The sequence below is a fragment of the Lissotriton helveticus genome, chromosome 4_1, assembly GCF_964261635.1.
Source record: "Lissotriton helveticus chromosome 4_1, aLisHel1.1, whole genome shotgun sequence".
Lineage (NCBI taxonomy): Eukaryota > Metazoa > Chordata > Amphibia > Caudata > Salamandridae > Lissotriton > Lissotriton helveticus.
Window position 1 is genome coordinate 745,478,344 of NC_136063.1, and position 288,358 is coordinate 745,766,701.

Here is a 288,358-nt window from a genome sequence, read left to right on the forward strand (position 1 = left end):
CCACAATATAGGGGCAAAGGCAATGGCTACCCCATCCTTCCTCCGCTGCCAGGCGTCCAGCCCGGAACGACCAGAGTCCAAGCGCCACGTGCCCCAGGGGCTCCAGTCAGTGCCAGCCCCCTTCCAGCAAGTCAATGGGGCACAGACTATGCTCCGCTCTCCGGGCGTCCTAGGTGCAGCCACACAAGAGTCTCCCTGTACAGCTTCCTCCCCAGGCTCAGGGAGGCAGCCCGGTGGCAAGGGCTACACCGTGTAGGTAAGATGGCGCCCAGCGCAAAATGGCGCCCAAGGACCGAGTTCCGGGACCTGACTCTGGCCCCCTGCCTCACCAGCCACAATCCACAGGCTGCTTTGCTTGTCCCCGTCACCCGGCTCCAGCACCGTGCGTCAGTGCCTCCACCAGCAGCAGCGGGGGACGCCTCTGCTATCCAGCACCCAAACAAGGGACCCGCACCTCACCAGCAACGCCAGGCGACAGCCACCATCCCCAGCCGTCTGTCTGTGAGCGGACCGTGTCCGTAATGAAGCAGGGTGCCGGGGGTCTGCCGCCACTCCCCGAGGCCCTCCAGGCGCTATGTAGTCCAGGCGCACTTGTTACTGTAGAGTGCCCCTCTGGCACCAGTCCTGCCCAGGCTGGGTGGCAGCCAGGCCTATACCTCCGCCGCCCGCTCTACCAATGTTTAGGGTGGAGGGCCCCCCACTCCTTACCACCACTTCTGTGCAGCATCAAAGTTCCTCCGCCTGCAGCAGACGCCTCCGGGACCTCTCACCAGTTTGCAGCTTCACCCATGCCCGGAGCCCCGCAGCGCAGGTCCGGGTTCAGTCCTTGCCGGCGCCACTCACACGCCGGCTTCAGGCGAGGGAAGGCCCCACAGGCAGGGTCCAAGGTCAGTCACACAGCCTCCAGGCCCGATCTCCGTCACCTCGCCTCCTCACATTCGCAGGCTCCAGGCGGGGCCCCCGCGGGCAAAGCTCCGGGTCGCCGCTACGCCCCTCAGCCCCCGGGTGCGATCTCTGCCGCCTGTGCCCGCACCACGGCTCCAGGGGGGGGTGGGGGAAGAACGGGGGGGGCTTGCAGGGGGGGGTTTTCTCAGGCCGATCACGCGCCCTCCAGCCTCCAGGTGCAAATACTCCGCCTCCGCCCACACTCCAGCTTCAGAGGGGGGAGGCCCCGTAGGCAGAGCCGCGATCAGGGTTCGGGCCGGCCAGTCACCGGGCTCAGCTATTTCCGCCTCCTCCCGTATTACAGCACCAAGGGGGAGGCTCCACAGGCAAGGCCCCGGGCTGGCTTCGCGTCCTCTGGTCTTCCCGCCTCACCGCCTTCCGAGGGTCGTCCCACCGTCGTTTCTCCTCCCCGAGAGCCTAGCCTTGGGTCAATCAAGGCTGTTGCCAGTCCCGCACCTTTTCCTCTTGGCGTGAGGAAGCCTGTACCCAATCCAGGAGAAATGCAGGATTATTCAGGGCCCCGTGGACGGAGCTCTAGGAGATCACGTCCGCCATGTTGCCCGGCTGGCCACGCCCCCCACAGCTTTACAATTCATGGTTGCGAAGTCAATGTGTGGTATAGGGGAAATATGATAATAGTCAGACCCTCCAGGATTTTTGCGATTTGCAAAATAATCGCAAAATCTGCACTTGTCAGTGTAATCAAGTGTTGCAAGCTCCTCAGGGGCTGATTAATGGTAATCGGCGTCAATTGATAACATACCTCAGACCCAGCGCCTCCAGTTCACATCAAAGAGAAAGAGTCCTGTGAAAGGAGGACACTCAACAGTCACCGGGAGCAGTAAAGATTTAGATACTCTTAAATGGCATGGGGCATTGTGGATGTAATCCGGGCCAGGGTAGAAGCCCATCCAGTCCTTTTAAAGTATGGTTGGATGCAGCTTTCATAATATTCTGAGATGAGAAAGTTGTGTTTTTGACATTTCAAGGAAGATTTTATTTTTTTGTTTTGCTCCTTGCCATGTGTCTGTTTTCATTGTGGCACTGTTAGAAAGACATTTGGGGGCGTATTATAAAGGACTGATGTTAAAATTATCGCCGTTTTATCGGCAGGAAACTGCCAATAAAACGCGATAATGGGCTTGATAATACGCCCTTGTTAATTCCCTTAGAAGCCCATGTTCTGCTGTTAACATGGGCTTCTATGGAAATTAACAAGGGCATATTATCAAGCCCATTATCGCCGTTTTATCAGCAGTTACCTGCCAATAAAACTGCGATAATTTTAACACCGGTCCTTGATAATATGCCCCTCAGTCTTTACAGAAATCATTTGAGTTCAGCAGTGCATTCAGCAAACCAACCATCTTTTGCACACTCATCAGCAGTAATTTACAGCACCGAAAGCTTGGTGTGCACTAAAGATACTCCCTTCCTCTTCGTAGATGACATGGTGTTGCAGCTTGGAGTGCTTCTGCATCTTTTGCATCCATTATGAACTGGTAAGTTTATGCCCCACGTTTCTAGTAAGCACGGTACGGACCTCATATAGGTTTAGCTAAGTAATCAGGATTATTCATTTTTTACTTTTCTGCAGGCTTACTTTCATCGTGGTTGCGTTCTGGACATTTGACATTTTCAGTACGGAATTATTGAAGGGCTGGTGAGTTTTCACATGGTTGCATCTAATTCACTCAGAAATGTTTTGAGGACGCTTAGGAATTTTGGGGCATATTACCAAGGGCCTTATCGCCGCTTTAGCGGGAATTTTTCCCGCTATTGCGGCGATAAAACTATCGCACTATGATCAAGCAGCCGCTAACTACTGTTAGCGACTGTTTCCATGCGTTAGCTACAGAAAAAATTATCGCGAAACACGGGAGCGATAAATATCGCTTTTGATATGCAAGGTAGGCGTACCCTCGCTAAATTTCACCAAAACACTCGCTAAAACGATATCACACTATTAACAACTAACGCATGGACATGCTTAGCGGGTAAAAAATTCCCGCTAACACCCCTAAGCTGGAGATAAATAAGAACTGCTAAAAGCAGTTCTAAAACAGCAAAACTGGAGATAAAAAAATCCTATAAAAGGAGACATAGGCCAGCCCAGACCCACCACAAAGCTGAGGACCTGCAGACGTCATGGAAGCAGTAATCATACAGCTTGGAGTCCCACAAAGGCCACAGCCCCCACCACCCCCACCACCACCGCCTCCTGGACCACCACCTCCTGGACCACCACCAAGGCAGCGGCAAAGACGACGGCGGCCAATGCGCACACGACTTGTCCTTGGAGATCTACTACCCCAGGATATCATAGCCCACTACAGGCTCAAACGGACATCCATTGAGTATATAGTGAACCACATTGGCCACAGGCTCACACCAGCAACCCAGCGGATAACCAATATCCCACCACAAACAAAGCTACTCGCTGTGCTGCATTTCCTGGCCTCAGGGACATTTCAACCCACAACATCCAGAGTGGGTGGAGTCTCACAGTCAGCCTTTTCAAGATTCCTCCCAATTGTGTTGGATGGCATAATCAGCCTGATACCTCAGGAACTACACTTCCCCAATACTGTGCGTGAACAGCTCCTGGTCAAGCAGGGTTTCTACGCCATAGCTGGATTTCCACAAGTACTGGGTGCAATAGACTGCACACATATCCGATTAGTGCCACCTGCGGACAGTGCACACATATATAGAAACCGAAAACACACTCACTCAATGAATGTGCATGCAATAGTGGACCACCATGGAATGTTCACAAATGTCATTGCTAAGTTCCCAGTGAGTGTGCATGATTCATATAATTTCCAGCAGTCAGTCATCAACCAGCGCTTCCAGGATGGACGATATGGGAATGCAGTCCTAGTTGGTAAGTAGTAATCCAACATACCACTTCCATCTACAGCACATACATGCATATCAGAAATGTACCAATTACAATGTCACCATATCACATACAAGGGGCACTTTTACAGTAACTGGCGCATTCCTGCTAATCAGCAGGGATGTGTCAGTTACTGTGCGCCACAGCTCCGACATCATGGATGGGCGCCATTTACAAAGCGGTGCACCATGGTGCAAAAACAGCACAGATGTGGTGCTGTAAAAGTGATGCATAGCTGGAATTGCGTCAATGCTCTGGGGGCCCCATCTAGTTTATGCTGCCTCAATCCTTATACCTGCTTCAGCCAGGCGCAGGGTTGTGACGCAGCATGGGCCCAAAAGTGACTGTGTGAAATCTTGTAGATATCACTCCGCCACTTTTAGGAGGTGTCCCAGCCGCGGAAGGCCCCCCCCTGCACAGGAACGCCTACATGTGGTGCAGGGCATTACAATGTTACGCATCTCCCAGATGCCTCAGGTTGTAAGTACTCCTGCACAAAAGTGACGCAATGATGTTGCAAATGAGACGCAAGGGGCGTTTAAACTGCCCCAAGATTTCCAAAAACAACAGCCCACACCAGACACATTGACACCATGAACTGTGGTCATTGTAGCCAGATACATAGACCAAAATCACTGCAAGTTGTACATCCCTGTCCCCCTCCCCAAAGTTGCAAGATGTGTGAAACATGCATGTGTGACGGAGAAACATCACTCACAAGCAAACTTGCAACACAACTCTCACTTTGCATGTCCTGTGCTGAGGGTGATTAATAAGCTTTATTACTTATAGCATACTTGTCCAGCCTTTTTTTTTAAAAACCTTTATTGGTACTTAAAGCAGTTACAATCGTGGGGCTACAACCCTCACGGCCGGCCTGTTGTTAAGAAGTGGTCAGAGCAATCAATCATGCCATAAGAATGTAACAGTCCACCTCCCAAATATACCGATGCAGCACAGGACATTGTCTGTACCATATTGGTACCAGGATTAAAGAGGTTTCTTTTATATTTATAAGAAAGAACAGGATCTGGTGCCACACAATCGAGCAATAGAAAAGCAGATGGTTATCATAAATCAGGATATTCAGAAGCAGGACTACTGTAGGCAGGACGTTGGCGCTAACTCGCATTAATCAGGATAAACAATAAACAAACAAGTCGCCCACCAATACAGCATAAGCCCGCTGCAACGTAAAACTACATAAAGACATCTACTCTTACGATTTGAACCTATAGGACATACAGAGAGCAACCTAGTACTCGATTCCCAGAAAAAGAGAAGAAGAAAAAGTAAAGTAAAGCCGAGAGAGACAAAAGAGAAAAAAGAGGCCCTAGAAACAGAAAAAAAGCAAAAATACCCCTCCCCCAACCCCCCACCCTGCACCCCTGCCTAAGGCTACAGCCTCCCCCTTAGCAGCGTGCCTATCGCCCAGTGTAGAACCCGAAATATAGAAGAGAGAGGAGGTAGAAAGGAAAAGAATATAATGGGGGGTCTCCAGTACAGGTCCCCCCCGGCTCAGTTTAAATTATATCAACGTTATTGCAAAATTTCCAGGACTCCGACCGAAACAGGACAGCAATTACCACGGCAGTTCACCCAGTCACCCACCCTCAATGAAGCCCCCCCCTTTCAGTAACCAAAGAGAACAACCACCATTTTGCAATCCAGACCCACCCAGCCATAATTGGAGACGTGTCACAGTCAGTTCGAATGGAAAGTCAAACAATCAAAGTGCCAACAATACAATAGACAGGTTTGTCCGGAGGAAGGTAGGAAACCGTGTAATATACCAGGACACGACACACTCCAAAGTTATTTACAACCCACGACCGTTTCCCGAGCAGCAAAACTAAGTCCGGTGCAGAAAGAGTCAGCAGTTCACTTTGTCTGGGTTGCGTGACGATATCAGCAATCGAAAAAAAGGGGGGTGCAACAGATGAGACTCCGCAGCCTCACATCCGACGGAATCCTCGACCACTCCATGTACCCATGGGCCAGGCACCATGACGACGAGGCACTTCGGAACGACCAAAGAATCCCACGCACATACTCTCACTAATCCAAAACAGGTAGGGTCGTGTAGAGACACCCATCCGGGCCTTACCAGAATAGTGTAGAGAGAGTCACTAAACCAAAATCACATGTAGAAAGCGCCGGCATCAGGCTCTCTCATACTTCCACGTGTGCCGGGGTCTGATCACCATATAAACCCAATCCATACTTTACGCTACCGTTACACAGGGGGGGGCCATCCGATCTTCGCTCTCTAGTTGAGGTGTGCGACACTATCTGTACGGGTGGGTACGGCTCCACGGGGACGATGTTTCCAAGCGGGGTCCATGTCAGAAGTGCCGCCAGAGCTCACACCAAGCCGCCATCTTAAGTATCGTCCGAGCGTCTCCCCGATTGCACACGATGTGGTAGCCACCTCCACCTCCCCATCGCTGGTCTCTTCTATGTCACCCAGTGCCTGCAAGCAATGCCAAGCCAACGTGCATCAACCGGCTCCGATCACCAGGAGTACAGGATACAGTCCGCTGTAAGCGGGTCACTCGAGCTGCATCAGGGGGACAAAGAGCGGCTTCACATGTTCTCATTCCGCAGAGCCGCAATCGAGGGAGGGGGGGAGTTACCGTCCGGCAAAGGGAAACGATTCGCAACAGCGAAAGTTAGGGCCGTGTGCAAAGCAGGGTAGAACCCGTGGCGGGTGACCGGCATGCTCTGTGTCCCTCCGGCCGTTGTTATTCCACTCGCTCCAGCAACAATATCACGCGAGGTCCAGGCTACGGGACTCGCGCAGGCCACCCCGGGCGGGGGGCATATCTCCGTCCCCAGAGCTCGGAGAGCCTCCGAAGTCACTCTCGGCGGGTCGGGTCCCCATCAGACATCTGAAAAAGGATCGGCAGCGCCGCTGCGACAGCTGGATTCGACAGCAGGGGGAGAAGGTCGACGGAGCCGGGAGCCAGGTCGACCATCTTGGTCGCCGACCTGGCTCCGCCCCCCACTTGTCCAGTCTTAACTTTGAAAGCGTATGGCCTTAATTCATAAAGGCCCTTAGTTATCTTTAGTATGGTTTTAAGATGAACAAAAAGTCTAATTTGTAAAAGATCAGAAACATAAGAGATGTGATATAGCAACATTGATTATGTCTGTTGAGCACTCATGTCATTTTGTTTTGAGTCCAGGACAGGAAGGAGCACACAGTACAGGTAATGGATGGTGTTGCACATGCTGGAGTTGATGTTGTTGTTGAACCTAACAAGGGCCCAATGGTCCATGCATGTTACGGGTAGCTGACTGGTGATTTGTTTCAGACCATGACCGTTCAGACCATGATGTTCTGCAGCAAGATTGCTGTATGCTGGCGCACAGTAGGTCAAGTGTGTGTTGTGTGTAATCATGCCACCTATACAGCTAAGGTCAATTACAGTGCAGTAGGTGGAACACTGTCTGTTGCAGATGGGAAAAGAGCCACACATGCAACTCATCTGCACGCTAAAATGATGTTGGATGGAGTCAAAGCAGTGAGCCTTAATCACATGCTAACATGCACTACAGCATTCAGCTTAAACAGATGGGCAACTCGATATACAACTAGACATCCATCCCAACACACAAATCCAGCACAACCAATTACTAATTCCGCTTTCCCTTGTATGTCACAGGGGACCAAGGATATGCACTGGGAGCATGATGATGACACCAGTACGTAACCCCACCACCCCTGGCCAGAGGCAGTACAATGCGGCACAGATATGCACACGGTCCATTGTACAGCGGACATTTGGTGTCTTGAAGTCCAGGTTCCGGTGCTTGGATATCACAGGTGGCAGCCTGCTGTACAGTCCCGAAATGGTGAACAAAATTATCATGGTATGTTGTGTGTTGCACAACATATGTGTCCGTACCAAAGCCCCATGGATCCAAGTGCCAGACCCACCTGATGAGGATGAGGAAGAAGAAGAGGCTGGTGCTGTCAACCCCACACCAAATGCTGCAGGACTTGCACGGAGGAACCGCATCATCAACAATTATTTTGCCTGAGTCAGTCACGTGGTGTCTGTTAAATAAAATAGTCTAATAATGAATATGTTCATGTGTTACTGTCTGGCATGGGCACTGTACCCATTAAACAGTTACGTGTCCCAATGAGTGGTCAGATGAGACAAATCTCAATGGAGTTTGGGAATGTGTACGCAGTACAGTTATGCCCTGCACTGTGTCAAATGTATGACACTCTACTTGTCAAGGTACTACGTAGGCTACACTATGTAATATGGTTGTGTCACATGCTTCAAATACTCGCAAACTAGGGTGCTGTTTGTGATGAGGATTACATTCCTATTCTGATGGATTGGGTATGTTGTGTGAATGACACAAATTTGGAGTGTGTGAAATGGTGTACATGATGCCAATAGTCATTGCAACATCCCAAGACACAATGGTGCCAATCATCAAGACACTTGTCCAAACCATGTCCTTCGTAGCTGCGGTAAACTGACCCTTAAGATGTGAACAATGTTCCGGATTACCAGCAAATTTCTTTTCCCATTGAAGCAGGCACAAGATGTGCCGTATAAATAACCAGGGCCCGTATAACTTACATATCCTGAATATTAACAAGATCATAGTTGATGTATAATGTCAAGTACATATCTGCACAGATGGCCATACTGTCAATGAGGTTCCTGAACAAATGCCTCAAAGATGCATGTGTGGAATGTGATAAGAGCTGCTATAAGGTCATGTAATGGCCAGAAATGTTGCTATGGCCGGTGAAAAGTGGCGACATGAACAGGGGAAAGGGCCTATGAATTAGACCACTTTAAAAGTAATGGGACAAATTAGAGTAACAAGTTGATGTTGCGTCTAATGTGGGTACAACATTAGGTTGTCTGTCACAAGCCCTCAGCCCAGAAACAACTACCAGCTACAGATCCACAAGGCCATACATCACTATGCTAACCAGATACTTTGCTGAATAGATGGACCATAACCATCACCATGACATGCATAACTGCAACATCCAAAATATTTTACATGGCTGGGTGAAGACACCTCCTACAGCTGGACAGACAAGTATATGTGTATACACACAGACCCCTGGGTCATTCATAGATACCAGTTCGACACTTCTGTAATTGCATTTCAACCACTACGTGACATCGTAACATCAACATCTGACATTACACATGCAGGTGCACACACCACAATGTTTAATGGAAGTGATGGCCCTATGTCACGTGTCCACCATGGGGGAGTAGCACATGTTAGACGAGGCTATCATCACTCATGGAGCACTTGTGAGCAATGGCAACATGACGTGGCATGTGTGGTGGCGAAGTGTACAAATAGTACTGACGTGCTTGGGGCTGCCTGGAGCTACCTTCCTAATTGTACCTACACATGTAGGATGCAGAGCTGCTGGCCATGTTGGTAAGTTGTGGCCCAACTACACACCTGCTGCAACCCTTCCACAAATTAGATGTTGATGAAAGGCATGCTCATTGCACCTCAGGGCCACAGACTCATGAATCACAGACTACACACATAACAGTGTGACGGCAGGGAATACTCAGTGTATGCAGGAGTGGAACTAATATTCTTTCAGACAGTGTGTATCCTTTCTAATGTATGATGCCAATATGGAGGTCAACCAGTGGTATGTAGCAGTGCATGGCATACGAGACATGAGGACAGTTGTACTTGCCTTGCTGCATCCAAACATGGGCCAGGGGGCGTTCTCCTATCACATTTATCAAATTAATCTTCACCGGCATGTCCCAATAGATGACCTTACCTGATGGCCCATTTACATTGTGACAATGTCATAGCATAGCATTGGTGCAATGTTGGCTCCACATGTTTACACATCTCAACATTAGTTTCCACCCTCTCAGGATCTGTATCAACATGTACACTGCTCGTATTGACATTGTTGTACATTCCTAAGGTATCAGTCTCTTGACCCTAAAAAGCAAGTTATTTCCTTTGCAACATATGACCAAAACACTTATTAAACAGAAAATATAAATTTATTTACAGTATTTATACATGGTGAGCATATAGGGCTAGTGCAGAGGGTGCCCGTTGGATGGCCAGACAGAGACTATTGATGTTATCAGGTCCAAGGGAAGAGGCATAGTTCACTCCACAGGCTGGTTGAAGTGGCAAGGAATGGGTTCATTTGGCAGTCCATGGGGGGGTCCAAGGATGTTCCGGGGGACAGTGAAAGTGAGTGCAAGAAGTTCATGGGTGGCACGATTCAGAGTGCAGCAAAACAAAAGAAACTGGGGCTTTGGCACAGAGGGATACTACTGCTTTCTCCTCAGCAGAATCCCACTGTCATCCTCATCTCCATCATCATCGGTATAATGTGCCTCACAGGTGTCAGTGGGTGTTGTGGCAGCAGCCATGTGAGGCACTGACACACCTGGTGTTGGAGCTGAGGATGTGGAGGCTGCAGCAGCATCCATCTGCGCAAAACCCTGTGGCAGTAAGGAGGCAACAAGAAGGTGCAGGGCAGTGTAGATCCCAGTAACCTCATGCATGTGTTCAGCCCTGGCAGCCAGATGTTGGGCCTTCATCCGCTCCATGCTCTCCAGGATCTTCCTGATGTTGTAAAGATCATTGCTGAGACTGCTGGAACCACCCTGAGCAGACAATGCCTGTTGCCTCTGGATCATGACTCCAGCAATGTCAGCCATGGACTGGTGGAGACCATGGAAGGGGCCGTGGGTGTCAGTAAGCCACCCACGTAGGCCTGCAACTTCGGATACCAATTGCTCCACCCTATCCCCCAACCGTTCCTGGAGCTCTATGATCCGCTGTTGAAATGCACGTGTCGTTGGATCTGGCCCCAGGGAGGTGGGTGGGGTGGTGGATGCCTGCTGCTTGTTGGTGTGAGCAGGGTGTGGGCTCTGCGGAGGGCTACTGGGTTGCCCTGCACCGGGGTCTGGGGAGGCAATTTCATTGAACAGGAGTTGCAGGTCGTCGATGTCGATGGTCGCATAGACGTCCGTGTCATCAGTGGGTGCCAAGCCAGGTTGCTCTTCAGGAGGTGCTGTCTCGCCCTCTGCAATGTGACATGGGAGATGAATTACATCACTGTTTGTCACATACAATCATGCATTTGTTCATTACACCTTGATACAGCATGACAGTGTCTGATCATACTTGTTTAGAGGTAAGGACTTGTGTTTGACAAAAGGCAAATGATCTGAGGAGATGTCACATGAGAAGTACTAGTGGTACATGGTGGTCTCACAGTGCCCTATTTTCAATGGGACATACAAAAATGGCTCTGCCTTTGCACTAGGAAATAGCCTAATGAGTGTGGAGTGTATGTCAACACAATGCTTGATTATTTGGACTGTGATGCATATTTACACTGGCTATCTGGCAGCCCTTGTGGGACTTCATCTCATATGCTCATCATTCCACACAATACTGTCACTGACATCACCTCCCCCTTAGTGGGTGGCTCATCTTAGTTCTGCTTTTGGTTCATGCTGTATGTCATTTGGATTAAAGATACCTATCTCGACGCACCAGACACATCCTTAGTGTGGACAGAGTAAAGGAAGGCTGATACATGTCCTGGTGTAATAATGAATTACTGCAAACTTACCACCCATCTAAAATCAGTATTCCAATTGGGGAGTTGCTATGTGTCCAGCTAGCCACAATGCCCATGCCATGGTCGGCTGCATTACGTTATGGCGTACTACATGTCTCCTATGTCCCACAGTGTCCGACAATGAGGGGCAGAATTCCAATACCTGTAGGCTCCCTGCATGTCTGCAGGGATGCCACAGTAATTGGGCAGAACGCCACAGCCAGCATGGATGTGATGCGTATTTTATGTTGTGCAGCCTGGTCCGTAAAATAACAGTATGTGTGAGCCATCTATGGCGTAAATGTGTGGCATTGCTGGAGTGTGTTTGCAAGTGCAAGTCAGCCAGGTACAGATGCAAGTGGTAGTACATGCAGGGTGTTGACATATGCAGGTTGGGGAGTAGTATTGTTGGGTGACTCTATGCAAATGAACATTACTCGGAGTCATAGCCCTCCACGTACCAGTCCTTACATTTGTGCAGATGGCCAAACTAGATTTGGAATCACACAGTAGCAAAACAGACAGAAGCAGCACAAGCAGCAAGTTACGCAAGCATTAAACAACACAGCGTTCCCAAAGCCAGGAAACACAGTCCCACACATCACCCTATGTCCACATGACATTAAAGTGTGCTGAGAACACCCAACGGCATCCATGCACAACCTTGCCAGGGAATTACTCCAGAAGCAAGCACAATGATCGGCCACACCCAACGCAAGCAACCTCCAAACGGCCCATGTGCCAACACACCACAAGGCCAAACACAGGCCCCACAGCCAACACAGCCACTGATGGAGAGTAGGCACAGAATACCACAGATAATGACCAGCCATGCCAAAGGGAACCAAAAGGGATAAACACCCTACAACAAAGGCACAGCATGAATGAGGCACACCTCCAGAGGGTGCACAAACGCCAAACTGAGCACCTGCACATGCACATCAGTAAGAGGTACACGACAGACCAATATTAGAACCATATACTCTGACAATGTGCAAAGGAAGTAAAAACCTGCCCCAGGAAGATTTTAGTCAAGGTCCATCGGGACAACAAGGGGCTCACATGCTCAACCCACAAACCGGCAAAGGGCCATCCAGCCACACACAGAGCTTGCATGGAGGACAGAGCCTGACCCTAGTTGAAGCTAAACACCACGTAATCCTAAACACATCCCGGATTCAAATGCGGACACACCCTGTGTCGGACAGCACTCCAGGTACAATGACCACATGACTGGCATGGGACCCGAGGGGCCAAGGGCTACCAAACCCAGGTCCTAACTCACCCATAGTAGGAGGACAGGCTAATGCAAGGAGGTCCAGACACACCACAGGCACCCCACAAGCAGAGCAGACACCCCGAGATGTGAAACAACAAGGGACCTCCGGCAAGCCGCAGCAAGCAGGGCCAGACTGGGAACCAAAACTGGCCCAGGCAAAGTGCTTGGCTGCCCCCCTTGGGGAGGTTGGGGGTGCAACAGAGCTCCTTGCCGGGGCCGGTATTCATCCGAATTCGTTACAGGGACGAGTTTGCAGCTATGCTGCATCAACAGCTCTGTAGCTAAAACGGACCCTAGGGGCCCTAAACCGGCCACTACCCTTGCGGCGCACTGGGGGATTGCCTGGTGCCCACAACGGTCAGTCCGGGCCTGGCAGCAATGCCCCACTGCCAAACACAATGTAGGGAGTCAGACCCGCCGCAAACAAACTCGATGCCTCCCCACGTAGCAGGCTCGAGCCAGTCCAACCTGCAGCAGGATCCACAAAACATGTGCAATTTGTGGGAACGCACACATATGGCATTTCACACCACCATCACACAGTGTGACCGGAACATCAACATCCTCAGGAGGTACAAAGGCAGTAAGAGCCCAGAGCAAACAAAGCAACCATGGGATATACATGAGGCCTCGACTACAATCACACACTAGACCAGTGCGAGCCTGCGCCACCAGAGGCCCAAGACATGTACATTACCACACGGATATCAATGAAAGCACCATGTGACCCCACAACCGCCCTGCATGAAGCATCACGCATGCTGAAAGCAAGTGCAGGGATAGGACGCAGCATTGGTCCAATAGTGAGTGGCTGGTATCATTCTACATTACATGAGCCAATGGAATGACGCGTAGCAACGCCAGTACACTACCTCCTGTGCATTTGTGCCATCCCCGGTGGCATCCATTAGTGGTGTTACATCTCTTTATGAGGCAAGACCTTGAGGATTTACCACAGCATTGGGTATCCTTTGCACCACATATGCCGCACATGGATTGCGCCACAGCAGCTGCACATAAAGTTACGCTGATGCTGACTTTCAGGGGTGCAAGGAACTAGTAAATCTGCACCATGATGTATGGTTTGTGGTGTGCTGATCTCCCCTATTGTGTGTTGCCCTTCTACGTCTGCATGATGGCATATCACTTATCACGCAATGCATGACATGTAGAGGCTAAACTAAGATTTGGATCATTACCGTCTATTTAAATGCATTTTGACGTGAATCATTGAACGTCCTGCCATAGTTTTCCACAGAACCATGATGAAACAGTATTGTAGCATTATTTGTTAATATTTTCCCTGTAGGAAATCTGTGCATGATCACGTTCCCTGACCCCTATATCTTGTGTATATTTATTTTTCAAATTTATTAAATATTCTCATTTGTGGTTACACCTATTAATCATAAAAAAAATTTGGTTGTGTTAAAAATAATGTCAATATTTTTCCTATGTTTTATGCTATTTATTTATATATTTAGCATGAAATCCATGATTTTATTATTTCAGAATTCCAATATTATTATTTTGTCGCTTAGCGACATTTAGCGAGTATATTTTCGTCGCTATTCAAAAAAACGACTCGCATTTCGATGGATTGTGTATATAACTACCATAGCGACGTTTAATGTCACGCTATTCGTCGCTAACGCGATAAATTTTGTCGCTAAGGCGGAATTTTTTGCAGCTAACACAGGAAGTGGTGTATTACTGCTTCCTGTCACATGGGTGTGGTTTTTACTTTCACTTTCTCTTTTCAGCACATTGCTGGTGCATGGGCTGAGTGGAGGAGGTGTATGGTGGTTGGTGTGTTGAAAGTTGGTTTTAGAGAGTGGTGCTGTGTGCTGTGTCCTGTCAGAAGTGTCTTTTAATACTTGTTGTATTTTTACTGTGTGTGTGTCTACTGTCCTCTGGTTTGTCTGCAGTGTCTGTTAGTTGTATTTGTTGTATTTTACACAGTTTGAGTGTCTAGTGTCCTCTGTTTTGTAGAGTTTATTTAGGGGTTAGTTAGTATTTTTATATAGTTAGTTAGTTAATTGGGTTTTTATTTATTAGTTTTAAGTGGGTTACGGGGCTCAGGGAGATGCCTGCTGTTGGGAGGTCAGGGAGGATGAGTGAGGAGGCATTGGGGGGATTTTTATGGCTGATAACATTTTATCTGCCAAATATGTTGGAGGCGGGGGGCGGATCCTGCAGGGGTATGCTGTGGGGGCACGGAATGTGCGCTGGGAGCGTGTGAGGCTCCAAATGGAGCACTACTTTCAGATTGCACGCTCCGTGCACCAGTGGAAGCACCGCTGGCAGGACATGACTGCGCGGGAGGCCGACCTCCTGGATTACACCGGAGTGATGCCAGGCCTCCAGGGTGGTAAGTCTCAAAGCCATAATTTCACTTTATTATTCAAATGTAATGTAAGTGAGTTACGTGTGTGACATGTGAGTATGGCATGTACATGCTGACTCGTTACTGTGATACTGTAACTAAGTGTTGATGACAATGTCATTTCCCTATGGACCATGTGAATCAAGCCTAAATGTGTTCGGTAACGCAGACATTCGCTGATTTCCGGCGTCAGCGAACCCTTTTTCGCTAAATGGTATTTATGAGACATTTTTGGTGCAAAGTAAGGAATCTCTACTTTTTCCTTTCCTTATTTAGCGATTGCATTTGAGGAATCTCTACTTTAGCAATTCCTTACATGCAATGTATCAAGGCTAATAACATTCCTAATAGCCATTAAGGTTTCACAAATTACCACCTACTTCTAGTTGGTGGTAATTAGCAAAATATTAGAAAGTAGCTTTTTTGTAATCATCAAAAGGTGCCATGTGACGCTCATACATGCCCTTAGGGCATGTATGTACGCCATATACGCACACATGTAATTTTCACTGGTGCAGCAGGGTGTTCTTATGACACACCTGCACCCTAGAAAATATTCACAAATAGCAATTAGCTATTTGCTATTCGATAATTTTCCATTAATTCCTATGGGCCTCCTGCCACATAGAAATGATTGGGAAGTTTGAGATTAGCAATTTGCTAATCGCAATTTAGGAATATTAATGGATCACTAACAATAAGCATTTTCCTACATACTTTGCATTTAGCAATTGCAAATTAGCAAATCCTTCTAAATCGCTATTTAGTAATCGCTAAACAGAATGTTGATACATAAGTCCCAATGTGATTTGCACATGATTCGCTTCAGTTAAGATTAATTAGGACTCCCACTTCCAGGCACATTTTAGCAGATTTACAAGCCACTTGGGGTTATTTTGCGACGCAGTTGCATTACTTATGTGTCAAAGCGTCAGTGCAGGTTTTGCGCCATGGTGCAGGGTATGTACAATATCACAATTCTGGGAGAATCGTCACATTGTAAAGCTCTGCACCTTTAGGGTGCGTTCTGGCGCAGGGGAGGGCATTCATACACAGGAACACCTCTGTAATGTGACTGAGTGAAATATATCAAGTTTCTGTCATTCACTGTCATGGCAATGCTGCGTCTTTACTCTTGCCCTGCCTGGAGCAGGCATGAGGATTGACGCAACATTGACAAGATAGGGCCAACAAGAGCATTGCTGGAGCTGCGCCGCACATGCGTCACAACTCCTGCATTGCATTGCATTTACAGCACAGATGGCTGATGCATATGTGCCATTTTTGCTGCATGGTGCACAGCATGGGAAATGCAGCTCATCATGTGAGTTGGGCCATGGTGCACATTTACTCTTGCTAAACAAGGGACCACTGTAACTTTATCCAGAGGTCCTGGGGGATATGAGAGGGTATATGGAGTACGTCCTCCCAGCGAATAGGTTACTACTAAAAATACTCCAAAGGAAACCTACAGAGAGAACTGATAGTTCAGTGTAGGTAGCGCACATAGAAAAATTACCTATGTGTAGTGTGGGATTAAACACTAACACACTAGGGATGTATTTGATATGCTAACCATATCTATGTGTATGGGGGGGCAACACTAGTTGTTTTTAGTTACCCTCACACACCCTAGTGGTGTCATGCTTCATCATTGGGTCACCCCGACTCCTACAGGTCGGGGTGGGCTCAACCACAGTGTTGGGAAACTATTATGATAGTGAAGGCAAAGGGTTATATATAAGATACCTCAATCGGACCCGTGGTATTCCTTTATTCATGGGTGTGGTTGGGTTGTAAATAAATGAGTGAAAAATGTGGTCAATTAGGATTGTTATGGTCCTATTACCCTAGTGAAGTGCCGACATGTTTCAGTCCTTGTATGGGCATAAAGCTCCCAGACTTTCTTCAGGGCAAGATTCAGTGACCCCCTTATGTGTGGGGATGCTAAAGAGGGGGAGTTCCCTACTCTATCAATATGGCGAGGGAAGAGTAGCTTCTCCTCGTGTTTGTGTGGTAATATTGGTGAGAAATGCCAGGCTCCATAAAAATTATGTTGGGCGCAGGCACCTCAGTAAGCGGGACGCTGGGCATACTCTGTTATTTGGAGGACGCTCACTACCGGAATTAACAGTCTCGCTTCCCGGATTGTGGCTGCTTTGCCTTCACTATCATGAGAGCTTCCCAACACTGTGGTTGAGCCCACCCCGACCTGTAGGAGTCGGGGTGACCCAATGATGAAGCATGACACCACTAGGGTGTGTGAGGATAACTAAAAACAACTAGTGTTGCCCCCCATACACATAGATATGGTTAGCATATCAAACACATCCCTAGTGTGTTAGTGTTTAATCCCACCCTACACATAGGTCTTTTTTCCAATGTGCACATTTACTCTTGCCTCCATGCTGGTTTGGTGGGATGCACCATTACCTGTAATACTGTCCCTTGGTGTGCTACAGTACAGTAGGTGTGTGAGTAGTCAATGCTAATGTGCCTGTTTGTATAGCTCCATGATTTGACAGTTGGAGTGAGTAGTCACGTTATCATTGAGGTGTGAACACATATTAGCAGTATGCAGACCAGATGTGGGACAGAGGTTTTCTGTGTGTCACTTTCATTCACATTACTATGTGAAGGTGAATGACCACATGGCAGTAAGGGTGGCAAGGCACAGAGGATGTTTGCATTTAGGAGACCATCACGGCTGTAGTCAGTCAGAGATGTGAGCAGTGACTGTGTGCAGGATGATGTGTGTGTGTCCAGTATGTGTAACTGTACATATCTGAGCAGCGCCAGTGTGTGTGTGACCTATGTGCAGGACAGTACACAGTATGACAGATGCTCAAATCCATGAGCAGCAGGACTGTATCTACACGGCCCCTGTACATGGGTCATGTGTAGATATATCCTTGCCAGGTGATTATGCAATGTGTGAGTTTGACAGCTCCAGAGTGTTTTACATCCCAAGGGACTGTGTATCTGCCTCTTACTAAATGCATAGTTACCATCATACGCAGGACTACTTCTACATGATGCCTGTGTGGACATGGGTCTTAGAAATGGCATAACCCAAATGTTATGTGCATGTATGACTGTGGTAATGTTAGGTTTGGCCACCACTGCATTAGCAAGCCCATGTGTGCATGCCAATCAAAGTGCACCGAGTCATTAGTACTATGTGTGAATCCCCTACAAAGTGATGTAGCATTTCCTGTGACAGAAAAGTTGTTCATCATGTTTATGTAACGTTTCTGGATGCCATGCAATGACACATATTTTATTTGGCTTCAGTTGCAGATGGTCGGCGACCCCTCACACAGGGTGACGTGGATCGATTCAGGGACCCAAAAGCCACTGGTGAGTAATTGTTATGTAAATTGCCATGTGTGATGTAAAGGATGTCATTAACTAATGCAACACACGCTCGTTTTGCAATGCTGGTGTGTTCCGCATGTCACGGGGCCACAAGGTGCAGAGTATTGTTATGTTATCATTCAGAGAATATGTATAAGAGTGTGGTTAGACGCTTATCTATCTAAATTGTGACTTTGTCCATGAAGGGACAATGCAACAGCTCAGATTTCCTGTGCTTGACATCCAGCACTGATTATAGCTAAATAGCCAATGATCCAGGGATCATTACAGGATTCTCACACATGGCTACATATTATCAAGACCATCCAGAAGAGGTATCCACGCTTCATCTGCAGTACACTGGCAGTGAAGCGGACATAGAGGTTTACTAATATGCCCTGTGTAAGGTATAAATCGATCACATATCATCCACACAAGGTATGAAGGTCCTTTTGCAGTGTAAATCAGATGAAACTGTGCCATAGAGGTTCCAGGCAATGTTGCACCACATATTGGGAACAGTCAAGTTTACCAACTTTCACAGGAGAGTTTGTGTTGATAGATGGATAATGGTTGAGGGGGAAGTTCATTACACCGCCACGGGGCAAGAGCAGTTACCTAGCGTAGCCATGTTGAGAGGGACTAACAGAAGACTGGGTCATGAATGTTTTATACCAGGATCAAAGGGGGGGTTATTTGGCCCAACCCAGTTCTTCTCTTTTATGAGGTCTTTAGGTCCAGGGTTAGACAGGATGTCATGCATGCAACTCTGATTGTTACACTGCCTTTTCTGCCGCATGATGAGCATGTGGTGTATTTTCTATGTAGGTGTGGAAGGGGTTATAGGCGACAGGTTGTGAGTCAGTGTGTCTGCCAGATTCAGCAGGGTCTGCTGTTTAACACACATTTTTTTATTTACTAATGAAATCTGAGGATTGATGTCATCGGTGTGGCTGATGGGCAAGCCCTGCAGCAAAGGGTTCCTTGCTTCAATAGGATGGCATTTGATGAAATTCCATATTTTACACATGAACCCGTAGCAGGTGGCAATTACCTGGCTGACGACCTCTGTCCAGGACAGGGCATGTAGGGGCATATTACCAAGCAATAGCGATAATTATCGCTATCGCTTGGTTAGCGGGAAAAAAATATCGCGGAGCACCGAGGATTTTTACCGCTGAGATACCTTGATATTATCAAGGTTTATCTCAAAAGCGGTAAAAATCCTGCCAAATGCATGAATATCGTTGAAAAATCAGCGATATTCATGCATTATCGTGACAATGCTCTTAGCCATGTTATCCACCTTCCATTGGATAACATGGCTAAGAACTGCTTTTAGCAGGCGTTAGCTTTTGGAGATATTCGCACTTAGCGCGAATATTTCCATAAGTTGTTAATAGGAGTTAGAGATGTTAGCGACTGTTTTCAGTCGCTAACATCTTGGCACGCCCACTAAGCATGTCATTAGCGATAATTATCGCTGACATGCTAAGTGGGCCCCTAAATGCCCGCTATCGCCTACAAGCTGTCGCTAACTGGTGATATAGGGCGATAAAATTATCGCCGCATTAGCGGGAACAAGTCCCGCTAATGCGGCGATAATGCCCTTGGTAATATGCCCCGAAGATTTGTTATTCGTATGTCTAAGATCACATGTTTGCAAGGGGGACTGGAGCACAGTTCCAGCTGCCACCTTTCAGGTGACCAAGATACGTCAGGGCTGCCAAACTGAATGATGTCTGTTTCACTACTGTTTAGTTAGTTTGTTGATGCCCTTCTAGTTGCTCATGTAAAACATGCTGTTTGTACAACAGAGACATGTGTCAGTGTTGGTTGTCCCACACGTACTCAGTTACTGGTTATTGCCAGCATACAATACGCTTAGATGAGCCGTACTATTTCCCAACTTTGCCCAACAGGCTCAAGTATACATTGAACAGCATTGGACTTAGGACAGATCCTTAACCCCATGACCAGGACAGCTATGTGATTTCTCAGGTGCATATTGTCAAGGACTTTATAGCGTGTTTTGCATCTGTTTCCTGCCGATGTACGCTCCAATATTGTGGAGAACTTTCTTGATATTCTTGACACCTGTTGTTGGTAGGGGTGTCCCGGTCTTCTTCCCGTGCATGTAGGCTGAGCTTCTATTCAGTTGCCATTGGCATATACATACAGCCACACTGGCAACCATGTAAAAGAGTGCGAGTCTTGTCAGTGACTACATGAACTGTACAGATTTTCAGATAGACACACATGTCTGCACATGTGCATCGTACAGCAGTAGCAGCAGTGTGTCACAGGGTCAGATGAGGGTGGTGCTGCCAATGGAGGGGTAGTGCCACACTACTAATGTTAATTGGACTACTTGCACACTCTCAGGATGCACAATGGTGACATGTTATCAATGTCTCATTTGGCATCTATTTTGTCAGTACGTCACACCTGCCATGGCCTGTCATGTCACGTTCCAGGGCCTGTGTTGTGGAAAGTAGGGCTTGTCAATGATGTGGTCAGGTCCCTTTGAGACATTACAGGATGTCACATGTGTGTTGCCTCCCATGTGGTATGTGATTAGTGCCAAGTAATATGATGATAGGCAAATGACCCAGTGTCCTTGTTTTGGGATTGACATTTCCATTTTTTTCCAGACAACATGAATGCAGAGGAGACCCATGCATTCAATGTGGCCAAGGAACGGTGGGTTCACATCCGCAGGGTGAAGAAGAGTTACCGAGCCATGGCACGTAAATACGCAGAAGCTCGAAAGGATGGGACCTGGCGCGCGATGCCAGAGATTGTGGGGGACAAGACAAAAGCTAAGAGCACCAAGGCTGCTGGCAAGGCTGGCCGAGTCAGGCACACAGAGATAGTGGCCTCACCTGTTCCGGTCCAATCCACAGCAGCTATTCCAGGTACAAGCAGCCAGGGGCCGGGTCAAGCTGCACCCAGCCAGGGACCAGCCCTGACCACTACAAGCCAGGATCTGGGGGCAACCACCACAACGCCGCCATTGGCTGACACTCTGAACAAGATCCTCATGGAGCTGGCAAGGAACAACAACTTGCTCCTGGATCTGCGAAATGATTATATTACCCTGAGCCGGCGGGTGGATGAAATTGGACAGAAACTAGGAATTCCGTGAAGCTGGACTTCTTCTGCCCCACACCGCTCTTCTGCCTTCCCTCCTTGTTATGACTTGTTTTGTTGTAGATAGTTGTATTATAGTATTTAGATGTAGATTAGTTTTAGATTATGTATAGTTAGTTTAGTGTAGTGAGATGTTGTTAGGTTAAGATAGTGTTGGGGGTAAGTTTCTTTTCTCTTTGGGTGGGGGGGGTTGATGTAGTTTTTTAGTTTGTGTAGTAGGGTTTAGTTAGTATTACATGTGTAGTTTAGTTTTATATGTGTGTAGGGATTTTAGATATAGTGTTAGTTTTAGTGTTTAGTGTAGTTTTAGATAGGTAATTTTTCATTAAATAAATATTTTTGAATTTGTTACTACTTGCATTGGTGTCAGGTTGGTTGCTGAGTGTGTGTCTTCACACATAGTATGCTTCTCAGGTCATCAGTGGTGTGATCCCTGTATTTGTGACTTTGGATGCAACCGGTTACTGGGATGCATGTATAGAGTTAAGTAAACCTTAGCTGTGGTATCTGTTGACTTGCATGGTTGACAGATTACATCTAATTTATTGTGTATGGGCCAAATCTGCTACTTAGCAATCTGCTATTTAGCACTAGATGGCAAGACAGTCCACATGTTTGCTAATTTGCTGGCGTACTTGTGTAGCATTTTGATAAAATATGTGCCCACATGTGGCTGTCACTTTGCCAGCACACCATAATGCAACGAGGTCCCTTTAGTGAACTGGACGTTATAGTGGGGACGGCCGACAAGATGTTTCATACTGCTAGTGTGTGATGGAGTTTGCCAAACAGGGAGAGCTTCTATGGGAGTTCACATGCATCTTGTTTAGGAGGGGTCAGAGACCAAGCAGAGCATCAGGTGCAGAGAGTGCAGGCACCTTGTCACAGGAGCTTCACAGGGATGGCGCTTGGGAAAGTCATGGATGCTAATATACGTTTGGGTCTGGACCCCAGAATCCTTCAGATGTCCAAGATTGCTCTGCTGCGCGTGTTGGTACCTAGCCATTCAGATCCTGCTCAGTGTGTTCATGCGCATGCAGCTGCTGCTGGACAATATCCCATCTCATACTTAAATGTCCCATACAGGACTATGCTGGCGCTGGGCAGTAGGGTGCAGTGGCATGCAGGTGCTGCACGCATGGTACATGCACATACCTGTGCCAAGGGGGACAGATGTTTATTGGTGCTGTGTAGGTCGTTGTGACTTTACATTTTGACTGCACTGACGGTGGTACCACCTACACAGATATAGAGTATCCAGCCACAATACTTCATGGTGCAAGAACATGATCGTGCTGTGCGTTACAGGTATATATGTACTGGGGGCAGGGGGTAACTTGGCACAATATGTGCTCACACCCTGAGGGCTTACCGGCAATTGTGCTAAATAATATAATCACACTGGGAGGGCTCAGGGGCAGTTCTGCTGCACGGGGCTCAGACACACAGGTCTCCCAGGCAGTTTAGCTGCACCACCCTCTGGTTCCTCACAGCACCCTCAGGTTCACACCTGGCACCATTTTGTTCTTCACACCACCCTCTGGTTCAACTGTGCCACACTCTAGTTCACCACTGCCACCCTCAGGGTCACCACTGCCACCCTCAAGCTCACCACCCACACAGATCTATTCCTCAACACTGCCACACATCTCCACTTCCAGATCCACACCAACCCCAACACCACCCTCAGACGTACACTCATGTCCAGCACCCCCAGACCACATTGTCAAATCAGCAAATCCCTCGCCTACGTCGCCTGCAACCATGCACTCACCTCCACAGACTACATCCTCCTCGTGGAGCTGACATTCCAGCTCAGGAACAATAACACCACCAACTCCAGAACCCTGTCGGCCACACTAGCCAACCTCTGCCTCAGCCAACTCGTCACCCCACCCAATCACCCACCCACCCTTCCACCCACGCCGCTGGTCACACATTGGACACCACCTTCTACACAGGCACCCACGTTACTTCTGTACACACCACCTGTTTCCACAGGACAGTACCATGCTGCATCTATTCCCCCTTCAATGTACAGTCCACAGACCACCGCACACAACGGGTAACTCGCCACTGCTGGAGGAGAGTGACTGTAGACCAGCTAATCACCACCCTTACCCACAGGCCACACAACAACTCCACCAACTCCAACGCTGCAGGCCGCCACCTCAGGCAGTGTATGTGCAACTGTGACAACACACTTGTGCCACTCAAGGAACCCTGTAACCCCCACACCAGCAGGCCAGCTGCCACCTTCACCAATGTGCTGGTGTGTATCCAGAGTTGGATGTCGGAAACAGGAGTGGATATTGGTCACCATATGCACTCCAGACAACCACGCAGACCACAGGGATGCCATACACATACATCTCCACCTCTTGTGATTGGCCAAGGGTTGCTCCTTCAAAGCCGAACTGGAAGACAACACACACGGGAGCAAGGGTCTCTTCTGCATCGTAAGGGACCTCTCGGACTCCAGCACCAACACCAACAACATGACTCCCTGAGTAGAACAGTGCTACTCACTAGCCATCTTCTTCCACTGCTAGCTCGCTGATATCCATGACAGCTTCAACACAACACCCACCCAAACTATGCCAGGGCCCACCTCCCCTGTGTACACCAGCAGCGCATGCCACCTGACCTCCCAGGCCAATGTCAACAGCAACAAGATACACAAGGTTATGTACTCCATCCACTCACGCTCCCTGTCACACCTATTCCCACACCACGTATATAACATGGCAGATGCTGCTATCTGAGCTGACTACAGTACTAAAACATTTCCATTGCACTTGGAACACAACGAAATCTACACCCTCCTCAAGTAGCCAAAGCCAGGCCACAAGGACCTCAAGTGCTTCCAGCATTTCTCCCTGCTCCTGTTTCCAGGGCCGATCACTGGGAATTGCTCAAGATGCAACTGGCCCAACACCTGGTAGATAACAACATCCTGTACCCATCCCAGTCCAGAATCATACAAGTCCACAGCACCCTGCCAGGACTCATGTCCGCCACTGACGACATCATGAGCCAACTGTGCAACAGCGACACTTCTGCCCTCACCCTCCTGGTGATGTGTCCCTATGCCAGCATGACCAGGGCTCCCCAGGACTTGTTGTACAGTACATGAGGGTATGCAATGTCATGACTTGCATGGTACATGAGTGCCACTGTGCCCATCCACCAGCCCGGCCGGTGGTAGGTGTAACTGCAGGGCGGTGACGTAGGGAGTGGGAGGGGCAGGGTGGGGGGTTGTAATGTATGGATTACGGACTTTGACAGGTAAGTAAACATATACATTAATAAAACGAATTTCGTTGTGTGCACTGCATCACCAAATGCAATGCAGTGCGCGCAACAAAAATCTTTTTAATAATTTATATGTTTACTTACCTGTCACAGTCCGTAATCCATAAATTACAACCCCCCACCCTGCCCCTCCCCCTCCCTATGTCACCGCCCTGCAGTTACACCTACCACCTGCCGTGGCTGCCATCCACCCACTTCCACCTGTTCCTGTTTGACACTCACCCTGGTGTTGTTGTGTGACTTCCAGTACAGCAGAATCCTGGCCTGTGACTCCTACAACAGTCTCCTCACTGATGACGTTCGCCACCTGCTCCTCCAGCTCATCCAGCTCCTCCTGTGGAGCTAGTCCACCGCCTCCCATCGCACTTGCTGCCCTTAGGTTTGCTCCCAGTTTCTTTTTTGTTTTGCTTTTCGTATCGTGCCACCGCTTCCTACACTCGTCCACTGTCCTCTTGCGCTCCCCCACGGCATTGACCTTGGTCATGATATCCTGCCGTATGTCCCTTTTCCTCGCCATGGTGACGGTGGAACTCACGAAGAGTTCCTGCTGGTGTCGCGTCACCTCTTCAACCAATACCTAGTTCTCATCTGGAGTGAACTTTGGGTTCCTCTTCCTCTTGCCCTTTCCCTGGGTGTCTGCCTGGCCTTCCTGGGTGTTGTTTCTGCCCTCTGCACTTGTCCCTGGCTGCTCACCATCATTTTCAGTCATTTCCATTGTTAGCAACGTTTTTCGGCTTAGCGGGCATTTTTTCGTCCCGCTAACGCGTTATATGGTAGCCTTGGGCCTATTGGTTTAGCGATAATCATCGCTGATAGGCCCAACGTGATTTTTTTTCACGTTAGCGTGCGACGGGTTAGCGTCGTCATGCTACTTCTATCGCATGCTTTTATCGCATTTCCGGGCAAATATCGCCGCTTAGCGGAGGATTGGTAATACCTCGCTACTGCGGCGATATTCCCATGCGATGTTAGGCGATAAAATTTTCCTCGCTAACTATCGATAGCGATAATTATCGCATTTCATTGGTAATATGCCCCTTTCTCTCTAAGAATGATGTATGATCTTGTTGACCTATTGACCTCCTTTATTTTTTATATACTTTCAATCAGTTTTCCTTTGTGTTTCCTTGTATACAATGTATATCTCCATAGGCTTAAATCAGTCTTCTCCCGGGCATTCTGCTTCTCTTGTTCAATGTTCATATTCACATGCTTTTTGCCAGCACGGTTATTCAGAATAATAGGCATCTGGGATATTTCTACAAATGCCAGACATTTTAGACAATTTAACACTATGAAATGCTGCATGTCATTTGTTCCCTTCAGAGTGTTGATCTTGTTGTTGAGTCGGTGAGTCTTTTTTTTGGCTTTGAATAACTGTATTTAGTCTGCCCTCTCATATTTATTCCTGTGTGTATAATGTTCATGGTCACAGGCATTCTGCTGGGTCCCATTATTCATCACAGTGGGCATTTGGAACATTAACCCACATGTCTATGAGGTGGCTTAAGTCCACTACGGTAAATTATTAGTCAGCAGTTTACTTAGGCTGGGCCACTCTTTTTGTTTCTTAATACACCGAGAACACTTGGCACAACAAGAGCTTGGTCCATTTTCTGCTGTTTGTCTCTTTCATCAGTTATCTGTATTATGGTTGGGCTACTTGCTCCTTACCAGTGTATACGAGCTTCATTGAGCTCAATTGGTTTCCATCGCCACAAGGCCCTCCTACTATCACGAGGATGGCCACTAGTGTTCGCTCCCTATCATCCTTGGCAATCCCAGCCTGATATAGGCTCTTTCACTATTTTACTCTGTATAGGACCTGGAGCAGTTGCTGATCAAAAGCTGAGGAGTGCTGAGATATGAGGCTCTGTGTCGGATTCCGTGAAGCTGCCAATGAGTAGCCAAGCAGTGCTATGATGGGTGGTTCTGCGTAAATCTGCATCGGTACTGGTGAAACCCTCAGGCCAGCCAGGAGAAGTACACTCTGGCTTCAGTCAAGGTTCCAGGACCTTGAGGACAGCCCTTTGGGGTCAGGACTCAGCCCCACAGTGGCATCAGGATGACCAGCAATCTTGTGTTATTGTGCTTATCTTCACATATGCTCCAAAATGTTACCACAAAAGAGGATAATCTCCTTCCCCCTTTCTGTCCGTAGCTGCAAGCGCTGGGATGCCTTCGGGTAGCCATGCGCTATATAAGAATCATTTTCATTTCATTCATTCATTTCATTTCATAGCAAACAAACACTCTCAGACACTTTAAACGTGCCTATTCCAAAGTGAAGTACTCTGCTAAAACATGACAGAAAAGGAATGATTGAGTAAGATAAAGTGCTGCAATAATGCCGCAAAATGTCAATTTTTGTGATGCAAAAATTAAAACTCTCTGCCACATTATCCTGGGGAGTCTGAATAGTGCAGTGAAAAATCTGGGCTACCCCCATGGTCTCCTGTCCATGGTGCATCACAATGGGTAGTAATCATAATATTACATGCAAAATCCTTTGAATTGTTTGCAGGCCCTTTTCTAGCAAATATTGGAGGTATGAACCTATATAAGTTCAGCTAAGCTTCCCAGACAATGTCTAAACTTACCTACTTGCAACCAACTTTTTTGCCACAATTAAAGTCCAAACCCTATCACATAGGGATGGAAAAGTCCATACTAAAAATTCTTCTTGATTTTACCCACTCTCACTTTCAGGTGATCATGTTATACTGCAGTAGATATAACACAAGATATAAGGACATGTTAATAAACTATAGGCATTTTGTTGAGGTGCAATGACTTCTGGTTTAAGCAATATGTCAATCAAGGTATACAGAATAACCTTTAAATACATGGGCACTAAAAAATTGACCGTACATTGCGTTGGAAAATTTGTTCTAGGGACGGGTTTATAAAACCCAAGGTCAACATGAGTATTTGTGTGTATTTGAATACCTATGTGTAGTACCTCTCTGCTGGACATGGCAAAAACAGGTCTATACAGAGTATGCTTCTATTTGGTGGGATTTGCTAGCCTAGTTTAATTAAGTGTTATCCAAAACCAGTGGGATCTCCTTGTAAGTATATAAGTTGCTCTCATGGATGGTATTAAAAGTGGAATCATTCAGCCATTTTCTATGTCTTATGATCCACAATAGACTAGCAGAGGTGTAGCACTGCAATGCCAGAACCTCCAGATGAAAAAAACTGCACATTTGGCATGGCCCTCTGTGGAAAAGTAAATTTTGCCATGTTCTGTGTCCCTACGTGTTCCCCATCTTATGTTATGTGTGTATGATTAATATGCATATGTATTCCCCATGTTTGATTAAAGACGCAATTATAGTTGTGTCCATCTCTAGTATGCCAGTTTCCAGTTCCCGTGAAAGCTACGAGTATTAGGCCTATGTAAAGTTACGTTGCCACGTCTCTCAGTGTGCACGTTATTTCATTGTAAAGTCCCCGTTTCTAGGCCTCAAAAGGGCCCGGACACCAGATTCAGCTCCTGTCTCCTGAACCCTCGCTGAGGAGCGATACAGCCCCCACCTGTATCCTCGACCCTTCACTTACTTCCTGCCTCACAGTGCCCGGCTCGGCCTGGCTCTGCCTGCTAGTCTGCCAAGAGTATGTTATGATTCTAGTTATCAGTCCAGCCCTCCTTCTCTGCATTCCTAAGCTACTGAATCGCATCAATAGTTTCCGTCATTGTCTAGCCTTTACGTCTCCATGTAAGGGAAATACTGTATTTAATGGTCATTTTATATTCTTCATTACGCACTACATGTAGAATAATGCATGCTCCAGTCTTAGAGTCTGTTAGCCTTTACCCCGATAACTTTTAGTTTATATCAACATGTTCTCTAAACATCAGATACTAGATAGTGTTAGGTACATGTCGCCCTGACTCTCCAGACTTCAGTCTCTGCTCCTAGCGCAGAAGTCATAGCCCCCAGCTTCTCCTAGTAACACGTCATTGTTAGTTTGCGCGCACCATTAGGTTAGAGGTCCCGGCTCCTTAGGTAGCCCCCTCCATGTTTCCGCCCCATTTATGACATATTCTGTTACGTTTACATCACATGTCTATGTATACGCCTCTTGTTACACCTACTTTCACCCTTATCTTTCGCGACTGCTATTGACCACACCCACTGCTCCGCCTATTGTATGTATTGCAATGCAACAGTTTTAGTATATATGCTTGTGTACTGTTATTAAATGTTACGCCGATTCCCTTACGCCAGTCCAATCCTGTCCCAGGCAGCGCTGCCATCCCATTCCTGTGCAGGTTGTCCTGTTCCTGTCCTTTATGCTGTATTAAACCTGCAAACTCCTACTACCTCGAATCTTGACTCTTATTTATTGAGCTATCTGTTATTGCTATGTCCAGTCAAACCTAGATCCGGTATTATTTATTCATATACCACATAATGGCGCCCGAATAGGGACTTGCCCTTTCCCCACGCGCCGGTGAAGCCACGCAAGCCCCCTGACCCTCTGCAGCCGTGACGGAACCATACCGTGCACGTGCAGATATTTCTGCTTCAAGTATCCCTCAGGCCCACGGAGGAGACGGAGGTGGCGGTCCAGCATCCAGACGAGGCGGTGGAGGAACGCGGCGAGTCCCGACCAGAGCCCAAGCCGAGAGTCCAAGGTCCGAGGTATCCGGAGGCCCACCCGTAACTGAAGTCCGAAGTTCGTCCGTCCGGCGTCGAAGCAGTCCAGTCCAGTCCGAGGCCTTCCGTTCTTGCTGCCCGGTGAGTACCGTTGCTGGGGTAGTATCTAGACAGGGTCAATCTAATTGACTCTGGTCCGTGGGTTTTGGTGGTACACAGACCCAAAACGAAGTGTCCACTTCGGTGGATGCGGGTCCTGACGTGTCTCTTTATGAGACCGGTAAGTTTCGTACTGTTTTAGCAGTGCATCTAGTTTCTGTTCTAGTCAGTTCTGTTCTCGAGAAGATTCATGTATTCTGTTTTCAGTATTTCAGGTAGTATTCTGTTCGAACTGTTATTTTAAATGTTCTTCATGTATTTTTAATGTCGTGGTACGAAAGTGGTGTAATTATCGTGTTCATTGTGTATTGTATTGTGTCCAGATTACAGTTCAGGCATGCCGTTATTTTCCAGACTACGTCAGTTAAGAACTAGAAAAGGTCTGTTAGAAGAAGCAGTTCCTGTCCCGCCTAGGGACAGTCCAGGTCATTTTATGTATCAGAAGCATGGCATAAGTGCCATATTATATCTAGATTTATGGGTAGAGTATACCAAACAGTTAGAAGAAAAGTATAGATGGCCTGTATCAGGCACATGGGATGCCGAGTGCATCATGCGAGTAGAAGAAGCATTATGGAAAAAGAAAGCCAGACAGTCACAGAAAGATGCCATCGAGTTATGGCGCAAAGAATCTCATAAAAGAACCGAAAAAGAAATCAGAAAGTCAGAATTAAGTAGAGAATCCTTAGAACGAGCCCAAGAAAGGGAACTAATCGAGATAGGTGAACGAGTCAGAACCGAACAGTCCGACAGACAGAGGAATGCCCTCATTAAGGGTATGTATCCTCTTCTTGCCGAGGGCTTGCCAAAAGCGACCCCGGAGGCATCCAGTAATTTTCCGCCACCATTAGTTCCGACCAAGCTACGTCACAAACCGACCGCAGCTGATATTTTTATTTCGTCCTATTTGGATGACACGGTTCCAGAATATACAAATCCTGTTCCGCCAGCTCCTGTAAATAATGTAAATCCTGCTCCTCCAGTCACCGGAGTACCTGCTACGGTATCCCCGGTCCAGCCTAAATTACAATTTCCCACTCTGCCAGCACGAAGAGTATCAGTCGACGATTCCAGTTTAGGGGCCGCAGGAGGAGGTCCTCCTGGTACCCCGCCACCACACCAACGAGTAACGTTAGTCGAGTTACATGAAAGTGCGTTACAGCGTACGCCCAAATATAAGTCCGTTGCAGATATCCGACGAGCCCTTACTGAATGCCGCTATGATCCAGTTGCAGGTGATGATAGTACAGTTATATATTCCATCCGTGTAAGACGGGTGACCGGGTATTTGGATACCCTACCGAATATGAAAGAAGATCTAGACAGAATATATCGTTTCATCCGTACAGGGGATGATCCAGAAAGTATTGTTGAAGCCATGTCCCAAAGGAAAGCTGAGATCCAGCTCATGTTATTAAAGTTTCTGATTAATTGTTTAATAAGAGAACAAGATTATCCGACCAAAGATCCAGCCGAAATGAGAATCCTGACAAGGTGGAGTGATAATATAGCCGAAGGTAAGCACAGAACCATCAGTAGTATAGAGAGTATGTACAAGAGAATTCGTAAAGAAATAATAAAGTTACATGAACAACGTAAAGCAGCACAAGTAAGCGAGAAAGAGAATGACTCTTCTACTGAAGAGGTAGAGGACGAGAATCCCGCCAGAATAGCGTATGTAGGAAAATCTAGATTTCCAGACCGCCATTTACGCCTAGAACACAAGTCAGTTTTTCATCACCCAGCACCAGAACAAGGTTCTCTAGAACAAGTATTTCAAGCTACCGATCATATTCTGAAATCACGAATCGGTTATAGTAAGTTAAGTACTATGCATGAACAAGAACTAGCCCGATCAGCAGTCCGATGGATTACTGATTCTACCACTTTTCCAGATGAAATAGTGGCACAAATGTTTCTGAAATTGCCCCCAGCCGAGCAACGACTGGTGGGTATGTATATGATCCAACACCTCATCACATTGTATGAGGGTCAACACTCTGATCCAGGTCCGTTACATGATGTCCTGAACGAGTTACTCCAGTATAGATGGAAAGGTTTAGGTACCGATTTAATTAGTGTCATTTTAGAACAGCGTCACAAATATAGAACGTTTCTGAACCCGCATTTTGTTCATGTCTCACCTCCAGAAAGTAAACCATTTTACATAGATAGACAGAACCCGCTACGAGAAGTACACCCAGTCAGGACAGCAGATGGTGAAATGCAACGAGTATTTGTTTACACCCCGATTACAAAGATGGAACTCTTAGAGATGAAGAAATTAATTCCCTGTCACGACAAAGATCCAGCAGGGTTCCACCGAGAATTAAAAGACATGCTCCGTATGGGAGAATACACTTATCCAGATATTATTAAAATGCTAAAAGTCCTGTTGCCCGCAGGGGTATATGAAAAACTCAAGGAAAAAGAATGGGAGGTGGGAGAGAAAAAGATCGATTGGGCAGTTCTAGAAGCTGAAGATAAGATACGAGTACCAGGTACCGGTCTTGGAGAGAAATGTAAAGAATTACCTGAATTATTGATACAAGTTTTGCCAAGATTATTAGCCACTAAAAAGGAAGACTGGGATGCAATCTCAGCCTGTAAACAGAAACAAGACAAAGACACTAGTGATTTTTATTCTAGATTTGAGAAATGCTTTATTATAAACAGTGGCCTCAAGACAAGTAGTGAGTCATACCCTCATCTTTTTGTTACTAAATTAGTCGAGAATTCAAGTCCACAAGTTAAGAATCGAGTTTTGAAAGTCGAAAGTACATGGCAAGCTAGTACCCCGTCCCAGATGTTACAGATGCTTCAGTACCACCAGAATAGAATCAGAGAAGAGCAAGATCATGAAAGAAAACGTATGAAAGACACGAAAATGAAAGTACTAGTTGCACAATCTGTTCCTCAAGACAGTCAGAAGAGGGGTACGAATCAAGCCAGTCATCCTGCAGCTCCCGTTAAAGGGACATGCAATTATTGTAAACAGCCAGGTCATTTCATAAACGAGTGTGCAGTTCTGAAACACAATATAGCTACTGGTAAAACTAAAGAAAGACCACGTCCGCCTAGACAAGAACAAGTTTCACAGACTTCTCAGCCACAGAATGCACAACAGACAGTTCCAGCACCGCAGCCTATTGCTGCAACACAGCATGTTACACAGCAGATGTATCAGTATGCACAGTCCGAGTACCCAGAGTATCAGCCATATTCATGAAACAGCCTAGAGAGGGAGGTAGGCTTGCCTCTCATCGAGATTCCTGTAGATCAAGAAGGTCCCTATGTTTATAGTCAGGTACTAGGGAAAGACAGAAAGTTTCTGATTGATACAGGGGCAAGTAGGACCACCATCAGTCACGCCGAAGTTCCAGGGGCTCCGCTCTCAGGCTCTAGAAATGTTTCCCTTGGATTTTCAGGAAAGCCTATTGTAAACGAGATATCTAAGCCAGTTACTCTAGAAGTAGGTCCATTGTCCCGCACTACTGATCTGTTACTTACTAAGTCATGTCCAGAAAATCTGTTAGGTATTAAAACACTGAAAGAATTAGGTGCAGTTATTTGCTGCTCCCCAGAGGGAATACGACTGTTTCTACGTGACTTCAAGAGTCACTATGTATTACGAGATTTTGATCCGAGATTGTCCAATGTTCCACAGCATCTATGGGCGCAAGGTCCAACTGATGTAGGTTATATGCAAATCACACCCCATCGTGTGACTCTCAAACCAGGTGTAGTGTTACCACGAATCAGACAGTACAGATTGCCACCTGAGGCTGTAGCAGCCTTATCCAAAATTATTGACGAGCTCATGGCTCAAGGAGTAGTTGTAGAAACTGACTCCAATGTATGTAATTCTCCGATCATTCCAGTCATGAAACGTACTGATCCAAATGCACCCCCAGTATATCGATTAGTGATTGACCTTCGAGAACTCAATAAATGTATTATTCCCCAGTACCCAGTTGTCCCAGATATCTCTTCCCTATTGACAGCCATTGATTCCGAAGCCTCATTTTTTACAGTCATAGACCTCAAGAACGCGTTTTTCAGTGTCCCCATTCATCCAGACAGCCAGTTTCTTTTCGGATTCTGTTTAAATGGAAGGAGCTATAAATTCACACGAGCTCCTCAAGGTTTCACAGAAAGTCCTAGTATTTACAGTCAAGCACTTAAGAGACAACTAGACAATATTCACATGCCAACAGACACTGCCCAGCTCCAGTATGTCGATGATCTACTGATCACAGCCCGTTCTGAACGTGCTTGCGAGCGAGCGTCACTTACAGTCTTGTATTTCCTTGCCGAGATGGGGCACAAGGTGTCCCCTTCAAAGCTTCAATTCTGTGTCCAGCAAGTGATCTATTTAGGCCACTTACTGTCCAAGTGGGGTAGGCAGTTGACACCAGACCGTATCCAGTTAATAGCGAGTCTTCCTCAACCCAAGACCCAGAAGGAGGTACGTGCTTTTATCGGCCTTACTTCTTATTGCAGACAATGGATTCCTCAGTATGCATTTCTAGCTAAACCACTGATACAGTTAACGACACAGGAGGCAGCCCTATCGACTGTCCTCCCTTGGACATCTGAACATACACTTAGTTTCAATGAGTTAAAGAAAGCTTTATGCCAAGCTCCAGTTCTAGCTACACCGAACTACAGTAAGCCTTTTACACTTTTCGTCACTGAACGCGAAGGTACAGCATTATCTGTTCTCACACAAAATCAAGCAGGACAATACAAGCCCTGTGCTTATTTTTCGAGCACATTAGATCCTGTAGCCCAGGCTTTGCCTGCGTGCCTCAAGTCAGTTGCAGCCACAGCACTAGCTATCAGACAAAGTGATTCCATAGTATTAGGACATTCCTTGACAGTACAAGTTCCACACTCCGTGGAAGTTCTTTTAAACCGTACACAGACTCAACACTTGACAATTGCACGTTTAACAGGTTATGAACTGACACTGTTCCAGCCACACATAGAAATCAGACGCTGCAACGTTCTAAATCCTGCTACACTGTTACCGTCAGTTACTTCGAATCCTGCCACACACGACTGTGTGGAAGTAGTTAACACTATGACTAAGCCAAGACAAGATCTGACAGATATTCCATTACCAGATCCCGACCTGACACTTTATGTGGATGGTTCATGTATGAGAACAAGTACAGGAGAACTAGTAGCCGCGTATGCAGTGACTACTGACACTGACGTTATAGAAACACACCGTATTGACACCCTGTCTGCTCAAGCAGCAGAGCTAGTTGCTCTGACCCAAGCCTGCATACACGCCAAGAACCTGAAAGTTAATGTTTACACAGATTCACGCTACGCATTTGGAGTTGTACACGACTTCGGAGTGCTCTGGCAGGAGAGAGGTTTCATGACTTCTCATGGAACCAAGATTCAGCATGGTCTCCTTATTCAAGCTCTGTTAGATGCCATACACTTACCGACATCTATTGCTATCATGAAATGCAAAGCACATACGAAAGTTACTGACATTATTTCTCAAGGTAATGATCTAGCAGATCGCACAGCCAAACTTACAGCACAGACTCCAGACATTTCAGTTAATCCGACACAGACACATACTCCAGCTCCGACTACTTGTATGACAGTTAAGGACCCCACTCAAGATGTCATAGATATCCAGTTACATGCTACTCCCGATGAAATCAAGAAATGGTCCGAACAAGGAGGGGTCCAGACAGATCAGGGATGGGTAACTAAGGGTAGAGCCACATGGTTTCTCCCCGACTCTATGGTTCAAGTCATTATTAATACCGCACATAGTCCTGCACATTTAGGAGAAAAAGCTATGTTAGACAGTATCCAGAACATTTGGTTCAACAAGCATTTACGAGCTGCAGCCAAGCAGAAAGTCCGTACCTGTATGATATGTTGCCAGTTCAATCCAGGTAAAAGTGTCCCGGTGGAACAAGGTGGATTCCAGCCCCCTGACCACCCTTTTGAAGTCCTCCAAATGGATTATATTCAGATGGAGCGATGTCGAGGTTTCAAGTATGCCCTTGTAGTTGTATGCGCTTTGTCCAGGTGGACAGAAGCATATCCGGTCCCAGATTACACAGCCGCGACCACTGCCAAGCAGTTGGTTCGTGAATTCTTCCCCCGCTACGGACTCCCTAGAGTCGTATATTCTGATAACGGCCAGCCATTCTCATCTGAACTCATGAAACATGTTTCCCTTTTGTTAGGGTACCAGTGGAAGTTCCATTGTGTACGCCATCCTGAAGCAGCCGGTCTCGTAGAGAGACATAACCAGACCCTGAAAATCCGCATTGCTAAAATATGTAAAGAGAAAGGTGTGGACTGGCTAGTAGCTCTGCCAGTCGCCTTGTTTTATATGCGCATGGTCGCACATTCCAGATCAGGTCTGTCCCCGTATGAGGTCGTATTCGGCCGCCCCCCTAATATGTGGGGTACACCTAGACCTCGAAGTATTACAGATGTTTCAAGTAATATGCTGACAGATTACCTAGCTTCCTTGATGTCTGCCCTACATTCTTGTCGTTCACAGGTTGCCGCCGCATTTCCAGACAATACCGAGGTGGCACCGCATGAAATCGTTCCCGGATGCATGGTTCTTGTCCGGAATTTTGATCGTTCAAGTCCGCTGGAGCCCCGCTGGAAGGAGCCCAAGCAGGTCCTCCTGGCCACCCGTACTGCCGTCAAGCTGGAAGGCAGGAAGGGCTGGGTCCACCTGTCTCATGTGAAAAGATTTTACGGACTAAAGACTGTTTCAAAGAACATTTCCCAGGATTTGAAAGACTGCCAAAGTACTATTCTCAAGGACTGTCCCGCAAAAGACAATGATACTAAACCCTCCCTGTTAGAGAAAACTCCGCAACAGGAGTATAAGCTAAAATTAAGGTCTAGTAAAATAAGTCAGCCAGTTTGATTGTCTAAGTCCTCCCCTAGGTGAAACGGTTAGACCGGTTTCTGACATGTATAAAATAGACCCCCATAGTGAGAGAGTTAGTCAAAACTCAATCCGATGTATCGTTTTTCTAAGTTTCATATTGTTTTTCAGCCTTATGTTTACCTGCACAAGTTATGCATTTTATTTGTGTTTTTCAGTTTCTTATGTAAATAAGTCTTCTAATGCTACAGTAGAGCACACGTTTAGTGATCTGCCTCCTCATGAACTCTCTTATCGTCTTGCTATGCGAAATAATTCCTTTATCCGCATGTTACATTATTCACACCAGACCAGCAATGCCACTAATTGTTGGGTGTGTGGTCGACTCCCCCCTTTCCAGACACCGAAGGGAGTTCTGCCACTCTTTCCTTATCCATTTTCACATAATGGTTCGTGTGGAGCATGGTCCACGTTAACGTCATCCTCAACAGATATGTCTTTTCTTAACAGTACATGTTTCCCAGACAAGCAAGGTCTTCCCCACAGAACAGGGTTAGATCTAGAAAATGAAGTTTATAATTTAGGTAATTATTCTTCGAATTTCATGGTCCTGAATGTTCAGTCTGATACTACTCCAGACTTACCTGCTATGTCAGTACTACCAGTTAAAGGCGAATTATGTGTCCGAAAGAATGGTTCCGTACATGTAGGACATAGTGATTGTACTACTATTGTCAAGTATAGTGACAGTAGGAAATCTATTTTCAAAGCTTCACGCCATTCTTATTTTGTTTGTGGTCAGACCGCATATGTTCGTCTGCCCCTCGATTGGGAGGGAACCTGTTACATTCCTTCCATTTTGCCTTCCTACTGCCACCAGTTTTTCTAGCCCCACCCGACTACCATAGGAATTCCCACCTAGTACATACTAGACACAAGAGAGACCTCCCGATTGTCGATTATACTGAAACTGCTCTAGAACAATACATAGATATCAATAAAGGTGTCTTCCCTTATTTAGGTACTGTTGTGAATAGTAAACTGATACGTAGATTAACCAGAACCCTTGAAGCAGTAGTGATTGAGACTACTTCTGCTCTAGGTAACTTAACCGAAGAGCAATCCTTTATGAGAATTGTCGTGCTCCAGAATCGTCTCGTCCTTGACGTCATACTGGCCGATAGGGGCGGGGCATGTAGAGTCATCGGATCTAGTTGCTGCATTTTCATTCCAAATAACGCGCCGTCTGTTTATTCAGCTATAACCAGACTCCATAAAATTGCCCATATGTTACACCAAGATCCAGGCACCTGGACATGGTCCGGTTGGTTCTGGAATATAATTTCCGCCTGGGGATGGAAAGTATTGTCATTTCTGGGTTTTGCAGTAGCAATCATATTCAGTTGCTGCCTATGTATACAATGTGGCCCTGCGATTTGTGGCATTTGTGCTACCTCTTGTATTCCTAGTCCCAAGTCCCGTTCTAAATCCCGTTCCAAGAAAATTCGAGACGAGCAAATGATACTGTATGAAATGATAGATGGTATCATGAATATTGATGTTTCCTGATGGAAACGTAGTGACAAGGAGGGAATGTGGAAAAGTAAATTTTGCCATGTTCTGTGTCCCTACGTGTTCCCCATCTTATGTTATGTGTGTATGATTAATATGCATATGTATTCCCCATGTTTGATTAAAGACGCAATTATAGTTGTGTCCATCTCTAGTATGCCAGTTTCCAGTTCCCGTGAAAGCTACGAGTATTAGGCCTATGTAAAGTTACGTTGCCACGTCTCTCAGTGTGCACGTTATTTCATTGTAAAGTCCCCGTTTCTAGGCCTCAAAAGGGCCCGGACACCAGATTCAGCTCCTGTCTCCTGAACCCTCGCTGAGGAGCGATACAGCCCCCACCTGTATCCTGGACCCTTCACTTACTTCCTGCCTCACAGTGCCCGGCTCGGCCTGGCTCTGCCTGCTAGTCTGCCAAGAGTATGTTATGATTCTAGTTATCAGTCCAGCCCTCCTTCTCTGCATTCCTAAGCTACTGAATCGCATCAATAGTTTCCGTCATTGTCTAGCCTTTACGTCTCCATGTAAGGGAAATACTGTATTTAATGGTCATTTTATATTCTTCATTACGCACTACATGTAGAATAATGCATGCTCCAGTCTTAGAGTCTGTTAGCCTTTACCCCGATAACTTTTAGTTTATATCAACATGTTCTCTAAACATCAGATACTAGATAGTGTTAGGTACATGTCGCCCTGACTCTCCAGACTTCAGTCTCTGCTCCTAGCGCAGAAGTCATAGCCCCCAGCTTCTCCTAGTAACACGTCATTGTTAGTTTGCGCGCACCATTAGGTTAGAGGTCCCGGCTCCTTAGGTAGCCCCCTCCATGTTTCCGCCCCATTTATGACATATTCTGTTACGTTTACATCACATGTCTATGTATACGCCTCTTGTTACACCTACTTTCACCCTTATCTTTCGCGACTGCTATTGACCACACCCACTGCTCCGCCTATTGTATGTATTGCAATGCAACAGTTTTAGTATATATGCTTGTGTACTGTTATTAAATGTTACGCCGATTCCCTTACGCCAGTCCAATCCTGTCCCAGGCAGCGCTGCCATCCCATTCCTGTGCAGGTTGTCCTGTTCCTGTCCTTTATGCTGTATTAAACCTGCAAACTCCTACTACCTCGAATCTTGACTCTTATTTATTGAGCTATCTGTTATTGCTATGTCCAGTCAAACCTAGATCCGGTATTATTTATTTATATACCACACCTCTGGCAAAACTGACAGAACTAGGATATCTGTACGGCAGGAGAGGAGAATAGACTAAATGAAGTATTCCTGCTGTCCTTTTACCCAGTACTTAATGGGTTTGGTCAATGAGCTACCACTGGTTCGTGTCTACCACTGACAGGGTTTTATTAGTGCAGCAGGTGGAGTAGCACTATGACCCAGAGTTGATAACAGTAGGTAGTTATGGTCAGGACCATGTTTACATAGAAAAAGCATTTTACGGCTTGGCAACAATCTTTGGTGCCTGTTGATGAATCTTCATGAAACAGTCCCAAAAACGTTGGCGCTCATTTTAGTTGCTGTCTGGAATGTTTCTTGGTGATTCATGAAGTTGGGGGGCGAGAATAAGTGGGAGACCCAAAACATGTTTTCCCCAAGTTCATTCGCATAGGAATTTTGAATACGAATAGAGCCTGAATGGCTGGACGGAATTACACCAAATTTGGCATATAGCTAGCTCTTGGTCCAGAAAGCACACTTTTTGTAAATCCATTCAGTAATTTTAGAGTAATTAACCAAAATCCAAATCTGTATATCTAGGGGCGCAAACCCTCTGCGGATTCACACACGGTGGACCACCGCTCCATGCGCCACCGCAGGGCTCTGATCGGAGCAACCTAAGGGAAATGTTGCATCTAACATTTTTTATCTTGGGAAAACAGTCCTCAGGGCTCAAATGTTGCTTGAATAGCAATTAAATCGGTCAGGTGAGAGCTTTCCTAACACCTTGTGTGTGTTATAAAAGAGGGCAATGCGTGTGTACTGGGATCAGAAATGTGAAAAAACATTTATTTATTTTTGCCACATGTGAGATCCGCAGACACATCGTAGGGCTCAGGGCAGCCACTCATGTAACTCCACAAGGTATCCTTGAACCTTGCCTGAATCAAAAACATATATATACATATTTATGTACTTTAACACTCATTTTGTCACCTACAGAGACACTGACACACCCAGACTTAGAACATGCCAACACTGTCTCACCCACTCATATATCTATAAAGACACTTGTACCCAGTCTTATGGCCATATATACACTGGCACACCCACTCATACACCCATACAGACACTCACACACCCACTCACATGCCCATACAGACACTCTCACACCAAGTCACATACATACAGAGATGCTCTTACACCCACTTACACACCCATGCAGCCACTGTCACATCCATTCACATACCCTACAGACACTGTTACACCATTCACAAACCCATACAGAGACTGCCACACTCACACTTACACCCATACAGACACTTTCACACCCACTCATGTAATCATTCCAACAGTTTACATCCATTCACAAACCCTTCAGACACTGTCACACCCATTCACAAACCCTTACAGACACTGTCACACCCATTCAAAAACCTATACACAGACTCTCGCACCCACACTTACACCTAAACATACACTTTCACACAGACTGACATAACCATACAGACACTGTTACACCCATACAAATGCCCTACAGACAGGTATACCCATTCCCAAATCCATAAGAGATTCTCACATCCATACTTACACCTATACAGACACTTTCACACCCATTCATATATCCATATAGACCCTTTCAGGCCTGCTCTTACACCCATACAGACGCTGTCACACCCATTCACAAATCCATACATGCACTGTTGCACCCATTCATGAACCTATACAGGGGCACTCATACCCACACTTACACCCATACAGACACTGTGCCACCCATTCACAAACTCATAGAGACAGTGTCCTACCCATTCACAAACTTATATTGAGATTCTCACAGCCACTCTTACACCTATAGAGGAAAGGGGGTTTGGCCTTCTCCACTATCTGGACTTTCCTGGGTTAGATTTAATGGTGGCATTGCCTTTTAAACTTCCCGCCCAGGAAGGCCATCCTGTCCTGGAGGAGGTGTGAAGCACCTCCACCCAAAGCAGGCTTTTCCCCTGTCCTCTGGGACCACTGGCTGTCACTCAAGAGGTCAGAAACATGTCTGATAGTTGCAGGCTGGGGAAAACAAGTCAGGAACCACACCAGTGTTTGGTAATTTTTCAGGGGATCCTCTAAAATGGTCTCCCGTGTGAATGTATTAATCCATCCATCACTGGCAATAAGACACAATGTTTGGTACCAAACATCTCAGAAATCAGTGAAGCCATCATAGAGCTAGGAAACTCATGTTGACAAGTATCCATCCCATGTACTCTTTATGGCTTCCCACTGCACTTACAATATCCCAGAATGGACTGGACATTGTAGGGACATATCTGTTTATGCTTATATGCCCACACATTGCTTTGAGTGCATCCTGCTTGTAGGCTAAATGACTGCAGCAGGGATGACTTGCATATATCCCATGCAGAGTAAGGGAGGCATGGCCCAGCTGTGTGTCATGTCGACTCTTCGGATTTCTCTGCACCAAGACACGCAGCTTGCAATGATGACAGAGTGCATAGCTTTTGTGAGGGGTCTTTGGGGGTGGCACAACCAGTGCTGCAGCCCCAAAGGACCCTCTTCAGTACCCTTTCCCTGGGTACCAGGGGCAACATTTCTAAGGGACTTTTAGGTACCACTGAAGTTGTACCAATCGTGGTACAGTTTTGGGGAAAGAGATCTGGTACTGGGGACCTGAATAGCAGGGACCCAGTGCACTTGCAGTTCAAAATAACATCAGACGTTGTGCAAAAAGTGGGAGCTTACTATGTAAAAAGAGGTATTTTCCTATAATAAGAAAGTGAGTGCTGATGCAAGCTTTGTAAGAAAGTACTATCAGTTAAGAAGTGTCTATGCTTCTCCCTTAAGTTTTTTTTTTTTTTTTTTATAATAAGGGTACTCCCAAATTTGCTTTTTAGGTCTAGAGGGGGGAGAAAACTAAAGAATAATATGTCTATTTGTATATCTCTTATTAGTGTTGCATCTCTGTGAAAGGTTTTGATTAACTCTCTTTTGAAAGACTAATAGGTCAGATTAGAGGTCCTGTGTCCATAGTATGCTTCTCTCTTAGGACAGTAACCTATTTATGAGAAACAGATTATCTGTCCTAAGTGGAAGCTTACAAACAATCAATGGATGTTCCTCAAAAGAAGCAAAAGAAAAACAAAGAAGAAAACATTAAGATTAAGAAGAAAAAAGGAGAAAATTCCGGAGATATTGGAGGATACCAGTTAGGAAACACTTCAGGTGTTAACTGCTATTCAAATGTTGTTCTCAATGTACTATTTCATTTACCACATCTTGTACATCAAATTGAACAAAATTCAGATAACAGGTTGTGTTCTGCACAGTTTGGATTTGCTCCAACGTTTACTAACTGACTGAACTGTAAGTCATTCTGCTTCAGGCGTTAGAGACCTTTTAGATATTTGTCGTGGATAACTAATATTTACTCTCAACAGTGAACAAGATGCACAGAATTTATAATGATTATCCTTGGGGTTTCAGAAGAAGAAGTAAATAATGATTACTTTTTTGGACTGAGTTGCAAATGAAACCATGACTGTGAAGATTGCTCTTGCACATCAACTACTGAAATAAATTATGAGCGATTTCTCTGCTTAACATTGCCACATTCTAAAACTGTGCCTTTTGACAGACTGATCAACAAACTGAGCCAAATTATAACCTGCCCAAATTGTGGATCAGATTGTATGTCTACATTGCAGTTATATTATAGTAATGCCACAATGATGCAGTGCAGATGAGTCTAAACTGGAAACTGAAATCAAAAACTTCAAAGCAAGACACATTTCAATTTCTGAAAGAACGTACACTGCAGTGGCTATCATCTTTCATCAAGGACTTCATATAACTTAAGTACACTACACTGTGAGCCCAATTCTCAAATGTAAAGTTAGACAAAAAACTAACTTTACTACTTTAGGTATTCACAAAGGGCATATCTCTAATCATAAATGCCCTTTGTGAATACAGAAAGTCGTAAAGTTTGACTTTCAGTATTCACAAAAGGCATTTACGAATAGTAAATGCCCTTTTTGAATACTGAAAGTCATAAAATTAGACTTTCTTCTAACTTTCCCTTTGTGAATTGGGCCCTGTGTATTTAAAAAGTGTAAGGGTATGCACAAAATGCAATAAGGCCAAGATTGCACTTGGCGCCTCGCTTCTGACCGCGCTGGTCGCGCGCTTGGTAGCTCCTCAATTTTAAATAACCTTCGTTTTTTGGATATTGTTTTTTAATTTTTAGCCTATCTCCCTGCCACTAACTCTCTCTGGCCCTTACCTGCACGATAATTCTGGTTAACACCACCGCTGTTGGGCGGATCCGGGCTACCGGGTGGGTTTGGACTGAGCGCCATCTTTGTGAGGGGAATAGTGCGAGCGCCATCTTTGAGCGTCCAGGTCACCTGGGACGCCGAGACGACGCTATTTAGGGCGAGACTGCCACAAGGTGAGCCTGCTTAGGGTTCCTGAGGCCAAGATTGCACTTGGCTCCTCGCTTCTGACCGCGCTGGTCGCGCGCTTGGTAGCTCCTCAATTTTAAATAACCTTCGTTTTTTGGATATTGTTTTTTAATTTTTAGCCTATCTCCCTGCCACTAACTCTCTCTGGCCCTTACCTGCACGATAATTCTGGTTAACACCACCGCTGTTGGGCGGATCCGGGCTACCGGGTGGGTTTGGACTGAGCGCCATCTTTGTGAGGGGAATAGTGCGAGCGCCATCTTTGAGCGTCCAGGTCACCTGGGACGCCGAGACGACGCTATTTAGGGCGAGACTGCCACAAGGTGAGCCTGCTTAGGGTTCCTGAGGCCAAGATTGCACTTGGCGCCTCGCTTCTGACCGCGCTGGTCGCGCGCTTGGTAGCTCCTCAATTTTAAATAACCTTCGTTTTTTGGATATTGTTTTTTAATTTTTAGCCTATCTCCCTGCCACTAACTCTCTCTGGCCCTTACCTGCACGATAATTCTGGTTAACACCACCGCTGTTGGGCGGATCCGGGCTACCGGGTGGGTTTGGACTGAGCGCCATCTTTGTGAGGGGAATAGTGCGAGCGCCATCTTTGAGCGTCCAGGTCACCTGGGACGCCGAGACGACGCTATTTAAAGCTCGCCTGACCAGCGCAGCGGTGACGCGCAGCGGTGCGCCTTCCCTGCGCCTGAGTCGTGCCAGAGTCCTGCCCGTCTGCGCTCGTCAGCGTCTCGGAGGCGGGCGAGGCGGGACTCTGGCATCTCGGGTAGGCCTTTAGGATGATTAGGTATAGTGCGGCCGCTTTAAGTGCGCTTCGCCCCCCTAGGAGCGGTTGTAAATGTCTTTTTCCTGGTGGTCGGCACCTGGCCAAAGGGTGTCCTGGATGTGCTTGGCACCCCGTATCTTCTCCACCTCGCATTCTCCCCTCCCTCCCCTTGGAATGTCAGTGTGCCTTGTTAAATACTAGATCTTTGGCGCGTCATTCCTTGGAGATCTGGGACCTCCTTTCGCTCTCGAAAATCTCCTGTCTTTTCTTGACAGAGACTTGGTTGGGGGCGGGCTCTGAACCCGACATCGCTAGTGCCCTTCCCCCCAACTTTACCATCCTAAGGAGGGACAGAACTGGAGGCCGAGGCGGTGGGGTGGCCCTAGCTGTTGATAAGTCCCTTGTCTGTACCTCTTACCCTGTAGAGAACATCGCTGGCTGTGAAGCTCTGGGCTTTATTCTCCAGTTGTCAGCTTCACATACCTGCACAGGGATCTTGATCTACAGACCTCCAGGGCCAATTGGCTCGTTTTTCGAGGACCTACAGGTGGCGTTGTCAGTACCCTGTATGCGCTCGGCACACTGTGTCCTGCTGGGCGACTTAAACCTGCATATGGACACGACAACTGACGCAGACGCGTCTAAATTACGGGATATCACTGAGATGTTCGGGCTGGCCTCTTTCATCGACAGTCCAACGCACGTGAAAGGGCATACGTTGGATTTAATCTTCTCCACTGTACCGATTATGGTGTCTCCCCCTTTGCCGGTTCTATGGTCCGACCATTATTTAATCAATTTTGTGCTGCTAGCTGAGCATCAGACTAGTCAAAGAACTTATAAGGACGGGTCCCGTCAAGCTAGAGCCTTTCACCTGGTGTCTGCTGATATGCTCGCTGACGCACTCCATGCACATCCCTGTACTTTGACTGGGAACTTAGAGGTCGACCTGCCGCTTGTCCAGAACTGGCTTCGGTCAAGATTCGAGGAGCTTTCCCCTCGGAAACCGGTCAGGACAGCCCCCTGCCAGGACTCTGCTCCTTGGTTCACCGCTACTCTACGGAAAGCGCACCAGGACTGCAAAAGATCTGAAAGGCTCTGGCGGCGCAGATATGCGCCTGAGGAGAAACTGAAGTACAGGGGTGCGATAAAATCTTATCACAGACAGATTGCCAAAGCCAAGAAGATCTACTTCGAGCACAGAATAGACCAGGCTGATAATACGAGCCGGGAACTATTCCGAATTGTGAAGGAATTTGTGGAGCCGGTGGCGGCCGCCAGGGTACACTCCCATACAGAGGAGTGGATCAGGCAGCTTGCCGATTTCTTTGTGGATAAGATCCGTAGGATTCAGGACTCATTCGATCGGGTGGGGTCCCCGGCAGTGGCTGCAGCTGTGGAAAGTGATCAGAAGGTCCTTCCTTCTGCTGCAGCCGAGTCGGCGCCCACCCTTTCGACTTTCCCCCCGCTGTCCTGCGACTCCTCTCTGGAGCTGCTTTCCCGATTGAAATCTGGATCCCCCTTGGATGCGTGTCCGGCTAAATGCCTGAGCTTGGTGGCGCCAGCTATTAACAACTTGCTGAACCCCCTGCTCAACATGTCTCTGAGTTCTGGAGTGGTCCCTAAAGAGTGGAAGCATGCTCTTATTCTCCCGCTCATTAAGAAACCTCTGCTTGACCCTTTACAGTGGGCCAACTATAGACCAATCTCCCTCCTCCCTGCTCTGGCGAAGGTGGCGGAGAAACATGTTCAGCATACTCTTACCACCTTTATTGAGAATAACAAACTGCTGCATGACTCCCAATCTGGTTTCCGTGCCAATTACAGTACGGAGACAGCTCTTGTGGAGGTGACCGACGCCATCAGGGAAACGCTCGATCTGGGGGGGAAAGCTATGTTGGTCCTACTGGACCTGTCGGCGGCATTCGACACCGTCCCACACGCTGGCCTCCTCCTAAGACTCAGGGAGGTAGGATTGCGGGGGACGGTGTTGGACTGGTTTCAATCCTTCTTAGCCGACCGTCGACAGGTGATCTGGGCTCCACCATTCTCCGCGGAAATGCCTTCGCTAGAGGTGGGGGTGCCTCAAGGATCTATCTTGAGCCCCACCATATTTAACATCTATATGGCCCCTTTGGCGAAGGTCGCGGAGGCATTTGGAGCCCGGGTCATCTCTTACGCTGATGACACCCAGCTCCTGTTTACTTGCAGGAAGGGAGAGGTTTTTAATGGCGACAGAATTAGAGACTGTCTGAGTGCTGTTTTTGCATGGTTTCAGCACCAGAACCTGAAATGCAACTCGGATAAGTCCGAGTTGCTTTTTTTCGGCTGTGCTGAGGACCCTGGCTGGAAATCGTGGTGGCCTGCCGACATGTTCCCCCCTGAGAAACCCTCTGCCCAAGTAAAAAATCTGGGTGTGGTGTTTGACGACAGCCTTTCTTTTCGTCCCCACATCACGGGCTTGGCGGAGAAATGCTTCGGCATTTTGAAGATGGTGAGGAAATTTCTCCCACTGCTTTACCTCCAATATCGCAAGAACATTGTGCAAGCGCTCGTGGGCTCGCGTTTAGATTACGCCAACGCGCTTTTCTCAGGTCTGTCTAAATATCTGGTATCCAGACTACAAATTGTTCAAAACTCGGCGGCCAGAGCCATCTTTGGCCTTCCACGGAGAGCTAGCGCCTCTCTATTGCGCAGCAGGCTGCATTGGCTGTCTATCCCCTGCAGAATTAGGTTCAAGGTTCTCACGTTGGCATTTAAAGCCCTCCACTGTACTGGCCCAGCTTACCTCAGGAAGCGGATTGCTTTTTACGTTCCCCAGAGGAGTTTGAGATCTGCGGACCTGGCCAAAGTGGAGGTACCAGCGATCAAACGCGTGCGGATGGGCGGCCGGTCTTTCCAGTTTATGGCGGCCAGCCTGTGGAATGAGCTCCCTCTGTCACTCCGTAAGGCTAACAATCTCCTGGCCTTTAGAAAGGAGCTCAAAACGTTCCTCTTTTCCGCCTAAACCAGTGGGTCTATAGCGTTACTGCCTCTGGGTTTTTCTTGGTTATGTTCAGGACTTTCTGCCAAAGCGCCGGGACACCCGTTCTGGGTAGCCGTGCGCTCAAGAAATATAGTTTTAACATAACATAACATAACATAACATAACAGCATGGTTACATTGAAACAAAAACTGTCTTTCAAACTTCAAAATGTATACCTTTTCTTTCTTCAACCTAAGTTCTTAGGGGGATTACTGTTTAATAAGTGCTATGCAATGCTTGTTCTTCATGGATCATCAGTGTCTAAGGCATCATTCAGCCTACCAGGGGTGATGTCTTCAAAACGGACTACACAATTCCAATGTTGTTGACAGCTATTTCGAGTAATGGACTACTTCCAATATGATAACATGTTACTTTATATTAGTTAATTAGCTATACTTAAAATAACTTACTAATTATCTACAGCGAGTGCAGTGCATAGTTTTAATTATAGTGACATACTGTGCAGTTCTGGTGTGTTTTGTACAATTTAAATGATTGTTTTTCCCCCAATGGTTAAGGATGAAGCTTCATGCAGTGCACTGTTTACAGTGCAGAAGTATGAAAGCTGGAACAGCAAAACAAGGCAAATGAGATCTTTAACTCTAATGTGTAATTAGAAGACAGTAATAAGTAAGTAATTCATGTGAATTTAGCCATGAGAATCATTTTCACTTATTTTTTTACCAAGGCAGTGGAGGGGTTCAGTCTAGTTTCTTTGGGCAAAGCATTCCAGATCCTGGGAGCCATTCCAGAGAAGGATCGGTTATACGTTTTTTTCTTGGCAAAATGTTGTGGTTTCAGTAGAAGATTCTTGGAGCTTCTGGAGGCTCTATTCCTAGCAGAAAGTACCAGTTTCTGAACTAGATATCTCGGAGAATTGTAGTGTAAGGCATTGTGTGTGATACATGCGATTTTCAGATGATTTCTAGCTTCAAACGGGAGCCCGTTGAGGGCTCTAAGGTCAGGAGAGATGTGAGAGGTTATTTTTGAACCTGTGATGAGTCTCGCAGGTGAATTGTTAGCGGCTCTTAGGGGGGCTGTCATCGACCTTGGGAGGCTGCCTAGGGTTACAGCCCCATATTCCACTCTTGGGAATACTAGGGCTTGAACTGCATGTTTAAAGTTGTTTGCTGTCAGGAAGGGTTTCAGTTTTCGCAGCGTGTACATGTGGAAATGTTCTCCTTTTGTGGCGGCGCTGATATGCTCCTGCATCTTTAAGTTACAATGAATTTGCTGTATGATGTTTCATTATTAACATTTACAGTTCTATTGCAGAAATACATTCTTCTTTTTCCAAATTCATAACATGTAGCAATAACGTATTTATGTTTACTTTCTTTTACCACTGATCAATGGAACTATTTATTGGAGCAGTGTAGGTGACTAATTATATTTCTCCCTTTTGCAATGCATTGAACAGGATAGGAAGGCAGTCATTGTTGCATCCAGTCACAAACTCAAGCACACCCTGATACAGACACAGATACATCCATGCACACACTAATGGCATATATTGATATACTGAACCTCACACTTATGTATACACTGACACATCCACACAGAGTGAAACATAGACTTGCACACCCAGTAACAAACTCATTCTTACACTTGTACACCCAGGTACACACTAATTCACACACTGAGACACACAGGCACACACTGATGCATAGAGTATGATATCCAGGCACCCACTGATTTACACAGTCATACATCTAGGTAGACACTGTTGTATACCCTGAAACACCCAGGCATACACGTACACACCCTGCCACTAACTCATACATATATTGACACACCAATACACATACTGGTACAGTTGCGTAGTCCCTTAAACACTCACTTATACATACACCCAGATACCTAGGACCCACTCATATATATATAGTAAGACAGTCAAACAAATACATTGATGCATTCACTATCTCACTGAGATACTCACTGATACATACACTGAAGCATCATGAAACATTATCTAATGCATACAGACTTACCCAAAGACACACTACCACATTCACTGATATACTCACTCACTGATATGTATACTGAGACACCCAGGGTTACGATAATACATATACTGGCACACCTACATGCACACTGATACATGCACTGACATGATTAGACACTTAGTGAGTAATACATACACTGAAACACCCCTAGACACATGCATACACGTACTGAGAAAGCCAAGCACATACACTAATGCATTTACTAATTCACTCAGACACACACACATAAACACACTTAGATATCCCAGTACATACTCATACATATACTGAGACACCCAAGCAGAAATTGATGCATTAACAGACACAATCACTCGCTCGCTCATACACACTCTGACAAACCCTAGGACTTACTTGTACATACACTGACACACCCATGGAAACACTGATGGATTAACTGACATATATACATTCTCAGTCACTCATGCACATACACACTCTGGCACACCCTAGGACTCACTAATTCATACACTGATGCAGCCATGAACACACTGGTGCATACACTGGCAAAATCAGCTACTCACTCATGTGCATACCAACGCACTCTGAGACTCACTCATACATACACTGACACACACAGGAATGCACCAATCCATTCACTAACTCATTCACACAGTTACTCATACACACCCTAAGCCAGCCCAGGATTAACCAATCCATACACTGACACACCCATGGACACATTGATGCATTAACTGACATACTCACTCACTCACTCATACACAATCTGAGACACCCTAGAACTCACTTATACATATACCGATACAGTCATTAACACACAGATGCATTCACTGACAAAATCAGCCACTCACTCATACACACACTGAGACACTCTGGGACTCACTCATATATACACTGACACACCCATTAACACATCAATTCATTCACTGTGACATTCACACAGTTATTTACATACACTCTGACACACCCTAGGACCTACTAATGCATACACTGATTCAGCAATGAACACACTGATGCATGCACTGACAAAATCAGCCACTCACTCATACGCATACCAAGGCACTACAGGAGTCACTATCCCATAAAGTGACACACCGTGAACACACCAATCCATTCACTAACACCTTCACACAGTTACTCATACACGCCCTGAGACACCCTAGGACTAACTAGTACATACACTGACACACCCATTGTTACACAAATTGATTCACTAACATACTCAAACAGTTGCTCATACATACCCTGAGACACGCTAGGACCCACTAATACACACACTGACACACCCATGGACACACTGATGCATTAACTGACATATTCAGACACTCATTGTACACACTCTGAAACACCCTAGGACACACTGATACATACACTGATGCATCCATGGACACACTGATGCATTCACTGACAAAATCACCCACTAACTTGTACACACACAGAGACACCCTGGGACTCACTAATGCATACACTGGCATACCCATGGACACACCAATCCATTCACTAAAATATTCACACACTCACTCACAAACACACTAAGATACTGTTGGACTCACTGGTACATACACTCACACACTCAAGGATACACTGGTGTATTTACTGACATACTCATCAACTCACTCATACACAAAGTGCGACACCAAATAACTCACTAATACATACCTTGACACACCAGTGGACACAGTCATGCATTAAATTACATGCTCAGACACTTACTCATACATACTGTGGGATAACCTAGGACTCAATGAAGCATACACTGACACATACGTATACTCACTCATACATACAAACTTGCACCCTGAGAATTACTGATACATATACTAGCACACCCATGAAACCTATCAACATACAAAGAAAAGTACACAAAAATAATAAAGTCAGACAAAGCTCTCTATTTCAGTAAATGGTGGTTCTAAGAAGAAAACATTTTTTATTTATTTTATTTGGTTTATTTATGCTTCAAATCTTTCAAACTGTTGTAAAAAATTAAATGCAGAAACTCTGCATTTTCAAAACACAACAGTGTTGTAGAACTTGATGTATTAAAAGAAAACAAAAAAACACTAACAATGGTGTTTCTTCACCTGAACATAAAAGTTTGTAACATTCTTCACAGCAACAAGATTGCTGCAGGTGAGGCAATCAGTTGCCATGCCCCGTAATCCTAGGCATGTAGATAGAATGGTGATTTCTGCAGGTCCTGATGTTCCAGGGGTGGCATCTCTAGAAATAGCATCTCTCTCCCTAATTTTCTGCATATACACTCTCTCTTGAATAGTGCAGGGATGCTTCCAGATACTGGAAGCTCCATGGCTGTATTTCTTCGCAGTGCCTTGGGAGAGCTCCTTGGTGCATTGTTTGCATTTTACAAATCGAGCAGACACCTTTTTTTACCACTAGCTAATGAAAAAAATTGCCACACCTCACTTTCTGTTTGGAAGTTGTTGGTATTTCTTCCTCCTCTTCTACTTCTCAAATGATGGCACGTTCGACAGGTGGAGGAGTACATTCAGCCTTGTTTAAATGTGTCTTGCAAGGTAGAGAAACAGGAGATGTTTCACACAAAACAGCCAGAAAAAGAATAACTGTTTTGGGAGTGGTCCTGGTTAAAAATAGGTGTTGTTCAATATTAACCAATCAAATGGGAGAGTTTGATTTTCAGATTGAGCAGACAATGGGTCCAGATCCGCAGATTTGGGTGTCTACATAAATCATTAAAGTGTTTTTTTTTATTAATACAGAATATATGGGAGGTATTTTGGCAAATATGTCCACCCTTATGGTAAATTTAGAAACAGTGACTACTATATACATTAAAAATGTATTTGAAGCTTTGATGAATCCGCGCTTCGGAAGAGTGGGCCTTTCCAATCACGTAATCGGAATGAGAATCATAGAGTTTTGCCTGTCTGTGTTTGCAGTACCACGGAGGAACCAGGGTTAGAAAAAAAAAAAGATATTTCTTCTCATGACAACTAACACAGTACTGCAGCAGAACTCTTCAAAAGCAACTCTCCTATCGTAATCACCAAATCACCTCAACACCTTTAACTGAATTTGAGACAAACATATTGCTATAGCGATACTATTATCCTGTGTGATTCCTAATTTTACTAACCACTACCGACATCAAAGTGAATTTCAAAGTAAAATAAATCTATAAATTTTAGTAAAATCACTTGTGTCTAGTGGAAGTCACAATCATGTAGCACACATGATTAATTCAGCTAAAGCAAAAATGTACACCATCTAGAATATCTGGAGAGCTGACTGGGTTTCAGCTGTAGACATATTAAAGGTTCACTACACACAGTGAATCACCCACATAAACACTTAGATGTCTACTCACAAATATATACATTTACTCAAAAAGAAAGTCTACAACCTACACAACTACTAACACCTACAAATGTTTTTAAAACATCTCAAATTTAATTTAAAAAACTCAATGTAACAAGTATATTACAGTTAGAAAATAGAATTTAAATAACCTTAGAAATTGACTGAAAAAAGCAAAGTTTGCAGGAATGTTATAGTTAAGAAAAATAATTAAAAAAAGAAATTCACTGAAAAAACAAAGGTTACAAACATGTTACAGTTAGGAGATACCATTTAAACAACTTTGGAAATGAACTGAAAAAAAACAAAGGTTACAGAAATGTTATAGTTAGACTGACATTTCACTCATACAAAACCATAGAGATTCTGCTGTTTTAGATACCTGGACTGAATATAAATTATTCCCCTGCAAAACACTGTTAATTACCTCACATATAACATCACATTGTCAGTGGAATAACTGATGGCATCACTGATGATGTCACTCATAACAACATCCACAGAACCACTTACACACTGACTCAAATACCTATACAACCTCACTTATACACTGACTTGGATACCCACACAACCTCTCATACACCCACTCACACACCCATGAAATCATTCTCACACCCACTTACTCATCCAGAGCCACTCACATACCCACTCACTCATATATACAGCCACTCACACAGTCACTCCCTTGCACATACAACTACTCACCCAGCCACTCACTCACCTATAAACTCATGCACACTGACACTCACTCACCTATACAGCCACTCATATACCCACTGACTCATATATACATCTACTCAAACACCCATTCAGCCTCTCAACAGATCCACTCATAATCACACACATGCACACACAGCCATTTACATACTCATTCACATATCCATACAAGCACTCACACATCTACTCACTCACCCATAGAGCCACTCAACATTCATTCTCTAATTCAGCCACCCCTATACCCACTCCCACCTAACCAAGTATCCACTCAAACAGCCACTACTTATACATCCAGTCACTCACCCAAACAGTCACTCATACAGCTACTCAGTCAGCTATACAACCACTCACATACCCAGTCACACAACCAAGCAGCCATTCACACAGCCACCCAATCACCCATCCAGACACTCACACATCCAATCACTCACCAATACAGCTACTCACAAAACCACTAACTCACGTATACAGCTACTGTCACACCTACTTATTCACCCATACCCCTACTCATACACCCACGTATTCACCCAAACAGCCACTCACATACCCGCTCATATACCTATAAAGCCACTCACATACCCACATAATCACCAATAAGGCTACTCACACATCCAATCACTCACCCACACAACTACTCACACACTCATTGCTTCACTCATACAGTCTCTCACAACCTAATTCATGGATACACACAGTCATACAGCCACTCACACAGTATATGTTTGAAGCTGTATTACTGATTAGTCGAGTACTTATTATACTAATCTAATTTTTGCACTAGGTTAATATATATCTGTTACACTCATAAACTCTTAGTAAACACTCACTGGATGATATCATCAGTTAAGTCATTTGAGATGTCATCAGTGATGTCACTGACCATGTCATGAGTGATGTAATATGTGAGGTCATAAGCAGTGCATTGTGGGTGTGCTATTTATAGTTAGCTCAGGTAACTATAACTGCTGATTTATATTGTTGTGTACAAGTTAAACTTGAGCCTAACCATAACATGCCTTTGGTTGTTTCAGTACCTTTCTAAGGATAAAACAATATATATATATATTTCCTAACTATATCGTCCCTGTACCTCCAGTATGTGCCAGAGGCCTGTGTTGCATAGAGGTGGTCCAGGCCATTCCCCTTTTTACACCTCTCTGCAACACAGCTCTGTGGCGCTTACTGGAGGTACCTGGTGGGCTAGTTGGACCCCAGGGATCCTCAAGATTCAAAGGGACCTAATCCCCCAATTTAAAACATGCCACGGGTGTGTTTCCACAGTGGTGAATGGAGAGGCAGGGCCTGAGTTGATGTGTGCAAACATGCCCTGTGGCGCCTTTTAATTTGGGGAATTAATTTCCCTTCAATCCTGAGGGCCCCTGGAGGCCAACTAGCCCACCAGGTACCTCCAGTAAGTACCTGAGTCCTGCATTGAAGAGATCTGGTCCAGACATGTCCCTTTTTACATCTCTGCAATGCAGCTCTGTGGCGCTTACTGGAGGTACCTGGTAGGCTAGTTGGACCCAGGGACTGTCAGGATTCAAGGGGACTTATTCTCCCAACTTACAACGGTCACAGGGCGTGTTTGCACACATGTCACCTCAGCCCCCCTCCCTTCACCACTGTTCAAACGCGCCCGTAACACGTTTTAAGTGGTAGTTTTAATCCCCCTGCCCTATTATGTACTAGGGCTTACAGAGGAGGTCATGATAATCACAGGGTACCCCAACGCATTGGGTTCCCTAGTGTATGTAGGTGTTTTCACTGTATTCTAAGTATCTTTTAGTATACCACTGGCTCTAGGCCTGGTTAGTCAGAGTCAGTTACCACCAGTCCCCATCTGAAAAAGTTGTGGGCAAGGATGATTTTGTAGCAAGGCCACTTTCTGCTCTTCTGTTGGTTCTTTCTGCACATGTCTTGCTTCTTCCTGCACTTTTCTTCGTCTTTGTGGACTTCTGTTGCTTCTTTCTGCATTTCTTTTGCTTCTTTTGTTGCGTTTTTTCTTCTTTCTTCACATGTTCGACCTCTGTACGCATCGTTAGAAATTAGAATTTGAAAAACCTTTGCAATTCACTGAAAAAACGATAGGTTTCAGGCACGTTATAGTTAGAAATTAGCATTTAAAAAACCTTTGAAGTTCACAGAAAAAATCCATAGGTTTCAGGCACGTTATAGTTAGAAATTAGCATTTAAAAAACCTTAGAAATTCACTGAAAAAAACATAGGTTTCAAGGGTGATATAGTTAGCTGGACATTTCACTCATACAAAACCATAGTTCTGCTAACTATAACTCGCGCTCCTGCAATGGACTGCTAATGACGTCACGTATTACATCTCTCATGACATGGTCAGTGACATCACTGATGACATCACTGATGACATCTCAAATGACATCACTGATGACATCATCCATGTGATCAATTGATGCATCTTCTCACCCTAATATAACCTTTGATACACCCACTCTAAATTACAGACTGTCATTCTCAAAACCATAGACACTCCAACAGCAATAACTACATACACACTCACTGATTCTTAGGTTTACACACACATCCACTCACTCACCTGTACAGTCACTCGTACTTATGGTCACTCAGTACAGGACAATCACATGCACTCATTCACCTATGTAAAGACTCACACACCACCACTCATCCATAGAGGTACTCAAACACCTCGTCAGTCATGCAAATAATTTATCACACTGCCATTTACTCACCTATACAGTTATACACACTCCAGCTCAAATACTCATACAAATACTAGCACATTCGTACGCTTTTATACAATCACTGATACAAGCACACACCCAGCCGTACAGCCACTCTCAGAATCACACACTCTCACGTATAACCATTTATATACTTCAACACACATATATACTGCCTTTCACATAAGTAGTTACTCACACATGAACCACTGAGATATACATTCACTCAATAACACGGCCATATACTCAGTCACCCACCCATACAGTCCATCAAGATGCACTCCTGAAACCATGCTCCCAGTGAATCACCCACTCACACATCTATGCACAGAGTAACACACATCACATAAACACTCAGGCACCCACACAGATACTCGGACTACCAATCAATAACACATATAGACACTCGTGTAGCTGTTCACAATCCCATGTAGCCTGTTACACACCAACAGACAGATGGATACAGACATTCACACAGTTTAGTCACTAACCTATGCATTCAGTAAGATACATTTAATCACTCACTTATAGAGTCAGTCACGCACCTACTAAATCATCCATTCAGTCACTTAAACACCCACTCATTCTTCAATTGCCTTTCCCTATATATATTAAACATATTTAAACGTTACAGAGACACACAGTCACTGGATGATGTCATCAGTGATGCCATCAGTGATGTCATTTGAGATGTCATCAGTGATGTCACTGACCATGTCATGAGTGATGTACTATGTGACGTTATCAGCAGTGCATTGTAGGGGTGCGAGTTATAGTTAGCAGAGCTAACTATAACGGAGGAATTTCTATGTTTTTGTATGAGTGAAATGTCCAGCTAACTATAACACCCCTGAAACCTATGCTTTTTTAGTTTCATTCTACTAGGCCTCCCTAATCCTCTCACTTATCCCCTCAAGTCAGACCGGTGGCAAGCAATCACCCTAGCACTGGGCGAGGCCAAGCAAACACTACCAGCACGCTGGGGTACAGCAGATATTCCAAATAAGATGGACTGGTTCCACAAGATTTGGGAACTGGTAGGCATGGAGAAGATCACAGCTTGCCTCTCCCGTGCTTTACCCAAATTTGAGAAGATGTGGGGATCCACTGTTGCCTTTCTCTCCACAGAGTTCCTGGAACTTACGTGCCTGCGATACCTCCGGGTCCTCCGGATTACTAACTCTAGCATACCACCCGAGGTCCAACCCCAAGTAACACAAACAACTGACACAGGAATCCCCCAGACCCATTGAAGCGCAGAACACACCCAGACATCCTAACTATCCCTCTTCCTTTTCTAACATTTCTCATCTCTTGTTCCCTTTCAATTCTTCTTGCATATGCTCCCCTCCGGCCAGTGGATGTAGATGGTGGTTATTGTACATGCATATACCCATTTAAAACAATACAATTGATTTAAACCAAAAATTAATCGAGGGGTGCATGGGTTGCCCCTCAATAGGCATTTTAATGCCCCAGGGACCACCTGCTCCCCAGGGCATTCACAAAAAAAGACTTGTGCAGGCCGCGTGACCCCCGAGCCTCGGGGTCTCCCTCCTCCCTGGGGCTGAAGAAAAAAATATTGGGGCAGAGCTTGCAGAGCCCCCTGTTCCCCGGGGACCACATCTCCTCTGGGCTAAATTATTAGTAATGGAGGTCCTTACAGACCCCCTGAACCCTAGAGACCACCACCTCCTGGGGCCAAAATAACACTTTAACCCCTTCCATGCTGATGACGGCCCCCGGCCGTCATGCATCACGGCGGGCGTGTGCTGATGACGGCTGGGGGCCATCATGAACCCGCCCACTCTTCAAAACGGCCGCACAGGCACAGAATCGTGGCCGCGCCCAAGGGATTAAACTGAGAGGGGGCCACACGGCCCCCTTCTTGAGTCACACGTGGCCCTGGGTCCCACCAACTCCCCGGGGCTGGCTTGCAAACTAGAAAGGAAGGTGCCATGTAATCTCCTTCCAGGAGCCGTATATGACTCTGGGGACCATCACCCCCCAGGGCTGGCTCCTGCTACGCCCCATGGTGCCAACCCCTAGGCCATAGCTGTTTGCCCTGATTTGACAGGAACGTTGGCAGCTACTGCCAAGTGAGAGGAAGCACCAACTCCACTCCCAGAAGGCAAGAGCTGTGAAACCACTCCAGCTTGCTGAGAGCTGAGTTCTCGTCTGTTTCCCTGCCTACTGGTATGCTGGCAGAGAAACAGACGAAAGGACTGCTCTCACAGACAGGGAGCTGCATGTTAAGCAGCTCCCTGTCTGTGATAGCAATATCAGCTCCCACAGGAGATGGGGATCTGGCAGGGTACTGCAGGGGCCTTGAGGATCTCTCCACCGTACCCAACAGTGGTGACTGGATGCCCTTGATGGGCTCCACAATGAAAAGGCTGGGCCTTGGGAGATGGGTTCCCCGGGCCAAAATTGGCCAAAGGAGGAGGCCCCTCCCCAATTTGTTTGTGGCCAGGCCCCAGGGGAATGGGGTCCCCAGGGCCAAAATCAGTCTAGGGTGGGGTCTGTGCAGCTCCACTCCCCCCTATAATTAAGGCCAGACCCTGCATAACTTTTAAGTTAGCCCTGGGGAGGTGTTGGTCCCCAGGGCATATGAAAGCCCAAGGCAGGGTAGTCTGTGCGGCCCCTGGTAAAAATAAAGTCTCAGGAGGTGGCTGTCTCCATGGCTCTTGGAGCTAAATGGAGGGGGTCCCTGTGGCCCCCCTCCCTAATATCAGTAAAGCCCTGTGGAGGTGGTGGTCCCAGGGCATTTAAGTGGGGGGTAGAAAGAGCAGAGAAATGAGCAGGTAAGTCAAAATAGAGGGCAGGAAACCAGCAGAAAAGGCCAAACAGAGAGAAGATAAATTCGCAGAAAAGGCAAAACAAAGAGGAGAAAAACGAGCAGGAAAGGCAAAACAGAGCAGAAGAGAGAAAAGAGAGGCAAGAAAAATTAGCAGGAAAGGCAAAACAGAAGGCCGAAAAACAGGCAGAAAAAGGCAAAAAAAAGCAGAAGGCAGCAAAAAATAGAGCACTCACACACTCACACACCCACTCAAAGACCCAATGAGGCACTCATACACCCAAACCCACAAACCTACTCGAGGACTCTAGGATACCCACTCAAAGACCCACTTGGACACACACGTACAGACCCACTCAGACATTCACATACCCATTCACAGACCCACTCAGACTCACACACCCACTCACAGACCCTCTGAGAAATATATGGACTCACACACAGACCCACTCAGAAACTACTCCCAGTTAAGGGCTCCCTGTAAAGACTTTGGTATTATAACTGTTTCTCATGCTACCATTGATAAGCCTAGAAGGCTTTTGGCAGAATATGAGCTAGGTCACCCAGTGGATGAATATGTATCCCATGAGAACTAGATTGATGGTAACCCTTCTGAGGAGGATGCAGATTCCCTGTACTCGTAAACAGGTAGTGTAGCCCTCAGAGGAGGAGCTTGCTCTAGAAAGATTGGCCAGGAGATTATCTTTAGAAGCTGAACTCTTGATCATAAAGAAACAGAGAAAGGAGATAGGTCTAGGACCCATTTCTGGTGACGGCAATTTCATAACTTGGGAGAGAGAGGAATCTTTTGACCCAAAAATCCTCAAAGGGATTGTCCCCAAATATACGAGAGAGTTTGGGTCAGTAGAAAGGTAGCAAAGAAGCAATGAGGCTCTCTTTTGTGAGAATCGTTCTTAGGTAAATGCAGGGATAGACTTCTGATATTGAATGAGACAGATGCTAAGTCCTATGAGCTCATGAATGATACACTGATTGAGGCCTTTGGATTTACCACTGAAGCATATAGAATCAAATTCAGGAAGACTTGGAAAAACCCAGAAGCAGTCCTGGGTTGATTTTGTTGACTTTTCAGTTAAGACACCAGGTGGCTGGATGAAAGTTAACAATGTGAATGACTATGGTGGCCTTTAAAATGTAATCATGAAAGAGCACCTGTTGAGTAATTGTTGAGAGAAGTTACATCAGTTCCAGGTAGACTTAGGTTCACTTTCTCCTCAAGAGTTGGGGGAGAAGGCAGACCATTGGGTCAAAAAAGGGTGACCAAAACTACCACTGGTGGGATTAACCAAAAGAAAGAGGCCAAAATGACCTCCTAAAGGAAAGATGGTGACCAAAAAGATTAAAACAAAAATGAGTCTTCTCAAGGCCCCCAAACACCTGCTCAGGAGGGAGAGCTCAGAAACTCTTCACAGTCTACGGGTGAGTACCAGGGTAAGAACTGGGATCCCAAAAAGGCTCGATGTCATGACTGTCAGGCTCCGAACCTGAGACCTTAGCTGTAAAAACAAAAATAATGCATCTAGTACACCTGCAGTAAATACATTGGTTAGACTCCAGACGGGATCACATGTGGGCCCTGACTATGTCAGAGTGCCTGCAGAGGCAACTCTAGTCACAGAGAGTTGAGTGGATGTAGCTACCCTGACTGTCTGGCCCAGTAATCTGGAGAAATGTGGTTAGAGTTGAAGCTCTGCGAGATACTCGCGTCAGTGTCACCATGTTGACTAAGCAACAGGTATCATCAGACAAGTTCTTGCCTAGAGAGCCTACAGTCCTCAATGCTGACAATGAGGCTAAGGTACATTCAATGGTGTTGATGTCCTTAGAATGGGAAGGGGTTACTGGCCACAAAAGGGTGGCAGTATCTTCTGCAATGCCTGTACAGTGTCTGCTTGGCAATGATTTGGAGTCCTCAATATGAGCTGTGGTAGAAAGAAAACCCTAGGCAGCCAAACTGGAGATACCTTAATGGGTGTGTGTAAAAACAAGACCACAGTTTAGAACCCAGGGTGAAAAAGACGTTTTGGAGCCTAAAATTATCGACTACCATTCCAGGAGAAAGGGCAGAAAGTCTGGGAAAACCAGCATCTAAGCAGACAACACATCAAGTCTTGTCTTGCCAGGGAGAAGACTTAGAAGCTCCAGAGAGAACTGAAACCCAGGAGCTTGGGCCTTACATGGCTGAGCTCTTGGGCCCAGCGTGACCCTCTAGGGAAGATCTGTGCTAGGGGCTGAGGACCTGTCCCACTCTTGAAAGCCTGAGGCAGCAAGCTGCTGAGCAGGAAAACGGAGTTGTCAGTGGCTCGCATAGGACCTATTTGAAGGAGGAACTCCTTTACAGTGAGGCCAGAGATCTCAAACCTGGTGCCAAAAGGAGAGTGGTAGTGCCTCAGCAGTTCAGAGAGTTTCTCCTCATATTGGCCCATGACATACCACTAGCTAGGCATTCTGGCCAGAGAAAAATGTGAAGCAGGTTTGCGAAAGACTCCTGCTGGCCAGGTATGTCCCAGAAGGTGAAAGAGTTTTGAAAATCCTATACCTCCTATCAAGCCAGTGGCATGACAGGTGGCCACCTGAAGGACACCGTAGTTCCATGTCCAGTGGTTGAGGTTCCCTTTGTAAGGGTAGAGAGATTAACATTTATGGTCCCCTTGACCCTCATACAGCATCAGGAAAGAGATTTATACTGGTAGTAGTGAGTCATGCTACCAGGTATCCTGAGGCTATACCCCTTAGAATGACTCCTGTCACTTCAGTGGCTAGGGCACTCCTTGGTATCTTTACCAGGGTGGGTATTCCTAATGAGGTGGTATCAGACAGACATACAAACATTATGTCTGCTTACCTAAAACACATGTGGGCTGAATGTAGAGTAACCTACAGGTTCACTACCCCATACCATCTTCAGACCAATGGGTTTGATGAAACGTTCAACAAGACATTGAAAGGTATGATTGGTGGACTCCCTGAGAAACTCACTTCACCTACAAAGAAGAACCGCGGAAGGGAGAAGGGTTTCCCCTCTTAAACTTTTGTTTTGTCATCCTGTAAGGGGACCATTTTGTCTTGTAAAGAAGGATGGGAGAAACTTCTCAAATAGCCTAAACAAGATATCTTATACTATGTGCTTGGCCTTAATACCAGAATTGCTGAGCACATGGAAAAAGCAAACGAAAACCTTGAGGCCAGCCAAGAGCTCCAGAAGCTCTAGTATGATCAAAGGACTGCTATGGTGGAGTTCCAACCAGGGCAATAGGTGTGGGTTTTGGAGCCTGTGGCTACTAGGGCCCTCCAGGACAAATAGACTGTGCCCTACCCTATTCTTGAGAGTCAATGGAAGGTTACCTATCTGGTGGGCCTTGGTACATGCAGAAACCCCAAGAGGGTCGTCAATGTAAACCACTTCAAACCCTATTGTGACAGGACTGTAGTGACCATGCTGATGTTCACAGATGACCAGAGAGTGAACCTCCTCTCTAACAACCCTAAAGATGGGTCAGTTGGTAGAGTGGTCTTGTCAGACACCCTCAATGCTCAAAAGCAGACTGATTGCAGGAGAGTCCTAAATCAGTTTGCTGAGCTCTTCTGCTTGACCCCTGGTCAGATTAACTGGTGCCCTCTATGGGGGATGCCAACTTTTAATCCCATCTTGGGTAATGTATCAGTCTAAAGTAGGTGGAGAGAGTGTCTGTGAGTAAAATTCCAGTTCCTCTAGCATGGTAGGACCTGCATCTAGTGAGGATATCAGGTCTTACAGGAGTTGAAAATCAACTAGGGGGTCACCAACAGTCTCCCAGGTGAGGGGAGATCAGGATTCTGCAGGTTATCCACTAACGAATCCCAAGCATGGGTCAAATCCAGTGATCCGCGTCCCCGGTGAGTCTCCCGCAACAAGACCCAACACTCATAACTCACCCATCTTTCTAGTTCCCTTTTCCAAACTTCCACTCAAAGGCCCCCCGGGGTCTTTCAGTTGCACGTAATCTCTCTTTTTGCCAAAATGACGTCTAAGTCCTGCAACCCACTCGTCGCCTTCTTAGTAGTATGTGGATACCAATGTAAAGAACATGTCCAGGCATGCATGGGACCTTACTCCCCATCACCAGTGTCAAAATCCTGGTAATTTTCCCCAATAATGTTTTAGCTCTGGACGTGCCCAAAACATATGGTAAAACTCAACGCTCACATCACCACACCACAAGCATTTCTCTCCCTCCACTGCAAAATGTCTGGCAATCCTTCCAGGTGTAAGGTACACCCTATGAAGCACATAAAATTGAATAAGTATAAACCTGGCATTCCTAGAAACCTTAGGTGTGCTCCCCAGTCACCCTTTGGTATGGGAATCTCCAGGTCTTTCTCCCATTGTCTTCTGGGGGCCTGCATGGGAAGGATTACATCACCCTGTATCATTCTATAAAGACAAGTAATGGCCTTAAAGGTCCCTGATGACATAACAAAGTACTGGCAGCTATTGCAATTATGTAGTTCGATGCACCCTCTCTCCAATGTTTGCAAATAAGACATAATGGGGTCGAATAGCTTCAAAAGGGGGAGTACTCCATCTTCAAAGAGGGATCCAAGTGCCGATGATGCACCCGCTTCCACCCAATCCATCAACATTCGTCAATTGCCCCATGTGGTAGGACCTCCAAAAATTTAAAGGGAATATCTGTGGAGTAAGGCAGTCATATGTGTGCCCTCTGTAGTCTACAAGTCCAGCAATGGTGCCACACTCCAAACTTGATGGGGTCGATCCGCCCATAACTAGGAAGCTGTAAGAGCATGTTCACCAAACAAGAAAGATCAGGTAAAAAAGGACGCATTACCCTCTCAGGGGTAAGTCTGCCAGTGATCCACTGTGTGAGCCATTGGAGTTGTGCCACTATAAAGTATGCCTTTAACGATAATGGGGTGACCCTGTATCCCTCAGTACCTGGGTAAGTGTACACTATAAACAAAAATGGTTCTGTCGGGTATGACAAATGATTTGTGCATAGTATTCAATACATAACTGGTATTTTTTAGGAAAAAACTATTTTCATGAAAATAAGATATTGAGAAACACACCACCACAATATTTTTTGAAAACACAGTAAATTAAAATCTTTACTGTTCAATGTAAATTAGGTTGGCTGTCATGTGACAGAATACACAAAGTACAATAACTACAAACATTTCAAGTGTACAGTAAGTGACTAAATGTGGTAAGTGATGATGGTGCTGTACAAGGGTGACATAGATGACATGTGAATACACAAGGGAGAAAAAACACATATTTATAGTCAAGTCCCAAAATATAACATAACCCTCTGGCAGGGATTATAATTTGCTGTACAGTTCAGGGGGATTTCGTGGGCTTAATAAAGACGTCAATGTTTCGACCCTAGATAAGGGAGCGTTTTCTTGGGCATCCCAGGTGGGTCTTCGTCGGGACATAGGTGGGGAGGACAGCCGCTATCAGTGAATCAACAATCAGTGGTCAGAATCAACCCTGAGTGCGACGGACCACGCCACGTCTCATTCATCTACAAAGCACACTTTCACCCCCCAAGCAGTATCTTGGCGCTGAGTATCAGATATCATCTCTAATAAAGCTACTTGGCCTGCCACTGACAGGGAAGCATTTTCCAGGAGTCAATACTAGAGCGGAGCACTTGAATGACCTGCCCCACATTACCTTCCAATAACTACCGGATCGTGGTAAATCTGTACTCCAAGATAGGACAAGCATCTGGATTCCCACGGGAGCGCCCCTATGTCTTCAGGTAAATCTGTAAATGCAGCTGTAGGGAAGACACACTATTTTTGACTACTAACACGTAGTCCAGAGACCCAAAGAGCTACAACAATTCCTGATGGAAATTCCCACTAGGGTATCCTTCACATCTCGGAGGAGAAACAGGATGTCATCTGCGTATAAAGCAATATGATGCACCTGGGTTCTGATCTCAATACCTCTATAGGCATTCCCAGCTCTGGCATGACAAGCCAACAGCTCCTAAGCCAGGGCAAAAAGCAGCGGCAACAGGGGTCATCCCTGTCTAGTGCCGCATTCCACCTAATAGCTCTCTGATATCTTCACTCTGGCTGAAGAATCCGAATATGGTTACCTGGCCCAATTCACAAAGCCCTCTCCTAGGCTGAAATGAGCCATCACCTCATATACATTACTCCACTCTAGACTATCAAAAATCTTTTGATGTCCACCGCAAAGCTCATCACTTGGGTCTCATTGTAGGAGTTTGTCTCCAATAGGGCGAGGAGTCGTATTAAGTGCTGTGTTCCGGCCCAGAATAAATATTGCATGATTGGCATGGATCAGAGTAGACATGCGGAGCAGCAGTCAGGTACCTAGGATCCTTCTCAGTATTTTTTAATCTAAGCTTAGCATAGGCCTTCCTGACATATGCCAGTTTTCAAGGCTTCAGTAGTGGCACGATAAGAGCCTCCAGAGTAGAAGAAGGGAGCAAACCCATGGTTTTTGCAGATTTGTAAAGTTCTATCAACCTTTGGGCCAAAATATCCATATAGGTGGAGTAGAACTCAACCGGTAGCCTATCTGTGCCCGGTGTCTTATTCCGATCCATGGATTTGACGGCAGCTTGGAACTCTGGGAGAATGATGTCCAAGGGACACAGTAGGAGACCGCAAAGGTGCCATGAACATTGCAACTGCTGCTAGCGAGCAACCGGCCATACTACGATACAGAACAGAATAATAGTCATAAAACTCCTGGTTAATATATTTTAGAGACATCAGCCACGGTAAGATCCTTAATGACCGATGTGCTATGCAAACAAATGATGGACGGAATTCTGAACAAATCATACATTCACCCCAGTCAAGAGATCTGGGTTAAATCCATTGTTCTTTTGCTCACCTTGCCACCCCATTTTAGACCCAGCTATATGCAAATCAGTCTTGACCCTGTGCCTCATGCGAACAGTCCAGACCGAACTGCCAAGCCAGGTCCTCCCTGGACTGGAAACAAGCATCCTGGGACCGTTTCTGGGTATTACTCTTCAACAGCCAGGCTACTTTGAATCCAGTGGCACAGTGAGCAAGGGTCCGATGTTTGGGCATACCCAACCCACATAGGGTGAAAAGTGCTACGCAAACAAATGATGGATGGAATGCTGAATAAATCATACATTCATTCCCAGTCACGAGACCTGGGCAAAATCCATCAAGACTGATTTCCGTATGGCTGGGTCCAAACTAGAATGGCATGGTGAGCAAAAAAACTATGGATTTAGGCCCAGAAACCTATACTGTGGTGAATATATGACATTGTTCTACATTCTGTCCATCAATTGTGGTTTTTGCATTTGTCACCTGAGTGGGACGGGTATGCCCAGACATGGGTCCCGTGCTTTCCATGCCACTGGAGTCAAGCTATCCAGGCTGAAGAGGGCTGAAAGTCCGAAACCGGTCCTAGGATGCTTATTTCCAGTCCAGGGAGGATCTGGCCTGGCAGTTCAGGCTGGACTGTTCCCATTGGACGCAGGGTCAAGACTGATTTGCATATGGCTGGGTCCAAACTGAAATGGCATGGTGAGCAAAAGAACAATGTATTTAGGCCCAGATCTCTGTACTGGGGTATGACATTGTTCTACATTATGTCCATTGTTAGAAATGGGATTTCTGGTTGGAGAAGGTTTGCACCGAAGACAGGCAGAAACCACCACTCTACTCAGGGTAAGGGAATTACACTCCTAAAATAACCCCTGCTCACTTCCTTGGTAGCTTGGCACGAGCAGTCAGACTTATCTTAGAGGCAGTGCACATAACCAACAATAATACAGTGTAAGCACTTCAAACGGACACCACATGAGTTTAGAAAAATATCCAATATTTTTATATACACAAACAAGACCAATTAAGATAAAAGTCCACAGTACAGTACTTTAAAACTAGTTGCATTGCAAGATGTCTTGAAAACACAGATCCTTGATGTCGATAGTCTCCGTCTGGGCTATCACGGGGTCGTGAACAAGCAAGTCCAAACAGTTCTGGCTGACCGCGGCATCCCAGGTCAGCTGCGGTGTCGGGAAGACCCGCCAACAGAACCTTGCAGAGATGCAGGTCGCCGATTACCTCTCGTTGTCACGCCTGTTGCAGGTCGATCTCCTCTCTGATGGAATCAGGAGCGCTGGCGTTGGCAGGCATCGGGTGCTGCGGTGCACAGTGCAGCGGTGCGGTGTGCGGTGCCCTCAGGTCGGGGTGCGAGCAGCCGCTCGGTGGCGGCCTCAGATGGCATCGTCGCTGAGACCAGGGTTGCGGTGTGAGATGAAAGCGGTGCTTGTCACGGTGCTGGCAGGCCACGGTGCAGAAGCGGCGTTGCTGTCGCTGAAGCGCTGTCGTCGGCTGACAACTGGAGTCGATGGCACTGGCATCGGGAGGCCAAGGCTGCGGTGTGGAATGAGGGCAGTGCGTCGTATAACTTTACGAGCGGTGCCCCTGAATCACGGTGCAAGCAGCGGCGTCGAGTCTGGCGTGAATCGGCGTCGTCGGGGATACCAAGGCGTCATCATGAAGCAAGGCGGTGCGGAGTGCGGTGCCCCCAGGTCGCGGTGCGAGCAGCGGCTCAGTGGCAGTGTCAGCAGGCGCCGTTGGTGAGACCAGTGTCGCGGTGCAGCGTTGCGGCAGTGCTCTCTGCGATGCCTTCAGGACACGCTGTCAGCAGCGGCGTCGCAGATGGCGTCGGGCTTGAAGTCTTTGCTGTTCCTGAGACTTCTTGAACAGGGGGCAAGCTCTACCACAAACCCTTGGAGATACTCAGCACAAGTAGAGAAAGTTCAGTCCAGTCCTTTTACTGCCCAAGGCAGAAGCAGCAGCTGCAGGTCAACCCATCAAAGCAACAACAGCAAAGGGGCAGTACGCCCCCTGGCATCTCTTCCAGCTCTTCTTCTTGGCAGGTTCCTTGATTCAGAAGTAATATAAAGCTCTGGGGTCTGGTTCCCAATATTTATACTAGCAAATCCTTTGTCCTCAGAAGGCAGAGGGGCCTGGACCTAGTTTAAACCAGTTTGGGGTGCATTTTGCCAGGGTGCACCTTCTTCCTTTGACAGTGTGGGCCAAGGTCCTCACACGCACCTTAGGAGGTGGGGCCAGCATTGTGGAAGGTGAGCTCTGCCCTATTCAGACCTAGGCGCTACTCCTCCCACCCATCTAGGTGTAGATGTGCCTATTCAGCCCGGCTGACTCACCCTGTCTATCCCTGCTCCTGTCACTCACAAACCAGACAGATAATACACACGCTACCAGAGGCAGGCTGGATGGTTAGGTCAGAAAATACCTACTTTCTAAAAGTGGTATTTTCAAACACAGAATGTTAAAACCAACTTCATTAAAAGATGTATTTTATCATTCTGAGTTCAGGCATACTAAGCTAGAAATTCTACCATGTTCCCTGAGTCAGTTAGGATCAAAGGATGGAATGATCAAACTGCCTATTCTGACCTACGGGGAACAGGTAGCCTTGCAATAGTGAAAAACGAAGTAGGCTGTAATTCACTATCAGGACATGTCGCACACTAGGGCATGTCCTACCTTTTACATACAATGCACCCTGCCCTTGGGGGTACCTTGGGCCTACCTTAGGGGTGATTCACATGTAGAAAAAGGAAGGTTACGGGACTTGCAAGTGTGCGCACTTGCCAAGTCGACACGGCAGCCCCAGGCTGCGCACAGGCTCTGTGACGGCAGGCCAGAGTTACACTTTACGGGCTGTTTGCGTGGGTGGCACAATCCAGCGCTGCAGCCCACCAACAGCATTTGATTTATAGGCCCTGGCACACGCAGTGCACTTTACTAGGGACTGACACATCAATCAAATATACCAATCATGGAAACACCAATCCATAACACAATTTATACAGGAGCACTTGCACTTTACAACTGGACAGCAGTGAGGAAAGTGCACAGAATCATTACACCAGCAATAACAGAGTCAAAACCGGGAGGTCAGAAAGCAAAAAGCCAGGGGACATACGCCAAAAGATCCATCAATTGTTCTTTTTGCATTTGTCACCCCAAGTGGGACGGGTATGCCCAGACGTGGGTCCCATGCTCTCCATGCCACTGAAGTCAAGCTATCCTGGCTGTTGAGGGCTGAAAGCCCAAAACCGGTCCTAGGATGCTTGTTTCCAGTACAGGGAGGACCTGGCCTGGCAGTTCGGGCTGAACTGTTCCTATTGGGCGCCGGGTCAAGACTGATTTTCATATGGCTGGGTCCAAACTGGAATGGCATGGCGAGCAAAAAAATGATGGATTTAGGCCCAGATCTCTGTACTGGAGTGAATGTATGACATTGTTCTAAATTTTGTCCATCAATTGTTCTCAATTGTTCTTTTTGCATTTGTCACCCCGAGTGGGATGGGTATGCCCAGACGTGCGTCCCGTGCTCTCCATGCCACTGGAGTCAAGCTATTCTGGCTGATGAGGGCTGAGAGCCAAAAACCGGTCCTAGGATGCTTGTTTCCAGTCCAGGGAGGACCTGCCCTGGCAGTTCGGGCTGGACTGTTCCCATTGGGTGCAGGGTCAAGACTGTTTTGCATATGGCTGGGTCCAAAATGGAATGGCATAGTAAGCAAAAAAATGATGGATTTAGGCGCAGATCTCTGTACCGGGGTGAATGTATGACATTGCTCTACATTCTGTCCATTAATTGTTCTTTTTGCATTTGTCACAGCGAGTGGGACAGGTATGCCCAGAAGTGGACCCGTCCTCTCCATGACCCTGGAGTCAAGCTATCCTGGCTGATGAGGGCTGAAAGCCCGAAACCAGTCCTAGGATGCTTGTTTCCAGTCCAGGGAGGACCTGGCATGGCAGTTTGGTCTGGACTGTTTCCATTGGGTGCAGGGTCAAGACTGATTTGCATATGGCTGGGTCCAAACTGGAATGGCATGGTGAGCAAAAAAACAATGGATTTAGGCCCAGATCTCTGTACTGGGTTGAATGTATGACATTGTTCTACATTCTGTTCATCAATTGTTCTTTTCGCCTTAATGACCGAGCCCCAGTTGGACGGGTTCACCAGCCAGGCAAATCGGGTGATCCTGTGTGGTCTCTCTCAGCATGTGCTTATATCATATGGTACTTAAAGTCAGAGTGTCTTAACCGCTCCACTTGTTCTCCAACCTTTTCCCTGGCTACTAGTTTGTCGAGTTGTAATTCAGGGTGCTCCCTGCGGGGCTGTTCAAGGGCTCTCAGCTCCTCCTCTGAGGACAAGACTTATAACAAGAGTGTGTGTCGGATTTCCACTGACTCAAAAATACAGGTGCCGAGTACCACCACTTTAAACGCATCCCAGTCTACTAGACGGGACGACCCAGAGCCTGTGTTTTCATCAAAATAACTATGTATCGCAGAACAACGGGTCCTTTAAGAACTCCGGTTTCGGTCTCCATGATAGAATACAAGGTCTATTTATAAACAAATAAATACTTAGTTCCCCAAACTAGAAAAAGATGAGAAGGAACGAGGTGTATGGAGCTAGGGGAGCGTGTCAGTCAGTCAGGGAACAAGGTGTTCCCTTGTTGGAACTAGGGGACCTCACACACCCAGACGGGAGCCTAGGTGTCATGCTTCATCATCGGTCTCCTGCTCCTCGTCAGACTGGCGCTGCAATGTCTGACGGGCGCCGTAGGCGCTCTTTGTTGGAGATCTTTTGTTCCAGCCAGTTTTTGCGTGAGTGTGAGGGGTCTGGTGTAAGTGTAGTCGTGAGTGAAAAGGTGAGGTTAAAAGGAGGTAAGTCAGTCCACAATGAACTTTATTTGGGGTGGCTGACTCCCTAGTTTAAAAGGGTGGGAGGGGAGAAAGGGACTGTATAGGCTACAGTGAACTTACTCAACCCTCTAAGAAGGTCGACATGTTTCATGCCAATGTGGCAATTCTTCAGGACCTCAAGTGTTGGGTACTACACAGTGAAAAAATTATAATGAAAATAAATAAAGTTTCTAAATACAACCTCATTGGGTCAATCAGGGAGCAAGCCAGCAGGTCTTGCTCTGGAGGGGAACCCTAGGAACAACCCTAAAGGGCCCCGCAGTCTGTTCCCGTGGGGCAGTTCAAGTGGTAAAGTACCTGAAACGAAGAGCTGCCAGGGCGGAAACCTACCCACACCACGAGGCGCTCCTGCCGGTAGCGCGGAACAGCTGGAATACAAGGTCTAGTCTTAACCTAAACCAGTCCCAACAGGAGAGGATTGTGATCAGAGAGTTTGGTATAAGTATTCCATAGTTCAAACCATCTTGCACATATCTGGTGAGCATAGAAATGTATCCAGATGCATAAACAAGTCATGCAGGCTAGAGAAAAAATTATAATCATGCTCTCCTGAATATTGCAAATGCCAGAAAACCATCATCCCTTATTCCCTCTGCCAAGCACTGAACATGCAGGCCATTCCAAGGATCAAGGACTCTCTCTACGGTGGGTTGGAGCTGTCCAGTACAGTTATAGTTTCCTCCCAAAATAATTAAGCCACTCAGATGAGGCGCCAAGACTTGAGTGAGGTCATCAATGAACACTGCTTGGTCTACATTTGGGCCATATATACTACATATAGCAACATCACCCCCATCTAGATTACCCATAACCACAAAATAGGAGCCAGCAGGATCCAATACCTGTCTGTACATTGAAAGGGGACACCCAGGTGCACCCATGTCATAGCCCCTCTTGCATAGGCTGAGTAAGTGGTAAAATGGGCCAATACCCTCCACTTGCGTAGTAACGCTACTCCCTACTTGGCATGAAGATGGGTCTCCTGAAGGAGCGCTATCGGTACCCTTGCCTAGTAAGATAGGAAAATACTTTGTGTCTTTTCATCGGGGTATGCATCCCTCTGATGTTCCAAGATAATATCTTGTATGCTATGGGTAAACGCCATCGCACGTGTGAGATTGATCCCATGGGGTGGCATCAACACTCAACATTCAAAGTGCAGAGCCGGCCCTCCAAGCAGCCAAATGGGAGACGTTTACACAGGGCACTCACCATGGCCCCCCACAACAATCAAACAAGAAACGTGCCAACTCCCACACCCCGGACAAGCAGGTAAGTACCCCATCAAAACAAGCAACCAACTTGCATGCATCTGTGGCTGAACCCACCAGAACTGTAAGGCCTCACTAGGCTATTAACCAAAACTACGCTTGTTAGCAACTGGTTAGCTCGTCCGTACAACATCCGGCTGGAGAGTAAATCCTTGGAGAATGTGTTGAGCTATAAATACCTGAGATTCTATATCGACAATAAACTAAAATATCGTGAGCAGAAAAACGACATGGCTCAGCAGACTAGTGCATTATCTTGCCTACAAGACACTGGCATCAAACTTGGAAGGCCCCTCATTTAAACCACTGTTGGCGGTAATAACGGCAAAAACACTTTCAACTTTAACATACGCCAGCGTAGCCCGGTAAGGAAAAGATGTAACCCTTCTGAACAATCTAACAACTAGCATCTATAAAACGGTCTTTCAGCTTCCTCAAATGATGCCCCTGGCACAACTGTATCTGAAATTTGGCTTACTGAATGACACAGAGGGCAGATAACATTCATCAATAACAGTTTGGTATCGCATAAAACAAAATTTGGTGGACTCAAGACTAAAGGAGGCTCTGTGGCAAGAACTAGAGAAAGGTTCTAATTCGTCATATTCGCGATATTTGCACAACACACTAAAATGTACTTGCACTCTAGCTCTCTGGAATTAGAACCTGTACTTTTCAACACTTAAGTGAACAATTAGCAAAGCCGTAAAACTTTATTCTTTTGTACTCGACAAAAGCATTTTAGCGAGAGATCCCACTCTTGGACGGTACTTAACAAGTACAAAGTCCTCAAACCTGCAGCTTACTTAGACTTAATATTTTCAGCCCACTTAAAAAACAGCTAATGGCTTGGGCTTTGGAAAACATCCCTCACTGGCAGACGCCCCAGGTGGAAAAACACTGGGGGATATTCTCAAGAACATACAATAGTCATCGCCAAAATAGGTTAATGCAATGTTTCATATCGCCACCTATCGCGGGAAAATAACTCACTGTTAACGTCCTATTCACAACACTGCGGTAACATGTGATAGTCTACCGATAAACTCAAATGTGAAAAAAGTTGTGATGGGCCCAACTGCGATAAGAAATGCAGTGATAAGCAGTGCCACGCCTGCAAGTCCACAAGTCAGGTGGGAAAAATCACTATAAAAGCAGCAACAAAAAACACAAACAAAACACATACAACTGCAAAGCACCATGGAGGTAGCTTGAGCAAGTACAGAGGGTAACCAGAACCCCACAACCCCCACGAAGGACCAGCTGAGACCATGGATGGGGAGACGGTGGCAGGAGTTGGGGGACCGGACACTGCACAACAGGACCTGAGCCAACAGCAACAGGGTGAGTAACAACCTGGAACTGGGGAGACGGGGGAGATGGGCACAATGGCACACATGCAATGGTACACATTAAGTACAGCACATCTGCGGACAAACCATGTTCAAGAGTCACAACTACAACCAAGAGCCCAATTTACCCAAGTCTGCAACATCTCAGCACTGTAGAAGTACAGGGGTGAAAGCCACTCCGCCTGAAAGTGATAAATGCCCACAAAGTCAGAGCTGAAGGGGTAACTCACCCACAATGCCACGCACACACATCAGAATCTGAGCACCTCAAAATTGTGAACAATGTGGTACAAACTGCAACACTTCCACAACAGAACAGAGGACACAACTACTGCCACTTGTTGGTAGAAAATGGCCATTCGCATTTGGCATAGCAGGAAACTGTGACATGACAATGTACAAGTACAACCTCACATCCCACAAGGTGTAGAAATGTTAACTGTCCCACATCATGTAGGCCTCTCCACATAAATAGTCACAAAGTACATTTTCATGCAGTCTGTTAGTAAACTTGTACAATGTGTAAACATACATGTGAACACAATGTCAAGCTGCATCTCCCCTTCACATTGCATAGGGAGGATCAACGCCTCCTGAAGAGCAGACCCAACAACACAGCACTGATGATGAAGAGGACTTCTCCAACATCAACATTGATGATCTCCAACAGCTCATGGACAGCTCCGGCACCCCACCACCAGGAGCAGGGCAGCCCAGCTGCATCAAGGAGACCCCACCCCTGCACAGACCACACAGCAGGAAGCACCCACCACCACAGCTGTTCCCAGGACACCCACGACCAACACATGGCATTTCAATGCCGTGTACTAGGGTGCCAGGAGAAGATCGCTGATCAGCTGCGAGTGGGGTTCGACCTCACAGCAGCCAAACTAGATGCCATACGTGGGTGTCTAAGCCCTATCAGGGACCACTTACAGTCCCTACTGGACTCCCACTGTCCGCTCCATGCTCTCCAATAATCTATAGCTGACATTGCTGGATTAATGACTCTGAGCCAAGAACAACTATCTATTCAGAGAGGCTCCAGCGATGTCACCCGGGAGTTGGGACACATAAGGAGAATAATGGAGAGCTGGGAGCGGATGCAGGCAGAAAGAATGTTTGCCACGGCTGCACACCATCCAGATGTAGCTGGGATCATCCATGCCCTGCAGATCCTCTTCTTGGCATTGCTACCACAAGGCCTGACATGGATGAATACTGCTGCTACCACTCCATCCACATCTCTGCTCCCTGAAGTGCCAGTGCCACACAGTGCAGCAGACATTCCACCTCCGGCTCCTGATGTGTCACTGCCACACAGTGATGCAGACAGAACACCACCACCAACATGTGATGCACCAGACACAGATGAGGATGAATCCGTCTGTAGGGTCAGGATGAAGTGGTAGCATTCATCCCCACCATATGGCCGGTTTCAGCTTGGTCTGCCTTCTCCATCATGCCCTGGAATAACACCTTCCACAGTCCCCCAATACACTCAGCGATACTCACCTTGGACCTCGACATGGACTACCATATTTCTTCTTGTGACCAATGACACCGACTTTGTTGGTCAGGACCCTTTAAAAACTTGTTGTGCTGTCGTGGATCTCTGAGGGAGAACAAATTCGGTCAACACCTCTGCCGGATATCTCTACAGGGGCATGTGCTGCAAAACGCTAGCTAATGCTTGGAGAGGGAATCCCCCTCCCACTCATATAGCACCTTAGCGTGTGCGACACGTTTCTGATCACACACTCACTTAAAGTGTAGATCGCACCTTCACATAACTTTCGCTCCTGAGGAAAGCCAGTTTTATAGAAAGGCCTGGCTGAAATATGTAGACCACACATCAGATGCTGGAGTGCCTAATATTCACTCCACTAACATCCATTACCTTGTTTTTAATGCTAACAGAGGCCCAGACATTAAAGTTACCCCCCTCGGGACCCGGTACCACTGTATAGCTTTTACATTTTCACTTTCACATCACCAACACTGCACACTCAGCAAAACACCAGCTCCGCTGTAACAAAGGCGTAGAAGCACACCCAGGACACATTCGGTGTCACTGGGTGGGTCCCGATGATGAAGCATGCCACCAACTAGGTTGGTGGGTGAGGGCTTCATAAAGAAACTTAATAGTTTTCCCCTTCCTCATACAGTCCTGAGTACTGTATCACTCACAAATAGGCTAGTCCTCTTTTTGATTACATATAAGTAGCAAGGCATCCCATAAATGGGTATCACAGTGACACTCGTGGTCATGTGCCAACAGGGGGTGCACACACATGTCAAAATCCAGTTCAGCTACTGTCCTGTTGGATAGGCAGACATCCATGCAGCAATCGAATATACATGATCGACAATGCAACACAAACTGAATGCAGGTGACGTTAACTGATCCACAGCACTGCCAGTAAATGCAGCAAACGTGCGTGGTACAGTTTCATTTGACAGGGGTTGTGCATGTGTCCGGAATGTTCTGTCATTGCGTCAGTGGCTCTGGTTGAAGCGGCACTGTTATGACCTGTGCCAGTTTTGTGGATGAAATGGCACAGCTCTGATTAATGAGTGATGTTTTAGTGTGCAACGGTTGTACACCTGGGATGGTGTGGGAGTAAGTGTGAATTCCATTCCATGCAAGATAACTTCGAGCAAGGACGTCTGTCTGTGGGTGTATATATGTTGTTCTTTCGTAGGGCTGTGCATAGTCTGGAGTCATCAGCTGCTATGTTATCAGTCAGCGGGTGCAGGGCACATGCAATTCAGAGGTCGGAGGTGCAGATGTGCTCTCACCTGACAGTTCAAACAGAGGAGGTTTCATCCCTAATGTTAGTTTCTCATCTGCTTGCATTCAGGAAATGTAATGTGGCTTGTTGGGGGTGGGGTTTGTGATGTGTGTGACTTTGGGATTCATGATTGACATATCTTGCATGTGGCAAATGTGCGGCATCACTGTGTGTTATGTTGCCTCACGGCTGCTCCTCCCTCCCTCCGAGCCAATTTACTTGTGTGCACTGCACAGTTGCATGAGTTGCACTCCTACGGCACACTATTGTCATGCCTTTCTGCGCATGTTCACAAGCCTGACATTGACACACTGATTTTGGCCATTGAAGGTAGGCAGCCACGTGAGTGTAGGCCTATGGTAAAGAAACGACACAGATGTAGAGTTCATGCCTGGTTGAACTCGCGCTGTGTGTAGGGCTAGGCATTTGGCTCATGCTATGGCAATACAGATAAACACAACACTTAGCATATATGAGCCAAGACCCAAGCGGTTTTGCGCTCCTTCTTTTCTCTGTTCGTCCGAGCCAGCTCTCCGGGTGCATGCTACATTGCAACATTGTCGATTGTGAGCTGGGTGGCGCCAACACTAAAACGCAGACTCACGCATTAGTTACTTCCCTGTCCAGTCCCGAACTGAACCACGTCCCAAGGCCCAGGGCAAATTCTGTACACCTCTCCGCTCTACTGGCGTATGCTGGCCATGCACCCACTCTGCTTAGGCTTACAGGGGTGATGACAGAGCTACATAACTGAGGTCTTCTCCACTGCCGGAGGTAACATGGTTTCGTCCGCTGTCCACAGCACAATGTAATGTGGTAGGGTCCGGAGCCATCATACATACATAATGAACACACAGACACACTTATATAGATAGTCGAACTGGCTACGGGCACGTGCACCCGGCCCCTTTTTATTACCAGGGTCACATGTCCTTTTTTTTTTTTTTTTTTACTTTTTTTTTATTGCAAGAGGAAAAGAAAGAAAAGTAAATACAATATTGAAATCACATTAGTTATACATACATGTATAATAAACTGTACGTATAATAGTCATTGTATATATAGAAAAAGAAGAAGAAAAAAAAAGGAAAGGAAGAGAGGAGAAGAATAAAGGAAACAATAAATTACAAAAAGCACAAAAAGGATCAAATGTGCCTTTAGCGCAGTAGGATCATGTATTTAGTTGATAAATGTTCCCCATATTTTTTCCCTTCCTTTTAATGCTTTTGGGCCTCTTAGTTTAGCCAGTGAGAGCTCCATAGTGTAGGTCTCATGAATTAAATACCACCAATCCATGACACTTGGGGGTTCTTTCGATATCCAAGTTCGCGCAATGGCTAGTCTCGCGCAAGCAAAATAATTGTCATCAAATCTTTAAAGTTACTATTAGTATCTTGTATATCAAGCAAAACTAAATGGGCGGAGAGAGCCAGGTAAAGCTATGTGTTTTTTATTGAGGACGTCGATTATTCCTAACCAAAAGGTTGAAAGTTTCGGACACTGGTAAAGCATATGTTCTATGCCAGCAGCTTCTTTATTGCATTTTAAACATTTAGTACGTTCATTGAGAATATTGCCAGAAGTCCAGCCAGAAATTCTTTGTGGTGTATAGTATAATTGGGTAATTGTTCTATAAGATTGTAACCTTAAGTTCGAGGAGTGAACCACTCGGTTTATTTGTTTAAGTGAGTTCATAATCTGGTTGGAGTTAATATTAATTCCCAGCCTCTTAGTCAATTTGGCCGCCATTTTACCACAATCCCCCGCATAACCTTTATTCAGAAGAGTGTAACTTTTACTAATAAGAGATTTAATATGATTCGAAAAGATACATTTTAAGATGTCTGATTGCTCAACACTCTCAATATTCATTCTATTAATAAAAAAGTCCTGTATCTGCATATATTTAAAATACATAGTATCTTTAATTGTATATAGTATTTTTAATGTATTAAAGCTTAGGAAGCCTTCCGAACCATAAAGATCTCCTAACGAGTTAATACCCTGATCTAGCCATTGAACACAAGCACCATCAGAAAAAATACTTGGCAACCCTGGATTCCCCCATATTGGTAGTTCAGCGTTGAAGAAGGATATTTTATCAGTATCCATAATTTGGTCCCAAATTTTTTTGATAGCTCTCGCAGTCTTAAATTTGACTCTCTTGTAATAGTTCAGGTCATGTACCCGAAATAAAAACTGGTTACTTTGTGGCCCTAGCATAAATTGATGGTAGAATAGGGGGGTTTCTTTAGACAAAAGGCTGCGTATGCGTGAAATAAAAGTTGCAAAAAAGTAAATTTTTAGCTCCGGGAAATTTAATCCCCCTTTTTCAATTGATAATTTTAGTGCCGTCATTGACCTACGGGCTTTTTTATATCCCCAGATATAGTTGCTACAGATGCTTTCTATCCTCTTGATGTAAGATTTGTTCAGTTGTAGCGGGATGGATCTAAACAGGTAGAGTATTTTCGGTACTATTTTCATTTTGATTGTATTAATGCGTCCGATCAAACTAAGTGGTATTTTATGCCAGTTTTTAAGGGTGGATGTGATATCTTTAAGTAGGGGTTCATAGTTTAATGGAATGATTTTATCAATATTGGAAGTTAGTTTCACCCCTAAATAAGTGGCGTTAGGGCATAAGCCTATTATCGGTTGTAGGGGTTGATAATTTGCTATCACTTGAGTTTTATTGACGTTTAACCGATAGCCCGATATAGCGCCAAAGTCCCTAGCTTCCTTAATTATCTTAGGCATAGCTTGTACCAAATCGGAGGTAAATATAGCAATGTCATCAGCGAAGGCAGTGATTTTTAAGCTCTTACCTTGGGATGATGTGGTCTTGAGTTGTTAGCACATTTAAAAATGGTTCTAAGGCTAAGGCGAAAAGCAGGGGTGAAAGAGGACACCCCTGTCTAGTGCCCCTTTTTATTAAAAAACTGTCTGAGTCGTTTCCCAAATAGCTTGCTATAGCTGTTGGTGCCTCGTATAGGGATTGGATCCATCTCAAATATTGTCCCTGTATACCGAATGCCCTTAATGTTGCCCAGAGGTACTCCCACCCCACTCGGTCAAATGCTTTCTCCGCATCTAGCATGACCATTCCGAGTGGGGCGAGAGTAGCCGCCGCAACATCAAAGGCAATTACTGCGGTGTTGACATGGGCAGTGGTGTCTCTCCCCACCATGAATCCATGTTGCTGGCAGTTAACCAGATTGGGCATTATAGGGGCTAACCGATTAGAAAGAATTTTGGCGAAAATTTTTGCGTCAGTGTTAATTAATGAAATCGGTCGATATGATCCCTGTTCTTCCGGTGGTTTGCTTTTTTTCAAAAAGAAAATGATTTTGGCAGTACGCCATGAGATAGGAGCGCTGCCAGTTTCACCTATAGAGTCTATCACCTGATGGAATAGAGGGAGTAGTTCTAGTTCACAGATTATGTATATCTCCATAGGCAAGCTGTCTTCGCCTGCGGCCTTACCTAAGGGGAGTGATTGTATGTCCTTTTTTATTTCTTCTGTTGTAATTTTAGTGCCAAGTAGTCTATTTTTTTCGGATCCATACTTCCTGGTCTATGTATTTCTAAATAGGATTCTATTGTTTCTAATGTGGGTACCTTCTCTGGAGTGTATAGATGACAATAATATTTGGCGAATTGTTCCAAGGTCTGTTCTGGTTTTTTATAGATTTTAGAATCTAACCCTCTTATTGTTTTTATAGTAGTTTTAGCCTTTTTGTCGGCTACTTTATAGGCCAAAATTTTCCCAATCCTGTCACCCCCTTCGTACTGTGTCAGCTTGTATTTATGTATTTTAGAGCTATATTTTTCTCTAAGAGTTTTCTTTAAGGTTGCTCTTAATGAAATTAGTATTAATTTTAGTGCTTCAATGTTAGTGTTACCTTGTACAATAGCATCAGCGAGTTGTTGTTCAGCTGTTAAAATATTGGAAGTGACTAATTTGTCTACTCTTCTCTTTTCTGCGTTATCACAAAATATATATTGTTGTGTGTACCCTCTAATGCTACATTTACATGAGTCCCATACATAATTAACAGCGGTGGAATTGATGTTAAGTGATATATATTCCAGTATATGGTTCTTCAAGCCCAGGATGAATTTTGGGTCCGTAAGTAAATATCTGGGAAATGTAAATTGACGTGTAGTTTGTTTAGTATCCAAGATTTTAAATTCGAACAGTATCGGGTTATGATCTGAGGTAACTTTGGGGCAAATTTCTATTTCACAGTTTGCTAATATATTGTCTGTTGTCCATACCAAATCAATCCTAGAAAGAGTCTGATTTGGGGCTGAGAAATAAGTATAGCCGGGAGTGGTAGGATGTTTAGTATGCCAAACATCTTTCAGGTTATGCATCCTAGCTAATTCCTCTATAGCAGATCTCACTTTCCTCATGCTAAATCTAGCAATTAAAATCCCCCATTAGCAATAATTCCCCCTCCCAATCGAGTAATTCAATAGTCAATAGTTCATACAATTTAGGTATGTCAATGTTTGGGCCGTAAATAGTACAGAATACATAGCATTTTTGATTGAATTGTAATTGGGCTATTGCCCACCTGCCTTTAACATCACCAATAGTTTTGATAACGTTTAGTTTTAACCATCTCTGTTTCAGGATAGCAAATCCTCGGTTTGTTGTCTCTGTAGTGTAACAGACAACGAGGTCGTAGCCCATTTGTGACAATAATTTACGGTCACTGTATCTAATATGGGTTTCTGAAAGAAATACCATATGTGGTTTGTACATATTAATTTCTTCTTGTACCAGTTTTCTTTTACATTTATTATTAAGACCGGCAACATTCCATATCAAAGACCTAAGAGTAGACATAAATTATATTGGTCTTGCTCAGTCTCCTCCATAAAATAGACTCAGTAATCTCGTTGCAATTTTTTATACATTTTTCCCCCTTGCAATATATTTTTTCCCCTTTTTTTACCCCTACCCACCCAAAAAGCTCAGTCCCACCCAACCTCCCCCCCACGTTAAAGATCCCCAGGGTGGAGGACCCCTCTATCCCTTGCTACCGCTGGAGGGGTAGCACAGTGGAGTCGCATGCAGAGTCCGCTCCTGACAGCTATCTCCCAGGAGATACAGTTAGTACAAATCAAGATATATATCGATGAACAATCAATTAACAGTAATTGGAGAGAAACAGAAATAGCCAAGGAAGAAAAGAAAGAAAAGGAAAAGAAATGGAATTAATAGGAGGAGAATATAAAGAGAGAGAGAAAAATGATAAACCAAGAAAATGATTTAATTTCTAATTTCAAAATTTGTATCTTGTTAGTTCTTATTGATTCTTGCCGACTAATTATTGAATTTTAAAGGTTTCTTAAGATTTCTCTCTCGTAAGTTTCTCCAAATGCTTAGTCGCCTCCTCCGGATCTGTAAAAAATGATGAATGGCCATTCCTAATGACTTTGAGACGAGCGGGTTCCTGTAAATAAACTATACAGCCGATGGTTTTAAAAGAGTCTATGAGTTTGCGAAGTTCCCAACGCCGATCCATGGTAGCCTTGCTCAGATCAGAACGTACAAAGAAAGTGATATTATCCATAGTAACTGGATTATTAGCTTTGGCTTTGAGGGCTACCGCTTGTTTCAATAAGAAATTCCCAAAGTATATCAGTAGGGGTCTAGGAAATTTATTATTTTGATTCCTTTGAATAGAAGGCAGTCTATGTACCCGTTGAAGTTGGGAATCCCAGTCCCAATCGGAGAGATCGCAGAAGGCTTTTTGAAAGAGTCTCACAACGAAAGATCGGGGATCAGCCCCTTCGGCACCTTCAGGGACCCCAAACAGCCTTAGATTGTGTCTACGCGCCCGATTCTTCATATCCTCAACTTTAGTTTCTAGTTGAGATATACGAGCTGATTGAGTTCTCGTAGTTGATTCTGTTCGAGAGGAGCTCTCCTCGACACCCACAACTCGGATTTTCAAATCTTCCATCTCCACCTAGTTTTTGGCATACTTCACTCATAAAAGCCTGTAGCTTGGTGTTATCCTCTCTTAGTTGCAGGTGCTGTTGTTGGCTCTCATGCCTCTGTGCAATAAGGGTTTGCATAATTAATCCCATAGAGATATTATCTGAGTGGTTGTGAATTTCTCCCCCCAGTTTGGACAGTGGAATTTGCAGCTGCGGTTGATTTGTAATTGGGCTGGGCTCAGGTATTGTAGTTGAGCCATTGACATTCAAAGATGTCTGGTTAGAATTTATAGTCAAGATTCCAGACATTATTTCTATGAGATCATCATTTGAAGTTTCTGATAGATAGGTGTCTGGTTCACTCGGTATCGACCTTATGTTGCAAGGAGTTGTTGGAGCAGTTGAGGCGTTAGGCTGTACAGTAGTAGTAGTAGTAGTGGTAGCATTGTTATCGGCCAATCTGTTTTCACTTGGTGGAGATGATGGGATTGTTGCATCCAGTTCGGGGTTTGTTTTACCCACGATATCCGCGTTATCTGCATTATCTGTCTCAAGAATTGTGTTGTCCCTTAAATGTAAGCCATCGTCAAAGCTTGCTCCTGATAGTCTCAGGGCCATGCCCTTTACTCCTCCCTTTGCTTTGATCCACTTCCTCAATGGGCTGTCCTCAATTATAGCTTTGCGTCCTTTTTTATTTGCAGAAGAATCTGTACTCAGTAATTTACGAGTCATACGTTTTTGTTTTTGTTTAGTCTTAGTCTTAGCTTTGAATTTTGTTCTCCTTATGTCGTTAGCTTGACCTGCATTGTCTCTAGTAGGAGTTGCTTCTTGGTCGAGCTCACTCTCTCCCGAGATCTCTGCATAATCATTGTTGGAGTTTTCTTCTGCCCTTTCGATTTCACCATTTAGTGAATGATCGTTTTTATCAGTTGAATTATCTACCGGAGGCTCCTTAAATATAGATATAGATTTATTTGTAGATATCTCAGGCTCTAATATGGACGTGGACATGGAGCTCTTAGTTAAGTCGCACGTTTCAATCTCGCATCTCAAATTCGGTGCCGAAAGTGTATGTGTCAAATCAGTGTTTTCAGTCTCCAGAGTGGCATTGTCGATATTATCCATATCAGCATGTATAGCGACAATCCTTTCATCTCTCGCCCTATCTAATAGGGTATTAGGCTCCGACATTGGATCTTTATTTACATACGTGTTTGGTTGATTATTTTTTCCCCCACACTTGCATTTGTATTTTTTTTATTATCTTTATCCTTATCCCTCCCAACAGTATTCACCTGTTTAATGCCCAAATTATTGGGGGACATAGCTGAGATGCAAATAGCATTCATTTTTTTAGTATCTGTCTTTGCAAAAGATTTTGAGGAAGGAAAGTCATTGGAAAATTGTGTGTTTGTATTCCTCTCTCGAGATATCATTGTCACAGTATCCCCATTAGTGCTGCTGCAAGTTAGTTTAATTTTATAGGATTGTTGCTGTTCTGATTCGACCACTGTCGTGCACTTCACATGTTCGTGTCCTAAAGCCGGAGATTGGGCTCCCGCTAAAAGTCCTATGACAGTCTTAGTTTTCTTAGCAGACATACCTGGCTCGTCTTGTTTCAATACTGCCGTCTTCCCAGCTCTGCCAGTCCTGGTGGAGCGGGTTACTTGGCGTGAAGTCATCAGCTCAGTAGCAGCGGAGGAGCTCGGGTCTGCTGTTTCCACAGGCGGACACGGCGGCTGATCCTCGGTGTGTGCGCACAGCTGTGCAAGGGTCAGCCCAAGGCCAGGGCCCGCCCTGTAGGGCGTCTGCCCGAGCACTCGGGGGAGACTGATGTTTCGAAGCCTCCAAACCGGCACCGCCCCTCTGCCCTAACGATAGGCAAACCGCAGCATCCGAGTCGTTAACAGAAGATATGCTTTTGATTCAGCAACTCTCCTTCGGCTAGTCCCGGCACTTGGCTCACTTAGCTTGCATACACGAAAATTTGGCTATTATTTCAGTTGCACTAGCCACTGCAGAGTCGCGCGATCATCTAGCGGCTCTCCAAACTTTCTCCGTGGTATTCTCTTCCCCTAGGCGATACGGAGCGGCTCCATGCAAGCTCCTTCACTCGGCGGTGTCAGCCCGCCATCTTGACTCCGCCCCTCCGCAGCTGGAGCGCTATGGCGAATACGGCAGTCCGATGGGATCCCATTGGACTGCCGTATTCGCCTTAGCGCTCCGGCCATCACAAATTGAGCCATCATGCTCCTTTCCTGGCAAAGCCATACAAACCTGATGGAAGCCCTGGACTTGATGTGAAAGAAAACACATCTATCAGCGTTTACTCATCAGTATTCCTGAACCTACGAGGAAACCAACATTAATGCGATAATGGGCATTGTGTTAATAACTGTGGTACAAAACAATAATGTTGATAATTCTTGTCCTGATGATGATGTCACAAATGTAAAAAGGCATCGAAACGTCGGCGACTAAAAAACCCCATATGCAATATGATAATGCTATATTATTTGATGCAATGGTATGGTTATGTTTAAGAGATTGAGTTTGTAGCACTGACCACAAGTATACAGACAGATTTTCGCTTTGCCCTTTCGGCCATTTCTTTGTTGTTTTGTCTTGATTGTTGTGGGTCACGGCTGTGCCCACTTGTTATATTTTTTGCTTCTTAAAATTCACTTTATCAACCAGAACATTTAAAATAAATGTTATTGTCCGGCTGGACAAAAGACATACTACTTATCAGGTGTATGATTAATGATTTTTGTATGTTATCTTGTCCACATGTAGGGACCACTGTTTTTTGTAAATTGATACTGCCCAAGGTCCCTATGGCATACCTTTCAGGTTCCCTTGTCTTTGTGAAAACATTGCTGTAGGGACATCAGCCATGTCCTTCTCCATTGTCGTGACTGTCAGGCAATCAGTTCTGGTCATCTTCTAGCAAACCTAAGTCTGATCTCAGGCCGTCAAACTTCCATCCAATGCCTGTGTAGATGCAGCAATGGCTTGTAAGTAATCCAGCAGTGTGGGCTTCCCAGCGCTGGAGGCCTCACAGCTTCGCCACTTCAATTGTCACCCCGGTCTCAGTCTGATCACCAGCACCTAAGTCGCATTATCTGGAGACCTTGCGTATGACTGAGAGGGAGTAGGCAATGGCGAATGGCCCTCAGAGGTAGCTAGCTCGTGATTTGCAGTTGTTAAGCCCTACTGCTGCCAATGCGGGCCAACTTATCACTAGTGCAGTTAAAACTCTGATAAGGGGCAATAAGCAGTCACAGTAGAACTGGTCAAGAGGACCTGTAACAGGGGATCCGCTGTGGCTTACCTCTGTAAGCATGTAGAACTCCTCCAGGTATCAGCTAGGGCCCAGGTGCAAGCATTAGCACCACAGAGCACAGCAGCCGTCACTAAATGTTATCAGTGAGTTGCAGGGGAGAGAGGTAGATCATTCCCCAGTCCAACAAGGCATCACAATGGGCCCAATCCTATAATATCCCAGGCCCCCCAAGTAGCGTCCCACAGATTAGGACCAAATCGTTCAGGACTCGAAACAAAGGGCCAGTTGACTGGCAACAAGGTTATAGGTATATCCGCTCCTGAAAGCAATCCAAGCAAAAGTCAATAGGGCCGCAATTGCCAGTGTTGTGCAACTCTATCCCAGGTAACAGGCCCCAGTGCAACCATAGGTTTATTGTATACAAAGACACTGGAGGGCCCCGGTATGTGGGCCGTGGAGTCCCAAGTCAGAGCTCTCCTCGGTGCACCGTCCCTATGGTAGAGACAGCTGGTCCTCCAACCTCCGCTTAACATCTGCTCTCGCTATCTGTCAAAGCGAGCAGGATGCTTCACCCTGTACCTAGACCTGTATAGTCAGCAGCGGTCCCATGAGCGGCCAGATGCGAGCTACACACACATCAGGCAGGGCCTCCCAGGCAGGGCATAACACTCAGGAAGGGCTCTGACATTAGAATCCACACAGCACCTCTCTCGCCAGTCCTCCTACCTGCTCCACTGTTTTTCTAGCTCTAAGAGGTCTTCAACAAGCCCGAGATTGGTCCGGGCAAGCTGCCACAGCTCCTGTCACGGCCAACTAAAAGTCAGGCTCAAATGGTCGTATCATGGCCCGGGGTCCTACCAGCTCGCTCATCAGTTCTCGCATCACATTAGGGCGCTTGTCCTCGGCGTTTGGTATCATCGATCTTCCGTCACCGCAAGGCCTCCGCCATCTTGGATCACGGTCTCGCATTATAGCTTCAAATTGCGGGAAATCAGCAACTGCAGTCCCTTCGGCCAGCTACCAACAACCTCAACACCTTGTTCCTGGCTTAATGCGAGACGCTACCGATAACCCGCTGGTGGAACATTGGAGCTTGGCCTGCTGCTAACACAAATCTGGAAGGTGAACCCCTAGAACCAACTGTACGATTTTATATCAATTCATGTGTTTTTCTCCAAAGACTTTCATTTTGCGTAATTGGGCAAAACAGTGAGTTATTTTCTGAAATTAAAAAAGTACTTACCTAGGAACGAAGTTCTTGGTCTGAAAAAGTATATAAAAATCAGTGCTATTTTTGCAAGGTGGTCTCAGATTTATTCTTGATTGTGTGTATCAATATTGCCTCTGTGAGTACAACAAATGCGTATAACTACCCTGCCCCATGCAACCACAATTAGAGCATTAGAATTATCTACTTTTGCCTCTGTGTACCCATTGGACGCCTGCACAGTATACTTCATTTTAGTACACAATATAGAGAGCCAGCTTCCTATAATAGGTGAGTGAGTTGGTGTGGCAGTGGTTGTATTGGAGAGTGAGTTTCAATTGAATAGCTGAAAGGGTGAGTAAGTAGATGTGGGTGTGCTTGTATGGATGTTTGAATGGGTATGTAAGTGGTTGTATGGTTGTGAGGGCTTGTATGGGTGAGAGAGTGGCTGTATTGAGAGGCTGTATGGGTGAGTGAGTGTTTGTGTCAGTGGCTGTATAGGTGAATCACTGTGTGTGTGGGTAGATGTATGGGTTAGTGTGTGGCTGAGTGAGTGGCTGTATGGGTGAGTGACTGGTTATATGAGTAGCTGTTTACATGAATGAATGGTTGTGTTGGTCTGTGAATCATTATGTGAGTAGTTGTGTGGGTATGTGAGTGAGTGTATGAGAGGTAGTATAGGTGTTTGAGTGGGTGGGTTAGTGGTTTTGAGGGTGATGTAATCAGGGAAGTCATCAGTGATGTCATTTGAAATATCATCAGTGATGTCATCAGTGAATAAATTCTAGATGATAGTGTGGTCATAAAATTGTCTACCACAATCAAATCATTTTCTAGGTTAACCCTATCAATCTCATGGTCTGTTGAGATATTTTCCATAGCTTGTTGTAAAAAGCGTATAAGAAGTGCTTTTGACATGGTTTCTGGGGACCTAATAAAAAAATTCCTATGATCCATGCCATCTGAGAGAAGAGATAAGTGTTGTTTCACTTGGGACAGTGTAGAGGTCTGTGACCCACACTGACAATGTAAGTGACACAGCATGACCATTAGCATGGCTGCAGTCCAATTATCATGACATGGTGCACGCCACAATACTGAGGTGGCTGAGTGTGGACCACATCCGTAGAGGAGCAGGTCACACTCAAACAAATCACCATGCACAAATAACCTCTGACGTCAACAAGACATCTGCGGACAAACCATGCCTAAGAGTACCAACTCCCACCAAGAGCCCAATTTAGCCAAGTCTGCAACATCTCAGCACTGTATAACCACAGAATTGAAAGGCACATTGCCTGAAAGGAATAAGGGCTAGCAAAATTAGAGTTGCAGGGGCAACTCTCCAACAATGTAGCACACACACATAAAAAGCAGAGCACATCAACATTGACAACAATGTGGTACAAACTGCAACACGTTCACAACAGAACAGAGGACACAACTGCTGCCGCTTGTGTGTAGAAACTGGCCAATCACATTTGGCATAGCAGGGAAATGTGAAATGATGATGTGCAAGTACCAGCACACATCCGTGATGTTGTCGAAATGTCCACAGTCCCGCATCAAAAAGGCAGCACCTCCCAAACAGTCAGAATGTACATTGTCATGCAGTCTGTATGTAAACTTGTACAATCCGTTAAAATACATGTGAACACAATGTTAAACTGCATCTTGCCTTCACATTGCAGAGGGAGAATCAACACCTCCTGCAGATCAGACCCAACAACTCTTCACTGAAGACGAAGAGGACCTCCCCACCTTTGAAACCAACGCCCTCCAAGAGGTCATGGACAGCTTTGGCACCTCACCTCTAGAAGCAGGGCAGCCCAGCTGCATCCAGGAGACCTCACCCCCTGCACAGACCACAGAGCAGGAAGGACAAACCACTACGGCTGTCTCCAAGGAACCACACGAACAACACATGGCCTTCCAATGACGTGTGTTAGGGTGCCAGGAGAAGATGGCTGATCAGGTGTGGGTGGAGTTTGACCTCATGGCAGCCAAACTAGATGCCATATGTGGGTGTTTAAGTCCCATCAGGGACTACCCACAATCCATAACGGACACCCACAGTCCCCTCCATGCTCTTCAACGATCCATGGATGATATCTCTAGAGTCCTGACTCTGAGTCTAGTCAGAGTGGCTCCAGCTGTGTCATGTGGGAGTTGGGAAACAAGCGGAGGACCATGGAGAACATGGAGCGGGTGCAGGCGGAAAGAATGGCTGCCACGGCTGCACACCAGCGTGATACAGCTGGGATCTACCATGCCCAGTAGATCCTCATCATGGCATTGCTGCCACAAGGCTGGCACAGATGAATGTTGCTGCTGCTTCAACATCCACATCTCTCCCCCCTGATGTGTCAGTGCCACACAGTGCTGGAGACAGAACACCACCACCCACATGTGAGGCACATGAAACATCAGAGGACAAAGATGCGGATGATTCTGCCTTACTGGTAAGAAGGAAGCAATAGCATTCATCTCCGCCATATGGCCTGTTTCTGCCCTCTGCATCATCACCTTCCACTGTCCCCCAATGCACTCTGTGACACTCACCTTGGGCCTCGACATGGACTGCCATATTCTGTTTGGTCACCAATGACACAGCTATCAAATTGCAGAATAAACTCTTCCTCTTCCGATGTACTTGACTTTACCGGATGGACTCTGGCTGGCCCTCCATGGGCCAACAATGTAAAGTGGGGTTTGCATGGCCCTGTACTGCTCCAGCTACAACACCCCACTGAATGTGCATTAAACATTCAAATTCACACAGATTTGTCATGTCTAATTTCATTCAAGTGTCAAAGTATGGATGAATGTAGGGTCAGTGATTCCCCCTTACGTCCATGTTGCTCATGTTGTGGGACTTGAGTCACAGGGTGCCACATTACCGATTGTGGTCCGGGTGGTGCCGGCACTACAACAGAGACACACGTATTAGTTACTTTCTTTCCAGCCCAGAACAGAACCACGCCCAGAGCCCTGGGGTCATTCTTCACACCCCTATGCTGGACTGTCATATGCCAGGCCAGCCCACTCCGCTTACGCTTACTGGAGGGGGCAACAACGCTACATGTCCCAGGTCTTCCCTGTAGTGATCTGCTGATCACAGATCTAGTTGTTAGCATGCCACAGCCACTCCCTCAGGGCTGGTTTAGACCCACTCCACACCGATCCAGCAGAGGCATCAAAGGACTTGTGACCCTGCCAATAAAAAGGGCCGGGCGCACGTGCTCAAGGCCATTTCCACTCTCTATCTTGATGTGTCGGTTTGGTTATTATTTATGCATGAGGGACTAGGGACCTACCACATCACATTCCCCACTGCCGGAGGTGACATGATGGCGTCCGCATCACGATATTCAATCATAAAGGACCGATGACTTGAGGTGCACAGAGTTGGTGGCAGCCGAGGCACTTTACCAGGCACAGGCCTACCGCCGCAAGACAGTGACTTGCTGTGCACAAAGTTGGTGGCAGCCAAGGCACTTTGCCCAGCACGGGCCTACTGCCATGAGACGGTGACTTGCGGTGCACAGATTTGGTGGCACCAAAGCTGAGTGGGTGTGCAACCTACGATGATGCGTAGGCCTTGATACGCCATCCTGCCAATTAAGATTCTATTTGAATTGCAAGCCCAGCTGGACCGCAGTGTATGCTGAAGGCAGCAGGTTGCACTGACATGATTCCGTGGCGCGGTGCAGCAGGGTGCGCTGTGAGACTGTGGCGCGGAATATAGCGATCGGCTGAGGAGGTTGCACCGGCACGTGGTGGGACCTCTTAGAGACACGCCGGTGTGCAGCAGGTGAGCATTGAGTCCTGGGTTCGCAGGGACGGGCAGTCATCGCTGGGGGGCAGACCGGTCTGGGGACCAGGGCGGGGGTGCAGTAGGCACACAGGGTCGCTTAGGCACCACCGGTCACTGCGGCACCCTCGTGGCTGGGTGGAGGGAGTGAAGGTGCAAGGGTATCAAGCTGATACAAACCGTGATGCTTACAGGTCTGAGAAATCCCACATCATGAGACCCTAACAGAGGTTTATGTGACTGTAATCTTTCTTTTCTTTCCTACGAACGTTATGACCACACGTACTTCTGTTATGGTCTTTTTGAGAAGGATTTGTCTTTGCCGTAAGCATTCCAGTTTGTCCAAGTGCTATACACTCTACCAGATTGGGTTTGTAATTATACGGACGCTTGACCATTGTCACCATTTGTCCAACAGGTTTCTCAATACTGACTTCGGGAGTATTGAATTGTATTGGGGAGTTCCCGCAGCATATTCAGTTACTTGAATCCACACATTGCCCTGATGAAGTTCCCCGTTAGGCATTGGCTGTGCTTTTTGTATTGTTTATTTGTGTATTTGTAATAATGGATGTACTACTGTTGACTACTGCACTTCATGACCATGCGCACCCCCATTTCAGTTACTACAATCTTGGATATGGGGCACAGAGGCGTCTGGCAACGGCTGGCATTGGGGTTGGTTGCGCAGGAACACTACGAATTGGAACTGTCGTGTGGTACGGATACAGGGGCCCGCCATTGCTCTTGTGGACATGTATCCAAGACATGTGTGAGGAAGCTTGATAAGGCTGGCCATGAGATTCCTCCGACTCTGGCAGTTGTTGGTTGAGAGGTACCAGGAGCCAACAGGTGCAGCCCAGCCAGCAGCTTTGTCTGTGGAGGGATGTTGGTTTTCCGCTCTGTTGGTACTGCCAGCCTGTGGGCAATGGTGGTTGGGATGCGGAGGATGGTTGTCCTTTCTGCCTATAGTGGGCAATAACTTACTCTGGCATTGAGTCTCTGAGGCTGGTGCATGTTAGGAATGTCCACTGTCCTGTTCTGCGCTGCCTCAGTGGTAGTCTGGGGGTGTGTGGTCCGGGGGGCATGGGGGTGATGGTGGTGGGTGTTGTGGACCTTTTGGGTCTCCAACCTGCATGATCAGTGCCTCCATGACATATGTTGGTCTTCAGATGTGGCTCTGGGCTGAGCTCCCTTTCATACTGCAGATAGTCATCCTGCTTTACACAAGTAAAAGGCAGGTGTTAAATCCCTGCTGCTAACGCGTCTTATCACCTGTGTTTGGATCGCATCGCAGCTCTGGCTGGTCATTGAGAATATCGCGAAGTGGTGTTTTCGTGTGTTTTTGCACGGGAACGCCTACTCTACATGTCATTAGCGTTAGTTGTTGCTTTTATCCGTGGCGATGTTTTTTGCAGAAGCTATCGCTGGAAAACTGGAGATATCAGCAGTTTGCACGAGCTTGAGAATGGAGCGATAATTCTTTCGCCACTTTTGCTGCGCTAAAGTGCTGATAACTCGATGATAAGTCTTTCAGAATATGACCAAATGTGTAGCATGGCATCTGATGTATCCTCACTGTGTTGTGTGTAATTTTGCCAACCCTCAAAGTGTGTAAGCAAGTGAATCTGAGGTGTCTTCAAATACTTGATCTTGGTTGCTCTGTATCGTTTAGGAAGATCACCTGATGTGGTATGAGGCATGTTCTAAATAAGGCCTCCGTGGCCTAAACTTGCCAGTCTTTAGTCGTCCAGACAGATTTTGTGTCTATAGTATCTTTCAGAAAGTCAAAACCATGTACAGGCAACTAGGCAATAAAGAAGCAGAGTATATCAGCTTAGTGTTAGTGAGCATATTTTTCTTTGCAGGTATAGGTACAAGCTTATAGTAATAAGAGGTCGAGTCTGAAATGTTGAACCCTGAGAAAATAAGCACACTTTTGTGCAAATGTTGTTGAACTAGCTTTTGGAGGTGGTGAGCGATGTTCCCATTGATGATAAGTGAAAACATTACATGGGATACTTGTTTTGTGCAAAAAATGGTGACCATAGTGTTGGTAACAAAACATGGTGTCAAAATTAGATGTATCATCATACAAATTCAACATTTGAAAGTGCATCAGATCGTTCTAAATCAGATAGCATAGTCTGCACAGTTTAACTGTTCCAATTATCAGAGAGTACTAGAGGAGATGCTATCACTAAGATGCATCTTGAATAAGTGTGGTATTCTTCATAATTCAGTAGGACCATGCACATTATAAGAAACTCTGTCCCATCGTATTCCTTCAGGAACTGAAACTGCTGTAATGTTAACTAAAGACAGGTTCATGGTGTGATGATGCATGCAGTTATAGGGCCAAGTTCACATGTTGTACTGCAGAGCGTTCTGGGAGGTAATGTCATGTCAGAAGCAAGAAGAAGACAGTCCCTATACCAATCAATCAATCCACTTTATTCGATTTTTTTTAAATCATAAAAATACACAATACTGATTCAAAAACACATACATTAAACACATAAAAATCATCTCTAAAATACCACAACTGAAAAATAATTTAAAAGAGCATAGTACCCGTGTTACAAATTCATAAGGGCAGTAACATTATAATTTATACACTGTATAGACCAGAACATCTTTTCTTCTTAGATCGGACAGCAGCAACCAGAAAGCAGGCAACATTAAAAATATCCCATGGATTACTCAACATTTGGAGGTAAAGTAAACCTGGTTTAACTTGCACAAAGCCCTTACCTCTCAATAAAGGAATTAGAAACTTCCTTATAATATCGTTGTAATAATCACAGAACATCATAAAATGCAAGGTTTTCTGTACGGAGAAGTTATCACAATTGCAGGGTTCCGCCTCCTCAGGTTTACACCAACCATGGAAGACACCCAACGAAAAGTGAATCAGATTGAAGCGGAACCTAGTCAGGAGCCAACAGTGAAAAGGTTTATTCACCGTTATCAGGTAAGGTTCAATTAACAAAGTGGTTTTAGTCAAACAATGAGCCCTAGCTGATGGTTTCTGCAGCTCCTGCTCTTCCCGCTCCATCTTTAAAATGTTTAAAAAATGTATTTTGACCCACTTTACGTCCTCCTTACAAATCTTTTCAGGGTAATCAAGTAGCTCTGGCCGACCTATTTTGGAGAGCATACATTTAACATATGCCAGCCACTTAATGTCTTTGGCTTCATCCAGATTGACAATATCACGTAGGATCAGATGTTTCAATGTCAGTTCTTGATTAAGCCAAGTTTTAAGCCAGCATGAAATAGAAGCTAGACTCATTATATCCGACACGTAGCCCTGCCCTAGTTCCTCATAGATAGATGTTGACTGGGGGACAGACAGGAAACTACGAAGGAACCTGTTCTCAGCTATCTGGACCCCTGGCAGTTGTTTAAAACCCCAAATAGAGGAGCCATAGGTGGCAATAGCCAGACACTTAGATTTATAAATTTTGAGAATCGCCTCTACTGGCCTAGCCCCCAAACACTGGGCAAAACCCAATAAGGCAGAAGTTGATCTAGTAACAGCCAGTCTTTTTGCTTTATCTTGAGGGGCCCAAGAACCCTGATCATCGAATAAAACCCCTAAATATGTAAATGAGGTAACCCTGGACACTTCCACTCCATTACAGAGGGATGACTTCACTTTCTTAGTTGTTTTTTATTCCCGATTACCATGGTGTGTGACTTCGCCTTTGTTCACTACCAAATACAAGGACTCATACAGGCTCCAAAAGCGTCCAAGAGCTTCAGGAGACCCAATGCAGTACGTGCTGAAAGTACAGCATCGTCCATGTATAGGAGAACAGGTATTAAATATTCACCTACATGCAGGATATCCAAACTCGCCCCCTTTAGGGATTTTAAAGATTTGTCTAAAGCATTAATATAAAGAGTGAACAGTAGGGGCGCCAATATACACCCATGGCGAAGCCCTACCAATCCAAAGGACTAGTAACAGTAGACCAATTGCAATTCAGAGCTGTAGCCAGGGAAAAACAAAGTAAATCTATTACAACCAAAGGTAGAAATCACAAATTAGTTGTTTTGGGGAAACAGGCAGTGGCGGTAACTCGGATCACTTGGATCCAATGAGAAATTGTCAAAATCGATGAAGTAGCCAGACACAGTTTGATCTATCCTTTGGTAGCTCAGCAGGTTTTGTGGACCTTGCAGACTCCTCTGTTTTGAGACATATTCACATAGACATCGGTGTTAGGCCGAATTGAGATCTGTGTTTCATTTGTAGTCTGATGTTGTTCAAATTTAACAGGTACAAGTTGCATTCCGTTGTTTGTACCTCCTTCACTCCGTAGAGTACAGTCTTCAAACGTAATTAATCATTTCATCTGAACTTCCTGTATGGTAGCAAGAGGAGATCTGGTGCTACCCAGGAGCCCACGTGGCCTACTATTGAGTATCGGCCACATAGTGTGGTTTGATCGGATCAATTGAGACAAATCTCTGTTCTTGGCAGCAGGCAAGGGGCGGAAGAAGTACTTATTTTTCCTTCGACAGCCAGGACAGGTACAGGTGCGCTATAAGATGGCCCAAATTCTTTTATGTCTACAAGAATTCTCTGACCAGGTCCTGCAATCTTCAGGACCCAGGCAAGTATTGCTAGAGCATCTTTTACTTATCCAGTGGTGGTGCCTTTTACTTGCACGTTGCTTTGTAATGCCCAGAATTCATTGAGTTCCGGTAAAACAGCCAAATGATCATTGATGTCAAATAGTTTTTCATCCGCCACTCTGCTGCCACAGTTGAGGTCTGGCACCCACATTCTTATCCCAAACAGGACTTCATATAGAGTATGGCCCCCCAGGGAACTTCTAGGCAAGTTGTTTAGTGCCCTCTGGGCCCTATATAGGTGATTGACTCAACTGCCACCTACGCCTAATACTCTAGTTGTTAAGGATTGCTTTAAGTCCAGGGGGCATATTGCCAAGCCTGGCGATATGATATTATCGCCGCTTTAGCGGCCGTTTTCGGCCGCTAAGCGGCGATAATTATAACGCCCTATAACGCCCTATTAGCAAGCTGTCGCTAACTGATGTTACAGCTTTGAGGCGATAGCGAGCGGTTTGGGGCCCGCTTTGCATGTCAGCGATATGTATCGCTAATGAGATGCAAAGTGGGCGTACCCAACCTGTTAAAGACTGAAAACAGTCACTAACATCACTATCGCCTATTATCAACGCAGGAGTAGCGATGGAAATATTTGCGTTAAGCGCGAATATCTCCAAAAGCTAACGCCTGCTCAGACCAGTTCTAACCCATTATATCCAATGGGAGGTGGATATTATGGCTAAGACCCTATTGGCGTTAATGCGTGAATATCGCTTTATTCTCAGCGATATTCACGCATTTCGCCGCTATGGCCGGATATTTATCGCTTTAGAGATCAACGTTGCTAATAGCACGTTATCTCTGCGATAATGTCCGGCGATGCTTGGCGATAAAAAATACTCGCTAAGCCCATTTAGCTATAAATATCACTAGTTGTTTGTAATATGCCCCCAAGTTCTTCCGCTCAACAATCGTATTTCCCTTGTGAAAATACAGAGAGAAGTAGCTCAATGCTACACCCAATCTTCCCATGGCTTCTTTGTAAGCGCATGAGCAAAATGCAGGGCCACGGTCAGAATGTAATGTGCCAATTGCATACGTCCCTATGAAGACTCGCAAATGCCAGTTCAGGCATCAGCCGAGCGCTGGGGCCAAACCCACAGGAATCTAGAGCATGAAACCACTGCCACCAAGATATACTTGAAAACCCCATCAGATTGTGAGGGACCACAGTGGTCCAAATAGACACATGCAAGAGGTCTGTCTGATATCAGTAATGGTGTTTGTGGTGGACGTGCTACGGTGAAAACTTTCATCTGCTGACAGGTATTGCACTTAAGGACATAACCCTTGGTCTGTTTAGTAAGACCTGGCCACCAATAATGGTGCTTCAGTAGTGAAATAGTTGCAGCGATACATGTGTATGCAGAACCCAGACCATTGGGTACAGCTAGAATTAATCTTAATCTGTAATCCATGTTTGGTATTACTCTATCGCCCACTCAATTTGAGAATACGGAATGTTTTGCGCATCTAACTTGTATGAGTATTTGAGTGGAAAACCTTTTGGTAAGGCTGAGATGTTGCGTATAGTGTTCACAGCTATCATTATCTGTCTATCTATCCTTGTGCTAGAACGAGTGATTGCAGCAGTGACAGCATTTCGCACTGTCGCCTTGGCGGCTTCATCAGCCAATGAATTCCCTTTAACGTGCATGCCAACATGCTGATGACTCGATGTGTGAATTACATGAGCCAGTGGCAAGCCTTTTTTCAGCTCTGCCACTTGTTTCTATAGCAGCTTGTGCTTTATTGTGCAACCTTTTGAATCTCTAAACCCATTCTGGCCCAACAGTGAAGATATTAATTGTATGACTGGATACAATAAATTGAATCGCTTACAATAAATGCGGGGTATTCCAGATCCGTATTTTTAGTGCCAGTATAAGAGCTTTCAGTTCTGCTAACTCTGACGTGCAATCTCCTAGAGACTGCGTCTGTATATTCCTAGGACGGAACATGCCATCCCACATACATCCTGTCAAAATTGCGCATGCTGTGCTGTATTGCCGTTTACTTGCTACAGCAGGCTGGGCAGATCTGTCAGTGTAGATGATTCATTCAAGCTGATCTAGATGCATTATTTATTTGGAAGAGGATATTCTTGTTCGTACCTCAGAAATGCTTGTGTTTTTAATGTAGAATCAAATTTGTAGTCTGAGGGCCAAAATCACAAAGGCAATCTGAGACAAATGTCTAACTTTACGAATTTTGGAATTTCCAAAGGTTATTTACGAGTCGTATCATTACGTCTGCAGTTGGGCCAGAATCTCTGCACCCGTGCCGTACCCTCCACACCAGGGTTGTACTCTCTGGCTCAAGCCGTACTCTCTTGCCAAGGCCGTACTCTCCAGCTTGGGCCGGATAAAGTGTAATCAATGGGCAAGAATGTAATTTTTTCAAATAGAATTTGTGATAAATGGTAGAGGAGTACATCAAATTTAATTTGGGCAGGGAAAAGGGTGTAGCTGGACACTACATCATATCCCAGAACAGTTTTCTCCTTTTCATCATGGTACATGCAGTCCACAATTTGCGTTGCGCTCCCCTTAGTGTTGAATGTAGTGTTGATGCTACAGTCAAAACCAAGGGGAGTGCAAATTGTGGACTGCATGTACCATGATGCAAAAGAGCAAACTTTTCTGGGATATGATATAGTGTCCAGCCACATGCTTTTTCCTGCCCAAACTGAATTTCATGATCTCCTCTACCATTTATCACACGTTCCTAAAGGTTTTTTAATGCAAAAATTGCATTCCGCTCGTGCTGCGTGGAAAAAACTGGACTTTGTTTCTGGCCGTCCTGGGGGCAATAACTACCGCGGAGCCTCTTGACTGACATTTCCAGGGACCTGGGAGCATCTCGGCTCGGTCACCTCGGCTGGGGGAGTGACTACAACGCCATCTGCACAGGGAGCGGGACTGCGAGGTCCAGCAGTGCTTGCGCCGTCAATCGCGCGCACCTGGTTCCTCTTCCCGCCCCCTTCTCCCTCCGACCTCCCTGGCCTCTGCTGGAAGATATAAAACTCCTCGCGGCCCCCGCTGGCGCGGGTGCCGCTCGTGCTGCGTGGAAAAAACTGGACTTTGTTTCTGGCCGTCCTGGGGGCAATAACCACCGCGGAGCCTCTTGACTGACATTTCCAGGGACCTGGGAGCATCTCGGCTCGGTCACCTCGGCTGGGGGAGTGACTACAATGCCATCTGCACAGGGAGCGGGACTGCGAGGTCCAGCAGTGCTTGCGCCGTCAATCGCGCGCACCTGGTTCCTCTTCCCGCCCCCTTCTCCCTCCGACCTCCCTGGCCTCTGCTGGAAGATATAAAACTCCTCGCGGCCCCCGCTGGCGCGGGTGCCGCTCGTGCTGCGTGGAAAAAACTGGACTTTGTTTCTGGCCGTCCTGGGGGCAATAACTACCGCGGAGCCTCTTGACTGACATTTCCAGGGACCTGGGAGCATCTCGGCTCGGTCACCTCGGCTGGGGGAGTGACTACAACGCCATCTGCACAGGGAGCGGGACTGCGAGGTCCAGCAGTGCTTGCGCCGTCAATCGCGCGCACCTGGTTCCTCTTCCCGCCCCCTTCTCTCCTCCTCTTTTTCAACCCCGCCTCGAACGCGCATGCGGGACGCGCGCGGACGAGGAAGCGGGCGAAGACCGGGCAAAGAGCGGGCCGTTGTGTGGCCGTTAGGTGGCTGGTGAGGCTGGGCTGGGCCCCGTCCCTTTGTTTTATTTGTGCAACCCACACCCGGCCTATCCACTGCATTTACTGTTTTGTGTATCCTCTTCATGTGCTCTCTTGTGGCCCTGACCTACCATCCTGTGTTGGTAAAGCTCCCTCATTAGTGCTGCCTAGGTTACTTTAGGATAGCTACCCCGGTATAACCATCACAGTTTTGATTCGCCTTCCATATGGACATGGCCTCTCCTGGGATAGTGGGGGCTAACCCAATTAAGGGTACCTTAGATAATTATTTTAAGAAGTCCACCTCAGAAAGCGAAAAAGAAGATGCCCTAGCAGAGAGGAGGGTGGAACGTCGACGCTCCATCGAGGGTTATAAGGCAAGACCCCCCATGGCTACGTCCTTACATACCGTAATACCCAGTACTGAGGTGACTCTTATTAATGAGGACCCCTTTACATCTCAGGGAATCCCAGAACTTTTCAGGGATATTACCTCTACACCACCTCCTTCTGGGGACTTACCAAACTCGCTCACTGTCGCTTCCCCACCTCCCTGCACTCCTGATGTAGCCCAGACACTTATCCCAGTTCCCATCCCTACGGGTAAAATTACTGCCAAAATCCAGCTGAGGAAAACTGAGGCCCAGATAATCCATGGCCCCCCGCCCAACAAGAGAATGAGGAAGGGGGGTACAACACAAAAGGATAAAATCAGCCATTCTGAGTTTGGTAAGGGGAAAGGGGGAGGAGCAGCCTCTGTTTCTAAACCAGCTGCAGGCACCAAACTCACTAATACTACAGTGACTGCTAGATTAACATCATCCCCTACTCTAGTTAGTACCCCTCCAACTGCAATCTCGGAGGAGACTCTCCCAGTTGCACTTACTTTGGAGGTCTTTGGGCAAATGCTCAGGACGCTTACGTCCCCTATTGTAGATAGATTATTGGCCATTGAACAACGGCTAGAGAACTTGGAACAGGCTATTTTAAACAGACCAGTCAATCAGAAGGTCCCCTTAACATCTAGTACAGCTTTTATTGCGGATAGCCTGCCTAATTGCTCAAAACCTTCTACTTCCAAGACGCCCCACTCAACATCTATCAACCCAGCCGAGGCAGCTCAAACTAATTCCACCACCATCTCATCAGCCTCATTTCCCATGCCCAACCTTCCTACTAAAACAGTGCACCTTATCCCCCCAGGCACTACAACCTCCGCCACTTCTTTTAGAGTGTCTACTAATCAGAATGGTACCAACCCGAAGGGAGGAAATAGTACAGCCACAAGACCAAGCCACCCGGTAGGAGAGAGGGTACCCCCTAGCAACACATATAAACGCAGGATCCCCCAGGTTGAACTTCCCCCAGAATCATTACCTTATGTAGTGGTGCTTACGGGTGTGCCTACCCTGGACCCTGATAAGCGAGAAGGTCCAGAGCAACTCAAAAACAAAACCATCTACTGGTTGTCTAAAAATAGACCACTCCCAGCCAATGTTGATGGGGATATAGTGCATGTGCGTCGACTCTCCTGGTTAGGGGGGCGCGAGAAAGACATAGATGGTGATTTGATCGTGATTAATTTCAGGGACCCAAAAGTTGTTAGGCATATTCTGAGCTGGATGCCGGGGAACCTAGGCAAATCAATAATGCCGTGCGATCTCACCTATTTCTACCCAAGAGCCCTAGTAGCTCCCTTGTCTTGCCCATGGCAGCCCATGCCCCCGGTAGGAATTAACGGCCCAAAACAGACCAACCACTATCCCCCTTCACATCTAGGTCCCATGATTCCAAAGAATGCTCATGGGTGGGAATCTGTACCACAAAGGGGCTATGGCACTAATCATAGGAGTACGGACCACTTCTCTCAATCAGGGGGGATGGACCATCTGCTTCCTTTTACACCTCTGGAAGTTAATAACAGATTTGGAGTCCTCTCTGGTCTGGACTCCTGTGATTGACGCCCGGGGTCCTCTCCTGGTTATCCCTCTGCTGAGAGGGCCATAGGCGGGCCGAATGGAAATTCTCACGTTCCCGGTGCCAACTCCCCTCGCCAGTTGCCAGGAGAGCCTTGTGGCATGATCCCATCCCCTCCAGTTATACATAATTATAGCTCACCCTCCCCTTCAGGGGTCTCCACCTTATATGTGCGTAGCGGTAGCTATACCTCAGGGGGGAATGGTCCCAATCTGCACACTCCTTCTAGAGTTTTGAGGGTACTATCTTGGAATGTTGCAGGTATTTTTAACAAAATACATACGGAAGAATGGGACTCCTTAATAATAGATAATGATATCTGCCTCTTTCAAGAGACATGGGCGAGGGAGCCGGTCCTTAAAACTGGCTACGCCATATTTGAAATCAATGCTACCTGGAATGGCAAGGGGAGGCCCTCGGGCGGTTTGGCAGTGTGGATAGCCTCTCATATTGGCTGCAAAGCGGAAACCATAGCTACGTCTTCTCAAGATATCCAGTGCGTTTTATTAAACTGGAAGGGTGCCCCTAAGTTAGCTATAATAAATGTTTATTCCCGCCCAGTCGGACCAACGGCGGAGTCCACCACATTAGAAGATCTTGCGTCCTTTTTGGGCCAGTTGCCGACAGACATCAAGGTGATAATGGGCGGTGATTTTAACTGCCACTTCGAGCCCCTAGAGGGCTTGAGGGAAGGGGCCCTTACCACAGAAGACGACTTTTGGGGTATACCAGTGTGTCACTCGCCCCATCCTAGATCCTGGTCTCCACTTGCGGTCCAAATCATGTCACTAACTCTTAATTTTGCGTTAAGAGCCTGCAATGGACGCACCCCTTCAGATACCCCCTCTAAGTGTACATTCAATAGACCTAATCACGAGTCACGACTGGACTATATTTTTGTCGATACCAGTTTATGGCCGAAGGTGGAGGATTTTAGTATTAATCCCCGTACTGATAGCGACCACAACGCACTCTTACTTTCTATTGCCTATCTCCCCGAACCTGTAGGACCCCCTCCCCCAGAGGAAAGAGATGAACGGGGAAATCTGGTACTAACCTCAAACAGGCGTAGGGTGAGATGGCAAAAATTTTCCAAATCGGAAGAAAACATTGGGAAAATTTACCATCTGGTGCTGCCCAAATTTGAGGCGTTGGAAGAACTAATTAGTCTATCAAGTACCCAGGCTTTGCAGCAAACCCTCCCTTCTATTCACGAAGAGTTAGTGGGTGCACTGGGAGAGATTCTCTATCCAGTGGTGTCTAAGCCCAAGAACAATACTAGAACATCTACTTGGTATAACTCTGATTGCAGAAAGGCCAAAGCGGACCTTATCTACGCAATTAAAGAGGGCCTACCCCGGACCAGTGTATCCACTTTGCGGCGACAGTACAAAAATATAATGGCTCGCGCGAGGTCAGATTGGGACTGGGATAGATGGCAGGACCTCTCAGCAGCCTTAACAACTAGGGACTCAAAAAGATTTTGGTCCTTAGTCACAACTGGCTCAGGGGAACCCAAAGCTGCAGTCGAACCTAATAGCAGCACAAACATGGGAAGACCATTTTGGGAAACTCTATGCAGATGTCGTTGAGAATACGCACGCCTCTGTTGCAACAATCCTCTCCCTCCCCGGAGATATCTTGGAATTCACGCTAGGGGAAGTGGCAAGTGCAATAGACGGCCTAGGATGGGTAAGGCCCCCGGCCTTGACAAATTACCTGGTGACCTTTTTAGGTCCCACCCAGAGATCTGGGCGCCCTACCTTCACATCGTTTTTAACTCACTTGCACGTGGTATGGCGATCCCCCGGACTTGGCTGGGGGCAGAGATAGTCCCCATCTTCAAGAAGGGCTGTTCTCTGCTCCCATCCAACTACAGGCCGATCAGCCTGATAGATGTTCCCCAGAAGATCTATTCGCGACTCCTACTGGACCAACTGATGGACTGGATGGAGGAAAATGAAATTCTAAGTCCTCTCCAGGCTGGCTTTAGGAAAAATACGTCCACAATGGACCAAATCTTCCGTCTAGTTCTCCTCTTTTGGAAAACAGTGACCATCGAGGGCGGGAGATTGTATATGGTCTTTGTGGACCTAAAGTCAGCATTCGATCTGGTGCCGCGAGGAAAGCTCTGGGAGGTCCTGAAGGAGTTGGGAGTGCCAATTAATTTACTCCAGGCTATAATTAGACTGCACCAGGGTAATTACGCCCAGGTACGCTGTGGGAGGGGTGGCGCACTGACAAATAGGTTTCCTGTTTCCCGGGGTGTTAGGCAGGGCTGCGTTCTTGCCCCTACTCTTTTTTGCCTATATGTGAACAGCGTAATCTCACACTTAGCTAATGTTGGGGACAATGACGCCCCAGTCTTGGCAGGCAGGAGGGTGCCAGCAATCATGTTTGCTGATGACACCCTCCTGCTTTCCAAAACACCCATGGGAATCCAGAGAATCCTTGATGGCTTTGACCTATTCTGCAGGCAGCATGGCCTCGAGATAAACGCAGGGAAGACCAAATATATGATTTTTAACCCTTCCTCTACAACCAGACCTAACCCATCACTAAATTCTACGGTCTTAGAGAGGGTTAAAACATTTCAGTATTTGGGTGTAACCCTCCAAGAGAACCTCTTATGGGGCCCTCAGATCGCTAGCTCGCGATTAAGGCTCTCTCAACTTTCCGGTGCTATCCTAAAGGTTACTAACACCTCAACATATAAACCCATAGCTCCTGCAGTTGAGATGTACAAAGTGCAAGTGAAACCTGCTGCACTTTATGGTAGCGAGCTATGGGGGCACCAAGCGGCAACTGAGTTGGTAAGTGCCGAAAATAGTTTTTTGAGGCGTCTTTTGGCCCTCCCCACTGCAACTCCCCTGTTCCCCTTACGTCTTGACCTGGGCTTACCTTCTATTAGGGAGGACCTCAAATCCAAACCTATAAGATTCTGGCATAGACTCTGGACAACAAAGGAGCTTAGTCACTATAGGCAAGATCTTGTTCACGTTATGAACTTAAACCACAACGACAAGATCCCCTGGCTAGCCTTTGTTAAAAAAGAATTGTATAGGCTTGGCTTTAATGAGCTGTGGGTGACCCCAGAAATTGGTTGTAACAAGGTCTCCAGGAAAAGACTAGTGGAAGTTTATAAAGAACAAAATCTTGCATCCCACATGACTGCACCCAACACTGGCACCCTAACTAACTGTTTTATCCAATCCAAAAACATTTATAAATTTGAAACTTTTTTGGATTTTATCTATCCGATTATGGCAAGGAAGCTGTTCATACAGTGGCGCTTTGGCTCTCTACCTATTAAATCCTTCACTAGCAAATGGACCAACGGAGGGGACAAATTATGCCCTGGATGCAATCTGTGTGATGAGGAGGAAATCCATGTCCTGTTTTTTTGTCCCACCTATAAATCCCCAAGGAAATATTGGTTGGTGCCCCTATGCAGGAACATGGCTATTAGGAACTGCTTGACATCCTACAGAATACTGAAATCTGACCCTTCCCCCCACATTGTTTTTGCAGTTTCAAAATTTCTCCTTGCCATGTGGCATATTAGGTCCAAGCTGCTTAAGGTTAAACCAACGTAGAATGAATGTCCATGCCTTAGCCCCACTGCAATTTATGGCTTCTGCTGGTCAATGCTTTTTATCATACTGTTATTTTATCATTGAAATGAGCTATGTTGTTCCCTGTTTATGTATTTTAACTATGTGCTCCTTTTATATATTGCTGTATATATTTGCATGTTTCTTTTATGGCCTCAACGGCCGAAATAAAGATTATTGGATTGGATTGGATTGGATTACACTTTATCCGGATGGAGAGTATGGCCTGAGCCGGAGAGTAAAGCCCTGGTGCAGATATTCAGGACCGACTGCGGACATAAAGCTACGACTCGTAAATGACCTCTGTGAATACCAAAAGTCATAAAGTTAGACTTTTGTCTCAGCTTGCCTTTGTTAATTGGGCCCTACATCTGTTGCAGTAAGAGAATTAGCCCATTGTATCCATTGCAGATGCAGTGCTTTCACTTTTGGAACACTTGTTTTAGTAATAGCCTCCTAGGTTGGTACTGGAGTCACGATAATTATGCGTTTCCCCTGTGCTAGTGCTCTTTCACTCACTACAGCAGTTTGTACTATTGTCCATATTTTTTCCATAGATGCAAAATACATTTCAGCGTGCGCTATACAAATGTGATTTGTATGCAATTGGTACCATGTCGCCTTCATTGAAGGTGAGGTAAGTGAAGCCTGATTGACCCGCTACTAAACGGATCACCAAATTAGTGGTATTTACACATGTGTGTAAGTGTTTGGAAGCTATCATGTCAGCTTGTAAGGAACAGAAAATCTCGGTCGTAGAAACATTTAACCCTTTTCTGCGTAATCCAAAATGTATGTTCTGTCAAAATGTAGGGTTCCTGAAATGGGTTACAATCCTTTCAGTGTCTTTGGAGGTTGGAGCAGCGCACATTTTTCAAAAAAATTAGCTGACAGGTTTTTCTCTTCACTTGATAGTTCATATCCCAAAAATAGAACATTGAGGTGGGAAATTATAGATTTTTTAAAGATAAATTTGTAGCCCACAGTGACAAACTCCAAAATTATGTTGTTCACCCTGTTCAAGTGTTCCAAAAGGTCACCTTCAATCACATATATATAATCTATGTATGACAATGCCTCCTCATCACAATTTGGAAGTAAGTCTGTTACTCTTGCTTAGAACAACCCGGGTTATTCTTACATCCTTGGGGCAGTCTACAGATTAAGCTTTGAGAACAGAGGATCAAGAATGCTGACAAATAACTGCTTCCAGGTGCTATATTCCTGCAGAAGAATCAATTTGACATATCTAGTGTTGTTTTCTATTTTTTCCGCATAATGTTATTTATTAACCGCATGCACGCTAGCGGTTTTCCCGCTGTGCGCTGGGTTTTTAAAAAACCCACGTTACATGACGAGCTCAGCTCGTCATCAGCGTACGACAGGCGTACCTCATGACGAGCTGAGCTCGTCATCAGCGTCGAAGGGGTTAATGAGGCACTGTATGCATTTTGTACTGCACACGGTTTTGTGCATGTGTTCAAATGCGTCTAAAAGTAGATCTATGAATTGTCTGGTTTCATTACGGGAAAGAAAGGATTATTCATGGAAGAGGTGCAATTTACAATCACACCTTGGTATTCAAGTTGATCTAGAATCTCCCTGACTTGTTTCTTTGTGTCATGTTTTATTGGGTACTGCCTCTGTGGAGTAGATCTTATTGGGATTTCATGGTGAGGTGACTCAGCATCCCACCCTAAATGATTGCGGTAAAAAGCTAGAGCTAATGCCATCTCCTGCGAGTATAAATGTTTTAGGGGCTCTGGAACAAGGTCGGAGAAATCCGGTAAAATTATATCTTCCCCCTTTGGGTACTCCAAACAAACTCAGCAGGCCAATCTTTTTCAGCCAAAATAATATCATATACAAATGTCTGGTTCTCCCAAAAGAGACCTTTCACTTTCCTGGGTATGTGCCCTTAGAACATAGTTTCATATAAATGATGTGGGACACATACCCTTGTATCCAGTGTCTCCAACATGATATGTTCATTCAACGTTGCTGTCACCAGAAATTCCATTGGGTTCTGGTGGGCTATTGTTACTTCTGCTGCGCTTTCTAGCATTGTCAGAGCCCATTCTCCATTCAGTAGTAGAGGCCTCAGTAGCCTGGGCATTTCTTATTTTAAGACCTTCTCCTTTTTAAATTGAGCTTTACTTTTGGTTTTATCTTCTTGTTTGATAATGTAGTTCGAACTGCGATGTGTGTCTCCGGGTTTGACTCCCTCTTCTGATCAGTGTTCTGACCGTCCTTCCCTCTCTGAGTTTTTTGATGAACCCTGAAAGGAACAAGAGGAACGTGTATCAGCATCTTGATCTCTATCAGGTAACTTTATATAGTCACGGTTTCTGAGATTGTTTTTTCTCTTGTTTGAGGAGGCCCACCCCTTGATTTGGATGTATGACGTTACAACGCAGGCTATTACAACGCCCGCCTTTACAACGCGGTTTTTACATCGCAATCCATTACAACGCATAGTGCATTTGGGTGTTGGATAGTGAATAGTTTAATTTACTATTCCAACTCCAGTTCCCGTGGACACTAGGGAAGGTTATTGGATAATAAATTAACCTATTCCCTATCCTAGAGCGCCCCCCAGCGCAATGCGTTGTAATGGTTTGCGTTGTAATGACCGCGTTGTAATGGTAGTGCGTTGTAAAAGTTTCGTTGTAAAGGTTGTTTACCCTTGATTTTGATGCATTCTGCTTAATATGTTTTGATTGTTTATTATCCCATTTCTTTTTAGAAGAATCAGGTGTTTCCTTTGAGTTATCCTTTTCAGGATTGCCTGTTATTTGTGGTTTCCCAGGTCTAGCCCCCAAGTTATCTCTACCTATCAAAGCGTAGGTTTCTTCAATATTCCTAGGTAGTTCTTGCTCCTGTTGTGCAGGAGTGACTTCCCTCAGACGTTGGCATATAGCCACCGCTGCTGCATCTCCCTTTGTTACCTAACATAATTGTCAATATCTGGGAAAAATTGCCTATCAATTTCATGCGCAAGTCCAGGGCAGGTCCTGCCCTGTACTCATTTTGTATTTGTTTCAATATATCTGGTATGTCTGCTATTGAGGGGGTACCATGAATTTTGGTATAAGCTGCAGTGAAAACTGTACCCCAAGTGGCACATTCCTCTAACAGGGGAGCTATCCTCATTGGAAATCAACTTGTAAGTATTTTGTGTTTTTCCTCCATGCCTGTATGGGGAAATACTGCTTATAACAGTGCTGTTTTCTGTGCTATCAAGAAAGGCATTTGCTCATGTTTAGTGGGCATTCTTCCCATAATTGCGTTCAGCGTTTGTGGGCTGATACTTGTCGTAGTCATTTGAGGTTGATCAGCTTGAGTAACCCTCATATGTTGAATTGTAATTGTTCGCATTATGAACTGTCTTAGGTTTCTGTCTAGTTTTACTATATCTTTGTAAAGTGTATGTAAACCTTCTGCTGGCAATGGATGTGGTGTGTAAGTAGAGGAGAATACTTTCAATAACCATTTATTAAACCACAGTCATTCTAGTCTAAAACATGTTCTTAGAATCCCTAGCACATTTTCAGAATAAATTATACATAAAAATGACAGCATTAGTAGGTCAATGCACATATGAACACCAATCACAGTCGACACTTGATTCTTTTATTTTTCTTCAATAGTCACTTCAGATCAATGAGCCAACACGTGTTTCGCCGCTTCTTATTATGTATGTACATGCAACTTTTTCAAGGCTTGACTTTCTTCAGGTTTATTCTTTGACCGGTGGTGATAATTCCAACCCACAAGTTCCCTCGGCGCGGGGTAACCGTAATTCATTAACGCCCACAATCTTTATGCTTGCTTTCTCTACAGTGTAGTTCGAGTCACATGCATGAGTCCCTAGCAGCGTGTGCCTCCCTCACACCAAATCCTCAAGTATTAAACATGTTTGCTGTGCCAATCATTAGACAAAAGCAAATGCATAAGGTTACAAGACCAACAGAGTAAATAGAAAGTAGAATTGTTCCATGGTGCTAAAACAGTGAATATATGCAGGCATATAGACATGGCAGTGATCAAGCTTACTCCTACAATGCCGACCTTACCTAAGTGTACATACTTTTACCTAACATATATGTGGGTGTAAAGCCAAGAATCCCCTAGGAAAGAGCCAGCCCCATTACCTGATGGGAGAGAATTATGGACCCCGTCTTGGTCTCAGTTGCACACCCTGCAAGGGATGTCAGACTGCTGCGTGCTGTAGCTTCGGCAGGCCGGGACCTCAATGTCTTATATCAGCGTGTCTCTCTAGTGACGGTATGGTTGTTTTATTCTGTAAAGATAGCCTCTAGGTTCCTAACAATATCAATATGTTGTGAGTATGATTATGTAAATGAGCCTAAATCAATACCTGCAATTATGCAAATTGGTTCTGTCGCCCTAGGATGAATGTGACCATTACTTTTAAACAGAGTACGTTAATCCTGATACGAACATCATGTACGTAATGTGCAGGGGACTTTTCTAAGAATCCTCATGCATGATAAATGAGACTAGTTTCAAGGAAACTGATTGACGTTTATTCAGCAAAACACTGGGTAAAAGGTCAGTGCTAAAACCATCATGCAGAGCAAAGTAGGACAAATGTAGGTGAAAGGTCATTTAGCTACTTAGGCCTAGATTTGGGTACATAACAATGTTGATGAACAAATATAAGATCTAGAAAAGGATAATCATCTTGGTAATAGTGGTTCTCACTGCCACAGAGAGTTGCAGCCTAGACCATATTGTGCCATGCCCCTCCAGGCAGGTCGTGGTCCTCCATACTTTGCTCTCAAGAGCTCATCAATGTCTATGTTGAGCCAGATGCCCATATCTGGTAAAAGAGGGAAAAGGTGATTTGCGATCAGCTCTGTCAATATTTTATTATAGACTTTAATCATTAACAACTGTCTATTGGAGTCACACCTGTTTGCTGGCTTGCAGGTTTTCAGTATAGTGACCGCTTCACACAAGGATGGTGGCAGAACTCTGAGTGATAATCATCCTTCAAACATTGCCAACAAATGAGGGTCTGAATGTGGGACAAATTCCTTGTAGAATGTTGTAGTGAGGGCATCCAGATCCGGAGCTTTATCGCCTGGCATGGTTTGGAATATATGCATGACGTCCTCCATCATGAAGGGTGTGTCAGGGTAAAGGCAGTGCCCCTTTTTCAGCCAGAGGAGATGAATCATATCAAAGGAGCTTTCAAAGTGTCTGTGTCAGGGGCTGTCTGTGTATGATATAGGTCGGTAAAGAAGTACGACATGACTCATAGGATCCTGGTAGGATTCAAATGAGTGACATGTTGTTCGTCTATGAGGTCAATGACGTAGTCGCTAGTCCAGGGCTTATGGAAGAGTCCTGTGAGTCTCTTCCCAGACCTGTTCCCTTATCATAATGCCTAGCCATTGCGTCTCGGCCCAAGCAGTGAGTTTCCCTGATCGCCACGTGATTATTTCTGGACAGTCACTCTTGGAGGGCAGGAAGTATCTGCGAATCCCTAGTTTTGAAAAATTCAAGTTCAGGGATGTCAGTTTGCAGTTCAGTTGTGTATGTATTGGTTTGAGTATACTGGATTGTTTTACAAGACAGGCACCTTGAAAACCCACCTTAAACGCATACCACAATGTGGATGGAGAGTCAACTGAACGCTCTTTCTGAGCGAGGTATTAAAGTATTGCTGCTCGGCGCTCCTGCCGAAACACCGAGTCTTGGAGCATGTGTGGAGCAAGCCTCCAACAGTGGGGCCTTTCCTTAGAAGACAAGATGACTAGTTCCAGCAGAACTAGGGCATGGTCACATAGGGTTCTAGCAAGGTGAAGTACACTGGCGTTCCAGGTTAGTTCATCTCGGGACATCAACCAGTCATCTGCCCTGGGCCAGGTCTTATGCATGGAAGTGATACATGTGCCCTCTGCGGATTCATCATATATCATGGAGGTTGTTCTCCTGCATAAGTGTGTGAAGTTGGATGGCAGCACCGGGATGGTGTCACTTGACCTATCAGTAGTACATGCAATGTTATGATTTAAGCTATGTTTTGAATGTCATTTTAATTCACGTTATACTGCCTTCAAAAATATTTTCAAAATCAAAAAAATAACATTGTGTTGCACTTTCTAACTCTCCTTTTGCAGTAATAAGACAATCAATATGTGATAACAGTATCTGCTGAGACCAAGAATAACTGCTATGACAACCCTGCTGGTCGTTTGTGACTGTTTCAAAATACCAGAGCAGTGCTGCCGACAGCAAACTTTCTCTTGAGGATATCAATGAGCCCGAGAAGAAAAGAAACAGAGTCGAAGCAAAGACATTTATATCCACCTGGATCTTTCTTGCTTTGCAGAAGAACTGTTCATTGATTTTGTGTCTCCGTCACACCCAGGCCTGATCCATGTTTTGTACTAAAACATTTCTGTCCCCAGCTGGAAAGAGAACACGGGCACACAATGTCTTAATTGTGCTGCCTGTTATTGATTGATTGTTTTGTGCGCTACCACAAGAGACCGAGAATGCTGGCACTTGTCGGTTTGAATGAGTAAATGAATGCAAAAAGTATGACCTTGGTGGAGTTGCAATAATAGAAGACTTGGCGTGTGGATACATATTATGTTTTCTTTCAGCACCGAATGATTGAATTTTAGATTTGTGCCGTGTTCGTTGTTGTTACGTTGGCTCTACATTCACCTTAGTAATGTATACGTCCTGAGGATTTGTAGTAGGACTCCAGCAATACAATTTGCATCATGTAACTCACAAAGAGACGTAACAACCGGTTTCCGGTTTGAAAAGAAAATGGGGCAGATTTACGAGCCCCTTGCACCATGTTTACGCCGCTGTTGCGTCACGCAAGGCGGCGTAAACGCGGCGCATCCCTACGAGGCATTTACAACGTGATGCATCTATGGAGATGTGTCACGGTGTAAGGCCCTGCGCCACATGAAACCTGCGTCAGGTTTCATGTAGGCGTTCTGGTGCGGGGGGGGGGGGCGTTCTGTCACAGGAACGCCCCTGGAAAGTGACTCAGTGAAATCTACAAGATTTCACTGAGTCACTTTCCCAAAGCTGCTACGTCAATTCCTTACGCCTGTTTGAAGCAGGCGTAAGGAGTGATGCACCATTTAATGTATGGGTGGCCCCTGTGCATTGCAGGAGTAGCGTCGCGCTTGCGACGCAACTCCAGCAATGCACAGGGGCCCGTAAGCCAAAAGATGCGTCACGCATCTGCCCTTCCTTGCCCCATGGTGCGCCGCATTGTAAATGCTGTGCACCATGGGTGGCGGAGCCGCGGCGCACAATAACTGGCGCATCCCTGGGGATGCGCCAGTTATTGTAAATCTGCCCCAATGTATTTTGTGAAGACACTTATACTGATTATATAACCCATGTTCCTATCAAAGTAAGAGTGCAAAGATTTATTGTGTAAGCTAAAGTTCCTCAAATTACAAAGTTTTAAAAATATTTGCATATATTATTGACAGTTTTTCAATGTTGTAATGGTTTTAAAAAATGCTTTGACAATGTAGCTGATTTATAATTTGATGGACGGCGGTTTGTAAATCAGGGCGACAGAGTAACTTACTCTGTCACCTTGATTGCACCTCCGCAGTCAAATTATGAAATGCCCACCAAGCCAATGATAATTTCTTATAGCATTGCTGTCAATGCTTTTTGCAGTGTGACGCACGGCTCCATTTAGGATTTTTGAGCCATATGGCCAGCAGCAGTTCATCCTTAAGGGTGGAGGGGTCACACACCCACCCTTTAGGCAGACATAAGTGTCTGTAAGGCTTAGAAAAGGTCAGCCTGACACTCTCTATGTTCAGGTCAGGTCAGGCAGCCAGGCGCTAGACATGCGCTAAATGTACAGGTGCCTGTGCCGCCAGAGCATAACTTTGCCAGGCTACAAACGTCATAGCCCTGTGGTTGTGACCTCTTCTTCCTGGCAAAGCGCTTGGAGGATCTCCCCTACATGACAAGGGGGAGTGTCACTGATAATCTCAGACCTGGGCACTTACGTTTTAAGCCCTCTAGTGCCCTGGGCTGAGTGTCTATCACTGACACCCCGTCACAGAGTGGGGTTGGCACAGTAAATCTCACTGACTCCATTCCACTCTATGAGGAAGTAGGGATTTGACACCTCGTCTCATTGGCTGACCTAAGATCAGCCAATGATATAAGGTGGCAGTCCCAATCATGCAAGAACTTTGAAGGCGAGATTTTGGCTTCAACTTGTAAGTTATTTTTTTTACTTTTTGCTTTGTGTGTCCTTGTGTGTATGTGTGAATGTATGTGTATTTTTGAATGCATGCTGTAAATAGCTGTGTGTTCATGTGCGCTTGCTAATGGTGGTGTTGTGTGGCGTTTTAAGCCCCGAGTGAATTTTGCTGATTTATGCCCTTATATAGGTACAATTCACATTGCCCTTATATAGGCATAGAAATCAATCCCATATTTAGGCATAGCCCATGCTACACAAATACAGGCATGGCTACTTCCACCCGTACCAAACATCCAAACGATTTCTTGGAAAACCAGCTTAAGCAGTTAGGGAACTTCTCCTTGCTTGAATATTGATTTGTCCAAGAACTCAGTTACTTTACAAAGAACAAGTATTCCCTAGGGATTCTTTTCTGACGTTCATATGCCCGACTTTACGTCAAACTATGGCATTCCTAAACACCATCAAGGTATAAATGTACCTTCACTTGCTCTAGCAAGATACGGTGGTTCGGAGCAGTTCGAAGACCTACTTGTCCGACGCAGCTCGCTACAGCAAGTGTAGAAGGAAGCCGACTCTCCAGCTGATGCACTGATCAAGAAGCTGCCTTTCTCCTGCCGAGAATCCAGCTCCAGTTTTTCCGGCTCCCCTTGCGGGGTGTTGGGAAATCGAGTCCCGAGACAGAGATACTAGACCTCCTTCATTCTAAACCAAGGTATGGAGATGATTAGAACCTAGAGAAACCTTTGGTAGATTCTTGGCAAAAAACAAGGAAACCTATGCTACACAATACTTACTTCTTCCCTCGTACTAGACTTAGGTTAGGTACATTGGGGTAGGCGTATTTTAGAAACACCAGTTGAGTATTTTAGTCGATGTTATTTATGCATGTATTTTTATATGGCTTAGAAACCATAAAATGCTCTTACAGTATTATTTCATATTACTGTTTACGCTGTACGCATAACGATTGTAGCAGTTCACTTCTCTTGCATGAGAAAGAAGACTGTTCAATAACCCTTTTCATTGAAAACGCCTGTCTCACTATTTCTCTGCAACTCTGTACAAACTAAGCAGGCACGATTGACTGAGTGAAATACTTATCTATTGTTTCCGCGACTCTGAGAGATATATTCTTATTCTTGGGAAATTCGATAGAGACCTAGTTGACCTCAGTCCTACGTCCAATCTATAGGATATTTTATTCCAATGCGCAGTGCCTGTTGGGAACATAGGAAGTACACTACATGGCGTCCAACATTTGGTAAGGCACTAATTTAACGCTAGTTACTAAAGCAACTCAGTCGTGCTTTTCTCAGAGACCCCTTTTTCCGTAATACTCCAATAGACGTCTGGAGTGGGTAAAGGGATAATATCCGCCATAACTGAGTAGGACTAAAATCCTATGTATTAGTTTTTGGTTTGTTCAACGTTGAAGGATACAGTGTTCCAAAATATTGTGCACCTTATCTTTATTTCCTTGAAACTTGCTCTGCAACTTTCATGAAAACAATGTCGAATAACGGCGACAACACCGTAACCGGTGTAGCGGCAGAAGATGCAGCCGTACACGTTTTAAACTTTACAGGTTTCCAAGAGACTGATGAGGATGCTGATGGAGCAAGGATTCGCACGTAATGCAACTTGCTTGTAATCAGTCCTCTCGACATAACGTTAATGTACTAATCAACATGTTTGTATTATTAATATCGCATTACATGACATCTGAGGGAAGCTTGCATATGTGCTTTTACTAATGATAAACCGCTTGCAATAATATGTCCGCTGCTACACTGGATTTCCTACTGCACATGCGCCTGTCATACTCATGTGACATGACGTCTTTCTCGGCTTGGAGGGAAACTTTTGCTTCTGCACATTAAAACTAAGATGACTGCTCTGTGTTACCGCATGCATGAAGTTTGCACTACTGCTTTTGCTAAGCTGTTTGTTCTGCTTCACACTAACGCAATAGTTAAATATAAAATAATGGGAATAGAGTAGTGATAAGTGGTATACAGAACATTCATTTATTCTTTGTTCTAAAACTGTTCATCTTTTATTTTTTACATGTAACATTTCGGGCCTGATGAAACCCCACTGCACCCATTTTGAACATGTGCACAAGACTCCAAAAGCTCAAGAGTCAGTGGCATTGAATGGAAGCCAAGTCCAAAACTTGTGAGAAGATGTGCCTGGAAGCGTGAACTTTCAGCCCCAGGAGAGGAAACTGGACTGTACAATACTGAACGCTATTGTTACTGATTGATACATTCATTGCCGGGTGGAATAAAAGTGTAAGGGAAAATAAAGTTATGGGCGTGCACGTTCATTTTAATATCATCAAGAAAAGTTTCATTTTTGGTATAGTGTGATGGCCTCTCCTCTCTTCTTGTCCAATCAAAATTGGGGATCCTTACACTTGCAACATTGGGGGGGTGGAACACTGACCTGGAAAATAGTATAACTAGGGTAGGCTTAGTTAGCTAATTTGTCTGACTTGTCCGAATAGCTGACCTGTCACTGACCCAACGCACTCAATAGGTAATCGGGAGCAGAGGTGCTGGCGGAGCACTCTGGCAGAAGGTTTGAAACCCAGAGCGCGGTTTGAAAGCTGAAGTGCTGTACGAAGCACTTTGTTGGAGAAATCGATAATTCTTACTGGGTTCTGGCTGTTAACTGCAGAGAGGGAGTAACGCAGGCATTGCAACTTTAACTGCGGGTACCGGTCTTAGCCTGTGGTGGTCCTGTCCTGATCCAATTTGGCTTTACCCGTCCTGATTCTGATCTGCACCTGCCTGCCTTTATGGTGCCTGCACTTTCAGGGTTCTGTCCTTTATACTGACCCGTGGCCAGGGTTAGTTCTTCACACCATTGTAGGTAAATATTCTATGTGGGTATGCCTTTGTTCTGACTCCTTCTCTCTTCCCACCCTAATGTTAAATGATAAAGGTTTTACATATTGTCGTTTTCATTGCTCTGATTCCTTCTCTTTCCCTACCCTAAATGACAAATGCGTAGAGACTGTCTTATAAAATCTATACATATTTTTATTCTAATCGTTATTTTCCTGATTGAGAATTTTCTATTGCTTAATGCTTGGATTAAGACACTTGAAGAATTTTAGATAACAAGTTTAAACATTTCCCGAGTTTGTGGTTATTAAATGAGTGCAAATGTTAATGTTACCTATTCTCGTGCTAACTCCCTGATCCAATAGGACTTTAGGTAACGGTGACAAGGATTGGTAAGTCAATTGTATAGGTCTTAAATGAAATTTATAAATCACTGATTAGAGGAAAGCGCACAGGTTACCTGGTTAGACTCACATTACAAGTTTATGTTTGTTTTATGGGTCCAGGTGAGTACGGTAAACCGAGTCAGGTGACCTGCGCGCTCTATCAGTATTTCTTTTGTTAGCAGAGGTAAGGTTAGGGTTTAGTTAAGATAGGTAGGTAGTTATAGTTAGCTGGTTAATGAAAATATTTTTGCATATTTGAAATGGTATTATTGATTGTATTGATTTATGTATTAACCAAAATTGTTCGTACCTGTTATATGATTTGTCTGGAATCCCAAGGGGGCAGAATAGCGGGTGGTAAATGGAAGCCACACTGCAGTGAGGTCACTTACCTAGAGGAAATAAGGTCATGGTTAGGTAAAAAACGGAAGCACTATTTAGGGGTTTTCTGTATAAATGTGTGAATAAATGATAGCAAAGAGTTCGCTAGCAAAACTGTTGGTGTGATATCACCTAGAAAGGGTCACACGGAAGGAGTAGCAGGTTCTTCTGAGCTTGATTGATATCAAACGGGTTCGCTGGTGAAACTTTGGCTTTAGTATATCCCAGAAGGGATAAGTCTGAAGGAGTAGCATGTTCTCTAATGTTTGCGTGAAGGGTAGACGGAAGGGATCTACTCGTATTATATGAAGAGTAAGCGGAAGGGATTTCTTCGTAGTGAGTGAAATATATCTTTCCTTTAAAATATTCACTCAGGTACAGTGGCAAATGTTTTTTTGTTGTTGAATAATAAAATCTGCATTAAAAAGTGAAAGAAATTAAGTTTCGTATTACCTTGCAAAGAGGGGAGTCAGTCGCAGAGCTGCGCTGACGTCACTCAGAACCGCGCTGGTATTGGTTGAGATAGCTGGTGTGTTGCTGAGATAATAATTGTAAAGGAGGGGTGAATACAGGAGCGGTAGAACTTGTCTCACGAGAAAAGCAGCGCAACTATTGGTTGGATTTATTTGAATTCTTAAATTTTGATTGGTAATTCTATAAACAATTTGAGAATAATCAGAAGATTTGCGTTTAAAAATGTATATGGCATATAGGTCCGCTTGTAGGAAATAGACCTGATAGGAGATATTTAGGGTTTGCACAAGAACAGCATATAAGAGGAAGACCCTTTCTCATGTATGGAGGAAAGAGAAAAATGCCATTCATTAAAAGAATTAAGAATTATTTCAAGAAAGATAAAGCAATTAAAACAAGAGAGAAATTATTATTCCACCTCCAAACACGCGCGCATCATACATGATGGTAGAAAGGGGCAATCACACTTGTGTGTGGTTAGACAATTGGATGGAGTATACAAAAGATGATGGTGTTTTAGCATTTCCAGAAAATGGTACATTTAACGGCAGAGTTTTGCACAATTTGAGAACTCGCATGAATGAGTTAGACCCCAGACCTAGATTAATACGGTATGAGGCATGAGCATTTTCTCGGTCTCAACGCTTGACATTGACAGTAACCTTTTGCAGGCTTAGACTGAAGCAGTGGAGCACAGATCGTCGATCACCGAAAACGCCGAACGTGAGTGAGTAGAGGGTGAGAGGACGTGCTGGCAGGAAGACAGGTGCGGGCTTTACCGTCTTAACACATCATCAGCCCCTCCGCCCCGCCGCCTCCACCTCTCCCGGCTGAGGATTGAAAATTCCCTGCTGTACCCTGCTTCCCCCTCGTGCAGTGAGGAGCGGAGCGCAGGGGGTGTGAGCAAGAGGCAGCCAGAGCACGTAGTTTTCTTAGTAGCTACGGGCTGCGCTGGGTAAAAAACGGGAGTGGCCCAGTAGCGGCGGGAGCTGCTGCGAGGCTCTTGTTGGCGGCTCGGGCAGTTGGGACAACGGGAGTAGCGGGATTCTGGGACCGGGGAACTTTGAGACAGTCCAGAAAGCAGTGAGGACTTCTAACGGTGGCCTGTTTGGATTTGTTTGGGGCGAAGCTGCTACAGAAGACCGCACAGAACCAGTACCTAAGGAGAGGAGCGGAGCAGATTAGAGTAGCAGGAGCAGAGCCAAACGGAGTGAAGCCCTTGCTCCCCTGGAGTAAGGGGAGCGAAGGAAGTAATATCTGCTGCAATTCCACTGCAATTCTGCAGTGGTGGCAAAGCGGTCCGCAAGTTGCTACAGGGCTGACTCTGAGGCGAACGCTGAAAAATGAAGAAAGCGTGGAGATAAGCCAGGCAATGAGCAAGACATCAATGTGATACAGAGGTACTGGGTCACTTGATAAAATAGTGCTCTTATACACTTTGCAATCGTATTTTCCCCTTTCCCCTATCTGCTGTTAGTGCCATTATCTTTCCTGACGGCTGCTGCTTATGGTTGCCTATCACTGTCTGCCTACCACCATTGTGCCTTGCCAATTTGTGCTTTCGATGATTGACTGAGCTCGCTCTAAGGTCTTATTCCCAGCAGGTTGGTTTCGGCGCGTGGTGTTGAGGTACTGGGTTTTTAGGAACCGGTACCGAACCGGTAACCCAGCGGTGCCAGGGGATCAACACACCAAAGACCTCGGGTTCTCCTGAGTCAGACCCACAGAAACTTCAGAGTCTTCTAGGTGAAGTCAAAGATTAGTTTATTGGCTGCAACCAAGGTGACAGGGTCCTAGAAGTACGATACAAGTATATTCAGGAGACTGCACACTTTCATGAAGTCAGGCTTCTCTTCTTATACCTAATATTCACCCTTTGGCGAAACATTCCTTAGGTGTGCGGTATTTCATTTATGGTTACTGATTACAAAAAGAAAGCAGAGTCATGATGATATGTACATATTTCACGTCGTGATGCCCATAACAAATCATCCGGCAAGGCCCAACATTTCATCAGTTATCGCTGGACCCCTAATAAAAATGGTCACCTCCCCACCATAAAGTAAGTGAGGAAAAGGAGTGGAGAAAGATGTGAGCGAGATATGGCAGGTGTGCGTGCTGAAATGGCTTTATGGCTGGTTGGGCCTAGATACTATCTTGCTTGGCCACTGGGAGGGAACTGACCTAACGAGCTCGGCCTGGGGCAATGGTTCCAACTTGTACTGGGGTCAGGAAGAAGTCGATTAAGGAGTACGTGTCCTTGTGGAATCAAATTCGACTGGATTAAGGCCTATGTAGAGGGCAACATGCAACTAAGGGTTCAGAAGGTAAATGACGATTTCGAGGTGCAATTGTCACTCGAATATACTGAAAATACATGTGCTTGATGTACTCGTCATTTCCGGTCTTTTGATACCAAATTCGTCCTATTTCGACGAAGTTTTTATTCTCGAGTCCGGGACTATTACGGATCCATATTTTTCAGAACCACAGACCCTCCTTTTGCCCTTACATAGGCAATTAATCTATCCTCATGTTAATCTGAGTCCAGATCTATATTCCTAAAGTCATTGAGGTGTTGCTGCAACATCATTCTAGTGCTGAGTTCGTGTCTTGACACAGGCTTCCTTACACATGATGTAGCACAGAGGCCGCATATTGCAGGAGCACACTGTATGCATAGACAGAACAGGAAAAGAATGGCTAAGACCATCCCAATGACCATCAGAATTTTCCATCCCCAGGCAGATATCAGCCCCCAGAACCATCCCATTAATGACCAATCTCCTTTGTCCACATGGATAGATTCGGAAATCTTATGTAGTTTGGAGATGGCCCTGTACACTGTTGGAGCATTATCTGGAATAAAAATGCAACAACTGGACTGGATCAATTTGCATACCCCACCCCGGTCCGCAAGTATTACATCCAAAGCGACCCGGTTCTGAAGGGTCATCAGTCGATCCAACTGGAGCTCAGCAGTCAGGTTACTAAGGGCACCGGCAGTCTCAATCACGGTGGATTCAACTACCCTTGTTAATTGCCTTATGTTTCTGCTGTTAACCATGGCTCCCCAGAACGGCAGAATACCCATTGTAAAGTCACCAAATTCTTGACCCGCAGTGTCTTCTTTACTCAAAACACCTCGGACTATCCTTGTCCGATGGTAATCCGCCGCTGCTGTGTAGGTGGGAGGTAACAGGAATGAAACAAAACATGAGCCCGAGAAGTCAGGGGGCAACCATGTATAGGCTCTATCGTGGCAGATGAAGTAAGTACCTTTTGCGGCTAAAAAGGCAGGGGAAGTCTGAGATCCAAAAACATACGTTTCTGCGCAGACACTCTTCCCTAGCTGAGCTCTGGGATTCCTACCAATACCTTGCAGACACAGGTGACCTTGATGGGGTACGATCCAGATAGGGGACGATCTCTTGGCTTGCTGTTTCTCACTTAGTGTAGTGCCATATCCGGTCACATTCCAACCTACATATGCAAGTATCTCATCGTCTGGGGTATCTTCGTAAGAAGTCACTTCCTTGATCATGTCAACTATACCCTTCACTAGGGCGCTAGTCTTGAGGTTGTCTTTCACAGAACGTAGGGGTTGGATTTCTCGTGCATATATGAACATTGTCCTATATGCCCATACTGACCCATTGTGACTAAATGGCAGGACCAAATAGGGGATACCTCTATCCGTGGTGTGGGGCATGAGACCACACACCCAACAGTTGGTTGTGTTCATTACAAGTTGGTGTTGGTGTAATAGCTGAACAAAGGAGTTATTAGTGAACTCTAATCTCCTATTTGATTCGTGGTCAGGCAGAGAGTGGAAAGAATGAGGGGAAACAGTAGTGGGAGGTATGGGCGATGTACTAGGCGTGAATGTCATATGAGAAGAGAATAAAACATAGCTTATCAAAAACACCATTACGCTAAATAGCATAAAAATACACATCATTATAAAAATGTTCTTTCTCATTGTTTTCAAAAGTCTCTGCTTAAAGTTCATTTGTCTGGCAGTTCTCTCCACATCAGGAAACTCCATCCTCTCTAAGGTGCTGCCCGCGGCGGTAGGTTGTTTCTGCTAAAGGATGCTTCCGTCAGTCTAGGGTGGCTCTCTTCGACCAACTGGAACCAGCAACCTATTGTTGTCAGCTGCACCCAAAAGTCTTTAATCAACCGCGACCCTAGCAGCGGAACCCGGATGGCGGTTCAAAAAAAACAAAAATAAGCAAGTTACCTAGATGGGAGAATCTGCATTTTCAAAAATAGCATTTTGGAAGGAAAAACTTATTATTTTATTAGTCCACAGGTTTTTCTCTCGGATCAAAAAATAAATCACTTTTACTTTTAGTCTGTTTTTCTCGGTCGTAAATTATAGCGTCTTTTCCCGGGTGCTGTCTGGTCCGGAAATAGTAGCTCAGGTTCCACAGAGTTCAATTGTTCTGATGGCGGCGTAGTTTCTTGAAAAATGTCCTTACTGTCACAATCGCGTTTAGCTTCTTTTACGCGTTCATCAGTTGTGCGCTTTGAGTCAGTGCCTCCTGTCCGGACCCATTGGTCATGTGGCAGAGGGAAAGGTATTCTCTTACAGTGGATCCCGTGGACCCAATTGGCCTTCCCCTCCACTTTAACAGTCGACCTTGTAGACAGGAGGACGAGGTGAGGTCCGGTCCATCTGGGCTGGTCGTTTCTTGTCCTCTGGAAATTCTTGACCAGAACCCAGGAGCCAGGGTCAATGGAGTGACCCGGTGTCTCGGAAACCGGAGGCAAGGTGTTGTGGACCTGTTGATATAAAACACGCAATTTAGCCGTCAATTCATACAGATAGTCGAGCAAAATGGGGTGTTGCAGCTCGCTAAACTTCGTGGGCCTAGGCACTCCCCATATGTTGGCTGGCCGACCAAAGACTATTTCATAGGGGCTGAGTTTCATTCGCGAATGCACAGTCATTCTGGTGGACAGGAGTGCTAAGGGTAGAGCGTCGGGCCATTTAAGACCCGTGCTCGCTTGGATTTTGGCCAATTTAAGTTTAAGCGTGCCATTGTAACATTCCACTAATCCAGCTGATTGGGGGTGATTTGCAGCGTGGAACTTCTGACTAATGCCTAGCCCTTCACACACTCGTTTCATCACACAACCCACAAATTCACTTCCGTTGTCCGACCAGACCATTCTAGGCATTCCGAACCTGGGGAAGAACTCTTTCACAAGGGCTTTCGCTGTGGACAAGGCAGTATTGTCCCTTAGGGGATAGGCTTCTACCCACCTTGAGAAGGCGCAAACAACCACGAGCACATATTTTAAGTTGTTGCACCTCTCCATGTGTATGAAATCTAGCTGCAAAACCTCGAACGGATACGTAGGAGGTGCAAAATGACCAGCTGGAGTTGGGGTTCCCCTACCAGGATTGTGCTTCAGACATACCATGCAATTCTTGACGACATTCTCTGCATACTTGGGAATCCCTGAATTCTTCCACACTGGGGCCAACAAGTCACAAATCCCTTTCGCGCTGATATGGGCCATCCCATGAGCCATTGTAACCACTGCAGGCACATATGCATCGGGTAACAACCATCTTTGTTGCTCTGTCGATTCAATCCAACAACCATTTGCATCCATTCTCCCTGTACTTTCTCTCCACATGCTTAACTCTTTCTCCGTGGCCTCAGCTTGGATGGACTTCACACTTTCTATTGTGTTTTCACATATTCCAATATCACCAGTCCATCTTTCTGGGCTCGCAACATACATTCGGCTCATCACATTCTTTGCCGTTTCTTTAGCAGTTTCATCAGCAAATGCATTTCCACGACCAACATCATCGATCACTTTCTTGTGTGCACTACATTTTACAACTGCTACTTTCAGGGGCAACGTCAGTGATTCAAGAAGCTCATTCACCAACTGACCATGCGGAATCTTAGCTCCATGTGAAGTCAGGAACCCACGTTCTCTCCACAATCGACCAAAACTGTGAGCCACTCCAAAAGCATACTGACTGTCGGTATAGACAGTCACTTTCATTCCTTTCGATAACACACATGCTCTCGTTAACGCCACGAGTTCGGCGGCTTGAGCCGAACCATGTGGTATTCGCGCAGTTTCAACGATTGTGTGCAGAGTTGTGACAGCATATGCTGTAGTCACGTTACCATTTGGGAGTTTAAAGCATGAACCATCCACCCATAATGTACCATCACATTCGGCGAGAGGAGTATCGGATAGATCAACTCTCCCTCTGGTCTCCTCCTCCGTTCTGAGGAAACAATCGTGCTGTTCTGAAGCATCCGATTCCTCAGTAATTGGTAACAATGTGGCTATGTTCAGAGTACTGCACCTTTTGATGTGCACATGGCTTGCTAGTAGCGTCAATTCATAACTGGACAGTCGAGCACTAGTTAAGTGCTGTGTCTTGGTCCTATTTAACAATGTATCTACTGCATGCGGGACCATCACAATTAGTGTATTATTCATTACTAGGCCTGCAGACTGTCGAATAGAAACAGCTGCTGCTGCTGTGGCCTTTAGACAACTTGGCAATGCTCGTGCTACCGGATCCAAAGTTCACGAAAAATAGGCGCATGGCCGTTGTCTATCTCCATATAACTGAGTCAGCACAGACAATGCACAACCCTCCTTCTCGTGGACATATAATGTGAAAGGTTTATTGTAGTTGGGGTTACCTAACACAGGGGCCGAACATAATGCTGTGCGTAATTCGAGAAAACTTTTCTGACACTCATCGGACCAAGGAATGGGATTGGGTGTATTTGTACACGTTAGTGCCAATAAGGGTTTGGCTAATAACGAAAAATTTGGGATCCACTGTCTGCAGTACGATGTAATGCCCAAGAAAGCGCGTACTTCTCTCTGCGTTCTTGGCACATTTAATTTTGCTATTGCCTGAATTCTTTCTGGGGTCAGTTTCCTTCCCTCCTTCGATAAGAGATGACCTAAGTAGGTCACTTCTTGTCGGCAATATTGGAGCTTGGAAAGTGACACCTTGTGATGTAGATCACATAGATGACGCAGTAGTGCCAATGTGGCCATTTTACATATTTTCTCAGTATCCGCGGCTATGAGCAAATCGTCCACGTACTGTACGAGAGTGGAACCTTTGGGCAAAACCATTGCGTCAAGCTGACTTTTCAGAGCTTGACTGTATATTGAGGGGCTTTCACAGTAGCCTTGAGGAGCGCGTTTAAAGCGGAAGCTGCGACCACCTAAACTAAAGGAAAAAATATCCCTGCTTTCCTCAGCAATCGGGATACTGAAGAAAGCATTCTTCAGGTCAATCACCGAAAACCAGGATGCGGATGCTGGAATCATAGTCAATAATGTTGTAATGTCGGGGACAACTGGGAATTGTGGCACCACTATCTTATTTACTTCCCTAAGATCAATCACGAATCTATACACAGGTGGCTGAGAAGGGTCAGTTCGTTTTAACACAGGCAGAACAGGACTATTGCAAACATTGCCCCGTGTTTCTTCAATTACGTCTTTCTCAATTAACTCGTAAACAATCGCTAGCAAAGCTTTTTCGCCCTCATTGGATATCCTGTATTGGGGAATTCGTGGCATTTTGACATTCGACTTCAATGTTACAACATACGGTGGAATTTCTAAAAGACCTACATCATTCGGACCAGTAGCCCAAAGAATATCCGAAAGAAGTGTCAATTCTGTTGGAAGCGTATTTCTCGACAAATACATGGGAGAAACCACTTTCTTACCTAAAGTAGGTTGTACTCCTGAGGGAGAACAGTACAAAGTCGCATACAATCTTTTTAGCAAATCTAATCCTAGCAAATTTTCACCACAACCTGTTGTCAAAATAAGGGGTGCTTCGAATTCACAAGGACCAACAGAAAGAGATAAAGGGTCAGAAATCGGATTTCTAACCGGGGCGCCAGAAAAACCTACGGAAACGTTCATTTCGCCCGACAAAGGTGCGCCAGGGAGTTTGGAGTGCATAATAGAACTCTTTGTAGCACCAGTATCCAACAGAAAAGGTTCTGACACACCCGATGTAATCACCTCAACGTAAGGTCCACTCTGATCTACTGGAACTGAAACAACTCCCTCTCTTCGTCTAAGGCTGTCCTAGCAATCGTTATTCTCCCACTGCTCATTTTCTGGGTAATACTCATCGACGTAGTATTGCGCTGTCCTGTCAGATACGTTATTTTGCTGGTCAAACCTGTTCATAGAGTTTTGTGGTGGAAGGGGACGTGCGTCCTGAGGGGTGTTTCCACGCCCTCTACCTCTGGGCGCTTGCTGACTACCACAACCTCGTACACCAGAAAACTCATTTGTACGTTGCGGCAGGGCAGGACAGTCATATTTGTAATGACCTTCTTGTTTGCAGTATAAACACTGATTGGGACCTATGCGGTTTTGATTGTAATCGAATCTCTGCAAGTTTCTCTGTGGCTGCTGAAAAGTGTTCCGGTAGTGATTCGGACCATTATTATTTCTATTACCACCACCACGTGGAGGATAGGCTTGCTGTAGCAAAACCTTCGTTTTGAGTTCTCTAGTTTTCTTTTCTACTTTATCTTTCTCATCCTTGTCTCTATTCTCGTAGTACTGTGCGGTAGCTAATATCTGGGCTGAAGATGAGACTGCCCAAGAGCTTTCTGAATCCTTCAATTTTCTACACAAGTCTGGAAGCAGATTGTGCACAAATTTATCGACGAACAATCTCTGACCACCTTCTGTGGTCATATCTTGACCGCTGTGGTCAATGAATGTTTCTTCAAATCTGGTGAAGAAATCTGACACAGTTTCTTCTTTCTTTTGCTTGCATGCAGATAACTTATCCCAATTTACACGTATCGCAGGCATTATTGTCTTCATGGTGGGTTTCAAAGAGGGGGGAGGCGAGAGGACACTATTAACCACTCAAGATGGTGGAAGGTCCAGTAGCAGCTTAGTGTCCGTACTGAGTACTAGAGAGTCAAATCAAAAAAGGGGGGTTTGCTGCACTGTTCCTAGAGGAAAAGGAGGTAAGGGGATTTAGCTGGCGTGACCAAGGGGGGGATTTAAATGATACCCTGGGGCATCCATTTTGTTGGATGTATTTGCCTCACACACCCCGAGGAGTGTCATGCTTCATCATCGGCGGTTGCTCCTCGTCGGGGAGGCGGTGCAATCCCCGACGGGCACACCTCAGAGAGGGGCTCTTTGGCGGAGATCTTTTTCCAACTGCCTTTTGGTGAAGTGGGGGTATGTGGGCAGGGTCGTGTATTCCTATGATAAGGCGGCTAAAATGTAACAAGGGGTACCGGAATGGACTTTATTCTGGGGGTCCCCTGGCTACAGGTAAAAGGTGAAGCTAGTTGCCTAGGTGTCAACCTATTATGTTGTGTAACCCCTAGTAGAAACTAGCAGTGCATGTGGTCAACATGTTTCTCGCTAATGGTATATTGACCGCGATTCTTCAGGACCAAAGTGAAGACAACAACATGCTAGTATCATATGTGTTGTATTGTTACCTTAGTGGATTCTCCTATGCCTATAGAAAGGATAAGGAAACAGTAATTAAACAAAAATGCAGGTCACAATATTGCCAGGAAGAAAATATACTATTGTAAATATACTAACATGCTGGTGGTGTTGAAAAGTGATTTTACACATCCACCGCATGCTAAGTGTATTGAGCGTGCAGTGTCAAGGTGAAGAGCACACACAATAACTGGAACTGTGAACAGGACCGTGGATAGTGAGGGTGATGGTTTAAAACAACAATGTAAACAGACAAAGTTAAAAATGCAGCAGTCTTCAAATCAATGCCTGCCTCTAGTATGTCAGGTATTAGGCAGGTCTTATGTGCTAACACCACTAGGTAACTTTGTAGGCATCGTAGCACAATCCCTGTGATCTGAGTAAACCATTTAAACAAGCATGTGTAAATACTCCTACTCACCTAATGGTCATATGTTTAGAGGCCACGTGAGTGTTCGGCGGGGCTGAACTGCAGAGCTAAGCCCCGGAGGTGTGGCTGAAGAGGGGGTTGGAGAAAACGCGGTAAAGAAAAACGTATCTCTGCATTTGATGTTGGCAGACTACATAAGGCTAAACAACCTGTATTGGCGCTGATTGCTCACCCTTAGTCAAGCGCTACACGCACTCACCTGAAGTCTTCTGCGTCCGGGCGTTGTGACCTACCCATCCCCGCCGAGCTCGAGTAGATGTTTGGGCTCGGCGGCGCGGGTTATTTGAACAACACCGGACGTTCAGCGTGATGCGTTGGGTAACCGCCCCCTGCCCAAGGTCACGTGTACAGAGCCGAGTGCGCGGCGGCCATCTTTAGATGGTGTAAACATTGCGGAGCAGCTATTGCCCAGGATTACCGCCCCATGTAAAAACGGTTAAAAAAGCGTGAGTTGTTTCGGTTGTTTGGACCTTTGTATAGTGTGCGAAACCAGGGGGTCCGGCGAACGAGAGGTAAATAAATTTGATAGTTATGACTCACACGTAGTTGTAAATAAGGCTGGTGTCTTATTGCGGATGGCGGCCATGATGTAAGGGGTCCCTTTGCTTGCCAGTGTAGCAAGGTGCAGGTTAATTGTAAGAGGTAGTGCCGCCCACGGGTCGTCATGGTTTCAAGGACTACCCTCATTGTGTCACAACATGTCGATGGTAAACCCTGGTCTACACATGTAGTGGGACCAAAGTGTCCTTATGTAGGGGGCCCATGTTGGTGAGTGTCCTAGGGTCAATGATGGCACCTGCAGGGATGGGAGTGACCCGGAAGTGGTATGTGGTCATTGTCACTGTCAAATCTCGTGGCATGGGAGTGTATCCGGTCACTGTGTCTCATCAGTAGATATTTAAAATGTGGGAATTCATAATGAATGCCAGGGAATGTCTTCATTGAACCCATGTTGGTCAGATGACAACCGATGCACCCATCTCTGTTCCTTATTGAAGAGGACTTTAGTAGGGCAGTTGGGACTGGACTCCAGAACTACCCACTTCATAGAATTCTCGTCATGGTTTGCTTCCACATAATGTTTGCACATTTTGGTGTGGGTCTTTCTGCAGCGGAAATTGCTGCGGTGTTCTATGATTCGAGTCTTAATTGGGCGGGTCGTCATCCCTATGTACTGTAGGTCACAAGGGCATATTAACAGGTATATGCAGTGGGATGTATTGCAATTTGTGTGTTGCCTGAGTTCCCACTTGAAGGTTTCGGAGAGTTGTATAGTTTTGAGAGTCAGGGTGTATCTACAGACCCCACACATGCCACAGGGGTAGTGGCCCACCACGGGGGGTAAATGCCATAAAGTTAGTTGGGTTTCTTTCCTCGCATGTTTAGGCCTGGTGCTAATCAAGATATCTTTTAGATTTTGTGACCTCTTAAAAGCAAATCTGGGTTCCTCTAGGGTCATGTCACCTGTGTTGAGTATGCCCCAATGATGTTTAATCGTGTTCCTGATTTTATTGGACAAGGGGGTAAAGGTGGTCACACAGGTGATCGGTTGGTTTTCAACAGGGGTTCTCTCCTGTCGTTCCAGCAGGGCTTCTCGATTATTATTTCTGGCACGTTTCCTTGCCTTGAGAACATCACTCTTGGGGTAACCCCTGTCAAGGAGGTTCCTCGAAAGAAGAGCAGATTCCTTCTTGTAATCAGCCACAGCACTGCAGTTGCGCCTAATTCGTAAGAATTGGCCAAAGGGCAGATTGGTGCGTAGGGCCCTGGGGTGATGACTCGTATAGTGCAGGAGGCTGTTACGATCCGTAGATTTACGGTACATGGTGGTCTTTATGGAACCTGCTACCAATCTGATCGTTAGGTCAAGGAAAGCGATTTCATGGGGTGAGGATGTCATGGTGAAGTGTAGGTGAGGGTTAAGAGTGTTAACCCAAACCAAGAAACCTTCATGTGAGGTGGGTGGACCGCTCCATAGGATAAGGATGTCATCTATGAAGCGTTTCCACATTCTGATGTTATTACGGAAGGGATTAGACTCATGGTGTATATGAGTATCTTCAAATTGGGCCATATACAAACAGGCTACCGAGGGGGCGAAGGTACTACCCATAGAGGTCCCCTGGGTCTGATGGTAAAATTTGCCTCTGTATTCAAAGTAGTTCTCCGTCAGGGCTAGTGTGGCGCACTCCATGATGAAGGTCTGGGGAGTGTTGGAGCTCCACACTTCTTGCCCAAGTCTTTCCTCAATTACCTCAAGAGTCGCCCTCTGGGGGATATTCGTATAAAGTGCTTCGACGTCTAGGGTAATCAGAAGGTCAATTTCTCCTGTGTCCTGGACTGTATCCAGTATTCTAAGAACATCCGTAGTGTCCTGAATGTAGGAGGGGATGCTTTTCACCAAGGGTTGCAGGAAGTGGTCGCAAAACTGAGACAAGGGTTCTAGCACAGAGTCAATCCCAGAGACAATAGGCCTCCCTGGTACTGGTCTAGTGGCTTTGTGGATCTTGAAAAAAACATATGACCATTAGGTGAGTAGGAGTATTTACACATGCTTGTTTAAATGGTTTACTCAGATCACAGGGATTGTGCTACGATGCCTACAAAGTTACCTAGTGGTGTTAGCACATAAGACCTGCCTAATACCTGACATACTAGAGGCAGGCATTGATTTGAAGACTGCTGCATTTTTAACTTTGTCTGTTTACATTGTTGTTTTAAATCATCACCCTCACTATCCACGGTCCTGTTCACAGTTCCAGTTATTGTGTGTGCTCTTCACCTTGACACTGCACGCTCAATACACTTAGCATGCGGTGGATGTGTAAAATCACTTTTCAACACCACCAGCATGTTAGTATATTTACAATAGTATATTTTCTTCCTGGCAATATTGTGACCTGCATTTTTGTTTAATTACTGTTTCCTTATCCTTTCTATAGGCATAGGAGAATCCACTAAGGTAACAATACAACACATATGATACTAGCATGTTGTTGTCTTCACTTTGGTCCTGAAGAATCGCGGTCAATATACCATTAGCGAGAAACATGTTGACCACATGCACTGCTAGTTTCTACTAGGGGTTACACAACATAATAGGTTGACACCTAGGCAACTAGCTTCACCTTTTACCTGTAGCCAGGGGACCCCCAGAATAAAGTCCATTCCGGTACCCCTTGTTACATTTTAGCCGCCTTATCATAGGAATACACGACCCTGCCCACATACCCCCACTTCACCAAAAGGCAGTTGGAAAAAGATCTCCGCCAAAGAGCCCCTCTCTGAGGTGTGCCCGTCGGGGATTGCACCGCCTCCCCGACGAGGAGCAACCGCCGATGATGAAGCATGACACTCCTCGGGGTGTGTGAGGCAAATACATCCAACAAAATGGATGCCCCAGGGTATCATTTAAATCCCCCCCTTGGTCACGCCAGCTAAATCCCCTTACCTCCTTTTCCTCTAGGAACAGTGCAGCAAACCCCCCTTTTTTGATTATTGTCTTCATGTAATCTACTATCCTACCAGGTAGTTCCGCTATCAGGGGCTCAGGCTTTGCACCACCAACTTGTCGTGCATCTGCAACAGTAATATTAGCCCACGTGTCACCTAATTCCTGGTCATGATCTTCATGACGAATTTTTCCCCATAAAGGCTGTGGAACAACGTTCCCAAATAACATATCGATATCGGCTAAATTCATAATACATGACCCAGCAGTTTGCGATAATTCTTTATAGTACCCTGCAGGATTTTTACGCGGATCTGGTAGTGTTTGTTTGAGTGCTAAAACTTCAGCTCGCTTCCATGGGACATGTACCCATACACGGTGAAAGTGGGGCAGGACAGGTGGGACAGCTGTCGCGTCACCCTCTCTCCACTGTGGGGGAACTTCTCTCATAGGGTATTGTCGTGCCTTTTTCCTACTAGATGCACTAGATTCTGATGGTGACCCAGAACTACTTCCCTTACTTCGATGTGATAATAGCATTTCAACTGCTTTTTCCACATCGGGACCTACAATCATACCCAGACTAAACTTAAACCTTATACGACACATCTCTTGTGGGAGGCAATCCTGATCATTGTCTTCTAAATCTTCGCAAAGAAAAACACACATCTGTTCGAACACATATCTCTGTGTCGCTGTTTCCCATTGATGGAAAACTTCCATGACAGACTGTAAATCATATTTTGCAGTGTCCATGACCCATTTCCGAGCTAAATTATTCAGGGAATCTCTCTCTTGATAATCGGGCAGTTGACTTCGCAACTGTCTTCTTCCTATGTTAGGGGTCGTAGCAGGCGACCCGAAAAGTGGTAATAGAAGATTAGTAACAGTACTGGCCATTTTCTGCCGAAGGAAAGGTGAAACGGAAGAACAAACAGATGAAAGAACGGGGTGAGGTAAAGCGGATGCAGAGATGGCAGAAGAGGTATGAGGACTAATAGATGTGGTACTAGGCAAAATCATAGAAGGGGCATTCGTAGAAAGTACAGTAGGCAAGATCGTAGAAAACACAGGAGCAACAGAAGTGGTCGGTGGGCCTGGAGGAGGCTGCACCGAAGAAGTAGGAGCCAGCTGAAGAACAGCTGGTGGGTGCTGTGGAAAAGCCAGAGGCGCAGATTGTGCAACTAAAGGTTGCGGGGGTGCTGTAGCATTCTGCGCATAGGGCGGTGGCGAAGTTAACAATTGCGACATTAATTGGTCTTTTTCACGCTCTTTTGCTGTCCCTTGCTGAAGAGACGGCAAAACTGGATAGCACTTATCTATTGCCATTTTACGTTGCCTGTGCAATTGTTCATTTACCTGCTCTTCCTCATTATCTTTAAACTGCACGGCAGCTTGCATTACTGAAAGTCCTTCTTCTCTTTTATTTTTCTTAGCTAATTTAATTTCTTTTTGCTTGGCTTCTTTGCGCCATATGCGGAAAGAGTCAAACATCGCCGGCCGGGCTTTCTTTTTGAAGAGTTTAACTTCAAGGTTGTCTAAGATTTCAGAATCAAAGCTACCATATTGGGGCCATTTTAAAACACCGTCTTTCCTAGTGTATTTAATCCATACCTCGTTGTAAACGATGGGGCCTACCCCATGTTTAACGTATAGCTCGTAAGTCGGAGTTCCAACTGGAGGAACCGGACATGAGTCCTCCAATCGGGAGTCCCTATTATTATTACCAAGACAAAACAAATTCCCGAGTCTAAGACTAGGCATCCTTTCTCTCTAGTCTAGTTCCAAAACTTCAAAGGAGTTATCGATTACGATATTGCTCGTGAAAACACGAGTCCTTCGGTTATGGTACTTGCAAGAACCAATAAAAACCTTTATGTATCTCTAAGATATCACAAAAGTAAGTCCAACTAAGGACTAGGAGACGCTCCACTTATACTTAACTGAAAATTATCGATGGCTTCACCAGAAGACTCGTCTCAGCGTTTCGCTCTACCGAAAATGTCAAGGGTCCTACATCAGGGCGATAGCCAGGGCAGCAGTCCTTGTAGCCGTCGGGAAGCGGGGAACCTCGTAGTAAAGACCTTCGGACCACGTCGACATGCAGGGGTCGATGAGGTGGTGGGCCCTCCTCCGGAATTTTCACACGAAGCTCCTCACGATCTTCAGGCTGATTGGTACCACTGGAATCGCTCCAACGCTGGGCGCCAAATGAGGTACTGGGTTTTTAGGAACCGGTACCGAACCGGTAACCCAGCGGTGCCAGGGGATCAACACACCAAAGACCTTGGTTTCTCCTGAGTCAGACCCACAGAAACTTCAGAGTCTTCTAGGTGAAGTCAAAGATTAGTTTATTGGCTGCAACCAAGGTGACAGGGTCCTAGAAGTACGATACAAGTATATTCAGGAGACTGCACACTTTCATGAAGTCAGGCTTCTCTTCTTATACCTAATATTCACCCTTTGGCGAAACATTCCTTAGGTGTGCGGTATTTCATTTATGGTTACTGATTACAAAAAGAAAGCAGAGTCATGATGACATGTACATATTTCACGTCGTGATGCCCATAACAAATCATCCGGCAAGGCCCAACATTTCATCAGATATCGCTGGACCCCTAATAAAAATGGTCACCTCCCCACCATAAAGTAAGTGAGGAAAAGGAGTGGAGAAAGATGTGAGCGAGATATGGCAGGTGTGCGTGCTGAAATGGCTTTATGGCTGGTTGGGCCTAGATACTATCTTGCTTGGCCACTGGGAGGGAACTGACCTAACGAGCTCGGCCTGGGGCAATGGTTCTAACTTGTACTGGGGTCAGGAAGAAGTCGATTAAGGAGTACGTGTCCTTGTGGAATCAAATTCGACTGGATTAAGGCCTATGTAGAGGGCAACATGCAACTAAGGGTTCAGAAGGTAAATGACGATTTCGAGGTGCAATTGTCACTCGAATATACTGAAAATACATGTGCTTGATGTACTCGTCATTTCCGGTCTTTTGATACCAAATTCGTCCTATTTCGACGAAGTTTTTATTCTCGAGTCCGGGACTATTACGGATCCATATTTTTCAGAACCACAGAGTTATTGGCGGCTGTGGAACAAGTGTATTAGCAGTGAGGAGACAGGCTGGGGAGTCAGTTGGTCTACAGCTTGGATTGATGAGATAAGGGGAGACACGGAGCTGGAAAAAACTCATCGGCCCTGCGCTTAACCATGCGTCTAGACAGGTTGGCCAATAAGGCAATTTAAAGTACTTATTCTAATACTTTCTGTTGATTCCGTGCTGGAAGAACTTATACTTCTTGTAATTTAAAATCTGAAAAGAACGTCATTATTTATTGCAGAGAGTATTATACAAGTATTATACTAGGTACATATGGTATCACAGACGGGCTAAACTACACACAGTTTCTCTAGCAGGAAGTTTGATCGGTCCTAAATTGATATCATTGTACCATACAAGTAACAATGCGTTCTGGGAGGGAGCGGCTATCTGTCCCCCCGGCACGCAGATCTCGTAAATCTAAATCTCCAAATACTATAAAAATCTCCAATGCACAATCTAAGGAACTGAGACAAACACTTATCTCACCAATTGCGAGAATGTTTGAAAAATCCTCTAAAATTCCTAAAAAATTTGACTTTTTAAAGGATCCAACAGGAGTTTTATTTTCAATTCAAGGCGACCAAGCAATAGGTAATCTACAAACACCCATTATACCAATTAATGTCATATCGTGTAATAACCAAGAAAGCAAAAATAAACAACCTGGAATAAATGAGGCAAATATGGTGATCACACAATCTAACAGTTCAGTGAACTCTGTAAATCAAATATCAATGGAAGTCTCGGACCAGGACGATCTGCATATAATGAGACCACAGGAATCTGTTATTATAGGGAACACTAAGGATGGGATAAAAACTGGAGACACCTTTGTTGGAGATCTCAATGGGGACTCAGGAATAGCATCCATGCCATCTAGGCTACCTTTGGAAGTCAATGTTGAAATAAGGAAAAATATAGCACAACAAGGGATACTAACACCTAATAATCAAACCATCTTAAATACAATGGATAGTTGCATGCTCAAGAGTCAACTAAGTAAAGAAAACATAGTTTCATTAGATATCGAAAATGCCAGGCTATCATTAAGCAAGGAAAATTGAGAACAAAGCACTCAAATAAAAGATTCATCATACCCTAAATCTGCCGAACCATCGAAACAAGTAATCAATGAAAACTCAGACAGGGAGGTAACACAACTTACGGGAGTTAAAAGAAGGCGAACCTCTGAACCGGAACAATTAGACTGTGAAGATATTACTGGTAATAACGAAAATGTCTTTATTAGTAATGATCCTAAACTACAGGGGAGGGAAAGAAACAAAACCATTGATAACCAGGACTCGGCCTCGGTTTGGGATATTTTCTATCAAACTTCAGCACTTACTATCGAAGCACTATCACTTCAGTCTAATAAAATGGACATCCAAATTGATATTCTAAGCACATTGGGTTAAGCAGTAGCAGGAATAGATCTCAAATTAGCTAACCTCAACTCCCTGATAACCAGAGTACAGGCAGACAAGTCGACATTGTATGTAGAATGTTCACAAATACCAGTAATTAACAAACTAGCAACTATACCAGAGGTTATTAGTACGATGCTAGATGATGTTAAAACAACGCTTAATAGGGGCCTTTTCCGGTCAATAGATGGGAATAGAGGTATGATTTGCCCATCTGAAAATAAAGAAACTAAAAAAGAGAACAAGGCATGCCAAATTGAATTTCAAATTGTTAATCAATTGACAGACCAACTAACTCCAAATACAGGAGAGATTGTTAATAATACTGAAACTGAGAAAGAAATTGCACAAGAAATAGAAATAAGCAAAGGTTATACCGAAATGGAGGAAAAAAGTGACACAGACCGGAACCCATTTATTATGTCAAAAAGGAACAAGAAAAAGTTACGCAAAGCCCGAAATAAAGCAAAACTAGTGGAACAAGTAGGACCATTCCCTCTTAGGGAATCATTACAAAGCAGACTACTTAAGGGAAATATAGAAAATCAACCTATTAAGGAAATAACTAGGGAAATAAGTAACAAGTTGCCAATACAGACAAATGAAAAAGTTAAGTACTATGATATATTTGCCCAAAAAAGAAATGATACTAATATCGATAAGATTATGGAGAATACTATCTGCGGAGATATGAAACCTAAACAAAATACATCAAATCTCATAAGTGCCAATAGTAACCTCTCCAGTGGTAAAGCAGAAAAAATTAAGACTCAAAAAATACTCAACTGTTGTAATACAAATGGGCCAATAACACAAGACATAGGTAACACCGTACAAGAAGAAAATAACGTAGGTACAATGCATGCAGTGGCAAGGGACCAACATCTAGCGATTTACGTTCAAAATGAAGAAGCTAATAAGAATGAACTTTTTTCAATTAAACTGGTAAAAGAAAAACGAAAAACGCCAAATAAAACTATCACAGACAAAAGACAACTCCCTTGGGATGTACCAGCAAACTCCTCGGAACCTATGGCACTGACAGAATTTGTGATTGAAACAACAAAAAAGGATCAAATACAAATTGTAAAAACTGCTAACAGTGAAAGAGTTATAAACATTGTCAAAGGAGAGTCACATTTCCATAATATAGGCGATACACACGACAATAAGAGGGAACAACTAACATTTAAACCAATATATGAGTCCAGAGGTCGATATGATACGCTCAATAGAGGCAATTTATTGTGCCTTTTTTCATCAGTTCCGTCTCTGGAAAAAGTGACAACTAAAGATATTGACACTGTTGGATTCTTAGAAAACCCAGATGGCCAATTACCAACAACAATAATAACACTTGCCTCCCCTGTCATAGGTGAGCAAATTATAAGGCAAGAAGATACCTTTCGTAAATGGGGAATATTGGTTAGTAGAATCATGCCAAAAGAATATCCAACACCGCTTCAGAAAGCCTTAAATTTGAATGGTCCAGAAAAAGGCAAAAAGGGCCTCCCAACCTATTCGGTTCTTAGAAATCCAAATCAACGTATAGATAAAGGAGTGCCAGACCAAACAAAAAACACCATCGATAAAACTGAAATTGGGATAAATGATTTATGGATTAAAAGTGCCCTACATGGAAATAATACCTATTGACAAGCAAATCATGAAAAAATAGTTAAAAATACAAATAAAATCACTACAGAAATAACGATTTGTTCATGGAACGTAAATGGTATAACTAACAAAGTAGACAAGATAACCGAGCTACTTAAGCTTCATCAAATAATTTTGCTACAAGAGACCTGGGCAATAACCCCGTTTATAATACATGGTTATAAAGGATATTACATACCTGCTATCAAGGAAAGCACTTATGGACGCCCCTCTGGTGGGCTAGCAATTTTTATTTCAATTGATCTCAACACGGAACATGCTGAAATATTTACAAACAGTACGAAGCTTCAGTCTATATTAGTAAGGTATTGGATGTACGGACAAAAAAGATCACTGAAGCTGGTTAATATATATATATCCCTCCTACACTCATCTCCAGGAAAACCATGTGCGCAGCACTGTCCACGTACCTGTTTGAACAAAGGATTGAGGACCCGTTTATGGATTTTATTATTTCAGGAGACTTCAATCTCAATCTTTTAATACCATTTACAAGGGACGAAGTAACGCAATCACAAGACCGTCAATGGTCAATCCCGGTTCAGGTAACAGACCCTTTGAATAAACAAGGTCCCCAACAATTGGGTATAAATTTTATAAAGGATATGGAAGCCTTGGGGTTACGAACACTCAATGGAAGATTTCCAACAGATTCACCGCCAGAATGGTCCTATTACACTCACAGTACTAAATCCCGCATAGATTATACTATGGCATCACTAAATATCTTTGGCAACTGTACATCATACCATTTAAAGCAAGTCTTGGAGAGTGATCATAGTCAGCAAATCATTACCACAACATTCAAAAATAAAAATCACCAAATCTATCTAACAACTGAAGGTCAAGTTGGAACTGTTAATTATAAAAAGTTAATTTGGGAAACATAATCTCGAAACAACCAACTAACAAGTGATTTGGCACTAAAACGGCTACGGGAATGCAGCGCAGAGGCACCATTTGCATCAGCAGTCGAACAGTGGGCCAGTTTCACTGCCAGATTGCCTACCAGTAAAGGTAATCCCAATATCTTTAGAGATGGCCAAACGACTCAGATAATAAAAAGGGTAACCAATATTAATCTTACACACGCAGTGCAGAAAATGAAACGAATCAGAAATAAATTAAGGAAAGAGCTGACTAAATTCCCAGATAAAGAAGAAACTAGAACTGCCCTGAAAGTGGCAAATAACAATTTAAAGAAGATAATATGGAATGAAAAAACCGAAGCCAATAATGTTCTCTTGACTCGTATATTTTATGCTAGTAACCTAGAAAATTCGAGGGAATTTTGGAAGATGGTTAATACCCTAAATAGGCCGGATAAAGTGATAGTCTCATCAGTGTCGACTGAAACTGAATGGGTACACTTTTTAAGCCATCATTTAAATCCACATCCAGCAGTACAGGGAATTGAAGACCATAACCTATGGAAGGAAACTGCAATAATAAATCAAGAACCAGTCATGGAGATAACACAGGAGCAGATTGTTAAACTAATAAAGATGTAAAAAAATGGAGCACTAGGACCGAACGGGATACCTTTTTCTGTATACAAAGATGACCCAGAAACATGGGCCAAAGTACTTGTAAAGGTCTTTATGAATTGCTAGTAAAGGGGAGATACCTGAAAGCTGGAGAGGCTCCTTAATATCCCCAATTTTAAAAAAAGGAGACTGGGCGCTTCCTGAAAACTATCGTTTAATAACGCTACAAGACACTGATGCAAAACTTTTTGCATCCTATCTGCTAACAATCTTATCTGACTGGGTGAAAAAGAATAACATTCTTCCGCCAAACCAAACCGGCTTCATTAAAGGAATTTTAAAAGGTGAATCACTGTTTCTATGTTTTGTTGATTTTAAATCAGCTTTTGACTGTGTCAACAGAGATCTTTTATGGAAAAGTTACAAGCACAAGGGATTCCTCAGCCTTTAATACGCCTGATCAGTCTCCTGTATAAAAAAACCTGGGCCAAAGTTCGTATTGGGAACGGCAGATCATTAACTGGGGAAATCCCTACGCTTGGCGGTGTTAAGCAAGGCTGCGTATTGGCACCTTTATTATTTAATCTGTTTTTAACTGATCTAACCGAAGCATTGAACATGATAAATGCCCATCCGCCGAAACTTGCAGATAAGCACATATCACATTTGCTATATGCAGATGATGTTATTCTTTTAAGTAGAACAAAGGTGGGCTTACAAAGGTTAATTACACGTATACAGGAGTACGCAATAAAAAATAAAATGGTAGTAAATGAATCAAAATCTAAAGTTATGGTTGTCTCAAAAAATCGAAGAAGGAAATACAATATGAAATGGTTCTTAGGTAAGGAAAAACTGGAGCAAACCAAAACCTATAGATACCTAGGACTGGTTTTTGATGACAATGGTAGCTTTAAACCTCAGAAATTGGACATCGCCCGGAAGGCGAACTCACTAACAGGTGCATTTGGTATAATAAAAAAATCCACCAGCAATTTGACCTACCAGACGCTATTTAAAGTCATATCTGCAAAATTGTTACCTTCCCTAACCTATGGCAGTGAAGCACTGAACGGAAAGGATGCAATAATAATAAATAAAGAAATCTCTAAAACTTTTCGATCCCTTTTCTGCTTACCAAAAAATGCCTCAAAGTCCCAAATTAGATTAGAATTTGGCTTGAATAACCAACTACATGCTCGAATGGGTAACACAATTAAAGTATGGTATAGGGTAAAAAATTACAAGGACAATTTAATCTCAAAGCTTTTATGGAAAGAAGTAGAGGGCAATAGTAAATTATCTGTTTGGAAGTATCTCGAGAAGGCTTTGGTTGAATTTGGGCTTAAGGAGATCTGGATGACCACTATTCCTCAGGAATCTTTTAAAAAAATTGTAAATAAGACAACTGATATTTTATCTGTAATAAGTGACAAAGAGTCTGTGGTGATCTGTTCTAGTTGTTATTTGTTATAATTCCATTACTGGAATCCTATGATGTAATCTGTAGTGTCCCTATGATCTGAGTGTTCCTAAGCTTAGGCATTCTCTCCCTGGATTCCCTGAGCGGCAGTTGTAGCTGCTCTTCTCCCTTTCCAGCTGTACGGCTCTTTCCTGTGAATAAACCTATGACCTCCTACATCTGTCTATGCCTCGTCTTTACAATGGCGACAGAGGATGGTCAGCTGCTTCTCTGCTAATTCTACAACGAACAACCATTGGACACTGTTAGAATCAAGAAAGGAGACAGCCGACGCTTCACATCATCAAACCTACAATGATGTTGACTTCACAGGAAGTGCGTGAGTACCCTTTTCACTTATTATAAAAGTCTACCGACACCGAGAGCCGTCACAGCTCAGCAACGCCACTCCACGTCTACTCTACTCGGCAACACTCACCCAGCGCTTTTCTTGTCAACCCATTTGTCAAAGAGACTTTGTTGTTTCACAGACACTACAGCGCTCACGATTTATTCTACCTGTGATTTTCACTTAACACCCACTGCTCTGCGCACTTCAATTTCGTCGGATCCTTCCACCACGAATTCCTCCATATTATGATGACGTCCTAACGGACAGTAACTCCACGTCACCGCGTTCCACAAACGCTGGTTGCCATAGACAGTGACGCTCACCACGACGCCTTGACGTTGATGCTACTTCTGAAAAACGGCTCACGCTGTCTCTTAATCACTGCACACTCCAAAATGGCAGTGCGTGTCAGTGACACGTAAACAAATGATCTCAGCCTCGTTTCAACATAAAGAGATTAACGCGCAATTCCAGTTTTAAAAAAAAGCACGCGTCTGTCGAACTGAAGGCATTGTGACACACACAGGTTCCAAGTGACCTGAAGGAGACATTGAGAAATAATAAAGAATTTTTACAAGATCAGTGTTCTAACTAAGGGACTTGGAGAGTGCACAGCTTATAGATTGTGACATCAACAGTACACTTGTGACATCAACAATATTCTTTCGTTAACTTTCAAAAAAAAAAAAAATAATAATAATAACAAGGAGTAAGCTGTCTACCTTAATATAAAGCTACTGTTTTCAAGCCAATATCTTTCATTTTTGTGCACAGTCAAGAAAAATATATACTAAATCTTCGCTGATGCACACAGCTACATCTATACAAATCTCTGCTCTAATAAAAGAAACTTTATCACGCTGATGTGCACAACTTATGCACACAGCATATAATTCACGAATTTCTGCTACCAATAAAAGAAACATTACCACGCTGATGTGCACAGCTTATGCACGCAGCAAATGACTCACATTCAAGCATCAAAACAACTACGTAATACATGTGTTAATTTATAAGGAACACACATTTTCGACACAGCAATATCCTCACGCTGGTGCACACAGCTCTTCTTCAATACACTCACGCTGGTGTGTAAACAAATTTTTCTTCGCAGTATTTAAAAAAAAAAAAAAAAAAGTGAACTGCTCCAGCTCCATTTCTCCAGACTCCGGGCGATCCTCCTCTTGAATGGAAACTTTGGTTGAGATCCTTCATGGCTTATTTAGGTGCCATTGATGGTTTAAGATATCGCGCAGAAAGAAAAAAGAATCTAATGTATTATCACCTTGGCGTAGAAGGTCAAAATGTATTTGATCATTTACCCCCTTATACCCCACCTCCTGGTGAAACTCCTGATGAATTTGAAACAGCAATAGCCAGATTAGATAAATATTTTGTAAAAACCAAAAACATGGTAGTACATCGTTACAAATTTTTCACTAGAGTTCAAAAACCTGAAGAAAGCATTGACACCTTTGTAACTGCATTGAAAATTCTCGCCTCCAAATGCGAATTTGAAAACTTCACTTCACAACTTATTAGGGATCAACTTATTGCTCGTTGCTCATGCAAACAAATTCAAGGAAAACTGTTATCTTGCAAAGATCCTTCTTTAGATAAAGCTATAAATATAGCTAAAAGTATAGAAACATCCTTAGAAGATTCTAAACAATTAGAAGTCTCACTTTCTAATGCATCTATTTCAAGTGCTGTATCTACCAGGATGCCCACTCCCATCAAAACATCCAATTACACTCCTCGTGACTCACGTGGTTATTTTAGAAGAATGGGCACCAGAAGACCTTTTATGCCAAATAGACAATTTGGTCAAAGTACTTTCTGTTTCAGATGTGGTTCTTCTTACCATGTTTCTAATTTTAAAAATTGTCCTGCTGCTAATCAACAATGCAGCCAATGTGGTAAACATGGTCATTTTTCAAAAGTTTGCATGAGAGGTAAAAGAGGCAATGTGCGATGTGTTATGAATGAAAACGATTCTTTCTCCGACTCAAACTCTCAAATACCTTCCACTGATAATCCTGATTGTACTGATGTAACTAATCAAGAATATGTTGTTGTGGTAAAAAACAGTGACGATTCCAACCTCACTCTTTATATTCCTGATCCCGAAGTTGACACTATCATCGACAGTCATCACGTTCAATTACTTGTAGATACTGGAGCTCGCATTACTATTGTTTCTCATGACAAATATTCTCATTTTTGGCAAAACAAATGTTTACTCCCTCCTGATGTTCTTACTGTAGCTTTTGAAGGGAGCAGAATCAATCTGTTAGGATACTTCTGGGCTGAAATATCAATTTTCAAAAAACACATTAAAGGGAAAGTCTATGTTGCCAAACGAGGCATTAATGTCCTCGGTCTCATACATCAGGCTGAATTCGGTATTACCATTAAACCTGGTTTACCCAATCCTGTATTCATTGAAGAGTACAGTCCTTCTTCTTCAAAACCTTCACTTCATCTTCCTGTATGCAACATATCAAACAATAAATGGTGGGAAAGTAAATATGAGAAAATTTTTGAAAATCGCCTTGGCAAGATTACCAACTTTCAACATTTCATTAAAGTTAAAGATAACACTATCCCAATCAAACATAAACTTAGAAATGTCCCACTTAGCATTAGAAATGATTTATCCAAACATCTAAAATCACTATGTGAACAGGGAATCATTGAAAAAGTGGAATCCACATTATGGCTTTCTCCCATAGTTTTGGCCAGGAAGAGATCTGGTGATCTTAGAATGTGTGTGGATTTGCGCAGCCTTAATGAGGCAATCTGGGTTGATGGTTTTCCCCTCCCCCGCATCGAGGATTTAATAACCAAAGTAGGCTCTTCCACTTGGTTTTCCAAACTTGATCTTAAAGCAGCATACCACCAAATTGAATTACACCCTCTCTCACGACATCTTACTGCGTTTGTAACGCCTGATGGTGTTTTTCAATTTCGTCGCCTTCCTTTTGGGTTGGCTTCTGCTGCTGCGGTCTTTCAGCGAATCATGTCAGAAATGTTTGAAGGACTCACTAATGTGGTGGTATTTCAAGATGACATTCTCATTTTTACTGAAACTGAGACTGAACATGAGAAAGTCATTAATCAAGTTTTCAACATTTTAGAACAAAGAGGTGTAACTTTACAAAAGACTAAATGTATATTCAAAACAAGGGAAGTAGAATATCTTGGTCATATTATTTCCGAAAATGGCATTAAACCCAGACCAGGTTTAGTCAAAAGCATTATTGAAGCTCCTCCTCCTTCCAACAAGGAACAACTTTTGTCTTTCCTGGGTCTTTGTGAATTTTACTCGAAATTCATGAAAGACTATGCTAAAACTACTGAATGTTTTAGGATTTTACTCAAAAAAGGCGCTACCTTCAGCTGGTCTGATGAATGTGAAAAAGGTTTTCTACTAATTAAAGAACATATAACTAAAGCTCCCGCTCTTCAACCATTCAATAGTGATAGAGAAACTGTAGTCACTGTTGATGCCTGTGAATATGGTTTAGGAGCTGTCCTTTCTCAATTAGCTTATGGAAAAGAATTCACAGTGGGATTCGCTTCCAGAACTCTTCGTCCTATTGAAAGGAAGTACTCTGTAATAGAAAAAGAGCTCCTGGCATGTGTTTGGAGTGTAGAAAAATTCAAATCCTACTTATGGGGTCGATCATTCATTCTTCAAACCGACCACAGACCCCTTGTTGATATATTGTCAGGCAGATACATCAATCGTACCACTGCACGTTTGGCAAGGCTTTCTACCAAATTATTAGAATTCAACTTCAAAACTATTTACATTCCAGGTAGCAAAAACAAACAGGCAGATTGTCTGTCCAGATTACCTATACAAGATTCTGAGGATAAGGATTGGGAAAATGAGATTGAAGAATGCTTTGTAGCCAACATTTCTGAAGATTTTGTTTCCTTTGCAGAAAATGATTGGATTAAGGCAGTTGAAAATGATACTGTACTTAAGGATGTATCCTCTTTTATTCAAAAAGGTTGGCCCAAAGAAAAATCTCTTTCTCCCGAACTCCAGATCTATTGGAAAATTAATTCGGAACTTTCATTAGAAAATGGCAAAGTTGTTAGAGGTAATAAATGTATTCCTCCTTTTGTTTACAGAGAAAAAATAATTAATAATGCACATTCTGGACACTTAGGAGCTACTATTACCAAGAGAAATGTCAGATCAAATTTTTGGTGGCCTAAAATGGACAATCAAATTATCGAAGCTATCAAAGCTTGCACACAGTGCAATACCAGTGATAAAGTTCTCATTTTAGAGGGTGTCAGTAATTCAGTTGTTCCTCCTCCTATTAGAGCTTGGCAGAAAATTGGTCTTGATTTTTTAGGTCCATTCCATGTCCTTCCCAATACCTCAAAGTATTTTCTAGTCCTTGTTGACCACCTTTCCAGATGGGTTGAAGTTGAACCCATCAATATTCCCAACTCTAGAAGTGTCATTGACTGTCTGAGTAGAATATTTTTGAGGGAAGGTTGTCCGGAAGAAATTCTCACTGACAACGGTGTGCAATTTATTTCCAAAGAAATGAATATTTTCTTGAAAAACTGTTGTATTAAACATACAAGGACTCCCTTATATCATCCCCAGAGCAATGGCAAAACTGAGAGATTCAATAAAGTAATTGTAGAATGTGTACAAGCTGCTTTCAGGTCAGGCAATTGTATTTTTCAAGCTGTAAAAGATCTCATTTGGTCCTATCGTATTTCTCCTCATGTTGCAACTGGTTTTTCTCCCTTCGAACTCATGAGGGGAAGAAAAGCTTGTTCCCAAATTTTCCCTTTTTGGATGGCTAAAAATTTCTACAAAGGATGTAATTTAGAAGAAGTATGGCAATGTGCAAACAAAAAATCTTTAAATTCCCTACCCAATAATGAACATCTATGCAAAAATTTACTTCCCAAAATTCAAGCAGGTGATTGGGTCAGGATCAAGAATCCTGTCACTGTTAAGAAAGGTTTTTCAAAATTTCTTGATTCTCAACAGGTAGTTGATGTTCGCAAAAATGCTGTTAAATTGTCTAATGGTAATTGGTGGAGTACTTCTCGTGTTGCCAAAGATCCTTCTCGTACAACTGTTTTTTCTCCTAAAACTGTTGATGTTAGTAATAGTTTAAGAAAAAGTTCAAGAACAACTGTCAAACCATACAAGTTTCGTGATTACTTTTAATTTTATTTTTATGACTACTGTTTTATCCACAAATTTTTTTTTTCTCTTTCTTCTTTTCCATTTTCTTTTCAAAAAGGAGGGAGGTGTGTGGTGATCTGTTCTAGTTGTTATTTGTTATAATTCCATTACTGGAATCCTATGATGTAATCTGTAGTGTCCCTATGATCTGAGTGTTCCTAAGCTTAGGCATTCTCTCCCTGGATTCCCTGAGCGGCAGTTGTAGCTGCTCTTCTCCCTTTCCAGCTGGACGGCTCTTTCCTGTGAATAAACCTATGACCTCCTACATCTGTCTATGCCTCGTCTTTACAGAGTCCCTGGTCAAAAGGAGACAAGCTTGGTCTATAATAAACAGTTACAAAAAAAAGAGTCCGCAACAATATTTGAATACAGCTTGGACTTGGAAATATAAAAATATATTCATGAAAGCCCGGTTCGGAATCCTGCCCGGAGAATCTCATGCACTGCCATGGAAAAAGCTTGAAAATAATATATCATGTCGACTGTGTAATACAGGAGAAGAAAACATCATACATCTATTGTGCCTTTGCCCGGAACTAAAAAATGAAAGATTTACACTTTTAAAAAGGCATTTCAATGAAAGATCAATAAGGACATGTAGACAAGCACTAATCCAATGTCTTTGCTTGGAAGATATACATATTAATTCTGCCCTCTCAAAATTTTTAACAAGTGCATGGAAAAAACTGGAATTTTCAAAACATTAATTATGATACTGTTTATATTTCTGAATTTTTAAGATTATGAAATTATCGCTTATTTTTACTTTTACTGTATTATTATAACTGAAATGTTATATTATGCATTCTCTTTGGTAAAGATTTTAAATAATCAATCAATAAACATATCAACCAGTATGAGGCATTGGAGGAATGGGAAACTGAGGCTTTTGAGCGAGATAGACCCAGAAGTAATGGTAATTGGAGTAGGTTTTATCCCCGATTTCCAAAAGATACAAGAGATAAATTAATGAAATAATAATGGAGACAGTCTATGTTAGTGGAAGGATTGTATCCTGTATTAACTTTAGAAGAGCCCACTGGAAGTAAAAAGAATTAGAAAACAAAACATTTAATGACTAGTGTTGAGTCAGATGATGATTATTTAGAGAGTTTATTGATGAAAAATCCACCACCTTATAATGAGGAACCAAGCCCAGTTAATCCAAATGCTCCGTTTCTGAAACCACCTCTGATTCCGCAAGTGGTACATGAGACTTCGTTAGAAAAAGTATTACAAGACAGGGAAAGAGAAGCATTAAATAAACAAAGAAGTGAGTTGATTCAGAAAAGTTCCCAATTAAATACAAGTCCCGAAGCTCTAACAATTCCAGTAACTATTGGCCCAGTTTTACCTTTGTACGGAAATAAGCAAGCTAGTCCTAAAACTCCAGTTCTGCTACACCTGTAGTTCAGCCAAGAAAAGAACCCTAAATAGTTGATGATCAAGCAAGTGAAAATGAGTCAGTAATTTCCCTGATGGATTTGCCAATAAGAGAATCAGTGAGTGACTCGGTCAGAAAAAACACTCCTTTAAATTCGAGAGAAGTACAAATGGAGACATCCTCAGGTACAAGAAATACCACAGTAGTAACCCCAGAAGAAATAGAGAGATGGACACGAGAAATAGAGAAGCCAAAGTCACAGCCAAAGGTATTGGATATATTTAAATTAAGAGTCGAATTAGAAGAAAGGATGGCTGGAAATGTGGGAATGAACAGATTAAATACATTCAGTGAAGATGAATTATTATTCAAATGCAAAAGTATTACTAGAAATACAAGAGCGTTTCATGAAAAGTTAATGAACATGGCAGCTAACATGGGAATTCACATTGACAAATCTAAAGTGTTACAGAAACCATATCGAGCTGAATTTTCTGACAAAGACTTGGAAAATATGAATGTGTCCGGTAGAAAAGTTCAAATCAAGGAGCCTGATGTCATTATTGCAGAAATGGGGTGACCTAGAAAAATGGAAAACTAGATGAGCAAAGAAAAAGGAAGAGGTTCGATCAAAACAAACTGCTTCTGAATATGTATTAAAAGAGACAGAAAAGGTGGGAAGGTTATGTCCCATGAGAGAGGTACCAGGTGGAGGTTGTGTACATGTGCCATTGTCCAGATAGGATATTTTGTCATTCACAAATGATTTCCCAAAACTTCGAGAAAAACCTGTTGAGTGGTACAGACAAGTCAAGAGATTTGTGAAGGTTTCTAACTGTCTTTTGAAAGATTTAGATGAATTATTTGACATTGTTGTTCCTGTGGATTTGTGGACAGAATGTAAGATTGAAATTGATTGGCCTAGTGATGAGTACCCTAGAGACCCGAAGACAGGGGCACCTTCTGATGAAGTTATGAAGAAGTACAACCAGGTAATACTCTACCTCAAAGGGAAGGTGCCTGCAAAAGAGACAGATTGGACTAGGATAGATAGAACCACTCAGAATAAAGATGAATCTGTGCATGCATATTATGAATGCCTGTTACAAGTATTTAAACAGTATAGTGGTCTAGACAATATTGATATGAAGGACATGACACATTTCATCTATCGGTTTGTGGCAGGATTAAGGCCAGAAATTTCCCATTGGATTAAGGACCATAAATGTTTCTGGCAGGCCAAGCCGATTGATGAAATCCTTAAATATGCAAAATATTGTGAAGATGAACTTGACAATAAATGAAAAGAGTTAAAGGAAAAAGTAATGTGGGCACGAGTGAAATTAGCGGAGCAACAAGAGCTTCAATTGAGCCAAGTAAACAATAACCAGAATCAGGGTGATGGTAATGGGGGTAAGCCAAGGGGAAAATTCAATAGAGAGGAAGCAAAAAAGAAGTTCCCTTGTCTCTGGTGTGGCAAGTTGGGGCACTGGAAGAATGAGTGTAAGGCTGTGCAAAATGGTAACATGCCAAATAATGATTTGTATGTATTGCTTTGAGTATACTGGATTGTTTTGCAAGACAGGCACCTTGAAAACCCACCTTAAACACTTACCACAATGTGGATGGAGAGTCAACGGAACTCTCTTTCTGAGCTAGGTATTAAAATATTGCTGCTTGGAGCTCCTGCCGGAACACCGAGTCTTGGAGCATGTGTGGAGCAAGCCTCCAACAGGGGGGCCTTTCCTTAGTAGAGAAGATGAATAGTTCCAGCAGAACTAGGGCATGGTTAGATAGGGTTCTAGCAAGGTGAAGTACACTGGTGTTCCAGGTTAGTTCATCTCGGGACATCAACCAGTCATCTGTCCTGGGCCAGGTGTTATGCATGAAAGTGATACATGTGCCCTCTGCGGATTTATCATATATCATGGAGATTTTTCTCCTGCATAAGTGTGTGAAGTTGAATGTCAGCACCGGTATGGAGGTATGAAACCCCACTGCACCCATTTTGAACATGTGCACAAGACTCCAAAAGCTCAAGAGTCAGTGGCATTGAATGGAAGCCAAGTCCAAAACTTGCGAGAAGATGTGCCTGGGAGCGTGAACTTTCAACCCCAGGAGAGGAAGCTGGACTGTACAATACTGAACGCTATTGTTACTGATTGATACATTCATTGCCGGGTGGAATAAAAGTGTAAGGGAAAATAAAGTTACGGGTGTGAACGTTAATTTTAATATCATCAAGAAAAGTTTCATTTTTGGTATAGTGTGATGACCTCTCCTCTCTTCTTGTCCAATCAAAATTGGGGATCCTTACACTTGCAACATTGGGGGGGTGGAACACTGACCTGGAAAATAGTATAACTAGGGTAGGCTTAGTTAGCTAATTTGTCTGACTTGTCCGAATAGCTGACCTGTCACTGACCCAACGCACTCAATAGGTAATCGGGAGCAGAGGTGCTGGCGGAGCACTCTGGCAGAAGGTTTGTAACCCAGAGCGCGGTTTGAAAGCTGAAGTGCTGTACGAAGCACTTTGTTGGAGAAATCGATAATTCTTACCGGGTTCTGGCTGTTAACTGCAGAGAGGGAGTAACGCAGGCATTGCAACTTTAACTGCGGGTGCCGGTCTTAGCCTGTGGTGGTCCTGTCCTGATCCAATTTGGCTTTACCCTTCTTGATTTTGATCTGCACCTGCCTGCCTTTATGGTGCCTGCACTTTCGGTGTTCTGTCCTTTATACTGACCCGTGGCCAGGGTTAGTTCTTCACACCATTCTAGGTAAATATTCTATGTGGGTATGACTTTGTTCTGACTCCTTCTATTTTCCCACCCTAATGTTAAATGATAAAGGTTTTGCATATTGTCGTTTTCATTGCTCTGATTCCTTCTCTTTCTCTACCCTAAATGACAAATGCATAGAGACTGTCTTATAAAATCTATACATATTTTTATTCTAATCGTTATTTTCCTGATTGAGAATTGTCTATTGCTTAATGCTTGGATTAAGACACTTGAAGAATTTTAGTTAACAAGTTTAAACATTTCCCGAGTTTGTGGTTATTAAATGAGTGCAAATGTTAATGTTACCTATTCTCTTGATAACTCCCTGATCCAATAGGACTTTAGGTAACGGTGACAAGGATTGGTAAGTCAATTGTATAGGTCTTAAATGAAATTTATAAATCACTGATTAGAGGAAAGCGCACAGGTTACCTGGTTAGACTCACATTACAAGTTTAGGTTTGTTTTATGGGTCCAGGTGAGTACGGTAAACCGAGTCAGGTGACCTGCGCGCTCTATCAGTATTTCTTTTGTTAGCAGAGGTAAGGTTAGGGTTTAGTTAAGATAGGTAGGTAGTTATAGTTAGCTGGTTAATGAAAATATTTTTGCATATTTGAAATCGTATTATTGATTGTATTGATTTATGTATTATCCAAAATTGTTCGTACCTGTTATATGATTTGTCTGGAATCCCAAGGGGGCAGAATAGTGGGTGGTAAATGGAAGCCACACTGCAGTGAGGTCACTTACCTAGAGGAAATAAGGTCATGGTTAGGTAAAAAACGGAAGCACTATTTAGGGGTTTTCTGTATAAATGTGTGAATAAATGATAGCAAAGAGTTCGCTAGCAAAACTGTTGGTGTGATATCACCTAGAAAGGGTCACACGGAAGGAGTAGCAGGTTCTTCTGAGCTTGATTGATATCAAACAGGTTCGCTGGTGAAACTTTGGCTTTAGTATATCCCAGAAGGGATAAGTCTGAAGGAGTAGCATGTTCTCTAATGTTTGCGTGAAGGGTAGACGGAAGGGATCTACTCGTATTATATGAAGAGTAAGCGGAAGGGATTTACTCGTAGTGAGTGAAATATATCTTTCCTTTAAAATATTCACTCAGGTACAGCGGCAAATGTTTTTTTGTTGTTGAATAATAAAATCTGCATTAAAAAGTGAAAGAAATTAAGTTTCGTATTACCATGCAAAGAGGGGAGTCAGTCGCAGAGCTGCGCTGACGTCACTCAGAACCGCGCTGGTATTGGTTGAGATCTGGTGTGTATCTGAGATAATAATTGTAAAGGAGGGGTGAATAAAGGAGCGGTAGAACTAGTGTCACGAGAGAAGCAGCGCAACGATTGGTTGGATTTATTTGAATTCTTACATTTTGATTGGTAATTCTATAAACAATTTGAGAATAATCAGAAGATTTGCGTTTAAAAATATATATGGCATATAGGTCCGCTTGTAGGAAATAGACCTGATAGGAGATATGTAGGGTTTGCACAAGAACAGCATATAAGAGGAAGACCCTTTATCATGTATGGAGGAAAGAGAAAAATGTCATTCATTAAAAGAATTAAGAATTATTTCAAGAAAGATAAAGCAATTAAAACAAGAGAGAAATTATTATTCCACCTCCAAACACGCCCGCATCATACATGATGGTAGAAAGGGGCTATCACACTTGTGTGTGGTTAGAAAATTGGATGGAGTATACAAAAGATGATGGTGTTTTAGCATTCCCAGAAAATGGTACATTTAACGGCATAGTTTTGCACAATTTGAGAACTCGCATGAATGAGTTAGATCCCAGACCTAGATTAATAGAGTATGAGGCATTGGAGGAATGGGAAACTGAGGCTTTTGAGCAAGATAGACCCAGAAGTAATGGTAATTGGAGTAGGTTTTATCCCCTATTTCCAAAAGATACAAGAGATAAATTAATGAAATAATAATGGAGATAGTCTATGTTAGTGGAAGGATTGTATCCCGTATTAACTTTAGAAGAGCACACTGGAAGTAAAAAGAATGAGAAAACAAAACATTTAATGACTAGTGGTGAGTCAGATGATGATTATTTAGAGGGTTTATTGATGAAAAATCCACCACCTTATAATGAGGAACCAAGCCCAGTTAATCCAAATGCTCCATTTCTGAAACCACCTCTGATTCCGCAAGTGGGACATGAGACTTCGTTAGAAAAAGTATTACAAGACATGGAAAGAGAAGCATTAAATAAACAAAGAAGTGAGTTGATTCAGAAAATGTCCCAATTAAATACAAGTCCTGAAGCTCTAACAATTCCAGTAACTATTGGCCCAGTTTTACCTTTGTACGGAAATAAGCAAGCTTGTCCTAAAACTCCAGTTCTGCTACACCTGTAGTTCAGCCAAGAAAAGAACCCTAAATAGTCGATGATCAAGCATGTGAATATGAGTCAGTAATTTCCCTGATGGATTTGCCAATAAGAGAATCAGTGAGTGACTCGGTCAGAAAAAACACTCCTTTAAATTCGAGAGAAGTACAAATGGAGACATCCTCAGGTACAAGAAATACCACAGTAGTAACCCCAGAAGAAATAGAGAGATGGACACGAGAAATAGAGAAGCCAAAGTCACAGCCAAAGGTATTGGATATATTTAAATTAAGAGTCGAATTAGAAGAAATGATGGCTGGAAATGTGGGCATGAACAGATTAAATACATTCAGTGAAGATGAATTATTATTCAAATGCAAAAGTATTACTAGAAATACAAGAGTGTTTCATGAAAAGTTAATGAACATGGCAGCTAACATGGGAATTGACATTGACAAATCTAAAGTGTTACAGAAACCATATCGAGCTGAATTTTCTGACAAAGACTTGGAAAATATGAATGTGTCCGGTAGAAAAGTTCAAATCAAGGAGCTGATGTCATTATTGCAGAAATGGGGTGACCTAGAAAAATGGAAAACTAGATGAGCAAAGAAAAAGGAAGAGGCTTGATCAAAACAAACTGCTTCTGAATATGTATTAAAAGAGACAGAAAAGGTGGGAAGGTTATGTCCCATGAGAGAGGTACCAGGTGGAGGTTGTCTACATGTGCCATTGTCCAGACAGGATATTTATTCATTCACAAATGATTTCCCAAAACTTCGAGAAAAACCTGTTGAGTGGTACAGACAAGTCGAGAGATTTGTGAAGGTTTCTAACTGTCTTTTGAAAGATTTAGATGAATTATTTGACATTGTTGTTCCTGTGGATTTGTGGACAGAATGTAAGATTGCTATTGATTGGCCTAGTGATGAGTACCCTAGAGTCCCGAAGACAGGGGCACCTTCTGATGAAGTTATGAAGAAGTACAACCAGGTAATACTCTACCTCAAAGGGAAGGTGCCTGCAAAAGAGACAGATTGGACTAGGATAGATAGAACCACTCAGAATAAAGATGAATCTGTGCATGCATATTATGAATGCCTGTTACAAGTATTTAAACAGTATAGAGGTCTAGACAATATTGATATGAAGGACATGACACATTTCATCTATCGGTTTGTGGCAGGATTAAGGCCAGAAATTTCCCATTGGATTAAGGACCATAAAGTTGGGGCACTGGAAGAATGAGTGTAAGGCTGTGCAAAATGGTGACATGCCAAATAATGATTTGAATTCACAGACGTAGAATGAGGTGCCACGGAAGCAACAGCAGCAGGTAATATTTTTAGGAGCAAAGCACATAACAGTGTGGATACCACAAATTGGGAGGGAAGTGAAAGGAGAGACAGAGCGACATCACAGTTTCTTTTGAGTGATACGTTTTTCAGTGAGGATACATACTGACGGTGCCTGAGAGGGGAGGACGAGGAGTGCGTACTTGGCGCCTCCTTGCCGGTAGATCAGTCAGGTCCATACATTGAAAGAAAGGTTGAAGGAAATGATGTCACCTTTCTATTGGACACTGGTGCTACCCGTTCTACTGTGAGAACAGCAGACGTTTCAAACCTACCCCTCTCGGGAGTAGCGATCCAAGTAGTGGGTGTTTCTAATAAACAAATTAGTACCCCAGTTACAGAACTAATGGAAGATAGAATAGGCAATTTTAAAGAAATGCACAGATTCGTTGTACGTGATTCAAGTCCGGTAAATCTGTTAGGCAGAGACTTATTGTGCAAAATAAATTGCACCATCTTCTGCACCTTAAGTGGTGTTGAAATTCAAACCCCAGATGAAGATGGAGTTTATAAATTAATGTTAGCAAAACAAGAAACTGATAACAAAACATTGACCATAGAAAATATACCAAAAGAGTTACAAGACACTGTAAATCCTCAAGTGTGGGATTTTACTGGAAAAGATGTAGGATTAATGGCAAATGTCGATCCAATAAAAGTAACAGTAAAAGAAGGTGCAGTTTACCCAAATACTCGACAGTACAAAATGAGCCCGGAGATAAAAGCAGGTGTTGCAGCAGAAATAAAGCATTTGGTTGAAGCAGGCATTTTACAAGAAATAATGAGCAGTCCATGTAATTCGCCCATAATTGGAATAAAGAAACCGAGTGGCAAGTATAGGGTCGTACAAGACCTCAGCAAAATTAATAAGATTGATGTCCCATGCTGTCCAGTTGTGCCAAATCCTGCAGTAATTCTGTATCAGATACCGTGGGAGGCTGGATGGTTTACCGTGATAGATTTGTGTCACGCATTTTTCTCGGTTCCATTGCACCCAGATAGCAAATTTATTTTTTCTTTTGAATTCGACAGTCATGTGTATGTCTGGAACTGCGTTCCTCAGGGGTATACAGAGAGTCTATCGATTTTTAATCAGATTTTGAAAAAGTGCCTTGAGTCTTTGGTGCTGCCCGGACAGTCAGTCCTAGTTCAGTATATGGACGACCTATTGGTGGCGTCTAAAACTCGAAATGACTGTGTTGTTGATACCATTGCTTTACTAAATCATTTAGGTGAAGTAGGACATAAAGTATCACCTGAGAAATTACAGTTTTGCACCACATCAGTGAAATATCTGGGGCACCAGATAGAAAGAGGTGTCAGAAGGGTTACCTCAGAAAGAATCAGAATAATCAAAAACATGAATTTACCACAAACTCAGATAGAGATCAGAATGTTTCTTGGAGTTGTAGGTTACTGCAGGCAATGGATTGTTGGATTTGCAGCCCTAGCAAAACCGTTGATACAGATGACAAAGAAAAGAGCAAACGACCCAGTAGAATGGGATGTTGAAAGCATGACTGCTTTTTTGAAATTACGAGAATGTCTGTGTACAGCTCCAGCATTAGGGATGCCTGACTAGTCAAAGGATTTTGCACTATTCTGTGACACACAAGATAATTGTGCACTTTCAATTCTGACTCAGACTCATTGTCTGATGAGACGTCCTGTGGCATATTTTTCTTCCACACTAGATCCAGTGGTATCTGCATTGCCCGGATGTCTGAAAGCAGCAGCTGCAACCTGCATGAGCCTTGAGCAAAGTGAGTCCATTGTTATGGGACATCCAGTGACAGTGTATATTCCACATGCAGTTGTGATTTTGTTAACAAGGACCAAGACCCAGTATCTTACTCCTAGTCGGCTGACTAAGTATGAGCGAATCCTTGTAGGTGCAGGGAATGTAACCATTGCTAGGTGTAATATTCTGAAACCAGCAACACTGCTACCTAATTCACACTTTGCAGAAGTGAAGGGAGAAGTCGAACATGATTGTATCAACTTGACTGAATACAGTACAAAACCACGTCCAGACATAAGAGAAGAGCCATTAATTGATTCCGAATAGGAGCTATTTGTAGATGGCTCATGTATGAGACATGAGGAAGGAGGTTTGAGTGCTGCCTATGCAGTGTGCACGTTGGGGGTCCGATTGAACAATCCCATTTACCTGGAGTCAAGTCTGCCCAAGTAGCCAAATTGATTGCATTGACAAAAGTCTGCAAATTTGGGAAAAATTGGAAAGTAACCATATACACTGATAGCCAGTATGGTTACGGGGTTGTGCAGGACTATGGCCAATTATGGATGCAAAAGAAGTTTCTGACTTCTTCAGGTACTCCTATTAAAATTGGTCATTATGTAAAAGATTTACTTGAAGCAATCCAATTGCCAAAAGAAGTGGATGTGGTCAAGTGTGCTGCTCACAAATCTGGAAATGACAAAGTGACAGCTGGTAACCGATATGCTGACCAGTTAGCCCAACATTGTGCAACATTTAGAATGGCTGTAAACAAGAAAATTGAAGTAGGCGGAAACAGCTGCCAACTTATGTTGCTTGAAGGTGTGAGAACGTGGAAAGAAGTGAGAGACTTGCAAAATGAAGCAGAACCAAAAGAAAAGGAATAGTGGAGAAAGATAGGTTGTCAGAGAAGGGTTGAAGATGGTGTCATTGTTTACCTTGATGGTAGGCCTGTGTTACCAGACTGTTTGCTTGCTCCTATGGCTAGAATGTTCCACGGAGATTCTCATTTGGGGAGAGATGCCATGATATGTCTGTTCAGACAGCTATAGTTTAATGCGAAGTTCAGGAACATAGCAGAAGCACTTTGCCAGAGGTGTTTAATTTGTCAACAAATGAATCCTAGAAAGAAAACTGTAGTGTTGCCATGGAAGATTGGGAAGGCAGAGGGTCCCTTCATACGATTGCAGATTGATTTCATTCAGTTACCCCCTTGTCGAGGACTAAAATACATTCTTGTCATTGTCAGACTATTTTCAAAATGGGTGGAAGCTTATTCCACATGTAGGAATGATAGCGTCACTGTAGCCAAACTCCTACTCAGAGAACTCATACCACATTTCGGTTTTTCAGTAACTATTGAATCAGACCGAGGCTGCCATTTTAATAATGAAATAATTGGCCTAATATGTGAAGCATTCAATGTTAAACAAAAGCTGCACTGTGCATACCGCCCAGAGGCTTCTGGAGTGGTAGAACAACTGAATGGCACAATCAAGTCAAGATTGGGAAAGATATATGAGTCTTCCCGATTAGAGTGTCGAGATGCTTTACCTCTTGTTCTGATGGGACTCAGAAGTATTCCAGCCCGGAACACAGGCTTGAGTCCTCATGAAATACTAATGGGAAGAGCAATGAGGCAAGCATGGGTGCCAGGACACAAGCTGATAAATATATCTGATGATTTAGTACTGGAGTACTGCAAAGAACAAGCTGACCAAGTGCGTTCTATCTCTCACCAGGTTGGGGAAGACGCTGTCGCCAGACAAGCAACTCCAGCACATGACCTGAATTCAGGTGACTGGGTAGTGCTAAAGAAAGATACTTGAAAATCTTGCCTTGCACTGAGGTGGGGAAAACCGCATCAAGTGATTTTGGTTACCACCACAGCTGTAAAGTGCGAAGGAGTTCCACACTGGATCCATGCCAGTCATACAAAAAGAGTGACTGAACCTGATGAAACAAAAGCTGAAAGTTGTGCAGCTGAGGGGTCTCAAGATATCGATCCTGAAGTAGCTGAAGAGGAACAACCAAGCACCAATCAAGATGATTGTATTCCAGTAGTTGAGATACCTGCAGAATGCGTGAGAACCAGAAGTCAAACCTATCTAGACAGTCAGAGTGATAGTGAAGATGAGATAGGTCTAGAAGAACGGACTCAGATTACAGAAATTCAAGCCAATGGTAATCTTGAGGAGGATCAGATATACTCAGATGTTCCAAATACCTGTCAAAGCTCCAGAGTCTGAGGAGGGACAAATAGGTAATAGGGCAGAAGCTCGAGCAGAAGAAAATCAAGGGTTTGAAGAGCTTGAGCAGGATCAGATAGAAGTAGAAAAAAGTGTTCAGGAAGAAGGCGAAACAAATCCAAATCAAAGTCAAATTCAGCAGATACCTGAACAAGGCCAGATTAGTAATCAGGCAGAAGAAACAGAAATAAGACCTGGATCTAGTCAGATAGAGAGTGATACAGAAGACAGCATTGAAATAGATGTGCCACAACTGAATGAAAATAAAAGAGCATTGGAAGAAGGCCAGAGCCCAGTGCCAGCTAAAAGACTCAGAAAAGGAGCCAAGTGGCCTAGGTTTGTCAAAAGACTGAGATTTCGTCTTAAGACAATAAATGAAGAACCAGAACAAGTAAATGAAATAACAAGTCAAACTGAACAGTCTGTAATACAACCAAGAAGGAGAACTCCATGATTGAAAAGGCTGAATAATAAATTCAAAGGCCCTGAATGGACTTATATCGTTCTTGAAGATTCCGAAAACTTAGAAATAAGTGATGAAAGTGATGAAGAATTGATTTCTGATTAGACTGACGGAGAAGTGAGACCCACTTGAAAAATGTCACAGGTTAAACGACTGTGTAAAGGCTACAAAGAGGGGTTAAGTCTCCTTGGTCAGAAATGGCTGATTGTACTGTTAATGGAAGACCAAAAAAAAACATGCTGTAGAATATGCACATGTGGTATAGCGATAGTACTCATAGCATGGTTAGGACTGACAATAGCTATTCCTTACATAATGAGTAGAGACATGAAGAAGGATACTAATGAGCTACAAACAATAGATACACCTAGAAGAATGGATATACAAGAAAAAGCACTGAGTATTAAACAACAGAAGGTAGATTTAGAAGCATCAGATGAGGAAGGACTACATTATACTGGAATTAAAAATAGAACTCACTTAAATGTATTTGCAAACCTATTAGTACACTATGTAGAAGCTATGGAAATAGAAGATTGCTATGTTTGTATGAAGTTACCTACTTCGGTAGCCGAAGGTGTTACTTACCACCATTTACCACTAACGTATGTTTTTTCATGTAGTATTTTAGCTAGTTTATTCAATAAGAAAGAACCTTTGCAATATTACTATTCTAATTCAGATGTGATATTTTCTGAACTCCCTATACGTAGTAACCTGAATCTTGTACATACCAAGAGTGATGTAACACGTTATATGGGTGAATATTTTCTAACAATAGGTACAATAGATATAGCTGAAGCACACAAGAATAATTTAACATGCTTATTACGTGAAAAAGAGAACATATTTTTGAATATGGTTGAGAAAAGGAGAGAGAATTTCCATAGAAAGGCTAATGATAAGAATCATAAAATTCCTAAATGGGCCAAAAATATAGGGTTCACCCCAAATGGCAAGACTCATGCTGCTATGTTGCTGGATTTCGAGAAGAAAGGGAAACTCTGTCTCCATAGAGAGAACAATTTATTATAACAACATATTCATTGGTTCCAGTGAATGTGAACATAATTATAAAGTAATTGGGGGTTGGGGTTTCAAAGATGGAACTGAACCTGTGTTTCCTGGAATATATTTTATATGGAGAAACAAAGCTTATTATAAATTGCCTGATCATTGGTATGAGAGTTGTTATTTTGGAATAGTCTTCCCAAAGATACATCATGTAAACAAAATCACTGGAAACAATGAAGAAACGAATGGATTAATACGTAGTAAAAGAGCTAGTTTTGGAGAAATAGTAGGTGATATATTTAGTGCATTGATACCTACAGTGGGAGTGGCTCTGAATACGCAAAGAATTTGCAAATTGTCAACAGTAGTGGATCGGTTACCAACTCATACTGCTGGTGGGTTCTTGATGGTCAATACCGAATTGGTTGCGATCAGATGAATGGTTTTACAAAATCGACTTGCTCTTGATACATTATTAGCAAAAGAGGGCGTAGTCTGTAGAATGTTGAAAGCGCAACATTGTTGCCCTTACATACCTGACAAAAGTGTTGAAATCAAAGGGTATGTAAGAAATATTACACATTTGGAAAAAGTGCTCAAACCACTGGAGGTTGATAGTGCATGGAAGAGACCTACTCCTCTATAGATAGTTGACTTTCTAATGTAGGAAAAAGTTTGTAGGTAGAATACTGATGCCAATGGTGGGAATAGGCTTACCGATTTTAGGGATAATAATTTGTTGCAAATGTCGAAAGCACAAAAAGACACATACAGTAAATAAGAGAGGGAAAAAGAGAAATATTGATGAACTTGAATTAGAAGAGTTGAATGGAAATATATACAAGAAAGTGAAAAACTTTGACACAAATAATGAAAAGAAACAAAATAGAAAGTTTGAAGAGATTGAGTTGGGTGAAATGTGAAAAAAGTTGGCATATGTTTTATTAATTAGTGATGATTTAAAATATCATCAAAGAAGGGATTGATGGAGCAAGGATTTGCACATAATGCGACTTGCTTGTAATCAGTCCTCTCGACATAACGTTAATGTACTAATCAACATGTTTGTATCATTAATATCACATTACACGACATCTGAGGGAAGCTTGCATATGTGCTTTTACTAATAATAAACCGCTTGCAATAATATGGCCGCTGCTACGCGGGATTTCCTACTGCGCATGCGCCTGTCATACTCATGTGACATGACGTCTTTCGCGGCTTGGAGTGAAACTTTTGCTTCTGCGCATTAAAACTAAGATGGCTGCTCTGTGATACTGCATGCATGAAGCCTGCACTGCTGCATTTGCTAAGCTATTTGTTCTGCTTAACACTAACGCAATAGTTAAATATAAAATAATGGGTATAGAGTAGTGATAAGTGGTATACAGAACATTCATTTATTCTTTGTTCTAAAACTGTTTATCTTTTATTTTTTACATGTAACATTTTGGGCCTGATGAAAGCCCACTGCACCCATTTTGAACATGTGCACAAGACCCTAAGGGCCACATGCATCAATGTAGGATTTTGCATTTCCTAAATAGCGAAAATTAAGGAATCGCAATTTAGAAATTGCAAAATCCTATGCATCAAGAAATCCTAAAAGTTTTTAGGATTTCTTAATTTTTGGTATTTGCGATTCCTTAATTGCGAATCGCAATTAAGGAATGGCATTACATTCATTCCTATGGGCCTAGAGGCCCATAGGAATCAATGCCGTTTTGCACCTTTTTATTTTGCGAATCCCATTTGTTTGATGCATTGCAAGGTTGCAGAGGGGGGTCCAAAGGACCCCACCTGCACCCCTGAAATGTATTTTAAAGGGCATGTTTCACACACACATGTCCTAAGGACATGTGTGACTGTAACATGGAAGTTTAAAAAATGCATTTTTGAGCATTTTCAAAACTTTTCGCAAATTACCACGAGGTTCAACCACATGGTAATTTGCACCCCCTAGTTGCTAATTCGCAATTTGAAAAACAATCATGCATTGCTTTTAAGGAATCGCAAATTTGCGATTGCTTAAAAGCAATCGCATTTTTGGAAATCACTAAAAATAGCGATTTTCAAAAGAATGTATGAGGCATCCCAAAAACTTATTTAGGAATCGCAAACGGCCGAATTTACCGATTCGCACCATTTGCACTTCCTAAATAGGTTGATGCATGTGGCCCCAAAAGCTCAAGAGTCACTGGCATTGAATGCAAACCAAGTCCAAAACTTGCGAGAAGATGTGCCTGGGAGCGTGAACTTTCAACCCCGGGAGAGGAAGCTGGACTGTACATTACTGAACGCTATTGTTACTGATTGATACATTCATTGCCGGGTGGAATAAAAGTGCATGGGAAAATAAAGTTATGGGCTGGAACGTTAATTTTAATATCATCAAGAAAAGTTTCATTTTTGGTATAGTGTAATGACCTCTCCTCTCTTCTTGTCCAATTAAAATTGAGGATCCTTACACTTGCAACATTGGGGGGTGGAACACTGACCTGGAAAATAGTATAACTAGCGTAGGCTTAGTTAGCTAATTTGTCTGATTTGTCCGAATAGCTGACCTGTCTCTGACCCAACGCACTCAAGAGGTAATCGGGAGCAGAGGTGCTGGCGGAGCACTCTGTCAGAAGGTTTGAAACCCAGATCAGGGTTTGAAAGCTGAAGTGCTGGCGAAGCATTTTGTCAGAGAAATCGATAATTCTTACCGGGTTCTGGCTGTTAGCTGCAGAGAGGGAGTAACACAGGCGTTGCAAATTTAACTGCGGGTGCCGGTCTCAGGCTGTGGTGGTCCTGTCCTGATCCAATTTGGCTTTACCCATCCTGATTCTGATCTGCAACTGCCTGCCTTTATGGTGCCTGCACTTTCGGGGTTCTATCCTTTATACTGACCCGTGGCCAGGGTTAGTTCTTCACACCATTCTAGGTAAATATTCTATGTGGGTATGTCATTGTTCTGACTCCTTCTCTCTTCCCACCCTAATGTTAAATGATAAAAGTTTTGCATATTGTCATATGTCATTGCTCTGATTCCTCCTCTTTCCCTACCTAAATGACAAATGCGTAGAGACTGTCTTATAAAATATATACATATTTTTATTCTAATCATTATTTTCCTGATTGAGAATTTTCTTACTGCTTGGATTAAGACATTTAAAGAATTTTAAATAAAAGAGTTAAAACATTTCCTGAGTTTGTGGTTATTATATGAGTGCAAATTTTAATGTTACCTATTCACTTGCTAACTCCCTGATCCTATAGGACTTTAGGTACCGGTTACAAGGATTGGTAAGTCAATGGTATAGGTCCTAAATGAAATGTATAAATCACTGATTAGAGGAAAGCGCACAGGTTACCTGGTTAGACTCATGTTACAAGTTTCTGTTTGTTTTATGGGCCCGGCTGAGTATGGTAAACCGAGTCGGATGACCAGCACGCTCTTTCAATGCTATAAGCATTCCAGAAACTTTAAGGAAAGCCATCACTATAAAACTCATACAAAAGGGCCTATCAGCAAGAGGTGGCAGGGTAGTTTTTGTGATATAGGCACATGAATATCATCAGACAGAGGTATTCTATTCATGGATAGTCTTCTCTGAAGCAAATCCAGGAACAAAAGTGTTTCACTTTTACAAGGAAGGAAGATGAACCACCAGAGAAATACATTCCTTTCAAGGATATTGAAATTCCATTAACATACCAGGAGCATAACTAAAAGAGCTGATAAAAATGTATAGACAATTGGTTCAAGATGTCATGCAGACTTTTACTGTCCAAACGGCAATAAGGATTCTGCAACACACCCCTTACCAAGGTAAAACAAATAAAATTACATCACAGACTTTACATTCAGTCGTTGGTAAATTACCTGCAATGGGGATCGCACCACACCTGGAGAACTGCGACACTTGGGGTACAGTCATTGCTGCAATCTACACCAAAAAACATGGTGTTCCGTCTATGGCAGTAATACCAGATGTCCTGAAACAGATTAAAAATGAATACAGGGCAGAGCCTGCTTTAAATCTAGGTATGAAATTACTGAAAGATTTCAAACAGGTCTCAACAATAATATTAGCTAATATTAAAGGTGAAGCAGCATCCGTGGCGATCCGCCAAAAGCTAAGAGAATTTGATGTAACTGAGCAACCATATTAACTGGCCAGAAAAATTGAAAAATCCTATGAAGAATGAGGCAGAGACAGCTTGGGTGGGAAACTAGTTAAAAACCTCAACTGTCAGAAAGTCCTGAAAAGGTCTTTATTAAAAACACTCCTACTCCTCCTAAAGAGAAGTGGGAGAAAACTAAACAAACTTCTAAAGAGAAGCGTTCTCAATCCCGAGGTAGGTCTCCTCAAAAAGAGCCCTCTGAAAGGAAGTATCACATCAGGACTAGACATAATTTGAGAAAACCTGATAGATATCAAGATACTGATACATGTTCCTCTCATACCTTTCAGACTTCCTCACAGAAATCCAAAAGAAGAGGACGGTCAGAACAAAAGGAAGAACGTGTGAAGTCCAAAGACAATCAACACGTTCCAAAAAATAAGAAAACTCAATTCACCAAAAAGAAGGTAGCAGGTCTAAAAATCAGACATGACGAGGATCATGAGGACACAACTCAAGAATGGGGAATGGGCTCAAACAATGTTGGACAGCGCAGCAGAAGTCACCATAGCTCACAAGAACTTGAAGGATCATCTGGAGACAGTGGACTTTAATGACTACATCCAAGTTGAAACTGCAGATACCAGGGTTAGTATCCCACATAAGTTATATGAAGTAATACTGCGGATGGAGGGGGAAATAACTAGAAAAATAAGAGCACTCTTTTGGGAGCGGCTCTCTCAGGGTTAAGACATTCTTCTAGCTGAACAAGACTGGCCACCTGAATTTGTCAGGGAGTGCCCACATGGCAAAAATATCATTATTCCAGCTTTCTCCAACCACATTCCAATTCATTTAAAATATACCTATGCCAGGAAATGGGCAGTAGCCCAGGCTCCTGCATTATATAAAAATCACATAGGATGGGATGAGGATTTTCCTCACCATAAAATCCAGTTAAAAAATCAACCAACTGCACAAAGGCAGTACCCGGTTAAGCAAGAAGCTAAAAAACAGGTCAGGGAGATATTAGATGAACTTGAATACTAAGGGGTGATTGAAACATGCACCTCATCCATGAACAATCCTTTGTTTCCTGTCTCCAAACCAGACAAGTCATATCACCTAGGACACAGGTCGATTCTATCGTCTCCCCCAGGGATTCAAGAAAAGAATAGTCCAGGGTTATTTTCAGCCAGAGTAACAGAGTTACTACAAACCTATGATGATGAGGCATTATCATATGTCGATGACATCTATCTAACAGACGATGACTTGGATAGGCACTTGAACAGGGTGAACACCAGAATATTGGGCTTCGCCTCTGAAGGGTACAATTCAATTTTAAGAAATCACAAATTACCCATTTAAACATCCTTTTTCTAGGATACGAATTATCAAGTGAAGGAAAAAGCCTGGCAGCAAACTTTCTAGAGAAATGTGCGCTGATACAACCTCCAAAAACGCTGAAAAACTTAGAGTCGATTCTAGGTTTCCTAAATTTTGGAAGAACTTACATTCTAAACTATGCAGAAAGTGTTCAAGCTCTCTACAATTTAATCAAACCTGATTTCAAAATAGTTAATTGGACTAAAAAACACACAGAAATGTTGCGTTCATTGCAAACAGACATGTTAGCAACAAAACATTTACAAAAAACACACGTAAACGTACGCAACTTAGTGATCTGAATCATTCCAGGACAATGCAGATTCACAAACTTAACCTTTAATTAAGGAGAAAAAGTATTAATAGCTTACAAATCACATTTGTACACACAAGCAGAAATGAAATTCACTTCAACAGAAAAAATTCAGACAGCGGTTCAAACTGCAAACGCAATTTCTAGGAGATTGTACAGCTCAGAGAGCTGAACTACAATCATTCAAGATGGCACTTGAAAATACTGATCGCGAATTCCCCACACTCATAGTGTGTGATTCGTTTTATTGTATTCAATCTTACAATGAATACTTGCAAAACTGGATTCAAAACGGTTACAAAGATGTAAAAGGTGGCACAATCAAACATAAGTTGCTATGGAAACAAGTAGTTCAGTTACGACAAGAACTATAAAAGGTTCACCTAATACATACACTGAGTCATCAACGTGATGGCGTTCACGTTGCAGGGAATTCATTGGCTGATGAAGCCTCAAAGGCAGCTGTGCAAACGGCTCCCGTAGCTGCAATCACTCGTTCAAAAACTAAAATAGACGGTGAAATAATGCTAGCTGTCAATGCGACAAGCAAAGGCAGCGGTGCAGCATTACCTCAAAACTATCCACTCAAACACTCATACATAATTGACACAAATTCTGTTCCTTTTGCTCACATTCCTGGAGTGGGGGATAGAGTAATTCCAAACACGAAACGTAGAGTAGCTTTGATACACAAAGCACATTTGGGAGAGGGTCTGATACAATACAGGGATGAATGATCACATTCACACATTTGCAAATAACTGCAACAGAAATCGCAGTAAAGAGTGTCGCCAGATACCTGACTACAGTGTAGCGGGAAACATAGTTTACAATGCAGTGTTTACACCGCACGACCTTTACCACACAGCCAGTACAATGCAAGTCATTACTACAACTTGCGCTGGATGGCGCTCTTGGTTAAGGAATAGTTTGATTTTCTATTCCAACACCTTCCCTACTGTTACGTGGGCTGGACTTGGAATAGAAAATGAAATTAATCCTCAATCCAGCGCCCTCCAACGCAAGTCGTTGTAATGACTTGTGTTGTGAAAACCGCGTTGTAAAGTACCGCGATCAAAAAGATCGCGTTGTACTGACATGCATCCCAGTGTAGCCAGCCCAGTACAGACACCATTGTTAGGCAGCATTAGACAGCATTAGACTTTCTACACGCTGGACAAATGCAGTCCCACAAATATTAACCCCTTCGACGCTCATGACGAGCTGAGCTCGTCATGAGTTACGCCTCTCGTACACTCATGACGAACTCAGCTCGTCATGTAATGCGGGTTTTTAAAAACCGCCGCGCACAGCGGGAAAACCGCTGCGCGCATGCGGTTAAGACAATATTCATTTGGATGTGGTCTAAGTGCTCGTATGACGCTCAAACTGCAATAAAAGATTTGCGAGTCTTTATCAGCACTTATGCAGTCGGCACACTACATTCTGACCAGGGTCCTGCGTTTATGTCTCGAGCTTACAAGGAGGCCATGTCCAGATTGGGCGTTGCATTGTGGTACTCTAGTCCATTCCATCCTGAGGGAAATTTGTTAGTGGAGAGAAAAACAGGGACATAAAGCTAGGGTATTAGGCTCGGGTGATGGATGGGTCAAACATCTAATAAGTGTCTAACATAGTCTTAATAATCTGCCAAGAAGTTCTCTAGGGGGAATCTCTATAAGTATGATTATATCGGATCCGGATTGTCACACTTCAGTGGTAGAACAAAAACCCTTTGATATCAAAGACCATTTGGCTGTTTTGCAGGCCTTAAATGGAATAAGAAAAAGCCAAAGTAACTTCTTCCTGAAGCCAATGACCACTGAAGAAAAAACATCCATCCCAGCAACGCCTGTCTGGATTCCAAAGATTGGGGATCTAGTCAGAGAAAAGATAGTGGACAATAAGGAATTTGGGCCTTCTTACAGACAACCAGTACCTGTTCTTGCCTTCTACGGATCAAGAACAGTATTACAGCCGCCCCTTGCTGGTAAAAAGGAGAACCGGTTTGTGTCCATCCACCTGGTAAAACCACATCATGTGGCCGATCATAAGCAGTAGGCCAAGTGGACTCCAAAGATGTAGCAGAAGCCCGAATCTAGCTACTATCCAAGAGGTTCAAACTGAGAGACTCATCACCTTTGAAGAATCTGCAGTGCGAAAAGAAGGACTATGCAACAAAGCCATGGACTTGTACCTCTTGAGACCCAAATAACAGTTTGTCAAGAAACTCCTGTCTTCAATGAAAAAGCATCTGACTATACAAATGTAACAAGTGATCAAGTGGTTCCAGCGATTTCAACGAATCCTGATGCAATCCCTACCGTTGACAGAACTGCCACTGGCTATTTCATTAACTTTGACATGTTTTCTGAGGATCTCAGTGAACCTGAGATTACGCCAGTAAAAAGAACTTTCAAAGAACAAGCAACAGAACTTTTTCATCAACTGGAAAAGACTTATCTGGTTTCACCATAGATTGAATTTTGGATTGTGTTGGGTGTACTTTTTCTTCTACTTTGGTTGACTCTTGTAATACCTTTGGGAATGCTAATAAATGAAAGATATGTTAAAAAGGACACAGCAAGTAAGAACATCAACTTACTCCTCAAACCACACAAATCATCTCATCATGAACAAAGAGACTTCTCATCAGTGAACATCACAGCCATTCCTTTACCTGGTGGTATAGCTTTGGACAGAACTGATTATGACATTTTCGGTCCAACAGAACTGTTGAAGTTTCCACACCAGTTCAAGTTTTCCTTGAATGACTTTGTTTCATCTAGTACCTTTTCTGATGATTGGGACTTCCAGACTATTACACCTACACCTGATAGTTGTAACACTTCAGAGGGGGAAGTCGACGTACATACTATTTTGCTTTACAACAGAACAGATCCAGATTGGAAAAATCTAGGATATATTCTTTGGACAGCATAGTATCCTCTGCCATAGACATAATGAAATAGGACTTGGTCATGTTGCAACATGGTCAGTTGCAATTACTTTCTATAATGTTATTAGGCTGGATGTAATAAAACCTTCATTCAGGCTATGTGCCTTGCCGTTTAATCAATACCACGTCACTGTTTTTAGAATTCAATCTCACTGATAAACAGATCAAATTTGTACAGAGGGGTGCAGACTACACGGTGCTGAGCATCTGCAAATCCCAAGGACTTCTGCAGAGCTACACACCCTATTAACTACAAACTGCCCTGTACATTTCTCAGAATTGTTAGGTCGTATCTTAAACATGTCTGATACAAGTGGCATTGTACATGTATTTAAGATGATTTTTTCGGGACTGTTAACACCTTTGAAGCAGTCCTAAAAATATTTCTAAACTTCATGCACTTTGTGTTTGGTGGATTGCCTTTCATTTTGGGACTCGCTGCAGGGATACTATTTTTGCTCCGACTGCTTCGATATGTCACGCAAATCCACAGCAGACACCCAGATCACCGTGGAAAATACTCTACTGACGATGAAGTGTCGTGAGCGTATAGTCCAAATTTGGGGATTAACTCATTTAAGAGAATTGAATACCACATGGTTTATGTCATTCAGACCAATCTGGCAAGATTGCATCTTACCTGTTCTACAATGCCTCCTATGTGTAGAAGAATGCGTGTCAGACATTTGTCTCACACTTCCATCAGTCATGCCAACAGATGTTGATACTTTGCTTGTACCAGTGATGGCTCAAGCACTGTGTTGTCCTCAGCGGCTACCAATTCTGATGACGGCAACCATTGAGATCTCACACACGCAAAATGCTGATGGTGAGGTACGAGAGGAAAGCAGCACACAGGTACCCAATTTGAACATTGCTAATACGACCAACGCTGATGGCGATGCTTCACATCTATGTGCAATTAATCTTCTTAACGAGGTAATCCAACTTTCACCTACAATGGTAGACTAATTCTTTACAGACTTAGAAGATTTGATGTTTTCTCCAAACAATAACACTTACTTTTGATTTGGCACACAGTGTTCTGAGAGACTCTGGGCCTCATTTATGAGAAGTGACGCATCGCTGCGTGAAAGCAGCGATGCGTCACTTCTCAGTGCGCCCTCCTTGCGACATGATTGATGCTTGATATTTACTGTATGACGCATCATGTCGCAAGGAGATACAAATACGTCAGTATTTCTGACGTATCTGTATGGCGCAAAAGTGAGGTATTGCTGGAGTGGGTCACAAAAGTGACGCAACTCCAGCAATATATCCTTTCACATGGGACAAGCCCCATGTGAAAGGGCCTGCGTCAGTCTTACGCCTGCTGTGAGGCATGCGTAAGATATTGACGCATTTGCATCCTAGAAGTGGTGCAGTGAAATCTTATAGGTTTCACTGCATCACTTCTATGACCCTTTCTTGTGCCAGAACGCCCCCCCTGCATACATTATACCTGACGCAGGTATAATGTGGCAGAGGGGTTTTCAAAGTGACGCATCTACCTAGATGCGTCACTTTGTAAATATGGTGCAACAAGGCACATTTTTTACGCCGCTGGTGCGTCACAAAAAGTGACGCACCGGCGGAGTAAAGATGAGGCACGCCCTCATAAATAAGGTCCTCTGATTTCGACCTTCATTTTTCAAAACAAGGTTTTTAACTTTGGAACTCTATTTTTTCTATGATTAAACTTTTGTTTTTCCAAATTTGTATTTTTTCATTTTTTTGCACCTTGTCCACAAGTTTATATAATCTGCCATGGAATGGTCTCGACTTTTTCTTCTGTAATTAAGAGCCATTTCATAAATGTATTTTCATGATTCATTCGGATAGCATTTTCAAATGTCATCTATATGCTTTGAATGAAACATTGCTTTAAATGCGTACAGCACATATGCTTTCCGTGTACAACCAGAACCAATGCATTTTTATGTATTTTGGGTGGGTTTTTAACACATCATGTTTAGATATGTTTTAATGTGTTTAGAGCTTAGTAATGTTGTACATAAGAAAGTGGAGTTGGTGTTGTGTGGCGTTTTAAGCTCTGATTCATGCCCTTATATAGGTACAATTCACATCACCCTTATATAGGCATAGAAATCAATCCCTTATTTAGGTATAGCCCATGCTACCCAAATACAGGCATGGCTACTTCCACCCATACCAAACATCACAACGATTTCTTGGAAAACCAGCTTAAGCAGTTAGGGAACTTCGCCTTGCTTGAATATTGATTTGTCGAAGAACTCAGTTACTTTACAAAGAACAACTATTCCCTAGGGATTCTTTCCTGACATCCATATGTTTGACATCAAACTATGGCATTCCTAAACACCTTCAAGGTATAAATATACCTTCACTTGCTCTAGCAAGATACGGTGGTTCAGAGCAGTTCGAAGACCCACTTGCCCGACGCAGCTCACTACAGCAAGTGCAGAAGGTAGCCGACTCTCCAGCTGATGCACTAATCAAGGAGCTGCCTTTCTCCTGCCAAGAATCCAGCTCCAGTGTTTCCGGCTCCCCTTGCGGGGTGTTCCGAAACCGAGCCCTGAGACAGAGATTCCAGACCTCCTTTATTCTAAACCAAGGTATGGAGCTGATTAGAACGTAGAGCAACCTTTGGTAGATTCTTGGCAAAAAACAACTAAACCTATGCTACACAATACTTACTTCTTCCCTCATACTAGACTTAGGTTAGGTACATTGGGTTAGGCGTATTTTAGAAGCACCAGTTGAGTATGTTAATCAATGTAATTTATGTATGTATCTGTATATGGCTTAGAAACCATACAATGCCCTTACAGTATTATTTCATATTACTGTTTACGCTGTACGCATTATACTTTGCAGTCTGCATAACGATTGTAGCAGTTCACTTCTCTTTCATGAGAAAGAAGACTGTTCAAAAAACCTTTTTATTGAAAATGCTCGTCGCACTATTTCTCTGCAACACCATGCACGATTGACTGAGTGAAATACTTATCTATTGTTTCCGCGACTCTGAGAGATATATTCTTATTCTTGGGAAAGAAAGCTGTCATGTTTATGCGGTTGTCAGAAACTAATCCCTTCTTGTTTCTTCGGGAAAGTTTCTAGTGACCTCTGAGTTAGCTGGCACACACACAATTAAGTTTAGTATATTCGATAGAGACCTAGTTGACCTCAGTCCTACGTCTAATCTATAGGATATATTATTCCATTGCGCAGAGCCTATTGGGACTGTAGGAAATACACTACAGTGGGGTTATGTGTGCACACCTGTGAATACATTGGTGTTTGAGTGAGTGTGTAGGTATATGTGTGAGTCCATGTTTAGGCTGCCCACCTCCCACTCGAAATACCAGTGCCATGGTGTATGACAAACTGTTACCTTTTTATTTTCATAAAGAAAATCATGAAGCAGTATTTTCTTTTTTTTAAATATTAAAGAGAAATCTCACATTGCCATTGCACCATATTGTATTTTTCACTGTCCTTTAGTGCCAGGGTTTTAATGGCGGTGACAGGCACTGGCAACTATAATTCTGCCCATCTAAATTAGGGGGGTGGAATTAGAGGTCAAACTCCAATGGTCCTTACTCTGCCAGGAACGGAGATGGAGTATTCTCCTCTGTGATTAAACCAAGCCACCACTCACATTTAAATCGGGCAGTGGGACCGTAGTCTTGGAAGAATGTGTATTCTAATGTAAAGATACAATCAGGCCCTATATGAAAGAACCTCTACACTGATGATGTGGTTTTCTGTCTGAATCTTCTACAAAAGGGCGTGGTAAAAGAACAGGAAGTTTTCCTGTGCCAGGAATAACCGACACAGGCCCAGGATGGTCAGATCCAGATCAGACTTTCCAGAGGTGAACAGCAATGACAACGCGGGGATTACCACGCACTGACATTACAACGCAGGGATTACAACGAAAGTTGTTTCGCTGGAGGGCGTTGTTGGATAGGGAATAGTTTAATTTTCTATCCAACACATTCCCTACTGTCAACGGGGGCTGGAGTTGAAATAGAAAATTAAACTATTCCAGTATCCAGCGCCCTCAGGCGAAAGTCGACTTTCGTTGTTATCCCCGCATTGTAATGGCATGCGGGGTAAAAGCCCGCGTTGTAATGCCATACAACCTTTCCAGATACCTACATAAGATATCTTAACCTACAGTGAATCTAATACTCATAAAGGCCTTTGTGAATTGGCATTTTGGTGTGTAGAGTTGGTGTTGTTTAATAAACTGTTCTTTGCAGAGCATACTGGAATCAGATAAAGTTGACTGTAGAGATATATATAGAAGCAAACACATATGAGCTTCTATGTTACGAACATTTTAATCACCTGGATTTTAGCCACAGTCACTGAATGACATCTACTGCTCAAACCAGATGTATTTTGGAACCATCATATTGATTGCTAAACAGACATAATCGAAAGAGCTTTAAAGTCTGCTCAGACTATTCAGGAAAGTGTGAGGAAAGTGTGACAGCAGAACTAAGATCAATACCTTTCTTACCGTAAGTCAGTGTGCCATGGAGACTCAGGTGGTGCTGGGAGGCTGGTCTTATTCAATCTTTTCCAGCTTCTCTTTCAACTACCATGAAATGAAAGCTACATACTAGAGGACAGGGTATAACAATATAGAGAACTAACATCAAGCATATTAGCCATATTAGCCAAGTCTTTTAGGCCAGGAAGTGTCAAGAGTGAACACAAATTACAGGTGTTTCACTATCCAAATCTTGTTATTTCTTGATTCATTTTCAAATTGAGCACAGAACCCCAAAAACAAAGTTTTTCAGATGATTATTATGTCTTCTTGACTTAACCCCTTCGCTGCGGCTGCGATTTTACCGCTGTCCGGTAAACAAAAGAACAGGGTGGGGCCATGACGAACCCAAGCCGTCATCCGCACACGCCCACCGCGGGGCGTGACGGCTGGGGTTCGTCACCAGCATGGGAGGGGTTAATGTAACTGCAAACAATCATATTTGGGGCTCATACATTCCTGGCACATGATAGAAAAACATTATTCTCCTTATTTTTTGTTTTGAGTGGATTCTTGAAGGCAGCATTTCAGACAATGCAAAATTACCACTTTTTAATCCCTTCTTTTAATACTTGCGGATTTTATTTACTTTTCTCAAAAAATGTAAGGACTGGAGTAAAAATAGTAAATAAGGCCTGTTAAAGTGGAAACAGGGATTAGAAGATACAGTTTACCATCAACAGGGCTAAACCCTGCCCCATTGTTACCTACTGAGATGAACCTTTGTTGTTGTGTTTAAGAAGAAGAGGGTTAAACCATTTCCACAATAATAATTACAATAACGATTCTACTGATTTAAGTCAATGATGAGAGTTGTTAAAATTTTAACCCCTTCCATGCTGCTGTCGGCCATTGGCCGACGGCTGCACTACCTCGCTGGTGGTGCCGTCAGCCAATCAGCCAATGGTCGCCGTGGCCTCGCCTGTTTTGTGGAAGTGCCTCACTTCCACAAAATGGGTGGCGCAGCCGAGGGGTTAAAGGGTTTTATTACTTGCTATTTATTTTTAATTTCATTAAAAATCTTTAGTGTTTAAATCAGCTAAAATAGATAAAAAATCCAAGCGGAACTTTCCATAAAGAGTAGTTCAAGAACATCGATATAACTTCAATGCAATAAGGTTTGGGTAAATAGGAAACAAGTGTGGCACAAAGGATAAAAAAGAGTGGAATGGAGTGCAAGGGAGTGAGTATACCCTACTCAGGAACATGCACAATTATAGCCTTCACATTACATACATTTGTAACATGTTTCTTTTCTCATCTCACATCAGACAATCAGCGTTCAATGCTCTCCTGGGAACAGGATCACTCCTTGTCTTCTCACACAAATCTAATGGACCATAGACGATAATGTTGCACTCTCAATAATATGTTAACAATTATGCTTTCACATGGAGTTCACTTCCTTTAGGCCAAATTTCTCACATATTAATTCTCTTATATCAGTTTCTAACCAGTAAACTATGAAAGAATCAAAATATCTATTCAATAAAGAAAAACATTTCTGCAGAATCACCATGGAAGGGAAAAATAAGTATTTTGGAAAGTTAAGTTCACATTCTAAACTTGCGAGAAATGCTCAAGAGTGGGCGAGCGCGCATGGGCAATTTTCTCAAAGAATTACCCTGACGGCGAGGAAGAGGAGGAAGGAAGCCCGGGGACACCACATGCAAGGTAAGTGGCTTTAATTTAATTTTAAGTAATGTAGAATTAATTGTTAATATAGGGGGGATAGAGGCGGGGTTGGCCAACTCTGCTCTGCTGCGGAGTGTGAGGAGATTTGCCTTCTCTGCCTTCTCAGCGGGACACAGAGGAGGTAAATCTCTGCGCACTCTTCAGAGGGAGCAGAGTTCTCCACCCGGGGTTAGGTAAGCCACAACACACTCTAAAGTATTGTGAGCTCACCCTCTGATAGCTTGGCCCAGAGCAGTCAGGCTTAACTTGAGAGGTAATGTGTAAAGTGTATGTGCAACACTACAAACAATAACACAGTGAAAACACCAACAAAAAGACTCCACACTAGGGGGCCGATTATGATGGAGGATTTTCCGCATCCTCCGGGCCGGCGGAAGCCACCGCCGGCCCGGAGGATGCGGAAAATCCTCTGTGGACACACCAAAGACCCACCGCCACATTAGGATGGCTGGTGGGTCCTGGTTTCCGTCCGCAGCTTTTCCGCCGCGGTTGGGTTACAACCACGGTGGAAAAGCACTAATATGGTGACGGTGTCTCTTAGATACCGTCAGCCAAATTAGGATGCCCGAAAAGAAATGCTTTTCCACGGTGGGTTTTCCGCCGTGGAAAAGCATACGGAGCTTCACTGCGGGGGCTCGTTGCGGGCCCCCTGGGTGAAGGAGGGGTGGGGGGTGCACATGGGGGGTACCTATGGTACCCCCCTGCATTTGTATGCAGTAATCGGCAGGCACCGCGTGGTGCCTGCCGCTTGCTGCATACAAATGCAATGTATGCATTTTTAACATTGCGGCGGGTGCAGCTTGAAGCTGCACCCGCCGCAATGTTAAAGATTGAGGATGTGACCGCCACCCTGGCGGTCACATCCTAATCTGCACGGAGGGACCGCCGCAGCCCCTGTGGACGGTCCCTCCTACTCTATGGTGGCGGACGGACTCAGGTCCGTCCGCCATCATAATCGGCACCTAGGTTAGCAAAATAGAGTATGTGTACATGGCTAAATCAAAACCAAAATGACAAAAATCCAATTAGTACAACAGGAGCTATAAATTTATATAAAATAAACTGAAATGTAGTGCTTAAATACATAAAGCGTCAACCGGGGCTATCTAGTAGTGCTAGACCTGTCAAATCCAAAAGTTCAGGCCAACCACGATGGAGCATGGGTCTGATACAGGGACCAAGCCTTGGATGACTGCAAAGTGCCTTGTTTGAAGCGAGATTGAAACGCGGGGAACAGAGGGTGATGTGTCGTTGATTATCCTTTAGTATGTTGGTAATGCATTGTCTCAAAGCCCCACAAAGTCGAAGATGCGTCATAATTGGGGGTCGATGCACTGCACAGTTGATGATGCCCTACAGTTGAACCTCGCAGCGGCTCTGATCATCGATGTCGAACCCCCGCAGCAGCGCAAATGCATCATCATCTACGCTTACAGCAGTGGCAATGCCTCGAAGGAGATGCACCAGTTCTGAACAGCATTGATGCATTGATTGCCGCTGGAGCAGCACTTTATGCCAACTTCCAAGGGCCCAGGACTGGATTGGCACCATTTGGCAGTGCAAGCCTCTCAAATGGCAGAGTTCAGGTGCTGTAGCAGGGGGTGTTTGAAGTCTTTGAAATCCCAGCTATTTCAAACAGGAGGCAAGCCCCCATGCCCTTGGAGTCACTTTTGTTCTGTGTTGCAGAGATGCAGTCCTTCTCAATCCCAGCCAAGAGGGTAGCAGGCAGCGGGTCAGCACAGCAAAGTAAGAGTCTAGCAGAGTAGCAGTCCAGCAGATTGGCAGCCCTTGAAGCAACACTACAGTCCTTCTTCCTGGCAGAGTATCCACAGGTCTGAAAAAGTGGATGTGGATGGCCCATCAGTCACCTCTAAGCTCCCTTTGTGTGTGGTTGTCAAGAGGGAATGCACAAAGCCCAGCTGTCACCCACCCCAGACGTGTATTCAGAGAAAGGCAGAAGGCACAAAATGCCTAAAGTAGGACAATGGCAACTTTCTAAAATGGCTTTTTCAGAATTACAATTTAAAATCCGACTTCATCATAAGTAGTGATTCTAGAGACGCCAAACTTGGGGGCACCATGTCTTCCTTATTAGAAACTACACTTATAATATGTAATAAGGAAATATTTATCCTTGCCAATAGTCCCTCTAGGTTCTAGTCTGCTCCATACCTTAGAATGAGAAAGGTTGGAATCTCTTTCCGGGTCTCGATCTCTAACACCCCACAAGGGGAGTCAGAAACACTGGAGCTGGATTCTCTGCAAGGAGGATGACAGCGTCTAGTCAATGCATCAGTCAGGGACTCGACTTCCTTCCGAACTTGCCGCGGCGAGCCGCGTCGTGCAAGTATGCAGCCGGACCGTACATTTACCGTGTTTTGCCAAGGCAAGTGAGGGTGTATTTATACCTTGAAGGTGTGTGGAAATGCCAGTATTGACATAAAAGTTGAGCATATGAACGTAACGAATTAACCCCTAAGGAATAGATGTTCATGCACATAAAATGAGTTCTTGGAAAAATCAATAATCCAAGCAAGGGTAAGTCCTAAAGGCTTAAGAATCTCGTTTTCCAAGAACTCATCGTGACATGGTCGGACGGATAGAGGTTACAATGCCTGTATTTGGTTAGCATGGATAATGTCTAAATAAGGGCTGAATTGTTATGCCTAAATAAGGGCAACGGGAATTGTGCCTATATAAGGTCATAAATCGGGAAACCTATATACGGTATCTAAATCGACACACAACAACCACTCCGCTTTCATATGAACGACATTACTAAATCCTAAACATGCTAAACATATCTAAAATGTAGCGACACATGAAGTGCTAAAAACATGTCTTAAACACATATTTCTAAAAATGCATTTAAAAGTGTTGCTATGCATAAAATACAATGGTGCTGTACATATTAAAGCAATGTTTCATTCAAAGCATTTGTTGACATTTGAATGCTAAATGAATGAATTATGAAAATATAAATTTATGAAATGGCTCATAAATACAGAAGTAAAAGGGCCGAAACCATTTCATGTCAGATTACATAAATCAATTGTTTTTGACAAGGTGACATAATGTCTCTGGAAGTTTTTTCAAAGAATTCTGTTCTCTATGAATAGTTCTGCTATAAGCAGATTACTGTGCCAAAAATGAAAAATACAAATTTGGAAAAATAAAATTAATCATATGAAAAAAGTTCACTGTTTTGAAAAAAATGAAGGTCTGATTCAGAGTCTTCCCAGTACACTGTGTGCCAAATCAAATGTCAGTGTTCGAGCTTGGAGAAAACATGAAATCTTCTATTTCATTATACAAAAAGTCATCTAACGTTGTAGGTGAAAGTTGTAATACCTCGTTTAGAAGATTAACCGCACATAGATGTGAACTATCGCCTTCAGCATTGGTGGCATCAGCAATTTTCATATTGATTGTTACCTGTGTGCCTTTTGTTTCCTCTCGTACCTCAGCAGCAACAATTTGCCAGTATATGATCTCAATGAATACCGTCATCAGAATTGGTAGCCGCTGGGGACAACACAGAGCATGGGCTGTTAAAGGGTCTAGCAGAGTATCGACATCTGTAGGCATGACTGATGGGAGTGTTAGACAGATGTCTAGCACACATTCTTCACCGCAAAGTAGGCAGCGTAGAACAGGTAAGATGCAATCTTGCCACATTGGTCTGAATGACAGAAACCATGTGGTATTTAATTCTCGTAGACGAGGTAAACCCAAAATTTGGACAAAGCGCTCACTACACTTCATCTCCAGTTGAGCTCTCTCCACGGTGAATTGGGTGTCGCTGATGATTTGGCTTGCCATATCGTAGCAGTAGGAATAAAAACAGAAACCCTGCAATGAGTGCTAAAAGGAGCGGCAATCTGCCAAGCACAGAGTGCACGGAGTTTGGAATTATTGCGAGGACTGCTTGAAAAGGTGCTAACAGGCCCGAACACACGTACTTAAATGCATGTACAATTCCGCTCATATCAGACATGATTAAGATACATCCCAGCATTTCTTAGAAATGTATAGGGCAGTTTGTATTCAAAAGGGCATGTATCTTGGTAGAAGTCCTTGCGACTTGTAGATCATAGGTTTCTTTGGCCGAGGTCAGTGGCACTGTTTGTTGCAAAAGAATGGCTTTCATTCTGCTTAGAATATCAATTTGTATTGAAGAGATGTTCAGTGAAGGCCATAAAGACGACTCCCTGACTGTGTCTAATTGTGGAAGCAAGACTTGCATACAGCAAGTGACGCTGGATGTAACCGTTAGTAGATATGGGATACCTGGCAAAATTACGTAGTCCGCGCTGTTTCCCGTGGGAGCAGCGTCCCTTCAATGCACTCGGAGAGAACGCGCTGTTTCGGTTACTTTAATAAAAATTGCTTGAAATTGTTTCGTACGTGTTCTTTTTATTCTTTTTCAATTATTTATATTCCACATTATTCATTCATAATGTAATCTTTTTTTCGCCCAATGCATTTCGGGCATTCGCCCTTCATCAGGGGACTTGATTCTGAAAGCAACCAAGTAAAGCATACATTTAATATGTTAAAATACGGATGCTATAGATTTTTATCTAACATCATGCCAAGTTTTTTAAATTTTATCATGCAAAGAACGAATATCGGGCTGAATTTGCGGTAAATAAACTCCTTAAGGAAAGAAGAAGATGTGAAATGAAAAGAAGTGGTTGGTGACAAAAGGTGGTCTCATGGGTGATAGAAAAAGCCATAGGTATCCAGACTTAGGGGCACATTACGATCGCAGTTTTCCCGCATCCTCCGGGCCGGCGGAAGCCACCACCGGGCCGGAGGATGCGGGAAAACCGCTGCGGAGCCTCCAAAGACCCACCGCCAAATTAGGATGGCTGGTGGGTCTTGGTTTATGTCCGCCGCTTTTTCGCCGCGGTCGGCTTACAACCGCGGCGGAAAAGCTCTTATTTGGTGGCAGTGTCTCTCAGACACCGCCAGCCATATTAGGATTGCGTATCAGATATGCTTTTCCGCGGCGGATTCTCCGCCGTGGAAAAGCATACGGATGTGCACTTCGGGGGCCCGTTGCGGGCCCCCAGGGTGAAGGGAGGGTGGGGGGTGCACATGGGGGTACCTATGGTACCCCCCTGCATTTATATGCAGACAGCGGCAGGCACCGCGCGGTGCCTGCAGCTTTCTGCATGTAAATGCAATGCGTGCTTTTTTACCATTGCGGCGGGCGCACCTTGAAGCCGCACCCGCCGCAATGTTAAAAATAGAGGATGTGACCGCCTGGCGGTCACATCCTAATTGCAGAGGAGGGAACACCGCAGCCCATGCGGACATTCCCTCCTCCTCAAGGGTCGCGGAAGGACTCAAGTCCGTCCGCGATCCTAATGGGCTCCTAAATGCGTATATATGTGTGTAAAAACGATATGCGTGGTAATTAACAGTGGCGTGTGACTCGTGCATCCGATCAAGTGAGGCGAGCCTGGTTAATGTTAAGTCTGACCTGTTTCTGGTGCGTAGAGCGCTTTCAAAGCTGTATGAAAGTTGTAACTACCATCTGTAAAAACATGAGACCAGAATGAGACTGGTGCGATGAAAGTGACTAAGGTCCAATATTTTAAAGCGTAAAACGCCTCTCGTGCTTACCGCGAGTTCTTAACGGTGTGGTGTGTGATCCTCTCCACAGTGTTGTATGCTGGCGAGATGTCAAGCGGTCTATGCCGAGATGTACGTGGCTCAGACCTGTATGGTGAATGCTGATTGGGTCGGTATGCGGTCATGTGACCGATGTGATGCGTGACGCTTTCCGATAGCTGGAAAAGGGTCAGGTGGTATGTTACTTCGGTAAAGTGAACGGTGGCCGCGTTTAAAAAAAAAACTTTATAGATCTACGATGTGTATTGGGAGTCACTTGAACGGACTGAAGAGATAAAATAGGTAAAGGAATACGATGCGAACAAAAGAGGGTAATACACTGAGGTGTAAACACAATGAAAGAAACGTGGTTAAAGAGATGATTGAGAAACAATACTGACCATAAATATCGGCATGAACACAATTCGAACAGAACAAATTACTGACAGTTAACTTTGAAGTTCATTTATAAGTGGCAACTGAATTCCGAACGCTCATTGAGTCCTTTAGGCTGTACAGATGACAACCGATGTATCCAGAAAAGTTCTCTTCTTAGTAGGTACTGGGCATTGTCTCTTCCAGGTAAAATTGGTACCATTTCTAAGATGCAGTATCGTAGTTGACTGGGGTTGTGATTGTGTTCATTGAAATGGATGTCCACAGTCGATTTTGATGATTTTAAGCGAATGTTACTTTTGTGTTCAACTATTCTTGCTTTTATTTTTCTAGCTATTTTTCCCATGTATATAAGGCCAAACGGGCATTTTAACAAGTATACCAAGTTAGTGCTGTCACACGTTCCATTAGTATTAAGTTTAATTTTGGTCCTGTGTAGTGGGTGAGTAATTTCATTGCCTTTGATGATGGAATTGCAGTTCCCGCAATTGTGGCACGGCAATGTTCCTCTGAATTCTTTCGTGGGAGCCTTAATCCTTCAATTTAAAAGTTCCTTGATGTTTTTGGTTCTTTCATAAGCAAATCAAACAGTTCTGAGCCGCGTACATCTCGGCATCGGCCGCTTGACATCTCGCCAGCATACAACACTGCGGAGAGGATCACACGCCACACCGTTGAGAACTCGCGGTAAGCACGAAAGGCGTTTTACGCTTTAAAATACTGGACCTAAGTCACTTTCATCGCACCAGTCTCATTCTGGTCTCATATTTTTACAGATGGTAGTTACGACTTTCCTACGGCTTCGAAAGCGCTCTACGCACCAGAAACAGGTCAGACTTAAAATTAACCAGGCTCGCCTCACTTGATCGGATGCACGAGTCACACACCACTGTTAATTACCACGCATATCGTTTTTACACACATATATACGCATTTAGTCTGGATACCTATGGCTTTTTCTATCACCTATGAGACCACCTTTTTTCACCAACCACTTCTTTTCATTTCACATCTTCTTCTTTCCTTAAGGAGTTTATTTACCGCAAATTCAGCCCGATATTAGTTCTTTGCATGATAAAATTTAAAAAACTTGGCATGATGTTAGATAACAATCAATAGCATCCGTATTTTAACATATTAAATGTATGCTTTTACTTGGTTGCTTTCAGAATCAAGTTCCCTGATGAAGGGCGAATGCCCGAAATGCATTGGGCGAAAAAAAGATTACATTATGAATGAATAATGTGGAATATAAATAATTGAAAAAGAATAAAAAGAACACGTACGAAACAATTTCAAGCAATTTTTATTAAAGTAACCAAAAGAACGTGTTCTCTCCGAGTGCATTGAAGGGACGCTGCCCCCACGGGAAACAGCCCGGACTACGTAATTCTTCAACCCTCAGCACAGGGGGTTTTATTTCAACGCACCACCCAACTTATTAATTGTTTTCTCATCTTCAGCTAACAAAGTATGCGATTTCCACACTCCAACATTTGGATTTCATACCTGGCAAAATGCCACAGCAACTATGACCATTCAACATGAGGTAACTTCCATTCGAAAGTTGTCAAAAAATTGGATTAATCACTGCAGCTGGCGAGCCTTGCAGTTGACAGGATACGTTTGTAATGGAACCATCACAGGCCCCATGTAAGTTCATACCCTGACAAAGGAGAGAACCGTTTAGTGCGTTTTCACAGTTACTACAGCTAAGAAACACTTCATGCCCCCCACTCCAACATCTGTGTGTGTAAGGTAAATCCCAGGATGTCTTGGTGTATTCTTTACCCAACCATTCATATTTGCCTGCTGGTATATGTTTTAGGCAATACTAAAAATGGAAAAATGTAAGAGGCAGAGTTATTTTACCATGTATGATCCACTCAGTAGCTGGTTTTTCTGCTATTGTGAATGGTACATTTTCCTGTTTTTCAATGACCAGCACCGTATAGTCTGCTCCTCTTTGTGCCAGTTTGATCTGTTTATCAGTGAGATTGAATTCTGAAAACAGTGACGTAGTGTTGATTGAACGCCAAGCCACAAAGCCTGCACACAAGTTTTGTAGCATCCAGCCTAATAGCATGATAGAACGTGGCTGAGACTGACCATGTTGCAACATCACCAAGTCTTTTTCCATGATGTCTATGGCAGAAGACACAATGCTGTCCAATGAATATATCCTGGTTGACAGAGTCATTAACCCATTGTCTACTACAGAGAGAGATTTCTCTATATTATTATGATCAATTTCTCATATTCTTTCTGCAGTCTCTGCTTGGGTAATCTTCCATATTTCATTATAAGCAGCGTAGATACCGGCATATATAAAACATTTTTGACGCGGTTTTCGTGGTCCTAGCAAGAATTCCCAAGGCCTACGCCTTATTTAAGTACAGATAAGTGTTGTTCTACATCCTCTAGTGTAGCTTTTGTAGCCAATCAAGGCAAATATCCCCTACACTGTATGTTGTTACTGCCCCCGGATGCTGTCTTTGATCATAGTGTGGGTCTGGCCTATTGATAGTGAAACCCTGTGTTTTGTTCAGGAATCGATCTTGACAGTTGTTTGTGACTGTGGGCCAAAGCAACCATTTTTTCCATTCAGGATTGGATCTGTTGTGATGCAAAATAGTATGTAGGTCGACCTCCCCCTGTGTAGCGCTATTACTTTCAGGTGCAGGTATGGACGGAGTATTCATATCTTTGATCTTGGCTAACCCAAGGGACGACGTTTGTTGGACAGTGTAATTCAAAAACATAATTTGCTCAGGGATGATACAGGCTCTAAACAAAGCTTCTACCCCCTGCACTTGCCAATCTTTTGTACCCCAGACAGATTTTGTCTCAATGTTGTCTTTCCAAAAGTTGAAACCCTGTCTAGACTGCTGTTACAGACTGCAGAATAAATCTGTTTTGTATTGGTCAGCATATTTCTCGTTCCTGTCTCGTTCCTGTCTTGTTCACATTTTTAGAGTAAAATGATTCAGCTTTGGATACATTGAATCCTGAAAAATATGGAAACTTCATTGTAAACGTTTTTGAGCTACCCTTTGGAGGTGTAGGACAATGTTCCCATTGGTTATACATAAATACATTTCTAGGTGTTACACTTTTGTGCAAAAAATTATGACCATAATGATTATAACAATACATTTGTTCATAGTCTGATGAACCGTCTAAATATTCATGATTTGTGAATATTGCAGACATTTCTAGATCAGACATCATGTTATTAACAGTCTCGAAGTCCCAGTCAGAAAAGGTACTAGAGTTAATAAAGTCACTTAATGAAATCTTAAATAAGTGTGGAATCTTCAAAAGTTCAGATGGACCAAAAATGTCATATTCAGTTCTGTCCCAGACTATACCATCTGGTATAGGAATGACTGTGATGTTCACTGCTGACAAGTCTCTTGCCTCACGATGGGATGATTTGTGTGGTTGGAGAAGTAAGTTCACTCTTTTACTTGCTGTGTCAATTTGGATATATCTTCCATTTATCAGCATACCCAAAGTTGTTACCAGAGCTAACCAAAGTAGAAAGAAAAATATTCCCAAAACAATCCATAGTTCATCCATGGTGAAACCAGATAAGTCTTTTTCAGGTGATGAAAAAAGTCTGTTGCTTGTTCCTTGAAAGTTCTTTGTGTTGTCGTTGTTTCAGGTTCGCTGGGTTCCTCAGAAAATGCATCAAAGTTAATGAACTAGCCATAGGCAGTTCTGTCAATGGTTGGAATTGCATCAGGATTCGTTGAAATCGCTGGAACCACTTGATCACTTGTTACTTCGTTGTAGACAGGTGTTTCAGGATGAACTGGTTTTTGGGTCTCAAGAGGGACAAGCTCCATAGCTTTGTTGCTTAGTCCTTCATTTCTCACTGTAGAATCTTCAAAGGTGATGAGTCTCTCAGTTTGAACCTCTTGGAGTGTAGCTAGAGGAGTGTGTCTGCTACATTGTCAGAGTCCACTTTGCCTACTGCTTAGTATCAGCCACATAGTGTGGTTTGATTAGGTCGATGGCCACAAATCTTTTCTCCTTTTTACCAGCGAGGGGCGGCAAAAGTACTGTTCTTGATTCGTGGATTGCTAGGACAGGTGCTGGTTGTCTGTAAGAAGGTTAAAATTCTTTCTTGTCCGCGATCTTTTCTCTGACTAGATCCCCAAGCTTAGGGATCCAGACAGGCCTTGCTGGGACGGTTGGTTTTTCCCTCAGCGGCGGTTGGCTTCAGGAATACGTTGCTTTGTTTTGATCTTAGTTCATTTAAGTCCTGTAAAACAAATGCTTTATTTTCCACCACTGTTCCATGACAATCAAGGTCCGGTACCAACATTCTAGTCCCAAATAGGACCTCATATGGAGTGACACCCCCCTAGAGAACTTCTTGGCAAATTGTTTAATAAGCATTAGACCCCATAAGAATGTTTGACCCACCCGTGACCCGAACCTAATACCCTAGCTGTTATAGACTGCTTTATGTCCCGGTTTCTTCTTTCCACAACAGAATTTCCCTCAGGATGGAATGGAGAAGAATACCGCAATGCTACGCTCAAACTGGCCATAGCTTCTTTGTAAGCTCGAGAGCTAAACGCAGGGCCCTGTTCAGAGTGTAGTGTGCCTATTGCGTATGTGGCGATAAAGACTCGCAAATATTTTATAGCAGTTTGAGCGTCAGCTGTGAGCTGAGGCCACATCCAAAGGTACCTTGACTTAGTGTTTATGGGACTGCATTCGTCCAAAGGGACGCATGCACGTAGATAGTCTAATGCTGTGTAACAATGGTGTCTGTACGGGGCTGGCTACGCTGTAGTCAGGTGTGTAGTTCCGTCCTGTACTGCGATCTCTATTACAGTCTAAGCAGTTATTGACGAAAATGTGAATTAGTGCATTCATCCCTGGCCACCAGTGCATCTCCTTTAATGTTAATATTTTTTTAGAGATCCCCTGATGTATCAGACCCTCTTCCAGATGTGCTTCATAAACCAAAGCTGCTCTTCGTTCCATGTTTGGAATTACCCTATCCCCCACTCCAGGGATTCGAGCAAACGGAACGTTGTTCGCATCAATTATATATGAGTATTTGAGTGGAAACATTTAGCTAACGCTTCACCGCTGCCTTTGCTTGGACATTGACAGACAGTATTATTTCACTGTCTATTTTCGTTTTTGAATGAGCTACGGAAGCCGTTTCCAAAGCCCCTTTTGTGTCTTTATCAGCCAATGAATTCCCTTCAATATGAACGCCATCACGTTGATGAGTCAGTGTATGAATCACGTGAGCCTTTTGTAGTTCTTGCCGTAACTGAACAATTGTTCCCATAGCAACCTATGCTTTATTGTGCCACCTTTTGCATCTTTGTAACCGTTTTCAATCCAGTTTTGCAAGTATTCATTGTAAGATTGAACACAATAATACAAATCGCACACTATGAGTGTGGGGAATTTGCAATCAGAATTTTCAAGCGTCATCTTGAATGCTTGTAGTTCAGCTCGCTGAGCTGTACAATCTCCTAGAGATTGCGTTTTTGTGACCATAGGTCTGAATTTGCCATTGCACATACGACCTTTAACGATCGCGATTGCTGCACTATAACCTTGTTTACCCCCGTAGCGGGTTGCACAGATCCGTCAGTATAAATTATAAATTCCTACTGGTCAAGAGGGAAAATTTCCGTAGGCAGAGGACATACTTGTTCGTATTGCAGGAATGCTTGTGTTTTCAAATAAGGATCAAAAACGTATTCAACGTCAGTTGCAGAAAGAAAATTAACCCATTGTATCCATCTTGGATGTAAAGCTTTTGCATTTGGAATGCTCACTTTTGAAACTGCCTCTAAGGCTGGTACAGGTGTCACAACCATAATGTGTTTTCACTGTGCTAGGGCTCTTTCTTGTGCTACAGCGGTTTGAACTGCTATCAGAATTTTTTCTGTTGATGTAAATTTCATTTCTGCTTGTGTGTACAAATGTGATTTGTAAGCAATTGATACTTTTTCACTGTCATTAAAAGTTAAGTAGGTGAATCCGCATTGTCCCGGAATTATTTGGATCACTAACGGCCACATGCATCATTGTAGGATTTTGCGATTCCTAAATTGCGAAAATTAAGGAATCGCAATTTAGGAATTGCAAAATCCTATGCATCAAGAAATCTTAAAAGTTTTTGGGATTTCTTAATTTTCTGTATTTGCGATTCCTTAATTGCGAATCGCAATTAAGGAATGGCATTACATTGATTCCTATGGGCCTAGAGGCCTTTTTGCAATTTTTTTTTGCGAATCGCAATTTGTTGATGCATTTCAAGGGTGCTGAGGGGGGTCCAAAGGACCCCCCCGCACCCTTGAAATGTTTTTTTAAGTGCAAGTTTCACACACACATGTCCAAAGGACATGTGTGTGTGTAACATGACACTTTCAAAAATGCTTTTTTAAGCTTTTTTGAAAGATTTCGCAAATTAACACGAGGGTCAACCTCGTGTTAATTTGCTCCTCCTGTTTGCAAATTCGCATTTTAAAAAAAATTCATGCATTGCATTTAAGGAATCGCACAAATGCGATTCCGTAAATGCAATTGCATTTTTAGGAATTGCAAAAAATTGCGGTTTTGTAAAAATTGTTTCATGCATACCAAAAAGTGATTTTGGAATCGCAAATGGCCGAATTTTCCGATTTGCACCGTTTGCGACTCCAAAATCGTTTGATGCATGTGGCCATAAGTTACTAACGTTTTTGCGTGTTTGTAAATGATTTGTTGCTAACATGTCAGCTTGAAGTGAACGCAAAATTTCTGTGTGTTCTTGTGTCCAATTTATTGTTTTAAAATCAGGTTTGATTAATTCGTAGAAAAGATTAACCCTTTCTGCGTAGTTTAGAATGTATGTTCTTCCAAAATTCAGGAAACCTAGAATCGACTGTAAGTTTTTCCGCATTTTTGGAGGTTGAAGCAGTGCACACTTTTCTAAAAAGTTGGCTGCCAGGTGTTTGCCTTCACTTGATAGTTCATATCCTAGGAGATAGGCAATTCTAGATTTTTTTTAATTGAATGTATAACCCTCAGAGGAGAAGCCCAGTATAATGGTGTTCCCCCTGTTCAAGTGCCTATGTAGGTCATCGTCTGTCAGATAGATATCATCGATATATGACAATGCCTCATTATCATAAGTTTGTAGTAACCCGGTTACCCTTGCTGAGAACAGCCCCGGGCTATTCTTGAATCCTTGGGGGAGGCGACAGAAGTGACGCTGGGTCCCCATTATTGAGAAAGCTGTCAAATACCTTCCTTCAGGTGGAATGTTTTGACAAAAGAAACCGCTAGAAATATCTAATGTGGTTTTATAGACAATGTTTTTTTATTTTTTATTTATTTTTTATTTTTTTGTCCTCATTTGCCACCTAGGTTCTAAATAGGCAATCAATAGGTTTACAAGCATTGTGCTGCCTCAGTTGTTTCAACTGGTGGGGACAGTAATGGAGCGTGGGCCTCGTCCCTCAGCAACTAAGCTTCAACCACAACGATCGCTGGCATAAAACCATACGGAGGTCACTGGAGTATAGCCAAGATGCTGGTGAGAGCATATAGACGCAGCTATGCCCAATAATGGGATCGATGGCTTAATCATTGGACCTGGGGGGAGGGGGGGTGGGGGGGGAAACCAGATACTCAATGGTCCCATTTCAGCAAATGCCAGAAAGATGTTTTTTCTGGGTTCCCTGCTCTGGCCAAGTCCAACTTAGAAACCTGCAAGGCCGAAGCGTACCAATCATTAATAGAGGGAGAAGAGAGTCTTTCCATTTCCTGCATATCTCCCTCCTGGCGAGCAGGATAGAATAAAAAATTAACTTCCTCTCCGAAGAAGGAACACCTTCAAAAAGACCAAAAATTGCTGAGGCAAGATTCAAGACAATATTGGAGTCGACAGATACTGAAAGAGTCTTACTTATGTCATCCCAAAAACGGGATATGTGAGGGCACTCATAAAACATATGAATGTCAGAAGCGGCCAACAGCCCACATCTCGCGCAGGCCACCGCATTTCCCTGTGTGAATTTAGAAAGCCTAAGTGGTGAATAATACGCTTGGTGAATGGTAAAAAAATGGTTCCTGCGTAACCAGGCAGGTTTCACGATGTCCCACATCATTCTACATGATGCACTCCAAAGATCTTGCAAATTAGAATTGGAGAAAAACGAGGACCAAAGCGTATCCGGCAATAAGAATTCTCCATCCATTTCTTTGAAGATTAAATTATACCAGACTGAGATCTCCTTTTTGGCGGGAGGATTGTCAGCTAGAAGGGTTATAAGGTAACTATACACACCCAAGGGAAATTTACCTCCTCGCGGAAGTTGAACCGAGTATGCACGAGACCAGCTGGAAATTTGCAAATATTTAAGCCTGGGAAAATTTGGGCCAATTTTATTACTTAAACTATCCCAAGGAAGCAAGTCCCCTTCAACGAATAGGTCACCCCAAACCTCCAACCCCGCCTCTCTTATCGGTACGGCAAGTACGTCCCCCAACCAGGCAGGGCTGTCTGGAAGGTCCCACAGAGGTGTCCTACTTCCATAGTACCCTATTTTAATTGCCTTGGATATCTGGGCCCAGATTCTTGCCATACCTCGTAAAATTTTCAGCTTAACTTTAAAAAAAAAATTGGGGTCCCCAAATTTAAAGAGAAAGCCTGACTGGCCCACACCTTCTGCATTCAACAACATTAAATAAATAGACCCCACTCCATGGTTAACTGGGTTATTTATAACATCCTGGCATGAGATAGCTGAAAAGCCCAGGCATAAGCTTGAAGGTCCGGGGCAGCGAGTCCCCCCTTCTCCCTTCGCCTCCTGATTTTTTTCAAGGAAATTCTTGGAAGGTGTTTATTCCAAATGAAGGTGTTATTATCGGACTGTAGTTTTTTTTTAATAAGGCAAGGGTCAAAATATAAAGGAATAGTATTAAACAAAAAAGAAATCTTTGGTAAAATGGACATTTTGACAAGGTTAACCCCTCCCAATAGAGAAAGCGGGAGGTGAGCCCATGTTTGAAGCAGCTTACAACATTCTTTTGCCACCTTTAAGAAATTTTTAGTTGCGATCTGATCAATATCTCCTACAATATCCAAGCCCAGATACCTCAACCCTTTCCCCGGCCGAATGCTGGAGCTAAAAGAACTCTGGTCGATATTCCAAGTCAACATCTCGGTCTTTAGTGTGTTGACTTCGTAACCGGACACCGCCCTGAATTCCGAGGCCAACTTAAATATTTCAGGAAGGGCCGTGCATGCGTCAGAAGTAAAAATTAGAATATCGTCGGCATAGAGTGCCACCTTTCTCTCCCAACCCCTGTATGCGAACGCCTTGATGTTAAGATTGTCCCTCAAACTCTGGGCAAATGGTTCAACATATAAATCGAACAGGAGTGGAGAGAGCGGGCAACCCTGCCGCGTTCCCCTCAAGATGTTAAAAGGATCTGATAATACACCGTTAACCAGAACACAGGCACTAGGATTCTGGTAAAGAAGACTAATTGCCTGACAAAATTTCTCACCCATGTTAAATTTTGCCAAGGCCTCCGACAGATACATCCAATTGACCCTGTCGAAGGCCTTAGTGGCACCCAACGTAAGGACTGCCAAGGGAAGAGAATGCAGAACAGCTAAATCTATAGCTCTGATTAAATCAAAAGTTAGTTCATACAACTGCCTGCCCTTGATGAACCCTTTCTGGTCACTGTGTAAAATGGTGGGAACAACTAGGGCCAGTCTCTTTGCCAGAATTGAGGAAAATATCTTGTAGTCCCCGTTTAGGATCGAAATAGGTCTGTACAAACCACAAGCAGTTGACGGCTTCCCTGGTTTTAAGATTACGGTTATGGAAGCATTGTCCCATGACACTGGAGGACGTATCCCATTCAGTAGAATCTCATTAAACAAAATTACCAGAAAAGGGACAAATCCCTGCTCCAGAGCTCTATAAATTTCAGCAGGAAGGCCGTCCTACCCTGATGCTTTCCCCTTCTTGGCATTCTGAATAGCTTCCCTCACCTCTTCTTCCGAAATTCTGCTTTCTAGCATAGCACTCTGATCATCAGAAAGACTTGGGAGGGTAATTTTACTAAGCCAGTCCTTAATAATATCAGGTTCAAGCCTCTTGTCCTCATGATAGATAGATTGATAGAAATCTCTAAAGGCTGACCTAATATCGACTTCTAGGGACAAAGGGAACTCATTAACCTTAATCAGGTCAATGTTGTTACGGACCTGATCCGTTTTTGCTTTCCATGCCAGTAACTTCCCAGCTCCCTCCCCATACTAGAAGTGGGCAATTTTACTGGCATCCCACCTTTCTTGTATTCGTTGGTTGAGAATCGAAGCTAATTGGCCCTTTAAGGAGAGTAATCTATCTCGCAGAGGTGTTAAGACGACGTCCGCAGAAGCAGAGTTAGCGTCAATGTCAAGCTGAGTCTTAGCTATACTTGCCTCCACTGAAACCACTGCCTCTCTATACTCCCTCCTTCTATAGGCCACTTTACCTGTAATTAGACCTCTCAAGAATGCCTTAAGAGAGTCCCACACTATTCCAATGCCAGCTGAGCCTAAATTTACCCCTAGAAAAAAAGCCACCTCAACTTTTAGAAAACTGACTTCGTCAGGATGGGAAAGCAAAGTGCGATCGAACGACCAAGACCTAACAGGAGTAGAGAAGGGTGTCGTGAGTTCCAACACTACTGCTGAGTGATCCGATAAATGCAACGGGAGATATTTAATGTCCTTAACAGCGTCAACTAACCTCTGATGAATTAATATAAAATCTATCATGGACTGATGATGATACTTGTAGTTCCTGGAAGAGATACCCTGCTGTTGCCCAGCCCTTAATCTCCAAAATATCCACATATCCGTACTGCTTCATTGCACCCAGCAAGTAGGATCTTGATTTCGACAGTACCCGGGATCTATTATTGTGTGATTTGTCTAGGACTGGGTCTAGGACAATATTAAAATCACCGGCAAGTATCACCGGTTCAGGGAACTACAAAAGCTGTGAAACAATGACTTCCAAGGATGATGGGTCATCTTGATTGGGACCAGAGTACCCTACAATCGTTAGTTGGGCACCCAAAATAGATAGAGAGGCAATAACCCATCTACCAGCAGGGTCCACCTTTGAATCTAAGACCCTAGCCCTAAGTTGTTTCTTGAAGATAAGTGAAACTCCTCTGGAGGTCAAAGACTGTGATGTTGAAATTGCGAAGTCAATCCATTTATTCCCCTTCACTAAAGTGTCGATCTCAGCTTGAATCAAGTGTGTCTCTTGGAGTAAGATGACCTGTGCGTCTGAGTCCCGAAGATACTGCAACAAGGTTCTGGCCCTAGATTTAGTACGGAGGCCATTGATGTTCCAAGACAATATCTTTAGTCTAGCCATGACCACTATTCCAAACTCCGCTCAACCTTAATATAATACAAGGGCCAGCATTAAGCTGCCCACCCCCTATGAAAAATGGCATCACAATATGCAAGCACAATTGGCGAACATAAAAAGAAGAGATAAAAGATTGGCAAATGAGAAATTTTATGTAAATTCCCCCCCCCCCTAAACCCGTGACCCGGCCCGCTCCCCTCCCACACCCATGGAGAACCTGTGGTGTATCTAACCGGATCAAGTCCAGTAGATGGCACCCCTACCTCAAGCTCCCGCTACCCCCCCTGAATCCTGAACCCAAAGAAAAGGAAAAAGTAGGAAATTCCCTACTATAATGAACAACCAGCCCCAAAAAAAAAAAATGTGCGATCTATGAAAAATTTTATATTCTTCTTTTCTCTTTTTTTTTCTTTAAATTTTATGTTTAGAATTTTTTTATATACATTTATTCCTTTACCTTCCCATTACCAAAAGTAAAAGGTAGCAGTCTGCGTCAATGATAGCACAGACGTTTCCTAGTTAACCCATGTGAGCAATGGAACCAAACCCTATTTACCCGAAGACCTCCTGCCCAGATCTAATAGGAGCTCATCTGCTGCTTGGACAGATCTAATATTCATCATCTTATTGTTGTGCATGACCTTTAGTGAAGCTGGGAACACAAGTTGGGCAGTTGCGCCCAGCTTCCTAAAGGCGTCCAATCCCCTCCCGAACTCCCACTGCTTCTCTAGCGTGGCTCTAGATAAGTCTGACCTAATGAGGAAGGTGAACCCCTTACCAGATAGAGACTTCTGCTTTAGAGCTAAGTTTAAGATCTTCTCTTTAAGGGCATATGTATGGAAGTTGACAAGAATCTTGCGTGGTTTCGACCTCTGAGGGTTCTGTCTAAATGGGTCCCTGTGGACCCTCTGGATGTCCATTGTCAACTCCTCCAAAGTCTGATCCAAACATAATGCTTCCTTTAGTAAATGCACCACATACTTCTTGACATCTGCGCCTTCTGATCCCTCAGTAATATTAAGAATGCAGATGTACCCCCTTCTCGCATTGTTCTCCAACACTTCTATCCTGTCTAACAGAGCCTGGTCCTCTTTCTTGAGTTTACTAAGTCCTCTTCTGCTTTATCTAAATGTAAAGACATCGCAGCCATTGTTTCTTCCAAACCCCCCGTTCTTGAGGATAGACCATCGATCTTACTATCGAGGGACTCGCAATAGTTCCGAATCTCCAGCTGGAAGGCTGAGGACTCCTCGAAACCCCTTTTTATGTCCTGAGACAGGGTAGAAAACATTACCAGCAGGGAGGCAGCTGAGATACTATCCCCTGCCTCACTTAGTGGGGCAGATGGTAAAGCGGAAGTTGAGGCGGAAGTGAAAGCACGAGCTGAGACAAAAGGTAGGGCGTGCCCCATGATTTGTTGCTGGGCAGGGTCAAGAGATATATTTCCAATACCGCAACTTCCAACCCCCCCTGTCCTGGATGTCCAGGTCTCCCGAGGGCCGAAGGAATGGGAGGACTCATGCTGTCTCGAGATGCCTCATGAGTACTACATGCATTACCATCCAGCAGCCTGTCACTACTATTACCCTCCTTGGAGGGTGAGGCTTCAACGATAGGCGTGATAGGTAAGATTACAGGATTAAATACAGGTATAGATACCGCAGATACTGCCACTGCCACTGTGGTACCGTCAGTGGATCCATCAGAACCATCAACAAATGGTGTAGACGAAACGCCAAAGGGAGAAAGGACTACTGGAACGGAATTTAGATCTGTTAAAGTGGTTAGAGTACCCTGAGGTACCTGGTCTAAGACCATCCCTGTAGACAACCCTGTAGACATGCCCTGAGTCTCAGCAAGATGGAGAACCTGTGGGACTACTTTAAAGTATGAGCGTAAGGATGGCGTGATTTTAGATCCTACATGAACCACAGGAGTAAAATTACATTTAATTTTTGCTTTCCCTCTGGCGCTTTTTGATTTCACCTCGGTCGAGAGATAAGATGAAGCTCTCTTACCTGAAGGTGGTGCAGCGGAGCCGCTAGTTGATTTTACAGCAGGGCCAGGCTCTCTTGATTGTACTTTGGCCAGCGCCTTCCCTTGCCCCTTTTGCGAGCGCCTCTCCCCTTACCTTTAGGGTGCTGGGTGAGCAAACCTTCTTCCTCAGACGCTCTCAATTCTTCCGAGTCCACACAAGGCTCCTTCTCATTCCCCTTGGGGCCGCCGGGCTCTCCCACTGCTGTTGCACCCTCCACTGTATCCAGGGGAGTGGATTCGAGAAGCCGAGTCTTCGCAGAACCAACGCAAGAGGTGTGCAGTAAACTGCGTGCTTTCTTGCCGTGTCGCAGCTCCAGGGCAGCCGAGTACCACAACCAACGCACCAACCGAGCACCTGGAGCCTCGGAGGAAGCAGGAATGGAATCCGCTCGACCACCGGTCACAAAAGGCTCACCGACGCTCTTCCCGGGGACAGAAACACTGCCGAAGGACCCTGTCATGGAAAACGAAGACAGACCTCGGTCCGAGTAAGTCCACGCCAGTGAAGGGAGTTTATTTTTTTTTTTTACCGAGCGAAGCACTTTCTCTCTTTTGTCAAGAAAAGGCACAAAAATAACCAAACTCACAGCCGCATTTGAAACATTGAAAAAGGCAGGGAAAAACATCAGGGCTCAGGTGAAGCAAACGGGAGCCTGACTCACGAGCACCACGGCAGCTCAGCCGTCTGCTGCCATTTTCTCCCCCTTCCTTACATTCTGTTTTATAGACAATGTTATTCATTAATGCTGGACTGTGTGCATTTTGCACTGCAAATGTTTTACAACAAGAGTTTAGTTGTCTGTAATCCAAAACTAGACAATATGTATTGTCTGGTTTGGAAACAGGAAACAAAGGATTGTTCACTGATGAGGTGCATGTTTCAATCACCCCTTGGTATTCAAGTTGATCTAAAATCTCCCTGACCTGTTTTTTAGCTTCTTGCTTAATTGGATACTGCCTTTGTGCAGTAGATTAATGTTTTAATTGGATCTTGTGGTGAGGTGAGTCCTCATCCCATCCTACATGATTTTTGTATAATGCTGGGGCTTGGGCAACAGCCCATTTCCAGGCATAAGTATATTTGAAATGTATTGGAACATGGTTGGAGAAGGCTGGCATAATGATGTATTCACCATGTGGGCACTCCCTGACAAATTCTGGTGGCCAGTCCTGTTCAGCTAAAAGTATATCGTAACCCTTTGAAAATCACTCTCAACAGAGTGCTTTCACTTTTCTTGGTATGTTTCCCTCCATCAGAAGTGTTATTTCATATTACCTATGTGGAGAACTAACCCTGGTGTCTGCAATTTCAACTTGAATGTCCTTATTCAAGTCCACTGTCTCCAGAAGTCCCTTCAGGTTCTGGCGAGCTATTGTTACTTCTGCTGCACTGTCCAGCATTGTCTGACCCCATTCCCCATTCTTGAGCTGTGTTCTCAGAATTCTTGGCATGTCTGATCTTCAGACCTGCTACCTTCTTTTTTGTGAATTGAGGTTTGGTTTGCTTTTCTGAACGTGTTGATCGTCTTTGGACTTCCTTGTGGTCTGACCGTCCTCTTCTTTCGGATGTCTGTGACGATACCTGTCAGGTTTTCTCAAATTATCCCTATTCCCGAGGTTATACCTCCTTTCAGAGTGCTCCCTTTGAGGAGACCTACCTCGGAATGAGAACTTTCTCTTTTGAATGTTGTTTACTATTGTTCCACTTCTTTTTAGAAGATGTAGGATTGTATTTAATAGTCTGTTTTAGAACTCTCAAACAGTTGTGGTTTAACTGATAACCATTCAGAAAGGGCACTTTCCTACACACTGTCTTTTGCACTTTCTCAGTTAATAAAGTCTTTCAGAACACTCTTTCAATGGCTTTTTCCTCAATTGTGCCACAATGTGTTGTCAGTAGAGTTCAACAGCTCTTATATCAGTGGCAGAATGTTTTCTACTGTACTCTTGCTCTTTGTGACCTTCTTGGTTTTTGCTGATCATCTTCTGTGCCACTGATAACGCTTGATTTTGTTTTTTCTGTGAATGTTGGCAGTACCTTGATTGGTGTGACTGTTTGTAGTTCTTCATCCCTCTCTTCTCTTTGCTGTTGTGCCTCTTCCTGTATTGCTTCTCGTAATTGTCCAATTTGTGACAGTCCTGCCACTGGTGCACTTCTTCCTGACTCATAAAACATTATAGGGCATATGTACAAGCCCCTATCGCCACCACAATATCACTTTTACATTGTGGTGGCGATAGGGGCTGCGCCTTATGTACACAAGGCCCCCTTTTATGCTATGGCTAGCGTGAAAAGGGAGGGCAGTGAGTGTTGCGGTGGGCGTTCCCCATGAACTTATTTTAGGGAATTTTAAAACAATGAAGTATTTGAATGTTGTAAAATGTCAATGTTGTGTACGCCGCTAAATATGATCCTATAACGTTGATATGGTGTTGTTTGAACGGGTTGTATTTTATTTATAATATAATTCCTCTGCAAGCATCCAAATCTGGGATTAAATCAGTTCTGTCTGAAAATTCTCTCCATTGTCTCCTTTCCTAAATGTCTTGAACCATGAAAGTATTGTGTTGTTGAAACAACAACCTGTCTGGCAAAACAGTCTTCTATCTGCTGACATTCAAATGTAATTTTAACTTTTCTCACATCCTGCTCTGATCCAACCCAGCTGTTCTGCTTCTGTAACATTTTCCGGCAATATTTTGAGATCATCCCAAGTATCAGCCACTGACAACAACATTGAGAAAACACTGTGCTCTTTGAAACCATTGAAATATCCCTCATTAAATGTGCAGGCCACAAGTGCATAACACTGTGCAACCTCATCAGCAAATCTGTTTCCTACTGTGACATGTCCATTGTCAGTACTGTGAGCTGAACATTTAACAAATGCAATAACTGCTGGTTTCTGTAGCACATCCAACAATTTTCTTACATGTTCCCCCATGCCTAAATGGGGTTCCAGATGAGGTTAGGAAACCTCTTTGAGACCTTAACTGCCCAAAATCATGGACAACACCAAAGCCATACTGACTATCTGTAAATGTAGTCACTGTTAATGTTTCTGGTAAACTGCAAGCTATCATGAGGGCAATTAGTTCTCCAACTTGTGCTGAAGGTACACTTTGCAGCTATGAAGCTGTGACAGCTTCTCGAATGGTACAGATAAGCTGTTCTTAGCTTTCTTTTACTGTTTCTCAGATATGAGCCATTAACACCTTGGCTGTGGTGTGAATTCCGCTGCAGTGCTGAACATTCCAATTGCGGGCTCAGTTAAAGGTTAATATTTTATGCCTGGTTTTGGCTTAGTGCATAAGTCTGTGACATCTAGACAATCAGGCTCAACTTCTTCTCCAATGGAATCTTCATTTATGGGTAGTAATGTGGATGTGTATAAAATATGACATTGACTTAAAGGTATGTTGTCTGCTACCAGAATTTGGTACTCATATTTAGTGAGCCTGGCATTGGCCATGTACTATGTTTTCAATCTGGTGAGCAGAATTTCCACTGATTGAGAGATGATAACAGTTAAAGGATATCCCATCTCTATGCTCTCCCTCCTCTCTATACTAGCTCCAACAGCTGCTGCTATATTAAGGCAGCCTGGCTTAACTTTCTCTTTTAAATCTGGAGGCAATTCATTGATGGTTTTCACTGGGTACAAACTTACAGCCGTTTCTTGCCGAGCCATGATAAACTTAACATCTTTATCATGTGTCTGGAACCTGACACCATCTGGTGTACAGTAAATAGTACAATACAACTTGTACAATTAATCTCTCCCTAACAGCTTTACAGGACTAGAATCACAGACAGCGAACTGATGATTCTCTTCTAAAGAACACATTTTTACCAGGACCTTCTGTAAATCTGGATTAGTGTTCTGCTTATTTGAAACTCCTACAAGTTGGATCTTCTTACCGCTGCTCTCACGATGGATGTGGTAACACTTATTTCAATCAGAAATGACACTTAGTAGAGATTTTCGTCTCCTTCTACGAATGGTCCAATGTGCTCTACCTCCTAGACTTTGCCAAGCACGCAACCTTCCTTCCCGTTAGGCTCCGTCATTTATAAGTGTCACAGGCAAACCCATGATTGTCAAATATTTAGAACTGTTGAAATGGAGTTTGCTTTTCAAAAGGATTCAAATTAGCTTTGACCATTTGGTTATTATTAAATCCAGGACTCCCCATATTCATTGGGGCCATCTGGGCTTGCGGAGCTTGCATCATCGGGACTTGTTTTTGCATTGTCTCTTGCATCTGCTCTACTAGTACATTTTGCATCTGGATTTGATTTCCTCCCTTTTTCTGCTTCATTTCTTGTTCATCTCTGCAATACTTTGCATACATCAAATGTCTTCCAGCGATTTTGTTTGTTTGTCAGCAAATCACACTCTGTTGAATATGCATACTGATCTCTGGTCTTATCCTGAGACATGACAAACCCCATATCTCTTAATAGGATATTCCCTTCCACTGTGCTGTTGAAACACCTGAAGCAATTGCTCATTGTACTCATCCACTGATTCTTTTGGTTCTTGTGAAGTTTTTTTAATCTTCACCTAGACAATATCTTTTGGTGGAACCTTTCCCTTCAGAAATCACTGCCTCCTATTTTTCCATGACTACAGGAGATGGTGTATTAGTACGAACATCTCTCATTGGATTTGCATGTATCCATTGTACAGCAACTTTACACTCAGCCCACAAATCAGTTGGCACCACAAAGTCATAAAAAGTATTCAAATCAATCAACTTGTGTATACCACAGTATAGGCTTGTCACTCAATTTTGAAAATGTGTAAATGCTGTAAGATCTCCCCTACTCGAATGCACATAAACATATGCCCCTCCTGGTATTTCTCTCAAGGGATAAGCCAAAGCATCTCCTTCATAAGGGGGACCTGTTGGTGATTTGTTATTTGCTTCATATGTTTTCGACTTTTTCTTTGCCTATTTGCTTTCTAATTTATCAGATCACTCCCCCTGCAAACACATTTTGGTAATTCAATGATAAGCAATCACATTTCTGAAGAACACATTGTCTCAATGGCTTTATCATCCAATTCTAACCTGAAACTTGTCTGAAATAGAACACTTCTTGTAATATTTACATCCTTTTTTCTGGCCAATTTTGTCAATTTATCACAAGTAACAGCTGCACACCTAGTAATTTCTTTTTAGCAATATATCAACTCCTTCTATTTGTACTGGTTCACAAGATCAAGTTTCAAATATCATTTTAGTTGTTCTCATTTCTCGTAATTTGATTTCTATTCTCGGACATTCAATTGTCTTTCTCTCTCTCTCTCTCTCTCTTTCTCTATCTAACTCTCTCTCTCTCTCTCTCTCTCTCTCTCTCTATCTGTTGTGTAATGAGAATCTGATTTTTTGTCTTATTATTCTCAGCCATTTCTTCAAATCATGGGGGAATAATCCCGTCCTCAGATAGTGTCATCTCATCCTGTGCAATAAACGCAGTAAAGATAATCCTTTTCCCTTCTCTTAGGGACTGAACTGTTTGAGATTGTGTCCAAATAGCAATTTGTGAATTCTGTAATCCCAGAACAAACCCTGTGAAAGGGGGGTCTCCAGTAGCTCCTTGAATTACTGCATTTGGAAAGACCTCAGTTGGACGAGTCATTGTGTGACTCTCTAATGGCTGTGCTGTCACAATCTTAGTAACAGGTGTACGAACAATTACAATTGGAGCAGTAACACCTGGAGGCATTACTGTAGGAACATTCTCAATTAGTGTAGGCACTACATTTGTTATAACAGGTTGTGCAACAGGCTGTGTCTTCTGTGAGGGTCTTTCAATCTGAATCATGTTTTGGTCTATAGGGTCAGTAGCCACTGATACATTGAATATCAAAGTATTCTCAGTATTTGTTACAGGGGTCACACAAAGTGATAGACGCGTAGTTAACAATGGTTCCAAACTTTCATCCCCTTAATTACTCTCAGAATCTGATTTCAATGCTGCACCTTCATCATTTTTTCTGTGTCTCATTATTTTTTGAGGTCTCAGGTTTATCACTAGTAATATCTGAATACAGTCTAGTCCCATCAGCCATAGCTTTTCTCCATTTCTGTTGTATTTCAGCCCATTGAGCATCTGCAAAATTACGCATTGCTCTTTTAGTTCAAACCAGGCACTTTTCTTTCTCTCTGGAGCGTGTTTTTTTCTCCCAAATGTTTACTGCTTTGTATTGTATGCGTCTAGGTAGTGGCTACATCTCATTTAATTTCTCCCTCAATCATTCAATTACTCTTAATTCAAATGTTCCATATTTTGAAAAGCTCAAAGGACTTTCTTTTTCGGTGATTTTATAGCATTGACAAAGCCACAAAGATGCATGTAAGCCCACATTTATTGTCATATAATATGTATGAAGTACCTTTGGGAGGCGCTACTTCACCTTCCTTTAAGTAATTGTTACATCTCCCCTCGCAAATGCCAACCCAATGCAACTCACCTTTATAACTGTTTTAATTGTATTCCGCAAACGTCAGAATTCTTTTCTCCAATCCTGTATGAGCTTTAATACCGGAAGACTTTTCAACCAATCTTACTGTGGCACATACGCAACATTTTGACCTATAATAGTCTGTGTCGTCATCAACCAATCACAGCGAGACAGTACACTAATCATCCTATCACAGCGTAACTCACTATGACGTATTGGCTCACTCCTTGCAGCATTTCACCCTTAGTTACAATGTAATCTTTTACACACAACTCTGCAACTTTAAGCATTTTCCATCAAACACAAATAAACAGATATGTCTGCTCTTCTAAAGAAAGTAAAAGGTAAAGCAACAATTCTTCTTCTCATAACAGAAACCATATCTTTGTTACCAAAGTTGTTAAAGTGGAGACAGGGATTAAAAGATATGGTTTACCATCTTTAGGGCTAACCCTTGATGCTTTGTCACATATTGCGATGTACCTTTGCCATTCTGGCTGAGAAGAAGAGGGTTAAAACATCCCCTCAATAATAGATACATAAACTATTCTACTTATTTTAGTCAATAATGAGAATTGTTAAAGTTTTTCAGGGTTTTATTAATGAATTCTTTAGTAGATCATCTTTATTGAAAATCACAAGTTAACATCGTATTATCTCAATCATCAGTAAATGAGAGAATTATAAAATCATTAACAGTTAATCAATTCTGTAAAATATTGCATCAAAGTGCATTTAATAAAATAATTAATCCCTATTCTAAAGATTCTGCTGAAAGTTAAGTTAGTCAGAGCCCATAAAGGGTTCTAAATTGAGAGAGTGAGAGAAAGAAAAAGTTTTAGCATTTAAATCAACACAAATAGATACAAATTCAAAGCAAGAGTGTCCCATAAATAGTAGCTCAAGAAACTCTCTGCAGAGTCTCAACCGCAGAGGTTGTGGTAAATGGGAAATGAGCAAGGCTCAAAGGGTTAAAAAGTGTGGAATGGAGTAGAAGGAGGGAAGTGTAACCTACTGTAGGAACACAAACTATTACAGACTTCACAATTTCACAAATTTGTAACATGTTTCTTTTCTCATCTCCTGTCAGCAAATCAGCGTTCAATGCTCTCCCGGGAACAGCATCTCTCCTCATCTTCTCACACATATAAAATGTCCCTTAGCCAATAAAGTTGTGCTCTCAATAATATGTTCACATTTATGCTTTCAGATGTAGTTCACTTCCTCAGACTGACTTTCTCACATATGTACAATGTAATTTAATTCTCTGATATCATTTTCTAACCATCAGAAAATCTATTTAATAAAGAAAAACATTTCTTCAGAATCATCAAGGAGGGGAAAAATAAGTAGATTGGACAGACAAGTTCACATTTTAAACTTTGCAATTCAATTCTTGAACTATTCATTACCCTATTAATCCTTATATGTAGCAGGGAAGTTTATATATGAGGAAACATTTTGCGAGAATACTTAAAACTACAAAAACAACTGACTAGGGGCCATATGTATCAACATCCTGATTTGCGATTCTCAAATAGCGATTTTTTAGAAAGAATTGCAAATAGGGATGTATGTAAAAAATTCGCATTTTTTTTGCGATTTATTAATATTCCTTAATTGCGATTAGCAACTTGCGAATCACAATTAAGGAATACTATCCCATTAATTTCTATCGGCCAGGAGGCCCATAGGAATGAACGGGAAGTTATTCTCAATTTGCGATTCGCAATTTGAGAATCGCACATTGAGAATAATTTCAAGGGTGCAGGGTTGTCAAAAGGACACCCTGATGCATCCCTTAAATAAGCATGGGTGCACATGTGGCGCACATATATCTCCTAAGGGGATGTATGAGCTTCACATTGCACTTTGGAAAATGCAAAAAAGTGCAATTTTCAAAGAAATTGCAAATGCCCGCTATCTTGAATTTGGTGGTAATTTGCGATTCCTTAAGGACAAATTGCACTTTTTTGGTGCTTCTTACATTGCATTTAAGGAATCGCAAATTTTGCGATTCCTTATTACATACCATTTGGCAAAATTGCATTCGCAAACGCTGAAATTCTGCAAATTTCGGCGTTTGCGAATGCAATTTTGCTTGATACATATGGCCCTTGTTCATTAATACAACCGTTCATTGTATGATCAAGAAGTAAACTTTTAATGTAAATTCAGCATTTTCTATTAAAGCATGTTTTTTAAGCAGCATTGCTTTAATCATTATTGAGGTGTAGTACGAGTAAATAAACATTTACAATTTTTTTCCATTTTAGTTACGTTATTTTATCAAGCTTTGCAAATTTATTCTGCACATTAATTAACAACCAGTATTCATTTCTTGTTAACTATCATTCTGCTCTTTCAGACTCATAGATAATTTTAGGGAAACATGCACATTCTCCAAATATTCTGGGACTCAAATTTGACCTACCAGTATTCACAACATCTGCTGCTGTTGCCCTGAGGGACCAAATTAAGGCAAGAAAGAAATTGGTGCTATTGCATGAGCGAACATGGTTGTCCACTCAAGGGTAGATGTATTTTTCTGTTCTAGAGCTTATAGCCAAATCACTTTATAGGGAGGGAGGTTACAGAAAACTGGCTTGGCACTTGAAATCGAGAATGACATCACACATTCTTAGCAAAAGGATGGATATCGTGTCTATAGCTATTCATATCTGGAGAGGCAGAAATGCAATAAGCTTAGACCAATCTGGCATTGAATACACTTCACTATCTAAGACACTTCGCACATTGTTCCTTGTCCAATATTGAACATTTAGCTAATAATTCATACTGTGTGAGTTTATTGAAACTTTGTTATTTATTCTTCGGATAACGCAGTTATCAACGCACATTTTCACAATTGACTTGGAAGCCACCATTTTGATAGGAGCTTGTTTTTGGACCGCAGGCTTCTGTAAAAGTAATGATTTTGACACTTTCATTATGATACTTTTAGTGAAATGCCACTCTGTCCGCTGCAGCCTTACCTATCTTTTTAATGGCATGGCAAAAGTACCTTATGCATTTTGGCAAAACTCGTTTAACTTTCTCAACAAAATAATTATGCACGTTCTAGTCTCAGAGCTTGACAGCTGTGGAACAATGGCATAGTTTAAGAATGGAAGTAATTTATCAGGAAACAAATCCGAATTTCATAAAGGTATTTAATAGCATAATTCATGGTGCAGTACATGGGGCCCCTGAATTGGTTGAACAACACACTGCCCCATTTATTCCTAATATTTAGAGGATGAACACACATAATCCATTCAAATGATGTGCCCTCTACCGTATATTAATAAAAAACATCTTGCTATGCATAATACATGACTTTTGCTGTTCTCTATTTATTAATCCTAGCCAACTGCAACTCAGATTGAAGAAGTTTCTGATACATCCACCAATATTATGAAAGCTCATTTGGTGTCTGTTCGAAATGGGGTTCTCTGGTTGGCACTGGCTGGCGCCAATGTCCAAATAGAGACCCTTCTTCCTAAGTCAGGGTAAGAGGGCTACCCCCTTTGAAAACCCCTGCTCCACCCTGTGGTAACGTAGCACAAGCAGTTAGACCTATCTAAGAGGCAGTGTCTGAAGCATTTATGACCATGCACAATAAGGTAGTAACGACACCACAAAAGGACACAACTCAAGTAGGTATATAGAAATATGATCTTTATCTAAGGTTTAACTCAAGACTCTCAAAGCGTTTCAACAAGCTACAATGCACGTAAATCAGTACGGACTTAAGAATGCACTAATGTATTCACTAGAACGTGCCCTGCCTGAGTTCAAGGCCAAGCTAAGCAGCCCGTTGCGCACCAGGTACCTGCTTTTGAAATGGGACACAGCACGCAGATTCCCGAAGAAGCGGAGACGGTAACAGGCAGACTCCCGGTGACCACAAGTCTTGGCTGCAGTGGTCCACAGTGTGCACCCACAATGGTTCGGGCACTCGGGGACAGGGGGGCTCTCAGCTGTAGCAGCACGTGGCTGCGGCAGCCCAGGCTGGTGGTGGCGATGACTGTCATTGTGCAGCTCCGTGGTGGGCTCACAGCGGCAGCAGCTCTCTCTTAGCTGCGGCGTCCCACGAGACGATAGCGATAATCCTTTACAATGTTGAACAAGATGCGGGCCCACAGAGGCGGCAGCTATCCCTTAGCTCTGACGGCCCACAGGGCAAATCACAATGATGCAAAATTGGCCAAGGTGAGGGCGCTCAGCATCAGCAGCTCTATCTTAGCTGCGGTGGCCCACAGGTCAAATCATCATGATACAAAGTTGGCAAAGTTGCGGGCACTCAGCAGCAGCACCTGTCTCTTAGCTGCGGCAGCTCACAGGTCAATTCACAATCATGACCTGGCTAGCACATCGGTGGGCACTCAGCAGCTACAGCTCTCTCCTAGCTGTATTCAGCAAAGGTTCTGAAGGTTCAGAACCTAGGCAGCTGCCATCGCCTAGTTTCTAGGCGGTGGCAGCTCTCTCTTAGCTGCAGCGGCCCAAACAGATTCAGTGAAGGCTCTGAGGGTTCAAATTAAGGCAGGCCAACACAGATTCAGTGCAGGGTTACCAGTCCGTGTCCCTCACAGTAGAACTAGAGGCTCCGCATAACTCGACAGAGGCCTCACCTGCAAGTAGAATTCCTCGCACAGGAACTCCAATGGCTGACGGGATGAAGTCTAATGTCCCTGAGACTTCAACAGAAGGCGCTCTCAGTTCAGGCCCTCAGGTACTTTCTTCAGCAAGCTTGGTGCGAGTTTCAAATTCCTTTCCTCTGTTTACTCGGACAGAGGTTCGTCTTGACATCCAGAAGGAACACACTTGAAAAACGATTCCCTAAAAAAGTCTTTGTTCTTCTAAATTCGCAAATCACTGAATCCAGCCAGAACCAATTCCATGGGGTCGGGGAGCACTTGGTTTACGAGGTGACATCCTGCCCTTTCAGAATGAAGGGGGCCTGCTATCACCTGTGGGAGGTGGAGCCATCATTCACCTTGCCAGGCATGGCCCTACTCAGTCACCCCTCCCCATGCTCTGCATGCTGATCTCTCTCTCCAGTCAGGCCTGACCCAGCTGGCCCTGCTGCTCCAAAGCCAAACAGCCAATACACATACTGGCAAAGCCTACAGAACAGCTTAGGCAAGAAAATACCTCGTTTCAAGAAGAGGAATTTTCAAACATGGGATATATAAATAGTCCTTACTAAAAGGTGTGTCTCCCTGTCCTGAGCTTAAACATATCAAACTCAAATTTCCTATCAGGTTCCTGGGGTCAGATAGGATTATGGAAGGTAATCCTCAGCTTGCTCATTCCGGCCTATGAGAACGGATAGCTTCACAATAGTAAACAGTGAAATGGAAGATAACACACTATTAGAACATGCTACACAGACCTAGGCATTATGGTGATCCCAATTCATACAGTCATATTTACGCAGGGAGCACTCGCGCTGTGGCACTGATTAGCAGTGCCACCGCGCCCAGGTCATCTAAATCAAGCCAACATGAAAGACAGGAAGGGACAAGAGGAAGGGAGACCCACGCCAATGATGCCAGGTCTAACAGTGTCCTTCATAATGACGCATGAGCTTTCCAATATAACTGTTTCTTGCTTCATTGAATTTCAAATGTACAGAAAGATATAGGGAACAGAAAGCACATAAGAGAAAAATCAGTCAGCGGGTCATATACAGAGCATATGGCAATTAAAAAAATGTCAATGTGCAAACCGTGATCAGCAGAATATCTTAGACATCTTAGAATCTCTTTCTTTCTTAAAAATCCTTTAGACATTTTCCCAACTCTGCTCATATAATTTCCTTTAAATTATGAATCCGTATGCTAAGGGGCACTGTAAAGTGCTTGAAATTGAGGTAACAAGCCTTTGTTAAAAGGCATTGAAAAACTATAGAGTATTGTATTACAGCCAAGATGCCATCTCTCATGTATGGGCAAGGTATTTGGAAAGTGTGCTTCTTCAACTCTGGGTTTACATGAAAGAAATTAAGTCTGGCTTCTTAGCTAACATCAGTAAGGAAGCATAGAGTCAGTGACCTTGAAAATGCCGGATGACGTGTATTTTCTCACAGTGGTCTTTGTCACTATTGACTGTGTGCTGTTTTCAATAAAGTCACCAATACATAATGAGGGACGGGCTCCTTTTGTAGTTGTATGCATCATTCTTATTAAATTGTGCAAAACTAGTGTGTGTGGAGGCATACAGGGCATGATTCACAAAGGTAAACATACACTTTTGTCTAAGTTTTTAATTTTTTGATATTCACAAATGATGAGTTTAATTTCACTAATATTAGTTTTTACAATGGTGGAAATGTATTTGTACCTATCTATGTTGTAAAAACAAAGCCAACTTTAAACAACTATTTCCTCTCAAAGCTTGGTTGTCCAGTTAAGACCTAATGATTTGAAAAGTCCAGAAATGTATGTCTTATGGAATTAACACACAAATATTGTCTCTAGAATTGCCTCCTAAGCTAGATTCTTGCACTATAGTTTAGAAACTGCTTTCTGAATTGATAAACATTTACATTTTGTCAATCCTACACATTTGACAATTTGAGGATTTGCAAAATTGTACCTTCGAATTCGAGAACAAGGTTCCAGGTATGAGTCATCACCAAATGGGTAATGACATGAAAGAACATCAAAATGTCACATTTCCTTGCTCTAAGAGTTTCCTAAACCACACATCAGGGTTATCACAATAATTCCATCATTTTGTGCATGTCACTGAATCCTTCCAGTGCAGAAAAATGTGTTGCCTTTTCTATCAGAGAAGATGCTATCTAGTGGCTCCAGGACTCTTAATAATTCGTTTTAAGTTTCACATTTTTATGAAAGTTTTGGGGCAGATTAAGATAGTAACAATTGCCGAAATGACTCTAAAGGATGTATGACGGTCCGTCACAACGCATGCTTTTACAACGTAAGTCGTAACCACGTCTTGCTTTGGGGGTGCGGATAGTAAATAGTATAATTCTTTATCCTCTAGCGCCCTCCAGCGCAAGTCGTGGTTACGACTTGCATTGTAAAGGACGCGTTCTAAAAGTACTGCGGGGTAACATCCGCGTCGAAAAGGATGTTCCCCGACTCTAAAATATGTAGTTTATCTTTATAAAATATAGTTTTAAAAATGATATGTTCTAATCACTTCTAGGTGAATGCAATACATTTGTTGAATAAGTGAAATAAATATTTGAAGTAAAAGTTACGACTGACACTTTAAATGATAACATAATAAATATAAAAGCAATACCCTCCAAGATATATGACATACTTCATATAGTTTTGGGAACCTCATCCTGTAAATATAGATTGAGTACACTTAGGGGCATATATTTACAAGGAGCTATTGAGGAATTAACTTCACTTTATCGCAGCCAAAGTTGTGATAAATTTACCCCACCATTAACAATCTGGCGCTAACAGCCCACAGCACCAGTTTACCCGCGATACATCGACACAGAGAACTATCACTAATAAGATGCAGAGTAGGCATTCCCGTGCAAAAAGCTGCAACAACACCACACCTCAACATTCACAACAACCAGCCAGATCGGCGATAAGAACACAAAACACGCGATAAGCCATAGGAATTTTACACCTGCTCTAACCTGGTCTAACCTGGTGTAAAGTCGGATGGCAGCCTCCACCACAATAGGGAGGGCATCATCGGTAAGGCAACAAATGCCATGGAACCACTGAACATGCAGCAGGGACACCCAAGACACCCAAGAGGCCCACAACACCCACCCGGGACAAACCCCCCGGACCACTACAGGGGCAGCACAGACAATTACAGCGGCCCCCCAAGAAACACACCGCCTCACAGGCACAACATCTGACAATGTCACTGTCCACTACAGGCTGAATGGGACAACAATCCCATGCATCCTGGCCATCATCGCCTAACAGCCCTACACCAAGCTGTTGGCCGTGCACCACCTGTTGGCCCCTGGCACACCCCAAACAACAGCCACCAGAGTCGGCGGAGTCTCACAGACAGTCACATCCAAGACCCCCACGCCTGTCCTGGACATCCCCTTCATCCTGGCACCCATGGCCCCGTACGGCCAACACAATGCACAGGAAAGGCTGGAGACCAAGCAAGGACCACTCGCCACATCCAGATGCACGAACATGTAGGGGGCAATCCACTGCACACATGTCCCACCTGTGCCCCCTGGTGACACAGCACACAATCTATGCAACAGGAAGCACAAATCACACATCAATGTGCAGGCAACATCCGAAAACCGTGCACCTTCACCAAGGTCACCTCCAAATACACAGCCAGTGTGGGTGATCCCTTCTCCCTCTGACAGTCCAACAGCAACCAGCCGTCCCAGGATGGCACAAAGGGAAATGCACAGCCCCTTGGCAACTTCCCAAGTAACACCCCACTCATCTCAACTCCACAGCCATGCAATCCACAACTCTTGCAATGCACACGTCGCACGTCCACCACCAAGATGCACAACAACATGCCCACCCACCAGACACGATAGAACAACTCACAATGGTAACCTGGGCAAGCCGTGAACATGAGCCATCAATGGCATGGCACCTCAGCCGCACAATAGACGAACGTGGGGAGAGGTGGCAACCAGGCATGTGTGAAGGATGTAGTAGAACCATGACTGGGAGAGTACACAATGCCAAGAGTGGCGGTGAAGTACTGAACAATTCGCAGTATGCAGAACACACCAATATCCACGGAGACATACATCTCTGGTGAATGGAGTGCAGTGGACAGAGGACGCAACCATGTCATCCCAGCCAGTGGGAGTCCTTGCAGAAAAGTTGCCTATTACACCCCACCCGTAAGGATGAGCAGAGTGGGATGGGCCGGCATACACCAGGCCAATGTAGAGGTGTGAATAAAAAGCAGGCAGCCCTGGGCATTGTCCTCTTCCGGAAAGCCCAACGTCTCTGCCAGGGTGGCGCTTCCCACCCCACCACAAGGCCGACCCTGTCCTCATTAGCGGAGTTGCCTGAGATCCTGTGCGCTTGACATACCACGGCCCGCTGGATGAAAACATGTCAGGACTGACCCTACACAGCCAAGCCACACTGATCAGCATCCAACACTGGCGTGTGTCATGGAGGGCCCACCACGGCCAGTGTAAGCTCCAAGCCCGAGGCTCCCTTCGATCCATGAAGCATAGTGCCATATGCGCTTCTTGCGACACATCCTGCCACAAACTCTGTCCAATGTCATCCGGCAAGCCGTGCTGCCACAAACCCTGTCCAAGGCCATCAGGCAAGCCATGCTGCCACAAACCCTGCCCAATGCCATCCTGTGAGCCGTGCTGCCACAAACCCTGTCCAAAGCCATTCGACGAGCCGTGAATGAGGCACCAAGACAACCCTGTGGACCAGTAGGTCTCACATCCAGCACCGTCGCCAATCACAATTTGCGAGAAAACACCAGTGGACGCATGGACCACCGCAAGGACCACCTCCAAAAGCCATCTGCCAGAGTTGAAGTGGTAGTCCTGATAGACTTTGTGGTTGCTCAGGCCTGTCGTGGTTGCCATCATCGGCCTGTTATTCTGCTCAGCACTCCAGGTGCCAGTGACTCTGTGCACCGCAGGCCATTGTCCGTAGCTGATTGTGTTTTGTTCTGTGGAGCGGCTACGCAGGTATGTCACCTCAAACAGTGTGGGAGCCCTGAGACATTGATGGTGAAGATGATGCAGGTCTGATACATCCCACTGCATCTGCATCAGGAATTAATCGTAGGGACACAATCCAAGACTTTATCTGCAAATGAGCACGCTCATCTCTAGTGTCCACAGCCCAGTACACCTGGACTCACAACACTTCTATTTGCATGTTGGCTGTCCCCTGGACTTTACCCAGATCACCCCATGTTGCTCATCAGTTGACTCTGTATTGTATGAATTTGTTTGCTTTGCACTAGTGTCCAATGTCCAAGTGGTTGTCAACACCAGACATTCCGTGAGGAATGTTTTACACTCACCCCACACACATTCAGCACAGGTGTCACTGTATATGTGGCCCTGCCAATAAAAGGGCTGGGCGCACGTGCCTGTTGCCAGTTCAACATGATCTCTGCGTGTGTACCTGTGGTCTTGTAGTATGCATGTGGCCATGGGCCCTACGACTTTACATTGTGCAGTGTACCACTGATGCAGACATGTCACTGGAGGCAGCGGGTGTAGGCTTGGACATGTAGCTTTGTCGTCACCCACTCCATTCAGGAGGGGAGTGACCTGGGCTGTTGTACGCACAGCCAACATGGGTGTGTGACTGCAAATTGCGTGCCCCTAAGCGTGGTTCTGTGCTGTGCATTTGTATTTGCATGTGTCTCTAAGGCAGTGTGGGCAGCAACGGCCCGTGGAGGGAGTTCCGGTTGGGCAGAAAGGTGGGGCGGGGAGGGACAGGGTGGGGGGTGCTAAGAACCGGAATATGGATAATTGGAGGTAAGTAAACAATTTAATTAATAAAACAATGCCCCTCCGCGCACCACCTTCCTGCCCCACCGTAACTCCCTCCACGGACCGCGGCTGAGTGTGGGTCTCCTTTGTGGGGTGTGGGTGGGCCCTGTAGGGTGATAGAACCCTATGTATGTGTCCTCGTTTGCATTTCATGGATTCGGTCCCCTCCAACACCTGTTGGGCCACATCCTTTTGGCATGCTGACACATGCCATTGGGGCGCCATGTGTGGGTGGGTGAAATGTCGTGAGCCATCTGTGCCAGTGGGTGCTCCCTGCTGTGTGGTCTGTTGCAGGCTCAGTGTTCTCCTCTGGGTATCTTGGCTGTCCGGGTCCTGGTGGGGGGTTGCGTGGGATATCCATGAGCTGTTGTAGGGCATCGGTGTCGACAGTGTGTTGGTCCTCTCCGGCATCACTGATGAGTTGTAGTATGTGCTCAGCAGCAGGTGTTGTGTGCCCCTCTGCGATGTGAAGGGGAGGTGCGTGTTGCCTTTGTGTTGACATATATGTTGGTGCATTGTGCTAGTTTGCATGCAGACTATATGGTGGTGTACACTGTGACTGTTTGGGAGTGCTGGATTCCTCTGCTTGTGGGTCAGTTGCTGGTACTGTTCTGTCACCTCCGTGACGCTGGTCCTGTGTTCCTGCGGTCTGCACCCCGTCTTCCTCTCCGTCTTCTCCTTGGCCTTCCCCGACCCCATTGTTCGTTACTGGTAGTCTGTGGGGGTTGTGGGTTTCGAGTTGGGCTTTGCGCTGGGTCAGGGTGCATCCATGTTGCTACGTGCTTTGGCTTGTCTCTGGCGTGTTTTTTCTGTGGTTTATATGGTGCATTGTCCCACCAGACGCGTGGGATATGCAGGCCTGTGGTTGATTTTCGCTACTTTTTAAACCGTGTTTTGCGTTCGTGTATCACTTTTTTGTGGGTGGTGTTGATTTTCAAGCTGACATTTGCAGCTTTGTCTGGTGTCTATCGCATGCTATTTCCCGCGATGAGCTGCGATGTTGAAAGTTGCGTTATGCTACTCTTGCGGCAGTTATCACACGTTCTTGTGAACATACCCCTGAGATTTATACGATAGGAATGGCCACTTAGAGTACTATTCCCAGCATGACGTTTAACATCTTATAAATATAGTTCAAGACTATTGTCCCAATAAACAACAGAACCCGAATATATGTTCTGTGAAGCGCAAATATTTACGATGTGTTAAGTATGCCAACTCCTAAATAAAAAGGAATATTATTTATTTATCCGTATTTTTAGAAAGAACTACTTGCAGAGAAGGAAAAACAACTAAGAGTTACATTAGAACAAATGTCAGGCACAGCAACCAACAAGACAGGTGAAAATGGAAGAACCATTATCTCTGGGGGAGGAAGGGGTAAAGGGAAGAGAGAAGAGGGGTTATCAAAGTGGAGAGTGAGAGGAGGGAGAAACGCAAGGGTATGGTAAAGGAGAGGAGAGGAGAGAACGGGCTCTAAGCTGAAGGCTTAGGGGACTGGTAGAGGTGGACTAAGTGGAGGAGGCATGGAGGGTATGAGATGGCAGAAGGAGGAGAGGGACTAGGGGCTGTTTAGGGGGAGAAGTCATGGGAAGAAGGGGCGATGGACAGAAGAATTGAGGAAGCGAGTGAGTTTGAGGAACGTGGGGCTAGGATGGAGGGAAATGGTGGTGGAGAAGAAATGGAAAGGCAAAATAGGTACAGAGGGTGTGCAGGGAGCATATGTGATCTAGGTAGAGCAGGCAATGGGAGGGTTGATGAAGGATAGGTGCAAGAAAGGAATATCAGGTGGGGTTAGAGAAAGGAGGAAGAACATAAGTATAGACTAGAAGGAACAGGGTGAAAGGAAGAAAAAGGCAGGAAGGGGCAAGCTAACAGGTATCAGTTCATACTGCGAGTTGAGTAAATTGCAAGGGTAAAATTCAACAAAGACGATAAGTTTATGCAACAATTAGCTCAGGTACGATTAACAAAAAGATTAGAAGGACTTTCGGACAGCACATACCTTAAGGAAGAAAGCTCCAGAATGCCCCAGCATAATAATTTGTCTGAGCAGCTTGTGTTTTCAAACTTTTGGATTCAAGAACTAGAATGTCTATGCTCGTTACCTTTTTGCCTCCTACAAAGATATTTTTGGTGGAACTAATTTGAGTAAGAGCGTAGATGTATTTGAAGTTAATACATGCTGCTTGGACCCAATTATGAGTAGTATAGGTCTCTCAGCAATGGAGTAAACTTTTCATTTTTGCAGCAGCAAAAGCAGAGGACAGTTCTGAGAGGAGAGAGAGACGTTTGGAACTCTTAATTAGAGATGCAGTGCTGTAATAAATTCAGAAGATTATTAGGGCATTGACCACAAGGTGATGTCTCTTAGAGATAGGAAATGTCTTCAGAGACATGCTGGTAGTATTTGCGTTGTGATAAATGTGTGATGTCATATAGAGTGAGCATAGCAAGTGCTCAGTAAGTAAACCTGTAAAGGGTTACGGGCACCGCCATTGCTTAGGACTCATCCAATGAATGTCAGATGTCCACCTCCAGGCACCACCAATTCTGCATGCTATAAGAGCAAAATCTATTGGAGTGGCCAGGCGAGGGAAAGGGTGTTGGGGAAAGGAACAGCAGGGAAGGGAAAGTGAAAAGAAATGTCAACAAAGGGTTTTTTCAGGTGCTGGATGGGTCTGGGTATTTTTATCTAATCATATACATCAGGGTCCTATTGTATTATTACCTACGGGTGTGCACCTGTTTCTAAGTCGTTTTGTGGGAATGGCTTGGTAGTTTAGAAACACCCTGTAAAGAAAAAAGGCACAAGTCGCTTTAGTACGTTTGTCACGTAGTCTCCTACACAACCATCAGTATATGCATTTAATACTGGGCAGGTAAAGTACAAATAGCAGAGAACACTACCTGCCAGAAACCATTCAGGAAGATGCTTTCTATTCTCTTCAGTTTGATCTGCAAGCAGATGTCAACAGTCTTAGAACATAATAATGTCACTGTTCTTTGATGGAATTACTGCTCCCTGATCTTTGTTAATACACAAAGTCATTCCTGGGGATGTTGCAGCATATTCTAAACTCACAGGATCAGCTTCGTGCGAGACAGACTAATGGTATTTGTCTGTATAAGAGCAGAGGGCTTACTGTTGAGATCCATCCGGTCTCCAATAATGTAGTCCTCTGTTCTGAGGAATGTGAGCAAAAAGGAAGACAAATAAGTTTTCAAAGTTGCTGCAGATCACTGTTGCAGCCTTGGGTTGAGCAGAATAACCATCCCAGCCACCGGTTTCTTGAGGACGGTCGCCTGGTCCACAGCTGACTGTAGCTGAAACAGCAGCTATTTTGTTGCTCATGCAGCCCATGGTGGGAGATCAGCGTCTGCTCCAACATCCGGAATAAGGAGTGTGCAATGTTGGGCAGGGCTGCTTTTTATAGTGGTGCCCCTCCCAACATGGATGTGGCTCATGGAATGCTGGCACATGAAATCCGAATCCAAAAAGAAAAAATGTTGGCCCTGTAAATAAAAGATCAACATGGGAAAATGTATCCTGTTAAAGTCATAGATACACAACCACTATGCAGCACTTAGAAAGCAGCGTTAGACCTGTGGCACTCATTGGGCATAATGTGCTCTTTAAATACAGCGCAACCATTATCATCCTTCTGTACCGAGGACGTGGCTCCAGCCGCGCAATCTCCGCTTACAGCGTCCACTGTGCATGATCATAAGCATGGCCCTAGAGAGGCTGCTAGAGATGCCAGCCAGCCCCATGACATTGTGGTTTGAAAATTTCCCACTGTTGTTCCTTCAGTCAGTCTTTTGTTGTGGTGGTGTTGCTTATGTTCGAGGATGAATTTGGTTTTGTCAGGGTTGAATCTGTTGAAGTTGTTGATGATCAAGTCTTTAATATTTCTTAGGCAGAGTTTGAGGGTGCAAATTATTTGTGGAAAATTATTACCGTAGTGTAACTGCATTTATGCAGCATATTGATTGGATTTAACTGCTGATCTCTCCAGAAGGTCTTTTGGGGGTTCCATGTATAAGTTAAAGAGCACAGGTGAAAGCATAAATCCTTGCAGGGCACCATGGGTGATATCTTGTGTTGGTGAGGAAGGAAGAGAACCAGTTGAGAACTGTTTTATGGAAAACAATGCAGGTTTTGAGGATCTTCAGAAACCTTAGGTGATTGACAGTGTTGAAGGCTGCTGACAGGTCGAGGAGGATGAGTACATAGGCACCACCTTTTTCTAATATGGTGCGTAGGTTGTCAAAAAATGTTCTGCTTTCTGTGCTTCATCCTTTGTGGAAGCAGGATTGATAGGGATTTGTGGATCATTGTTGGCAATGGGGGTTGTAAGTTGTACACTTTCAAGGTGAATTTTTCCAAAAAGGGAGGTTGGGAAGATTTGAAGTTTGAGTGGATTTTTGGGTGTCTGTCCACTTTTCCTAGAACAGGGCAGACTCATTTTAGATTGTCTGGGCCTTCTTTCAAGAGTGTATTAATTAGCTTACACAATGACATGTTGAATAGATCGATGTTATTTTTGATAATTTCTGCTAGGATGATGTGCTAGATAAAAGAGTGGCTTGAAATGTTTGGTGATTTTGAATAGGCAACTCCAGAAACTGGGAGGAAGTGGGACCCCTGTGTGCAGTTTGGACAATGGGAGATGTTTCAGTAATATTGGATGATAATGGATTGAAATTCTCAATCATTGCAGCTGTTCACATTTAAAGTTGGTTAGGGTGAGGTGAGTGTTTACATGTGGTTTTAAGTTGTGTTTAATTAAAGGGAAACAATATTTTGATTTATTTAGGGAGTTGAGTGTTACCAGAGTATTGTACAGATTTTCATTATATGAGCTAAGCAAGTACGTCAGTTTCTCTTGTAAGGACATCTTCCTATTGTTAGAACAGTAACAATGTTTGCTCTGGATTGGAGGCATTCTGTAACTTTGGTTATCTGGTGAACAAGGATTTCATCAGAAACATGTTTGAAGAAACATTTTGGAGTACTTTTGATGTTGGGTGAGGGGAATTGTGCATTTTGGAGGTTTAAATATTTATAGCGAAGATGTAATGATCAGACCAGTTGACTACTATTGGTTTAAGGCAGGACACTGTGAGACTTATGAAGAAAACTAGGTCAAATATTGCCTTTGGTGTTGAAGAGTAGATTACATAGTTGAGATAAGTTATAGTTGTCAAGTTCAGTTCAGTTCAAAATGCTACTTTATTTAACACAGCAATCTCTTAAACCGTAGACATAACAATTCACATACAGCCTGATTCATGTACGGGCCGTTTTGCGTGTCCCTAATAGCGATTAATAGCGACTCGCTATTGAGGAAACGCAAAACGGCATTCATGTACTTTTCGGGGAAAAAATAGCGACTCGCACGCGGGCGCTAAAGCCGTTAGCGACCGACAAAAAACGCAGAAAAATCGCTATTTCCGGCTACCTGCGATCGGGATAGCGACTCTCAATCCCGATCGCACGGGATAGCGACTCGCAATCCCGATCGCACGGGATAGCGACTCGCAATCCCGTGGGATCGGGAATGCGAGTCGCTATCTCGCGGGATCTGGAAAACGGGAAGACGCATTACGAGCACCGTGATGACATCACAACCAGGAAGCAGCCAAATCCCACCCCCAAACAACACAGTGACGCTATCAGTCGAGTGTTGAAGACCGAAAGCTGCCGCTAAACTGCCGTTAGCGACTCACAACCCCGCCGAAATAGCGAACGACATGTCGGAGGAACCCCAGCCAGGCCCCAGCAACAGCGCTGCCCGCAAGCGCAAACTGAAATTCTCCGAACAGGAGCTGGAGAACCTCATCGAAGGGGTGGTGGCCAACCACGACCAGCTGTTTGGTGCCAACTCCCGGAGGGTCCCAGAGCAGGAGAAGAGGAGGATCTGGGTTGGGATTGCCTCCAGTGTGAACTCTGTGGGCGTTGCGGACAGGTCTCTGGAGGAACTCAAAAAGCGGTGGTACGACCTCCGAGGCCGTGCCAAGGAGAGGGTTGCGGAGCGCCTTGGTGAGGCATCAGGCACCGGAGGTGGTGGACCGACTGTCCCACCCAACACCCCCCTGGAGGACCAGGTACAGGACACGTTGGAGAGGGAGGCGTGTGTTGGCGTGACCCCTCTGGACTCCTCCCGCCCCACCCAAGACACCCAAGGTAAGTGGCATGCGACTGCGACCCTGTCCCCTATGACCGCCCCTGACCAAATAGGCTCACTCATTGGCCCTTAGTCATGCCTATGTTGTGCATCAGGAAATGCCCTGAATATTGTGGGAGACGTAGTATGTCCACAATGTAGTAGTACCACAATGCGGCCAGAAAGGTTCCAAAGTGCGCAAATACACAGCCACCCAGGGAATGACACCCAGCATGCATGTAACATCTGCACGTCTGACAGTCACATGCACCTAATGAGTATCCACTTACCCTCACAAATGCGGGAGACAGCAGTGACAGTGAGAGGCTGCTGATCGATGAGGAGGCCCAGGAGGAGGAATCCCTACCTGATACACAGCCACCAGCCCCTGCAGCAGCGCCAACACCAGCAGCCAGGCCCCCCGCCTCTGCTGCTACAACACCTGCAGGCCCACCGTCTGCCAAGGCCAGGCCCCCCGCCTCTGCTGCTTCAACACCTACAGGCCCACCGTCTGCCAAGGCCAGGCCCCCCGCCTCTGCTGCTTCAACACCTGCAGGCCCACCGTCTGCCAGAGCCAGGCCCCCCGCCTCTGCTGCTTCAACACCTGCAGGCCCAGCGTCTGCCAGAGCCAGGCCCCCCACCTCTGCTGCTTCAACACCTGCAGGCCCACCGTCTGGCAGAGCCAGGCCCCCCGCCTCTGCTGCTTCAACACCTGCAGCACAGCCAATAAGATCTGGCCCAGCCACATCCGCTACACAGCGGCCCAACAGCAGGCGGGGCAATGGGCATCTCCATGCCTGCCTGAGCGTGGAGCGGCGCATGCTCCGCATACACCAGCGGCAGTCCCAGCAGCAGGGAGCAATCCAGCTCCAGCTCCATAAGATAGGCCGCAATGTGGCTGGAGTCGGGGAGAGGATGGACCGCATGACGGCGGCTATGGAAGACAACACTGCAGCGCTGGTGAAGCACCGCAGTGTTGCAAGCAGGCGCCACCACCAGTTGCTGAGCCGGCTGTCCACCTATAGCCGCTCCAATTATGTCTCGGCAAATGCCACCACCCTGCTTGCGCGGCGCTCCCTGACCCAGCAGCACCAACTGGTCCAGTGCTGCGAAGATATTACCCGGGTGCTGGAGCATTTGACCACCGCCGTCACCGCACTGCACGCACCTGTGCTACCGGCAATTGTGGGGGGTGATGATGCTAGTGAGGGTGCCTCCAGTGTCAGCAGCCACTCTGCCACGCAGGCCCCCCCACCTAGGCGCAGCACAAGGGCTACGCCTGCTCCAGCTGCCCAGGAGGAGGAAGAGCCTCCCAGGCGCCTGCAAATTGTGCGCCGGAGGCGCCAATGACATTGTGTCAGGGACACAGGCGCAGGCTGAACTTAAGCCTGCCATGGACCGTGTCATGCAGTATGCATGAATACTGCATTTTGTAAATAGTTGTTTCCAAGACCTATTATTTTTTGTGATTATAACAAATACATTTATTTTGGTGCACACATACGCCTTGTGTAATCATTACAGTTTGCATGCAATTGTGATATGTGGGGTGGGGGAAGGGGGTGGGCTAGAAATTGTTAGCTGTGATGTGGTTGCGACGTCTGTGGCCTTCAGCTGGGTTCTCCCCGCGTGCATGGTGCGCATGTGCTGGTGGCCGGTCGTCCCCCTCAGATTCACTGCCTGAGATGTCAACTGGTATCCGGCGCTTGGTTGCAATGTTATGAAGCATTGCACAGACAGCCACAATGCGGCAGCACGCTGAAGGACTGTAATACATGGCCCCACCTGTCTTGTGCAGTATACGGAACCTGCTCTTGAGCAGGCCAAATGTCCTTTCAATACAGTTCCTTGTCCGGATGTGCGCAACATTGTAGCGGCGTTGCTGAGGTGTGGCAGGGTTGAGGTAAGGGGTCAGGAGGTATTCCCGTAGGGCGTAGCCACTGTCACCTGTATGAGAGGAGCAGATGTTGATTGCCTGTGCAGCGCAGTTACTTCATAGCAATGTGACATTGTCGACAAAGTGTACTTACCAAGTAGGTGTCCTTCCCCAAACTCTCCCCTGATCAGTCGTGTGTGGAGTCCGCTGTGCCTGAAGATGAAGGAGTCATGGGTACTCCCTGGGTACTGGGCCACAATGTCAGTGATGATGGTCTTGGCATTGCAGACCATCTGTATGTTGAGGGAGTGGTACGACTTCCTGTTGCGGTACATATACTCCGTGCCAGCTGGTGGGCAGATGGCTACGTGGGTACAGTCTATGCAGCCAAGGACATGGGGAAAATGGGCAACATTATAAAATTGTAGTTTTGTGAGGTCCAAATCCTGTTGGCTCGTGGGAAATGTGATGTGCCGGTGGAGCTGGGTGAGCATGGCGTCAACAAAAGTGTGGAGGCAGCGTGACATGGTGGGCTGGGATATCCCCCCAGCAGCGGCTACTATGCCCTGGAAACTGCCGGATGCCAGGAGGTGCAGGCTGCACAATACCTGCACATGTGTGGGCACAGAATTGTTTCGCCTTGTTGGGTGCTGCATGATGGGGTCGAGTTCTTGTATCAGCCAGGTGATCATTTCCCCATTCAGCCTGTATTTGGCATAAATCTGTTCTCTGGTTTGCCCCAGCAAGGTGACCCGCTGCCGGTAAATCCTTGCCTGCCTCATGCGTCTCCTCCGTGCTGCTCGCTGTAGCCTTCGCCGCCTCACCACCATGTACATCCCAGGCATTGTGGAACGCCTATTGCTGCTGCTGAATGTCCTTATGTGTGATTGGTCAGGCCTGGACCTGTTGGTGATTGGCTAACAGTTTTTCAAAATTTGGTTAATCATGGCTTTTATGGTTACCACCTGCTTTGAGTTGTCCTTAAATTGCGCCGCGCAAATGTGCGATTTAGCGCTTTTTCAAAATATTTATTCTCCAGAGGTGGTTTGTTTACTGGTGTAGGACCGCACCTTTACTAAAACTATAAAATGTGCACACACATGATAAGAAGTCCATGAGTTTGCCTCCTTACTTCCTCTTACACACAGAAATAGGAAAATTCCTTTTGGGATTGTTTTTGTCCCTTCCTGCACAAAAACAATCCTGTCCTTAATGCAGATACCCTTTGTAGAATGGTGCAAGGGTGCTTGCAGTGCTACTGGCAGCCCCAAGTGTGTCAGAAGAACTAGGAGAGAGTTGAAGATTGACATCATTTGCAAATATGGCACTCTGTCATTCATGCAACTCAGCACAGCAATTTGCGTTGAAGCACTGCAATAAATAAATGTAAAATATACCTGCCTTTTAATATTTTGTCCATCCCCCTATACACACCCACATTTGCATCTTGATAGTACATTTCAACTGTGTATTATTAAGCTTACATGGCAGATAAGTATGCAGGGGGAAATCAGGTCAATACAGCACATACATTTCCAAAAGGGATTTTGAAAATGCTTCTGATTGCATACACCACGGAAATATGTACAGCATATCATTATGCATTCTTGCAAATTGGTTTGTGAAGTGGGCACTTTTTGATTGAAGTGTGGAATTAGAAACAGGTGAAGTTGTAAACGCGGTCAATGGGTACACTGACATGTACCCTGCGTGAAATCGAATATCTCCAAGGAGGATCAAGCAGCAGAAGTTAGGCATCGACAGGAATGCACCTTGAGACCTCGCGGTGATAAGCTGCGCTATATAAGAACTTCTGACATTGACATTGACAATGCGCCGGACTAACAGAATAAGAGTTGATTAGCATTCATTGAAAGACTATTTTGGAAAAAAACGTGTCCTGTGGTAAGGCTTGTCAGAGGGAGGCTCTGGAATACCGGAAGGAATCTTTGCATCTCTTAAAAATGGTTAGGCCACACAGCTGCCTGCCAAAAAGAGACACAAATATAAATCCAGGGGCATGTTTACGAAGGTTTTCGCATCTCCCTTGATCAACGCAAGGAAATGCAAGGCCGACGCAAAATATAAATCGGATTTATCAAACTATGCAAAGCCACCATGAGTAGCTTGATAAATCCAGAAAAACCCAACAAAGCGCAAATCACTGCATTGCGTTACTCTGCCTCAGGGAAGCATTCCATGGGTGTAGCATGGGTGTTCTCACGCACCACCCATGGATATTGTCACATTCTCAGATTTAATAGCAGTGGTAAACGTGGCAATGCATCAAATGCTACCCCTCGCCAGAGGAGGCATAATGAGGAGAAATATGTTTATTTCTACTCGTTTTTTCCTCTTTCTATGTGTGCTGCATCTGCAGCACTCATAGAAAGCGGGCAATGCCCCAGGGATTGTGTTTAAGAGCGTAGGTGTCCCTTCTTGCACAAAACAATCCTGCTTACAATGCATGCACCCTTGCATCGTGGTGCCAAGGTGCCTCCGAGCGCCAGCGCTGGGAAATGGCTGGAATGCAACGTACATTGTTAAGTACAGCCCATTCCTGCCCTTTCCCTATCATGCAGCGTAGCAAGGTTACTTGCTGCATGATTTCTTAGTAAATATGCTCCTGAAAGTGAAAATATTAGAATGCATGAGGCAAAAACAAAGGTTAATTGCTCTGTAAAATTAAAGATTAATCCAGGATTATGCAGAATAAATGTTGTATCAGCAATCAGAGAAATTACCAACTTGATGCTTTTGCTGACCTGTAAGCTTTTATATTTTATTAATTTTCCCTTGTCTTAGAGGTTATACCTAGAACACATGATATAAAGCACACATATACACCAAATTATTTAAATTAGTATTCCTTTTATTGTCCCGGAAAAAAAGAAAGTCTGAGTCATGCCAGCCATGCTACTTTCTTAAGCTACTGCCCTCAGAACCCCCAAGGCTGAAAGCACATAACTTGATGAGTAACCTACTTTTATTTTCTATGCTGCCTTGCGAACAAACCATGTACAAATCAACTTACAGTAGACATCTAAATAGAGCGGGGATGAAGGGTGGTGATTTGAGCAATTACGTTATCCTAAATTCATTAGTATACCATCTCTGCTAAAAGCAGACTTGTTTGTTGCACAAAACGAAATAAATTGTTAATCAGATATCTTGTAATGTCCAATAAGCTGAACTTCTCTTTTAACTGGTATGTGGCTACATACATCAATGAGACTTTAGCCAGTGTCTCACACGCTAAATTTTGACACATATTACACACTACCTTGACTACATTGCAACTGTGGCACAAGCTTGTCCAACAAATCTTAATGGTATAATTCCATTTTGAGCCTTCGCTTGCCTAGAGACAAACTGGGATCATTTATATCTTGCCTACATTTCCAGTTTGTAGGGTCCCACAGGGTTTAACTTTGCCACATGTGCTATTTAACAAATAAAGGTTCCCATTATTAGACATTTTTGTATGCATTAATGGACAGTTTCAAGCATAATCAGATGATATGCAGCTGTATCCACACTTCCCCAAGCAGCCCTCTTCAAACTTTTAATTGCAACTTCTTCTTAATGATGTTAAACCTGAATGCATTCCAACCAATTACAGCTAAATAACTCCATAGCTGAGGTTATAATGTTTGGTAACAAAAGTCACAATTAGCTGGGGACGTGGTATCCACGCTCAACAATATTGTGGTGGAATCGTGAACTCTGATGTCCAGCAGGGCCTATTTCCTTCCAAAAGCCACCAGCAGACGTCTGAGTCCTCTCTTTAACATACCTGCGGATTCTTCTTAACCTCCCTGATGTGGTACTCTGCATTTCCTTCATTTTGTCTCTCCTGTGTGCCACGGCAGTGAATTTTATTTAGAACGAAAGCAGCCACCATTTTGTCAGCGTGTCGCTCGCAAAATGTCTCCTCATCAAATATAGTCAGTCTACCAGGAGTTCTTGGGAACATAGCATGACATGTCTTTCGTTAAGGATTTGCCGCCACCGCTAAGAGTCAGTTACCTGTTCTTTGAACTTGGGGGCATTGCGGGCAAACAGCCGCCACCGCCGAGAGTCACCGGAGGCCATTTTTCACGCAAATGGACGCCGGAGGGGAGGAGAACTGCATCTCCCAGCATCCCCTGCGCCGCACACACCACTAACGGCACCACACAGCGCCAGGAGGTGCACAAAAGGATGCTCGGGCTCCCGCGGTGCGGGAGCTCGTTAAGGATTTGCCACCACCACCAAGAGTCAGTTACCTGTTCTTTGAACTTGGGGGCATTGCCCCATGGAACTTGGATTTTACTATATGTAAAATATTACAGGCATCAATGGTAGCAAGTTTGTTAAAGTCAGATTTTGCCTTGACCAAATCATGAAGCAAAGAAGAAGATTTATAGTTAAAGTAGGCATGTTCGAGTGTCTTAATATGTTTTAGTATGAGAAGATATTGTACATTTGAACTCTTCTTTCATCTAACTGAGTGAGCTATGGTGAAGGCTCTAAAGGAGGCCTTAAAACATCTCAAGTATTAACAATAGATATGTCCTTGGAGTTATTGAAGCAGACAAATTATTGTATAAAGACATTGGTTTCTGTAATAAATTGACTATCAGATAACAGGGAATTATTACATTTCCATATGCCAGTTTTTGGAATCAATAGTAGAACATTTTAAAGAGGACAGTACAGGAGCAAGATTAGAGATAAATATGGAGGCAATTTCTGAGGAGTGTAGAGTAGGGAGCAATGATTTAGTAACTAAAATATACTCAATTCTAGACATCTTATGTTGAACATTAGACAATGGTCAAGATGAGATGTCAGATTAGAAGGCTTTATATGCTTTATCTGGTTTAAATTTGTATTTAGACTTTTTATGCAAAAAAGGATCCAAGTATTGGTTAAAGTCACCCACCATAATGATATTGGGATTACAACTATTTGCAAGTTTTACCTTAACAGAATGCTAAACAGCGGATTCATATTTTACTAGTCCATACATGTTAAACAGAGTAGCATGCTTGTATGGATAATAGCATTAACTAGCACTCATCAGTATCACATTCAGTGGATGTAACCTGTAGTCCCAGAGCTTTAAGACATAGAATAGCAACACAACCCTTACAACCAATGGCAGGAGAGAAAAACCTGGCCCACCCATTGTATTTTCAGATAAAACAGAAGTACAGTGCATTTCTTGTGAAAAGTCAATTTGAGAATCAAGCTTAGATAAGTGAGAGAGTATCTTTTGATGTTTGACCACATGACCAAGACCTCAAACATTCCACGAGACACCGTTATGCATACTGGATAGAAAAGAGTAATATTACACGAATATGAAGAACAAACTACAAAAAAGGGAGATGATACAAAATGATAACATTCATGAAATAAAACTTGAGATGAGAACAGGGACATCCAAAAAATGAAACGAATATTATATGAACACTCACAAAGAACAGAGAGGAAGAAAAAAATAACGTAAAGGTATATATAAGAAAGTAGACGAAAGAATAGATCAAGGATGAGCATCCAAATCTGAAAGTGTAAATATTTGGAAGTGGTAAGAGACATGTCAGTACCATAACAGGACTAGTAGGAGAAAGTAGAAAAATACATTAACAGGAAGAAAAAAAGTAATTATAAATAAAGAAAAAAGAAAGAAAGTGCATGGAAGCATCTTAACACTTCTTAGCAGCAGTATCCATAACATCTAATGATATGCTCTGGAGAAACATTTTCAATTTCATAGGATCAGCAAATGATTTAGAAGTGCCTTTGTAAGTTATCTTGCATAAGCAAGGGTGACGAATGCCATATCGCATATTCAGATATCGCATTTGAAAGCCTCAAACCAAGGAATTGTTTTCTTCTGACATTCATACCATTGGAGATGTCCTGGGATATAAATATATTATGACCAGACCAAACAGGATGCTGTTTGTCCTCAGCAGCTTTCAAGACTTAAAAAAGGTCTGGAAATTCAAGAAAGCGCATAATTATATCTCAAGGTTTGGAAGAATGAGGGTTTAACTGACCCATGCGATGAGCTCATGGCAAATTGAAGGAGGAGCAGCAGAGAGTCCAAGGACTTCTGGAAGAAATATAGGCATAGATTGCTGCGACAATTTCTGTTCTCCAATTCTTCTGATTTAAGTTTAAGTTTTAAGATCTCGTGTTCTAGCAAAGGAATTTTAGTGGACATATCCTGAAGAGAACTAATACGCAGCTCCATTTCAACCATCTTGCCCTCCATAATGATCCAACTATTCACGATCTGTTGCAGTTTGTCATTGGTGGTGCACATAAAAGGTTGTAAGCCCCTCACCTCATCAAGCATACTATCCAAATCTGGAGTATTAGAAGACATGATAGGTGGAGTAAAAACAAATGAAATCCTCAGTGTTTCTTTGACCTACTCCTGGCACTTTGACCCACTCACTCATGCATGTTTTTAGCATCCTGAGGTAGGTGCGATGAGGATATTTGGTCATCACCGAAACACACGTCAGTGCAGCCTCAGAAGACAAGATGAGAGGAACAAGATATTTAGCTATTGCTCTTAATGTTCGAATAGGTTTATTAGATTAAGTGTTAACTCTAAACATCTGGAGAAAAGATACAACTTGTGCTCTAACGAAAGAGCTGAAATTATATGTTTTTGTATGTCCTCATGGATACAAGACACTCCTTGTGTTTATGATGTTGTTGAATTCAATATTTTTGTTTTAGCGGGTTAATGAATGAGATATGAATGAGAGAATGTGAGGTTCGTCTGGTCAGAGACTTATTTTTGTTTTTTGTTCCACAGTATTGTGATTTTGTTACATCATACATATGAAAATGTATTTTTGAAAGTGAAACTATATAAAAATATTTTTTTACATAAATGATGGTAATAAAAACTATATAAATAAGATTCAAATAAATTAGTGTATGTGTTATTGTTTTCAATACATGTTTGGAAATGATGTTTTTATTTATGGATGCTTTTGTTTCTTGGCTCCCTTAGGACTCCTAGTGAGCCTTTTTTTGAGATGGTGAGAGATTTCTCCGACCTACATTAATAAGTAGGAAGCTACTTCTTTTGTTTAACAGGGAATTAATGTAGTCTAGTTAATAATAGATTATAACCTGAATCACTGTTTTTGAGATGCCACTGGAATAAGTGGAAAGAGTTTTCTGAGTGTGTGTGAAGTGTTAAAAGAAGTAAAGGCTACCTGATTAATCTGGGTGGAAAGGAAAGTGTGATACTAAAGAGAGCACCCAGGACTTTTGCTGCACTTACTGGAACCAATTTTAAGCAAAGCTCCGCAGGCTACCAAGAAGCTAACCAGACAGATGTCATACTACCAAACAGAAGTACCTCTGTTTTGTCTCAATTTTTCATAAGAAAACTTGCATTAATCCAGCAGGCTACTTCGCACATTCAGAGCTTTAAATTTAAAGAGATGGTATCAAGGTCATCAGTGAGCAGTGCCCATTATTTAGATGTTACCCACAAAGGATGTGATGTGAAAGCCAAAGGAGCTTACTAGTCTAGCTAACGAAGAAATAAATAGATCAAACAGGGCGGGACTCAATGAAGAGCTCAATGGTACTTGGCATTGTGCGGTAAAGAGTTTCAATGAAAATGAATGGCAGGATACTGTCTGGCTTTTGCCACAAAGGATTGAATAAAGCAATTTCAAAGCCTTAGTGCAGATACCCAGGCCAGCTAAGTGGGTTAGGAGCAGTGTAGAGACACAGTGATAAATGCTGCAGAGAGATCAAGCTGAACTGCCCTTGTCCAAAATACATCTGATGTAATCAGTGATTGCCACAAGAGATGAGTCAGTACTATGGCGAGGTCTAAATCTGGATCAAGAAACAGCCAAAAGATTGATCGTCTCTGGAAATTGGGATATTTCCCACTAATAGCTTTTTCTAAATTTTCTTAGAGCACAGTCGGTAAAGATATGGGCCTAAAATGATTTAACTCATTATGGTGAAAGGTAGTATTTTTCGGGGGAGGAACTATCATGGCCTGCTTCCAGGCCTGTGACGCAGTGGCCCTTTCAATTGAGAGGTTGCATAGAGTAGTGAGCTAAGAAACTATTTGACAAGGTGCTAACTGTAAAATATGAGGTACAAAAGGATTGGGAAGAGAGTCCGGAATTCAAGAAACAAAAAAATCATGGACTTGAGAGTCAAAGAGCAGAGAAAACCTATGAAGTGAGTTACCTAGCGAACTTGAAGAAGGTTGATTAGGAATAGTTAGAGGGACTGGTAGTGTATAGAGAGGAAATTTCAGATAGATGTCATCAGATTTCTTCTTGAAAAAGGAGGCAAGATTGTCACAAAAGTTTGCGAATTTGAAGTGGAGGTGTTGACTGCCGCAAGGGAGGAAAGGTATTTTCACAATGGAAAAAAGGTCTCCAGCTTGGTCGATGTAATGTTACATTTTAGATGAATAAAGGCTGCTTTAGAAACTTTATTACATGTTTACAGGTCCTAGTTGTACTTGATTTTAGCTTCACCATCACATGGTTTTGTTGTAAGGATCTGCAATTTTGTTTGGTCGTTTTGATTTCTCTAGAGAACTAGGATGCAGATGACGTCAGTCTGTTTTTGTTTAACAGTGCACAGGGGAGACCGTAAATCCTCCTGCCAAAATTATTGTCAGTGGGAACAATATTCACATTCAGAAGGGAGGAGTTATATTGAAGAGCTTTACTAAAGTTGATATTTCGTATTTTAATTCCAGATTACATTTTTTGAGCAATAGGAGGCTCCGCTGGCCTATATGTAGGAAAGGGAAGGACACATTTGAAAGGAACAGCTGCATGATTCAACCATGTTAAAGGAAGCGATTTACAGATCTGCAAAAAGTTATGATTTACAAAAATAGGGTTGAGAATATGATGGGCAAAATGTATTGGGAAATCAATAAGTTGATTAAAGGCATAGCACGCAGAAGTTGCTTAAAGAAGCTGTATCATTATTAATTGTATCATCGAGATGCTAATTCAAGTTGCCTGATATTGTAAAATTAGCTGCACTAAGGATTGGTGGTTTTAAGAGAGACATTAAGAAGTTAATAGAATGTTGCCTAGGACCCAGGAGGAAGGTTGTTAGACCTGGCATCCTTGGCATGTTTCTCCCCTAACTGTTTTGCTTTCAACACCTCCTTTTTTCCTGACTTCGTTTTTGCTGGCTTTGGTACTCTGAACACTTTACCACTGCTAACCAGATCTAAAGTGCTTGTGCTCTCTCCTTAAAACGTGGTAGAATTGGCTTACACCCAATTGGTACATTTAATTTACTTTGAGGTCCCTAGTAAAGTGGTACTGCATGTTTCCCGGCCTTGTAAATTAAATGCTACTAGTGGGCCTATAGCACTAATTGTGCCTCCCACATAAGTAGCCCTTCAAACATGTCACAGGCCTGCAATTGCAGCCAAGGACGTAGCTACCAATGGTGCAGCCAGTGGGGGCAATGCACTGGGACCCACAAGTCAGAGGGGTCCAATCTATATCAGCCCCATGAGCCATGAAAATCTGCCCCTTAAGCCATAAGACACGTAGATAACCATCCCAGACATCCAAAAGGTAACGAGCAATAAACATTACTTTTTGCTTTTACCTTGTCACATTTGCTGTCGGTTCAAAGTCAGAGATCCAATGTCAGTCTAGTCTTCTAACAAACTGCTGCTTTTTTTTTAAAAAAAAGACTCTGGTGTTTACTGTTGTTTTGCTTGTTGCAAAATGTGAGCCATTTTCAAAGTGAACTATGTGAAAATCTTGCTGAATGTCTTTTCTTCTAACTCACAGCAAAATATTAATAGTGATACATGAACTGCATAAATGTTTCAAAATAAATTAACAGAAAAGCACAAATGAATCATTTTTCCTATTCTAAAGCATGATGGAAGCAAATATTTTAATAGAGTCATAACAAATCAAGTCACTTTACTTGGTAATGCGCAAATTATATACACTGAAACTGAATTTCCACACATTATCGGTTATGTGCTACATTTTATTATCTGTAAAATTGTATACCTGTGCAAAATTCAAAAGAAAATGTGTTGTTTGTAAATGTTAGGGGTTACCACACTGTGGTTTAGTAATGTATTTGTGACAGTGTGCTACTAGCTATACACTACACCCTTTCCACTTCCTTGCGGAATGGATTTGGACAAGCGTCTTTGTGTGACGCTTGAACTTTTCAGAATCCCTAGGAGTTCAGTGATGTAACATTGATGGCAGTACCACCAGTCTGATAATTGTTCCAGCACCAATGTCTACTTCCCTACTAGCGCCACAGAAGCTCTTATAGCACTGAGAGCTTGTTAGCTGCATTCGATTCATCAGCTTCAAGAGTCAGAACCTAAGCAGCAGTATCTACTGAGTTTACTGAAGCACCTGCGGGGGCACTTCAAAGGCTCATTATTTATGCACTGAATGGTCGAGGAGTGGGCAAGCTCACTTTTGTAAACAGAGAGTGAGCCATTCGGCTTTGACTGCCTGACACCAGCAGGGTTCAAAGAAGCAGTTGTGCCCAGTACTGCAGTAGAGGTGGGCTAGAGGACAAATTAACAGCGCAAGCAGAGTAAAGGGTCTGTCTTGGATTTTAAGCCGATCTTGGCTGTAAGAGCCCAGTTATGAGCTGAGTGTGGGAACATTTGACATGGAACTCATGAAACAAATATTATGTAAAAATATGATAAAGTGTCTTCAAAATTCAAAAAGACATATGTTTCTTTGACAAGCGTTTCACCTTTGTACATCAGATTATATCACTGCATTGTTAGGAATTTATTAGAAATGATAGCTTTTAAGAATTAACTTAGAAACATTTACCTTCCAACAACCCACTCTGATGACAATACCATTAGTTAACTAAGAGACAAGTCAGTTGTTATGTGCGCCCTATATGTGGGCTATATTCCTATTTTAAATGGAGCAATATTATAGTCCATTTAGTCAAACACAGGAGAGATTTTTGTACAGAAAACATCCTCACTTGTTTTAAGATTATCTCATATGCAATAATGGAAAAATATAGGAGGCACGATAAAATAAAATAATTGCGTAGGATCACAGAATATGGTCAAGTATCCAAGTAGACATTAATCCTAGCTTAGTATGGGTGTTCTTTGCCTGAAATAAGCTTAGATGCTATTGCCAGTGTGATACCTGTTTTGTATGTGAGGATATCGTAGCTTGCACTGCTGATGACCATCTTGTACCTGCATGTGAGGGGTTACACTGCTACCAAATATTGCACATTGTTTGTGTGCGTGTGTGTGTGTATGTTTCCACACAGGCCTGTGCTGCTGCAAAAAATGTGGTCCATGTTCTGTGCATATGAAGGAAGCTTGCATTGTTTCTGACCAGATTAGTATGTGTTCTACCGGTGTGAGGGAAGTGTGTAGTCCTGCCTGGTGCTATACCTATTTTGTGTGAGAAATTCTTGCTATGCGTGTGAGTCAGTCATGCATTCGAACACATCAGTGCTATTCCTTACACTTTTATTAAATCTCAAATCCTGTTTCTGTGTTGTAATCAAGTGAGGCATTTAATGGTGCTGCCCAGTGCCACACTTGTTTTATGTCTTGGACAGAAGCTGGCAATGGCCCTCCAAATCACACTGGATCCATATATTTCGAACTAGCTTTCACTGGCCTAAGTTTCGCATTTGTTTTATGTCTCCCAAGAAAGCTTGTATCGGACCTGCAGTACAACATTTGTTCCATGTCTTTGAAGGAAGCTTGCACTGACTGGTCCTGGAATAGTATAATTGTTAAATATCTTTGACGGAAGTTTGCACAGGTTAGCACAGCAGTACCATACTTTGTCCATGTCACTAAAGGAAACTTGCACTGATCCTGCAGCATCACACTAGTTCAATATCTATACAGGAAAGATTGTGATGCTCTCGACCAGTGTTGCATGTCTTCTGCACGTTAGCGAAGGACACCCCAGTACTCCTCCTCCCTATGAACTATCTATTTATGTATCTATTATGTCAGGACAAAAGAATCTTTTAGTTGCCTCACTAGTCTTGCTGAGATAAAATGGGCTTCAAGTAAGTCCACTACAGTTTTTCGTCAGCGTGTCAATCACATATTGGGTCAGCCCTTCAGAACAGCATACCTACAATACCGATCAGCCCTCTTCTGCCATTGGCTTTGTTACTAATGTTTGGCTCTGCCTACTAGACAATCACTGGTCTTTATAATGTCAGGAGGCCTGATTACCAACATTTTGTCTGCTTGCTCAGTGTTACTCTACGTCCATAAAAGTCAAACCGTAGGTGATACCTCCTTTAGTTTGTTCCCCAGGAGTTCACCTGCAAATGCAGACTATTACTAATTGAGTAATAACAGTACTAGCAGCTCACTGCCATTGCTACTGCATCACAACATTTATGTGCAGGGTGCTAGGCATCATTGCTGCAAGCATTAAATCAAAGCCACATTCTGGATACTCTAAACATTTTTACTGTTCAAAGATGGCAGATTAGTGCAAAGCTTGACTTTTTAATATTTGTTGAAGCACATGCTCTCCATATTTAGTTGTCTTTTTAAAGTTTTTGTTTAAAAACATGTTTTGCTTATGCTTGCGCTACGTAGAAAACCACCACCTTGTTTTTTCATAAGGCAAGTGGGACTTTTTTTATTATACCAAGACTCTTCCCTGCAAAAGTTCAAAAAGATTAGACTCACAAACTCTGCAGTGCTGGACCAAGTGTGGCTAATGGAAGAATAGATACCCTCAGTGGATGTTCAGTGTAGTTTTCCTCAATAATTTTGAATTACACTAGGGGCCAATGAACCAGATAATCAACCTGTGTCTCTTAATCCACTATGTGTCCAAACTCTTCTCCTTTCTGCTGAGCAGTGTATCCGTGTGTTAGCAGTGTGCTTGTGTGAGTGCAGAATAGTTACCATATTTTGTGTGTGCCTTGTGTTTGTGGGAATGCAAGATTAACATTGCCTTTTATCAGTGCCGGGTAAGTGGTCTATAGGTTGAATGTGGTGCCTTTGTGTTTTCAGAGTGAGACATATGCCAGTGTGAGTGCAGCTTGAGAGATGTGAGGGGTGCTGTGTGAATAAAGGGGCTCTGCATGTCAAGTTTTTGTGTGCATGCGCTTTACAAGGACCAAATCTATGGGCTTTGGTGATGGTTTTAGGGTTATGGATGTGACTTGCAGAAATGCAGTGCAGGTAGTGGAAATATAATTGTGTGTTTATGCGAAAGGTAGTGACTTTTGATATGGCAGGGGAGACTCTCACAGACTTTTTCGGTGAACAGAGGGCACGCGCAGCTGAATCCCTACCTGAGAGGGAGCGCTACAGTCACCGGGGGTTTGTTTGTTTGCTGGAAGCCGCCACTGCCAGGAGTCAACTACATTTCCCAGCGTCCCTGGCGCCGCGTGTCACGCTACCGCGCCAGGACGCCACCGGAGGCACTAAAAGGCAGCGAGAGCCCCCGTCACGGGACATGCCGGGCAAAACCCGGGCAAAGGGCGGGCCGTCTGTGGCCATCCGGGGCCGGGAGAGGCCGAGCCGGGCAATACCCCTTGGTCCTGGGCTCCAAATGACTGATTGACATCTTGGTGGTAACCACTTTTAGTTTCACTATATAGTGAAAAATGTTAACTTACCTACAAATTTTGTAATTGTATCTTAGTGCCTAAACCATTTGTTTTTGCTGGCACCTTTATATTGCCTTGTTGATAACATTCCCTTTCGGGCCCAATCTTGTTTAAGAATATCCCCCCACAGCCTCCCCTTGCCACAAAGCAAAGAGCAGTTGTAAATACTCCCCTCCCAAGTCTAACAGCTATTGACAGAATGCTGCAAAAAACTATGGGGGTGGTTGCGTCTGCCATCGAAAACACAGAAAGGCGCCTTTCCCTTCCACCTGGTATGCTCCCCCCCTTGCCCGCTATCAATGCATCTATGCTTACATTAAGTTCCCAGGACTCGATATTGGCGCCATCATTTGTTGGTTTGCCGGGTGTCCAATCTATTCCTTCAACCCGTGAAATTGTACCTACACTGCATAATCTGTTACCAGAACCCTTCCCTCCCTTAACTAGGTTATCTTTGACACCTACAATTTAACCAGCAAACGTATCTTTTGAGCCTCCTTTCTTAATTGATGATCTTGCAGAGAAGGTGGGGTGTGATCCCCTTTTAAGTCCGATATCTGTATCACTGTTGAGTGCGAATAGCGATGGCCCGCTCGTAACTACTAGAGGGCAAAAGGCAAGGCGAAAACAAAAGCATATAAAACAAGGAAGGGTCTTCTCTAAAAAATGACAAAGGGAATGGCAGTTATAAACAGAATAAAGCTGCTGGAAAACCAATTGGAACGAAAGGAAATAAGGGCAACGGTCAGACAGAGATTGCTTTCCCCCCAAATAGTATAGGAAATCCAGTAGCTGATGAGAATTTCTGGGGAAGAATGGAGACTTTGTTAACAACACTCCTTGAGCCCATTTGTTTAAAAATCACGAATATAGAAATGAGGGTAATTAGTATGGAGGAAAAATTTGTTAGTAATCATCAGCCCATTCAGGATAAACGATATACTATATCAACTCAATTAACTTCGGTTAATATAAATGAAATCCCTAACAGTACTTCACGGGATCTAGTCACCCAAGTTCAGCATAAAAATAGAGAGATTAACAGACAATTGGAACCTAAAAAGGCAGGGGAAAATACGGAATCTAGCGTAGTAGGTCCTTCAGGTACTGCTCGGGGAAATAGCAACAATAGTAACACCACAAATAATACAAGAACTGTTAAGGCCCCCCAAGAGGATAATGCAACCTTATCTTTACCAGTTTTAAACTTACCGCCTGAAGCTGTACCTTACACAGTTGTATTAGCTAATGTTCCACCTCTTCTCCCAAATGTCTTTGAACATTGGTCGACTTTAAGGAATAAATCCCTCCATTTTTTATCTACAAAGCTTGGACTGAAGAATTCACTATTTTCCGAATTTAAGATGGTTAGAAGGGTTAGCTGGTTAAGCACGTCAAGTAAATCGTTGAGTGGGGACTGTGTAATTTTAACATTTTGGTCGCCGCTACTGGTTCGCAACATAATTGAGAGGGGCTTTATTGGGTCAGTTGATACTGAGTTCATTAACATTCCCCCCCCTTGGTTTCTTTTATTGCCCCCCACGTCCTGATAGGTGTCCAGATCCCCACCGTCCAGCATTAAACTGTATGGGTCTTGTGGGAGAAAGATATTGTGTTTGACATCTAATCCTTTTGAGATCCTTAGTGGTTTAGAGAACAACGATTGACTGCCAATAGACACCCCTGCAAATTGTTCTGACATAATAGTTGATCTGATGCCTGTTTGCAGCTATGGGGATAATGTAATGGAAGGGATGGAGAAAGTTGCCAATATGAATATGATAGGGATTGAGGAGCATAGAGGGGGGAAGGTGGCCCTGCAGGGTGGGCTAGAGGTAGGGAGTACATATGGGCCTGAGACATTATTAGTAGGTGCTAGTCCCATTGTTTCTGTCTCTCCCCCATTGGTCCCCCTTTATGTAATGTCACCTCTTGGAACATTGCTGGCATTAAGTCCAAAATTGGTAACCCACTTTGGCAGGACTTTATTCAGACTCAAGATCTGATTTGTATCCAGGAAACATGGAGTAGGGAACCGATCCACCTTAATGGGTACAAGACTTTTCATACTCCAGCTGTTGTCGTTACACATGGGAGAGCGAAGGGGGATTGAGTATATACTTGTCAAACAAGTTGAACGTAATAAGGGTAACGGAGCCTGTTAAAGATATCTATTTTCAACTTCTGATACTTGTTTTGGATTCTGACACTCCAATTGCCCTGCTTAATTTATATAATAACATCCCCACGGGCGAAGTATCTAATGTCTTTAGAAAGTTAGATAAAGCCCTGTCGTTACAGGGTAAAATTTCCAGACATGATTTGATGATTCTTTTTGTGGGAGATTTTAACTACGCCTTATGTTAGCATGATGGAAGGTAAAAGGTGCGGAACAACATGGGAAGAGGGCTTGTGTCAGTCACATTTTAATCATTCCCTTCTGGGTGAACAGTTCAATGAATTACTTGGTAAATTTGATTTGGGATTTGCAAACGAAGTTTGTGTGCTACCATCTTCCTTACCCTCAGCATTTAATGGGAGGGGTTGTACTTCTACTATAGATTATGCTTTTGTAACGAATAAGCACGCTGACAGAATTTATTCTTTTAAGGTCTCAGATATTGTTTTAAGTGATCATTTTCCGCTATGTGTGGCCATCATGATCCCAACGAAGTCCCCCTTAATGCGTAATCTGGATAGGGCCAGAGTGGGTGAGAACCTGTCCATTGGTAGCATAAATGGCTACACGTTAAGATGGGCCATAGTGGATCAAACTAAAACACTTAATACAGTAATCGGCAAATGCTCCTCTGAGCTAGCAATCTGCTTGGGGGAAGATTCTACTCCTGAAATGCTTCTTTCATCCTTTTTAACCATCTCTAATGAAATTAGGACCTCCCTTACAAGACAGTGCAAAAACAATAGACTAAAAGGAGGCTGATTTAACTCAAATTGTACTAGAGCTTATGCACTTATAAAGCAAGAACTGCACAAGAAACCAAGGTGTGTTATGGAGGTTAGGAGACTCAGGAAAGAGTATAAACTTTCTGTAAAAGACAGAAAGAATATGTTGAAAGTACAAGCTTGGGAAGCCTTGCATTTAGCTTCTGAAAAAAACGATAGTGCGGGCTTTTGGAAGATTATTAGATCTCCCTTTCTTAGGGAAGAGGTTGGCCCTAAAATAGAAATAGCAATTCCGGAATCGGATTGGATAGGGCACTTCGCCAAAGTGTATGAGGGAGAGGTTCTGGTAACTTCTCCTTGTATTTCTACCTTTCATTCTACCACAAGAAATGTAATGTTCACCCTAGAAGAAGTTGAAAAAGCATTGCATGCAAGTCAGGGCGGTAAGGCCCCTGGACCGGACGGTGTCCCCATAGACATCTTTAAGGCCATCATTCCTCTGTGGGGCCCAATTCTGGTCCAGGTTCTTAATGCTAGTTGCATCACAGAATTTTTTCCCACCTGGGTGGAGTCCATAATCATCCCCATTTATAAAAAGGGTGATATACATGATCCGGGTTGTTATAGACCCATCTCCCTCTTGGATTCTTTTACAAAAATAGCTGGGCGGATAATTTTGAACCGTCTCCTGGTTTGGGCTGATGACAACTCCATCTTATCTGATCTACAATATGGTTTCCGTTCTGGCTTGGGAACAGTGGAACAGGGTATAAACCTTCTAATGCTGGTCGGGAAGTACACAAGGGCAAAAAAGGGGAATTTCTTCCTGGCCTTTGTTGACCTCTCGGCCGCATTCGATTGTGTGGTTCATTCCAAGTTATGGACATTGCAGGGACAACTTGGGGTTGATGAAAATATTATTTATTTTCTTAAACGTTTTTATAGTGACGCTTCAGCCCGCGTCCGTTATGGCCTGAAGGGGGAACGCACGGACAAAATCCCAAACAGGAGTGGTGTCAGACAGGGCTGTGTCCTGGCCCCGTTCCTTTTTAATTTGTACATAAACGGTTTGGAGGAAGCCCTGTGCAGTAATAGCTTAGATCCCCCATATGTAGCCGGTCGTCCAATTCCGGCGCTTTTATACGCTGACAATGCTGTCTTAATGTCTCGTACTCAAGTGGGTCTCCAGCGCGTGGTGGATAGTTTTGTCCTTTTTATGAATGATTTGGGCTTAAGAGTAAATACGTCAAAATCATTCATCATGCGGTGTGGCAGGCATTTTAATGTTGAGAGGGCCATTTTTTATAGCAGGACAGAAGCTTGAAGCCGCTAAGCAATTCTCCTACCTGGGTATATTGTTCGCCCAGAGCGAGTCCTGGGGGCAGGCAGTAGCAGCTACAAAACTTGCGATGGTTCACTCGACTGCTGCCCTGAAGACTTTTGCCACAAAATTAGGTACCAGACCACCTGTGCAACTAATTAAGATCTACAAAGCCAAATGTGTATTCGGTGCCATTTATGGGTGTGTGGTATGGGGTTTTGCTGACCCTATGCCCATCCAGGTAGTTGAAAACTCCTTTCTGAAATGTATCCTTTCAGCTCCTAAGAGTAATCCTAATTATAATTGTCATGCAGAATTAGGACTTCCATTCATATTTGATTTGATTAAGCTTGAGCCTGTCCTTTTATGGCACAGGCTGTGGACCAAAGAAGAGACCAAGCTGAATAGAGATATATTGTCAGATATCTTGAAATTGGAAGGAGCTATGAGGATACCATGGCTGAGCTATATTTCTAAGTTTTTAACGGATATTGGAAAGTCAGATTACTTTCTAAACCCCTCTACTATCTCAGCCATTTCACGTAAGGATTTGAGGAAGGAGGGTTTGTCCTTTTTGGACTCCTTAAGAATAACATCCGTTGTTTTAAAACCTACTGCCTTGCAACATCAATTGTTATTAACAACTTTTAATATTCCACCCTATTTGGTATATGTCCCTGGTAACTATGATAGATTTTTATTATCCCGTTTTAGATTTGGTATATTTCATAGACTGGTTAGCTTTCGGACAGTAAATGACTGGTCGCATGAACTACAGCCCTGTCCTTGTGATAATGTGTCACCCCAAAGTACCATGCATGTTCTCTTATTTTGTAAATATTACAGTCCACTTAGGCGTAGTATTTTAATGCCCTTATTGAGAGAGATGGGCCACCGTCAATGTCGTCTGGCTATGCTATGTACTCAATATTTGGATAATCATCAATGTGTTGCTACAATCACAGTGTTTCTGAAAAGAGTGATGCATAGTAGAAAAACCATGATTATTTAGTGCATTTTAATTAGAGAAAGGATGCCTATAATGGAATTTTGTCATCAATGAACTTTTTGTACGGCACGGAGATATTGTAAAATGAAGTATAATGCATTTTAATGAAATGATTTTGATAATTATGTATGGTTTTATTATTGCCTTTTAAACAATCGAATAAAGTTCTATTTGATTTGATTTGATATGACAGATGCAGGCTCCGTCAAAGGAGGTTGAGGAGCAGCTTGCCGACTAAGAAGTTACCATAGTGAGGATGACCAGTTACTTTGATTGCAGTAGGGTAACCTAACTATGCCAGTGATTGCAGCCTATATGTGCAATTTCTAAACTGCTATTTCAACCTGGCAAAATAAAGCTCTTACAAGGACTACACCTTCCTTTTTTAATACATATAGGTAACACCTGGGGTAGGCCCTGAACAGCCAAGATGGCAAGGTGCTGTGTATTTAAAAAGTCGGGCATGTACTTTTAAGTTTTACATGTTCTGGTAGTGAAAAACTCCTAAAGCCGTTTTCCCTACTGCACGGCCTACCTCTCCCATAGGATATCTTTGGAGTTACCATATTGCATTTAATAAACAGGTAGACACATCAAATTTGGTGTCTGAAGAATTGTAATTAAAAGACTTTTTTAATTGTAAAGTTCAATTTTTAATCACAATTCTGACAATGCCACTTAGAGAAAGTTGTCATTTTTAGAAATTTGGCATTTTCTTGTCCCAACACCTTGTCCTTGCCACTTGTCCCTGCAGCCTGTTCCTAAGTCATATGACTGGGAATAGCTCGCAGTTGATCTTTGTGTTTTGCTCCCAGACAGTTAGAAAAGGGGAAGATGGGTGCTGGCAGGATGGGCCACTCTGAGTTAATGAGGGGGGGGCTGCAACCTACCACACTTGCACACCACACAGGCACTGCCTGAACAGTCTCACAAAGGGATTGTCATTATTCTATTGTGATCCCGGACAAGCTGCAGCCAGGGCAGGGAGGAAGTGGATGCCAGACACCTCAGAGGGTAGGAGGACTGCTGTGCTGCGAAAAATGACTGCCACTCTGCTGGACTGCTGTTCTGAGTGACTGCAGCCCTGCTGTGCTGACCTGCTGCCCTCTCTTCTGGGTGAGCAAGACTGAACCTGCAATTGTTGAACACAGGACCCCAGAGTGACTCCAAGGGCTTATTGGCTGGTCTACTGACTAGATCCTCAGGGACAGAAGGCTCCAACAACCTTAAACTTAGCACCTGGACTATGCCATCAGTGAGTCCTACCCTGCTAAGTGTTGCCACCCAAGTCCTGGGCCCTTGGAAGTAAGATCTTAAGGTGATCTGCCAGCCCATCTCTGGATCCAACAGAACTGACGCAACTGGTCTGCTGCACAGCGCAAGCCCGAGTAGAATGACAAATCGCCTCTGCTGCATGGACTTTCCAATTGCAAGAACTTCACATTGCAACCTGCAGCCCCGTTGGAACCAGCTGGTGTGCAATGCATCCTCGTTGCAGGACTTCACATCACATAATGCTTTGTGGACGGCCTCCTTGGCGATGGTGCAGGACTTCGCATTGCAGCTCCTCAGAATTAACGCTGCACAATGCATCTTCAACCTTTACCACGCATCACTTCAACTGCGGAATGCATCCTCAGTGAAAGGCTCTGCAATGTTTCACAACCAGGATTTAAGGTACTCTTGTTCAATGGGTCCAGCTGGAGCTTCATAACCATCCTCCACTCCATCATAGTCAAACTGTACCTGTGGCTTTATCCGGATCTAGGGGGACACGATATTCACAGTTGCCGCGGTTTGTGCATTTTAAGAATTAGATTAACCTGAAATCTTTAAAATTGCATATCTCCGCTGATTGGATTATTGTCGTTTTGGTCTTGAGTTATTAATTAAAATGTACTCTATATTTCTAAATTGATGGGGATTTTCTTCTTCCGAGTTTTTACTTTATTACTCTGTCTTCCCCCAAACTTGTTGCCTGCTTACCTACTCTTTTTGCTGATTCTTTTTGTTGGCCTTAGGACTCTGGGCACTTTACAACTGCTGCCCAGGGTAGTAGTTCATGTGCTTCTCCCCGAAATATGGTAACAATAGTGTATACACTATTGGTATATTAAATTTACTCGTAAGTCCCTTGTAAAGTGGTATTAAATATGCACAGGGATGGTAAAATAAATGCTACTAGTAGGCCTGCAGTACTGATTGTGCCACCTACTCAAGTAGTCTTTTAAACATGTCTCAGGCCTGCCACTGCAGAATCTGTGTGGGCAGTTTTACTGCCACTTCCACTTGACATCAAAAACATTTTGTCAAGCACTAAACTCCACTTTTATTACACATGTGTCACCCCTAAGATAGGTCCTAGGTAGCCCATAGGGCAGGATACTGTGTAAGTAAAAGGTAGGGCATGTACTTTTAAGTTTTGCAGGTCCTGGTGGTAAAAAACACCCACATTTGTTTTCACTACTGTGAGGCCTGCTCCTCTCGTAGGCTAACATTGGGATTTCCATAATACACTTTTTGGCTGAAATTCCTGATTAGAAATAAGTAATTGTGTCATGTTTTATATCTTTGGAATGGCAATGATAAATCCTCTTTACTGTTAAATTTGGATGTAACATTGCTATTTTAGAAATGCCACTTTTTGACAGTGTGTACAAGAAAAAATGCCAATCCTGACAGTCATTTAATACTCACACAGGCTTTGAATTCTGTGAGCGCGCAAATCAATTATTGTGGCCAACACTAGCTTTTCTTAAATAGTCAGAAAATGAGCAGGTCATTTATATACATCAAAATCATACACAGTGGACAAACACATGCTAGAGAACAATCTTTAGAAAGTGTAAAATCTTTGTTCTGACAGATTTGTGTGCCTCCAACCTGTCTCTAATACATGTCTGGGGTTGGTAACAGCTACACTTTGTACATTCACTCCAGACAGTCACAAACACAGGAAGGTTGGGTGTGTCTGAATACTTGTCTGCATTCTAATTGCTCTTACTGGCGAGGAAGGGAAGGAGGAGCTGACACTTACACCTGAATAGGCAGTGTCCTGTCCCCACACAAGGGGCTGATTATCCCCTACATCTAGCCTGGAGCCAGGGCTTGGATGAAAGAGCTTCTGTACACTTCAAAGACCCTTCTTTGAAGCCACCCTCACTTCAAAGGCACAACTGTAAGTACTGGTACTCTGAACCCACAGAATCATACACTTTTGGACCTGTAACTGAACTGTATCAGAAGAACTGCTCTGCTGAATCAAGGACTGACACTCTGCTGGACTGCTGATCTCAAAGACCAGCTTTTCTGCTGTGCTGCCCTGCTGCCTGTTGCTCTCTGACCTTGCTTGGGGAGAGCTGGACTCTGCCTTGCAACTGAAGTGATCTAAAAGGGATTGTTGACTTGCCTCCTGGTGCCTGAGATGCAAGGCTATTAAAGTCTCTATACATGCTCCTGTGCCTAGTTCACTGGAAGGGGACAAAGATACCTGCACCAGAGAAATTGATGCATCTCCAGTTTGCATATAGAGAGAACTGGTGCATCGACCCTGTTGCGGGAGTAGAATAGATGCATCACACTTGGAACCAACGAATCGCCTAGAGAGCCTGACACATCAGAAAGGTGCATTGTTGCTGCAGAAGTGTGGAGAGATTGACACATCCCCTTTACTGCGTGGATAAACCCAGTGCATTGCACTTCGGAACCAATGCATCTCGACTCAGCACTTTATCTTTTAAACTGATGCATCTCCACCACTGCAGAGAGAAAATCGATGCATCACCTTGACTGTGGGCTTGACATCAAAGCATCATGCATCTGCACCTGCATCTGCATCTCACTGTTGCGACTAGGATAAAGGTACTCTGTTCATCGGGCAAGCGTGGTTCCTGTCCCTGGTCTGCTCTCCATCACGGTCAGCCTGAACTGGTTGACTTTGCTCCGGTCTTGTGCGACCACATAATTCCCATTCGTGCTTATTGCTTTTAAACTCTTGAAACACTTCATATTTTTTTAAATAAATATCTCGACTTCTACTTATTGGATTTTTGTCTTTTCAGTCTTGATTTATTTATAAAATAATTGTCTATTTTTCTAAATGAGTGTGGAGTAATTTGTGGTGATTTCATTGTGTTACTGTGTGTTGTGTTGCATGAATACTTCACACATTGCCTCTTTAGATAAGTCTTACTGCTCTTTTTCAAGTAACTAGAGGGTGAGTACAGGTTATTTTATAGTGTGTATCTTTTGCCAACCAGAAACCCACATTTCCAACATACTGTTTGAAGTGCTTCAGAAATACTTTACATATTGCCTCTAAGTAAAGCCTGGCTGCTCTGTGCTAAGCTACCAGAGGGGCTGAAAAAAGGTTAATTTGAGGCCTGCTTGTGTCACACCCTGACAAAGATTGTGGTTCCTGCTTGCGTAGGGTTTCACCCCCCTTCAACCAGCAACCTAATTTCTTACATAAGAATTTAAGGTAACCGAAGAATGAGGTGGTTGAATTGATAATGAGCATAAAGCATGCCATTCACAATAGGAGCAGCCAAGCGTAAAGACATGGCATTTGGTAGCTAAAGGAAGTAAAATGGCAAGGTCACCTCCCAGTTTATCTACTCTGTCTCATGCAGGATAAAGTAGCTGGATGGGTAGATGGGATGGGATCAGCAATTTCAGGTTTAGAGGAATCCTACAACTAGTTTTAAGTCACAAACCAAACCTCCGTCAGTGGGTTTCAATACATTATAATCATTCTAACTTTTGTTAAGCATAGAGTCGCAGATGTTATTTACTATTGCACCTCCAATCCAACTAACATTGGGGAAAATGAATATAGTTGGTGGGGGGGGGGGGCAGTTTTCTTATTCCAAGTCCAACCAATCTAACAAAAATGTATGAAATGATTCTAGATGGGGTAGAATTTACTACACTAACTCTAATCCATCAAAGTTTATAGAAAGTGCATATGTTAGGGGGGCCAGACTTATTATTCTTACTCCAGTCCATCTAACAGAGCAACAAAAGCATATAACTGGGGGGGGGGATACTTTGATAGGTAACTCCAATCTCACTTTGGAGGAAATAACCATATTTAGATATAACATTGTTACTATTCTAACTCCAATCCCACTATCACTGGGGACAATAGAATATATATAGTTGGTGATGAGATTTTACTATTTTAACTCCAATAGAATTAATATTTGAGTAGGTGCACATAGTTTGGGTTCGGATTTACCATTCCAACTAAAATTGGGGCAAGTGCATATAGTCATTCTAACTCACACTCAACTAAAAAACATTGGGGTAAGAGCACATACTTAGGGTAAGACATTTTAAGTGTTATAATTTAAAATATACAATTACTACAATGCAATCATTTCATAAATTATTTTTTTACTTTAAATTAAAATAATAACAACCAAACATGTATGCTTGAAAAATGAAAACCAAAAAATATAAATAAATTAATTCAAATGGATTAAACAGTTGCTCACACCATATTTATGTGGTGCACGTTAGAAACATACTAAACACGGTGTACCATTCCAGTACGCTTGAACATTTTAATATTTTCACTAATTTTAACTGTACAGTCATTTTGAGATGTTCTTCATGGACGTACTCAGTATTCTTGTGGTGGACACTGACTACCAGGGTGGAAGAAAACAAGAAAGTGAGTTGCCTTAGTCAGATTCATGAGTGTACAAGAATAGCAAGCTTATATGGATTGGAATACTGAATGATAACTGTGGACTACCAAGGATTGTAGGCTCAAGTACTGTGCTTGAGTTATTCTCTCATGTTGCACCACACATAATTATCCAGACAAAACACACAGAGATTACAAAAAATATTATATCCTGAAGAAAGCCCCAAACATCTCTACAGGGGGGGGGACAACCTTAACAAAGCAGTCATTTCATCTTGTTACCTTTACAATGCGGTTATTACAGCGGCCACGTTGTTACATCGCAGTACATTGCAACGCAAGTCGTTACAACGACTTGCTCTAGATGGCGTTCTAAACTAAGGAATAGCATAATTTAGTATTCCAACACCTTCCCTACTGTTGCACACACTGGAGTTGTAATAGTCAATTATACTATTCCTAAGTCCAGTACGCCATCTAGAACAAGTTGTTGTAACGACTTGCGTTGTAATGTACTGCGATGTAACAACACGGTTGTTGAAACGACCGTATTGTAATCGCATGTGTTATAAACACATGTGATGTAATGGTATATATTCCTACGGGGATGTTGCAAAGGCTGCTATAAGGAATTGAGTTGCCCACCCTTCATTTTTAATTATGGATCAGAGGGACGAAAATAAAGTTTTGGTCCATTGTGAGGTGTTTTGAACAATCTGCATTTCACATGGCATGAATAACCTTCCTACCCTCATACATACACATTTTAGTTGGTCTACATTTACCACATCCTTTCACCGTAGGCAGATTAGCACAAGAAACACAGAGAAGTGCTCCCCTGCTCAGCAGCTTTGTAACTTATGCTGATGACAAGAGTCATGAACGTAAGGAGGTGCCCTATGATGCAGCATGCCACATTATGGTGGGTAATGGTATTCGACCTTTAAAAGCAGGCATTTATTATGTATAGCTAGTTACACCATGGCCATCTGCATTCAGGCAATTAGATTAACTATTGGGTAATTTTGGTTTGTAATGGTACACAGTATTGCATTAGTAATTTGTATTTATACTTTCTTGATATTCACATACTTTACAATATATGTTATGCTTTTATAGTTACAGTGACATTATGGGTCTTATCTAGACTTTTTGATGAATAGAAGTAGTACTACTTTCTGTACTCACAAATAAGTTTCAAAAACCTTTAGCCAGAGACCTCCATATTGCCTATTTCTTACTACTTAAATGTTACTAAAACTAAAATACACACTCAAATGAGTAAGATAATTTCAATTTACAAAAGTTACACTAACATCTACTAAAGTAGTACTACTGACTATAAACATACGTATATCTACTCCAGCCAAGCCTTGGAGAAAGTGAAGCACCACATACGGCCAATCGCATCATTGCTAGTGCAAAGCGCTCTCTTAGAGGATGGAGGCAGGAAATAACATTATCTCCACATAGGCAAAATGATAAAGTAATGTATTCCAAAGTTATTGCAATCATTTTTTAATGAAAGTCGCTGTTAAAACTATTTTTGTAATGTGTTTTAAATGTTAATTTTGTAAAGAGTTAACTACATTATTTAATTATTTAAAATTACAAAAATGTTGATATGATACAGATTTAATTTATTATAATTGATACCTTTTATTCATTATTTTTAAAATGTACAAAATGTATAATTTATGAGCAAAAAGCTTCAAGCATTCAGCACACTTGATACTGCAAGGTTGCAGACTATGTAGTTCCCACTATTCATCCCATGAGCTTTATATAGGTTGGGCCACTTGGTGGTTGATTCTCACCCTGAATGACTGACCCAGAAGAATACAGAGGGAGGGATAGGAAGGCTTGATGGATTATCACCACTTTCATCTCCCCTGAACAAGAATCGAGTCTCAGGCCAAAGACAAGTTTCATCTTCTTGGGAGGAGAAACAAAAACCTGCACCAAGTCTTTTCAGAAAACTACCCTGATAAACTACAAGGGCTGAGATGAAACCGATAGAACTTGCTGTGGCTCCAGAGGACCTATGGGAATGAAGGTCTTAATACACCAAATGAATATGTTTAAGTCCCTCGCAAAACTCTATAGAGATTGGAGGGTCTCATGCGAATCCTCAAAGGGGCCATAGAAACTCATGCAGTTCATCAGCTGTTTTGAAATCTTCATTTGAATCTGAAACCCTTGTCACACTTAAATCTCTATGAACCTTCATCACTTCACATTGAAGCTCTTTAACAACTAGTACAGCAACTCCCTTAATGGCTGCATTTGATGAGGTATACAATTTATGCTGAAAATATCCAGGATTCTTCCCCGGAGAATCCCCATTTTTATAGTGTGTCTCTTGTAAGAACACTATATTTGCCTGAAGAGATTTAAACCAAGCAAGCTTTCCCCTCCTTTCAATCTATTATTAAAACCAGTAATGTTACAAGAAAGAACTTTCAACCGTCTATGGGCCATTGGCTAGTTTAAAAACAAATCTGCTGCTCTTGCACTTTCCTCTTTCCCCCATCCCTTGAAGCAGAGCATTTTAGAGAACCCTCCCCGTCCCAGGCTCTCCACCGAAGACTTCCTGCTTCCTTGCCCACCCACCCTTCCCTTTGAAAAGTGCCTTGGAAAGGCACCCAGAAGCCATCTTCTGGGATAGCCGCCATTATGAATAAAGCATTGGCAGAGAGTTCTCAAAGTGTTACATCTATGGCAGTGTGTTTAAAGTTCTGTCCATATGACTGACATTAATAAAATGCCCTGACTGCCCTTTCAATTAGGGCGATCTTTCCTCCATTGAAAAAATAAACTGGCTTGCTCAATTGATCCCAGAACATGAAATTGTCCCTCAACCAAAATCTTTAACTTAGACTGTTCCACCAATGTGGCTTGAATAACTTGTTTCTTAAGAGGGTCAATCATGGCTTTAAATTCTTGGCGGCGGCACCGCAGCAGACATATCCGAGAAAATGTTGAACCGATCCTTGTCCACCATCTGGAATTCCTTTGATCTCATGGCCTCTTATAGAATATTTTCTTTGACATGAAAGCTGCCAAAGTTGACTGGTAATGGACAAGGATATCTTGCATTTTGTGACTGGATAAAGGGATCTCAGTGAGCCCGCATATTAGGAAGATCTTTCAGCTTGGCAAAATTCTCTGGAATAACATATTGATGAATTAGATCCAAAATAAATTTGATTTGGTCCTTACTGGCCCCACGACCCTCTGGGATCCTCATGAAATGTAGATTTGAGCGCCTAGATCTATTTTCAAACTCATCCACATCTCTCTGATTTCACCCTTAGGCTGAGCTATCTGGGCCGCGAAGCAATTTTGAAAATCCTTTAAATTGGATATACGTTGTTCATCTTGTGATATTCTGGAATTGACTTGAAACAAGTTCTGATTTCACCCTTAGGCTGAGCTATCTGGGCCGCGAAGCAATTTTGAAAATCCTTTAAATTGGATATACGTTGTTCAGCTTCTGATATTCTGGAATTGACTTGAAACAAGTTCTGGTTAATATTGCTCAGCTGTGTCTGCACTTCAAGATGAGCTCTGTCATGGGCATTCCACATCTCCCTTAATTCTTCAAGAATCTGCTGAAGGATGACGCCCAGATGGGTAGCCTTTATTGACACTTCCAAAGACCCCTTAGGCAAACCTTCTGAAGCATTATTTGCGAGCTACACTGTCTGGAAGCTGATAAAACCTGGATTCCCAAATTATTATGTATATCAGTCCTCTCTAGAGATTGAGGAATATGGAGATCCAAGTGTGTAAACTCTTTTATTTTTCCCTTTAGTTTGTTTAGTTGAGATTCTGCCTTGTCTCCCATAACTGATACACAAGACATTTTTTAGTTGAATAGAGGGTATGTTGATGTTTTTCATAAATGAACGCCATGTCTTGAACCAAACTGGGGCCAGAGTACTTGTCATGTCTTGGGCGTACTTAAAAGTCATGGTATTTAAAAATCTGGTACCCCTGTGGAAGTTGCACCACCATAGGAAACTGTCCCTTCTGTTGATGTTTCATCAAGGAGACAGACAGGCTGGACAGAAATATTTGATGGCCCCTTATCTTTGGACCGCACTTAAATGCCCATTGAGCCCTTTAATTCAACAGAGAGTCCACTTGTATCACTCAAACCATTATTAATGTTACTCTCCCCCTCGTGCCTGCCCAATGTGAAAAAGTCTTCAAATTGTTTGTCAACTCAGCAGGTTTTGAGATACCTTCCATTGTAAGATTCTGATGGGCTTTAGACATTTTGGCCAATATGATTTTCATAGGAGTGTGCCCTCACTTAGCTGTTTCATGTACAGTAACTTGCTTCATTTCCCGAATTCACCAAGAGGAGATGGACCTTAATTAATCAGTAGCCACTCAGTTCATTATGTCATTTGGGAATACTGTCAATAGTAATATTTAAACAACCTCGCCGAACACTCATTCTTTTCTATCCTGTCCACCAACAGGGTAAAAGTAAACCTCCACCTCTCCACTAAAATGGCACAAAAGGCACAGATGAATAGCCAAGGTCGGGGGAAACTTGCAAAAGTCTGCCACAGGAGCAACTCAGGAGCAGGATTAGGCATCAAACGTCCAACCTCATATAATGAGAGGAGCAATGGGAGCTTAAATGTAGGAGCACTTGGGACGCCACAAGCTGCACCTGCACCTAGGTGGGCTACTTCTGTGACCTGCCCAGTGCTTATCAGCCTCTGAAGGGAAATGTAATGTGACCCCCGAGGTTTACCGCCTGAGAGGGAGTTCCAGATCCCTACGCAGACACCCACTCTCCTGCCTGAATGCAGACCGCTCCACTTCGCACCCCACCTAGTGATAATTCATTACAGCTTATGTTCATTGTTTGCAAGTGAGCCGTGCTGAGCCTTCCCTTAGATTCGCTCAGCTGCCTCTGCAACCTCTCTGTCATCTGGCACCATCAGACAGCATTCTCTGCATCGCCGTGGTTGCTTCCCAGAAACAGCTCCTTAGACATGGAGCATGACGGGAGCTACCTTCCTAGAAGATAGCATCTTAGAACCTTCTGAGACCTTGTATGGACTGGCATATGTATGTATTCAGTCCAAAAATAAAAGGAGGTTCAAGGTCGAGAATTACTTGCAGCTGTAGTATTGTGATTCATGTGTGTGGAAGGAACCAATTTACTCTGTTTAAGTGTTTGATAAAATGGCAATCCCCTGAAGACTTTCATATGATAACAATGATTGCATATTAGCAATCATCTGCTCTTAATTGGCAACTGGAATTATTGAAGCCTTGTCCATCAAATTTTGGAGGCTGGAAAGGAGGGCCTTGCAAAAAAGATGACAAATGGGGAAGAACATGAGGGTATGGGTCATCCAGAAATTAAAGCAGTTAGCCTGGGCTTCCAAAAACCACAAATCTGTTAAAGATAACTTCTAGTCCTAGTCTTCACAAATGAATAGAAGTAGACCCTCCATGAGATGATAATCATGCTTTTGGAGGGTCAGGGAGCTTGAGAGCAACAGCTGGGAGTTGAAAGAAATGGAGCCCACCCCGCCCAGCCGTGGTCCCTTCTTCGAAAAGTCTGGTTTAAATTCTTAGAAGAGTATGCTGAAACAAAACATTGACATGTAAATCCTGTACCACTGCCGGGAACATGATTGGGGCCATTATCTTCTGATCTTTAACTGAGCATTTGGGCCCAGATTTCTGGCAATTATTGACCCATCCGCATAGATAAACATGATAAACAAGTGTCAATTGAAGAATTCCCCTCTCTTTCCCTTCAGGGAAACTCTAAAGATGAGAGCCCCAAATGGAATTGGTACTCAAGGGTTTCTAACAGTAACCACACACATTGTCCATCTTACTAGATATTAATTAAAAATCATATCCTGGAATGTAGCAGGAATAAAGAATAGTAGGGAGAATTTGCATTGCTTGAGTTCTTTAGATGCTGATGTAGTGTATCTCCAGGAGACCAGGTGCACAGATGATTTGAGTTGTAAGGATTGCCTCACCTTAAATTGAAAAGCAACATCTTCAAAGACGGGCCATGCAAAGGGGGGAAGGTGCCCTGTCTATTGTCTGATAAGATCTAATGGAGATATGATTGATATAAAGATCCTAGTAATTTATTTTTGTCATTAACTTTATCTAACTGTGATGGAAATGTGAAAAGACCATGGCTAATGTTAATAAATGCCTATATTCTGCCACTTGCCTCCTATGATGCCTTCTTAGGTGAGGTTTTCTCCTAGATTAAAAAAGCCTATCATATAATCTCTCCCACACTTAATATTGGTAGGAGACTTGAATTGTAAGATTTCTAATCTTACATTAAATAGGTTTTAAAATAAAGAAAAAGAAAAAGAGGAAGCCATGCATATTCCACAAGCCCTTTTCCCCCCCAAAAATAAGAACTAATTAGAGAGGGAAAATATTAGCATTTGAATTGAAAAAGGTTGATGGTGTCATAGTAAATGGGAGACTATGTTCTGATTCTCCAGCAGAAAAAAGACACAAACGTCCCTTCAGGAGCCACAAAAGTGGTCTTAAATGAACACAGATGCCCAACAGTGACTTGTTTTAAGCTGTAATCCCAATCTCACAGTAGTGAAAGAACCTCCAAATTCAAACAAATATATAGCAGCCTATTAAGGATATTTCAACTGTGCAGTTATGACTCAAAATCCCAAATCAACATTCTATAAAATACATGATATATACTGATTCTCCAGCAGCCTTTACTTGTCAAACTTCTGGGGGAGAGTCAATCTTGGACTACATGATGGTGGAAAGTGCTTCTTTATTGTTATGGGAGACCTAAAGGTCTCTGATTCTGTTTTTAGTGATCTACTTTCCTTGTACATTTCAACACGTCTCCCACTGACCCTTAGATATTAGATGATGAGTCCGCTAGCATTGATAAGAAAACAGGGAGATGCCATTGGGATAATAGGGCTATTCTAGACCTCAATGGCATTTTAAAGCCTACTCTAGATAAGCTGCATGCTTGGGCAGGAAAGAAATAGAAAGGTTCAATACACTTGTTGAACAATTAGAGGGAAAATGCAAGATGTGTGAACCAAAGCAAAAGTTTTAAAAGGGCCCCTCAATCCCTTCTTCCATTAAAACATGAAATAAAACCTCAAGTCAGGAAACAGGATCTTGATTATATCTCAGAAAGATACAAGAGAATATTATTATTAAAAATTAGGGGGAACCGATTAAGGGCCAGGCTAAGAAAGGAGAAGGAAGATAGCACCTGGATAAATCTCAGGGAAGCAGTCTTAAAAGGCCAGAAAATAATCTTTTGTGCTCTTGTTACAGGGGGTTGTGGAGCCAGAGCTCTAACTTTCCCTGTTGCAATAAAAGAATACAAATGAGTTTGTTTTATTCAGGAATTCTACACAGCACATGAGGGGGCAAATAAGTACTTCATGTTAAAGTAAGACTGTGCCTCGTATGGATGAATATAGAAATGGTGATCAGGGGAATGCGTACTCCAGCGAAAATGGGCCCTGATGAAATACCAATTACTGTCATAAAACAAAATGGTGCATTGTGGAGTTAAATCCTTTAACCTGTTTTTAAGCACTGTTATGAATGAAGTATGGTTCTTCCCCCGGAAGGTAGGTATCATAGCTCCACTATTTAAGAAAGGTGACTGTGAACTACCACAAAATTATCATCAGATTGCTCTTCTTGACGCAGTGGTTAACGTCTTCGCTAAGTGCCTTTTGATCCAAATTAGCGACTGGGCAGAGGCCAATGAAATCATACCTGTAGAGCAAACTGGGTTTAGAGTGAAATGCAGAACAATTGATAATTGACCGCCTTCCAGGTAAGAAATTAAAACTATGTTAAAGTTAGAGGGGGAAAGGTATACACAGCTTTTATTGACATCTCCACAACTTTTCACAAAGTAGATTGTCCTTTGCTGTGGAGTAAGCTTCTTAACTTGGGCATGTCGGGCACCCTTTTGGAGTTAGTTTGTGCCCTCCATACCGATACCTGGTGTGGAGTTGTAGTGGGAGGGGCTAGAGATGTTTCGCAAGCCATCCCCCTCTGCAAGTGGACTAAAACAAGGATGCTTACTTGCCCCCCTGCTCTTCGCCTTATATGTTTCACATATCCTGGATTATCTGGCCCTAAGTGAGGGCATTGCCCTGGCAATCGGGGGAAAATAATTGTGTGTCTACTCTCTGCAGACAATATAATAATCTTAAATTTAACCCTCAAGGGTTTAAATATTTGTCTGCAGGCGCTCCGAAAATTCTCTGAAGCTCACCACCTAAAGATCTATGTAATTAAAAGTAAAATTATGTGTATGCATGGGAGAAAGAAGTTGAAATATGGAATCTTTGTATGGTCTCTAGGTGGCCAAAACTTGGAACTCTTAAAGTCATAAAAGTTTTGGGAAAAACTGTGTGTCGCTACTTAAGCGAAAAAGCTCATAGAGATAACAATATTTATAAAACTGCCATTCAGGGGAAAAGCTTGGGCTCCCTTTACAGGTCTACAGGGAGAAGACACTTTACACCGTTACTGGAGGTCTTCCATGCAGAAATCCCTGTCTCTTTGCTTTATGGTTCAGAACTGATCGTTATAGGGAAATGGGACTTTTTACTCAACGGAAAGCAGAATTCTGAGAAGCTAAGCCTCAGTTAATTTGGCATGTTATGCGGCTGCCCTCAGGCTAGAGTTTGGATTGAGAAGTACCTGGGCACAGGGCCTTGCGGGGGTAGTGTGTTGGGCCATAAGTTTGGCAAAGAGCGAATATGGTACACTTAGATTCTGACTCCAAAAATAAATTTTAGAAGGTTTAAAAGAATAGTCATTCAGTTTTAGAAATTGTATGAATGTGATTGATTTGCTGCAGTTCAACCAGTCCTTGATTTTTACTTTTATCGCCGTACCAACTAAAAGCTACCCTGAAACAGGTCACTTGGTCTATAAGTTTCTCTAGGGATAGATTAGCATGATTAGATTAGATTAGATTAGATTAGATTAAGAATTTATTGAGCGCTCAAATCACCCTGGGGCATCTCGGCGCTGGCTAGAGATTGAGCTTCAGCTAAGGGGAACCGGACTAGAATAGTCGTTAAAAAAGGAAGGCTTTCAGATGTTTTCTAAAAGTGCCATAATTCGGGATGGCTCACAGGGCCTGTGAGAGCTGGTTCCAGTACCTGGGAGCTAGATAGGAGAAAGCTCTCCCACCTGTCCGGGTAAGACGAATTCGGGGAACTTGTAATAGACCTAGTGTAGTGGATCTAAGCCTCCTACTGGGGCAATATTTAATCAGTTTAGGTTGTAGATAGCGAGGACATTTATCGTTAAGGGCGTTATGGGTTAGGCAGGACATTTTGAAAAAGGATCTTTTATTTACATTAAGCCAGTGCATGCACTTTAAAGAAGGGTAACCATCCAGCTATTGACTCCAGCTTGATAAATAAAGTACAGGCTTATATTTCATTGTACTTGCCGCGTGGAGTGCACCACTTTTGGTTACTATTGAGGCAGGGTATGCTCCCCCTCAATCCTTTATTGACGAAATGGTATGTTTAATCACTGATCTGTAATTTGTGCAATAATGCTCTCCAATATGTTTATCTTGTATTATTCATCTGTTCAGCCTTGCTATTATGCCAACGGAAAAGGATGAGAACAATATGTTTACAGTTATCTATCCTCTCTGCCTCAGTCAGCAGAAGTAAAACGTCTTTATTATCCCCCTAACTAAATGTTCTGTCATAGAATTTTTAATTTTTTTAAAGTGTGTTTTAAATTTATATTTAGGTGCATCAGATATGTCGAATGTAGATGCTGACACTTGCTTTATGCGGACAATTTTATTCTCTATTTTCAGATGGTATTTCATGGTATATAAACTATCTTATTATATTTATTTACTAAACTCTTGCACCAATAGCCAAGGGACACTGCATGTTATGCTGCTGTGTTGTTAACTGAAAACCCTTTGATCATTGGTTTCAGCTTAAGAGTCTCTGATCTCTTGTTGGGGAGGAATATTTTTGTGTCTGTTTTATTTTAAAACAAGATCTTTTTATATGTTGGTGGTGGATTTGTGATTCATGTGGACCTCTTTGGAGTTCCATAACCATAAATCAATGAAAAAAGCTTGATTCGATGTTTCCTGATGGTACTGCTCAATAAAAAAACTTTAAGAAAAAAGCTTGACTCATCTGAATCTCATCCAAATGTGGCAAAGAACAGCTATTGAAGTAAAAAGAGGAGCAGCAACCACACATAGGCAATCACAGCATATATCTGAGATAATACAGACATACTGTTTTCTAACAGAGAAGAGAGACATACATTTTACTCCTCCAGGCGTCTCCTTAGGTAAAGCCTGAAAGTATCTTGCCTTTGGCTGGGATATGTACATGGTATCAGGGTGTGCCAGTACATCAAAGTTTGAGATGGCATAAGAGGTCTCAACAACTGAATGCACTCTCTTGGCAGCAATATTTGTGGTGGACATACTCTCTCAGATGATAGTTGCCTGAGAAGATAGTCCAACTACTTGAGAATCTACCTTAACTGCAGGAGAACACTCTGCTAAAGATGGCAAATGTATATATTCTGGCCAAAAATCTAAAGAACACAGAACTTTCTACCTCATTTGACTCTTTGGTTGAGACCTAGCATATTGCTCCTTGTAGACTATGAGTTTCCTTTATATGCAGCTGTAGAAAAAAAGTAATCTGCAATGGGAGGGTTGTCTTGGTTCTGTGAAGCATGGTCAAAGACAACAGTTAGTTTGGCACTCTGAACATACCTGATCATCTGGTCTGCATTTTCTTCAACATCCAATCCTGACATGAATTCTAATGATCACTCTTTGTAAGCTGTTTGGTGAGTAGAGGTAATGCCAGAATGCCAGGGCATTCAAAACAGCAATAGTAGTGCGATCAATATACAGCTTCAGCAGAGCACTGGAAGCAATCTCTATTGGTGCAATATCCTTTACAGATGCCAAGAACTCTAGAGCCTTTGAGACATTATTTCTCTTTCTACTGTTTCTTTTTTGTTCTCCTTTGGTTGCATTCAAAAAGTGAACTCCTGGATGAATTCGGAGGCAAGATGGCCGCTATAGCGCTGTAGAGCGAAGTCGCACATCACCCTCTCTCCTACCTAAGACCAAGATGCTGGTATCCTGAATATGATATGCAGCTTTTTGGAGGGCTGACTTACAATACCTCAGGCGGTAACGGTGTTACTGAAAGAAGGTGTTAGTTAAAGCAAGTGATTCTAGCAGTATTTCAAGATTGGAGGAATTACTTGAGGAATTTAATCAGAGCCACTACAACACTCTGTGCAATGTCGCAATGCACAAAATCGGAAAAAGAGAAGGAGAAACTGCTGACCACAACCGGGATGACTAAAGGTCCGGTACTGCGAGATGGCTCAGGCCCAGGAGCAATTCCAAAGATACCGGGAACGACCAAAAAACAGAACTCGGCATCCAGCATACTAATGAAGGCTCAGCAGAGGAAAGCGGAGAGAGCCGAGAGGAGACCAGAGCCAAGACTGACCATGACCACGACCGGAGTGAGCAAGGCTTAAAAAGAGATAGAGCAGGGCTGTGTCGTAACCGGGAAAGAAGCACTTAGATCGCAACGAACAAACCCCCCCCCTCCCAACAAGGATTCAGTTACTATGAGGCAGCCTACCTTGCCAGAATCTTTTTCAGTCAAAGCACTCTCCAATCCCCTGACTCCTGACGATGAGGCAAACGGCGGCGTGAATCTCCTATCCGTGCTGAACGCGGAAGCAGAGAAAGCAGAGAAAGCCGTCCTCGAGGACGCAAGCGTCACAGTTGCTGGGCAACCCGCCAAAATGGCCAAGAACACCACGCATGTCGCGGAGAACGCCGGCCCCGCAGGCGAGGAGAGGACTATACCTACGGTGAGCGGGGGAGAGCAGAGGGGGCTGGAGAGGCTGTGGAAGCTTTGGAGGCATTAGAAAGGCAGAATAACACACACATGCTAAATGCCGTGCTGTCGGTTGAAGCAGGGCTGAATAATGTCAACAGTCAGACTCAGGATTTGAAATGGGGGAGTCTAGTAAGTCTGGACTCCCAGCAGGAGCATGAACAGGCTGGGAGCAAAGGAACCAGAGGAGGCTCCTCCGAGTTCTACACTGTTAACGAAGGGACAGATTCTACCAACATGAGCGACCCTGAGGGTGAAAGCTCCTTCGATGTCACCACAGACTCAGACACGAGTAGAAGTTCCAGGGATAAAAGCACGCAAAGGAAAAAAAAACTTGTGGCAAGACGTAACGGAGGGGGGCCCCCGAGCAGTATGATCCAAAAACTATCGTGGGATTATTCAGCCACCTCAGGAGTATACCAAGAAAGCGGTCATGAAGAAGGGTCAAGTGGAGGGCCGACATTAAGGCCTTCGCCTCAGAATGTAACAATGGAGTTAATGTTTGGTACACTCAAGCAGATACAGTCTGAGGCCAGGATGGAAAGTCGGAGAGCAAGACGGGACACAAAAAAAATACAAGCATCGTTCAGAAAGCTAAATAAAAAGTATGAAGAAGTTGAGGAGAGGGTCACCCAAGTGGAAGAGCGTACTGTGAGATTGGAGGATGAAACAACGGATTGGCAGGAGTTTAAAGCTGAGCAAGGGAAGATCTCCAATGAAAGATTGAAGACTTTGAAAATCGCCAGAGGCGAAATAACGTGAGACTCCTTGGCATAGAAGAAGGGGTGGAAGGGCAAGATCCGAGGGGGTGTGTCATTAAACTCTTGAAGGGGGCCTTCCCTGAGTCCCAGTGGCAGTGGGAGACGGAAGTCCAGCGAGCCCATAGATTTCCACTAACAATGAAGAAGAAACGAGGGGGCCAGCAAGATACATTACCTAGGGCAATATTGGTGTTCTTAGGGAACTTCCTGCCTCGGCAGGATATCATGGAGAGAGCCAGGCCTGACTCTAGGAAAACATACGACGGTGTTACATTTTTCTCAAGACCGGACTTCTGTCACGTGACAGTTGAAAGAAGATGGAAGCTAAGGCAACTGATTACTCCTTTCCAGAAAGAAGGTGCCGAGGCATACCTATTGTACCCAGCAAGGCTAAAGATAATCAATGGGGGGCGGACCAGGATGTTCTTTTCAGAAATCAAGGCAGGGGAATACCTAGCGGAACTTACAGAACAGCGCAGGGGGAGGAATAATAGAGGGGGAAGCCCAGCCAAAACATCATAGGACACATACAGTTTATCAGCACAAAATAATGGGGAAAGGTAGTAGGTAGGGGTAGGAGAGAGAGGCGACACTACAGCAACATAGAGGCTACACATAGGTCATAATTGACCTATTTGCCCGTAGCAGGGGGGGGTGGGATCTCAGAGGGTGGGGGGAGTAATAGGAGGAACAGGGGAATAAGGATGAATGTTTGGGAAAAACAGCACGCGGGGAGGAACTAAACAGACACAAGGTTTACGGGCTAAAAGTATTGCACACAAGGTGTGACGGGAAGAGCAACTGGCATATCAGTAAGGGAAGGCATAATACATTTAGATGGCATTGCCTCTATAAATATTTGTGGGTTAAATGACGGGGGGAAGAAACAGAGAGTGGCTGCTATGCTAAGAATGCTGAAATTAGACATAGTATGTCTTCAAGAGATGCATATAGAGGGAAAAATAATTACGTGTTAGGTCAAATGGGCTTTGAGGTACTCGCATATACTAGACAAGAATCTAAGACAAAGGGGGTGGCCATATTAGCTAAGAAGGGGGTTTTCAAAACTAAAGGAAAAAAAGAGGATCAATGGGCGAGATGGGTTATGATTGAGGGGGAATCAGCGGTAGGATGTTGTACTATTGTTTCTGTGTACAGCTCTACAGATGATGACCCAGAGGCTTTTGAATTTTTAGACCAGGAGCTATCGCTGTGGCCGAACCAATTATTTGCTGCGGGGATTTTAATATTAACGGTTTGATGGGTCTGGGTATGACGGGAGGGGGAATATATGCGGGAAGGAAGAAGAAAACCTGTAAAGCTATATATAATCTAGCATATCATAATGCACTAGTTGATGTATGGGCTCAGAAATACCCACCTGGGACGGGGAGCACATATTATTCGGCGCCACATAGGATGGTGGCTAGATTAGATTACTTCTTGATATCTAGTTCTTTGGTAGGTTCTAGCCGGCTGGAGAGGCTCCCTAAGATCCTTTCGGATCATAATCCGCTAGTGCTAACTCTCCCACAAGTCATGGGGGGGAGAGAAAGCCTCATACATGGACTTTTGAAAGAGGGCTTTTAAAGGAAGAAAACTATGTGAAGAGAATGCGTATCTGGATCCGACAATTCTGGGAGGTTAATAGAGGCTCAACAACAGCTGGCATTGTCTGGAATGCCTTTAAGGCTGGTATTAGGGGTGAGACCCTATGCTACATGCTACAAAGGAATAAGCAGGAGAAAGCCGAGATAGATAGAAAGCTAAGGTCTCTAGCAGAATCAGAAGACCGCCTAATTATAGTCATCTCCAATCAAGACTCATTAGAAGATATATTATTAAATTTAGAGGTCAATAAAGTAGAGGTTAGTGAAAGCATAGTCAGGAGAAGGGCAGCCAATTATCTAGCTAAAAGGGAGAAATGCTATGAGTACAACGAGAGAATAGGCCATCTCCTAGCAATCCGGACCAGACAAACTATAGCGGCAGGGGAGATTAAGGAAATACATGACAGGGCGGGAGGAGTAGTTAACAAGGTAGCAGAAGTGCAGGAGGTTTTTAGGAATTTCTACGCCACGCTCTATGAGCAAACTATTAGCACCACAAACTTGGAAATTATGGAGTATCTGAAAGATATACCACACGTAGTGTTACAGGATGAGGAGAAGGAAAAGCTAGATCTCACATTCACAGTACAGGAAGTACAGGAAGCGGTGAAAAACCTTCCCTCAGGGAAAGCTACAGGCCCGGACCAAATCCCAGCAGAATTCTATAAAACCTTTTGGGATATACTGGGCAAGGATATGTATGAGACTCTCATCCAGGCACAGACAGGAAATTCAGTTCCACAATCCTAGGCAGGGGCAGATATCATTGTGATACTCAAGAAGAACAAACCCCCGCTAGAACCAGGGTCCTATCGACCGATCACACTGATGAACGCGGACGCAAACATTTATTCAAAGACACTCGCACAAAGATTAAGTAAGGTTATAGAGCAATTAGTTAGCACGACACAGCACGGGTTTATCCCAGGGAAGGGGACCACACAGCACACTAGGCAAATGATCACCATTTTAGATGCTATGGGGGTTGCAGGGGACCCTGTCGCGGCTATATTCCTCGACGCGGAGAAGGCCTTTGACAGGGTCTCCTGGGGCTACCTGTGGGGGGTAATGGAGTGGTTTGGTATTGGTAATGGATATATTAGGGTGATACAAGCGCTATATTCAGATCCTACTGCTAGAATAAGAATTAATAAAGGCTACACTGAGGCAGTGCGGATTAAGCGCGGGACAAGACAGGGATGCCCAGCATCACCGCTCCTGTTCCCCCTGTACATTAACCCTATCCTGCGTAAACTCGAAATGAATTATATGATCTCTCCAGTTATACTACACGGTAAAAGTTACAAAGTATTCGCGAATGCGGACGATGTGGCCATTATTAAAAATAATCCAGAAAGGGCTCTCCAGGAGATAGAGAAGGAGGCATTATGCTTTGGAGCAATCTCAGGATACCGGATTAATAGGGAGAAAACGCAAATAGTTCAGAACAGCGTCATGATATATCAAGATACTAGAGTGGTAGAGGAAGCAACATACCTGGTGATAAAAGTCACTGCAGATTTAGACAGTCTAGTAGAACTTAATATGAGACCCCTACTGAATAAAGTAAAGGAAAACACTAAAAGGATACATAACTTGCACCTGACCCTGATGGGACGCATAAATGTGGTTAAAATGATCACATTCCCAAAGTTTTTGTATTTATTTAGAGCCATTCCACTATTTTTTGATCACTTATGGTTTAATAAAATAGAATTATTAGTAAACAAATGTATCTGGGCACAGGGTAAGACCAGGAGAGCCTACCGACACCTTACACTTCCAAGGGAAGAAGGGGGCTGGGGAGCACCTGATTTTAGGCTCTACTATTTGGCTGTAGCTATGCAGTATTTCCAGGGGCTATTTGGGAGAGAGGGAACGGAGCAAGGGGATGGCATATCTGGATACACTAATATATATGCTGCACTGTTGGGTGACTGGGCTAAAAACGGGTTTCTGAACACAATTGACTTTAGTTATTTTAAACACACAAGATTCAAGACGTTACAAGCTGCGTATAAAATCTGGAAGGCGATTTAAAAAAAAAAAATGGGTCTAGGTAGGGTCAATAGTTATACACGGCTGTACACGAACCATTCCCTACCTGGGGATATTTTTAGGGACATGGTTATGAGGGATTGGCACAATAAAGGGATCAGGAAGATTGGGAATCTTATGAACCAACAGGGTGGTATCCTGCAGTTCCAGAAGCTCCAAGTAAAGTTCAAGGTAGCAAGAAACAGCTTCTTTAAATACCTTCAAATAAGAAGCTATCTCTAAAAGAAGCAGGGGGGTGCGCTGGGCTTTGGCACATGTCGTGTAATGGATTACGTAGAGCGCTGTACTCACTGTACAATTCGGCAGCTATACGCAGAACTGTATGCATACAGAAGTGACGATAGGGGTAAATTTGCCACGAAGTGGTCTGAAAAAGTGGGGCTACAGCCAGAGGGGTTTCAGATGTCCTTAGATTTGGGCTGTACAGTCTTATGTTCAGCAACCCTACAGTCGCAGCATTACAAGACCCTGTACTCACTTTATCACACCCCGGCTAGGATTGCCCAATGGGGAGGCAACACAGGAATAACTTGCCCGTGCTGCGATTCAACGAATGCAGATATCGTTCTCATGTTTGCACAATGCCCACAATTGTATTCCTTAAAAAGGGATATTGAGCATTTTATTGATGGATCACTGGGTCTAAAAATTAAGCTTTCAGATGAGTTAGTACTGCTGTGGGTACTGGTAGGGACAGTCAATATCCCTACCGAGTTTATGTTCATGGTTACCGCAGTTTTTCATATTTGTATAGCAACATCATGGCTTGACAGGGTACCACCAACCTTCCAAACTTGGATTGCTAGGCTACTGTCTACCTATAATCTAGAAAAAGCATTATATGACAGAAAGGGAAGAAGAGCTAGAACTCTGGGCAGAAAGATATGGCAACCTATAGAAAACTGGAAAAATGGGATGACTAACAGGCAGGGGACCACTGTTGATACAGTCAATACATTTGACCTACGGACTTGCTAAATTGTAATCCTATTTTCGTTGTGCAATGAATTAATATGTAAATATCTGTGTCATGACTAGAAAACGATATAATTTGTATAAGTGTGCTGTAACATTTATTGGTTTTCTTGGGGGAAATAAATAAATAAATAAATACATTTTAAAAAAAGTGAACTCCTCTCTCTCACTGGAAGAACCAGAAAACACTTCCTGTGTCTATTACTATTCCTAAAGCAATTAAATATCACAGCTTCTTGAAATCTTCTGAGACCCTTGTCACCATTAGATTAAGTATTTGCAGAGGTTGGGGACAAGACCAACTATCAGAGTGGATACAAACCATTTTCTGTCCCCTGCTTGATGTGTGCGAGTACAGGTACTTATCAATCACTCTACAAGAGCATAGCTTAAGCCCTACTAACCCCACACTTGATCATAGCATGTCCACACTGATTAACCACAAGGGTGAAAAGAAAGCAGGGGCAGGAACACCAGGAATAAAGAACCGCTGAAGCAGGACCCATATACTAAAGTTCTTCACCTTGCCATTCTCTGCTATCTTATATTTAAGCAGTCTTAAAACAAATTTGGCTTACCGGATAATCTAGTTTGGAATAAGTGTGGTGTCAATGTCACGAGATAGGAAAAATAGGAAGTATTGGTTAGTCCCCATTTAATCAGGTTCCTAGTGGGAGGAACTGAGCTAAGGATTAAGAAAATAATAACACATTTACTTCATGAAATGTAGGATTCGGATAGGCAAGATGAGAAAAACCCCAATAAGACTGGGACAAGGAAGATGGACTAGGAGGTAGTTGATTATTGAGGTGGACCAGTAGGGCATTATCAGTGGCCCTCCATGGTGACTTGTGAGGCTATACAAACTGAATTTACAGTGGAACATCAACCTGCAGTGCCTATCTGCTAGTACCAATAATAATTAATATAATATTGATTACTTCTACGCGTTGATAGCTACAATGACCATTATAAAAATGGGGTTACCCAGTAAAGTCAGAGGACCTGGGTATTGGTCGGTACAGAAAAACAATGGTCCTAGACTATCGTGGCACAAATTCAAAACAATAGCACTGAATGGATGAAGAGATATCCATTAGGAACATAGTGTGATAGGCAAATAGAACATTTCCAAGGCCACTACACAAATGATTGATGGCTTAATTTTATTCAATCTTATTGGAGTAACTTCAAAAAACCAATGATTCAAAACATGATGTAAAATGTTATATTCACACGGTTATCATCAGAAAGAGGGGGATGTGTGAAAGCTTAGTGCTCATGCGAAAAAAGTGGACAGGGAAAAGGAGAAGCAATTATCGTTGCATTTAAGAAATTAGAATGACTTCTGGCATATGGGATCCAGTACAAGTTGCAATGGTCTCCCTTTTGATATTCAGGCCTACCCCTATAAGCACAGTTAGATACAGTACATTCGTTAAACTATTCACTTCACAGTGTAACCTCATCTGTTTTTCAGGTGTAGGGGGTCAGGTGTAGGGTGTGGGCCTACTCGGGGGTGTCGACGTTTCGACCCTGTTGCGTAAGGGTGAGTGTAGTCCTCAGCTGCGGGTCTTCCTCAGGACGGGGGCATAAGGGGTATCTGAAAATAACCGTAATATTTCAGATATAGTGGCCGTGCCAAGTAAAATAATTCTAATGGTATGAGTGCCTAAACAGATTGGATGAAGTGCCTTAACATATACAATAAATAAAAGTGGGGCTCACCAATGGAATAAGTCTGGTGAGTAACCACTATTTGATCAATCCTGGATTGGCTTAGAATAAATAAATCAACAATCCTGTAGGTACATCAGGATGTGGGAACATTTCCCAGTTCTACAGGTAAACATACAATATAACAATTAGACAAAGAATGACCTGTCGATAGCATGTGAGACAACCGAAAACGGGGGGTGTCAGACTCCCCCGCTGTCTGAAAGAGCGGCGTGGGGGCGTCAAGGGGTATGAGTCAATGGCTTCATTAATTTGCAGGGAATAGTGCAGTGATTAATTAAATGCGCTGAGCCTGACAGCGAGGACTGCATGACTCAAACGACAACTAATGAAACACACGTTTGGGTTCAGAATTACCTTAAAAGAAGAAAATATCAGCCTCTTCTAGCAGCGCGCCGCATCCGTCGGCCTCGCTAGTGAAGAGAGCGATCGGCGGTTCCCACCGGTTTTTAAACAGCGTGCAGGTTCGAAAACTGGGCGCTCAGGCAGTGGTGTGATGCGCTTGAGAAAATTAAAGCGTAGAAAGACTAATTATGTGGATGACATGAATAATTACAGTGATGTAATAAAAACCTAGGCACTGTTGTTTGTGAAAATGATTATGGATTAGCAGCCCAATGATTTCCAAGATGCGTACTTCCAGTGCGGTAGAGCGGCCCATTGTGTTTGCTCAATGGGGTGCTACATAGTGAGTGTCATGTGGATGAGGACACTGGTAATTGTGACAAGTACATAATGGCACTGCTGTAAGCGAAAAAGCAAAAGGTATAGCGAGTGTCTGGTGATTGTGACCAAGGATATAACATTGTACATCATGTTTTGAATCATTGGTTTTTTTAAGTAACTCCAAAATGATGAATACATTTAAGCTATCAATCATTTGTGTAGTGGCCTTGGAAATTTTCTATTTGCCTATAACAGTATGTGCCTAATTGGATATCTTTTCACCCATTCAGTTCTATTGTTTTGATTTCGTGCCACGATAGTCTAGGACCATTGTTTTTCTGTACCGATAGCTACAATGAGTGTACAACCACAGAGGCAACCCACCAACCTGAACCAGGGGTAGAGAATAATTGTTCCAAACAATAGTTGAGGAAAAAGAATACATGTTTCAACACTTTAACACAGGGAATTCAATTCAAACCAGGGTTAGGTTATTTTGCAAAGAAAAAGAGGAAAAAACAAGTAAAAAGTGCAAGAAAAAGAAAAAGAAAAAGAAAGAGAAACCAAGGAACAAAGTATTTTTAAATAACAAAGTAAAAAAAATTATTAAAATACACAATAGATTTAGAAAAATATCACAAAGCTTTTTTATTCATTATAAATCAAATTAATACGCTCATGGGTAGGGTGTTGGTTATTAAAAATTGCAATAATTCAAGATAAAAACCAAACATGTGGCGAACACAATTTCAGTTCAATAATAGTAGGGTGTCAATATACACTTCAAATCATAACCCCTCTATCATTTTGGTGCCACCAATATGTCGACGACGTTTCAACCGTAGTACAAACTTGCGGTCATCATCAGGATAGGAAGAATATAGGAGCGTGAATTGGTCTATTTAAATTGTCTGAGGGTCCGATCAAATGGCCACATCCGGAGTAGAAGATTTCAACCGAATTTTTTCACAAAAGGGAATAATCACTTTTGTATAGCAAGAGTTTCCTCTTGAATAGTCCGGCTAATAGACGTCAGGCATTTACCGAGCTGAGAAAGGCAGGACAGCCGACCTTGGCATGTAAGCGCGTTGTATCCGTCACCAAACAAATCTGGATTCGATAGTGTGTCCCGTACAGAGTTAGGAGTCTCTTGTTCCTTGGTTTCTCTTTCTTTTTCTTGCACTTTTTACTTGTTTTTTCCTCTTTTTCTTTGCAAAATAACCTAACCCTGGTTTGAGTTGATAGCTACAATGAAGCACCTTGAAGAATCAGGCAGGCAAGTGAACTGAGAAACCTATAACAAACATTATTCATTATTATTTTTCACACAATGATCACGGTGCCATATGCATATCATACAATGTGTTTATTTTTAATTTCTATTCGATTAGTTAAACTTGAATCACGTATTTTTCACTTGTCCAATCTCATCAAAGCAAACCGATGAATACTAATTGCTGAGAAATGAAGCTTTTTTCAACGTTAAATCAGTTGAACCATTTGTACTTTAGAAATGAATGTATACCCAGGTTTAATTTTTTGTGGTTTGACAGCACAGCTGTTGCCAGACAATTACATGAGCATCAATATGCCCACATGTTGAGATCCAGGGGTGAATATTTCGATTTGGGATAAGTTGGGTGCTTCCACAAAAAAGTGCTTTCCCTCCATACAGCTGTGATAATTTTTTTTTTGTTCAGCTTCCTGAGCTTGGACTTTAAGGGGCATACACATGACACTGTGATGATTCAAAAGTGTCTTAGATAACTAAATGATGTTGGTGTTTTTCATTGGCAGCACCATAGCTGGGAGGAGGGCAGTCATTAACCTACTTTGAGTTTTAGGCCTAGATTGACAGTGGAACTGTCACTTGACCTTTTGATCTACACCAATATCTTAGTTTTTGGCTTCCACACAATACATCTCTATCCCCATGCTATCTACTCGTAATGCTTCACATTACCATACTACATTCCTTTCAGCCAGATCTATTTGCATTGCCAATGCTTGTATATATATATATATATATACATATATATATATATATATATATATATATATATATATATATATATATATATATATATATATATATATATATATATTCACTGAAAAAACCATAGGTTATAGACCATATATAGTTAGGAGTTAGCATTTAAGAAACCTTTTTTTTTACTCACACAAAACCATTGAAATTCCATATATAGTTAGTTGCACTAACTATATATCGCGCACCCGCAATCCACTGCTGATCATGTCACATATTACATCATTCATGACATGGTCAGTGACATCACTGATGACATCTCAAATGACATCACTGATGACATCACTGATGACATCTCAAATGACATCACTGATGACATCACTGATGACATCTCAAATGACATCATTGATGATATCACTGATGACATCACTGATGACATCATTGATGACATCTCAAATGACATCACCGATGACATCACTGATGACATCACTGATCACATCTCAAAAGACATCACTGATGACATCACTGAAGACATTATTCATGTGATCATACGATGAATCTCTTCAGACTCTAATAAAAACTTAGATACACTCAGTGTAAACAGACACTCACAGACTGTCACTCATCCATGGAGTTACTCACACACCTAGTCAGTCATGCAAAGAATCAATCACACCTCCATTTCCTCAACTATACAGTTATACACACCGTACCTATTCAAATATATACTAACACATATTTACTCTCTTATACAATCCCTGATACAAGTTCACAATGATCCATACAGCCACTCACACATTCACTGGCTCTTATGCATAGTTATTTATATATGTCAACTCTCACATGTACTGTGTTTTACATATGTACTTACTTTGACATGTAGCACTTAGATATCCATTCACTCACCAATACACTCATGCACACAGTCAACCGCCCATACAGCTGTTTCCACATGCACTTTTGAACCCATACATCTAGTGAATCAACTGCTCACACATCTATGCACAGAGTTATACACCTCCCAGCCACCCACACACACACTCAGTCTCCCATACAAATACTTAGGCAATCAACCAATAACCCATATAGTTACTCATATAGCTACTGATCAACACATGCAGCAGTTTACAGAACAACAGACATAATGATGCACAAATTAAGACAGTTTAGTCACTAACCCATGCACTCAGTGAGACACATTTAATCAGTCACTCATACAGTCAGTCATGCACCTAATAAATCCTTCATCCAGACACTTATAAATCCACTCATTCTTCAATATGTAAGACATATTTTAACTTTACAGAAACATACAGTCACTGGATGTTGTCATCAGTGATGTCATCAGTGATGTCATTTGAGATGTTTTCTCAGGGATTGTATTGTAGTGTAGTTCCTATCTTCCCAATAGGCTCTGCGCATTGGAATAATACCTACAGCAGTAAAGGCCTAGGCCAGACGTTAACTAGGTCTACTACTGTCGATACTAGACTTAAAGTTTTGGGTTTGCCAGCGTAGCTCAGAGTTCACTAGAAACTTTCTCGAATGTTCAAGGAGGAATTAACTTCCCTGATTAGACAAGAAGGGATTTAGTTTCTGACAACCATAGAACATGACAACTTTGCTCTCCCCTAATCAAGAGTCAATCTCGAGAGTCGTGTGAACAAAAGGCAAATTATTTTACTCAGTCAGTACGTGCATTCTTAGTCTCATCAGAATGTAGAGAAAAGGAAGAGACGGGCGTGTTCAATAAAAAGGTGTTATTTATTGATCAGTCTCTTTTCTCATACAAGAGAAATGGATCGATATTATTGCAATACTTATAGTTAAGTAAAGTGCATACATTAAACGCAATAGTATAAAATAATACTGTAAAAACATTGATATGGTTTCTAAGCCATAAGATGTTTTAAAATGAATAAAATATATTACATACACATATACATTTGACTAAACGTACTCAACTGGTGTTTCTAGATACGCCTACCCCGTGTACCTGACCTAAGTCTAATACGTGGGAGGGAATAGATAGTTACAGTTTAAGTTAAGTTTGTTTTTGCCAAGTGAATAACTAAAGAATTCTCTGTGAGGGGTTATTCAGTTCTGTACCTGGAATTTAGGATGAATGAGGAATGGTATCTCTCTCTCTGGTCTCGATATTCCAGGCTGCCTGCGAGGGCTACCCGGAAACGCCGGTGCTGGATTCTCGGCAGGAGAAAGCAGCGCGTCTCTCAGCGCGTCAGAAAGGCGGGGCTGCGCCAGCGGGGTCTGCTCTGCTCTTCGCTTCGGCAAGTATGGCTGCTCCGTCTCGTCACCACGCGTGTGTTTGCATATGGCAAGATCGGTAATATTTATACCTTTAAGGTGCCGAGATTGACGTAAGGATGGACATAGATACGTCAATAAAGATGTCATACGACTTGCTCGTTAGCACATTCTTTTACTAAAGTTCTCGGTGAAATCAAAACAATGGCCGCAGGGTTTTGCCCAGGTTGTCATAGGTTTGATTTGTTATGAGAACTCCGTATGCCTTATCAGGGGCTGGAGGAATATCGCTTGTCTAATTAGATCGCAAGTGTTATGACCTAATCAGATAACACGTTCCTGTGCCGTAGTGTGACTGCGTCAGATAACGGTATCTGCATCATGGGGGTTTTCTGCCTCATGGGCTGACTGCTAGTTAACTTGTTGGTTTGTTTAACTAGAATAGGGTCAGGAATAGGGGGATCGATTCAGAACCTATAGGAATACATGACAGTATAAGAGAGTAAATATGTGTTAGTATATGTTTGAATAAGTAAGGTGTGTATAACTGTATAGTTGAGGAAATGGAGGTGTGATTGATTCTTTACATGACTGACTAGGTGTGTGAGTAACTCCATGGATGAGTGACAGTCTGTGAGTGTCTGTTTACACTGAGTGTATCTAAGTTTTTATTAGAGTCTGAAGAGATTCATCGTATTATCACATGAATAATGTCATCAGTGATGTCATCAGTGATGTCTTTTGAGATGTGGTCAGTGATGTCATCAGTGATGTCATTGGTGATGTCATTTGAGATGTTATCAATGATGTCATCAGTGATGTCATCAGTGATATCATCAATGATGTCATTTGAGATGTCATCAGTGATGTCATCAGTGATGTCATTTGAGATGTCATCAGTGATGTCATCAGTGATGTCTTTGAGATGTCATCAGTGATGTCATCAGTGATGTCACTGACCATGTCATGAATGATGTAATATGTGACATGATCAGCAGTGGATTGCGGGTGCGCGATATATAGTTAGTACAACTAACTATATATGGAATTTCAATGGTTTTGTGTGAGTAAAAAAAAGGTTTCTTAAATGCTAATTCCTAACTATATATGGTCTATAACCTATGGTTTTTTCAGTGAATTTTCAAGGTTTTGTAAATGCTAATTCCTAACTATATATGGTCTATAACCTATGGTTTTTTCTGTGAATTTCAATGGTTTTTTAATAGCAAATATCAAAAGCTTTAAAATGTATTCTTCTTTAAATCAAAAAAGATATTTTATATGTTTATTAATAAAAAAAATTATGTATTTTTATTATTATTTTTTTTTGTTTCGCTCCCAGTCCGCGAACCGGGTCGCTTCCCGTTAGCTCAAAATGGTGCCGTGACCCGGTCCGCGAACCGGTAAACGTTCCGTTTGCGCAACTGCCGCGTTAGAAAACAACATCGTGACGCATCGCGTCAGCGTGACGTATCGGGTTGTCGCGTGAAACGTCATATGACGCGCCGCGTTAGCGTACCCGGAAGTGAACCGGTACGCGAAGCGAGGCGCGAAGCGCAGCTTCCCGGAAGCGATCCGGGACGCGGCGCAAAGCTCGTAACGTAAACACAACAGGTCATGTGACTTGTTAATAACACTTTTCATTGGTTCATTTCACTTTTGGTTTCCTAATGATGTAAGACTAGGTCATGTGACCTAGAAGTAACACTTTTCATTGGTTTAGAACTATTGTTTTTCCCAAATGATGAAAACCCCTCCTTCTTTCCTCACTCTGACTTTCATCTTTGTGAGAGGAAGACCCTTTGTGATCACTGAGCAATGGCTTCATTAGTAGCTTCAGCTGGTGCTTCCCCACCACCTCCACCACCTCCAAGGAAGAGAGGACCACCTGCTGAAGTTATCATTCAGCAAGAGGAGGAAGAAGAGGAAGAAGAGGAACAGCAGGAAGAGAGGCATTTTTTGCCTGAGGAGCCCAGGAGGTCTCATCTGAAAGAAAACTTTATTTGGCAATTTTTTAAATATCCTCGGGGCCAAAAAAAAGTCAATGCACGGTACGTAACTTGCCTTATCTGTAAGAAGGATTTGTCCAGAGGGACAGATAAGAAGTACAGTTACGGGAATTATACTATGCATCGCCATATGGAGAGGTGGCACCCTATCAACTACAGTGCTGCACAGTTACGTGACCAGCAAGATAATCCCCCTATTGTGGCCAGAAGATCAGTTGTACAGGAAGTGTCGGGACCAGAGGCGAAGGAGATGGTCCCAAATATACAGATGAGGTTCGGGGAAGTGAAACAAGTGTGCGTGCGTTGTAATCAATTCATTTGCTACAGAGAAAGTAGCATCAATCTGATCAACAGAGCTATCGACAATCATGTTTGTCCGAAACGCCCCAGAGAATAAATTCTTTTTTTTTTGTTGCTCCTGTTGAGCCCTTTACAATGAATCGTTTTCGTTCCCCCCCCCCCCCAAAAAAAACAAAAAAAATATAAAACCGTTCAAAAAATACAAAAAAAGTAAAAAAATGTTCAGAAAAATAATAAAAAAATTATAAAAAAACAAAAACAATAAAAAAAAGTTTTTATCAGAACTACCTCCCCTTTATAAAAAAATTGGTAGAATATTTAGCACTCTGCCAACCTCTATTTCTTTTGGTTCGCTTCCTGGTTCGCTCGCCGGTACGCGAACCGGGAGCGAACCAAAAAAAAACGATTTTATAAAAAAGAAGAGTAAGTATAAGGGAAGGAAACAGAGAGTAATGTTAAAAGAAAGACAGCTATAGGGACTAAACCAAAGATACTGTTTAATAGATCTATTTACCGAAGAAAAGATGGAAGAGGGTATAATTGTGAAAAACAAAATAGATAAGGAAGTGAAAGAAAAAAAGGAGAGTAGAAGAATAACAAACAAGAGCTTCTTAGAGAATGTGACTGAATGATCAAATTAAGATTAAAACATTGGAATAACAGAGGGAAAAAACACAATGCAGAAAAGAAGAAGTAACAGAAAAGGAATGATTGAAACAGCAAAGAAATGTAAATAACATAGGGGCATATTATCAACATAGGCGATAAATGTTTTGCTGCTTTTATCGGCAGAAATCTGACGCTAAAGACACTTTTGCGGCAGTTTTCTGCCGATAATGACTGCTTTCATCGGCAGAAAACTGCTGCTAAAGCCGCTTTTGCGGAAGAAAACTGCCGCTAAAGCCACTTTTGCGGCAGTTTTCTGCCGATAAAAGCAGCGATAATTTTATTGCCTGTGTTGATAATATGCCCCTTAGTGTGCTTGAACTACAGAGAGAAAGCATAATGAACAAGTAGTGAAAGAGTGATCAGTCAGAGACAGTGAGAGTAATAGAGACGGAGTGAGTGAACAAGAGTGAGGAAGTATGAGAAGAGAGGGACTGAGAAAAATAGTGGAAGGAGTAGAGTAAGTAAGTAATAGATAAAGGAATGAGGGAAGTAGCAAAGGCAGGAAAGTGAGGGTTAAAGAAATGAAGTAGTGAAACTAATAGAAGTTAAATGTGATAGAAATGTAACGAAAAGAGTACAAAACATTTACCTTATAATTGTCGTTAACTTAGTCACTTGTTATTTTTATACTTTCAATCTGTGAAAGAGAGAACAAACATTTGAAAAATATTAAAACATGTATTTAAAAATGAGAAAAGACAAGGGAAAAGATTGAAGGACAAACAGTTTTTCAACAACTTTGACACTTACAGAAGCCTCTGCTTCTCCATGCCCCTACACAGTCCTAAAAATATACATTTTAAACTAACAGTATCTTGATGCAGATGAAGTGAGGCCTATCTTGCAACATGGTGCATCTTTTGCACTGCTGCTGTCTCACAAAAGTGATGCAACGGCAGCGCAAAAGAGGTGCACAGCCATCATAAAACTGTCCCTAACATTTTAAATGATTGTTTCAGGATGCCAATAAGGTGTGTCCTATCCAGAGGTTTGTTTGAGGTGAGGCCTACTCAGGGTTGCAGATGAAATTTACGCTTGTTGAAGAGTACAGAGGAGATAATACATATCCATGTCTACCAATGAAGTGAGTCATGTCCACTTCACTCTTGAACAAAGGCCAGACCTCCTCTGTTTCCTTGGACAGGCCTAAACTTGATTTGCACAATGTGATGTGTAATGTTAGGAAACACAGGTGATGTAATTGAAAAACGTGCAATTTCTTTTGCTCATTTCACAATCACATCAATTGTGTTTCCTTTGCTTAGGTATCTCATTGTGCAGATGTAGTCCAGCATATGAAAGAGTACCCAGAAGTGCAGCACTGCATGCAACAACTTTGACACTTACTGAAGCCTCAGCTTCTGCATGCCCCCTACACAGTCCTAATTATATACATTTTAAACTGACGGTATCTTGCTGGAGATGAACTGAGGCCTATCTTGCAACATGGTGCATCTTTTACACTGCTGCTGCGTCACAAAAGTGACGGAACAGCGACGCAAAAGAGGCGTATAACCATCATAAATCTGCACTTAACATTTTAAATGATTGTTTCTAGATGCTGATAAGGTGTGGCCTATCCAGAGATTTGTTTCAGGTAAGTCCTACTCAGGGTTGCAGATGAAATTTAGGCTTGTTGAAGAGTATAGAAGAGATAATACATGTGCAGGCCTACCAACGGAGTCATGTCCACTGCACTCTTGAACAAATGTGAGACCTCCTCTGTCTCCTGGAACAGGCCTAAACCTCATCTACACAATGTGATGTGTAATGTTAGGAAACACAGGTAATTTAATTGAAAAACGTGCAATTTTTTTTGCTCATTCCACAGTCACATCACCTGTGTTTCCTTTGCTTAGGTATCTCATTGTTTAGATGTAGTCTATCATATGAAAGACTACATAGAATGTGAGCACTGTATGCAACAACTTTGACACTTATAGAAGCCTCAGCTTTTCAATGCCTACTACACAGTTCTAAATGTATATCATAAATACAAAAAGTACAGAATTAATTATACATGTTAAATGGTTTATTTTTGCTGTTCTCAGAATTTATCAAATTTCACTAAAAATAGTGACTTGAAGGTATTCATCATATAACAGCGGGGAAAAAAAAACACAATCAAAATGATTGCGTTTAAAAAACCCATATAACATAACCAAACAGAAATCAGAACTCCTGAAAAGTAACTTACTTTCCATGACGTTGAAGGATATCCTATGAACAGCTTACACTCTGTTGTGCTGCTATTATTTTCAGCCCGCCACTTTCTGAAAGAAAAGCTCCATCGTTTTGAAAAATATGTTACATACAATAAATGACTTCTCGCTCTCTACCGCACGTTTCCACAAGGCCAAATCGTGTAAGAGCCATTTATAACTCTTGGAATTCTTCTAAGCAAATCCCGTCATTTTGTATTTCCGCAACTTTCAGAAAGAAAACGTTCAAGATCACTTTTACAATCCTGGACTAGTAATATCTTACCCTTCTTGCTCACTCATGTTCTACATTTCCTTGACACTGATACTGCTTACTATGAAGCAGACTTACACTGCCTCTATGACTACTACAATTATTTAATTCTCTACATCACTTTTAATCACAAAGCAATATAAAACAGTAGATAAAATTATATCAACCCCTAGAATCATTATACGCCAGTTACCTACCCTAAATTCTCTTTTCTGAAAACAGAAAGTAAGAATATTTTTAAATAAAAAGGCAACATTGTATCGTAGTCAAATGGGAATAATTTCCGAAACAGCAAATTTTTTTACATTTTCAATAAGCTGTGTAATAAGCGGATCTGTCAAATGACCATCATGCCATATAATAGCTGCAGTTACAAATGTTCTTCCTAAAATCAACGACTGTGTAGCCACAACATTTGTAATTAAAGTTGAAGACTTACTTTCATCAGGTTTATATAGTTGGATTTTCAAAATGACATAATCAAAAGTTTGGACCAATAATCTAGACAGCATTGCAGACTTACATTCCCTCTACTCCATGTTTTGATTGGCTGCTTGAATTAGCTTATAAAAAGAAACAGTTTTTCTGAACTCATACAAAGTGCAGTTATTTTTCCATGACGTCAAGTGTTATGGTAAGAACACCGTTTGCTTTGGGAAATACTCTGTTGTCCTTCAACTAATCTCTGCCCACCACTTTCTGTAAGAAAATCTTCTTTTTTTCCAGGAACTATTTAAAGCTCAAAAATAACTTTTGACTCTGTACTACACTTATCCTCAAGGCCAAATAGTGTAGGAGCCATTAGAACCTCTTGAAATTCCTCAGAGCAAATCCCGAGATTCCTTCCCTAAAATTTTGGTTTTAAAAACACCAGGTAAGAATTTTTAAGGTCAAAAGGCAATTTTTTTTTAAAGTTAAAACAGAATCATTGCAGAATGATCAGCCATTTCTAGACTTTAAATAAGCTGTGTAATGTCCTGATGTTATTGAAGGACCGTCATGATATATAATTGCTGCAGTTACAAACGTCCTTCCTGATATTGACAACTGTGAAGCCACAAAATTTTTAATTAAAGTTGTCAATTTTGTTCCATCAGGCCTACATCGTTGGAACATTAAAATGACATACTGGCCATATGTTCGTATAAATAATGTTGACAACATTTCAGACTTACATTGGCTACACTCCATGTTGTGATCAGCTGCTTTTACTAGCTTATTAAAGGACACTGATTTACTGTCTGGCAAAGTTAAATATATAAATCTTTCTGAGTCTACACTAGTAGTACTTGATACCCTACAGTTCTCGCAGTTATGCTGCCATTGATAAGAAAGCCCAAACAGGTGAGCTACATCTACACCTTCAGTATGCAATACATCAAGCATATACATTAAAAACTCCTGACAATCTTGCTGAATATTTTGAGAGAATTGTGTTTGACCTGAACATCTGTCTAACAGATTTCGAATTTCAGACACACTTTCTATTTTTGTTCTATCAGTGCTACATTTCTCTAACACAGAATTTAACAAACTGCAAAATCTTTGATCAGAATTGACCACAATCTCTTCTTTTACATTTTCTAGAGAAAACAAAACATTAACCACTACATTAGCATAGCAGTTGACACCAGAACTGTTTTCAAATTGAAAACCAGCAACATCTTCAACAGAATCCTTTTTCTTTCTGCTTATAATTTCAGGTTCATCGACTTTTCGTCTTTTTGCTACAACCTCCCTACTATTGGTCACATTTCTTCGTTTCCGGATTACCACACGTTTCTCAAACAAAGGATATTGAGGCAAATGTGGCGCATACTCTCTTCTTAACCTATTGTATTCCTTAACACAATCTAGATCCGCACAAATGTTTGTGACATCACACTCAATCAAGTACAATCCCGATAAAGTTCTAACTCGTGACAATGCCACATATGCCATACCCTCCTTGAACACAGAACTGCCAATATTCACCAATGCACTGTCTACACTTAAACCTTGCGATTTATGGATTGTCACCGCATATGCCAAGCAAACAGGAAACTGCTTACGGCGAACATATAAGTCTTTTACAAGCAAAAATCTAGCAGAACAACGACCAATTAGCTGTACTTCCTCAATGCCATCAAATTTAATTTTTAAAAATTCAATTCCATCTCTATTTCTGTATTTCACAAAATCAACAACATTACCCATTGATCCATTTACCAGACCTCTTTCAACATGTAAATTCCTTCTTAAAATTATACGGCAGTTTAAGCACACATTCAGAGTCTTTTCAAAACCTGCAGTTTTAGATATAGTCTTCTCTAATGAATCCAATTTTGTTTTCAAATTCTCAGACAACATAATTGTTGATCCCATATGCTATACTCTGTCAATAGCTTCCAGTTTCACAATCTCTTGGTTTTCTAAATGCAACATTTTGTTGTTGAAGATGGCACATTCTGCAAGAGTTGGCATCAAACATATTCCAGATTTCTTCTCAGTAATTTTCTGAAAAATATTCTTAGGCACAACGTCTTGTTCTGGATATAAATTTGACAATAATCGTGCATGTAAAGCTTCTTTCCCATGCTCGGTCACTTTTCCAATTCTAACATCTTGTAGAATATTCTTGTAATCTTCATCCTTTGCCTGATGCATATTTTCATGCAGTTCAGCATAACTGAAGTTTAACCATATATTGACGTTGCCAATGCTCCCTAGGCACTTCCTGGTATCTTCATGCATGAGCATTTTGAACACAGGTTGTCCTTTCACTGGTGTCAGCTGCAGAAGATCTCCGAAAACAATGATGTGTTTGCCACCAAATAACACATCATACTCTGTTTTAAGAACTTCTTGCATTCTCAAATGCACAAAGGCAAGCATGACATTAGAAACCATGCTTACTTCGTCAATGATAAGAAGTTTCATTTTCCTCAAGACTCTTGAAACTTCACAACAAGCATCTCCAGATAACTTGTGGTATTGTAATTTGTTATCATGCTCCACTGGCAGCATCAGTAGACGATGCAAAGTAATACCTTTAATGTTATGTGCTGCCAGTCCAGTTGGAGCGGTGACAACACAAGACAGCGAGGACTCAGTCCTTTCCTGCAAATAACATGAAATTGCTTTAATGAGGAAACTTTTTCCAGTTCCCGCTTCTCCACTCACGTACAGTCGGACAGGCTTCAACGACGTACATGAGCACTCTTTCTTCTCATGACTTAATCCATGATCAATTTGCTTGGTAACTTCGTCATATATTTTCCTCTGCTCAACGTTGAGTTGTCTTTCCAAGTCTTCTAAGTTAACCACATCCTCCTGAGCATGTGCCATGGCTCTTTCCACTTCATTCATGGCAGTGGCAGCTTCATTTTCGATAACAGGTCCTCCTAGTGGATCCTGACTCAAGGAAACAGAACTCTGACTGTCCTGAGAACTGTCTCTGGCAATCTCCGCTGCAATCGTTGCTTCCTACTCGATTTCCGCATTCAACATTTCTAGATATTTGGGAAAAGCAGGACATTCTATGGTCTCCTTGGTGGCAGTGAAAGAGTCTTCGTAACAGAGGAAATCTCCAAGCAGTTCCTCTTCTGCACGCCAAGGCTTGAAAAGTTGCAAACGTGCTAAATAAAAAAACTCCTCTTTTTCAGGAGATTCGCCACTCAATTTTCGATGGTTTACCAAGTGGCATTTTCTTTGCTTGACCAGACATCCCTCACTTCCAATTACAGCATACACTCCTTTATCAATATCTTCTTTGTTGTTCCTCTTGAATATGTAATATTGTAGAACCTCATACAGACAAACATTCTCGAGGTGACTGCTTCGATTTGGATAATATGTATCCAACATGTTGGTCTTCAAAATATCGGTACTGTTTGGCTCCTTTTCCGCCAAATACTCAATTTCCCGCACAGGTTTCAGAACTCGATTACGCGTTGCAGCAAGACCAAGACTCGCCCAAACGATACTCCTAGATTTGGCATAGAGACTTGCTGAAGACAACCGGTCAGAACATTCGTAAGCTCCGATTTCTCGATGCGACAACATCTTCAGACTGAAACTGTACAACTTCTTACTGAGGCTCTTCTCATGGGAAATGTCCTCCCACATATCCTTCAATTCTGTCTTTTCTTTTTTGGTGATGTAAGATGTCACATACCGAGCCACAGCCATACAGTTATCAGCCACAAACTGTATATCCATGTTAGCATTCCACATGGACAAAATCACTGGGTTGTAGTCGTTGATGTACTTGGACTCTTCGTTCCTTTTCAAATTGTATGTGTTTTTAGGTGATTTCTTCATCACATTATGTCGCAGGGAAGACATCAAACTGTTTACTCTTCCTTTAGAAATCACCGGTCGTGGAAAGCCGAAACGACATTTGGTGTAGAACTTGTCCTTGTTCCTGAATTTACGACGACAGTACTTTCCACAACGATGGCTTTGGAAACGTAGAACTTGTTCTCTTAGGCTTTTCTTCTCCTTTGCGTTTGGAACAGCACACATAGAATACTGTTGTATGAAACTCATCACTAAGTCTTCTGGATCTGTTCCAAATTTAGGTGCATCCTTGATCCACAGCAGCATATGTATATGAGGAGCACCTCTTGCTTGGTACTCCTTTCTCCAGAAGAAATCCAACACCTCTCAAAGAGGTGGATTCTTCTTATTCATGATGAAAGACATCATAGCTTCAAATCTATGATTGAAGTACCTGCATACATTCACTGGATCCAAAGAGCACAGTTCTCCAGGTGTCTTGAATTCAATATTTTCAATGTTTCCATTTGCCTCTCGTAGAAATTCAAGTAAGTCTTCCCAGCCATACTCGGCACAGCTCAGAGTGAGGAACCATGTGAGAGTTCCTAAGTTCCTCAGCATACATTTAAAATCACCATGACAACGGTACCAGTACTAATTAGTACCACGCTGACACGCCATCAGATTAATCAGGTGACAATCCAAAATACTGTCTTGGACATTGACTTTATCCATAAAGTCACTTGCCGAGATGTTTTGCATCTGTATACCACTTTTCAAGATGTGGTTCACTGCATATGACAGTCCAGACAGATCGCTTTCAAACAGTAGATGAAACAAATAGGGAATGCATTGTCGAAACCTAGCATCTTCTGCATACAATCGTAAAGTCCGGTATTCAGAAGCAGGAATTTGATGAGGTCGCTCATCATATCTTCCTCCTTGACCTGTTGGAAATAGCTGTGGGAAACACCGACCTTCCAAACTTTCCTCCCAAACACTAATGGGACTCCCTTTGGCTTGTTTCATTTGAAACAACTCAATAGCATTCCCCATGACTTCCTTGGAATGCAAAGGATGAACACTATAATGTTCATATATTTCTTCACTTTTAGAGGGTTCTACTTTCTCAATTTGACCAGCACACAAATCGCTATCCTCTTCCTCACTTAATTCCTCTTCTGCAACATATACATTCTTATAGTACTTATTTTTTTTTTTCAAATACAATCTTGCCTTTTTGACTTTCCTAAAATCCACTAAATCTTGCCATATTTTCTTATTCTTTGTCGGAACCCCATTAACTAAGATAACCGGAGGTTCCTCTTCCACTTTTTCTACTCCAATTGTGTTAATGTTTTTCTTCAAATCTAGAGGCAAATAAACAACTCTTCCCTTTAATCCTCTCTGTAAATCTGATGGAGGCAATTTCCCTGTCTTTGGCTCCATTCTTACAATAGCCTGAAAGGGATGGATACTTTGAATCAAAATAGATTCATAAGTATTTAAATCCTTCAATTCAGAAGGAATCTCAACCAATTCCAGATTATTATGAACCGCTCTAGCAGGCATCTGGTTTTGATTTAATTTGTTACAACAATAAGTACACACACGTTGATCCGATCCCAAATCAAAACAATTTTCTACCATCAAGTATGTTGCGAAATCCTTCCATTAACTATTATTTTCCCTTTCACTTTTTGCATATAAATCCACTAACTTAGTCTGATTCTTATAATAAGTGCGTCGACAACACACACAAGTGAAATTAGGCCTCTCACTTGATTTCACCTGAAACGTGGCAATTTCCTTTTGAAAATTATCTGTACTGGAAACCTGTACACTATCTTCCACATTACCCTCTTCTTCTGGGTCAATTGCAACATTCTCCTCTTTACTTCCAAAGTAACAAAACTCAATTTCTTCACAAATATTTTTCACATCTATTTCAGAACCATGCAAAAGAGCAGCGCATAATTGTTTAAGCATAATTGCTGGACTCTTAGCATAATACAACATTCTAACTAATTTCCTCACTTTATTATGCTGCACTGCTAGCATCCTGAAATGATGAAAAACACTCTGGCATACTCTCCTGGAAAGACAAGCCAGTGAATGACCATGCAAACCTGTCACTTCTCTCACTCTGCAAGGATCTAATTCTTGCAACAACATCATTTTCTGCTTCAAACTTTTCTTATTAAATGTCCGTACAAAATCACAAAGCAAATTGATGGAATCCTGTCGTACACTGCAAATACTACTACACTTCCAGGTGTACACAGGACCCTTAGGACGTCTTCCTAAAACCTCATTACCTAACACCTCTTCTGTCTCTGTTGTCACAAGTTTTTCTTTTTCAACTGGACAACCATCTTTCACCTCATAAGCTCGACCACTGGTGTCAACTGCATGCACCAAATCATTATCCTGGAAATAACTCTCCTCATTAAAAAATGCCTCACAACTTGAACTATGCATCCATTCTCCGGAAAAAACTTCACAAAAATTACTACGATTAACTATTCTCTTCCATCTACTATTTCTTTTGAAATCATAAATTGCCTTGTTTAGCTTCCTAATTCTATTGATTATCAAAATAAATAACTTTCGTTTAATTTCAAATGCCTGATCAATAACTTTCTCAACTTTTTTTCTCTTATAAAAAACCACTTTCTGTTGACCTTTCTTAATATTTTTTAACAAATTGCCAATTATCCTGTTGCGGAACATTCGTTTACGAATGTCCCTAAACTGTTGTTTCCTTCTACTATCATGCACAGAGTTATCTCTTGCTCTAGCAGTAACATTTTTGATTGGCCTTTCCTTTCCGTTTAAATTGCTTCTCTTTTTCTGGACTAAAACATTTTCTGTAGTACTACTTTTTTTTTTACAAATGTTTCTTATGAATGATTTCGTGGTCTTACCCGGTGCTTTCTTGGTGACTTGACGATTTTTTATTGTAGAGGACTGCTGCAACAATTGATGAACCTGCTGTCTTTGACGTTTTATAGCCTTTCTGATTCTATCCTTAGACGGCATTCTCAAAATTTGAAATGATCTGCAGTTGAATCTGTGGTAAAATATAATAAAAAATGTTATTAACCACTATTACCAAACAGTAAATCAATAACAGTCATCAAAAACTTAACACACTACTTGACATTTTTACATAGAATAATTTTTAGTGATTTGGCAAATTTAGAATACACAAATAGCAGAAAAGAAATGGAATGCTTCTACATTTTACCTGTGCTGTTTTATATGTGAATCTGATCTAATTTTATGAGCATATTTTAATATTTTATTGAAGACACTACACATAACCTGTTTTTGAAGGTGTGTTTAATTTTAAATGAAACGGTTTACATTTTTACTTTTCATTTATTGTAAATTTTAAAAATAAATGTTTATAGTTCCATAGGCTCAAGCAGGTCAGCTTCCCACCCTATGTCATACAATTCTGACAAATCGGCATCCTCATCATGTTCTTCATCATCCTCAGGATTTAAATCATCCAAGGGATCTACTTCCACTGACGTTTCAATTACAAGTTCAATGATAAGGTCGAGATCAACTGATTGCTCATTATCACTCAGGGTTGATGTTGTTGTTATCTTTAAAGAAAGAGAACAACAATGAGATGTTGCAGAGTAAGAGACAAATCTCAGAGATTATAATAGTAAAATTGTTTAACAAGAGTAACATTTCGCAGCTATTATTTAGCCATGTCCAGCGATGCTGAGGAGGTGAGGCCTATGTCCAAGTTTTCAGTGAACAGGACTCATCTCTTCTTAACCTTGGATAAGCCTCACCGACTCTGTGTCCCCTGCTCATACTTAAATGTAAAGGGGCAGATTTATGTTAACTGGCGCATCCCCACGGATGCACCAGTTAATGTGCACCGCTGCTCTGCCACCCATGGTGTGCCACATTTACAATGTGGAGCACCATTGAGCAAAAACAGCACAGATGCGTCATGCATCTGTGCCGCAAAAGCAGCACATTGCAGGAATCACGTCGTAAGCGCGATATGTCTACTGCAATGCACAGGAGGAAGCCTCACATTGCATGGTGCATCACTTCTTATGCCTGTTTCAAACAGGCGTAAGGATTTGATTCAGCAATGCTATAAATCTTCTAAATTTCACTGTGTTAGTTTTACAGGGCTTTCATGCAAATAAATGCATACCCTGCAACAAAACACCTATATGAAAACTGACGCAGGTTTCATGTGGCACAGGACTTTACAGCATGACACATCTGCCTAGATGCATCAAGTTGTAAATATGTCGCCACATAGCAAATCTTTTGCACCGCCGCTGCGTCACAAAAGTGACGCACAGTGACGCAAAAGAGGCATACACCTATCATAAATCCGTCCCTAACATTTTAAATGATTGATTCAAGATGACGATAAAGTGTGGCCTATCCAGAGGTTTGTTTGAGGTGCGGCCTACTCAGGGTTGCAGATGAAATTTATGCTTGTTGAAGAGTACAGAGGAGATAATACATGTGAAGGCCTACCAATGAAGTAAGTCATATCCACTTCACTCTTGAACAAAGGCCAGACCTCTTCTGTGTCCGTGGACAGACCTAAACCTCATCTGCACAATGTCATTCGTAAACTTAGGAAACACAGGTGATGTAATTGAAAAATGTGGAGTTTCTTTTCCTCATTTCACAATCACATCACCTGTGTTTCCTTTGCTTAGGTATCTCACAGTGCAGATGGACTCTAGCATATCAAAGAGTACACAGAAGTTGAGCGTGTATACAACAATTTTGACATTTACAGAAGATTCAGCTTCTTATCTTGTTGGAGATGAAATGAGGCCTGTCTTGCAACATGGTGCATCTTTTGCATCACTGCTGCATCGGTTTCATGTGGCACGGGACTTTACAGCATGACACATCTGCCTAGATGCATCAAGTTGTAAATATGTCGCCATATAGCAAATCTTTTGCACCGCCGCTGCGTCACAAAAGTCACGCACAGTGACGCAAAAGAGGCATAAACCTATCATAAATCTGTCCCTAACATTTTAAATGATTGATTCAGGATGACGATAAGGTGTGGCCTATCCAGAGGTTTGTTTGAGGTGAGGCCTACTCAGGGTTGCAGATTAAATTTACGCTTGTTGAAGAGTACAGAGGAGATAATATATGTGAAGGCCTACCAATGAAGTAAGTCATGTCCACTTCACTCTTGAACAAAGGCCAGACCTCTTCTGTGTCCGTGGACAGACCTAAACCTCATCTGCACAATGCCATTCGTAAACTTAGGAAACACAGGTGATGTAATTGAAAAATGTGGAGTTTCTTTTCCTCATTTCACAATCACATCACCTATGTTTCCTTTGCTTAGGTATCTCACAGTGCAGATGGACTCTAGCATATCAAAGAGTACACAGAAGTTGAGCAGTGTATACAACAATTTTGACATTTACAGAAGATTCAGCTTCTTATCTTGTTGGAGATGAAATGAGGCCTGTCTTGCAACATGGTGCATGTTTTGCATCACTGCTGCATCGGTTTCATGTGGCACGGGACTTTACAGCATGACACATCTGCCTAGATGCATCAAGTTGTAAATATGTCGCCACATAGCAAATCTTTTGCACCGCCGCTGCGTCACAAAAGTGATGCACAGTGACGCAAAAGAGGCATACACCTATCATAAATCTGTCCCTAACATTTTAAATGATTGATTCAGGATGACGATAAGGTGTGGCCTATCCAGAGGTTTGTTTAGGGTGAGGCCTACTCAGGGTTGCAGATGAAATGTACGCTTGTTGAAGAGTACAGAGGAGATAATACATGTGAAGGCCTACCAATGAAGTAAGTCATGTCCACTTCACTCTTGAACAAAGGCCAGACCTCTTCTGTGTCCGTGGACAGGCCTAAACCTCATCTGCACAATGTCATTCGTAAACTTAGGAAACACAGGTGATGTAATTGAAAAATGTGGAGTTTCTTTTTCTCATTTCACAATCACATCACCTGTGTTTCCTTTGCTTAGGTATCTCATAGTGCAGATGGACTCTAGCATATCAAAGACTACGCAGAAGGTGAGAACTGTATGGAACATGGCTATGTAAGTCAAATAATCAAGATCTAAATTTGCCAAACACAGATGGGGGCGTATTTACAAGGACCTTGCACCACAGGGAAAGGTCTTAAATTAAAATGGGAAAAATAACATCAGAGAGACACAAAGGCCTTATAAATATGCCCCAAGCAACCTATGAAGCTCTAGCATTACATATCAAGAAACCTAATTGATTTCAAAAATCGTTTTTAAACACATCATCTAAATCAATTATATACCTACATTCATCGGGAAGTGACTTAAAATGCCCTAAGACACATGAAAGCGTTTTTTTAAGCCCTTGCTCCATTTTTAGATCACTTTTAACATGGCTATGTAAGTCAAATAATCAAGATCTAAATTTGCCAAAAACAGATGGGGGCGTATTTACAAGGACCTTGCACCACAGGGAAAGGTCTTAAATTAAAATGGGAAAAATAACATCAGAGAGACACAAAGGCCTTATAAATATGCCCCAAGCAACCTATGAAGCTCTAGCAGTACATATCAAGAAACCTAATTGTTTTCATAAATCGTTTTTAAACACATCATCTAAATCAATTATATACCTACATTCAAGGCGAAATGACTTAAAATGGCCTAAGACACATGAAAGCGTTTTTTTTAAGGCCCTTGCAACATTTTTGGGTCACTTTTCACATGGCTATGTTAGTCAAAGAATTAAAATCTAAATTTGCCAAGCACAGATGGGGGCATATTTACAAGGACCTTGCACCACAGAGAAAGGTCTTAAATTAAAATGTGAAAAATAACATCAGAGAGACTCAAAGGCCTTATAAATATGCCCCAAGCAACCTATGAATCTCTAGCAGTACATATCCAGAAACCTAATTGTTTTCTTAAATCGTTTTTAAACACAACATCTAAATCAATTATATACCTACATCCATGAGGAAGTGAGTTAAAATACCCTAAGACACATGAAAGCATTTTTGTAAGACCCTTGCACTATTTTTGCGTCACTTTTAACATGGCTATGTAACACAAAGAAACAAAATCTATTTGTAAAACACTTGACACAAAGCAACATTTTAAATACACAACTTTCTTCATAATGTTCTCCCTAAACCATACTATTCTCTATCTAAATTAAATGAATCTTTTCTCACCTTAGCAAATACTTTATGAGTTTCAAAACAGTCTCAGAAACACACCAAATTGTCTTTAGCAGAGCAAAAGGTATGCACTCCAGAGTCTGCAGCTATAAAAAGCACAGAAAAGCTGTAATTCATCACACATATCTCTCATGTCACCCAATCAAAACTCTTCCCTCACTTTTTTCAAATCAACACCCTTCCCCCCTCTGCCCTTTCTGCCTTTTTTGCATAGCAACCACCTCCTGAAAGACCTCTCATGTTTGCAAGTTCACACAACAATGTTTCAATTGAACTCTGAACTCTCAGTACACCTGCATATCCAGTGCAATCTTTCATAAAATGATTTTTTCTTGACCATTCAAATTACATCTTTCAAAGAACTCATCCATGCACCCTAACTTTCTGTTTTCAGCAATCAAAATCCACCAATCACTGCTACTGCTTCATTAACACAGAAACTCCACAGTTTTTTTCATTTTAAACTCTTATTTTTTCAACTGCCATTTCATTGCCACACTTCATCTGACTGCAGCAGAACCTTCTCTCACCATGTTTTCTGTCTGGATTGTTGGACATAGTTACATCTACTGGGCTCAGAGGTATGCTGATAACAGAAATTTACCTAACCTCAATTTACAAGATGTGGAAATTAAGTGGTTTGGCCACAGAGGATTAAAATGTCACCAATTGATACCATTGGTGAATACATTTATGCATTTGCCTAAACATGACCTGTTAATTGTGCACTGTGGAGGAAATGACTTGGGCACTTTGACTGGGGTAGGTCTGGAAATGCTTTTAAAGGACACCTTTGAGCAATTGATGGCACTTTTTCCTCAAACTGCCTTGGTATATTCAAATATATGCCAAAGACAGAAATGGAGGTGGTCGAACCAATTTTGTCCACAAATTGAGAAATCGAGGAAGCATGTAAACAAATCTGTTTCAGCTTACATGAGAGACCATGGAATGGGCTCCATCTACAACAATAACTTACGTTACTACATGCAAGATATCTACAGAGGAGATGGAGTTCACTTCTCAGATGAAGGGAACAGAATTTTCATTCTGAATTTAAAACTGTGCATTGGTACCTACTTATAAGTACCTAAATGTACCATAAACCCAAAAGCTCTTCTAAGAGCTACCCTACATCTGATCACTCACAATTATTATTTTACTCTAACTTTTTTCACTAATTTTCAACAAAGTACGCTCCCCGGAGCGCTACCCGGTACGCGAACCGGAAGCTAACCGCGCGAATTTTTTTAAAAAAATGATTTTTTTTCACACATATGGGCCTCCTCAGCCACCCTCAGAAAACCTAGGGGGTCAAAATACGTCTACCGTGCCCCCTTCTACCCATTCTGAACATTATTTGCCCTCCATCTTGTATCTTAATTCGACCGAAACACAAAATGGTGGACTCCCGTAACGCTGCCGGTTCGCATACCGGGGCGCTCACCGGGAAGCGCTCCATTAAAAAAGGTGGGAAAGTAATTTACAGAAGAAACCCTGGAGTCACTTTCACCAAATATAGATTAGCTCATACTACATACCAATCCCTACCATTTTCACACATTTGGTTGGAATTCCATTTAGCCATTTAGCCTGTAGACCTCTCTAAATACCCTGAGGTAAATTACTTCACAAAACACATCTGACGTGTTGGAATTGACAACTAATTAAAATGTTACTTTCATTTTCTACTTTTTTTACCTGACATTTGATTGGTTATGTACCTGAATATATATAAAAAAAGAGAGAGAAACACAGCCATTTTGACTACTACTTCCTGAACTACATTGCAAGATCATTTTCACTCACAACTTAAAGTTGTTTTTTAAAGGTAAGATATTATTTTATAAATTTGAAAACATTTTCAGATAGTTATATACTATCCCTCTGTAAGAGTTAGACATTGAGAAAGGCTTGTTTATTATAATTATGGATTGATTTAGGTTTCTGTGGTATTATTATGAATTTACATAGGCTTTCTCACAGGCACTTTTTAATAGTACTACTTCATGCCTCAAAAGTACCTGTCTGAACTTAAACCCAACAGTGCCCTATCTCTACTGATATATTTATTTTTTATTCAAATTTCAGCACAAAAATGCAAGGAGAACAGAACGTTTCCTTTGAAATTGTCCTAGACATGAATAATGAGGAAATAATTGAACCCATTGACTTGGAATTCATGGATGAATCACGAGACTATGAACTTCTACAATGTGTAGAATCTGTGGATTGTTTACTTCATTATGATGACGGTCAAATGTGGGAAGTTATGTTCACTCAACAAGAGGACATATCGGACAGTCAAATGTTAGACGTTCTATTAAATTTTGAAAAAGAATCTGAAAAATAAAATTATATTTAATATTAAAAAATTGTTTGAGTCTTTAATCATTTGTATATGTAATTCATAAACTAGTACCAAATTGATTATAATGTAAAGTCAGACTTATAGTATACTGTGCACAATTCCAGAAAATACATTTATATTTAATAATCATTAATACTGCTACTTAAATAAAAAAATAAAAAAACAACAAAAAGAACAATCAATAAACATACAATATTTCAAAATATCATAGTCTATCATTCTTTTTTCCTTATAGTACGGTCCCCGGACCGCTTCCCGGTGCGCGTACCGGGCGCTACCCACGCAAAAAAACAAAAAAAAATTATATTTTTTTTGCCCCGCTGGGCTCTTTTAAAGCCTCCACATCAAACCTAGGGGGTCAGGAAGGATCTACTATGCCCCCTTATGGTCATTTCCCCCTTTGTTTTGGCCTCCTCTTGTCTCTCGATCCTACCGAGAGACAAGATGGTGGCCGCTCCGGACTGTTTAGAATGTTGACAGACACCGGAGAGCCAATCAGCTTCGCTTCGCGAAGTTCCGTTACGCGTCAGGTACGCGAACCGGGGCGCTTCCCGGAGCGCGCTTACAGATATATATATTTTTTTTAATGTTAATTTCTCAAAATCCACTGGAGCACATATATTGAGACCTAGCAAAGGCACATCGGGCTATCAGTCCCTACAATTTTCCCAAGTTTCGTGCAAATCCATTCAGCCGTTCGGGCTAAAAGTGAGGCCAACCGCCCTATGGAAATTAACATGGGAAAAACGCGTTTTGGGACCCCCCTTTTTTCTCGGCCCCCCCTTGACGAACCCGCCCCATATTTTCAGGGGCTGCTCAGAAACAAAATGTTCCATTTTCCTGAACATTTCAGCCAATTCCGTCCACAAACGCCAAAGTTATTAGACATAGAATTTTCAAAAATCCCATAGAGAAAAAATCCTAACTATATATACCTACTGGCGACCGCCAGTAGGTAATATATATATATATATTACCTACTGGCGGTAGAATTACGGACTATAAAAATTATTATTGTTTTGTTATATATATATATATATTACCTACTGGCGGTCGCCAGTAGGTATATATAGTTAGTATTTTTTCTCTATGGGATTTTTGAAAATTCTATGTCTAATAACTTTGGCGTTTGTGGACGGAAATGGCTGAAATTTTCAGGAAAATTGAACATTTTGTTTCTGAGCAGCCCCTGAAAATTTGGGGGGGGGTTCGTCAAGGGGGGGCCGAGAAAAAAGGGGGGTCCCAAAACGCGTTTTTCCCATGTTAATTTCCATAGGGCGGTTGGCCTCACTTTTAGCCCGAACGGCTGAATGGATTTGCACGAAACTTGGCAAAATTGTAGGGACTGATAGCCCGATGTGCCTTTGCTAGGTCTCAATATATGTGCTCCAGTGGATTTTGAGAAATTAACGTTCAAAAAAAGATATATATCTGTAACAGCGGACCAGGCAGCGCTCCGGTTCGCGGACTTTACGCGTTACGGAGCTTTGTGAAGCGAAGCTGATTGGTTCTCCGGCGTCTGTAAACATTCCAAACAGTCCGTAGCGGCCGTCATCTTGTCTCTCGGTAGGATCGAGAGACAAGAGGAGGCCAAAGCGAAGGGGCAAATGACCATAAGGGGGCATAGTAGATCCTCCCTGACCCTCTAGGTTTGATGTGGAGGTTTTAAAAGGGCCCCGCGGGGCAAAAAAAAAAAATAATAATAATAATCGAACGGCTGAATGGATTTGCACGAAACCTGGCAAAATTGTAGGGACTGGTAGCCCGATGTGCCTTTGCTAGGTCTCAATATATGTGCTCCAGTGGATTTTGAGAAATTAACGTTCAAAAAAAGATATATATCTGTAACAGCGCTCCGCTTCGCGTACTTTTCGCGTAACTGAGCTTTGCAAAGCTGATTGGTTCTCCGGCGTCTGTAAACATTCCAAACAGTCCGTAGCGGCCGCCATCTTGTCTCTCGGTAGGATCGAGAGACAAGAGGAGGCCAAAGCGAAGGGGCAAATGACCATAAGGGGGCATAGTAGATCCTCCCTGACCCCCTAGGTTTGATGTGGAGGTTTTAAAAGGGCCCCGCGGGGCAAAAAAAAAAAATAATAATAATAATCGAACGGCTGAATGGATTTGCACGAAACTTGGCAAAATTGTAGGGACTGGTAGCTCGATGTGCCTTTGCTAGGTCTCAATATATGTGCTTCAGTGGATTTTGAGAAATTAACGTTCAAAAAAAGATATATATCTGTAACAGCGCTCCGCTTCGCGGAGATAAAATTATCTCTGTATTACCTAGCTGTTGCTAACACCAGTTAGCGACCGCTAGTAGGAGATAGTGACCATCTTGGGCCCCACTTTGCCTGTCAGTGATATTTATCACTAATGACATGCAAAGTGGGCATGCCAAGATGTTAGCGACTGGAAACAGTCGCTAACATCGCTATCTCCTATTACCAACTTTTGGAGATATTCGCGCTAAGCGCGAATATTTCCAAAAGCTACCACCTGCCCTGAGCAGTTCTTAGCCATGTTATCCAATGGGAGGTGGATAACATGGCTAAGAGCATTAGCTCGGTAATGCATG